Below are 213,064 nucleotides of genomic sequence, written 5' to 3' on the forward strand. Positions count from 1 at the left end.
TGGGAGGAGATGCGTAAGCTGAGGTCTGAAGTAGGAGTGGGAGTTAGAACAAGCTTAGAGGAGGACGTGGAGAAATCAGAACCCTTACGCACCGCTAGTGGGAGATGGTGCAGGTGCTTTGGAAATGGTGGTTCCTCAATTAAACGGAGCTACCCTGTGACCTAGCAATCCCACCTAGCAATCTTAGTACCTAAGACAAACGGAAATACCTCCACACAGAAACTTGTACACAAAATGTTCACAGCAGCATTATAAGAGTCAAAAGTGAACGCAACCCAAGGGTTCATCAACGGATGAATGGATAAACAAAATGTGGCCTGTCCATACGATGCAATATGAGTCAACCTTCAAAAGGAACCGAGGTGGCCGGGAATGGAGCTCAGCAGTAGGGTGTGTGCCCAGCATAGGCAAAGCCCTGGGTTTGATCCCTGCACCAAAATGGGGGGGAAAAAAAAAGAATGAAGGATTGACCCATGCTACACAGACGGACCCTGAAAATATTATGCTCAGTGAAAGAAGCCAGTCCCCAGAACCACATAGTAAGCGGTTCCATTCCTAGGGAGTGTCCAGAGGAGGCAATCTACAGAAGAAGGCAGATCAGCGTTTGCTTGTGCTGGAGAAAGACGGGAAGGAGACAGGGGTGAGAGCTAAAGGGCACTGCACAGTTTGAGGAGATGAAATTGTTCTAAACCTGACTGAGGTGAGGGTCGCCCAGCTCTGAACACGCTGATGACCATGAAGAGAAATCACCTGAATGAGCGAGTTGCATCACGTATGGAATCTGCCCAGTAAAGCTGCTGTTAAAAAGAGAGGGACGGAGAGCAGGAACTGGGCGCCCAGGCGCAGAATCCAGCCTGGAGGACAGCTCACGCAGGGGAGCCCGCGGCCTTCCAGACACAGGGGAAGAGGTCTGTGCGGTCAGCCAGTGGAGCCGTGGGCGGCGTGCAGGTGGGTGGGACCACGCAGCCCTGCGGGGCATCATTATCTGCAGGAGGGATTTGATCTCTTTCTTGAGATCAGTGAGGGATCTTCAGGAGTTTTAAGCCTGCATCTACCCGGATGTAGCTTGCATTCTAAACGTCATTCTAAATGACCGGTGACAAAAAAGTGGAAGGGGCAGGATAGGCCCGGGCAGCAGGGAGGCTTTTGTGAGGATCCAGACCGGGTGCGGGCAGGAGGGACAGCCATGGGGCTGCCCTGCGACCGTCCATCTGGGAGAGGTGTGGAGCTCAGCACCTGCCCTACCCCTTCACCTCCCTGTGTGACCCTTTCGCTTGCTCTGGCCATGGGGGTGTGACTGTGACCACCGGGGGACAGAAAGCCCCTCTGCTATCCCATATTCCAGAAGGGGTTGCACCAGCTGATATACAGCAAAAATTCCCAAAGGACACTGGCTGGTGGCATCTGAGACAATACTGCCTTTCTGGGGCCCTAGTGGTAGCACCTTAGAAAAGGGCTTAGGGTGTTGACTCCAAGGTAGATCACGGGGGTAATGGCCCCAGGTGAACCACACCAGCATAAACAGATGTAGTCTACTTCTTGGAAATGGGTTGGTCCTGGGGCCTGTTTTGGCCAGCAGAATGTGACAGAAGTATCAGCAGCTGAGTTCAGGTGTCCTGAGCTTGTCCTCTGGGGAGCCCTGTGACAACACGGCACCTGCTGAAGACTTCAGGACCACTTGGAGGAGAACCATGGCCCTCCCCCAACGGCCAGCACCAACTGCCAGACCTGTGAGTAAGGCCATCTGGAACCTTCCAAGCCCAGCCCCCTCCATGGAATGAAGCCTCATGAGTGATTCCAGGAGAAACCCTGGAATGACTTCTCAAGCCAATGCTCAGAATAGGAAGAGAGAACTGATTGGCATTTTAACTCACTAGATTTGGGGGTGATTTATGATCAAAGAGATGACTGAAATACATATCCTTTTGATTAAAACAAATTCACTTTTGTTTGCATAAAAACAAGTTAGAAGAGAGTCAACAATTTAGCTACTAAGGTCTTCTTGAAGCGTTGCTTATGATACAAAACATCAGCATTGTGATGGGCTGACAGATCTGGCTCCATGAGAATGTTACAGGCCAGACTCTAAGGGAAAGGACTAAACAGACTCCATTTTGCTCTGAGACTCCATGTTATGTAGGAAATAAGCTTCTTCCATGGAAACACCCCGCCTCTGTACCCATCATCAGTTACTTGGTGTGACATGTTTAATAATATACAATGGCAACTCCTATGTAGTAAAGAATTGCTCTCTTTCGATTCCTATTGCTCCTAAACAATATACCATGTGAACAGTGATTGTGTGGATATTAGTAACCATTCTTTAGTTTGTACCTAGGTAAGGGTCATTTTGACCCACTTCCCCCTCTGTCGATGATCTCATGATGTTAATGTGTAATTTTGAATCATAGCAACAGACATTGATGATTAATGTGATTTTTGGTATAAGAACCCCTACAACCCTGTGGTCGGGCTGTTCTCCCAATAGCCATTTTTGGGGGCATTGTGTGAGACAGTCAGCCGGCGGGCTTAATAAAGACTCTCAAATTTGGACTTCTCAGTGGTGATCGGTCTGTTCTTAAGTTGTACCCCATAACAAGCATGATCTTAGATGCCTAACCCCAGGAATTATAATAGGTTATATCTGTACACTAGGCAATTACTAAAAAGCTATTGTTGAAGCATTCTAGTGGTGGTATCTCCAGAATGTTCTGTTAACTGGAAGAAGAAAACAATTTTTAAAGTACATAAAATGATCCCATGAAATGCGTGTATTTAAAATATATTTAATATGAAACGACGGGTCTGAAGTCATGTGCAACTTCAATCTGAGGCTGTACAGTCGCTCTTCAAGTTGGGTGTGCAGTTAGTTCATCTCCCCATCTGCAGTGAGGTGACCTCCCACTTCTTCCCAGTCGCTTGTGCCAGGCTGGGCACAGTTGGTAAAGGCCCTTCACCCGTCGCATTTGAGAGAGGATCACTCTCACTGCTGGGCTGAGTTAAAGCAAAGGTGGCCTCAACCTTCATTTCAACAGGATTTCCTGGTTTCTCAGCCACCAGTGGTACCACCCACTGACCTGTTTCTCACCCATTCAGAGGGGCCTGATCTGCTCCTGGGCTCCCGTAGGGAGAGGGAAACTTCCGGTGCACTATCAAGAGCAGACAGGAAGCCAGGCCCAGAGCGTGGGATGGGGCGGCAGCTGGGAGCAGGGGCATCATGAGCGCCCCAGAAAGGCCTCAGCCAGGCTGGAGCACCGTGATTAGCTTTTCCTTAATCCCTGCTTCGCGGACCCAGCTCTGCGTGAGCCACCCACGTCTTCCTGTGGCAGGAGTGTTTAATTTGAGGCAGGTGCGACTGTTTCTTCTGAGTCCCTTCAGGCAACCAGGAAGTGCACAAGGCCGTGTGTGCCTTCCAATGCCAGCTGAAGACTGAACCAACGATGCCTCGTTAAGACAAGTGAATACTGATCTTTTTTTGGTGGTGTGGGGTTGTCGGTGCCAGTTTCCATTTTTTTCCCCTTTTCCAGGCTGTTGGGTCAAGGTGGAGGGTTCCAGGGATGTGGGACATCTCCTTAAGTAGCAGAAAGGTCATCGACTCATGGGTTAATTGAGGAAATCATTGACCAAACCACACGTGAGCAGGCTGTGTTAGCAACCCTTGGACTGCTATAAAGGCTGGCACGGGAGGGAAAATTGGACCCAGCTGTGTGGCCTGCCCAGCTCTTTTCTTCTAATGTGGGTCACTTCTTGAACTAGGACAGCCTGCAGGTGTTCCCTTTGTGCTCCAACACTCAACTGCTAACCCCTGGAGAATGCGGCAGAAACAAAGGCTGCCCACCCTGGGGGCGGGGTGGGTGGGCAGGCAGCAGCTTCTCTGGGGGGAAGCACCTTGGGCTCCTCTTGCTCTATTAAGTTAGGACCATACAGCTCTGCATCCCATCCCGCTTCTAGCTAAGTGACTTTGGCAAATAGTCTGACCTTCCTGAGCCTCATTTCTCATCTTCAGGGAGCAAGCATGAAGATGGAATGAGGAGATGAGTGGGGACTCGTGGCCAGCAGAATATTGGCCCCAAGATATCTGAGTCCTAATTCCCAGAACCTGTGACATGTAATAAGTAGGACTCCGCAGGTGTGATTAAGTCAAGACTCTTGAGCAAGGAAGATTATTCTGGATCACCCAGCTAGGCCTGATGTATACACAGAGGTGTTTGTAAGAGGGAGGCCAGAGGAGGCAGAATCGGATTGCAGTGATGGGCCACCAACGGGGGAGTGCAAGAGCCAAGGAACATATCCTCCCCCAGAGTCACCAGCAGGAAGGAGCCCCTCTGACACCCTGAGTTTAGCTTGGTGAAGCTGATTTTGGGATTGGGGTGTAGCTCAGGAGTCAGCACTAGACTAGCTTGTGTGAAGCCCTGGGTTTGATCCTTCATAGAAAAGAAGGGTAAAGAAAAGAAAAGAGAAAAGGAAGTGAGAAAGAAAGGGAGGGAGGGAGGAGGAAAAGAAAGGAAGGAAGAAAGAAAGGGAGAGGAAGAAAGGAAAGAAGACAGAAAGGAAGGGAGAGAGAGAAAGAAAGAAAAGAAAGAAGGAAGGAAGAAAGGAAGGAAAGAAAAGAGAAATTGATTTTGGACTTCTGACTTCCAGAATTGTAAGAGGATACACACGTATTGCTTTAAGCTACCAAGTTCGTGGTCATTTGTTACAGCAGCTGCAGATAACGAATGCAGGCTGATATGTAAAGTGCTATGAAATGGAAGGATTTGCTGTCAGGCCACAGCCAGTAATATAGAGAGGACAAAGGGGTGGGTGTGCCTGCTGAGCCCGCAGGTGTTGATTTGCATGCACACATCTTCAAGGAGATGAGGGACTGCCTGAGGGGCTGAGACTAGCTAAGTGACAGGATGGTCACAGAACCCTGCCTTGTCACCGGATTTGAGCCTGAGCCCAGTGAGGAGCAGCTCCATGGAGCTGAGGAAACTGTTTTCCAAGGGATGCTGATAGCCTTAGAAGTACGAGCTGTTGTGCTTTGAGATCTAGGTGACATAGGGGGACATGGAAGTGGGCAGGGGCAGGTGCCTCCTTCCCGTACACAACATAACAGGTCTACAGCCTGGTAGACCCTGCCTGCTTATTCTGGCACCCTAAGGGCTCTATCTCAAGGCCTCTGGCAGACCTCTTCCTCAGTCACTGTCCAGGTGGCCGTGGAGAAACGCCATCCTACAGGCAGCAGGCACAAAGTTCCCTGAAACTCCAAGAACGAAGAGGGTTCCCACAGCGGGATAAAGACGTTCAGACTGACACACCCACTGGAGAGGCCTCGGCACCTCAGGCTTCTGCTGGGCCTGCCCGTGGGTGTCCACCAGTTTTTCTGTAGGACAACCTGTTCCCAAGCAGATGACTGACCTAGGGTCATGGCCAGATGTGACAAACGCCTCACACTTTGCAACGTGTGGCTTTTCTGCAAGTGCCGATGTTTGGTTCTCTGGGGAGAACGCTTTCTGGTTCTAAACTCTTCCTCTCTATCACGCTTTGTGGGTCCATCTGGAAAGCATCGCACGAGGAGCCGTGCTGGGGACTAGGTGCCTCCAGCCTGCCCGTGAGACGCTGTGCCCTTTCTGATTTTTTCCCACTGCTTGCCACTCTCTGGATTGGGCTTTCTCGTCGTTGCCTTGTTCCCTATGGCTCCAGAGCGCAGGCGGCTCTCCTGCTTGCCTGCGGAACGTCTGCACCCAGGATCACGCGCCCGCAGCACTGCTCAGACGGTCACCCATTAGTCAGCACAGCCTAACGACTGAGGTGGAGGGCAGAGAGTTGGGACCCGAAAGACACAAGCCGATGATCTCTGCAGCTCACTAGGCTGGAAAATCTCCACAACTAGCCAAGAGGCCCAGCAAAGAAGAGGCACGGGACACTTGTAAAAGGATTTTTCATCATGGTGACCCGAGGGGGCCACTGGAAAGCTCTAGAAGATCCCGCCTGGCACACCTGCTAGAGGACAGCCTTCTGTTCCCCAGGGTGCTGAGATCCTCCTTGGTCCCCTCCTACTCTGCCCTGGGAACAGTAAGCACAGGTAAAGGACACTTTGCAAAGTTCCTCCAGGTCACCCAGTGCTTGGGAAAACCTCCCCAAAGGATCTTAGCACAGCTCTAAGTTTTCCTCTAAACACCTTTCTTAGAATGGAATGTCCTAAGTCATCTTAGAATTTCAAAAACGGTAGGGCTGAGGGAGGAGAGGAGAGGCAGAGAGACAGAGACCATCTTCCTTAGACAAGGTTTTTCCTCCTAGCCTCCAAGTTCCCAAGGTTCTTGATCTCTGAGCCTCTTGCAGCCTTCAGAAGCAAGACTTGGGCACGGTAGTAACCAATCCCCCCTCCACAATCCATCTCAGACTGACACATCCATGAAATATGAGCAGGAAAACAGGCTCACTGATCAGCATTTACCCGTGGCAACATCAACGTGCTTGCTCTCCATTTCTGTAAAGATCCCATTGAAAAGGAAAAAAAAATACCCAGGCCCTGGTACCAGCCCTCGGAGCACACTTTGAGTGCATGGCACGGATTAGTGCACAGACTGCTGGTTTGTTCAGGGTTGGCGTCCTGAAAGCGTTCTTTATGCTTTGGTATATGAAGCTGCAGCCAGAGGTTTTCTCAGGAAAAGAAAGCCCTGATAGTTTACTCTCCACTCTGGTCTTGCTATAGGGCAAAAGCTAGCTCCCTCCAACAAAAGGAGGGTCACCAAAGCCACTATCTCCCTGGCAGGAGACAGAGGTGGCCTTGTTGGGTTGTCCAGGGCTGCCCAGAAAGGGAGGGAGCCACGATGATGTGTTAAGGGAAGACTGGAAGTGGGACTGGTTCGGGGATTGTGGGTGTTGTCCTGTCACTCGAAGCGTCCTAGCAGGGAGGTCACCCCACATGAGGGAATCTTTATAGCCATGTGAGCTCTGAGCCTCAGGATGAACGCGTGTAGCATGATTTCAAAGTTGACTTCCATTAAGTTACCAAATGGTATTGGCAGTTAGATGACCTTGAGTGTTTACTAGAGGGGAAGCTCTCCAGGGATCACCTCCTGCCCCCCCGCTAGGTTATCCCATTGTTACCACTTCACAGCTGAGGCAACTGGCCTCCAAGGACCCCGTGCTCCGCCAAGGCAGTGCAGCTGGTGAATGGCAGAGCTGGGTTGGAACATGGACGCTTGCCTTCAGAGCTCTGGTCTGCAGCCTGCTGCCATCTCCCTGGTCTAGAAGAGGGGCTCTTCAGGGTTCATGAGAGAGAGATTCCCGGGCCCAGCATTCCCAGGAGTCAAAGGCAAACTCTGGACACTGATACTGGGAGAGCGGGAATTCAGCCACACGCAGAGAGCCATGCTGCTCGCTGCACCAGAACCGCCTGGAGCTTGTTACGACAGGACTGCGGCTCCCAGCCCAGCCGTCTGACTCACCGGGAGGTCCGGGCAAGGCAGCATCTGTACTCAGCAAAGCAGCAGGTGATGCTGAGGCTGCCGGGCCCTGGCTCCACTTGAGAACCAAGCTCTGGTGCGGAGTCAGGTAGGGCCGCCCACTGGGACACTCTCTGGATAGGTTTCCGGCTCCCTGGGGGAGCATCTAGGAAGAAGGGAGGCCTGAGGATCTGTCTGTCTGTCCAGGGATCTCCCCTTCCCTTCTGTTCGTATAAAGACTGCTGTTCTGAAAAGCCACACTCGTAACCAGTGTGGTCACACACACAAGTGCCCTACTGCCCCTTTGGTCTGCACCCAGCCTAGTGGCAGGCACAAAGCAGGCGTCCGTAACGCCCAGTAGTCCTCGGATGACCAAGTCTTGTGACTTCTTGCAACCCCCCGGTGAAAGGAAGGGCTCGGGGTGCTTTTATTCTGCCCAAGTCATCTCGCCTTCAGCCCTGGAGATGGACTGACCCAACCCAGAAATGACCAGGGGAGGCCGATGGAACGTGAGTGTCCACAGGGCAAATGCAGGACTGCAGAGCCGTGGACCCAGCGCTCCCTCAGTGCCGGGGACAGGCTCTCGGAGCAGCAGAGTCAGCTCTGGGGAGCGGGTGGCTGAGCTTTTGTTCATGTTGAGGCCCTGCGTTCAATCCCAGCGCCGCAAAAAAAAAAGAGGAAGAGGAAGAAAAAAAACCCAAAGTCCTAGGTGGGCAGTGAAGCACTTGGCGGTTGGGCTGAAGCCACTGCTGCAGAGCCCTGGGGCTGGGGGCCCGCCTCCCGGGAGCTGCGGGCTGGGGGAGCCCGTGACAGCTCTTCGCACTCTCACCAGACACCTGACTGCTATTTCGCTCCATGGGGTCTGCGGTCCATTTTCCAGCTACATCTTCCGCCACGTGCAGCACAGAACATTCTGTTTCGTCCCGTTCTGGAAGGCAGCCCGACCTCAACTGGAGGACATGGGAAGAGGGAGGAGCCTGGCATGAGGAACGAGAAGGTGAGACCCTAGCAACAGCAGCAACGATAATGATGTCACCTTTGAGTTAATAACTAAGATTCATTGAATTCACTATGTGAAAGGTCCTGTGATGAGTGCCTCGTGTACATCATTTTGTTTAATCCTTAAATACACCATGAGGTTCCAAGTTCTTTATCTTCATTTTAAGGGAAAGGCGGCACAGAGAGGTTAGGGAACATTCCCTAAATCACACAGCTAAGCAGTAGCAGAGCCAGATTTGAGTCTGGGGCTGTCACTCCAGAGCTGTCCACCACTGTCTCAGTGGAAACAAAGGCCCACCCTCTTGCTGTCCCACCTGGGGATGGCTTTGAACTAGGTAAGAGATACTGTGAGAACAGTCAGGGACCTTGGAAGGTCAATGTCTTTCTTGTGATTGATGAAGTAATAAAAAGCACCAAGGCATGATCAGTGTTCAAACTCCTCCAGGCTGTGAATCACTCATTACAAGGGCAAAGAGCCATCGTCCTCCTGATCGGCCTAGGTTGGTGGATTTATTTAAAAGGCCTTCCTGGTGAATTTAAGGATCGTTTTGCTTCTCCTCCTAAAGGAAGAGCCAGCGGTGTGAGAGCACTTTTGTCCTAGGGAAAATGGAGAGGGATACACTGGAAGTAGAATGTGCCTGGACAGAGCAGGTAATGCAGGTGACACTGCAGATAAAGCATTTGGCCTAGTCATCTGCAGCCTCCACTCCTGACCGGGAATCCCGCCATTGGAAATCCACCCTTCTGGCTTCAGACAGATTGCTTCTCGAGGTCTGTGTGTTCCGCTCTTCTTGTGGAAGGATCGTCTTGTCTGGCGGTGTATCTGTGGACCGCTAGCTCTGTCCCTGGCTTCTGTCTTGCCCTGTGAACCTCAGTGTTAGGTGTGTCTGGAGGAGGCGGGAGAGGTTTGGTTTTCTCCCCTAATTGGTCACAGCCTAGTGGCAGAGATAAGACCGTGGACGTAAATAACGGCAACGGAGGAGGTGGAAAGCGTGCACATCGTGACGTGGGGCTTCGGAGGCAGGTGGCTCTCAGCCACTGAGGAAGGACCCAGGCCCAGAACTGAGGAGACTTTCAGGGTAGCATCGTCGGTGTGGCCTGAGGGTGAATGCTCCTCAGAAGGGAGAGGCGGTGAGCGTGGTGTCGTCCTCCGTGTGTACGCTGAACCCCTCCTGGGCACCAGCCCTGGCCTCCCCTTGCTGCTGAAGCAAAGGTCTCACCCAGGAGCCCTGGTGTCCCTGGGCTGGGGTCCATCGCTTTACAGACAGGAGGCAGTGGAAGGCCTGGGGGACTGAGGTTTGAGTGCTTGATTAGATCGAGGTTTGCAATAAGGAGAAGCCTCCAGAACCTGTGCTAGTAAGAGCTCGTGACCTCTCGGAAACCAGACCAAAAGCCAGCTGCATGGTTGGACCTTTCATTGGTAGCAGGTCAAAGAAGGACAGCAGGAGCCCTGAACTTGTGAGGACATGCCCCAGCGGCCATGGGAAGTAAGAGGAGCATGGGGACCTGGAACACAACTCTGGAGGATGAGACTGGAATCCAAAGGGCCCCAATAGCTTAGCCAGGAGGCCAGGGCCAGACGTCACACTGATCTCCACGAGGCCCCATGGGGATTGTAGAACACAGCTCTGCACTGGCTTCAGGAAAAGGGATTCTGAGATTTGCAAAGAGAATTAAATATTTAGGATCTGAAAGGTGTCACTCAAGGTTAAAGAGGGAGGGCTTTCTCCATCACGGAGTGTGTGTCAGAGGTGTCTGTCATACTGCAATGGTTTTCAGCACGTGAAAAGTTTTCTCTGAGAATCAACCATTTCTCCTCAGGACCCATCAGGCTTCATGGAATGAAGAGCAGAGAGGACTGTAAGTTACAGGCAGGAACAAACACCCATCAACTGTTCATCATCAGAGAATGCTGATAGACATCAGAAGGCATAGCAAAGGGAGGGTTGTTGTTGTTGTTGTTGTGCTGGAGATCAAACACAGAGCTCACATATGCTAGGCAAGCACTCTACTACTGAGCCACACCCCAGCCCACACAAAGGGAGAATTTTAAATAACTATGAGTAACTTAGGTCCCTAGTGGTGCATAAAATTTTATATTTTAAAAGGTCTTTTTATGTAATATTTGTCTTAGTCCATTCTCTATCGTTATAACAGAACACCTGAGACTGGATAATTTATAAAGAACAAAGGTTTATTTTTGCTGCAGTTCTGGAGACTGGGAATACACTGTCATCTTTTTTTTTTTTTTTCTTTTGGTGGTGCTGGGGATTGAACCCAGGGCTTTGTGCATGCAAGGCAAGCAGTTTACCGATTGAGCTATCTCCCCAGTCCACCACTGCCATCTTCTTACTTCCCATAGGACACATGGGACAAAGGACCCACTTCCACTCTGACAAAAACTCATCCATTTTCCCAAGAACAAAATTAATCCATCCATGAGGGCAGACCCCTGATGACCCCAGGTGCCTCCTAACACTGGGGACTAAGCCTCAACATGAGTTTTGGTGGGGACAAACCACATTCAATCCACAGTAGTATCTCACCTTTTGCAAATTAGACTGAACTCTCATCAGCGAGTCGCTATGTGTGGTGAGAATCGGAAGTTGAGGATTTGGGAAGTTAGGAATCTTCCAGTTCGCACTTCAGGTTCTGAGGAAGAACATGCAGAGTTCATGCGCCTTCGACCTCCTGAGAACGCCTGGGATTGGGCAAATACCAACTCTAGCTGTGGGGACTCTGGACTCCAGTGCTGTCCACACCCTGCTCTCCTCCCCTGGACTGTCTCTATGGCAAGCAAAGCAACTCTGGGGACCAGCCACTCGGTGGAGTTCAGACGGGCGTCCGTGCCAGGAGGTCGTCTCCAGCCAGCCTGGGTGTACGCCTGAACCCAGGTTATTGTGAAAGCCCAGGGGCGCTGGAGGGAAGGAGAGGGAAGAGCAGCTACAGGGCTAACCCATCTTCAGGGGCCGCGGAGGCCTAAGGCCCAGTGCTGGCCAAGGAGGGCATGTGGGTACTTTGCATCGTGGAAACCCACAGGCTTTCTAAAAAAACCAAAGCCTTCAAAATTCGCTTGCCCTTTTCCTGGTATTCTATGAAATGCAATTTTTTATTGGAATAAAGTACACAAAGATATATAAATGTGATTTTTAAGACACTATTTATTAGGAAAAAAATTGGAAAAAAAAATTGGCTGTTAATAGATAATCAAGCAAATTACAGGATATGCATTTAACTGAACTCGATATGTGGATCTGTATTGACATGGAAAAAGATATACAGTTCATGGTGTTGAGTTTGAAATCAAACTCATAGGTATCTGCTAGGTACAACTATATCATATACTCTCGATAGTAACTCTAAAACAAAAGAAGGCAGAGAGAAGGTGGCCTAGCCGAAGACCTCAGGACCCAAGGAATGACTTCGCAGCGAGTTCCCTGGCTTCCTTTTTACCTCCTGTGTTCCAGAAAGCAGAGCAAAAGCTTGTAACCTGGAAACGAACACCAGTGGACGCAGACAAAGAAAGTTCTCGGAAAGCCCTGCTCGCTCTGATTAAAGGATCACAAGAGGAGCAGCCAAGCACGCAGCTCTTAGAGTGTGGCCCCTCAACTCCCGCCAAACGCCAGGCAGCCCTCCAGCGAGGGCCAGCAGACTTCCACGGTGGCGGGGCTGCAACCCAGAGCCCGGACTCCCGCGCTCGCCCCCGCCCGCACCGGGGTGTTGTCAGAGCAGGCCAAGCGGGAAGATAAGACGTGCAGGCACAAGTCTCCCCGCCCTCTTCCTGCATGTTTTGGTGCCTGCACTTCCCCTGCCATCCAGGGATGGTGAGGTATCTCTCCTCCTCCTGAGCGGGGTGGTGCCCCAGGAGGGCTAGTGAGAAGTTAGGACTTGTCACGGGCCACACCCACCCAGTGTCAGTGGAGGCAAGGTGGGAGAGGAGCAAGCTGCCCTGCTCTGCCCAGCCAGCGCGGTGTCTGCTGTGGCCTAGCGGGAAGCCAGGACTTCCACCTCTGCCCAGCAGTAACAAGAAGGACCCCCACCAGCGGCGGGAGGTCAAGTGGAGAAGCAGTAAAAGGCAGCATTTTCCTACCTGCCAGAGTAGTGTTGAAGAATTCCTGATAAAACACAAGGGTCCAGTAAGTTCTGCAGTCGCATAATACTAAACCCAAATGTCCAGGTTTCGACTTTAAAAAGTCACTCATCATACCAAGAACCAAGAAGATCGCCACTTGAATGAAAGAAGACAACAGACACCTGCCTAAGATGACACCGATTTAGAATCGCCTCTCAGAGTGCTAAAGTGGCCATCATAAAAAGACTTCAATAAACAATTCCAAAAATGCTTGAAATCAGTGAATACACTCTCAGCACAGAGATAGAAATGTCAGTCAATAAATAGAAGCATCAAAGAAGAACCAAATTTTTAGAACTGAAAAATACAATATCCAAAGTGAATAATAATAATAAAAACCTCACTGTATGGACTCAATAGGAAAATAAAAAGAACAGAGATCATGACCTTGAAGATCAAGATGACCCAATCTAAAGAAAATAGAGAAAATAAACAGAAAAATAAAATGAATGAAGCCTAAGGTACTCATGGGACTATATGAAAAAATTGTGTCATCAGAGCAACAGAAGGAAAGAGGGTGGAACTGAGAGCATTCAAAGAAATAATGGCTGAAAGTATCCCTAATCTGTCAAAAGATAAAAGCCCACATGTTCAAAAAGTCAGGTGAGGGGCTGGGGAGATAGCTCAGTTGGTAGTGAGCTTGCCTCTCAAGCACAAGGCCCTGGGTTCAGTCCCTAGCACTGAAAAAAAAAAATATGAAAAAGCCAGGTGAACCCTAAGGGGGATAAATCCTGAGTCGTCCATGCCTAGAATCATCATAGTCAATTCCTGAAATCTAAAGACAAGTAAAATGCCCTCAAAAGCAGCCTGGGAGAAGAGATGGATTGCCTGTAGGTGAAAAAGACATAACAGACCGCAGCAGAAAACAACAAACAAAACCAGCCCATTGGAAGGACAGCAGACTTTCCATCAGAAACCGTGGAGGTCAGAAGGAAGTGACAGCTTTTTCCAAGGGCTAGGCAATCAGCATAGATGTGCACTCCCAAGTCCAAGGCTCTGTCTTTTGGCAGTGAAAAGGGAGAGGCAGTGATACCCTTTGCCAGCTGACCTCTTCCCATGCTTGACCTTCATTTGAATCCCAAGGCAGGTGTTAAACTTCCCACCTACAGAGGAAAGTAAACCCGGAGAGACTGGATGACCTGCCAAGAGATGATCAACCACCAGGATACCGAGCCAGGGGTCCACTCTCGATCTCCCTGGCACTTCCTTTTCCAGCTTTTGTGCAAAGTCACTATTTACACACAGTGTCTTTGACTTCCCTTGATACTTACCATGATCCCGGGAGATGCATTGCATTGCCCTCCTGAGCAAATAAGGGAAGTGTGGCTCAGAGAGGTCGTAGGCCACACAGCTGCTAAGGCCAGAATCTGAACCTGAACTCAGGTCTTCCAACCTCAAATGTTTTGTTCTTTCCATGGCATTGTATGCTCTCAGAATTAGCTGCATAGGGCAACGAGTTCTGAGTGGTTCTGTCCACTGGGTGTGTGGAAAGGGCCCTGGGTTCAGTGAGCAGGGAGAGATGATCGTGTGCTTGGGGCCAGAGGAGGCTTTCTGGAGGAGGTGAGCCAAGCCAGGACTAAAGGCGGGGGATGTCTCCAACGGGGCAAGAGTGCAGAGTCAGCTTAGGGGTTTGGTATTGCTGAACACCTGAACTGGGCAAAGGACAATGGGGCTGGAATGTAGGCAGCCTTTACTTCCAGAGGGACACCCAGAGTCCAGAGGCCTCATCATCCCGTGTCCCCACCCCAACTCTGGCCGTGTCTCTCTCAGAATCCTTCAATAGCTCTCCTCGCCTCCCCTGGGCCTGTCTCACAGGGTCCCCGGTTCCTGTCACTCTGCCTCCGGGTGTTCTGCCTCAGCGTGTCTGTGTGGATGCTCGGGTGTGCTGGCTGCTCCCAGCAATGACTCAGGGAGCCACTTTTGTTTCAGGGAACCGTATGGGCAGGCCTGCCACTCCCTGGCCAGCCTCCTGCATCCAAAACAAACAGTCTGGCGGGCGGCTTGTGGGCACCAGGATGAAGTGCAGCGGGCACTTGAGGACAAGCAGAGCGCTCCCCGAGGGAAGCTTGAGGTCGGCAGGAGGCGAAGACCATGAACAGCATGGGGGGCTGTCTTCTGGAACGGCCCGGGGACACCACTAGAAAAGCTGCTTGCTGAGCACTTACTATGTACTAAGCCCACCTTCACGGCCTCTCCTCAGCAGAGGATCATTTGTTCAGTAACGAAAACGAAGCTCCTGGAAACAGGCCGTTGCTCCGTGATGCCTCCTGGCATTGCACCGGGGCTGAGGCTGTGGAGATGATTAAGACACGCTGCCACTTGTGAGGAAATCGGGGTCCCCTGATCATAGGTTACAGACCTATGGTGGGGAGCAATGGGGGTCACAGAGGAAAGAGGGCCACTTCTCCCTGGAAACTACACTGTCTCAGTGTAGACAGACTATTCATGAGAGGGCTGAAGGGAAAAGCCATTATGGGCAGAGGAAGCAACGTGAAAAAAGATGAGAGGAAACAATCAGAATGTCCATTGGCAGGTGAATGGGAAAATAAATTGTGGTGTATTCATACAGTGGAATAGTACTCAGTAGTGAAAAAGACTAAATTACTGATAAACACAACATGGATGGATCTCACAAACAGGCTTACCAGAAGAAGCCGCACATACAAGGGCACATACTGCACAACTCCATTTATACGAAGTTCTGGAAAATGCAAATGAATTGACAGTAACAGAAAACAGATCAGTGCTGATAGTTGGGCAAAGAGGAGAAAAGAATGACAAAGGGTAGAGGAAGAACACTTTGGGATGATACATTCATTATGTTACGATGTTTTCACAGGTGTATTTGTAGGTCAAACTTATCAAATCATATTCTTGATGTGCACGGTTACTGCATCTCAGTGGTACTCAGCAAAGCTATTTCCACACACCAAGGGCTAGAACAGTCTGGATGTGAGAACTCCAGGCGACTGGAGCAAAGTCTGAGGAGGCCCAGAGGCCGGGGTGAGGCTGTGCCAAGGCGTTCAGATCTTATCCTGAGGCACTTGGGAGCCATGGAAGGCTGCTTCCCTGCCCTCCCCCCTGTGCTGGGACTTGAACCCAGGACCTCAGGCATGCCAGGCAAGCACTTGCCCCTGAGCCATATCCCAAACCCCTTTGAAATTTTACTTCGAGGCCTGGTCTTGCTAAATCGCCCTGACTGACTTTGAACCTGTGATACTCTTGACGGCCTCCTGAGTCTCTGGGATGCCAGGTGTGTGCACCACTCCTCGTCCTGGTCCTTTAAAGCAGGACAGTTGCTCGCTCAGGTTTGTATATGCAAACGTGTGCTCTGGAGGGAGTCTGGTCAGGGTCCAGGCACCGGTGGTGGGCCCGAAGCAGAGCAGGAGAGAGAGTAACGAACTTAAAGATGGTTGGGAGGCAGCACACCTGGCACCTCCTGGATACGGGGCCAGAGGACAGGAAGGGGCCGGAGGTGAGCGGGTTTCTGTCTGGTGCCTGGAAGAAGACAGCAGGACTACGCTGGGAATTCACAGGGAAGGTGGCTCTCCGGGACAGGCCTCTGCTGGCTTCTCAGGGACTGAGAACAGCCTGCATCTTTCTCTCCCTGGGCCACAGTGCTACAGAGCAGGCCGCCCTCCCCGGGGCCAGGCTAAGGAGCCTCACCAATTTCTTCGGCCCTATCAGGGGGCAGATGTGCCCAGCGTACCTAGCTGCCAGCCCAGATCCATCCTCATTCTGACGGGAAGGCCAAAAATCCCAAGCAAGCATCGGGTGGGAGTTAGTTCATGGGAAGAGCCCTGGACCAGGAGTGGGGAGCCCTGTGCTTGCCTCTGGCTCCTGCTTCCTCGTAGCTTCCGTTCCTTCACCTGCCAACCAAGGTGGATGAGATCAGTGACTCTCAGCCCTGGCTGCGCGTCAGCATCACCTGCGAGCTCTTGAACGGATGCTGCAGTGAGATCCCATTACCCGTCCATCAGAAGGGCTAGAGTGCGAGGTGGACCAGCCTAAGGCAGGTGAGGCGCTCTGCTGTGGGAAGCGGATCGGTGAAGCACTGGGCTGCGGTACATTGTGAGGTTGAATGTACTCTTACCCTCTGACCCAGGAACACCACTTGATGATATTCAGGGGAAAAGAGTACCAGCGTCCATCCAAGGGGCCCCTAGAAATGCTCCAAGCAGCTGCATTCACAGCAGCCCCCACTGGAAACCCCAATATCCACCCGCAGATTGATTGTGCTTCTTTCACAAAATGGAATATTACCTAGCAATGCAACACACAGTGACATAGATACATTTCACAGATGCAATGTCGAACAAAAGAAGTTAGAACCCCCAAGGGTATATAACAAACTGTTGTTATAATTACAAGAGGTTCAGGAACAGGCAAACTAACTTATGATGATAGAAATCAGAACAGGGTGACCTTTGGTTGGCATAGGCAGTATTGTGGGGTGTCAGAAATCTTGATCTGGATGGTGGATACCTAGTTTATTGAGCTTTATACTAAAAGTTGTAGACTTTAAGCTGGGCATTGTGATACATGCCTGTAATCCCAGCTACTCCGGAGGCTGAGGCAGGAGGATCACAGGTTGTAGGCCAGCCTCAGCAATTTAGCGAGGTTCTGCCTCAAAACAGAAAGGACTGGAAATGTAGCTCAGTGTAGAGCTCTAGGTTCAATCCCTAGCATCTCTCTCTCTCTCTCTCTCTCTTTCACACACACACAGTTGTGTACTTTAAGTTAAACCTTAAAACAAAAGCAAAAACTAAAAGGAGAAAAAACAGAAGCCAGTCCCTGAAAGCAGGTATTCCGACTGAACTTCTGTGAAGCACCCCCTCCCCGTGCAGCAGGGCTTCATACACCTGGTGTGACCCCTCTTGAAGACCTTGCTTCTCCAAGGTTGCAGGCCCTGGCACCCGGCCAGCTGGGGGCCTTGTCCTGGACCGCACAGGCTGCAGGGTCCCAGGAGGAAACGGTCGCAAGTGCTCTTTCACCTGAAGGAAGTCTTGCATGAAGTGCTGGTGCGGAGCCGGCTGTGGCCGTCCCCAGCACGGGTCAGTCTGGCTTTGTCCCCAGAGTCAGCCTCTGCAGTACACCTGCTCTTGGCTGGGGCCCAGGCTTGGCATCTCTTCTCGCCGCGGAGAGCCGGCTAAGGAGGCAAGAAAGCCGTGATTCACATAAGCCACCGTGGACCGGGCAAAGAATTGTGAATGGACTCACGCTGGAGACTTCTGGTTCTCACAGCTGCGGAGGGAGATCGCCCTGGGAATTCTGAGTGTTGTGCTGTGCTGACTGCAGCTTCCATTGTTGGGCTCTGATTACAGCTTTTGTTTCACCATAAAGTACAGTTATTAAATGCCAGCCTGGAACAAAGATGTATTTACCCGCCAGGGGGTCGGGGGAAGGCAAGCTATTTTTAGAGCTGCCTCTGCTGTTGCCTGGGGGAGGGGCAGTGGTGGGGGAGGGGAGCAACCTGGGAGCTTTTATTTTAATTTTTTTATATACTTTTCAGTACTGGAGTCTGGGAGCCTTTGGGTGAAAAGTGAAATGTTTCTGGGGGAGCCGGGAAGGATCGAAACCACCAGTCCTGCCCCAGCACCGAGTCCTTTCTAAGGCGGGCTCTCCTTACCCCATGTCAGATCTGCACGGTTCCACCCTCACCCATATTAAATTCCCCAAGGTCCTACACTGTAAACCCATCTCCTACACCGTAAACCCATCTCCATCATCCTGATGTATGTGAGCAATCAAAGAAATCAGAACTTGCCTACTGCCCCCGCCAGAGGCGGATTGTGTTGTTGCCTTGGACAGGCAAGTTCAGGAGTTGGGCTAAGCACCACCGGCTGCCCATGATGGAGACATTCTTACATGCCAGCGCTTTACGTAGCCAGGCTGAGAAGCAGGAGCTATTATGTATTTTACAGATGCAGAAACACTAGAGCCCAGAGAAATGAGGTAAGGAGCCAAAGGTGACCCATCTGGTCAGTGAGGATGGACTGGAGCCCTGGCTCTTTGCTTCCTCTTCCTGGGTTGGGGCCCAGGATGGCCAGGCCAAATGTGGAAGCTGTGATTCTGTGCTTTCCTTCCTCGGGGTCGGGGGTAGGGTCAAAGCATAGCTTGCAGTCAGCCTTCGGGGACTCCTGAGGCATCGGTTCTTGGGCTGGAACATCAATAACCTCCTCTGACAAATGGAGATGGAGGAAAGAAGCCAGGGGCCTTGGACTGAAGGAGCTGGACAAATCAGGGCCGGGTTGTAGGCGCCTTCTCCCGCAGGCAGAGGAGCTTGTGAAGCCAAGATGGAATCATCCCCAGAGTCTCCCTCAGCTTCTAGAATGTTCTCCACTTTAACACAGCAATTAGCAACCTACCTGTGGCTCTGGATGATCACTTTGACTTCAGAAAACTTCACTCTTCAGTCTGAATGACACATGGGAGCAAGAGTACACACGTCTGAATGATAGTGGGCAATCTAGCTCCTCGGTTTTAGGGTTTAGCAGCATCTCAGAACGCCATACGTGGTCAGCACAAGGGAGCTCACAGGACTGCTGGGGAGTTTCAGAGATGTGCTGTCCCACCAGTCCAGAGGTTCAGGGTTAGGCTTCTCGTTGCCTGATGATCAGAAGGCCAGCAAGATCTGGTTCTGCCCTCCATGAGTCTTGGAGGCCATCGCCTCCCCCAACTCCCACACTTTTCAAGGGCTTGGAGTTCAGGCCAGTGGCTGACCTGTTCAGAAATCCTATTCTTGACATCTGTTAGCAAGAAATAAGGGCAGTCCTTGGACTGTGGCCAGCTCTGGGAGGTGAGAATTGGCTGCAGGAGACTCCAGTCACCTCATCTGTAGTCTGAGCAGCTCCCTTAACCTGGCCTGCCCTGGGGAATTACCCAGAACCATCCTCTCCGTCACGAGGTTGCTGCCAGGTGTGGGTGGTTGGGAAGCCTCCCAGCTCCAGCCACCGAAGCAAAACCCCTTGAGCCCCTCAGGTTCTGATTCCACTTTTACACTAAAAAATAGGTAAGAGCTGTTTCTAACTCTCTGCTAGGCAGTTTTTGGAGGGGACACAAAAGAACAAAGCTGGGTTCAGACAGTGTTCTGTTCGTGTTCATTCTTGCTTTATCTTGGTTCTGATTTCCAGTAGGGTTTACTTCTGGACCTGCTCCTTCTGTTTCATTCCATCCACGAAGCGAGCTTGTGGCATTCATTGTTCAGTAGGTGTATCTGTTTGAGGCATTAAGGTTTGACCAGAACAGATAAAATCCCTGTCCACTTGGAGGGTACCTTCTAGGACAGGTAGAAAATAAACAAGATAAATAAAATAGATATGCAATATATATGTCATATGTATAAGATATAGATTATACATATGTATGTAAAAATAAAGCAGAGAAGTGAAATACGAAACATCCACAGGAGGGGGGAAGTCAAATACTGTATTAGAGAGGCAGACAGAGCTCAGGAACCTTCCCTGAAACTTTGGATAAATCAAATGCCTTCTCTACTCTGCTCCCTTTTGTCAAAAGGGCTGACGTCTTTAGGGAGGGAGGATCCAGGGCCCACGCTAAGCATGTTGGAAGGGATGAAGAAATATTTTCAAATGAAACACTTAAGTATTTACACGTGCAAAGCAAGATAATGATGGCGACAGTGATCTTTTAAGAGTAAACTGCAGATCCTTGAATTCAGATTTCTCCTTTTTCTTCTGATGACAAAGATCCATGGAATATTCCAGTTTGCCTCAGTGCCTTTGGTGGGTCTTTAGTTTCTTGGTTTGCTTTCAGACTGTAATTTCAACAGGGAAATAGTCCACATTTTTTTTTTTCCTTTAAATAACACTGAAAGAACTGTTATGTAACAAAACCCTCTCCACCAAAAAAAAAAAAAAAAAAAAAAAGCAGAGACAGCTTTTTTTTTTTGTCCTTTCCTCAGTCTCTGTACCTACTGGCTGATCAGGAGTTGTCAAGTTCTACTTATAACCAAACCTCAAAGCAGTCCTGGGGTGACCTTGCTGTGCTTGTTTGGGCAAACTGAGTCATTTCTCTGGCTTCCCTCATTGTATACAGATTTGGTGCTGAAAGTCAAACAATATTTGGGGTTTCTTATACAAAAAAGAGCAAAGGAACAATTTTATACCACTCAGTTGATGATGTCAAATGCTAGTAACAATCGGGAAAATGATTCCCTCTGGGTCCAAGACAGAGGGAGTTGGAGGCTCTCTGCCTCAGTGGTCTGATTTCAGGACCAGGGTTTTCAGATCAATTAAAACATGCTAAAAATGTGCTGGGAAAATTGGAAAACCATATGTAACAAAATGAAATTAAACCCCTATTATCCTACACAAAAATCAATTCAAAATGAACCAAAGACTTAGGCACTAGAACAGAGAGACTCTGCAACTACCAGAAGAAAAAGCAGGCCCAAATCTTTGTCATGTCAATTTAGGATCTGACTTCCTTAACAAGACTCCTAAAGTGCAAGAAGTAAAATTAAGAATCAATAAATGGGATGGATTCAAACTAAAAAGCTTCTTGTCAGCAAAGGAAACAATCAGTAACATGAAGAGAGAGCCTACAGAATGGGAGAAAATCTTTACCACATGAACCTCAGATACAGCATAATCTCCAGGATATATAAAGAACTCAAAAACCTTAACACCAAAATAACAAATAACTCAACCAATAAATGGGCTAAGGAACTGAACAGACACTTCACAGAAGAAGAACTACAACCAATCAACAAATACATGAAAAAATGTTCATCATCTCTTGCAATTAGAGAAATGCAAATCAAAACTACTCTAAGATTTCCTCTCACTCCAGTCGGAATGGCATTATCAAATACAAACAACAATAAGTGTTGTTTGCATGTGGGGGAAAAGGTACACTCATACATTGCCGGTGGGACTGCAGATGGTGCAACCACTCTGGAAAGAGGTATGAAGATTTCTCAGAACACTTGGAATGGAACCACCATTTGACCCAATTATCTCACTCCTCAGTTTATACACAGAGGACTTAAAATCAGCACACTACAGTGACACAGTCACATCAGTGTTTATGGCAGTTCAATTCACAATAGAATCAATCTAGATGCCCTTCAACAGATGAATGGATAAATAAAATGTGGCACATATACACAATGGAATATTAGTCAGTCTTAAAGCAAAATGAAATTATAGCATTTGCAGGTAAATGGGTGGAACTAGAGAATATCATGCTAAGTGAAATAAACCAATCCCCAAAAATCAAAGGCCGAATGTTTTCTCTGACAAGCAGACACTGATTCATAGTGGAGGGTGGGTAAGGAAGAATGAAGGAATTTTGGATTATGCAGAGGGGAGTGAGGAGGCGGGGGTAGTGGGGATGGGAAGGACCATAGAATGAGACAGACATTATTACCCTATATACATGTATGATTGATTACACTATTGGTATGACTCAGCACCATGTACAGTCAGAGGAAAGAAGTTATGCTCCATTTATGTACAGTGTGTCAAAATACATTCTACCATCATGTGTAACCACTTAGAACAAATAAAAATAAAATTAAAACAACATACTAAAGTTGAATTTAAATTTCAGATAAACAGGAAATATCTGTTAAGTATGCTTCAAATATTCCATCTCCAATCTTCTAGGATTCTAGAGTTAAAAAGCTAGAGACCTCTTTCAGATCTTCCAGCCAGGGAAGCCCAGCTCAAATGCCTGGAGGAACCCGGCAGGTAACATCTGGATTTTTATGTGAAAACTCTTATTTTTAAATGTTAGCCACACATTCAGTTAAACCAAGCAAAAACCCATTGTGTGGATAAAAGGAAACAGTCTGTTCTGGCTACTTTATAGACTCTGGTGAGGCCAAACCATTTCAACCATTACACAGAAGAGGAAATGAGGCCCCAAGGAGAGACAAGTGTCATAAAGGCTGCACAGCTAAAACGGTTTCTCAGAAGACAACAGAACAATCAACTTGGAGGAAGGGCAGCTGAAGAGGAAATCTGAGAGCCAGCGCAGGAACATTCCACATAGTTTGCAAGGTATGCTCACCTTCAACAGCTTATTCAACTCTGAGAACAGTGTGTCCTACTACCTCAGAACATCGACTGTCTCCTGTACCATCTTCACATAGGAAGGATGTACTGAAAGGTGTTGAAAAAACTTTTGGAGGGGGAGGGATGTGATCTAAGGTTGTGCAGGGAGAAGAAAGGAACACAAAAGGAATAAATACTTATTCAGAGTCTAGTGTGGGCTATGCACTGAGAAAGTTACGGAATGTAATTCTTTTCCAACTCGGCAATTTAAAAAAATTCTCATTCTTCAGATTTTGGCTCAGATATCACTTCCTCGGAGAACTTACCCTGACCACCCTTTCTGACGCTATCTCTGCAGCTTGCCCAGCTCTCCACCGCATTAAAATCTGTAATCATCTGGCGGAATTCTTACCTCCCCTTATCTAACCTAACCTCCCCTTACCTAACGCAGGATCCATTAGGGCTGGTACTTGGCACATGGTAGGTGCTCAACAAATACGTTAAATAGTTATAAATATTCGAGAATACATCGCCCTTAAAGAATTTCGACTAATCCTTTAAACTTCGCGTAGCCACCACCTCTGCTTCTAACACCATTCTAATTAGGAGGTGGAGCTTCAGTTCAAAGGGAGAAAGAAGTGGTAAGGGGCGAAAAATTGGTGCTCGGAGGCAGAAAGCACTTTTATTCACATCTCACCGCAGTTTATGAATTTATGCCTCCTGGACCGACTGTGCAACGGTTTGCAAACAAATTTATCTGCAAGCAAAGGAAACCTCATTTTAAATATCCCTTCCCCTCGCAGCTCCGGGCGATGACATCAGAGGACGCGGAGTTCCACCTCCGAGCCAAGCTCGCGGTCCTCGCGAACTACGCGTCCCAGGATGCACCGCGGCGCAGGAGCCCGGCGCTCCGCACGCGCCCCGCCCCGGCGCGCCCCGGGCCGCGCCCTGGAACGAGGAAGACGCCCGACGCCCCGCCCGTCACGCCGCTGGGCGCGCGCGGGGCCTGCCGGGACTTGGAGTTCTCGCGCACTGGGAGTGCCCGCTCCGGAATCTCAGTCGCCGTCTGGGGGCTGAGGCGACGCGGCCGCGCGTGCGCAGTGCGCGGGCGGGCCGTCGTGGGCGCCGCTGCCGACCTGTGGGTGCCTGTGGGAACCGGGGCCGCGGCGGCGCGGGTGCTCCGGGCCGAGGCCGCGGTAAAGTGGGGCGTGTGGAGCGCGACCGCTCAGGGGCGGCAGGGGCGAGGCCGGGCGCGGGGCGAGGCGGCGGCGGCGGCGAGCGGGAGGCGGCCGGGCGTGCGCCGCGGGGCCGGCAGGCCGGTGAGCGCGGGGCCGCGCCCCCTCCCGCGCGCGGTGCACCTGGCGAGGCCGCGGACCGGCTCACCTGCGCGCGGGTTGCTGGCGGGCAAGTCGGGCAGGGCGGGGGCCCGCGGAGTCCTCGGTGCTCTCGCCGGGAAGCGCGGCGGCCCCTCCCTCCCTGTCTCCGAACGCCGCCCGGGACGCGCAGCGCGGGGCCAGCTGTCCGGGGATTCCCGGCGGCGGCGGCGCCTGTCGAGTGGCGCGGCTCCAGGCCGAGCCCGGCCGTCGGCGCTGGGCATCCTCGGCTGCGGGTCGAACGCGCCTTCCCAGCGGGACTCTCCCGCGGGCTCGCGCAGGCCGGGTGGTTGGCCCGCGCACTTCGGTGGTGCAGATGGCCAGCGGGAGAGGCAAGTGGCTGGCCCAAGGTCACGCAGGTGGACCGGGGCGGCGACGAGAAGCCAGGTCGGGGGCTGGACGCCAGCCTCCGGCCGCAGCTGACGGGCGGCCCCGCGTGGCTTGTGGTTTATTTCAACGCTTTCTATTGACCTCCTGGATTGATCATCGGAGGGGAAAGTGGTGTCATTCCGAAAGCGGTCCTGTTATTTATGGTGCTCGCAGCCTCTGCTCGAGGCAGAGCATCCAGGGGGCGGGCATCGGCCCTCCAGCCCGATGGCTCTCTCGATGGCTCTCTCGGGGGCAGATCCAGGACAGGCTTAAGCAGCAAATATTCAGGCGGTTTGTGCCGTTTTCGCCTTCGATTTCTGCTTCCCGTCCTCTCTAATACTTGTTTTCTCTGCGGTTGGTTGTTGTTTGTTTTAGTAAGATTTTCTTTGCTTTAAGTAAGCCCTTGCTTTTGTAAATTAGTTTTCTAACTCGAAAATCTTATTTCCTGTGTGTTTAATGACTGGAACAAGTAGCACACTCTGAGGTTTGTACCTTTGTCTTTTATCTTAGAACTACTGAGCGATCTGCATTATTTCCCGCCGAGTACCCAGCGCACATACTTTCTATGTTTAGTGCCATTAAAAGACTTTACCGCAAAATTTGGGTGAGTGGTATGTGATTCGGAGAAAAACTTGGGGGGAAAAAGTTTACAATTTTGTAAAACTGTTTACCTTTGCAATCTGAAGAACTTGCACCATTATTTCAGAAATAGAGTCATTCTAAAATTTCTATTACTTTTTATACTAGTATATATATTTTTTTCATATTGACACACTTGTGGCAAAAATTATTTCTCCAAATAATAAGGACGGGATAGACCTTATCTGGTCCAAATCTTCCTAAGAGAAATTACGTTTTGGAATACTGATACATTTAAACAAGAATATTAAGCTTGACAGAATGGCATTTATTTTATTTTTTAGTGCTATAAAGTGACCAGCATATCCATTAACAGGTTTTTCTTAAGAGTCAACCTGTATCAAGGCATATGACTGTGGATTTGTCTTTTGGGGTAAGCAGGGGAAAACTTTTGCAACACTAAGAAGATGTGACATGTATGTTGCTTTCTATCTCAGTTTATCTTGTTAATTTGTAGTTTTATTTTTGCTGGAGTGTGGGGGTGTGGAGCAGGTTTGGGTCTTTTTTCTTTCCAGATTTAGAATAGGAAAGAGAGGTGGTGTGTAAATTTGAGTTTGTCCTAGACTAGGAAAGACAGTGGAACAGGATAAGTACACAATTGTGAGGAAACTGCTATGAGTTCATAAACCGGAAGGACCTTTTTAGAAGTGTTTAAAGATGTTAAGAATAGCATTGGGTTTTTTCTTTAAAAAGTCATTGTGGGCATTATTCAATGCTGGTTAAAAACTTCTGGGATGTAAAGTTATTGAAGATTCCCAGGAAGATACTTGGGAAAGATGAGAAACACTATAGATATTCAGGGGAACTTTTTCCTTAAAAATACTTGCTAGAGCTTTTTAAAAAGTGACTTTATTGCCTAAGCCTGAAAATTCCTTACTATTATTATTATAGTCATACTGCAAATCCTACAATTTGACTGTATAATTTGTAACCCAGAATGAAATCTAAGCAAAATTTATTAGCATAATTTAAGTCAAATTTTGAGATTGACATATTGCTTAATGTTAGTTACTTCTGGTCCCATTTAAATAAGTCTGTCATTTAAGAATGAGGAAGATAGTTTTCTGAATAGAATACTAATTATTCAGATGTGTCAAAAGCTACATTTTGCTTTTATTAGATTAAAAATTATCAAATTTATTAGATAGAAATTTTGAATACTGTAAGAGTAACTGTCTTAAGTACTTCTCCCTGGTGCCAGAACTGTGAGCTAAGGTAATACACAATTTTTTTTCACAAGCTTGAGCAGTTTATTTTTGGTAATGTTAAAACTTTGTTTTAAATTTCAAGATTCTTAAAATCCAATTTCAGGTCTGTAACAAATGGATTCAGAAGGATAAATATTAAAATATAGTTTTAGAGATTTTTTTTTGACCCTTTGTGAATAACCCTGCCTTTAGAAACGTACTGACATGTCATCAGAAAGGACTTCTAGGGGGCAGGAGCTTTTGGTAGCTTCCAGTGCTTGCCTATAATGCTTAATTAATTAAAAAAAAATATATGGGGTGTTTTTATGTAAAAATAAAGCTTCATGTTGATATTTGCTGCAGTAGTAAGACTCTTAAAATTAATGAGTAACTAAACCGTTTAACCCTAAGTAATATTTTTTTTTCCTTGTAGGTACTATGTGCATTTGTAATTCCTAGAAAATATTTAAGCAAACATTTGTTTGCTGTTTATTTTAGAATAGCCTTTTGAATAGTTGAATAGCTTTGCTTCAGGAAGATACTGCTCTTGGGGATTTTTATGTTAAACTTTCTTTGAAGAAATTTTATTGATTGTAAAATAATTAGAATCATTCAGAATTTTTAATTGAATATGTTTTAGAATAAAATTTTATTTCCAAGTGGCACTTTATCGGACTTTGCAATCTGATAGCTTTATTCTCCAAAAAGTCATTGTTTTACCTAACCGCTAGGCATCCTAGGCTTTTATAGTTTAACCACTGAGTTCTAGCTAGATTCTGGATTCATTTTAACCTCTTGAAGAAATATCAGTTATAGACACTAGAGGTGGCAGTAGTGTCAGAGGGCTTCTAATACAGCATATTACCCAATACAGTAAATCTGCCCTGAGAATTTCCACGTCAGGTGTTCCCTCCCATTCCTGTGGGTGGTAATGCAGTTCCCTGTGTCATCAGGTTATTGAGCAGTCCCAACCTGGTGCAAACAAACAAGACAGTTTTCATTTTCACCATTCACTGCTTTCAACTGTGCTTTGTAGGATCTTCTGCTCTCCCTCCCCCTGCCTTGTGACATCATGGGTAAATGATAGCTTTTCTATCATTTACAGCTATTAAAAGCTCCAGTCTGTTCTAGTTTAAGCCATCAATCTCATATTCAATTTAGAACTCCTTTCCTCCCTTACCCAGGGTCTGGCACTTAATGTGGCCAGCACGTGGGGAAGGGAGGGATTACAGTATGCTCTAGGATGCCTCTTTTTTCTTAAGCTATCTACTGGGATAGGGACTAGTTAGAAGAGAAATGGAAAAAGGCAAGTATTACTTACCAGCTTCTTGTAAATTTCCCTTACCACCCCCCTCTTTATTTTGGGTGTGTGTATGATGGTACTGGGACTTGAACTCAGGAGCCTTCTACCTCTGAGCTATATCCCCAGACCTTTTTATGTTTTGAGATGGGTCTCACTAAATTGCCCAGCATGACCTTGAACTTGTCATCCTCCCACCTCAGCCTCCCAAGAAGCTGGAATTACAGATACATACCTTCACCCAGCTGAGATCTGAAACTTTGTTGGGCCTAACTCTTTCTTGGTTAATAATGGCAGTCCATTGATATCCACTGGTGGATAACCAAACTGACATTTTTGGTGAGCTCTTGCAGGGAGATTCCCTACAGCACGCAGTTCCTGGGTATGAAATTTTCTGTAGCTGAACCTTTTCCAACCGCACACCATTGCCTATTTTTGTGAGTGTGGGGTGCGGGTGAATTTGGGTGAGGATCTTTCCACTTTGCAGCCACATTTTTTGATAATGGTAAGACTGCTCAAATTTAGGTGCTTCTGCATTTCCCTTTGTCCCACTGGAAACTCACTTCTCTGATGCCAAAGGGTGGCTTACAGGCTGCTTAAGTATGTCCCCTTTCCTGTATCTTGCTATGTCTCATCAGTTCTCTTTATTCCCCTGTTCAAATAGACAGTCAGCCAGTCAGTCTACCATGTAGTCAGACATTGAAATGGAGAGTGAGATTTTAGTTTCTCCTCCTTCTAGGTACTTTGATCTTGGTGAATGATTTCTCTTGGAGGCCTCCACCTCTGTTTTTGGGTGAACACGGCTTTACATCTGGTGTGTTCTCCCTGAAGCCTTTTAAGATGTTTAATTCTTTCCCTTTCTTCTGCCACTTGTTCTATAGAGGGCATGGATGGTAAGGTGGTGGTTAGGGTGCCAGGGCCCTGAGGTGTGTGTGTATGTGGCAGTTAGGTGAGGGGGCCGTGCCTAGTTCCACAGATGTTTGATTTTTTTTTTTTTTTTTTAACACTGGAGACTGAACCCAAGGGCGCTTTTGCTTTACCACTGAGCTACGTCCTCAGTCCTTTTTAATTTTTTATTTTGAGACAGTCTCACCAAGTTGCTGAGGATTGCCTCAAACTTGCTATCTTCCTGCCCCAGCCTCCTGAGTTGCTGGAATTACAGACTTGTACTAGTGTGCCTGACGAGATATTTGGTCCTTGATGTTTGTGTAATCCATTCTCCATCCACAAATTCAACCAACCACAGATCAAAAAAATTCAAGAAAAATAGTGCATTTATACTGAACATGTAGAGACTTTTTTTGGTCATTATTCCCTAACAATATAGTGTAACAATTCTTTACATAGCACTTATGTTGTATTAGGTATTATAAATATCCTGGAGATGCTTTACAGTATAGGGAGGATGTACGTAAGTTTTGTGCAAATACCACATAATTTTATATAAGGGACTTTAACATCCCCATAATCCCTATAGATAAGGAGGGACGACTACCTTCTCAGCTTTGTTTTGGGGGTAACAGGACTAGGTCCACTCAGCATCTAATTAACAAACAATATGAAGTTCTGTAGGCCTAAAAACAAAACTCTCACTGTGCAGAATTCAATTTTTCCTTCTTTTTCTTTGTCTCTTTTTTTTTGTTGTTGTTGTTTATTTCCTGGTTCCTGACTGGTGAAGTGTTAACTGTATCTTAATTTATGACTGTTTTGTAAGATCTCACATAAGTAAAGCTGAAGGACAAATTCAGGGGTTAATAATCTAATTTTAACTATTCCTGGTCTTATGCTGGCTTTACTAAGGATAGAAATCTAAACAGAAATACAGTGTTTGAATGTTTTTCCTTCTGTTAGCTAAATAAACCAGTTAAATCTGCTAAATGATTTTTTATATGATGAAGACAAAGTAACTTTCTCTCTGAAAACATTAATATTTGATGTAGTAATTATGGGTTTACTTAATACTTCATTCATCAAATAGTTTTTGAGTGCTTTCCATGTGCCAGCTGCTGTTTTAGGTATTGGAGAAACAGCAGTAAAAAAATTAAAAAAAAAAAAAAATTACTCTCATGGAGCCTGTATTCCAGTGTGGGGAAACTGGTAAATAAATGGTGAAGTATACCATTTGTTAGATATTGCTAAGGAGAAGAGTAAGCAGGAAGGGGAGGTGGGAAGTGGCAGATCATTTTGGAGGGTTTGCAATTTTAGATAAGGTCTCAGGGAATGCTTCACTAAAGAACCACAATTGATTTAAAAGGCTGTGAATGGGGCAACTTGTCTGGTGTCCCAGGGTCCAGATGAGTGAGCTGATGGGTGGGGGTGGGATGGGATGTGATGGGGTGAGCTGGGGAGTGATGCCTGTAGCCTTTATCTTTTTTTTTTTTTTTTTTTGCGGTGCTGGGGATTGAACCCAGGGCCTTATGCTTGCAAGCAAGGCAAGCATTCTACCAACTGAGCCATATCCCCATCCCTGCCTGTAGCCTTTATAAGGGCTTTGGCTTTTACTTTGAGTGGGATGGGATCCTACTGAAATAATGTTTCTTAACCTTGGCTGAGCATTAGAATTATCTGGAGAACTTTAAAAATGTACTCAGACCTGGATCCCACCTCAGAGTTTCTCATTTAATTGGGGTGGGGAATGCATCAGGAAGTCCTAGGCATCCAGATTTTTAGAAACTCCCAGGTAATTCTAATAAGCAGCTTAGGTGGACATCACTGCACTGAAGAGCTTGAGCAAAGTGATATCACAGTGTTAGAACATGGGGTCCCCTCATTTAAATCCCAGCTCTGCTGTTTCCTAATGTGACTTTGTATATGTATCTTAGTTTTTTCATCTGTAAAATTGTTGTTATAAGGGTTAAGCTAAAAGTTAAGTATTTAGAATAGTACTTATTTATTGAGTGAACCCCTGAACATGTATTTTGGCAGGATTACTATGGCTGCTACATTGAGAAGATACTTAAGTGGTGCAAGGGCTGAAGCAGGGAGGTCCTTTCCAGGTGGGAGGTGATGGTCAGTTGGACCAGAGTGTCAGCAAGTGGTAGGAACCCGTAGGATTCTGAATATATTTTGAAGATAGAACCAATAGAATTTGTTGATGGATTGGTCATGGAGTAAGAGGAACACCAACCACCAAAAGACTCAAGAGTGACTTCACAATATTTCACCTGAATGGAGGAAGAAAGGAATGGCAGTGTTCTGAGGAGGGGAAGATGGAGAGGATCAGGTTTCTGAGGGGAGTATCTGGACTCAGTTCTGACTTTGAGATGAATGTTAGGTAGGTAACTAGACTTGTAGAGTGGGCAGTGGTGCACATGAGTCCAGAGGCCAATAAAACGTTCAGGGCTATGGATACCAATTTGAAATCCTCACTGTTTAGACCTATGAAAATAAGTGAGCTCACTGAGATGATGTAAATAGAAAGTGGTCCCTGACACACGGCAACACATAGAGAGGTCTGGAAGATGAATTGCCCATTAGGGTCTTTGATGTTCTTTAGGATAAAGACAATTACAGTTATTTCATTTTTTAAAAAATAGCTTTATTGAGAAATAGTTCACACTTTAATTCACCGATTTAAAGTGAATTCAGTGGTTTTTAGTGTTTTGCAGTTGTGCAGCTATCATTACACTCAGTTGTAGAATATTTTGCTCACCCTTGGACCTTCCCATCCCTAGGCAGCTCATTTCTCTCTTATCCCCCATCGCTAGGCAGCTGCTCATCTACTTTCTGTCCTCAAGGGTTTGCCCATTGTGGGTATTTCATTTCAGGGGAATCACATAAGGTGTATTCTACGAGGGATAAGTGTCATCTATTAGGATGTGGCTTCTAGGTGGATTAGATTCTAACTTGTTTAGTGAAGGTGTTGGTGCTCTAAAAGTCTTCCACTGTAAAGATGCGTTTTCCTCTTTGCTATTACTAAGAAAACTGGGGTGGAATTTTGAGGCCTTATTAATATTCTGTTCCCTAACAATGTCTCATCTGGTGGTTTTAGTGTTCATTAAAGATGTTTGCTTGCCCAAGGCCCTGGGTTCAATTCCCAGCACCGTAAGAGTAAATAAATAAAGATGTTTGCTTAAATCAGTGAATACATTGGGATTGCAAAGTAGTGGATTTTTTTTTATTACCATTGTATTTTCAAAGATCATGAGTTCATAGTATTTCAGATTCAGATACGTTGTAAAAGAGCTTTTCTTTCTATTTTGTGTTTGTACTTTTTTCTTTGTTGTGAAAATCTTCATTCCTTATAACAAATGTTTTCTCTTTTTGGGGAGAGGGTACTGAGGATTGAACCCAGAGTGCTCTGTCTCTGAATTGCTGATGCTGCCCTTGAGCTTGCAGTTCTCCTGCCTCAGCTTCCCAAATTGCTGAGATCATAGGCGTGTGCTACCATACTCTACTACATTTTTAAATTTTATTTTAAATATAATCAGTAGGTTCAATATATTTTCATTATATTGTACATAAAGTCTTACAATGCATATATGTGATAGTTTCATATTGCAATACCAAGTAGGAATGCTAGATCACAAGATAAATGCTTATGATTTTGTTAAATAGTGTCAGATTCACCTCAATAGCTTTTCACCATTTTGCCTTCTCACCAGCTGTATAAGAAAGTTCTTATTTTCTTAAAACCTCACTAGTGTAGTGTTATTAAACTTTGGAATTTTTGCCAGTGTGATAAATGGAAATAATATTTCTATGTAGTATATATATTTCTTTTTTTAGAAAGTTTTTTTTTTTTTTTTTTTTTTTTGCGGTACTGGGGATCGAACTCAGGGCCTTGTGCTTGCGAGGCAAGCACTCTACCAGCTGAGCTATCTCCCCAGCCCAAAAGTTTTTTAATTATTATTTTTGTACTGGAGATCAAATCTAGGGTTGCTTTACCACTGAGCTAAACCTTTTTTTTTTTTTTTTTAATTTAATTTTAAGGCAGGGGCTTGCTCAGTTGCTTAGGACCTTGCTAAATTGCTGAGGCTAGCCTTGAAATTGATCCTCCTACCTCAGCATCTGGAATTGCTGGGATTATAGACCTGTTCCACAGGCTTAGATATTTCTAAACTTTACTATTATGGAGAATTGTGAATAGCCACGAAAGTAGGCAAGAGTAATATAAATTATCCTTATGCATCATTATTTAGCCCAAACAACCATCAACCCAGGCTATCTCCTTCATTCGTTCCTATCTCCAAAATTATTGGAAGAAAATCCCAGATACATTTTTATCTCTGTCAGTACGCATCTCTAAATGATAACTCATTTTATAAATAGCAATGATACCATTATCACACCAAAAATCTTACCTTAATATCATCATACAGTATTCATATTTCCACTTTTCTTAAATAGGATTTAAATAAGGTACAGTACATATGTTATGATCAGTCTAGTTGTCTTTTAAAGTCTTTTTTTAGTTTGTAGGTTCCTTATCAGTTCCTTTTTCCCCTACTGCTTTTTAATTTAATTTTGAAGAAACTAGTTGTCCTAAGAAATTCCCGGTAGTATAAATTCTGTCATTTGAATCCCTGTGTGTAGTTTCTCATGCTCTTTGACTGTCTTCTGTGTTCCTATAAATTGGTGGTTGGATTCAGAGGATCAGATTCAGAATGTTTTTGTTTTTCCTCCCAAAGTGGTCATAAACTGTGTCGCATTGTTCTGTGAGGAAGTGCATGAAGTTCACTTGCTTTTTGTGATGTCAGTGGTAATGCTCATTTCTGTTTTTTTTTTTTTTTTTTTTTAGGTTTCTCTTATGAGTGATGTTGAACATCTCTTTGTATATTTAAAGGCCATTTTTAAAGGCAACATCTGTTCATGTCTTTTACTCTTTTTTTTTTTTTCCAGTTCCGGGGGTTGAACCCAGGGCCTTGGACTTGTAAGACAAGCACTTTACCAACTGAACTAAATCCCCAGCCCCATCATTTTTTCTATTACACTTTTGATATATTTTCTTTGACCATTTTTGGTAAATTCTTTAAATGTTAGGGAGAAGCACTTTGTGATAAATAAATTGTAGATATTTTTTACTGGCTTTGATTTTACTTACCAAGTTTTTGACAGGCAGAAACTTGATAAATTATTTGTAGTCATTTATCAATGAGTTTTTATTTACTGGATTTTTTTATTGCTATATTTTGAATTTATGTACAAGTGTCTATTTAAAATGTACAGTTTAGCTATGTGCTTGTTTGTAACCCCAGAGACTATAAGGAAGCTGACGCAGGAGGGTCGAAAGTTTGAGGCCAGCCTCAGCAACTTAGTGAGATCCTGTCTCAAAGTGAAAAAGAACTAGGGATGTAACTTAGTGTTAAAGCACTAAAGGTTTATGAGTTTCAACCATGTCTGCAATCAAGATACAGATATAGAACATTTCCATAACCCTGAGAAGTATTCTAATACCCTTATAATCCATCCTCCCTTCCATGCCTTCCTTAAGCACTGATCTGCATTCTACCCTACATATTGGCGTGCATTTTTTGAATTGTATAGAAATAGAATCATACCTTGTATAACTTTTCATATCTTACTTTTTTTTCCACTTAGTGTAATGATTTTGAGATTTAGTCATATTGTCACATGTATTAGTAATTCCTTTTTACTGTAGAGCAGTCTTCCATTACATAGATATTACTCATTTATTTCTTCACCTGTTGATGGATGGATGTTTTTGGTTGTTTCTAGTTTAGGATTTTTGAATAGTCACTATAAAGTTTTGTCAGTCTTTGTGTGCATATATTTTACTTTCTCTTGGGTAAATATGTAGGAATAGAAGGACTGGGTCATCATAGGATAGGTGTATACTTGGTTTTATTGACAAACTTTCTGAAGTGGTTGTATCATTTTACATTCCCATCTGCAATGTATAAACTGGATTGTCTACATCTTTGATGACATTTTATGTTCAGTTTGCGTAGTTTTATTTGTTCTGGTGTGTATGGTAATTTTTAAAAATTTAAACTCAGGATTATCGAGGAGTTATTTATAAACAATAAATTTTACCCATTTTAAAATAGGTCTAGGGGGCTGGAGTTGTGATTCAGTGGCTCAGTGGTAGAGCGCTTGCCTGGCACATGTGAGGCCCTGGGTTCAATACTCAGCACCACATATAAATAAAATAAAAGATCCATTGACAACTAAAAAAGAAAATTATATAATATATATGTGTATATATACATATATAAAACAGAAACTCCTTTCTTATAAAAATTTAAAAAAATAAAATGGGTCGAGTTCTGTGAGTTTTCGCACATACATATAGCTACTTAACCACCACCACAATCAAAAATAAAAATAAACCAGGCGTGGTGGTGCATGCCTGTAATCCCAGTGCTTGGGAGACTGAGGCAGGAGTGTCTAAAGTTCAAAGTCGGCCTCAACAAAAGTGAGGCACTAAGCAACTCAGACCGTGTCTCTAAATAAGCTACAAAATAGGGCTGGGAATTTGGCTCAGTGATTGAGTGCCCCTGAGTTCACTTCCCAGAACCAAAAAAAAGAAAGAAAGAAAAGAAAGAAAATTTTCCTCGTGTTCTTTATTGGTTCTTCCCTTGTTCCAAGTCCTTTCAACTCTGATCTGCTTTCTATCACTATAGGGTTTTTGTTGTTGTTTCTTTTTACTTTGCACGCAGTTGAGTTCATGAAAATGTGGTATTTAGGCTTAAGAGTTTTAAGGCATTCGTAGGCTTGTAGTTCACCACAGTTAAGATACAGATCAACTCCACCACCCCCAGAATTACCTTTTGAAGTGAACTTCTCCCTCTACCCACTGATCTGTTCTTCTATAGCCTTTTCAGTCTGACTTTCACTTAGCAAAATACTTTTGAGACTTATCTATGTTTTGTATATTAATAGTTAATTCCTTTATATTGCTAAGTAGTATTCCATTTTATTGGATGTACCACAGTTGATTATTTACTCACCAGTTGAAGGACATTTGGGTTGTTTCTGGGTTTTGCCAATTATGAATAATGCTTTAAATGTTTGTATGAACAAAAACACCTAGGAGGGGGATTGCTGAGCTGTTTTGTAATGTTTTGTTTAACATTATAAGAAACTGCTGCTAAACTGATTTCCAAAGTTGCCCTACTATTTGCATCCCCAACAGCAATGTATGAGAGCCCACTTGTTCCACATCTTTGACAGCATTTGATACTGTCACGTTTCTTTGTCTTTGTTTTAGCCATTCAAGTAAGTGTGTTGTAGTATCTCACATATCTCATAGTTTTTTTTTTTTTTTTTTTCTTTTCTTTTGTTTTTTTGGACTGGAGATTGGACTCAGGCCACTTAACCACTGAGCCACATCCCCAACTTTTTTCTATTTTCCTTAGAGATAGGATCTCACTGAGTTGCTTAGTGCCTGGCTAAGTTGCTGAGACTGGCTTTGAACTCTCCATCCTCCTGCCTCAGCCTCCCAATCTGCTGAAATTACAGGCATGTGCCACCACACCTGGCTCATAGTTTTTTTGTAGTAACTTGCTGACTAATGGTGGTACACATCTTTATTTTTGTGCTCGTTTATATTTGTGTGTCTCCTTTTTTCATTTACCTGTTGAGTCTTTTACCTATTTTCCTGTTTGGTTGTTTGTCTAACTGAATTGTAATAATTACCTGCCTGTCCTTGTATGTCAGTTGTCTGATAGTTACAGGTATACTGAATATTATCTCCCATTTTGTGGCTTATTTTTATGTTTTTTTAACCCTATTTGTCCCATCATCCCAGATTTAGGACACCTATAAAAGCTTAAATTGAACCGCACACTCACTATGTTTTTGGAGATCTATTCTTTTGAAGAAAAGTAATAGGTAAATGAGTATTTGAACATATGTGTTTATAAACATACATAAAAGATATGTATCTCAAAATAACAAAAATAAAAAGGATTGTTACGTTGGCCACAAAAACAAAAACCTTACCTCTTTCAAGTTTCAGAGTTTTTAGGATTTTGGAATATTTGCATGAACTTTACCAGTTGAGCATTCCTAATCAAAAATTTGATATCAGTAATGCTCCAAGGTCCAAAACAGTTTTGTTTATGTATGATACTAGGGATTGAATCCAGGGCCTCATGCATGCTAGGCAAGCACTCTACCACCGAGCTACATTACAAGCCCTTTTTATTTTGAGACAGGATCTTCTAAATTACCCAGGCTGGCCTCCAACTTATGATCTTTCTTCCTCAGCCTCCAGAGTAGCTGAGATTACAGACGTACACCACCATGCTCAGCAGAGGTCTGAAACTTTTAGAGTGCCAACACAACACTCAAATGGTTTTGGATTTCACAGCATTTCAGATTTTTAAATTAGGAATGATAAACCTGCATAAAGCATTCAAGGAATTTTATTACTACAACATTTTGGATATTAAACTTCTGCTCTTCCATTAAGTCCAAAGATATTTCAACAAAATTGATACAGATGCATTAAAATAGGTTGGAAATCATAATCCAGAGCTTATATAATAATGAACAGTTTGTTATCTTCCACTGTCCTTTGAATTGACCCGGCTCACTTGGGCCCCTCCCTCCGGAGCTCCCTCCTGCAGATGCTGTCACGGGGCAGCTGGCACTCCAGCCCTCCACGGCTCTACTGGGCCAGTGGTCAGCATAGCCAGCCTCTTCATCTTTCTGCAGGTATGGCCACTTCTTTGCACACAGCTTCACTGTGGAAGAGCTGGCTTTTACACAGCATGGCAGTCCTAAGTCAGGTTTTGCATGTGAGTTTTTTTACATAAATAATTTATCTGGTCTACTTTTTCAAAATAAGGTAAAATTCTTTGGGGTATTAAAATATCCTGTAAGTTTATTTTTATAAATTGAGGTAAAATTAACATATGACAAACTTATTTTAGTGTTTCCATTTGCTGGCATTTAATACATTCACAGAGTTTTGCAAACCAGCACCTTAAAGAGTGTCAAAACATTTTTATCACCCATACCAATTAAGCAGTCCTTCTCCATTTCTCTCTTCCCTGCCAGGCCCTGGCAATCAATCTGCTTTCTATCTTTCTTACAAATGAGTTGTACAACGTGTGGCTGTTGCTGGCTTCTTTCTCTTAGCATTTAGAGGTTTATCCAGATTGTGACATGTCTCACTATGTCATTCCTTTCTCTTGTTCTGTCTCAGTAATATTCTTTTGTAGGGACGTACCCTGTTTAATTTATCCATTCACTTGTTGGTGGCTGTTTGGGTTGTTTCCCCTTTCGGCCATTATGAGTGTGTTGCTGTGAATCATTCATGTTCAGATGTACGGATTATCAGTCCTGAGTATGTCTGCAGTGGAATTGCTAGGTTGTGTGTAATTTTATGTTTAACCTTTGAAGAACGGCCGAACGGTTTCACACAGCTGTTGTACCATTTTACATTTCTACTAACAGTGTAGGAGAGTTCCCATTTCTCCATGTCCTTGCTAACACTTGTTTTCCTGTCTTAATTATAGCCATCCTAGTGGGTGTGAAGTGGTATCTCATTGTGGTTTTGATTAGCATTCCCTAATGGCTAATGACATTGTGCATCTATTTGTGTTCTTATTGGCCATTTTTTATTTCTTCTTTGGAGAAGTGTCTCAAGTTCTTTGCCCATTTTTAAATTGGATTGTTTTTTGTTCTTGAGTTGTAAGAATTATTTATATATTCTGAGTGCTAGACCCTTATATATATATATATGTATATATATATATATAATTTGTATAATTTGGAGCTATTTCTCCCTATAACTTGCCTTTTCACGTTCTTTTTTTTTTTTTTGGGGGGGGTGCTGGGGATCGAACCCAGGGCCTTGTGCTTGCAAGGCAAGCACTCTACCGACTGAGCTATCTCCCCAGCCCCCCCTTTTCACTTTCTTGATACCTTTTTTTTTTTTTTGGTACCAGTATTGAACCCAGGAATGCTTAACATTGAGCCACATCCCCAGACCTATTTATTTATTTATTTATTTATTTATTTATTTTTTGAGTCAGAATCTCACTAAGTTGCTGAGACTGACTTTGAACTTGTGATTCTCCTGCCTCCTGGGATTACAGGCATGTACCACCATATCTGGCTATTGATATCCTTTGATATACGAAAGTTTTTAATTTTGATGAAATCAGATTTATCTTATTTTTTCTTTTGTTCTTGTTTTTAGGGTTATGTCTAAGAATTCTTTGCCAAATCTACTTCTTTCTCAAAGTTTTATAGTTTTAGCTCTTAAATTTAGATATTTAGAGTGTTAATCCATTTTGAGTTTTTTTTTTTTTTTTTTTGTGGTACTGGGGATCGAACTCAGGGCCTTGTGCTTGCGAGGCAAGCACTCTATCAGCTGAGCTATCTCCCCAGCCCCTTGAGTTAATTTTGATATGGTATGAGGTAGGGGTCCAGCTTCATTCTTTTTCATGTGGATGTTCAGTTATATCAGCACTATTGGTTGAAAATGCTGTTCATTCCCCATTGAATGGTGCTAGTGTCAGTACTGAAAATCATACATTGATAGATATGTGGGTTATTTCTGGGCTCTCAATTCTATATCGTTGGTCTATGTCTGTCCTCATGGCAGTACCACTCAAGTTGATAGTTTTTAACCTTAGTATATGTTTAGATATGTTTTGTTTTGTTTTGTTTTTTGTGGTGTTGGGGATCGAACCAGGGCCTTGTGCTTGCAAGGCAAGCACTCTACTGACTGAGCTATCTCCCCAGCCCCTAGATATGTTTAGTATAGAGTGTAACGTTTTTTTGGTCACAGGGATTGAACTCAGGGGCACTCAATCACTGGGCCACATCCCAGCCCTATTTTGTATTTTGTTTAGAGATAGGGTTTCACTGAGTTGCTTAGCACCTTGCCATTGCTGAGACTGGCTTTGAACTCAAGATCCTCCTGTCTCAGTCTTCTGAGCTGCTGGGATTTACAGGCGTGTGCCACCCCACCCAGCCTAGAGTATTAATTTTTTAAGCTTTGATTAGATTGTAGATAGTTTATAAAACTTCGGAAAACTTCATTAAAGAGATTATTTCTTTGTGAGTGCCTGATTATAACACACACTTACACACATACCTCACGTTTTTTCCTCCACATTTTTTTATTGGTGCGTTATTGTTGTATTAATGGTGGAATTTGTTTTTACACATTCATTCATGCACACAGTAAGTATAATTTGGCCAGTGTCATTCCCCGGCATTTCCCCTTTCCCTTTCCTCCTGTCTCCCTGTGGTCCCTTTCCTCTACTCTGCTGATCTCCCTCTGATTTTCATGAGAACCTCTCCCCTACATCTTTCTTTTCCTTTTTCTTCTCTGACTTCCACATAGGCGAGAAAACATGACCCTTGACCTGAGTTTGATTTATTTTACTTACCATAGTGTTTTCAAGTTTCATCTATTTTCCTGAAAATGACATAATTTCATTTTTTTGTGACTGAATAAAACTTCATTAACTGGGATATATAACTCAGTGGTAAAGCGTGCTTGCCTAGCATATTTTAAGGCCCTGGGTTTTATCCCCCAGCACCAAAAAGAAACAAACAAAAAAACCTATACATTTAATGAATAACTTTATTTGAAACTTTTTGATTTGTTTCACCACTTCTCTGCATACAAAATAATGATATACAGAAGGTATATCAGAATGCATTTTAATTGAATCTTTACTGGGAGTTAATTTACCGTTAGTTAAGAACTAATTATACAAATTCAGGCTGCCAAAAGGTATGGTGTTGCTGGCTCTGCTGGTATAGGAACAGCTGTCTGCAGCTTGAACCAAACCTCATGTCAGGAAGCTCACACATCTATAGTTTCTAGATCAAAAATGGTTGCAAACACTGCTGTTTACGCAGATCCTGGTTTACAACAAAAGTTTCAGTACTTTAGAACCAGAGTGTGATATATCTCTTTAAGTTTTTTCTAACCTGTAACTGCTCTTTTTCTTTTTTTCCCGTAGTAATTTATTTGCTGAAAAAACTGGATAGTTTGTCCTTTAGTTTCCCATAGTCTGGTTTGGGATTGGATCTCAGTCTTCGTGATTACCTGTGGTGCAGTTTAATATGTTCCTGTGTTCTGAATTTCCTGCCATTGCTAGTGGGATATAAGGGGACCCAGTAACTTGATCAGATTTAGATAAAAACATTTTTTGTTGTTACATGTTCACTTCATAAAGATTTTTAGAGGGAGAGGATGGTGTAGAGCTTAAGAAAGGAGCTCTAGAGTGTTGGAATCTGGGTTTGAGTTGATTCTTTTCTACTAGTTCTGTCATCCAGGGCAGTTACTTCCTATCAGTGTTGACGTCTTTAGTTGTGAAATGGATTGATGATGCCTACATGTAGGGTTGTTTTAAAGGTTTAAGATAAGGCATGGAAAGGACCTATCGTAGAGTAAGTGGTCTGTAAACATTAGGTATTATTGCTATTGTTTTATGAATTTTAAAATAATATAAAACAATCTTAAAAGGTAGATTTTCTTGATAGGAAATTAAAATTTGGAAAGCTGTTTTTTTACTCACCTGGGTTTATTTTATGGTGAAAGTAAGTAACTTATTCAGCAGAAGGTTACAACTCTTCTTTTTCCCTATCAGTAGTAAACTTAATTTCTAAAATGATTTATGTCCCTGCTTCAAATGTTGGCATAAATGCATACTAACTGGTTTCACCTAACATTGAGAAGTAGGCTTCTTGTTAAACAGACTGCACCATAGCAAAAATTTAATCTTGCATTCTATTGTGAAATACTTTTCTTTTTCCTAGGGAGCTTACTGTTAATGTTTTTATTTTACAGTGTAATGTTCAAGCCCAGAAATGCCTTATGTGGATCGTCAGAATCGCATCTGTGGTTTTCTAGACATTGAAGAAAATGAAAACAGTGGGAAATTTCTTCGAAGGTACTTCATACTGGATACCAGAGAAGATAGTTTTGTATGGTACATGGATAATCCACAGGTTTGTAAAATCCAAAGATTACCTTTTAAAAGCATAGTAAATCTTTAATTATTACATCATTTGACATATTCTCTAGGCTTTAGGATTTGTCTTCCTAGGTAATAATATGTTTAGATATATTTCCTCTGGCCCCATACTCTCTGCCTTATCTGTACCCATGACTGTTATTGTCTTGTTTGAGTTTCAGAAGTTAAAACTACATCATTTGGTAAAAATTTGTGCCTTTTTATATGTGTGTGTATTTCCCTTCTTGGGAAAGAAGTGTTACCTCCAGTAGAAATTTTTTTTTTTTAATCTTGTTATTTATTTAAAAAGTTAAAAAATTACATATCCTTGTTTTGTTATTTTTCTGGACATTTCTGTCCTTTAAGCATGTGTGTAAATAAAATTTAAATTAGCAATATTTATCAGTTTTAATACATCAAAATAATTTATGTTCCAGCAACTTGGAAGGATAAGTAGGAGGATTATAATTTCAAAGCCAGCCTTAGTAACTTAATGAAGCCCTAATCAACTTAGCAAGACCCTGTCCCAAAATAAAAAATAAAATGGACTGGGGATGTGGCTCAGTGGTTAAGTGCCCCCTGAATTCAATTCTGGTACCAAAAAGAAAAAATAAATAATCCGCGGTACCAAATATATATATATATAAAATACAGGACTGGGGATATAGCTCAGTTGGTAGAGTGCTTGCCTTTTAAGCACAAAGCCCTGAGTTCAATCCCTAGCACTGAAAAAAAAAAAATATATATATATATATATATATATACATATATATATATATATATATGTAATATGTACATAATGTAATATGTACATATTTTTACATTCAGGTCTTTATACACTCATGTAATTGAATGTAAAATTCTGTGAAACAAAATAACTGTAACGATGACCTGCAGAGTCTCTCTGTGGCATGGTGTAGGAACAACTTCTGGATTTAGGCATTCTGCAAATACATTTTCAATTTGCATATCTACCCTATTTATGTTTAAATCTTAACTATCAGAAGTGCTTTTCCACCTATCTAAAATCTTATTCCTTTGAGAATAGTATAGATAGATGAGATATAAAACCTTTATTAATTCTAAATTTTAAAAGAGGTGTGAATGGTTCTGATAGAAAATTTTTAACTCATTTTGATTTGAGATGTTTTTTGTAGTGTAGAGACTATTACTTTTTTCTTTCTTTTTTTAATGTGGTACAAAGGATTCTACCCAGTGTCTCACAGGTGCTGGGTAAGTGCTCTACCACAACCCCAGCCTGAACTGTTACTTCCTAATTAATAAATACTTAAACTACTCTTGGACATATATAGTATTTTTATCTTACAGTATTAGACTTGAATTTCAGTCATTGTAATGCCATATGTGAACTGTAATGTATTTTAATTTTATTATTGCTTTGCAAATCATTGGGTTAAATGTCACAGATTAAAAATTAGGATTCCAGTTTTAAGATATGTGAGAGACCTAAAAATAGAAATCATCTGTGGGTAATTTAAAAATTTCTCTTTTTATGGGTCTCTATTTCAAATAAAATTTGTTATAAAAGTTAAAAGTGGAGATGTATATTACAAGAAAATATATGCAAAGCAGGGGTAAATCCCTAGCAAAGGTCTTGCTCTGTGGGCTTCTTGAGTAGGTAGGGAATGTAACATCTAGGTAAGAGCAGGGACCTGTAGGAGATTCCATTCTGTTTCACAGAGCCAGAACTAGATCTCCTCCCTGATAACTAGTGTAGCATTCATCACTACCCTATACTCACTTTAGACTAGACAAGTTACATAGTGCTGATGCATAAGTATTTGTTTATATAAAGTTTGAATTATAAGGGACCTTAGTATTAATTCAGTCTCTTCCATAATAAAATAAATTTGTCTACCCCTGGTCTTTATAGATTTTTAGATATTTGAAACACATTACTAAAAAGTAGTTGTAATTGAGAAAGTGTTTATTATATTTTTCTGTGAATCAAAATCTAGCTCATTGCATCATGTAACCATCAGTCCCACTTTTGCCCTCCAGTTTTCTGTTATCTAAGTTTAGTTCTTTATTTACAGGCAGTCTTTCACCTTTGGGATGTGTTTTAGTCAGCTTTTTTACTGCTGTGACTAAGTGATCTGACCAGCACAGTTATAGAAGAGGAAAGGTTTATTTGAGGGCTCATAGTTTCAGAGGTCTTAGTCCATAGAACGCCATCTCTATTCCCCGGGCTCCAGGTAAGGCAGGACATCATGACTGAAGAGGGAAGCAGTTCCATCATCAGGAAGCAGAATGAGAGAGACTCCACTCACCAGATATAAATATATATATACCCCAAAGCCACGCTCCAAATCCAGTCTCCTTCAGACACACCCTACTACTTCAATTAATTCCATCAGGGATTAATTCACTGATTTGGTTAAGACTCCTACAATCCAGTCATTTGTCCTCTGAATCTTCCTGCATTGTCTAAATGTGAGCTTTTGGGGGACATCTTATATTCAAACCATAACAGGATGATAAGTGGTGTTTTAATTCACTTTATAATTTTTGAGTAGTGACTTTGTGTGAGACATATTTTGCTGGGAACTGTCTGCTATAACTATCTTTACAGAGCTTATTGACACCCTGTTTTACTCCCTTATCTCTGGGTGTAACCACCTTTCTTGGGAGATAGCCACCTGGGTGTGTTGTCACAGACTTATTACCTTTATTAACCTGGCCAGAGTTAGTGGGAGAAACAACAGGTCAGCAAAATCAGAAGTTTATGTTTGCTCTTCTTAAAAAAAAGTATAGATCAGATTCCTCCCTTTTAAGACCACAAGTCTTTATCTGGAGCAAACTTCTTTTTCTAAGGTAGAAACTAAGAACTTGACTCCCTGTAATCGCTGCTTGCCAGATTCCAGCTCCTGGTTCTTCTCTAGAGCCAGGGCATAATTTAACCTGTGTTCTCTTCCTCGTAGGCCTCTCTCTGCAAGGTCTGTGTGACTTATATGTGGTTTCTCCTGAATTTTACTTAAAACTCTTTGTTTTTCTGTTTCCACGCATCAGAGTCTTCTCATAATTCTTCCTCTTATCATAACTTCCCACTTAACAGATCTAAACAAAAGTAAGTACAAAAGGAAATATATCAGTTACCCTGAATGAAACATGAACTTGGAATTCAGGACACAGAGCTAGCAGAAGGAGTTGGCAACTTCATTGTTGTGGTAACGTCGAAATTGACCTAGAATGTTGGGGGTGATATTGGTTAAGAGGTAATAACAAGTAGTTACTCCAGGTCTCAGAGTGTTGTAGACAAAGCAGTCAAAGCAAGAGAACCTTTGCACATTTGGATAATAGTTTACTTCTTCGGCAGGGGCATTTGTTGAGGATTTCAGCAGGGTCTTTGTCACATGAATTTTTGGGGGTGGGGGTGTTGCTGGGGACTGAACCCAGGACTTTGTGTATGCTAACCACAGACTCTACCATTGAAGTATATATCCCCAGCCTCTCACATGAAAGTTATTATCTCTGTTGTAATTAGTTCAGTGATTTTTCTGGCTATTTGCAGAATTTTAAATCTTTTTTTTAGTTCTTATTAATTTTAAGTCTTCTTTTCAGCTTATGAGAATCTTTTAAAATCTTGACCTGACATTAGTACTATTTAGTGTCACGTAAACATAACAATCAAGACATAATTTTTTCATGGAAACTTTAGTAAAACATCTTGCTAAGATTATTACATTAGTTAAATTATATTGAATTATCAGTTTATAGCCATTTTGAATTACTGAAAAATGTCAGTTTCAAATGTTTCAGTCTCATTGTTTTTGTTGAAGTGTGCTACATAGTTATATTGATTGTAATAACCTTGGTAAAGAAAGAAAATGGGTTTGATGCACCTGTCCTTAGAAAGCCACTTCTCTCTTCAGTGCTTCTTTGACCCTAGTCATTGGTTTAAACAGTCCATGCTAATGTGTTACTAGGAATCACTTGGGGGCTTTCTGTGTTCGGTTCAGGAAGTTTGGTTGGTGATAGAGAATTAAATAATTAAGTAACTGCTAGGAAGTGAATTTGAAGAAACATTAAAAAGTGTTTGGCAAAATGAATTTAGGAGCCCATAAGTAACAAATGGCTTATTTCCCTTTGTATCTTAAATGTCTTATTAACTTATTATTTATTCTTCATTGTCAAGTAGTACGTTTTGAAACCTAATTTTTTTCCAGTTAATCTTGACAACAATCCTTCTAGTTCATAGATGTGTTTTGAACATATTTTTTCAAATCTTCCAGCTCCTTATATCTTCCAGCTTCCTTGTACTGTACTACTGTTTAATCTTTGATCCTATATTTCATGCTTTGGTTTCTCACTTCTCTTCCTCACACAAAGGCTTAGACTGTGCCAGCTAATTAAAGTAATAGACCTATGGAAGATTTAAAAGAAAAAGGTTATGTTGAATTAAAGGGATAATAGCTTGAAAAACTCATTTTAGTACTAGGGATTTTTGAAAACATAATTCATTTCCTTATCCAGAATGTTTTTAAAAAACAAAAAACATAAACATAAAATACTAGAATACAACTAAACTTTTAAACACTTAACATTAAAAACTGTAGTTTTATTTATATATACATTTATTGATTTTATATTTGGAAGCTTGTACATCATATACAGTTCAGAGCAGAACATAATGCAGTTTTACTCTACATAGGAGTAGTAAACATTTTGAAAAAGCTGTCCCTATCAGCAATAACCAGTTCATGTTTGGGAATCTTAACAGTGAAATGTGTAAGCTCCCAGTAAGCTTATAGAGATCTGATGAAGGTACTTTCTAATCATTTATTGGAATAAACTGTAGACTTTTTTCTTAACATGTAGTATTATAGTCAGGAGAAAAGTTGATCCTGCTTCATTTCCAGCAGGGATAGTTTTCAAAATCAGAGTTTAGTTCTACTTTTGAAATCATCCATTAGTTTTTTCATTTATATTTTTCATTATTTTTCCCAGATTCTTTTATTTGGTTTTGCTACCTCTAGGTTCTTTTATTTGGTTTTGCTACCTCTAGGTTCTTTTATTTGGTTTTGCTACCTCTGTCTTCACTTTTGTAAACTACCTAGTTTATTATATTTTAAGATGTATTAATTAAAGCATAATTTTGATTATGGATCTGCTCACCAGCCTTCTTCATTGGTTTCAATGCTATAAATTCATTTATCTTCATTTATCTCAACAGTACAGATTTTTTTGCTCCTTTGTTTTTTATTTAGGACCTCTATTGTTAGGTTCTCAATTCTCATCCCCAAGCTGCCATTTTTCTACTATAGCCCATCACCACCACTTATTTATAGATTGATTTTTAGCAAGTACTTTTCAAGTTTCATTTGGTTTAGATGTACAGTAATTTTTTCATTCTAATACAGAACTTCTGGGTATTGTCAATTGCTTGCTGCAAAGCTTGTGTCTCAGCCTGGAATATTCTCTTTCCTGCTCTTTATGTTTTAAAGTTTTGCTTTAAAGTTTTGCCTAAGCATTATTTGTTCCTTCAGAGTCTTTCTTGATAACTTCACCCAGAAAAGATTCTGTCTTCATAATTCATAATTCATTACACTTAGCTCTTTTGTGACATAAACCGTATCCCAAACTTGTTAGGAATAAAAATATTTTGAGTAAATGTACGTTCCCTACATATGATTTAGGGATAATCAGTATTTTGGAAAAAAGTCATCAATGTAGATTAAATGTGGTATGACAACATTAAACCACTTAAATGAGAGAAAAATCCAGTAGTTTTTTTTTCAAGAGATACATTTGATAAAGAAGTTTTAATAAAACAAAGTAATATGTGTAGTTTTCTAAAAATTTACAATTTTATTTGTTTCATGTTTTTAAATATTTTTCCCATTATTTTCTGGAACAAAATCTAATCATTTTTGTCGCTTTTTAAGCTCATGAAAAAGAATATTTGACTGCAATGATAAAAACAGACTTTCAGCTATAGAATGCATTATAGAACAGAGGAGATGCCAATTTGTAAGTTGCCATCTTGGTGTCAGACTTTGTAATAAGGTACCTGAGAAAAGCAGATTTCTAAAATGTGATATTAACAACTCTAATTTCTTACCTTTACACTATATGAAACACTATATTATAAATAAATTTATAATGTTGACTATTAATTATGTATTAATAATTTGTTTCTAGAACCTCCCCTCTGGATCATCACGTGTTGGAGCCATTAAACTTACCTACATTTCAAAGGTAGTCTTTATACGTTGTCTTACTTTATGTGTGAACTAAAATTCCTCTTAGTGCAAGTGCAGTAGTTTCTATTTCATTTAAAGGTGTGTATCATGCTGAAAACAGTACCTGATTATTACAGGTAGGAAGATCCTTAAATTGACAAAATTGGAAAGAATATAAATTCAACCTGCAGGACGTGGTGATTTGCATAAGTTAAAATTAACATTTGTGTCAGGTACTTGAACATCAAAAAGAGAGAAATCAGTTAGCCGACCTTTTTTTTTTTTTTTTCCGTGGTGCTGGGGATTGAACCCAGGGCCTTGTGCATGTGAGGCAGGCACCAACTGAGCTATATCCCAGCCCCTAGCTGACTATTTTGAGAAGGTCTGGAGAAGAGTTTTATAAGTGTGTGGTTGCTTAAATTTGTTTGTTTGATTATTTTGCGGTGCTAGGGAGCTCAGGGTGCTCTACCACCGACCTATATCCAGAGCCTTTTTCAAATTTTATTTTGAGACAGGGCCTCCCTAAGTTGCTGAGTGTGGTCCGGAGCTTGAGATTTTCCTGCCTTAGGAGCCACCACATCGAGCTCCTTTGCTTTTGACATTATGTTTATGTTTTATTTTGAGGAAAATATGGACCATCTTCATGGATGATTTTTTTCCTTGTTTTTACTTTGGTTCTGCTCATTTCTGTTTTTTATTTGTTTTCCTGATGCCCTTATAATACTACTTTTTCTATTTTTAAAAAACTGAGATTTTATATTGATCAGTTAGCTGTTTTCCTTTTCTTTAGTTAGTGTTTTGGAAAGAGACATAAAGGTGCTAGTCCTGTGGTTGTTTTGTTTTATTTTACATAAAAGGCATAAAATTTGGTTGATAATGTCAAGTATGAGATGCAAAAGGTATCAACAGTGCTATTAAATAATGTATGCTGATACACATACTGTGATTTGTTGACAAAGATGGATCATTTCAACAGAGTACTGATTTATAGATGAGCTTCTGTTCAGAAGACATACTTTTGTAAATAAAATACTTCATCATTATGACAGTAAAGCTATTCATTCTTATTGACAAAACATTTATTAGCCCTTGGACAATAAAGATAACATATATAAAAGGAAACATTCTGTTAAAGTTATATAAATTTTCAAAAGACAAATATCATTGTAGGTTCCTGCAAATTCAGAAATTTTTTTTTTTTTTTTTTTTGCGGTGCTAAGGATTGAACCCAGGGCCTTGAAGCACTGTACCAACTAAGCTATATCCCAGCCCAAATTCAGAAATTTTAAAAATGCTTCAAGGTAGCTTATTTAATTTGTATAGAAACTATTATTAGGAAGGGTGGAATTCCATTGCAAAATTAACTTAGGCTCCCAGTTTGCTTGATTGCTTACCATACGTATATAATGTAATGACTGCCAAGCATTTTTTTATTTTTAATGAAGTGACATGGGAAAAGCCTCTTTTATTGGAAGGCAGTTAGGAACAAAATAGATTGCCCATATACCTGTGTCTTTTTCAATCATTTGTTGCCTAGACTTTTTTTGTTTTAAAATGGGAACTCTGTAGAGTAGGCAGGGAGACTAGCCAGCTGCTCTCTGTCTCCACTGCTCCCCTTTTAACATACAACCTCTTTTCTGTGCAGTTCTGTTAACTTTCCTCCCTGTCCTACAGCTTACTGAAGTTTGAGTTGTACAGTTTGTACTCTACTTCAGACATTTCAGTTTTTTTACCCAGAATTTATTCCTGGAACAAAGTTCAGTGTGACTCAGCTGTGAATTTGCAGTTGGGATCAGAATTCTTTTGAGGGTACAAACCAGATGCCACAATTATGAGTTCTTCCACGAGGCAACAGCATAGCTATAGTCATCCGTGGGATTCTGAGAGCTCCTTATGTAGGGATAGCGGCAACCAGGTAGGTGCAGCTAGTTGCTTCACTTTCTAAAATGAACCTTGTGCTCCATTTAACCAAGTGACTCCCTTCCCCTGTATTCTGTCAAGTGGGGATTGAGTACCTTGTTGATTTCTCATAGGAGATTAATGCCTTCTGGATTTGGGGACTTTACAACAGTCTTCCCCTTGCCCACATCATTTCACTGATTTTGATTTTGTTTTGAGAACAATTCAGAGCTTATAGATTATTCATTGAGGGTGTTTTGAAGATTATGTCAAATGAAAAATATTTATATGTATGACATAAAGCATACTGGTTTACTTTCAACTTCTTCATATTTCCTTCAGAGAAAAAGCAAGATTTTTCAAAGAAAAATTACAACATTACAACTGAAACTCAGATCTTAAACTTAATTTGCTGTTTTTTTTCAGTTGCTGTCAAAGTTTAATTTCAGGTCTCTGTGCTAAATGTATAAGATTGTTGGGAAAGTATTCATGTAAGAGTTTCTGTGCTAGTTGAATTTGGTTATAGTAGTGTTGAAGAACTGAATAACTCATCTCTCTCTCTCTCTCTCTCTCTCTCTGTTTTTTTTTTTTTTTTAAAGGTTAGCGATGCAACTAAGCTAAGGCCAAAGGCTGAGTTCTGCTTTGGTAAGTAGCCATATTTTATTTTAGGATTATTTGTTTGTTTGTTTGTTTGTTTAGTGCTGGGGATTGAATTCAGGGGCATTTGACCACTGAGTCACATCCCCAGCCCTATTTTGTATTTTATGTAGAGACAGGATCTCACTGAGTTGCTTAGCACCTCGCTTTTGCTGAGGCTGTCTTTGAACTCGAGATCCTCCTGTATCAGTCTCCTGAGCCTCTGGGATTACAGGTATGCGCCACCGTGCAACTGTTAGTTATTTTTAATTAGATTGATATAATTAATTCCATCAGATTAAAATAAAACAGTCACAGAAAAATACAGAGAATAAACCTATGGTTTAGTGAGTTAGTTTAAGGCAAATTCCCTTGCAGTTACCATCCAGGTAAGTCAATAAAACTTTGCCCCCAGAACCCAAACCCAAAGCTTCTTTCTGTTCCCTATCCTAGTCACAGCTTCCTCCCTGCACCCAAGTGTAAATGTTATCTTGACATTTATATTGTTCACCTTCAGTGAGAGTCTAGGTAATTTTTAACTTTGTACATAGTATTATTCCATATTATTAAACATAAATAATGAAAAGGATTTGGTCTTGAGTTTGTGGATTAGGAGAAATTTACAGTTTTGGAGGCAGGAGTAGTTAAAGTTATTAGATTCACTTGATGAGCAGGTATTTAGTGAACACCTCATATGTGCCAGACACTCTGCTTGCATTGGGATGATGAGGTGAATAGGAGCAGTTGCTGCCTTTAAGGATCTCAGAGGCTGGTTGTCTGACATATAGACACAATATCAGGTTATTATCATTACATTTATCAATGTAGATAAAGGGGAGTATAGTCTATTAAAGAAGCACCAAGGAAGAGTTCCATATCCTCACAGGGGACCTCTGGAGTCGGGAGAACCACACTGGCTGAGGTGATGAGTTGAGGCCAGGTAAACTCCTGGCCATTCTTTCACTGAGGAGAAAGGTGGGAGGACCACGTGGGCAGAGGTATGCAGGGAGAAGAGCATGGGGTGGGGGTGGAGCACTTGGTGAAGTTGGGGCAGTGGTGGGAGGCTGAAGTCTGGGTGGGGGGTTGACAAGCGATACAGTCTGTTATTTTGAAAAAGGGAGGAGAGAAAGTGAAGAGCACCTGGAAGCAGACCAGAGGCGGAGGAGCTTGGTTTCTAAGAATGGGAGAGCCCTGATGCAGACAGATTGGTTCAGTGACTTTTGAACTGCTGTACTTAAGGGCCTGAATTCGGTGGTGCCAATGGGAGAAAGAGGAAAGTTGGAAAAACATTAGAAGGAAAATTGTAAGCTCTTGGAGGGGGGATGTGTGGGAGCTGAAGGGAAGCTTGTGTCACATAAAGAAACAAGGAATTGGGACCAGCTGAGACAAGGCAGAATGTTTGGTAAGGAGGTCCAAGGGGTGGGGGAACTTTCAGGTGGAAATGTTCTGGTGGCAATAACTGAGAACTGGATAGAACTGGAATATTAGGAATGGAGAAGGTCTAGGGGTGAGGGGTGTGTAGCCAGTCTTAAGAGTACTTGTCTAGCATGCATGAGACCTTAGGTTTAATCCTCAGCACTGCCAAAACAAAAACAAAAAAAACCACAAATGGAGAACTGGAGTCTTAAAATAATGGGTGATGGTTGAAACTGAGAGAATTGATAACCTCTCAGAATATCACTAGTGGACACTAGTGATAGGAGGGGCAGAAATTAGGAGTGGCCAACTGACATAAAGAGAGACCATTTTACATTGTTGTAAAAAGATACTTTGGGAGATAGAATTTATGTTACAGTTTTCTATCTTACTTGCAAAGAGCAACTTTCTTTGGCAGGCGGTGAGTTAGGAATAGCATCTGATGGTAATCATATGTATCCAGTAATATGATAGGAGCAGGATGGAATACAGTAGTTTTAAAAATACCTTTTTAGCTATTTTTAGAAGTTACATGTTTACTACAAATTATAATATTGGTTATTAAATAAGAAAATTCCTAGGAGCCTTATAAATGAAGGCTATTGGGGGCAAGTCAAGTAACAAAGAATTTTGTATTTTAGAGTGTTTAATGAATTTACTTTTGACAAATGTATATTTGTACAATTTCATAGTTTTGGATATTTAAAATAGGTGATTTTAGTTGGAATCAAAGATGAAGATTAGTTACTTACTGGTCTGTCAATAGTTTATTAGTTTTCAATTGCAGTAAAGAAGAGAGTCATAAAATGCTTACTTTCAGAGAGAGAAGGAGACACACACACACACACACACACACACACACACACACACACAGGCTTCTAAAATGGAATCACGATTTCCTTTTGAAGTCACAACATAATCTCTCAAATTGCTCCAGAATAGTAGGACAAGAAATACTCAAACTTTCTCTGATGAAGGTAGTAGACATGAGTGAACCTCAGTGTAGAAAGGTAGAAGGTAGATGGAGGAATGATAGGTACCATGGCAGCTTAGAGAAAGAGGCAGTGAAACGTTAACCATTTCCTGCTCTATCCTGACTCTAGACCTGAACATTTCTCCTAGAAGAGTTCTACAAGTCAGCAACCCCATAATCCAAGAGAGTCCAGTTCCGCCCCCCAAATTCTTCCCATATTATTCTTTTTTTTTAAATGGCTTTGAAGTTATACATGGTAAATGGGTTCCAGTCAGTCTTATTAACACCTCTTTTTAAAATATGAATATATAACCCAGAATTACTTAATATTTGAGGTGAATTATCAAATAGGAAAAGGGACATGAAACAATGGAACACTCAGATGAAAAAAAAATCTAAAAGTAAGACAAAGGTAAAGAGAGGTAATAGGAGAGAAGTAAGAAAATTAAACACTCTGTCAAGGAAGTCCAACATCTAAGAGAGAAGGAGAGGGTAGAAAAAGAATAGTGAGGTTAGGGGAAACTGACAAAGAATGAGATAACATGTTTCATCATCGATTAATATGTAACCACAGTTGAGCCACAGTCAGTGCTGGGTTGATGGTTTTTGTTTGCAGTTAAAGTAATGTTTATGCTTTAGTTTTTATTCCATTTGGATTTGGAATAAAGTAGTCCCCCAGTGAAAAGGCAGGAAGCACACAAGCCTCAGGGTTGTGTTCATTCATGATGAACCCTGGGGTTCAAATGCATGGCAACACAGAGGTGTCCTAGTTCTTCTTCTTTTTTTATTTTTTTAGTTGTAAATGGACACAATGCCTCTATTTTATTTATTCATCTTTATGTGGTGCTGAGGATCGAACCCAGTGCCTCACACATGCTAGGCAAGCGCTCCACCCCTGAGCTGCAGCCCCAGCTGGAGGTGTCCTAGTTCTGCTTTTTGTTTGTTTTTAATCAGAGTTTCTTTCCCTGTTTCCTCTTCCCTCTGATAGTACAAATGTACCACTTTTCAGTGATTCGCTTTATATTCTCCACAGTACTTCTGTAGTTCTTGAAAATCTCCAGAGTATGATGATGGAGAACAATAATCTGTCCCAAGCTTGTGCTAGGTCTTTGCATGTATCATCTCCATCTCTCAAGGAAGGGGTAGGTAGCTTTTTTTGTTTTTTGTTTTTTTTTTTTTCATAGATGTAGAAAACAGGGCTGAGTGATCAAATGATGTTTATGGGATGATTCTGCTTGTAAGAGCATCAGCCAGTTGGTTGATTGCAAGCTTTGATTTGTTTATTTTTTTTCTGCAGCAGATCACTACACCTCTCTTGCTGTGAAATAATAAAAAGTATATGAGTTTTTATTCAGACTTCAGGGTGTGCCAGAAGTCTTTTTTAGAGATTTGTCAGCCTCACTTTCTTCTCTTGGTGTTGAGGGACTCAATTTTAAGAATAGACCGATGACCACTGAGAAGTCCAAATTTAAGAGTCTTTATTAGCCAGCCAACTGACTGTCTCACATGATGCCCCAAAATGGCTATTGGAAACAGCCCCGACCTTTGGGTTGCAGGGGTTTCTACACCATTAGTACATCAATCATAAGTATCTGTTACTATGATTTAAAATTACAAACTAACATCATGAGATCTGAAATTATTAGCAGAGGGGGAGGTGGGTCAAAATGACCTTACTTGGGTGCAAACGAAAGAATGGTTACTAACATCTAAGCAATCACTGTTGACATCACCGTTAACATGGTACATTGTTTAAGAAAAATAGGAATCAAAAAGAGAACAATTTTTCATTATATAAAAATTGTCATTTTGTATTGCCAGACATGTCATGCTAAGTAACTGATGATGGGTACAGAGGCAGGGCTTTCCAAGGGAGAAGTATTTCTTACATAACATGGAGTCTTAGCAAAATGGAGTCTGTTTAGTCATTGCCTATATAACCTTGCCTGTAACATTTCCATGGAGCCAATCTGTCAGCCCATCACTGTTAGAAGAGGTCCTTATAGAAACGTTATTCATTCAGAAATATATGTATTAAACTTTAACTTTGTACCAGGTTTAGCATATTAATAAATGTTGAGATTTTCAAACACTTCAGCGTTCTGAGTAGATGCCCAAAACAAAATTGAGGGGGAGAAACCATTGTGAGGGCTGAGCTTCAACTCTGTGTGAGAGTCTAAAAGCATACTGTACTAACAGCTAGGAGTTAAAAAACACAAGTTGTATATTAACATAATGTTCTTTCTAGACATATGTAACTCACTAGTTTATCTTAAAATTTTATCTTTATGATATTTCTAATTTCTCCAGCCTTTAGAATATAAAGGAACAGTTTGCAGTGTGTTAATGTCTAGTTTCCAGAGTAGTTGTTCAGTGGCACTTCATGGATACATTTTTATTTTCTTTCAGAAACCCTCACCTTAATCAAGGAAGTTCTGGTTTGGTTCTGGTTTCAATTTCAAAATCTTGTGTATTTGGTAATTTTTTTCCCTTGAGAGTTTTTATTTTTCGCTTCTCTTAGTCTTATTCAGCTGGATGCTAGTACATCATTTCAACTTATGGTGCAGAGTTTTGAAAGTTATTTTTATATTTTAACAATTCCAACAATGTAGCTATTCACATGCTTTAACTTCTGTTATAATATTTATGTTTTTAAAAATAAATGCACATTTTATATAATAAATAGCTTTAATTCAAGAATTAACTGTGGGAACCAACCTAGATGTCCTTCAATTGACGAATGGATAAAGAAACTGTGGTATATATATACAATGGAATATTACTCAGCCATAAAGAATGATAAAATTATGGCATTTGCAGGCAAATGGATGAAACTGGAGAATATCATGCTAAGTGAGATAAGCCAATCTCAAAAAACCAAAGGAAGAATGATATCGCTAATAAGTGGATGATGACACATAATGGGGGGTGGGAGGGGTTAGTGTTAGGGTTAGAGTTAGGGTTAGGGAGGGGGGCAAGAATGGAGGAAGGAAGGACTGTATAGAGGGAAAAGAGGGGTGGGAGGGGTGGGGGGGAAGGGAAAAAAACAGAATGAATCAAACAACATTACCCTATGTAAATTTATGATTACACAAATGGTATGCCTTTACGCCATAGAGAAACAACATGTATCCCATTTGTTTACAATAAAAAAAAATTAAAAAAAAAAAGAATTAACTATGGTAGTTTGTACCCAGCTGTCTATGCATATGTGCTTTGCTTTATAAATAGCCCTACTCCCTAAAGGGTATATGCAAATTGTATTAGAAGCTCCACATGTAGGAAGATTTTTTTTTTTTTTTTAAAGAAACTCCTAAGGGCTAGAAAAAAGAAAGTTCTACTTTTTCTAATCTTTTTTTACATTTGAATTTTTATTCTTTTTAGTTATACTTGAAAGTGAGTCTTTTTTTACCTTTATATAAATTTGGAGTATATCTTATTCTAATTAGGATCCCAGTCTTTATTTTTCTAATCTTAAGTAAGGGAAGTTTTCTAAATATATGAAATCTAGAGATGTTAAAGGAAAAATTGGTAGACTATTTGAGTTTGATCAAAGATACCATGAACAGAGTGAAAATACAAATGACAGATTAGGGAAAGTACTTTAGTAAAACAGAAAAGGTTACTACAGAGGTGCATGTAAATTAGTAGACAATAAATGGACAACTCAGGAGAAATATGAATAAAGAAAATAAAGCTCACAAAGCAAATACAGATGACCAATAAATATGCCAAGGTAATTTGTCCCAATAATCAAAGAAATTCAGATATAAAAACACAGTATAATTATCCACTGATTAGGTTGTCAAAGATTGCTCTATCAGTCAAAGTCCAGTCAAGCATACACCACATAAGATATTTAAATCCCAAAGGAATTATTATAGGGACTAGGTTACTTAAATCTTGAAAGGCTGAAAGAGCACAAAGGTAATGTTGTAGTTACCCATAAATTAGAAACTGTGTGAAGCAGCTCCACAAAAATAAAGAGGTAGTATATCACCTAGGACTTGGAGGAGCAGCCAGCAGGGAACTACTAATTGGTACCTGAGGGCATCTTGCCAGGACAGTGTGGGGAGCAGCAGTAGCTAGTTGTGTGCTGCTGTTAGAGGGAGGTAGGGAGGTCAAGAGCAGAGTTGGCAAGAGTGTCCTCTCTTGTCCTCCCCACTCCACCTTTCAGGCTTCCACCAGTACCTCCCATTGGCAGAACATGATCCATGGCAGCTTGCCAGAAAACCTAGGGAGTGCTTTGTACAGATTCCCAGCCCCAGTATCCCAGAGCCCTGGGGATGAAAACAGGAGGTCTATAACTAGCATAGGTGCTAATAACCAGTCCTGGTGAGGAGGAGTAAGTAAAGAGGGCTTTGTACACACTGTTGGAGCAGTGTAAATGGATTCAGCCTTTTCACAAGACAGTATGCTAATACCTGTAAACATTTTAAATGAATTCCCTGTGACCAGCAAATCTGTCAAGAAAACTGTCCCATAGAAATACTAGTCCAAACGTGGAGAAAGATATGTTTTATTTTGGTATTTTATCCAATTTCAAAAATTAGAAATAGCTTGAGTGTCTGTTGTTGGGGGATTGACTCACTATGTTGTGGTATATTCATTTAATGAAAAATGTGCCCGTAAAAAGAATTTTCCCTATGTAATTGGGTAGTAAGAAGAGTATTTTATATGGGCAAATATATTTTGTCAAATCTAAGAGAGTCACAGTGTTGAATCTAGCAAGATTTTTCAACCACTGCAAACAAATTTAGAAGTGACAGTATAATATTTCATGTTTATTTTTTCTTTCTACAGTTATGAATGCAGGAATGAGGAAATACTTCCTACAAGCCAATGATCAGCAAGATCTAGTAGAATGGGTAAATGTGTTGAACAAAGCTATAAAAATTACAGTAAGTATTTGGAATTTTTTTGAACAATTTTCAGTGTCTTAAAGTAATCATTACATTTTGAAAATGTACCTATCAAATGTCCCCAGCTTGCTATCAGGTCACATACTTGAGCTTTGTTTAAAAGACATGTTCAAAATGTGAAAGCGTTCTCTTGTACCTGGTGACCATCAGACATTTCATCTGCCCACAAATGCCTTTTTCATCCATTATGTACCTGATAAGGATATATATTATTGAAGATTTTAACCATGCCTTATGCTAATGTTACTGGGGGAAATACATGTAGCTTGCAGAGTTGCACCTTGAGGGCATGTTGTTTTTCTTCCAGAGTAGGACAAGAGGCTTCCTTCCACCTACCCAGGTGATGGGAATAGGCCTAATCCCTGATAGGGCAGGAGTTGAAGATGGAAGCAAGACAAGGGGAGATGAAGGGCTGAGCAATGAGGCGTGGTGTGGGATCTGGTGGGAAGAACTGTGGCAGCTGGATGGCTCTGCTCAGGTGGCCCTAGCAAGTTGCCCTCAGGCGGTAGCTTTCTTCCTTCTCCTGCACTTTTCCCCTCAATTCCAGAGCTTCATGCTCTTCGGACCGTCTTCCAATGTTGCAGCCTCTTTGCTTCCAACATGAGCTTTTATTTTGTGGTTGTTTTCTGATGAACAGTGATATTTATTAATATACTGTGAAAGGCGTTGGATTGAAGGTTTTACCTAAAAAGTGAGGCTTAGAAAGATTAAATGACTTCTACAGCTTTCAGAGCTCTTAAACTTTCGACTGGGTGCCCAGGACAGCCAATCAGGCTTTGGAGCTTAGCTCTGAGGTGCAGTGAACAAAGGGCCCCTCCTGATGTTTTGTTCCAGTTTTTCAGAGCTGGTTTACTACTGATGCTAATGAGCAAGGGCATGGGGTGTACTCCCTGACTGAGCCTCGCTGCACCTTCTCCTTGCACACTACAGAGAAACATTGTAGACTGCCCAGAAAAGCTTGGGAAGTTCTGTGGGGATTGTGCCAACTGAAGGGTGTTTTAATAGTGTGGTTACTTACTGGCCCTAAACAGCTTACTCTCAAGGAACATGCTCCCTGCAAGTCAGCTTGTTAGTCACCTCTTAGTTTCCTTCTAAAGGGCATGATTCCACATTTACATCACAGCCTAAGAGTTACTATAGCTAAAGCTGTTCTCACAGGTGAGTTGAATTTTTTGTCTTCATAACAGCCTGTCACCACATGACAGAAAACACCCACATACTACCTCTGATCTGTACCTAAAGCAGAAGTTATTTGGGATTTGCAGTTTTAGGAAAGCAATATTTTGAACTGATTCAGAAGTATATATTCTTAAAAGGTTTTAATTGATCATTTTTAACCCAGTAGATATTCTCTACTTGAAATATAAAGACAGTATATGGTATCTTTACTGAATTGATTTTTTTTTTTTTTTTTTTTTTTTTTTTAATAATTTGCAACAATAAGCAGCACTCTTTTTTTAGTGTTTTAAGAGAAAAGGTAGTGAATGGTTTCAGGCTTTTTACCATTTTGGGGGTTTTGACTCGCTGTGTCTAAGTTATTTATAGGATGAAACTGTCATTTAAACCTTTTAGCATGAAGTCAAAGCTGATTAGGGATTGGATAATGTTTTAAAATGTGAATTTTTAATTAGCTTTTGTGGTTTTGCAGCTTTATTTCATGTTGAAATTTTTGGTTTTCTTATTGGTATAATTATGCATAATAGCAAAATTTATTATAACATATTTGTACATGTACGTAATGTAATTTAATCAGTTTCATTCCCTGGTACATCCCCTGACATGTTTAATTTTTAAGGTAAGTTTGCTGGTAATGGTTTTCATGTTCTTATGATTCGTTTTTAGAATATATAGAAATCCTTCACTCACCAGTAAGTGTTTATAATTACATTAAAATAGATATGGAATTGATAACACTCAAAAGTCAACTTTAGATACACATTTAATTCAGGATAGCATGTAAGAACATCCTTTAATAAGGCATATTTTATGTTTATTTTTTACAAAAATCTTAAACCAATTTTTATTTCATATGCATTTTACACATTTTAGTGTATCAGGATATAAAACCTCTAATTTTTCATAACTTTCCTATGGAAATTGCTGGTGATTTACATGTAGAGCCTTTGAAAAAATCAAAATTTCCTTTTTAATACAAGTGCAGTTTAACTTTCTATGGGATCACTCCAGTTTTGGTCAACTGTATAATTTAGTGGTCTACTGAATACTCTGTCACATATAAATTAAAAATTTTTAGAAATCCAAAATTAGAGTTTGAGAGTGTGGTTTCAATGTAGAGGTAATGAGAGGGTTGTGGATAAAAGAATGATGATTATTTAACTACATCCTAATTATAGTACTTTGCCATCTCAGTGCACTATCCTCCAACACCATTGTCCATGATTTCTTTGAGTCCATGAGAATGTAGGTTGGTGGCTGCCATTTGAATTTTTTTTTCTTATTTTTAAACAAGAACAACAGAAGTGATAGAAACAACTTTGAAGGGAATATCCAATGATTAGTGTTAAAGTCAAAATTTAAAATATACTTTCAGCTAACTATGTTTATAACATCAATGTGGTGGTTTCTGCCCTTATTGGTTATTAAGGAATGTCCAGAATACGTATGGTTTATTTCTAATCAGAAAGCTGCCATATTAGTGTCTTTTTCTACCATAGTTGGTTCCCCACCCCCTTTTTTTGCAGTCCTAGGATTTGAACCCAGGGTTTTCTACCACTGAGCTACATCCAACCCTTTTTATTTTTATTTTGAAATAGGATCTTGCTAAGTTGCCAAGTCAAGTTTTGATCCTCCTGCCTGCCTCAGCCTCCCAAGTAGCTGTAGCTGGGAGTATAGGAGTGTGCCACCATGCTTAGCTTTACCATAGGTTTTAATTTAAAAGTCAATATTGGATTTTAATCTAAAAATTAATCTTTTTTGAGGTTGTGGTTAAAAACTCAAGTTTGATTCTCCCACCCCCCAGTGTCAACTGAGAGCAAGTTGAAGTGTGAGCTGAATATAGGACCTTGGTTCTAACAAAATGGTGTACGTGTTCAAGAGGGTTAGCTGGGCCTTCTGCTTTAAAGTAGTATTTTCAACTGGCAGCTCAGGTGGAGAGCACTCAGAATAATCACAGGTCCAGGAATTTGTGTCTGAACATTTTAGGTTTTAGTCTTCAAGCACTGTCTAATTAATAAATTGAACATCAGCCTTCCCTTTAACTTTTGAGAAATATGGAGAATTTCTATTTGTTTCCATATAAATGCCAAAGTCTACTTTATTCATCTCTTCATTCTCTTAATTATTTTTACCTTTTCATTTTCTACTATTGGAATTTTTACCATTAGGGTCATAAGGAAATGCATGCCAAGAATGTATTCAAATCCTCAGTGTCTGACACTTGCTCTCACCCTGCCCTGTGAGACCACTTTTCTGATTCTTATTCACAAATGACTGATTTGGAAACTTGTGGCTAGAGGTTCCTGAAAATTTAGCTTAATGGCTGAATTTAGACCAACTTTTCATTCAGAGTGTCTAAATTTAAAAAAAAAAAAAAAAAAAAAAAAAAAAAAAAAAAAAAATTGAAATGTATTTTTTTGTGTGGGTGTGGTACTGAGGCTTGATCCCAGGGCTTTGTGTATACTACTGCTGGGCCACTTCTCCAAGCCCAAGTACCTATAATTTTGAAGGGAGTTATGTGTATTTATGGATATTTGGCTTGTCTTATTCTTAAGATAATAAGGTAATTATAATTTAGATAGTTTTTGTTTCAAAATGCAATTCTGAGTTAATTATTGGACTTGAGCATTGGAATTATGCTATATTTAACTTTTGATTTTATTATAAGGACAAATTGGAAGCAGTGGGTTTAATAGCATAGGGGAGAATTTTTAATATACTATAATTCTGGAAGAAAAACAGTAAAAGCCTAATATAAATTTTGGTGTATTTTTGAGTTACACTAAAGATAGGAAATTACCATATATAGCTGAATTCTCAACTTCTTGAAAAAAGAAGCAACTACTACTTTTCTTTATGGCTCTCCTCTTAGCAGCATATCTTAATCTAATACAGTTGAAGAGATCATTTACTTTCTGGTTTCAGATTCTCTTAATGCTGTTTTTGGTTTTCAGTCAGATAAAAGGCAATGTTTTAACTGTCAAAATAATTGAGGTACTTGATGCTGTTTATTAGAAAAATGTAATGTTTCCTCAGCAGATTGTTCTGAGGTATGATGTTCTATTTTTAGTTGACAACTAAAATTCTGTCCACTACTGTACTTTAAAAAGCACTCTAAAATGTGTAGTGTCTTAAGAACTTGAGGCATCCAGGATTCACTTTCTTTCTTTCCTGGTCTCTTTCTTCTTTGTTTCTGCCAGTATCTGGCATTGTAATATAAGTTCACACCAGAAACTGAAGGATTGGGCCCAAAGACTGAGTGGAAGCATCATCAGGGAGGGAGGCAGGGTGGCCTTTAAGGGAGAGAAGAGGGAGTTATAAAGGTCACCATGAGACAAGTCATTTATATCCATAAACAGTTATGTCCATGTTTGTATTTGTATGGATTGGGATCTGCTACAGCTCAACATCCTCTCATACCCATGGTCTATGTTGGCTAATTATTTTGCAAAAAAGCTGCTTTGTAAATCCTTGTCTGCATGAAATACCTGCTTTTCTATAAACTAGTGAGAGTAGCATCATATAAAAAAAAGAGGTCAGGTTTGGAGCAGTGTTTCTTGAACTATGGTTTGTGAACATCCCTCAAAAACACCTATTGTTTTCTCTTACAGTATAATTTTTGGGGAATGCACTATAGATTTTTTAAACAGAATTTCTGAATATGAAGCCTGAGAATCTGAAGTTTTCAGTAATGATCCCGGTGATACCTTGTGCACATTTCAGTTTGAGAACCCACTCTACCTTGGGATCACACTAGTGCATGGTTAGGGACTTTGAAAACAGCGTGAATGGAGTTCCCTGTAGTTCTCCTGGGAGTTTGTTAACAGATTGACTATGTGACTGACAAATTATTTAATCTTAAATGTTTTTATACCACTATTTTTGTGATTTTCAGTAGTATTTGTCATGTTTCTAAAAGACTGCGAGATCCCAAAATGTCCTTTAAATCATGTTGAATATCATAATTGATGTTGTGTGTTTTACTACATTTTATTCATAGCCTTAAAATTTTTCTAAAATTCAGACCACAAGCTGGGTGTTGTGCTGCAAGCCTATAATCTCAGCAGCTTGGGATGCTGACGTAGGAGGGGGGATTGAGAGTTCAAAGCCAGCCCTGAGCAACTTGGTGAGACTCTGTCTCTACATAATATATATAAAAATGGCGAGGACTGTGGCTCAGTGGTTAAGTGTCCCTGGGTTCAATCCCTAGTACAAAAAAAAAAAGTTCAGACCACATGTTTAGCAGTCTGTGGACAAAAAATAATGATTATCTAAGTACTTTATTCCCTGATTGGGCCACACATAAAAGCTAAAGTGTGTGTTAAATATTTGGGAGACTCTGAAATCTTTGATTCCATGTCAGTGAGGCGTTCAGGTATGAGATTCTCCTGTTCTTCTCACAGTCATTATTTGTTTATACTTACGAGTGATTTATCATTGATTCCAGAATTGGAATCCCATCTTTAAATTTCTGGTATTGTGTTATTTTGAATATGTTGATTTTTTTTTAATGTATCTTAGGAATTTTGTTATTTTTCCTGCTGATTTTAAATGTGTTTATTGACCCAGTCTTAGCCTTTATCGTGTGTTTGGAAATAGACTCTCTTGAAACCAGTAAAGATGACTGTGCCGTGATCCCTGACCCCCAGGCCTTGCAGAATCAAGTAGGAATGGAGGAAATGGAGATAGCAGCAAAGATCTGCAATGCACTCTAAGTGCTCTAGTGAGCAGGGCCTGTGGTGGTTTGGAAGAGAGTCACACAAACTTGGCTAGATCTAATACAACCAGGATCTGAGCCTGTTTCCTAATGCCTCTAAGCCTCTGTTTCTTTTCAAATGGAGATATTGCCCCTTTGCATAGGGTTGACAAGAAGGAGCAGTGAGGAAGTGGATCAAGCAGTACCTGCGCCAAGTAAGCACTCAGCATTTGATGACTGTTATAAAGCATTACTGGATCAGAAAATTAATGTGAGAACCTAAAGGAGTGGGCATATACACCTCCATATATGTTTGTCAATCATATATAAACAAACAATTAGAAATTCTATGATAAAGAGAGTTGCATATAAAATGCTGGTTACAAACTGATTAACTTTGTTTCAGGTACCAAAGCAATCAGACTCACAGTCTAATTCAGATAATCCAAGTCGCCAGGGTGAATGTGGGAAGAAGCAAGTGTCTTACAGAACTGATATTGTTGGTGGTGTACCCATCATTACTCCAACTCAGGTAATAAATAATTCTATTGCGTGAGGGTCTTGTTATTTTATTGATTTTTATATTGTCATCAAAACCAAAACAGTGGGGTCTGGGGTCCGTGGCTCAGTGGTAGAGTGCTTGCCTAGCACATGTAAGGAAGGCACTGGGTTTGATCCTCAGCATCACATAAAAATAAATAAAGTAAAAATATTGTGTCCATTTCCAACTAAAAAAAATTTTTAAAAAGTAAAATTAAAACAACGCATCTTTACTAAACTAATGAGATACTCATTACTATAAAAAATCCCTTCTGCATTTGTGTTTATTTCCAAAGTATATGTTTATTACTTTAAAAAAATGGAAATTACAGATTAAAAAAAATTTAATTCTTTTTATGTTTTCTCTGGGCCTTCTTTGTACATTATCCCCCAGAAATGGAGATATGAATTATGTATTAGGTATTTTCCACTTACATCACAAACATTTTCCAAATCATCTGAAGTTATTCTGCTTTTTTTATTTTCTTCAGTACTGGTGATTAAACCCAGGGGTGCCCCCCCTCCCCCAACTGAGCTATATCCTCAGTCCTTTTTTTTCAAAATTTTATTTTGAGACAAAGTCCTATGAAGTTGCTGAGACTGACCTTGAATTTTTTCTCCTCTTACCTCAGCCTCCTGTCACTGACATTATTAGAACACAGCACTGTGCCCAACTTTACATATCATTTTTAATGACTTTATAGTAGTTCTGCCATGAATTTACCAGAATTTACAAACACTCTGTTGTTGGACAAATGGAGTTCTTTTTCATTATCTTTCTTCTTTTATATACAGCCATGATGAACATTCTTACAACTTAAACTTTAGAGACATTATTGGTATTATCTAAAAGATTAGTTCTTGGAAATAAAATTGCTGATTCAAAGAGTTTGCAAAGATGTATAATTTTTAAACCTGTTTTTCCTACAACCTGTACTACATGAACTGAAAGAGAATACTGGAATATTGATATAATTTGTATCCCAAAAGTATTGACGTGCTAAATTAAACCTCACTTGGGTACGATGAATAACAAAAATTTGTAGACAATTTTTAATGAAATTATTACTTTTTATAAGCTTAAATTTTTTGTTTTGCTATTTAGGGAATGAGTTTATGATGCAAATTAAATTACTAATAATAGGAGAAACCGAGAAATTTTAAAGAAATTATTATTGCCAGTGTTGGTACATTTTCATTACCTTCATATCTTTTGAACTTAAACTAAACTTATAAACCTTTTAAATTATATTATACATTGTATTTTTTAGGTCTTTAGCAGGGGACAGTGATTAGTGGAAAGAAAAATCATACGTTAATTAATTAGCTGTTGAATGCTTTCTTTATGCTTGGCAAAGGATTTTAAGTTTCTAGTTTTTACCAGAGTTGGATAAAAAGATGGAATAGGATTGCATCTGTATTTACTTTTTTCTAAAAGTAATGATTTTAACTTGCTAAACTTCTGGTTAATATACAACTAGACAAAGCTGCTTTCACCTGTATTGTGACTTGCATTGACATTAGGGCCAAGGCTGTTTTTAGTTTTATTTAGATATTATACCTCTGGCTGTTTCAATTTGAATTCTGTGGGGGGGAGGGGAGTACCATTTTTAAAAAACTATAAAGAATTTTGTTGTTTTATTATTTTGCAATAGTTCATAAAATAATAAAGCATTTACTCATTATAAAGCATTTAGGTAACAGTATCAGGAAGATGTTAAATCTCATTTGCATGATGAATTTATTCAGTAAGTTTTGTGTAAGCAGTGAGTTAAGTATATAAGTAATATTGTCCACCTATCTAAATGTAGAACAGGTTGAAAATTCCTCAAGATATGTATAGAATTCAGACATAGGTTTTTCTTGAATTTTAGGAGTTCCTGAAAATATACCTTTGGCTTATTTGTAGGATTTTAAATTGTTAGATGTTGAAACAAACAAGCCAGTGCTTTAAGAAACATGAATTCTGTTATAGTTAGAGGTCTAAAAACCTCTTACATATAAAATATAAAACTTTACTTTTAGAAAAAGAGCATTATATAAAATATTCAAGATCTAGGACTAAATAGAATTTTTAGACTTGACATCAGAAACATGATCACAAAAGGAAAAGACTGATAAATTGGACTTCATCAAAATTAAAAATATTTACCCTGTGAGAGACCTTGTTCAGAAGATGAAAAGAAAAGCTACAGACTGAGAGAAAATATTTACAAGCCACATAGCCAATAAAGACCTTGTATATAGAACATGTAAAGAACTCAACAATTACACCCAACAATTAAACCCCCCCCCCCAAAAAATCCAATTAGAAAGTGGACAAAATTCATGACAGACATTTTAAAAAAGGAACTCACATCCCGATAAGCGCATGAAAAGATGTTCACCATGAGTAGTCAGTAGGGAAGTAATTAAGACTACAATATCATATCTATTAGAGTAACTGAAATAAAACTGGTGACAAGACAAATACTAACAAAAAGGAGGAAAAAACAGTGTCTCATCCATTTTTGGTGGGAATGTGAAATAGTTCAGACACTCTCAAAAAAGAGTTTGGCAGATATTGCTGTTTTGTTATTATGCAAATAAATTGACAGTTGTGCTCCAGCTCAGTATTTGTACTCTGTATTAAGTCAACTTTCTGTCAGTGTGACAGAATACCCAAGAAGAACAACTTTAAAGAGAAAAGATTTAATTTGGCTCACCATTTCAAAAATTTTAACCCATGGTCAGCTGACTCTGTTGTTGTGGGCCTACGGTGAGGCAGAGCATCATGGCAGAAGGGGCATGGTGGGGCAGAGCTGCTTACCTCATGGCAGTTGGGAAGCAGAGAGGAAGCAAGGAATGGGCCAGGGACAAGATTCACCCAGGGAATGCCCCCAGTGACCCACTTCCTCCAACTAGGCCCCACCTCCTGCAGTTTCTACCACCTCCCAATAATGCCATCAGATTATGAATCTTCCCATGCTTCATCCACTGAAAGTGGTTAGAACCCTCATAATCCAGTCACCTTCCTGAAGGCCCTGCCTCTGAACACTGCTGCATTGAGGACCAAGCCTTCAACATGTGAGCCTTTGGAGTACAAAGTATTATGGATCCAAACTACAACATGATCCTTGGCATTTATCCTAAAGATATGAATTATTATGTTCAGATAAAACCTGTACATGAAAGTTAATAGTAGCTTTATTCTGGTGCTGGGGAGATAGCTCAGCTGGTAGAGTGCTTGCCTCGCAAGCACAAGGCCCTGAGTTTGATCCCTAGTACCAAAAAAAAAAGTAGCTTTATTCCTAATTCTCCTAATAGCTAGGAACAACTCACATGCTGTTTCATGGGTAAATGGTTAAACAACTGGTATAGTACATTCATACTATAGAAAGCAGTAACAGAAAGGGTTGAACTGCTTATACAAGCAGGAACCTGGATGAATCTCCAGAGAATTCTTCTGAGTGGGGGAAAAAACAATTTCAAAAATACCTTCTGTATGCTTCCATTTACATTCTCAGAGTGTCAGAATTACAGACAAAGAGAACAAGTAAGTGACTGGGAAGGATTGGGGTAGGATCTCTAAAGGGGTAGCACAAGCAAGCCTTCTGTATCTTGATTGTGATGTGGCTACACAGATCTACACGTGATCAAATTGAGTAGAACTCTATGTATGCACGTAGACAAATGAGTACATCTGAAACTGGTAAGATCTGAATTAGGTTTGTAGGTATACCAGTGTCCGTTTCTTGGATTTTAGTAATGTAATCTATAGTTATGCATTCTCTTATCTGGGGAATCTGGTTGTAGGGTAGAGGATTCTTGTATATTTTGGTTAGGGTGATAAATTTCCTTGTAAAGAATTTATAGAATTATTTCAAAATAGGAAGTTACCCCCCACCCCACAAAAGCATTAGTGGCAGGACTTCATAGAACCACAGAAGTGGAAATTTGTGCTTTAATCAAAAGTAGAACCAACCTGGATGCCCTTCAATTGATGAATGGATAAAGAAACTGTGGTATATATATACAATGGAATATTACTCAGCTATAAAGAATAATAAAACTATGACATTTGCAGGCAAATGGATGAAATTGGAGAATATCATGTTAAGTGAGATAAGCCAATCTCAAAAATCCAAAAGACGAATGATCTCACTGATAAGCGGATGATGACAAGTAATGGGGGGTGGGAGGGGGGCAAGAATGAAGGAAGGAGGGACTGTATAGAGGGAAAAGAGGTGGGTGGGGTGGGGGGAAGGAAAAATGTATGAATATGCAAATGGTATGTTGTTACTCCATGTACAAACAGAAACAACATGTATCCCATTTGTTTACAATAAAAATAAAAAATTAAAAATTTTTTAAAATCAAAAAATAAATAAAAGAAGAAATACATTTCTTCTTGCATATTCTTGCATATATTCTTGCATAGTTCCTCTAATTGTTAAATATTTCATTGTACAACTTATACCACTTGTGGACCCAAAAGTATATAAATGATTTAAACTAATGATACATACTTTAGAAAAGCATGCATTTAAATATATATCGAAGAATCACAAAAAAAAAAAAAGTAGGAAAATTAGGATTAAGTATCTCAGGTTAATTAGAAAACTCCTCTCTTCAAAACCTGTGTTCCTGACTGCATTAAGGTAGGTAACAGTATGAAATGAAAGTTGTCTTTGCAGTCAAACACGCAAGAAAATTTATTTTGCTCCATTTTAGAAAGAAGAAGTAAATGAATGTGGCGAGAGTGTTGACAGAAATAATTTGAAACGATCACAAAGCCATCTTCCTTGCTTTACTCCAAAACCACCTCCTGACAGTGCCGTTATCAAAGCTGGATATTGTGTGAAACAAGGAGCAGTGGTGAGTAACTTAATAAAATGTGAGATTAAGAAAAATGAGAATGTACTAGCAAACTTGCAAGTTAACATTCAGATTGTTGGCTTTATTTTATGAAAGACCCAAAGTGAAGACTAGCATACTGGGAAAGACATCGGGAGATAGTCCAGGGGTTATTATTCTATGTTTATAATGCAGTTACAATAGTATTTCCTTGGTCCGTGGACAGCTGGGTAAATTAAGTCCTATTCCCACTAACCGTCAGTTTAAATGAGCCTTTCCAGCAGTTTAAATTTACTTTGCAAAGTTTTCCTGTTGATTCTCTGTACCCTCCAGAACAGGTGAGGGAAAGAGCTCTAGTGCAAAGGGGCAGTCACCAGAAAGTGGGAAGTATAAACTTAGCAGTGTTTCTAAGGGTCCAAAGTGCTTTTCTTAAGTTTAATGTATTCTTTCTGTGTGGACTAAATTTTCAGAATTGCATGAGAAAATAAACTTTACAATTTGAAATATAAAGGAGAAGGAAAAAACAAACCAGCAACTCTCTTGGCAGTTCTGTTTGATTGCTCATCCCTTGCTGGCAACTCTATTCCCTTAGGTCAGCCCAAGCTCTGTTTGACTTCCTCTAGGTGCAGGGAAATGGGGGCAATGGCCAGAGGTCTCTCCCTATAGAGTCTAGGGGTAGAATCAGAATTGTCACTAGGCTGTGATGCTCTGTTGTGTGTTAATTAGGGATCCCTTTTTGATTTACTACCAAGTCCCAAAATATCATTTAGAGATGTTTCAGAACACCCACAAAACTGTACTTCATTAACAAAAATAATTATAGAAAACATTTAAATATGTATAAATATGTGTTTATAAATATATAAAATACTTCATTTAATATTTCATGTAAAGTACTTATAGAAGTTTTCTTTGTTTTATAGATGGAGAAACCCAAAGTGGTTTAATAACATTTCCTGTGCTTGTTTACTTTTTGAGGATGAGGAGGAAAGAAAAGTGCCCCCCCCCCTTTTTTTTTTCACATGTAAAGCATTAAAAATAGGAAATATCATAAAATCACTAATAATAACAGCTAAAATCCAGACACCAAAAGTTGAACCAGAAGTTCAAGGAAGGCCACAGTAGCAAGAGAGAGCCAAGGTTTCATTTATTGCCTACTGCGGGAGGGTAGTGAGATGTTTCAGTACTTTGCTCTTCTGATTGGGGGTTCATAGTGGAATGAGTAAGTAGTGGTTAACCTTTGACATTCTTAGAAACTAATCTTGTATCTGTGTTTATTTCTGGTAGATGAAAAACTGGAAGAGAAGATATTTTCAATTGGATGAAAACACAATAGGCTACTTTAAATCTGAACTGGTATGTTACTGCATCATAAATGTTGCTTTAAAAATGCTTGAGAAGTGTTACAGTGTGATGTGGATGATTTGTGCTATTCCCTATTTTTAGAATAAGCAACTCCTAGTTTTGAGAAGCACTTGTAGTTCAGTTTGCTCTATTATGATACTGTTGGTCAATGGTGTATTTCTTAAATGCGTCTTAGATGAAAATGCCGTATTATCAAAGAGGTGTTCTGCCGTGAAAGATCTAAACTTTTTGGACCCCCCGTCTGCAGATGTCCTGAGGTGTTGTCCCTTCAGGCTACAAGTTAGCCCCTTTTATTTCTGCTTTTTGATATTTTCTTTATCTGTTTCAGATCGACTCTTAAGTTGCTTTATATAAGGTGTTTCTGTCTTATCTGAAGGTAGAATCAGAGACTGAGATTCCCTTTCTCACTTGTTTGAATAGTATCCTTACTTAAAGTCGTCAGCTGACCTGAGTCCTGCAATTGATGGTTGCATAAATTAATGAGTTCTATACCTCTTCTTGTTGAGGGGAACCAGGTACTTTATTTGAATGAAGGCACCAGAAACGCCCCATTCCTGTAGAACCTTCTGCACAGCTGGGAGTGTTTGATACCTGTGTTGTCCAGTACCAGTGGCTGTCTGTGACTTTTGTGCACTGGAAATGTGCCTACTGAGCTGATGAATTGACTTCATTTTATTTTAAAATGAAAACTGAATTTATTTCATTTTCATTAGTTGGAATTAACATAGTTACACATAACTAGTGACTACTATATTGGGTATGATGCTCTAGAAAATAGGAAGAGAATATTTTTTTAAGTTTCATCTCCGCTATCAGCTCTTCTAGGAAGCTTTTGTGGGGGTGGAAGGGAGGGAGTAACCAGCATAGCTTGGTGTGGGCAGTTAGCAGCCACACAGGATGAGTTTGTCCTCTTGCAGGGATAGCCCAGCATGGAGTACGGAGAGGAAGGTGACATCCTCATGGTGGAAAAGGTAGTGACAGAGGTGGGAGAACGGTTATAAATATACTTATGGATAAAGTGGGGAAGTATATTAAGGATAGCAGAAGCCAACTTTCTGTCAAACAAAGAAGTAACAAATAAGAAAAAGGAGAAAATTTGGGGTTTAGATTGAAATTGGATTGGTGTAATTTAGCATACTGAGAGTGATGTAGATATAAATGTATTATGTCTCTGTGAGTGTGTGTGTAATGCACTCACTAGCTCTGTGTCTCAAGAAAATTACCATTTTAGAAATGGGGCTCCAAAGAGAAGTAGCAGGTTGTAGAGTTGGGATAAGAACAATAAATGGAAGGCGAGCGTGGAATGTCTTGTGTCAGAAAGCATGCACTCAGTGGCTGGGGCTGGAGCTCATGGTAGAGCGTTGCCTAGCGCGAGGCACTGAGTTTGATCCTCAGCACCTCATGAAAATAAAGGTGTGCTGTACAACTACAACTACAGAAGAAATTTTAAAAAAAGAATCATAAAATGATAAGGACAGGTAAAAAGACCCAAAAGTCACTTCTTTTTTTTTTTTTTTTCTGGTACCAAAAAAAAAAAAACCTAGAGGCACCCTACCACTGAGCCATATACGCAGTCCTTTTATATATATGTGTGTATTTTTTTTTAATAATTATAAAAAGGGAATTTATTAGATTGGCTTATACAAGCAGAAGCTCGTTAGACTACAATGGTTGTCTACAGGCTGGGGAGCTGGAGGAACCAGTAGCTGCACTTATGTATTTTGAGACAGGTTCTTACTAAATTGCTGAGACTGGTCTTGAATTTGTCATCCTCTTACCTCACTTCCTGAGTCCCTGGGATTACTTGTGTATACCTCAGTGCCTATCCCAAAAGCTGCCTCATCAAATTTGGGACATGAGCATCAAAATAAACAATGATGATAATGATGATAACAGATTACAGCTCACTGGATAAAGTAGGAATCCATACATATATAAATAAATGGTTGAATGGTAAATGAACTTGTATGTATTGTGAAGAATGTGATATTTACAGTTTCAAAATACATATTTACAATATAGATACCAAACACAAGGGGAAAAGAGTAAGTTTATAGTGAAGGAGCCTGGCAGATAACTCTTTAATTAGATGTCAGTTGATTCAAATGAACTTTGTTGGTAATGAGAAAAGTGAAATCATTTATCTCCTGACCTTCCTGTGAGAAAAATATAGCCTTACTTCTGTGATATTCCTGCCAAATATGCATAATCTGAATCTAATCATGAGGAAACATCAGATACACCCAAAGGAAGAACATTCTACAGAATAACTCCTTGTAGTTTTACAAGTGTCAAGATTATAGTCTGGGGATATAGCTCAGTGGTAGAGTGCTTTCCTTGCAAGCACAAAGCCCTGGGTTCTATCCCCAGCATGGCAAAAAAAAAAAAAAAAAAAAAAAAAAAAAAACGATTATAAAGTCAACGAAGGAAGGAGGAACTGTTCATACTAAAGGAAGGAAAAGTGAAATGGTGAACAGATGTAGTCTGATTCTGAACAGAGTACTTTTGCTTTAATAAAAGTCATTTTGGGAACAGTGCCCTGACTTTGAAGGTTGTAATACAATTATGTAAGAGGTTGTCTTTATAGGAAATAAGCACTAAAGTATTCAGAGGTAGTGTGTAAGTCAAGTCAGCAGCTAACTCTGAAATGACTCAGGAAAATCTTTTTTCCTTTTTTTTTTTTTTTTTTTTTTTTTTTTGATGCTGTCTTTTCAGTTTCTGTATAAATTCATGATTGTTTCAATGTTCAAAAAAAGATAGCAGGACTCTGGTGAGCATGCCCGTAATCCCAGTGGTTCAGGAGGCTGAGGCAGGAGGATCACGAGTTCAAAGCCAGCCTCAACAAAAGCGAGGCATTAAGCAGCTCAATGAGACCTTTTCTCTAAGTAAAAATGCAAGATAGGGCTAGAGATATGATTCAGTGGTCAAGTGCCCCTGAGTTCAGTCCCTGGTACCAAAAAAAAAAAAAAGAGAGAGAGAGAGCTCTTTCCCTGCCGCCACGCAATCGTATGGAGGTGGTTTGTTAAAGATTCTGGGAACCCACTGCCATGGCTGAGGAAGCCATTGCTGCAGAAGGTGTAACGGACGTCAGTGCTGCTTTACAAGAGGTGCTGAAGACCTCCCTCATCCAGGATGGCCTTTCATGTGGAATTCACACAGCCTCCAGAGCCTTAGACAAGCGCCAGGCCCATCTTAATGTGCTTGCATCCAATTCTAATGAGTCTGTGTACCTCAAATTGGTGGAGACCCTTGCTGAGCACCAAATCAACCTAATGAAGGTTGATGACGACAAGAAACTAGGAGAATGGGTCATCCTCTGTAAAACTGACCGAGAGGGCAAACCCATAAAGTGGTTGGTTGCAGCCATGTAGTGGTTAAGGATTGTGTGTCACAAACAGCCTCAGGCCAAGAATGTCATTGAAGAGTACCTCAAATGCAAGAAATGAGCAAATATTTCATACACACACACACACACACACAAAAAAAAAAAAAAGAAAGAAAAAGAAAGGGAAAATATCTGATAGGAAAATGAACAAAAGATAGAAATAGAAATCAGAATATGGTCTGTGGATTAGCTAATAGTATTGTGGCCTGGGGGTATAACTTAGTGGTAGAGCACTTGCCTAGCAAGCACCAAGCCCTGGATTCCATCCCCAGTACTGAGGGGAAGAAAAAGAGTAACAGTATTGCATCAATGATGAGTTTATTGTTTCCATAACTACTGTGGTTATAGAAGAGTATGTCTATGTTTTAGAAAATATATACTGAATCCAGGCTCAGTGGCACACTCCTGTAATCCCAGGGGCTCAGGAGGCTGAGGCAGGAGCGTTGCAAATTCAAAAGTGACTTACCAAGACCCTGTCTCAAAATACAGAATATAAAGGACTGGGGATGTGGCTCAGTGGTTAAGTGCCCCTGGGTTCAATCCCTGATATCAAAAAAGAAAGAAAGAAAGAAAGAAAGAAAGAAAGAAAGAAAGAAAGAGAATATACACTGAAGTATTTAGTAGTTAAAGTGTAACTTGAAACATTTTAGGAAAATATATTCATATATAGTCATATACACATGCACGATGTTAAAGCAAATGGAAAAATTAATATCTTAGAAATGAGGTGTAAGGTATGTAGAATTCTTTGTACTATTTTTGTAAATCTTCTGTAATCTCAAATTATTTCAAAATAAAACTTTTGTAAAACTTAGAGAATTTGTGATTAAAGTATTCTGTTATGGTTTCATTTTTTTCTTGGTCCTACATAAAATAATGTCTTAATCTCATGGTAGCATATTCAGTGATATGGGTATAGTATTTTAATGTAATGTGTAGTATCAATATTATCTTATTAGAAACCAGTTATCTTCCATTTAGTTTTCTTACTTAACATGCCTAATCCTTAGTTGGTGCTTGTTAAAATAACATTTATATTTATATAAAGTGTCATTTGTAAAATGATAGATTTAAGTTAAGCTGAGTGTTCGCTGCTCAGGTGCCTTGTATGTCATGGTGACATTCCAAAAGAGGAGGTAGCACACTTCACTTACTATACAGTGTGCTGTCCGAGACCAAATCTGCTGGTTCATGGCTTGTGTGTGTGTGTGTGTGTGTGTGTGTGTGTAGACCTTTATTTTATTTATTTATTTTTTTGTGTGTTGCTGAGGAGCGAACCCAGTGCCTCACATGTGCTAGGCAAGTGCTCTACCACTGAGCCACACCCCAGTCTGGTTCATGGCTTTTAATAAACAACACTCCTTAAAGTTGGAAGCTTTATTTCAAACAACAGCACATAGAGGGGTATAGAATTTGAGCTATTCTGATGCTGGGTGGTTTAAGAAGGTAGGTTATATCTTAGATGTGCTTAGGGAGGCATAATTTTCATGTAGATCTCCAAATAAGGTGAAGGGATGTTAAAAATGAATGTCATACATCTGCCGTTTGCTTTTTTTGCCAGGAAAAGGAACCTCTCCGAGTAATACCACTTAAAGAGGTTCATAAAGTTCAAGAGTGTAAGCAAAGGTAAGGATGCTCAGGCTCGACACTGGTGCAGTTTATTAAGACAGGACTGCCTTGGCTTCATTAATGTGCTTACAGATTATATTTTTTCCTATTCTAGTGTTTTGTTTTTTTTCTTTCCCCTCAGGGTAAAGGGAGTCTGGGGATTGAACCCAGGGACTCTCTACTACAGGGTTATATCCCCAGCCCTTTTATATTCTGTTTTAAGATGGTCTGTTTATTGCCCAAGATGCCTTGAATTTGCAGTCCTCCTGCCTCAGCCTCCCAAGTTGCTGGGGTTATAGATGAGTACCACCAGGCCTGCTTATCTCTAACTCTTTATAATTGGAATTGGCTAACGTTGTCAGAATTCTCAAAGTATTGAAATGTTTTGTTTATTTAAAAACTAAAGTTCAGGAATAGCTTGTTGATGGGAAAGGAAAAATTAATATGAACAAATTATAATTTTGCCATCAGATTTGAAAAATTGGTATATTATTTTAGTATTTCAAAGGTGCTGCTGAATAGAGTATTATGCATTAACTGTGCCAATGTTTTCTTGAACAAACTGATTTCTTCACAGGTGCTTTAAACTTTAAAGTAAATTTATGAACCTTTACTAAAACTAACTGTATGATACATATAAAATTTATTGCAAAAAAATGGGAAAAGATTTGACTTTGTTAAATCAGTTTTACCTCTGATGTATAATTATTGACACATAGTTGGCACAGATTATAAACAGGTGAAAGATAAAACTATACAACAACTGCTATTTAAATACAACTGTTTTTTTTTTTTTTTTTTTTCATAACAGTGATATAATGATGAGGGACAACCTATTTGAAATTGTAACAACGTCTCGAACTTTCTATGTGCAGGTAAGATACATATTTGTACATTATAGATCCTCTTGTGGGAGATAAGTAATTTTAGAGGTGAAATAAACATAATAAAAGCTTGTTTCTTTTAATGTTAAAAAATATGACAATTGTAATTAACCAACTTAGTAAAAGGATATTTATATAAAGGACTATTGATAGGTTGTCTTTTCAGGAATGGGAATATCTTTGTTTTATATCTGTGAAATAGAACTAGGTAAGTTAGTATTTGGAGACAGGGAAATGCTATTTTAATTAGATATCAAGTGTGTGCCTTCAAATTGGATTATTCTTGCATGTATTTTAGAATTTTTATTTTTATTTTTTGGTCATTCTATGTAAAGTGGCTCAATACCATAATAAAGTAAGGCGATAGATATAATTTCACTAATAGTAAGTCCTATATTTAAGTTTGAAATGTACTTTTTGTTTACCTCATTGAGTTATTTAAATAGAAAATTTGGGGGGTTTTTTAATTTTTTTTTAAATTTACCAATGGATCTTTATTTATTTAATTTATTTATATGTAGTGCTGAAAATTGAATCCAGTGACTCACACATGCTAGGCAAGCTTTCCCACTTAGCCACAACCCCAGCCCTAGAAAGTTTTTTAATAGAATATTTGTTAGCCACGTGTGGTAGTGCATGTCTATAATCCCAGTAATTTGGGAGACTGAGGCAAGAGGATTGCAAGTTCAAGGCCAGCCTCTGCAACTTAGCTAGACCCTAATATAAAAAGGTCTGGGAATCTAATTCCCAGTGCCAAAAATAAATAGGCAAATATAAAAATACTTTTTTTTTGGTTTTGTTTTACAAAAGTTACACATGCTCATTACAGAAAAATTGGGAAATATTTTTAAAATTAAGACAAATGTAACTTATAAAATACACAGTTCCGGGCTGGGGATATGGCTCAGTTGGTAGTGTGCTTGCCTTGCAATCACAAGGCCGTGGGTTCAATCCCCAGCACTGCAAAAAAATAAAATTAAAATAAAATAAAATAAATACGCAATCGCGCTTTCAGGCAACTATTCTTATTTTTTGTTGCCTTTCTTATAAGAAGGGGGCTTAAGTGTAGAGCTAAATCCTGTTGGGTTCATACATTGTGGTCACTTTTTCCCATGTCTTTAAAAATTCTCTGAAAGTCTTAAAATTACACCATACTCCATTATGTGATGCTCCATAATAAATTACTTGTTATTTTGTTACTGAACATTCATTTATATAGCTTTTATATATTTACTGTGATGAAAATGTGATGATGAACATCTTTGTGTATGTATTTGTCTGAATTTCTGATTTCCTTAGGATAAACTTCTATATCAAGTTTAACAGAGTATGAACCTTTTTTATTTTGTCAAATTGATTTCTAGAACTATGGTGCTATTAGCAATGAATGAAAAGTCTACCTTTGCTTTTTTGAGTTTTTCCTTTTAAAAAGTCTTTGTTAAACCAGTTCAGAAAACATTCTGAATCATTCAAATTTTGAACTTCTGGATGCTAGAATCCAACTGAAGATCTCCTAGGAAAGAATAAAGAATTCTTGAGTTATAGAACCCAGAAGTGTCTCTGGACTCTCTTCTGGCCCTTGTTTAATTGGATTAATTTCATAATAAGTTCTTAAGTAAACCAAGTACCTGTCAAGGAATATGACATTTTGGAATATGACTGCCAGTACTTCTTTTTTTTTTTTTTTTTTTTCCCTGCTGCTAGGGATTGAACTCAGGGCCTTGTGCTTGACAGGTGAGCACTGTATGAACTGAGCTATGTTCCCAGCCCTGCCAGTACTTCTAAAAAGTACTCAAAATTATTTCTAGAAAAATAATATGTAAAATGATGTCAGTTTTTTAAATGACAGATGTGTACATATTCTTATTGCAGATTCAAATTGGAGCAATTGAAAGAACAGAATAAGAAGGGTTTTCTTTGACTTTTTCCTTTTGTTTTCTTTCCAGAAGTGTTCATTATGGACACTTTTTTTTGTCGTTGTTACCAGGGATTGATCTCAGAAGCACTCAACCACTGAGCCACATCCCCAGCCCTATTTTGTATTTTATTTAAAGGCAGCATTTCACTGCCTTGCCATTGCTGAGACTTGCTTTGAACTCCAGATCCTCCGGTCTAGGCCTCCTAAGCCGCTGGGATTACAGGCATGCGCCACCATGATGTGTCTTAAAACATCACGGCCCAACTTACATCTTGGTATAGTAACTTACCCAGCAAAACCTAGTTTAAAAAAAGTGTTTCCACCACGCGGTGGTGCATGCCTATAATTACAGTAGCTTGGAAGGCTGAGGCAGGAGGATCGAGAGTTCAAAGGCAGCCTCAGCAACTTAGCAAGGCCCTAAGCAACTCAGCCAAACCCTGTTTCTAATAAAATATAAAAAAGGACTGCGGGTGTGGCTCAGTGGTTAAGTGCCCCTGGGTTCACTCCTGAGTATCAAAAGAAAAGTGTTTCCAAGGGCTGGGTTTGTGGCTCAGTGTTAGAGTGCTTGCCTAGCACATGTGAGGCACTGGGTTCCATCCTTAGCACCACATAAAAATAAATAAAGGTATTGTGTCCATCTACAACTAAAAAAAAATTATGCAGGTAGGGGTGTGTGTGTGTGTGTGTGTGTGTTCATGTATAAAATGTTTCCAGAATAATGTTGGCAAACTGTTGTCTTAGAAGATGACTTTGTTGGTGATAGTATAAGTTACCAAAATAAATATGTTGGATTTATGGAAATAGAAGGTGAATATTAAGGAAAAATTAACCGAAGCCTTTCTCTCCTTTAGGCTGATAGCCCTGAAGAGATGCACAGTTGGATTAAAGCAGTGTCTGGCGCCATTGTAGCACAGCGGGGACCTGGCAGATCAGCATCTTCTGTAGGTTTCCTCTCTCTGGGGTGATAGTCCTATGAGTCCCTACACCCCGTCCAGTTGTTTTCCTTCATCTCCCCCTAATCCTTTTGGTTTCTTTCTTTTTTGAGATTTATTTGCATGTTAACTTTTAGACCAATTGGACTTGCAAAAAATAATACATTTCTAATTTCATGCTTCCTTGTAGTGTTACGTATACATAACTTTCTGTGCATTGTATTGTGTTAAATGCACAAGCAGGGCAACTAAAGAATAGACATTTTCTTGCTTTGTTTTAGCAATTTTTACTTGTCAGTAGGTCTGAATTTGGTATAATATGAAAGACTGAGTGTGGAATGTGACCTGATTGCAAAAGGCACCTTTAGCTCTAGCATTACAGTTTTGTGACATTTCAGTTTATTCTTTACTTCCCTAATTTCAATTAAAGTGTTTTGTTTTATTTTGGGTTTTTGGTTTTGGGGTTATTTTTTGGCTTAGCATGCCATAAGAATACTGACCAAACTGGAACCTTAAATGCAGTTTAGTGTTCCCATTCAGTATTTTCCATTTCACATTTTTATTTATTTTCTAGCAGGTTAATATAAAAACCTGCTTCAGAAAGCTACCACAATTATCTTTGGTAGCATGATAATAAAATTGAAGCAACTAAACTTTCTCAGTAGTAAGAAAAGTGTCTTTTATATATCATGTTCAAGTTTATCATAAGAATTAGATTTTGCTTTGGAATGCTTTGGCCGTTCATCTCTCATCTGAAAATTCTACTGAGAAATTAAAAAATGTGGTATCTTTAAATGTTCATTGTCAAGGGTAGAAAGTAGTCTAATATATAATATTATAGCTTTTTTTAGTTATCTAGAATCATCATATGTAATCTGTACTTTTAATATTTTTCCTACTAGTATTGTCTTTTAATGTCCTGGTAGTGATAATTACAGATAAGCAAATTCTACTTACATCCTTTTTGGAATGTCTTGAGAAGTCACTTTTGTGGATGTTAATTTTGTAACTGCCTTCATTTTATGTGACCCTTTCAGCAGTCAGCTATGAGATTCTCTGCAAAAACAATGTCTGTTGGGAAGAGGAAAAGCTGGAGAAGGGTGCTTGTGTTTTGTGCTTTGTGGTGGGGGCAAGTTGGACTATCTAGCTGTCACTGTCAGCACAACTTTTTCTTTTCCTCCCTCTCCCACGTATAGGTTAACTCTAATCTTAGCTTTGCACTGTGTTCCAGATGCGGCAGGCCAGAAGGCTGTCGAACCCTTGTATACAGAGGTATACATCAAGAACTGGTGAATGCAGCACGTATGTGGGCTCTCACGCAAACGTGCCTTCTTAGTAGAGGGCCTGACTCACTTACTACTTACAGCTGATTCTAGAAAGTTGAGTTCACTAAACTGCCTTTTGCAGTTGTCATGACTGACTTTGTCAACACTAACGCAAACTATTTCACTATAGTCATCAGGTTGAATGTGTATTTTTTTAAAAAGATTAAAAAATACAGCTTTACTAATGTAAAGGGACATTAAATTAGATTCTAAAAATTCACTTAACTGAATTGCTGCAAGAATTTCTATATTCGATGTATTTTAATATATTTTATACTACAACACTTGCAGTGTACCTTCGTTCCAATAATATATGCAAACCTTGCATGCATATACATTGAATAAACTGTAATTTGCATGGCATTTTAAATCTAGTGAAATTCAGCCATGTAATAGAACTCTTTTGTTTTGGTAATTTGTAGCACTTTGTTTTCAAAGCCACTGGTATCATAAATGAACACAACATACTAGGAAGTACATGGCACGATGCACTTAGAATGGTCATATTTAAAGATATATTCTGATTTGATCAAGTTAGAAGCATTTTAAAATTCACAATTGATGTTACTTCACCAATTTAAAAATGACTGTGTGCTCTTTCTTACCTTTAAAATCTTACACCATATGAATATATGACATACTCAAAACTAAATAAATGGAATTAGATAAAAACTGAAAAGAGTGTTTGCAGTGAAATTCAGGGAAGCAAACTAAATTTTGTCAGATTGTTAAGATAGAATATTTAAAAAATCTCGATTCCTAATTATCAGAGAAATTTATGACCTGGTATTTTCATGTTCTGCATTTTGCTTTTTATTTTTCTAAAATACTGGGATAATTCTCATTGTCAATTGAGAATATACTCTTAAATAAAAGGTAAAACTGGTAGGCTTCTTCTAAATACAGTTCAGTTGCAGTTGGAACACTGTCCTGGTTTAGACTGGCTAAGTCTTCAAAGTGTCATAAGCTGCCAAATTCAGCTTTGGTGACATAACTATTTTTTTAGTGGAAATAGTTGTTGGCTGTTGTTGCATTAAACTCACCTCTAAAAATGCATTTGCTTTGGGAAAGAACTTGCACATTTGTGCTGCATGGCTCATGCTTCTGCTTTGTGTGTGTGTGTGTTTGTGGTGTTTGTTTTTCAGAGAATCAAGTCTCACACTGAATCACTAAGCTTGTTGTTAATGACTGACTGTGTCTGACCATTCCTCCTCTTTCCAGGAGCATTCCCGCTGTCCTTCAGAGTCCAGACACACTGTCCGTCCTGCCAGCGCCACAGCAGCAGCCGCCTCACATTCCACAGCCTCTCGCAGCAACTCTCTGGTCTCAAGCTTTACCATGGAGAAGCGAGGATTTTACGAATCTCTTGCCAAGGTCAGGCCAGGGAACTTCAAGGTCCAGACTGTCTCTACAAGAGAACCAGCTTCCAAAGTGACTGAACAAGCTCTGCTAAAACCTCAAAGTAAAAACGGCCCTCAGGAAAAAGATGGTGACCCCGTGGACTTGGATGATGCAAGCCTTCCAGTCAGTGACGTATAAGATGGAAGCATGCAGGGCCTGCCACGTCCATCCTCAGTGTCCTTCATGAGGCTTCTAGCCAAAGATGATAAAGGGGGAGATGGGTTTTAATGTGTGTATTTACTGCCTCTCAGATGTACTCTTTGAAAGCTGGTAAACCAAGAATCTAGGGAGCGGCCAAACAAAATGTCACTTTTTTTCAGAAAGAGAAAAAAACCTGATTGTCTTCGTATCAACTATCTGAAGCTTTGTGTATTCTTATTTGGGTGGTAAAAATGTGTGTGTGATTTTTTTTTTTTTTTTTTTTTTTTTTTCCTAGTGACTTGACAGTTTAAATGTTTAACAACTTAAAAACATTAAAAATGCTTATTAATGATTTTGGTCATTTAAAAAAATGCTACTATGACTTCCTATTAAATATTGATATTTAAACATCATTATTGGTTAATATTATTGAATGAAATATTGCCAGATTAAGATTCCTAAGCTCATGATGTCTGTGGTGCTGCAGAATTTATACTGCAATGTGGACTGTTTTGAAATCATAATCATTTTTGATGCCCTGGATCTTGCAGTGAGTGGTAAGTTTTTCATAGAAGATATGATTTAGACACTTGGTAAGGAATGGGGGGTTGTACGGGGTGGATAGAGAAAAGGGGGAAATTAGAATTCAAACTATATCTTAGATATTTGTTTGAAAAAGCTTAGTCAGGACTTGGAGCTGTCAGTGCTTCTGTTCAGTGATGATCATTCGGTTGGAAATGTTGGAGAGATCTGATTTTCTTAACAAAATTTTGTAAATATTTCTCATCTCGGTATTTGGATTGGTGAAAGACCTCAACTTTATATGTGAAGATGTAACTGCCCTTGGTCATGAAATTGTGGCCTCTACTATTTTGTCAGTAATAACCTATATTCAAGTGCCTGTGTTTTTCCATCTTGTTTAAGAATATTTTGAGATTAATGTGCTCAAAAAGTCCTACATGATTGGCTTTAAACATTGAGATAAAACTTTGAGTAGCATAGTTTAATGTTAAATAAGATAGTATTTTATGTTAGAAATACCAGAATGCTGGTATTATACTTACCTGTGCAATATATATGTTTTAAAAAGCAATTTTGAATATACACTTAATCGTGGGGATGTCAAAAATACCAGCACCTCTCTAAAGAATCCTTAGTTTCAGGTGTTGAGCGAGAGACTGGTTTGAGAAAGCGCCGTTTTGCAGTTCAGTCTTAAACATTTGCTTTAAGGACACAGTCTTGAATTTCACATGCTGCTATTTTTATATTTTACCATTTTCCAGTACTGTTTTATTTTGAATTCATACATATCACCATTTCTCCTTTTTATTTTCTAAGATGACTTCTTGTCTGAGAGAGAGGAAAATTTTCTACTAGTGTGGTAAGGTCCAGAGCTTAAGATACATTATACTAGAATTATACAGTATCAGTTTAAAAAATCCAAATGCATAAGAATGCACCACTCACCTTTTTTATTCATAAGCTAATGTTTTTTAAAGTTATATTTAGATTTTTCTCTTTTGCACCTATATTTGAAAAGGACAGAATAAAAAGGTTTTAAATAATTACTTTTTTTTCTGCTGACCTACCCATTATAATGGCTCTTTCAAAAGAAAGCTTCTTTTTCACCGACACACCTAAGAAAACTTGTATAGACACTTTGCAATATTCAAGAGCCTGATGCTGTTTTCTTTGGTACAGCTTCCACATTGCATGTTCATTTTAGCATATTTTGGTATTGGTAATTTGATATATTTAATGGTGGCAAATATTAGCTCTATTTTGGGACTTTTTATAGAATTACCCTTGTTCAGTAGCATAGGAAAATGTTCTTGTGATTGTTAGGGTCTCCTAGTATTTATCTCAATTCTTTTATAGGTCTATGGAAATTATTTAATTATTTTGAAACTTACACTTTTCTTGTAAATATGTCACATCTGAAGTGTCAAAAAAATTACTTTGAATACCTTAATATTTGCTGCATTTTTTTTTTTTTTTTTTTTTTTTTTCTGTGTGTGTAACATGTCTTCTTTCAGAACGGGAACGTGTGCCTCCCAGTGTTTACTGTTACGTCTTTTATCTTTATATGTTGAACTGGTTGAACACTGTAATGACTTGAGAATAAACTGCTCAGAATTCATTCTAATTTACTTCTCATTCCGTTTGCTTCAGCTCTCCTATGAACAAGTAAATAGGACAAGTACAGAATGTACAATTTGTTTAATTGACTTGAATTTACATGTTTAAGGATAGTAATTATTTGTTAATTCTTGAAAGAATAAGAAACTTCAGATCTGTGAATTTGTTTTGTTTTTTTGGGGGGTGCCAGGGATTGAACTCGGGCACTCGATCACTGAGCCACATCCCCAGCCCTACTTTGTATTTTATTTAGAGACAGGGTCTGAGTTGCTTAGGGCCTCGCTTTTGCTGAGGCTGACTTTGAACCTGCTGTCCTCCCTCCTGAGCTGGGATTACAGGCTTGCGCCACTGACCGCGCCAGCAAGATCTGTGAATTTTTAAGGCATAGCTTCATGTGAAGTTGTATAGGGAAAGATCTCAGGGTTTGGGGAGTGGGGGAACTCCCAAGCAAATAATCACAAACAATCAGGGTTGCTCACAGTGCTTGCTTGCTGGTTAGAGGTGTGATTCTAGGCTTGAGGCTGAGGCCTTTTTATCCCAGGTGGGCCTTTGAGGTGCGCTTATTAAAAAACCATGGGCTGCCGCTGCTTGCAACCTGCCTTTTTTTTCCTTGGTTCTGGGGATTGAATTCGGGCACTCAACCACTGCGCCACATTCCCAGCCCTTTTTTGTATTTTATTTAGAGACAGGATCTCACTGAGTGACTTATGGCCTCCAACCTTTGCCAAGGCTGGCTTTAAACTTGGCGATCCTTCTGTCTCAGCCTCCCGAGCCACTGAGATTACAGGCATGTGCCAGGTGCCTAGTGACCTTGAGGTTTGATGAGTGTGTTTCACTTGTTAGAAACCCGTGGACGCTTTGCTTGATATTCCAATACGTAGCATTGAAAATGCTTTCAGAAAGGGGAATATTTAATATTTAATTTGGGAAGAGCTTTATTTCCAAGACTTTCTCTAGGTTTAGCAAACAGGTTTTAACTTTTTATTATTAGGTCTTAACTATCTGTCTGTTTATTTTTCTGGAAGATTAAGATTTTCTTTATCAAAAGTGCCATTGCCTGCATCGCTCATGTTCCCTTGTTCACATCCAGCCATGGGAGACGTTCACAACCTGAAAAGAATTTCTATCACATTTATCTGGAAAGCCCTCTCCTTGAAAGTGATTGGCCTTCTAGCATCTAGTGCTGTCTTCCCCTCTGGATCCCAGACATTTTATGTTTACCTTTTTGTTTGTGGTCTTTTATGGATAGTTTTTTTTTTTTTTTCTTCTGGTACCAGGGATTGAACCCAGAGGTGCTTAACCACTGAGCCACATCCCCAGTCTGTTTTTATTTTGAGACAGGTTCTCACTAAGTTGCTTAGGGTCTCAATAAATTACTGAGGCTGGCTTTGAATTTGCAATTCTCCTGCCTCAGTCTCCTGAGCCACTGGGATTACAGGTGTGTGCCATTGTGCCTGGCTGAATACATGGTTTTAATTTAAAGCTTATTCACAGACATATTTTGTCCATTTTTCAAAGAGTATCTACTTAAAACTGATGTGACTATTAAAATTTAACAGGCAGGCAAGGTAATCCCAGTGAGTCAAGAGACTGAGACAGGAGAATCCTGCTCAGGAGGCTGGAGCAGGAAAACGACTGAGCCCTGGAGATCGAGACCCTGCCTCTTCGAAAAAACAAAGAAAAGAAACTACATAAATCTGCTAACAGTTATTGAGATAGTACATATTTGTATCAGAAATGCAACAATTTAGCCGGACGCGTGGCGCATACCTGTAATCCCAGCAGGTATGCTGGAGGATCAGCAACTTAGTGAGACCCTGTCTTCTAAAAACAAAAAGTGTGTGTATGGGCGGGGGAGGTATCTGGGGATGTGGCTGAGTGGTTTAGTGTCCCTTGGTTCAACCCCTGGTACCTAAATAAATAAATAAATAAAAATGGGAATAGTGTTTTACTATTGCGTATTCATGGATAATAGCACCACCTTCTGGTTATCCCATTGCTAAACTTAAAAGTAATTTGGTGCCTGTTTCAGTTTCTTTTACCCAAAACAGAAAATTAAAGATAGGTGGTTGCTTAGGATAGTTTTGAAATTAATATGAAGTTTAAGCCACCATTTACAAATGACTTTTTCGGGGAGGAGTGTATCGAACCAAGGGGCACTTTACCTCTGAACTATATCCGCAGTTCTTTTTATTTTTTTACTTTGAAACAAGGTCTCACTAAGTTGCTGAGGGTGGCCTCAAATTTGTGATCCTCCTATCTGAACCTTCTGAGTTACTGGAATTACATGTAGGTATATACCACCATGCCCAGCTACAAATGAATTTTTAAATTTTATTGAAGGTACTTGTAGCTTCATATGTGGTTATAAAAAATATTTGAAATTTTGTATACCCTTTACTCAGTTTTTCCCATTGATAACACTGAAAAATTATAACACTGCAGTATTATAACCAGGATATTGACACCAGTGCAGTCAAGATACAGAACAACTCTGTCATCTCAAGGATCCCTCATTCTGGCCCTTTTATAGTCACATCCTTCTATTTTATGGTTTGGGAACAGACTTAGTTATTTGCCCAAAGTCACATTAGGTTTATAAGTACCAGAGTTTGGGCTTCTAACCCCTATGGTATTCCTGTCACCGTAAGAATCTTGAAAACTGCTTTGTTTAGATTACTAAAGGAGTTGAATTTCCACTCAGTCTTATTTTCAACATTTTCCAAGACCATAATATTTCTTTTTTTTTTTTTTTTTTTTTTGGTACCAGAGATAGAACCCAGGGGTGCTTAACCACTGAGCCATATCTCCAGCCCCTTTTAGTTTTTATTTTGAGGCAGTTTCACGAAGTTGCTGAGGTTGGCTTTGAACTTAAAAACCTCCTGCCAGGCTGGGGAGATAGCTCAGCTGGTAGAGTGCTTGCCTTGCAAGCACAAGGCCCTGAGTTCGATCCCCACTACCGGGGGGGAAAAAAAAACCTCCTTCCTGAGCCACTGGGATTAGTATCCTTTACTGTTAAGAACTTTTTTTTTTTTTTTAATGTACTGGGGATTGAACCCAGGGTGCTTTTAACACTGAGCTACATCTCCAGGACTTTTTTATTTTGGATTTTGAGACGGGGTCAAGTTGCTAAGGGTCTCACTTATTTGCTGAAGCTGGCCATAAACTTGCCGTATTTCCTGCCTCAACCTCCCGAGTCACTGGGACTACAGGTGTGCACCACCATACCCAGCTCAAGTAACTTTTAAGATGAGTAAGTATCTGATCATAACCTTCCTGAAAGATTTCATGCTCTGACATCTGACATTATATAAATTAATAAAGATCACCAGAATAAGTAAAATAATCAGATTAAAATGCCAAATTCTTGCAGAGGAAGTAGATGTAGAGATGGATTGTGAAGATAATCACTTGAGGGCAAGGGCGAGGTGTTCTGTGTGAGAAAGTTTTGACCCATTGAAGTCTGGTTCAAATCCAGGTCTTCAGCGCAGGACACACAGCATGCAGGAGGCCTGAGATGATGCAGCGCCCACAGGGATTTGCCTGAAGAAACAGTGCAATAGATGATAAAATCTAGCATGGAAAACTACAGTGTCATGGAAAAGTACACACCAGAGACTGATACCGGCAAGGAGGGATGGTGTGGGGGAGAGAAACCACACAGAGGAGAGGGCCTTTAGACAGTCCCAGGAGAGAAAAAGTACTTCTAAAGAACAGCCATATGAGATGAGGATCTTTAAATACCGCTTTAGCACTTGAAAGGTTCACACTGGTGCCTAAAATTGAAATCATTTTATTGAAGGTTTTTTGCCTTTTCCTCCCAAACTGTGGTACTTAAACGTCTCAGTCTAGGCTTCTGAAGGAGGAAGGGTGAGGGTGAGGTAGGGAATGTGGGGAACTTGCCATGACTTGGAAACCTACCCACATGAAGCCTTCTCTTTTTTTTCCTGCCTCTTTTTCGTACCTTTGTGATGTGACTATAACATATTCCCCGTGGAAACTTACTGCTGTTTCCATATAGGGGGTCTTTGGTCCTGGTAACATCTGCTCTTGGTAACTTCCCACTCATGGTCTTGGGTCAAGTTGTCACTTAGGCTATCCTTCCTTCCCAGTCTCCTTTGCCCGTTTATGTTTTTAAGGTTGAGAATCCTAGTGGGTCAGGTCTGAGGAGTGGGAGGAAGAGAGGCAGTAGGGTAATGAGAAGTGTTTTGTTCTGAACAAATAGAAGCATGTAGAAGCTATGAGCTGAGGTAACAGGTACACAGCTAAGTTGGCTTAGGGGAAAAAAGATGATTACAAGTCTTGATTGTAGTGTGTGTTAGGGTTGAGATGCCTGTCAGTCATCCAACTAGAAATGGCAGGCAGGCGAGCAGTTGGAGATACAAATTTGGAACTGAGAGAGTCCTTGGAATGGGAGTCTCCAATGTATTAGATGCTATTTAAAAGCATGAGACGGGATAAGATCACCAGTAGAGAGGGTAAATGTGAAAGAGGAAAAGAACATAGAATTGGGGTGGGTGGGGCTCTAACATGGAGAACTCTGAAGAAGAGGAAATAGTGGTGGGTGAGAAGGTCTGGCTCCCGGGCCAGTATGATGTCAAGAGCGTGTGCTGTCTTGGAAGCCAAGTGGATGTTGTGGGCGCAACTTAAGAACAGACCCATCACCACCACTGAGAGGTCCAAATTTGAGAGTCTTTATCTGCTGACTGTCTCACACCACGGCCAAATGGCTATTGGGAGAACAACCCCGAACTTAGGGTTGCAGGGTTTTTTTTTTTTGCAGCGGTTTTTATACCATCAATCAGTACATCAATCATAAGTGTCTGTTGCTATGATTTAACATTGCAAACTAACATCATGAGATCTAAAATCATTAGCTGAAGGGGAAGTGGGTCAAAACGACCTCAGTTGGGTGCAAGTTAAAGAATGGTTACTAACATCTAGACAATGGTTGCTGACATGGTACATTGTCCAAGAAAAATGGGAACCAAAACGAGAACAATTTCACATTATATAAGAATTGCCATTTTGTGTTGCCAAACATGCTATGCTAAGCAACTGTTGATGGGTACAGAGGCGGGGTATTCCCTCAGGAGGAGCATTTCCTACATGACATGGAGTCTCGGGGTAAAATGTAGTCTGTTTGGTTATTGCCCATGTAGCCTGGCCTATAACATTTCCATGGAGTCAAATATGTCACTTCGTCACATGAAGAGACTATCAAGGAGGAAGAGGGTGATCAGAAGTTTAGATGTTGCTCATAGGTGAAATTAAGAGGCAAATAAAGGCCCTTTGCCTTTGCAATGTGAAGGTCTTTGGTGATCTAGATAGGAGCAACTTTGAGAGAGTACTGGGGGAAAATAAAACCGAGGAGTTTTGCCCCAAGGGGAGCAGAAGAATGGAATGATCATTACTGCTCTCAAGAGCCCAACCTGGTGCAGTGGCACTTGCCTGTAGTCCCAGCAACTCTGGAGGCTGAGGCAGAAGGATCACAAGTTCAAGTCCATCTGGGGCAACTTAGAAAGACCCTGCCTCTAAAACTAAAAAGGACAGGGGATGTGACTCAATGGTGGAGTGCTTCTGAGTTCAATCCCTAGTACCAATAAAAACGGAAATAGAGTCAGGTGCAGTGGTGCAGGCCTGTAATCCCAGCGGTTCAGGAGGCTGAGGCAGGAGGATCGCGAGTTCAAAGCCAGCCTCAGCAACTTAGGGAGGCCCTAAGCAACTCAGTGAGACCCTGCCTCTAAATAAATGGCAAAAAAAGAAGGGGCTGGGGATATGGCTCAGTTGGTAGAGTGCCTGCCTTGTGAGCATAAGGCCCTGGGTTCAATCCCCAGCACCGCAAAAAAAAAAAAAAAAAAAAAATCGCAAAAAAGGGCTGGGGATGTGACTCAGTGGTTGAGGGCCCCCGAGTTCAATCCCTAGTACCAGAAAGGAAAGGAAAGTGGGGAAAAAGTACCGCTCGGCTTATTCAGTGCAGATGTTTATCTGGGGTGGGAAGTCTATTTGCCTGTAGTTTCAGTGAGTGAGGAAACAGAATCCTCAACTATGAGATGGGGAAGGGGATGCGAGAGGTTCCATGAGAGCATAGAAGGTGTGACACTGCCTAGGAGCGGGGAGAGGAGTGGACTGGGGACGTGGGGAATACCCGGGCAGCCTGAGCTGGCTGAGCACTGGTCAGGAGTTAGAGTTGGGGGGTGAGAGTCCCAACGGCGACGGGAGTCCTCCATGTTCCCCACTGAGCAAAATGCTGGCTTTGGGCTGAGACAGAAATATTTAATCAGGTTAAAGAAGTATCCAACTATATCTTGGTTTTTTAAATGAAGAATGGTGGTTAAATTTTGTCCTGTTGATAAGGGACAGACGGATATGAACGGCAGGGACCTGAGGTTAAGAGCATAATTGTATAAACGGGCCCACTGCACAGAACCCCACCTGCTTTCACTTTAAAAGGCAGTTTACTGCAGCCCTGGCTCAAGCCAACAGGACGGGTTACGGTCCTCAGCAAACCATCTGCCATCTGCAGGAGTAGTGCAGGCCCCAAATGCCAATGATAAGAGCACAAACTACCATGGGGTGGGGGCGCCAGGCTTTGTGACCCTTGCACAGACCAGATCCCAGAACTCAGGGAGAAAAGACAGTCCCCTAATCATACCATCTGTAAGAACAGCTTCCAATAGAACCAGTTAGAGCCAAAGTGACCTAGAGTTGTCACGGCAGTGGGGACTTGAAAGTCTGATGTCATCCTGCTGTCGGAAGTCAAGAGGTGGACCTGGGTGGGACTCTGGAAACTTCCCTGGAACCCCAAGGCAGGAGAGGTGTGCTGTCCCTCTCCTCTGAGGGTGTCCCTTTCCCCTTTCCCATCCCTCCGATACACTCCCGCCTCAGACATGTCTGAAATCTTTCTGGCCTGATTGCAAGAATCCTCGTGAAGCGGGGCTCTGAGCTGCCTCAGTTCACAGAAGACCCTAACCTAACATTGAATCGTCAGTATCTGTGGAAATTATCTTTTTTTCCTTCTTAGGGTGAATTAATTTGGTGAAAAATATTAATCCATTTCCAAATACTTAATCGTTAATTTCTGACTAAACCCCATTTGGTCAGGTTTTGTTTTGTTTTGGTATGTGTGGTACTGGCAATTGAACCTAGAACCTCACACATGCTAGGCAAGCTCTCTACCACTGAGCTACACTCCCTGCCCTTTTCATTTCATTCTGAGACAGTCTTACTAAGTTGCCCAGGCTGGCCTTGAACTTGTGATCCTCTTCCATCTGCCTCCGAGTGGTCACAGAGGTATGTTACCTTGCCTGACTCTTATTATTTTTTTTTAAATATACTAATTGATTCATTTTGCTATTTGTTGGGGATTTTTGCATAAATATGTGATATGGGTCTGTTTTTCTTTTATACAAGTCTAATCTTTGTAGGTTTTTTTGTCTTTTCTTTTTTTAGTGCCAGAAATTGAACCCATCAGCTCTTCACCACTGAGCCACATCCCCAGTCATTTTTTGTATTTGCTTTTGAGACAGGGTCTCCCTAAGTTGCTGAGGCTGGCTTTGAACTTAAGATCCTCTTGCCTCAGCCTCCCAAACTGCTGGAATTACAGGCGTGTGCCACCCTGCCTGGCTCTTTGTAGTGTTGTGGGGCACAACTTAAGAACAGACCCATCACCACTGAGAAGTCCAAATTGGAGAGTCTTATTAGCTGGTCGGCTGACTATGTCACACAATGCCCCAAAAATAGCTAATGGGAAAACAGCCCTGACCGTAGGGTTGCAGGGGTTTTTATACTATCAGTCAGTACATCAATCATAAGTGTCTGTTGCTATGATTTAAAACTACAAACTAATATCATGGGATCTAAAATCATAAGCAGAAGGGGAAGTGGGTCAAAATGACCTTAGTTGGGTGCAAGTTAAAGAATGGTTACTAACATCTAGACAATCATTGCTAACATGGTATATTGTCCAAGAAAAGTAGGAACCAAAAAGAGAACAATTTTACATTATACAAGTATTGCCATTTTGTGTTACCAAACATGCTATGCTAAGCAACTGTTGATGGCCAGATGTTCCCACAGGAGAAGCATTTCCTACGTGACATGGAGTCTCAGGGTAAGATGGAGTCTGGTCATTGCCCATGTAGACTGGCTTTTAACATTTCCATGGAATCAAATATGTCAAACATCACAGGTTTGTGGTGTTATACTAGTCTCATGGGAAAAACTCGTGGGGTGTTCTTTTAAGCTAACCCAGAACAGCTTTAAGAAAATTGGAATTAACCGCTTTTTAAAGTTTGTGAACTTTCCCTATAAAACTTTTTGGATCTGGAGTTCTTTTGAGTAGATGCCTCTGACAACTTCCTCATTTTCTCTATGAAAGTTGATGTGCTTAGATTTTCTGTCTGTTCTGTGGTAGGATAGAAGGAATAAGAAATAAGTAGAAAGGAGATATAAAGGAAGGACAAGGAAAACAGATTTTAATTCAGAAGTTCCACATATTTTCCCTGGCCCATGACTCTGAGCCTGTCTCCCTTCCAGACCGGTCACTCCCAAATTCCTGGAAAATATGTAAGTCTACCTGTGCACTGCTAATTAACCCTAATAAATAGATTAAACAGAGATAATATCTTGAGGAACCTATAATTTAGGGGACTTTCATTATCTGATTGTTGATTAGATAATGAATACCACATCAGCCTGAGATCCAGAGATCAACCAGAAATTGTCTGAGATCATGAGACTATTATCTTTCATATCTACATTTCCATACCCATCCCTCACCAAGTTTCCTTTAAGAGTTGGGAACCCCCAAAACGCACCTTTCTCCCCATTCTCTCTTATATGCATAGTTCTTGGTTTATCCCCAACGTGTCTCTCTTGGGATGCCCGCATTCTCCCTTGAACATGCATCTATCTACTTCCCTAAATAAACTTCTGTCTGCGCCTCTTATTGGTGCATGCTGAAATTCTTTTCTGTCATGTATGCCAAGAATACCCCTGGGCCTGAGTCAAGTTCCCCCTTCTCTCCAGGAACTCCTCAGACCTTTCTTTGAAGTCATCTCTTCTAGGGTTAGTTTGATAAACTATACTCCAAGAAAATTATGCCTTCTATCTAAGTGTTTATTGTGTTTGCATGAAGCTGAGCATAATATACAGATCTTTTTGTGGTTGTTTTTAGTGCGGAGGTTGGGGGGAACCCAGGGTCTCAGGCAGGCCAGGCAAGTGCTCTCCCCGTGAGCCATAAGTACCCCCGCCCTACAGTTCTTATTTAAAGAGAAACACATGAGCCAGGGGTGGGACACAACTGTTAATCCCAGGGACCAGAGGCCGGGGCCAGGAGGATCGCCAGTTAAAACCAGCTTCAGCAATTTACCGAGAACGTGTCTCAAGATAAAATTTTAAAAGAACCAGGGATAGGGCACTTGCCCAGCATACACGGGACCCTGGGTTTAATCCCCAGCACCACAAAAAAAAAAAAGAGAAGAAAATTCAGTATGATCCCAGGAGAACATGTTTTGGTCCCCATTTGAGAAACACCCTAACTTCCTGGCTTGTCCTCAGGGCCCTTCCCTGTCCACCTCCTCACTGCGGAGAGGGCATCTGCCTGCGTCCGAATCCACGGCAGTCCAACCCAACTGTACTGTTTCCTGAACTTCCCACCTCCCTGCCCTTGTTCTCCCTGTTCCCTCGGCCTGGAATGCCGCTTTTCTCATAATCGTTGCCTGCCTGTTAATTCCACCCATCTTTCAATTCTCACCAAAATGCAACCTTCTCCTTGAGGCGTTGAAATTGCTCCCATTTCCTCTGCATGGGAGAGACCCTGACACCGGATTCCTGATCCTCCTCTTTCTCTGCCTGTGTTCTGTTCGGTTTGCTCTTAAACGCTGGGCTGACTAAATAGCTTTCCTCTCTCTGCTGCAGTCCCTTTTAAAGGTGAATGACTTCAAAATTTGGAAGAGATTAGAAAATGGAAACAGCCCAAGTCAGCTCTTGGTTGATTAGATTGGCCCAAAGTCGAATTGAGTAAAATGGGAAGCAAAATTCGAACATCCTGGAGGTAATGGGTAGGTCAGATGTGACCACGGCGGCAGCAGCGGAGGGTCAGCCCTTTCATACTTGAGTATTCAATTTTACACTGAATTTCAGGCGGCTCACAATCACCCCGTGGCTGCCTCAAAGCCTACAGTGAGAGAAACGAAGCGCTGTCCCCCACCCATGCAGTGGCTCTCCAGGTGTGTCCCGCGACCACCAGCATCAACATCACCTGAGAACTTGCTGCAGATGCAGTTATGGGTCCCATTCCAGTCCTATGGTGTCATCTCTGGGGAAGGACCAGCAATCTGTTTTAGCAAGCCTTCAAGGTGAACGAGTCCCTGCACTAAAGTGTCCATCGCATGTAACAGGTTAACTTCTCTCCTATGCATCTAGAATGGCACTATTACACAGCATCCTTAGGAGAGCTGAGAAGATGGTCACCCCCTCATTGTGTGTCCTGTGCTTCAAATGAGGACCCCACTGAAGAAGGCGCCTGCGTGGACCTGCTCTGACCAGGTGGACTTGAAACAGGTTGGAATGAAAAGTGTTCCTTGTCTGATAGTCTCGATGGAATAGAACAGTTTGGTCAGGCATTTTTTTCCCAATCCCCTGGGGAAGATGTTTTTCTTAAATGTCATTTCCTTCTCTTCCCCCACTCCCAAGCTTTTCCCTAATCGGTTCCCCTTGCTCTTTCCCATGGCAGCATTATAAATTCCAAAGAAAGCTACCGCAGGGCCTCTCCCCAGCTCAGCATGTAACATGTCCATCTGAAAAAACATACAGATGATGGTCGCAGGAGGTCCAGGTTCCCCTTGAAGTGATGATCAGGCCACAGGAGGCTTGGAGAGGGAGGCAGAGGAGGTGCCAGTGCTTTTTGGAGCAGGCTACTGAAGACTTCCTCCTGCCTTTAATCCCACCGCCTCCCTCCTTCCTCTCATAAAAGCTCTTTGCACGCTTACCCCTCAAGATGGAGATCTGAGACCGGAAATGTCTCCTCCACCTTCCTCCCGGCTGGCTTTGAATAAGCCTGCTTTCCTTCACCATCCTCAGTCTCCCAAGCTTTAGTGGAGAGACCAGAAGTAGAACATCAAAACCTTCCTTCCCAGCAACATTTTATATGGAGATAAAATTTTATCAGAAATTGAGGAAAAAATGCTTACTACATATAAACACTGATTTAATGCTAAGCTTCCTGAAAAGGAAAACATGGAATTCTATAGTAGTCATTGATAGAGCGAAACCTATCACTTTTTTGGGTACTGAAACTTCCAGGCATTAAATGTTCAGAAACTTGCCATGTGGGTTGTGCTGCAGGTGACCTGGGTAACCTGGGGACTGAGGCCCTGTGCAGTTCCTGTAGAGGATGGGAAGTTCCTCAGTCTTCCGTTATTGCCCTGTAGAACCAGAACAGTCTGTGGAGCATGATTCTGTGGAAAGGAGCACCCTCTGCCTCCCTGACTCCTCGGCCACCCCTGCTCCTGCTGCCCTTCCCTTCCCCAGGGACTCTGTGCCCTCAGGAACACACAGTCACTGTGGCCATCCATGTACTATATTTTGTTTGCTTTCTTCCTTTGCAACATCAAAAATTTGTTTGGGTTGAAAAAGAAGTCTTTTTTTTTTTCTGATTTTAAGTGAACACATAATTGTGGGACATTCACAAAAGCAACAAGAAATAAAATAACCTGTCATCTTACCACCAAGAAATGGCCTGCGCTGACATTTCAGTGATTACCCTCCCAAGCCTTTCAGTACTGTGTGTGTGTACAGGTGTTCCAGTCCTTGTAAACAAGACAAATGTCACATGCCACACGCTGAAACTGGAGTTTTGAGATTAGACTAGATTCCCTGCTTCGCCGGTTTCCTCTGGGTTCTGTCTTGCAAATTTTGAAGAATAAAATCCATGGACAATCACGAAGGGAAGAGTAAATGAAGCAGAGTTTATTTAAGCTAGATGAGAGATATCCCCTGGCATGAGGGTGAGGGAGACAGCAGGAAAACCCATCTTGGTGTGCTGGCTGAGGAGCTTATACATGGTTCTGGGTAGAGCGTGGAGCAAAGTCTTTGTAAAACAGGCATTGCAAACAGCACCAAAATCATCGATCAAAATCTATGTAAAACAGGCACTGGAGAAGTAGCAAGGCCCCTGCCTTCCTAGAACTTCCACCTAGGTTCACCCCAATCTTCCTGTTTTCCCACCTCTGGGACAAAAGTGTTGGCTGGAGGAGTTCCCACTGGGGAGCCTAAAGGTCTTTTACATTTGAAATGGGCCATGGTGGTGCTCATTAATACGTCTATGGTTAGCCTCCAGGTGCGGTTTCTGCATTTGAACGGGACCTCAGTTGGGGCCATCGCTTCAGATGGCTGACCACTGGCTATTCTTATTCAACAGCGCAGTAAAAGCAAAGACCCCTGGGCTCCTTTCACTCGGTTCTGCTGTCTCTGTGCTTAGCTACATCTCCACACAGCCAAAGGTACACATGGGGGATCTTGTCGTCCCTGTTGTTCTGTAGCCTGTCAGTAATTTGGGCTGCTATTGAAGGGTTATGGAAAATAATATCCCTGCAACACAGCCCCTAAAGAAAAATGGAGAGAGGCGCAGTTCCTGAGGACGGAGGGGAAACTAGCCAAGGAACAATGGCCCTGGGGAAAGGGGTGGATACTGAATGCTGGGCTCTAAACCGTGACCTTCCCCCATGGCTAATTAGTCCTAAATGGAAGCACAGCAAATACCAGTGGGCAAGATTTGAGTACTCATCCCTGGGATCTGGACTCTTATCTCCCCAGACAACACAGAGTTTCAACCTTTTTAAAACTACCTTCCTACATTAAAGTTTCAACCTGTTCAACTAGTCCCTGCCGGTCAGGACTGCACGTGCACGGTTTCCAGTGATTACCACATTGCACCCTCTAAAACCAACATCCCCCCTGTTACTGAGGGCCACTTTCCCATCCGGAAAGTGGACAGAATGGCGCCGAATCTGCGAAGGAATAAAGCTTCTCTGAGTCCGTGGAGGTCTGCCTCCCGTCCTTCCGCGCTTACAGGTGTAACAAAGTACTTTAGATGGGGTCCTTTTTAAACCGCAGAAATCTGTTGCTCACAGTTCTGGATCGGGGGCGTCTAAGATGGATTCGCTCTCAGACTCGGTGAGGCCTCGCGCGGCGTCGGAGAGGCTGGCTGTCGCGGGGTCCTCCGCTGGAAGGGGTGCAGGAGCCCACTCCCCTCTCTTCTGAATGCCCTGACCTCCCGACTCAATCGCTTCCCCGAGGAGCCGCCTCGGAGGGCTGTCACACTAGGGTGTCAGGAGTCCCAGGGATTTGCGGGGTGTGCAAGCAAACACGTGCTCAAAAGTGGGAGAGCAAGGCAGACCTTCATTGTGCCGGAAGAGCGTGCCTGGGCGCCTGGCCAGCGCTCCGCCAGGCCGCCCCCTGTCCCTATACATCGGGCAGCGCACCCTTCGCCCTGATTGGAGGACTCGGGTGCAATCTACGCGATTGGCTAGTTTCAGAATTAGGCGGGCAAAAAGAAAAGGTTTTAATTGAAATGACCACAATTGGATCCAACTAGGGCTGAATACTTGAAAATGGACCACCAGACTTTCTACTTCTCATAAGGGGACGCCACGTTCGGATCACAGCCCTAGCTGTGTTTGGTGACTGTATGGACAGATGATTCTCCCCACTAGGGATCTCCCAGCTAATTGCCTTTGGGGAAGGAGCTTTGCTGCACTCAGGGGAGGACAGAATCTGTGCTCTAACCTGGGAATAAGCTTTGCTTTTTTATTCTCCTTTATTATTATTTATTTATTCTCCTTTATTATTATTTATGGGGATGGAACCCAGGACCTCCTGCGTGCTCAGCAAGTGCTTCTACCACTGAACAACATCCCCAGCCCCGGACCTGCTGCTGATTGAGGACCACAGTGGCCGAGTGTGGCACACACACGCAAAAGAGCAAAGGCCATGTAACTCAGGTTCCTGTGAGGCAGGGGATCTCCTCTCCTATACCCGAAGAGTGAAGTACACAGAGAACAGAGGTGAAGCTCTTTCAGATTTATCAGAAACAAGCAAGGAAAGCCCCCACCTCACGGGAAGGGCCCCAGGAGGGTGCCATTGGGGGTTCTCTGTCTAAGAATTTTTAAGCTGTTTTGATAAGAGAAACACCTTTCACTGGAAAATCTCATTCTCTTTTTGTCGCAAGCAGTAAGAGAGGAATCAAGTTTGGTTCCAACAAGTGGATTTTATTCATGCAATGCACACTCTTAACATTCCTAATAATAGCAAGTCACAAATACATTGAAGATTCACTCTCTTTTTCACCTAGAGTCCAATCCCCATGCATTTACTCAGTGCAATGTCTCTTAGCCTAGAAGTCAGTCAGGGGGCTGGGGAATAGCTCAGTGGGTAAAGTGTTTGCCTTGCAAGCACAAGGCCATGGGTTCGATTCCCAGCACCACAAAAAAAAAAAAAAAAAAAAAAAATCAGCAAGACCGAGGGGTTTCTTCTCAGCCGTACCTCTCTCAGCTCCTTGGATGTCGTCTTTGGATGTCATCTTTGGATGTCTTTGGATGTCCTCGGGTGTCCAATAAGCCGGAGGCTGGGTGGCAGTCCTTGGCGTGGGAGAGGAGGTCAGTCGTCTGGACTCGGTGACAATGATCAATCAGTGATTGTGTGAACAGCAACAGGGGCAGTCAAGAGACAGATTGACGTGGAGTCCTCTGGTCACGGTGCTGCTGACAGTTTGCTCCAAAAGTCCAGGGGTTTAAGTAGTGATTTTTCAGCCCAGTCGTGCTCAGATTTTCATTGATAAAGACCAGAACAGGACTAGACTAGGAGCCCCTACTCAAATCATAGATCAAGGTTCATATCATCCTCGTTCAGAAGTGTCATCCTGCCACACAGCCATGATTTTTGCCTTTTATGATTTTAGTTTTACAAGTCCAGGCAAATACCAAATACAGCTCATTATTACTACATAACACACAACTATAGCAATTCCTATTATTTCCTTGTCTCATTATACTTTTTCAGACTCCATTGAAGGTGTACAATTTTAATCTCTTATTCCCATAATGAGATTGAAGGGTTATGGAAAATAATATTCCTGAAGACAGCGCTCCAGGAAAAACAGAGGGACGGTGTGGTTCGGGAGGAGGGAGGGAAATTGACCAAATGTTAAACCTCTCCCAGTGCAATTCTCGCCTGACAAAATTAGCCCTAAAGGAAAGGGGCAGAAACAAAACGCTGGGCCCTAAACCTTGACCTTCCCCCATGGCAAATTAGTCCTAAATGACAACCCTCTGGGTCTGGTTTTAACCTGTACAACTAGCCCCTGACAGTCAAAACTGCACATGCTCAGTTTCCAATGATTACATCATCCTCATTGTACCCTCTAAAACCAAAATCCCCTCTGTAACTGAGAGTCATTTTCCCATTCGGAAAATGGGCTCCAACGGTGCCCAAGTCCTCGAAGGAATAAAGGCTTCTCTGAATCCGTTGAGGTCTGCTTCCCGTTCTTTTGTGCTTACGGGGATGGTTTAATGTGTTTGTTAACCTGAGTTTGTTCTGTACTTTTTTTTTTTTTTTTTCACAATAAGAGAATTCCTTGGTTTCAAAAAACAACTCTTTGGGGTTGACTAAAGTTGGCGTAGTCCAGGTAGCCTGGGGCAACAGCAGCCTGTGTGGGCATCCCAGCGTGAGCAGGGCTCCGGTCAGGCTGCCAAGAGCAAACAAATACGCTCTAGCTTGGGGTGGTGGGACCCCAATTCTACCTGCTTGTCCATTTCCTGACTCAGTAATAAATACTCAAATCCATCACTTCCTGTACTCTTTGTTTTTTTTTCTTTTTGCAGTGCTGGGGTTTAAACATGGGCCTCCTGCATGCTAGACCATTGCTCTGCCTCTGAGCTAATCCCCAGAGCTACCAGGATGCTCTTGAGGTTGACTGCATCTATCATTTTCTGCGACTGCGCATCCCTTCCTAACTGCGTATTCAATGATGTCACACGTTGGCACAGTGGAAGTATGTACACCACAGAGGTTGACAAATAACCACAAACCAGGGCACAACTCCTTGTTTCTATGGTTAGATGAGAGGTTGGCAGACTTTTTCTGCAAAAGGCCACACAGTCTCTCTCACAAGTATTGTTTCTGCTGTGACAGAGCAAAAGCAACCGTAGACACACACGTGGACGACAAGGCTGTATTGCAGCATAACTTTGTGGGTACTGAAGTTTGAATTTATACATTTTTTATGTGTCATACCAGACGATTCTTCCTTTTTCCACCGTTCAAAAATGTCAAGACCATATTTTTGATTGCAGGTTGTTGAAAAGCAGAGAGGGACCAGACTTAACACATACTATATATTGTCATTTGTAAATCATGTGCTGTGTATCCGTCATATCAGAAAATTTTCAAATAAACCTTTGTCCCCTAGAGAACTGGTTGCTGAACTGGGTAACAACCAACCCCTGCTTCAAGGGTTCTGCAAATCTGGGGAGTGGGAACAGTGGGTGGGAAGCACCCTGGGGAAGGAAGTGAGTCCCCCTCTAGACAGACCAATGGCCCTGGGCAGGGTGAGCCTCCGGGAGGAGTTGTGCAGCTGGGCAGCTGGCCTCCAGAGCTGCAGAGGAAGAGCAGTGCATTCCCGTGCCAGAAATCCCTGGGGGATCATCAGATAGGACCTGGTGTGAGGTGGGGGAGGCCCTGCATCCTCGGGGAGGGGCCTGTGAGCAGTCAAACGTGTGTATCTTCACACCAAGAGACTGAAAAATTCCAGACATGTAATATTTTTCCCATCTTGGAATATTTATGTCTTTCCATTTAACCAAGTCTTTAAATCCTCCAGTAATTGTATTCATAGAGCTCCTCTATGTTTTTGTTAATAAGTTTCCAGGTAGTTCTATTCCTTTTTAACAAAATATTTTTTGTTATATTTATTCATATTTGATTATATTTAATTTTTCTATTTATATTTTTAGTTCCATTAACTGGCTTCTTTTTTCTGTTCTTTCAAAACCACTTATTGGGCTGGGGATATAACTCAGTTGGTAGAGTGCTTGCCCTGCAAGCAAAAATAAATAAATAAAATAAAAACTACCTATTGCTAGTCTACAGGGAAGCTAATGCTTATATAAAGTAACTTTTTAAATTAGCCACCTAAACTAAAAATTAATCAACTAAAAGTTACTATTCTTTTTAAGTTGATTCCCTGGTGTTTTTAGTGCTATGATAGTATCATCTACAGTAAGTGATCCTTTTGCCTCCTTCTTACCAATTTTTATTTGTGGCATTTCTTACTGAACTGGTCAGAACTCCCAGTGCTAAGCATCTTTGCTTTAGTCCAGAAATTATGTTTTATTGTTTTATTTAAGCTGGCCTGTTGACTTGAGATCTTCTTCACTATGTGAAGGAAGTTCCTTAATTTTTTAGTTCATGAAAACAAAAGTAACCTTCAGAGATGGATGTTAAATGTTATTAGAGACCTCTTGGCGATTTATGAGATAATAAAGCCAGATTAAGGACAGGCAGTTAGTGTAGAAATAGGGGATCTGGTCAAAGGGAGGAAATGAAGCCATGAAGCCATCTGCCTCTGGAAGTTGGAGACTGCCCCTGGGAGGATGGGATGTCAAGGATCTCCAGAGCCCATTGATTACCAAATTTACCTGCCTTTATCAAGGACTGCAAGCATGGAGTTGCTAATTAATACTCCTGGGCCCTTACCTGCCTGAATCACCTTGGCCCTCCCCCTGCCCATGGCTTCTCACTTTATGCAAAACCAGGCCTAGTCAGTAGGCAGGAAGGAGAGATAAGGGGGGAGGGAACTGGAGAACAAAAGAAACTTTAACCCATAAAAGATGAAGGGTGCGCTCACTTCTTGGGACTTTAGAACATCAGCCATGGCCCCCTTTTTCCTGCTGGGAGAAGTCTGTATTATTACCTTTAAATAAAACCTGCTTAATATGCTTGCCTTGGCTGCTTCTCTAGTGTTCAATCTTCAACATTAGAAGGAGCAGAATTCGTCACCGGTAAATGGCGGTATCAATAAGACAAATCAGTACCTTTTATAATAGTATGCCATTCTTTTGTTCACTTTGATTCTTTAACATAATGCCCGATGCATTTGTACATCTTCTCTTTAGAAGGTCTGTGCCTGTACCCATGTATGATTTGGGCTAGTAGATCCTTTTGCAGGAGAGAAGGCTGCTAGCTGACCCATTTTAGTATTGGGATGGGCTGGTTTTGTAAAATAAATTGGGAAGTTAAAAAAAAAATATTTTCATGTTCCATATTGGTTAAAAGAACATAACATTACCTGTTCACTTGAAGTTTCAAAGAATTTAATCATGAAAACATTTGGCCTCCAGAATTTTTCCAGAGGAGGTTCTTGTTTATTTGTTTTTAATAGTTCTTTTTTCTCTGTAGATAGTGATTTAAGATTTTTTTTTTTTAAGTTAGGATTGGTAATTTGTTATTTCTGAGAAAGTTCCTATTCCATCCATTTCGACTCTTTCTAAACTTTAGCCCACAAGTCCTCACAGTGTTTAAAACACCAGCTCTGTCTCCCTAGCGCTGACCTCTCTGATAGTTTTTCTATCAATAGCTTGGTGTCTCATGGTCTATGAAGGCACTACATGACCTAGTTCTAGGTACCCTCAACTTTCTTCTGGCTTGTGTTTTGTGTCCTTGTTCTGCTTAGAGTGACAAAAGGGTCTTCAAGAAGGAGAGCAGCGCTTACTCCCATTGTGGCTTTAATGGAGCCTTAATTGTTGGGAATTTTGCTGACATAACTCAGCTTGGCTCATGGCTGCTTCTTGTCCTTAAGCTTAAAGGTCGAACAGAGACTAATGAATGCCACAAAATATCTCTGGTTGTGCTCTGTCATTTCTTGCCCAGTAGAAGACACTGTGCGTAACTAAATCCGATCAATATTTTTTCAAGGGCTTCCTATGAACAAAACTGTGCTGGAGTCTGACACAATTAAACAATAAGTGAGGCAAAGACTCACTTTACCCCTACTTCAGGACAACTAGAGAGCATTTCAGTGGAACATGCTAGGTTGTGCCGCAGTAGCAGAAATATCAGAGGTGGATAACACAAAGGTTTATTGGTCTTTATGCTCTATATTTACTGTGAGTTGCCAATAGCTCTGTTCTTTGTCATTTTTATCCTGGGACCCACACAAATTGAGCAGCTTCTATCTGGTGGTCCTGGCAGAGGAAGAAGTTGCCTAGGGCCTCTCTGAATTGCTGAGGTTGGCTTTGAAGTCTCTATCCTTCTGCCTCAGCCTCCCGAGCTGCTGGGATTACAGGCATGCACCACCACGAGTGGCGAAATTGACATTTTATTAAGTCAAGAATGAACAGATAATCTTCACTGTACGTGGCTTAACTTGATATAATCATATAGGGTAGGCAACAAATCTACTGCAATCTACTCCGTGGTGATACTAGCCAAATTGCAAAATATCAATAGTGGCAAAATTTCCTTTAAATTCAGATGAGAATATACAGAAAATTTTAATTCACAAATCCTTTCACTTGAGATAGCTGCATACACCTAAACCCCTCCGTGTATGGACATGGGGAGTAAAAGCCCAACGGTGTCACATGACCTTTTAATTGGATTTAGGGGTCCTTGGTTTTGCATTCTAGCTTCAAGGTTCATGTCTCAGTAAATTAATTTAAAACGTGCTGATTTCTTGTATCTGCCTGGCTCTGAGCAGGGAGCCGAGAGAGGAAGTAACATGGGCTGGCAGAGAGTGCAAGTCTGCAGGGTGCTGATCTGGTTCCTGCCCCATTATCAGCCATGGATGATTTAGGACAGGTGGCGTGGGGGATGGAGAGGTCAAGGGAGTTTGGGGTGCACTTTGACTAGGGCTCAAAGGGTTGTGGGCCAAATTCACTCTGCACTGTTGTAGATTCATGGCAGCTTGCTTCAAGACCAGCCGGAAAATCTGTCTATGCTCAGGGCAGGCCCTTCTCTTCAACCCAGGGTACTCTCCCTTTGATGAACTCGAACCGATAAGAGATCTCAATTATTTCTGCAAAATCCCTCCATCTTCGGAATATAATGTAACCGAATCTCAGAAATGACATCCATCAGACCCACAGGTCCTACCCACATTCGATGAGTGGGGACTGTATGGGGCATGGCCACCAGGGGGCGGAAAACTCGGAGACCTTAGATTCCATCACAGGCAGGCTCAGTCTTTTCAATTGTAGCTGTTCTTGTGGGTGTATCTGGTTACTTTAGTTTGGATTTTCCTGATGTCATTGGCCATTTGTGTATCTTCTGTGAAGTCTGGAGCCCAGAGTTTTTTTCTTTGAGAATTGTTTGCCTTTTTATTTTTGAGTCAAATATTCTGAATATAATTTTTTTTGAGTATTGGGGTTGAACCCAGAGGGGCTTCCTTTTTTATTTTGTATATTTGGAGACAGGGTCTTGCTAAGTAGCCGAGACTGGCTTTGAACTTTGAACTTGCTATCCTGTCTCAGCCTCCAAAGTAACTGAACTTATAGGTGTGCACCACTGTGCCCAGCTGAATATAAATTCTAGGTTAAACACGTTGTGAATATCTTTTCCTAGTTGATTGTTTTCATTTTTAATAAACATTAATTCTTCATTTTAATTGTCTACCTTTTCATTTTCATTGAACACAAATTCTTCATTTCAGCATTTAATTAGGTCATGTTAAGAATTTCTTTCTTTCTTTTTAGTGGCTAATAGTTTGGAAATCTTTTACTTAACCCCAAACTCATGAAGATATTTTTCTATGTGGACCCTTGTCTTCTGAATTCTTTATTTATTTAATTATTTATATTTGGTACCAGGGATTGAACCCAGAGGTGCTTAACCACTGAGCCACATCCTCAGCCCTACTTTGTATTTTATTTAGAGACAGGGCCTTGCTGAGTTGCTGAGGCTGGCTTTGAACTTGTGATACTCAGCCTCCTGAACTGCTGGGATTATAGGCATGTGCCACTGTGCCGAGCTATTTATTTCTGCAGTCCTGGGGACGGAACCCAGGGCCTTGTGCACGCTAGGCAAGCACTCTGCCACTAAGCTGCATCCCCAGCTCCTCCCTTTATTATTTTTGCCTGTCAAATTTAGATCTTTTAAATTACTTTTTAAATCCCTTTTAAATTACTTTCTCTGTCCAGTGCATATGGGACCAAAGTTCCTCTTTCTCTGCACATGAATAGCAGATGGTCCAGCACCATTTTCCTTTCCCTGTTGAATCACAGCTGTGCCTTTGTTAAATCAGGTGCCTTTCGGTGTGTCCCAGTCTGGTCTGGCCTCCCTTTGATTCTGTTGATTCATTTGTGTATGTGTGTGCCTGTACCAACTCTCCTCATTATTGTCAGGTTACATATGGAGAGCTGGACAGTGTCTTTAAAGGTATTCTGGGGATTGTCTCTCTCACTGGAGGCCGTTGCAAGGCTGTTTCCTTGTGCCAGGAAATGGAAAGGCAGAATCAGGGCAGTAGAACACACAAGTGTCCAGATACCGAAAGCATTTTTCTGAAGATTTTGTTTCTTTTATTAGGGATGTATAGGTGTTCTGGGAGGGTACAGATCATGAAAAGACATCCTCATTTTAAAATGTTAGACAATAACTGCCCATTTCACCCAGTTTTAATGGTTAGAACTTAGAGATCTGGAAAGAGCATCATTGGTGCCAGGCTTCTGGGGCACACCCAGCTCAGAGGCTGACAGGGGTGGAGATGGAGGGAGGAAGCTGATAGACCAGTGGAGGCAGCCCAGGTGCTGAGTGAGCTCAGAGGTGGTGCAGATTGAGTCTGAAGGGCCCCAGGACTGAGGAGCAGCCACGAGGCTGGGCCCTCCTGGGTATGTTCAAGGAGGGCATGCCCAGGACAAGCTGGCATGGCCACAGATAGACACTGTGGTTTTCCTTACGTTTTCTTCTTTCTGGTTTTAATGGCCCATCTCCCCCGTACTGGAAAAAAAAAAAAAACAAAAAAACACAGAAAAGACCTCCCATCACCCCTCCATCCAGAGAGTGTCACGGTTAACCTCATCTCCTTCCAGGTTTGAATCTGAATATCATTGTCCTAAATCATCAGGAGCAGCAGTGTACACGTGCTGTACCCTGCATGCCTCGCTCAGTGTATACACATTACCCTGGGGATCTGACGTCCTCTTGCATCTCAAACCAGGGAAGTCTGGCCATTAAGGAGGATTTCCTGAACTTGGTCTTCCTGAAGCTTAGGGCCTTGGGTTATTTCTCTCTCCCCTCCTTCTGAGTTGTAGGTCTTCCTGAGAGGAAGGGGGTGCAGCTTTCAGGGGCTTGGTTTCTCAAAGTGGTGTTTGGGCTTTCTAAATAAATAGAGAACTGGTTTTCTAACTAGGCGCCAGGTGCTGAACTAAGCACCAGCATCTACACACGGCCCACAAGAGGTTGGGGCGAGAGACATCTCTGCAATGCAAGGTGACAGGGCTCTCCTGAAGGATGGAGAAGGATGGAGAGCTGACTGAGTGGAAAAGTACCTCGGCCGTGATTCATCAGGATAGTGCTCCGCTGGTGCCATGCCACCACCCGTCTGGGAGTGCAGACAGCGGACAGCTGAAAGTCACATCAAAACTGGAACCATGTTTAAGAGAAGAAAGTAAACGAAAGTCAAGACAAAAATGTGTTCCTTCCATGCTATACCTGACTGTGGCTGCAAGCATCTGTCAACACAGCAGTGCGGGACCAGAGCCAGCTAGGTGGCTCCTACCATCTGGCACGGTGGGCCAGCTAGGCTTCCCTGGCAGCGCCCAGCCAGCTGTGAGAGGACAATGTGGTGGCCTGCCTGGACATAGATTGGCTGATTAAATACGGCTAAGAGTTAAAAAAAACTGCTAGTGTCATGGGGTTTTAGACCTCTGATGCTGTTGCCCTGGCTTTACGTGAAGTGGCTAGAAGGTGCATTCACATGGAATTGGTGCATAGAAACGGCCTGTCTTTGCTCTCAGCCCTGCTCCTGGGTAGAGGGGACCACTCTTCACAGTAGAGACACTAGGAATGCTCGGTCCCCTCCAGGGTTTTTTCTTAAAAAATAGATACATACGACTATCACAATTTCAAAACATTTTCTTTCTCTTAAAAATAATCCCTGTGCCCGGCCCAGTGGTGCATGCCTGTGATCCCAGCGACTCAGGAGGCGGAGGCAGGAGGGTCGTGAGTTCAAAAAAAAAAGCCAGATGCTAAGTAACTCAGTGAGACCCTGTGTCTAAATAAAATGCAAAATAGGGCTGGGGATGTGGCTCAGTGGTCGAGTGTCCCTGAATTCAATTCCTGGGATCAAAAAAAAAAAAGTCCTGAAAAACTTGAACTAGTCTCTGCTCAATCAGGTCCAAGTAACCCACTCATCTCATCTTCCTGTCTCTGTAGATTCTCTCTCGAGGCATTTCTCTCTCTCTCTCTCTCTCTCTCTCTCTCTCTCTCTCTCTCTCTCTCTCTCTCTCTCTCCCCCACACTGGAAATTGAGTCCCAGGGTGCTTTACCACTCAGCTATATCCTTAGCCGTTTTAATGTCTTTTGTTCTGACACAGGGTCTTGCTACCTTGTGGAGGGTTTTACTAAACTGCTGAGGCTGCTCTTGAACTTGTGATCCTCCTGCCTCAGGAGGCATCAGAGGCATGTGCCAATGTGTCCAGCTCAGTGGGTTTTTCTTAAAACATTTTTTTCTCTTATGCAACCACAGTGCCATGATCAAAACCAGAAAATCAACATTGATTTGGTATTATAATCCACCAAACTTATATTTGCCCAACTCCTGGCTATAGGCCCTTTTAAAATGCTCCACAGATGATTCTGATCAGCATCAGGAACCTCTGTCATCTCCCCCGGCAGAGGAGGACGGTGGGAGCCGGAGGGGAGGATGCCCTCCCTGAGGTCACCCTACAATTTAGAGCAGAGTTGTCAGGGTACCCTGAACCCTGGGACACCTTTGTGTGACTTAGGAAAGGCATCTTGTCCCTGGCTGAGTGAGATGGCCAGCCAGCTTGGCAAGGGGACAGCACCCTGAGGTCCCAGGGCCCTGGCATGCTGCACCTTCTCCCTCCAGGAGCGGAACTGTGAGGAGGGAGAGGGTGGGAGACCTCCTGAGGCCTGGGATGGCCAGTCTGCCTTCCTTAGTGAGGGGTCTCTTTATTTCCTCCCTGGAGGGTCTGTGCTTCACACTGGAGGGAAGGAGCAGCAGTTGGTGAGGGCAGAGAGGAACCCTGTCTTTGCTGCCCTCCCTGAGCCCAGCTGCCAGAGCTATACCTTACCAGTCCCTCCTCTCTCCTAGAATCTGCCTCTGAACTCCTTCTCCTTGCTTCTGTCCCTCAGGCCAGCTTCCACTGGGCCCTGGTGGTCTTCCTAACACAGGACTCTACTGACATCCTCCTCCTCCCGATTGAAACCCAGGTTCTTCTGCATTTAGTCAGTGGTGGTGGGTCCGTCCCTGATCTGCCCTTCCCTTACCACTGACCTCTAGTTCCTCTCCCGCGTCAAGACTCAGCTCTGGAGTCTCTAGGGAGACCCTCCAAAGCTGCTGGTGGGCTCCCCTTGCTTCTCCTCCATTTTTTCAAGTAGAGTGAACCAGAGGTAGACAGGGACAGGAGGGGAACACAGGTGGTTCAGTGTTGTCATTTATAACCAAGGTGAGGTCCCTGGGCCAGCGGCATCAGCATCGTGGGAAACTAGTTGGAATGCACCCAGACCTACTGAGTTGGAAACTCAGGGGTGGAGCCCAGTGGTCTGAACTTGACACTCCCTGCAGGTGCTTCTGATGCATGTGCTGTTTGAGGACCTCTACCCTAGCATGGCTGCAGGGAGGCCCAGGCAGGGCAGGTCCATGCAGCCCTCCGGTGCATCACAGAACTCCCAGGACATGTTCCCTAGAGCTGGCAAGTCAGGATCAGGAATGTCAACATTTCCAGTGCACCTATATGTGCCAGACAAAGGAAACAGGAAAGTGCACTCATTAAGAGAATAGAACTGGGTAAGCAAGAAGCCAAAGCCCAGAGGAGATCCTCAGGCAGTGAACTGGGTCTGGAATTATCCCAAAGGACAGGTAAAACTCAGCGGAGAGTGACTGCTCATCCGGGGTTAAGAGCAGTATTGCTCATCCTGGATCCTCTCCACTCTACCTTACTCACGGTTCCCATTCATTTAGGAATTAGAAAAACACTTGGCTGTGTGTAAGAAAATAATAATACAAGTCTGTAGAGAACGAATGTGAGTCTTCCAGGTCAAGTTGATTAAAAATGTTGAAATGCTGCTGAAAAAACTTGATGGATGCTTCTTCATGCTTATAGAATTTTGGACCTTTGTCCTTACTGGAGTGCCTATATAATTAAGATAATAAAATAGCTCAAAAGTTTAAAATTCCCCATCCCCCCCTTTAAAAATTTCTTGTTACAAGTACATTTAACATTCTGGCTCATCATTTCCTTGATTCAAAGTCAAACAATTTTGCCCCAAAGGCGGCCTGTCCTGAACTTGACCTTGCTCGGCTTTACATGCTGTTCCAGAGTTGCAAGTTGTCATTCACTGCAGTTTGGCAGCTGCCTGTGGTTCTTTCTGAATTTGTATCTGACTGATCTTCATCACTGGGAGTGAAGAATTTGGTCGACTGCCATGAACTTTTGATTTTCTAAAGCAAATATGTTGGAAGGGGGCAATTAATGTACAAGTGAAATGTTGGTCTAAGCAATTGATTTAGGAGAAAGGTCAGTTCAAATCCCTCATTAATTTAGTTTCAATTAATGAAAGATCTGAATTATGGATTTTTAAAAATATATAGAACCTGAAGGATTGAAGGGAAACAGTTGTTCCAGGCCTGGGGTGGGGTTTAGGGTCCTTTCATTAATAGACAGGAAGGTTTTACGATTTGGTATTAGCACTTCTAAAGCACTTTAGAAGATCTCAGAAATATTTTAAACATCTTTGCCTTGAGCTGTTTTTTTGAAAAGGTTTGCATTGGAGAGCTCATACTGAAATGAATTGTTACAAAGCTAATGGAATTTATTTACTTCTTAGTCTATTGGGTTACACTGACTGCATCTTCAATTTAATTCAAAGTGCTCCTCAGCCAAAATATAATAATATATCTATTTTTAATAATGGGTGGCTGAATCATTGTCTCCCTAAGATGATACACCTCTTAACAACTGATAAACTACTCATCAGCACCCACATCAAATCTAAATTCGTTAGGAGGACAGCCAGGGCCTGTCGCAGTCTGGCCCAGGGTACCCTTCCCTTCAGCAGCCTCTCCTGCCTTGGGGACTCCTGTCGGTCTGCAGCCATCCTGGGCAGCTTGGAGGTTCCCCACCTGGGCGGACTCATGATACCCCAAGAGTGTGCTCCCCCTTTTCTGTCTACCTGCCCAAATCCTCCCCATCCCTCAAGATGTAGCCCAATCTCCTTTTGGAAAAAAAAATGAAAAAATTTTAATTAATACTTTAATATTTTATGAATTTATAGGGTACTGTATGATAATCTAACATGCATATATACATATACATGCACATATAAATAAAATGTATAATGGTAAAATCAGGGTTAATACCATTTCCACCTCCTCAACAGTGATCATTTCTATATGTTGAGAACCTTGGGACTCTTCTAGTTATTTTAAAATATGTCATAGATTGCTATAGACTGTAGTTACTGACTGCTGTGGAGCACCAGAACCAGTCCCTCCTGGTTACCTGTGTTAGAGTGTCCACACCTAATCTCTGTCCATCTCTCTCTACCCTGCCTTCCCACTCTCTAGAAACCACTATTGGCTTTTTTAGCTTTCACAAAAGAGTGAGAAGAGGCAGCCCTTGTCTTTCTGTGCCTGGCTCATTTAGCTTAGCCATCTCCTCTTAACATCCTCATCCCCTCCAGGTGGGATATCCTCCAGTCACCCTGCAGTTGTTTTCTGAGCCCCCTCTTTGTAGGGCCAAGGGTCTCAGGTGGCTCGTGGGGTGCACACATGTGGCTATTACATTTAAATTAATTAAGATTAGATAGAAATAAAAATTCAGGTCCTTGTTTTCACTTGCCACACTTCAAATGCTCAGTGGTCACCTGTAACCAGTAATCGCCCTCTTGGGAGCACAGGCAGAGAATTGCAGAAAATGCTGGGCCTCTAGCTCCCCGGGCACCTGGCACTCCAAGGCTGCCTCTCCGCCATTGAGCAGAGGGCCTGGGTCACATAAGCTGCTGAATGGATGTGGGAGCGTGCCTGGCACCCAGAGCAAAGGGAGCTCTAACCAGCTCAGTCACCTGCTGTCAGTGCCTGCCAAGGTTCTGCTACTGTGGGAGGATGAATGGCTGGGGAAGGGTGCCTGCTGCCCTGGGGCCACTGAACAACCTGCCTCGAGGGCCAGTCTGGGTGAGACCATGGCGGACTTGGGAAGTCAGGTGAAGAAGCTTGTACTTCATCTCCCTGGGACGAGAACCCCTGGAAATCAGGGATTGGGGAGTGTACATTTATAGGAAGAGTCAGAATCATGAATGGAGCGCCTTGGGTTTTAGGTCCTGTGAATCAGGACAGGAAACCTGAGCCCCCGACCATTCCAGGTCCTTTGTACCTTTGAGAGAACAGAGGTCGGGGGTAACAGATCCTTCCTTTACTGGACAGCAACCAGGGCTGCTGGGTTCCAACTCAGGAGCCTCATTTCCTGATCAAGGCTTTGGCAGCCCTGCGCTTCATCATTCATTATTCATGAATGGACTCCTCTGTTCAAAATTAAAGCTCAAATGCTGTAAATTAGGGCTGCAGAGAGGATGCAAGGAACTTGCCTGTTTGGCTTTAGTGTTATCCTCTTTTTTTTTTTTCTGGAAAAATCCTCTCTAGGAAGTAGTGCCAAGACTTTGTGGGTGAGAAATGAATTTTCATGATGCATCAAAAAATGCATGCTTTAAGACATTTTCTTTATAAATGGGAGCAGATGGGGAAGACTGTAGAAGAGAAAGAGCAAGGCTTGCCGATGGGAAGCACTGCCTGCAGAGGAGGAGGTGTTAGGATCCCGCCAAGATCAAGGGTGTGTGAAGATCAAGGGTGGGCGTGTGGTGCCGGGTTTCAACGGGTGTTTTTGTTCCCTTCCACATGTGCACACAACGGTCACATGCACGGAATCACACGTTCACGCTCAGGCACACACAGCACCCTCCCGTGTGGACTATTCAGGGCTAATCCTTCCAGCAGGACTTTATTTCTCTCAGAGTTGAAGGATTTGTTGGGGCCAGCTACAGTTTGAATGTGGCTTGAGTGTGTTCCCCAGAAGCTCATGTGCTGGAAGTTTGGTTCCCGGTATAGAGAGGTGGTGCACCCTTAAGAGATGGGGTCTGGTGGACTGTGACTGTTACTGGAGCATCACCCCTGGGAGAGAGTAATGCAGTCCTCGTCGGGGGACCCCAGCGAGTTCCCAAGAGAGTGGATTGTTACAAGGGCAAGCCTCGGCCCTGGATCCCTCTTATTCCCTTCTCTCCATGTGACCTCTACGTCTTGTGTACGTTCGCTCCCACCACCATGCCATCTGCCAACTTGTGCTATACCAGAAAGGCTTTACCAGAGGCTGAACTAGCTTGGATTTTCAGGCACCACAATGGTGAATCTTCTTTCTGCGTGACCTAGCCTCAGGTATTTAGTTACAGCAATGGAAGATGGACTAAGACAGGGTCCCTCTGTCAAGCTTGTTTTCTTAGTGACCTGTCACGCCAGAGCACTCACACCTGGGAGATGATTCTGTGACCATGCTGGGCAGAGTCTCTGTCCCTGGGAGATGATCCTGTGATCATGTTGGGCAGTCTCTGCCCCTGGGCATTGTAAGTTCTGCCTCTTGGGCACCATGTGGTCATCCAGTCCTCCTTCTGTTGACCCCAAGAAGCCCCCGCATGGCTCTCAGCACTGGGGAGGTGCTGTCTTCCGTCTCTCATACGAGGCCTACTCCCTAGGAGGCCTCCGTGTCTTGCACTTGTTCTCATCACCATTAAAAACACCCCTTCCAAGTCGTTCTCCATCACAGGGATGGTTTACCTCCACAGACACTTTCCAAAGGGCAGGCTGTGTCATGGCACTGTGCTGGTACCAGGATGTTCAAAGACCAGGAGGACTGAACCCCTGCCCTGGGGGTGGGGTGACGAACTGGGGCAGTAACAGTCACATAGGTGCCCGAGGGTGAGAGACAGAGGAAATGGCACTGGGCAGGGATAGGAGGGTGGAAGAGGGTGGAAGAGGAGCACAGTGGCTGGAAGAGCCCTGAGGAGTGGCGCCTGAGGGCGGGCCTCAGGCCAGTCACTCAAGGGAGATATGTAGTCACTGCCATTTTCCTGGTGAAACTACCCTGGGGTCTCAGAGTCACAGAATTCAAACCCAGAAGTAGGATTTGAACCAAGGCCCCTCAGAGGACACTGTTACATTAGGTCACACTAGTCACATGAAGGGGAAGGGCATTTCTGACAGAGGGAAGAGCTGGAGCAAAGGCATGGAGACTTTAAGCAGGAAGGAATGTTCTGGAAAGTGCAAGTTATTCAGTACTGGAGTGGCGAAGAAGGTGCGGGGGCAGTGAGGGCTGGGCGGAGTGGGGTGGATGATGGGGACTCAGGCAAGGGGCAGAAATCCCTCCCCGGCCAGCAGTGGGGAAGCTGTGCTCATTTTTTTTTTTTTGAGTACCTGGGATTGAACTCAGGGGCACTCAACCACTGCGCCACATCCCAGTCCTATTTTGTATTTTATTTAGAGTCAGGGTTTCACTGAGTTGCTTAGCACCTCCTTTTTGCTGGGGCTGGCTTTGAACTTGTGATCCTCCTGCCTCAGCCTTAGAACCTGGGATTATAGGCCAGCACCACCAGCGTGCCTGGCTGGTCACACTCTCTTAAATCAGCTGGTTCACCCTGCGTTCTGGCCTTTGGTTGGAGGATGGGGGCTGGGCACAGGGACAGTTCACTCTGAACTTGTGTGTGATGCCTCCCTCCCCTGGAGCCACAGCCTTCCTAGCACTGGGTTTTATCTGTAAAACAAAGGAACAGGACACAGAGGTCTTCACTACTTTATTCACCTCCGCATGCCCCTTGCGGTTCATGGGTCTCCCAGGAGTCTTTCGCTGGTGATCAGCTTTGCTGATTGCACTCCTCCCCAGACTCATCGAATAGCCAGGTCCTCATGAGGTAACTGCCCCCTTGGTCTCCTGGGCTGAGTGGATTTTGGGTCAAGGCCTCCCTTTGTACAGGTGGGAGTCTGGCTTTCATTTCTGAATGAAATGTTGTAATGGGGTCAGAGGAAGTCAGGTTGGGGACACCAAGCATTTCTCATACCCAGGGCTGCTGGGGCCCTGGCCTGTGGACTCCTCTGGAACTTGGCTGTATTGAATAAGGCTCACCTTTGAGATGTCCTCTGAGGAATTTGGAAGTACATGAATCTTTACTTTTTAAGCTATTTTTCTTGGAAAGGGAACGTGTGCACAAGGGAACAACTCAGACGCATAAGACCGGGAAACCCGTGCAAATCTCCTCCTGGTCCCAGGCACATTGTTTCTGGGGGCCTCTGCTCAGGAGGGGCGTGCGGAGACTCCTCCTACTGTGCCCTTGGATGTAAGCTTTGACCAGCTGCTTGGTGTGGCCAACACCGCCCCTGGGTATAGGGACGAGACTTCAAGTCCCTCCTGCCCTTCCTGGCGATTTCCAAATTCACCTCTGTCCCAAGAATGCACTGAAGATCTCGGGTGGAAGATCAAAGGCGAGCTCTTCTATTTGATAACAAAACGTTTTGAGCCAATCACGCGCACGTGGTGGCAAATTTAAACTGCACAAAGTCCCTCCCCGACCAGAAACCATCCTCACCTCGACCAGGTACTCGTCTCCTTTCGGCGATGCTCCGTGGACTAGCATGCCCACCAGCGATATCAACTTCTAAAAAGAACCAGATGCAAAGAATGACCTCCTAACGTACTTTGGCTCTTTGCTTTTTTCTCCTAACCATAGGTCTGGACGCTGGCTTCCTGCCAGCCCCGCGGACGCCGCTTTTGGACCGCTGCATAGGCCCACGGTCACTGGCCTGCGTGCAGAGGACAGGGGCCAGACAGCTCCAGTGCGTGGCTCGGCGGCTTCCCGGGATCTGTGTAGCGCCCCTTCCATTCGAGATCAGCCCGGCCCGCAATGCCAGGGCGGCTCCCCAACTAGGAGACCTGCGGGAACTTTCCCTGCGTTCGCGCGCGGGGCCGCGGCAGGTTCGACAGACTGTCGTTTTGGTTTGGTTTTAAGATCGCGAATCGCGGCGAAGAACCCGCGGGAGGAGCTACAGGGGCGCGTAGAAGGGGAAACTGAGCCCCGCGGAGGGAGGACGGCGCCCCGCCCTGTCCCGGCGCGCCCGCCCTTTCCCCGCCGTGGGCGGTCCCGGGCCGGCCGCCCGCCCTCCCTGCGGCCACCCCCCCTCCCGGGCGCTGTGCCCGTCCTAAGGCGGCTCGTCACCGCCGCGAGGCCAATAGGCTGGGCCGTGCGGCCGCGCGCACTCGCACCCGCTGCCTCCGAGGCCCTCCCGCGCTCTCCCGGCGCTCCTCTCCGGCCCTGGTCCAGCCCGCCGCCGTCGGATCCGCCATGCAGTCCCCGCGCGCCGTGCTCCTCCCGCTGCTGCTGCTGCTGGCGGCGCCTGCCTCGGCGCTGCCGCCCCGGACCGGCCGCTCCGCGCCTGCTGCCACCGGGCCAGCCGCTGGCTGTCCCGAGCGCTGCGAGCCCGCGCGCTGCGCCCCTCCGCCGGCCAACTGCGAAGGCGGTCGGGTCCGCGACGCGTGCGGCTGCTGCGAGGTGTGCGGCGCCCCCGAGGGCGCCGCGTGCGGCCTGCAGGAGGGCCCTTGCGGCGAGGGGCTGCAGTGTGTGGTGTCCTTCGGGGTGCCCGCCTCGGCCACCGTGCGCCGGCGGTCGCAGGCGGGACAGTGTGTGTGTGCCAGCAGCGAACCGGTGTGCGGCAGCGACGCCAATACCTACGCCAACCTGTGCCAGCTGCGCGCTGCCAGCCGTCGCTCGGAGAGGCTGCATCAGCCGCCGGTCATCGTCCTACAGCGCGGCGCCTGCGGACAAGGTACCCCTCCCTACCGGGCAGCTCCCCAGTCCCTCCATTCCACCCTGATCTGCCCCGCGGGACGGATGGGCAAGCCGAGGGGCAACGGAACTTTGTAGGGTGTTCGGGGCGCCCGCTTGCCGGGAGAGGTGGGTAGGGCCCTGGGATGACAGCATTCCACGGGCTCCCTCGGAAGCGAGCTCCGCGCCCAGCCCGGGGTTGGTCCGCGCCTGGCGGGTTCCCTGCGCGCTCTGCCCGGCAGCCCCGGGCGGGAGTGACAAGGCATCCGGCCCTGCGGCCTGCCGCTGGATGTTCCGCGGGAAACCACAGCACCAGGGACCCCGGACAAATAGGACAGGAATGTAAACATAACGAGTGGAAAGAAGTTGAGGACCGAGCGGCTTTGGACCCCAGGACCCTGTTGCTTCCTTCCTTCTATTCTCTGCTCCCCTCCTGGCTTTCAAATTACCCATGCAGCAACTTTCTCAGGGCTCCTCTCAGTGAAAAGTTTAACTTTTTCTGGGAAAGGAGCAGCGCAGCTTTGCCCTGTCGGCCCGTAGTTTCCTCAGATGGTCTTCCCGGGAAGGACGGGTTTAGTGCCGCTGACGTTTCAGCACTGTCGCTGCCTGTCTCGCCCGTTTTGAGCCAGACCTATAAAAGTGAAAGCGGCTCCTTTTGAATAATAAGCTTAACTCCAGCGCTGGATCAGAAATCTGCAGAGCCAGAGGCAGGATGGGTTAGGGATGAGGAAGAAATGTACCCTGGCTCCCTCATTCAGCTTTTCTGTATCCATATCTGTTCTGACCCTGGAGGTGGTGGTGGGGCACGGACAGTGGAGAAATGACTGCCCTAACCTCGGGGAGAGATGCTCTGTCTCCAAGAAGAGATGCCATGTGGAGAAACAATACATAGTTCAGCCCTGGCCAGTCCAGTGGTGTGGGACCGGCCAGCTGGGCTTGGCAGTGCACTTGGCCTCAGCCACAGGGCTGCTGCCCAGACCTGGCATTACCTTCTGAATGCATGCGTGTGGAGAGAGAGATGGGAGCGCGCAGGACCGAGGGTCTAGACTGTTCTTTATAGGAACTGGTCCAGCATGACCACCTAGTGCCTGGCACAGTATGGCTCACATGGAGAGGAAGGTGCCAGAGTTGTACAGGGAGAGAGGCTGGAGGACATGCGTCCACTAATATGGGAGCCCAGCCTCAGCCCTCAGGAAACTCAGCCTCATTAGGGAGAGGAGAATCATTTCAGAGAAAAATGATCTGAGGGCCAGGAAGCCATGTTGAGAAGCTTACCTGCTCAGTGCAAGTTCTTTGCCAGGTAAGTTGTCCCAGCCTCTTTCAGTCTTGACCTCTGGGGAGGAAGCTTCTGCACCCCCCTTCCTGTTTTACCCGAAGTGAAACCGAGGTTGAATCGGTTGCCCAAGGTCACTCAGCTACAGTTTGAACTCAGGCAGCCTTATTCAGGAGTTTTCCAAGAGGCAGGGATCCAGGGTATGCATCCCCCAGCACGGAGCACCCTGAGCTTTGTTTGGGAAGAGGGGAATGGACTGATGTTGTGGCGTGCATTTGGGGAGGGCCAGGGAATGAACCAGGCTGGGCCATCCGAGTCCCCGGACTGATGAAGAGGGGCTGTGTCATGTATACTGACCTTCTTGGTTCTTGGATCGGGGCAGCTCAGAAAAAGCCTGGCGGAGGAGTGGGGAGTTTGGGTTCCTGCCAGAATCTGAGTGTGTAGTGACAATATTAAGAAAGCATATTTTGGTCAAAAGCAAGGTGGCTGTTACTGTGTATAGGCTCGCTGCACCAGGTCCTGAGTTACTGGCACCATGTGAACTGCCTAATTTATTGCCACTGAAGCCGAGTCACTTAATGAGCTCTGGAGTTGGCAGAGTCCACATGCTTGTTGGGTTGAGTCGCCCTGTGGAGAGAAACAGGTCCATCATTGGCCCTCGGACTCCCAGCGGTCTCCAGGTGCACTAGGGTGGGGACAGACAAAGAAGAATGAGCTTGGCTTCCCTGAAAAGAAGGGAGACAGAAGGGGTGCAGCATTGGCCTCTTCCGTCCCTCCTACTTTTGCAAATATTTATTGAGTTTGCAGCGTGTCTGACTCTGTTTGTGTGTCTGTCTGCCTGTGGGTGGGTGAGTGAGTGGATGGCTGAATGAATGAATGAATGAATGTGGGCGTAGGAGGTGCTTGAGACCTTGTGCCCATCCTGGCCCTTAGCGGAAGGCGTTGCTTTGCCCTGCCCCGCGCTCCCCATCGGACACTCCGCCCTGACTTTCCGGAGTTATTTCCAGGATGGGAGCCTGGGTGCCAATGGCCTCTGTTCCAGCTCTCAGCATCTGGTGCCCAGGGTAGGTCAGTTGACATCACAGTGAATGAGGAGAGTTGGCAGCCTGCTCTGGTGCAAGGGTTGCAGGAGCGCAGCTTTGCCGGGTGGGCACAGACCTTCAGAGAGGTGCTGTTTTGAATAGAAGGTGTGGGGGAAGAACTCTGCCCTCAGTGTGGTCCAGGATCCCAGGGATTCGAGGAGGGTTTGTCTGGGCAGGGTGCAGAGGAAGAGGAGGATGCTGTTAGAGGAGAGGTGCTGAGGAGGCAAGCCAGCCTTTGGAGTTGTGGTGGCCCTTTGGGTGGAGGAAATGTCACCATTCAAAATAAAGCACTTCTTTCTGTGAATTATTTAATGAAGACCTCAGAGAACGTTTCTAATTGTGGAATTGGAAATGAAAGCAAACCATCAATTTCAGAGCTCATGGCTGCTGGCAGGGTCTCCTTGGAAAACTATAGTTACATCAGAGAACAAGGATCTGCCATCTACTCTGCTGGTCAGGAGAGTATGGGGAAAAGATAGAATTGCAGTTAATACTAGGATAATAATGATAATAATAATAATAATAATAATAATAAGGGCTCACATACAGCTTATGCTTCTTTTGTGCATGTATTTATCAACCCTTCATCCTCCTAACAATGCTATTGCTGTACTCCCCCCAGCTGGGTGACAATCACAGAGCAGTGTCGTTCCCAGGGCTTGGACTCATGCATCTGGTTCCAGAACTCTGTTCATAACCCCCAATCTGTGCTGCGCACAGAGCAGCAGCGATTATAAGCCAACTGCAGCTAAGCTGCAGCTAATAGCTGAAATAAACAGTGCTCCAGATGGCCGTGGCCTTAAGCAGGCAGATCCCAGCTCTCCTGCAGGCGCAGGATTTTGAGGACAAGGTTTTCTCCAATTGCCATCCACGTAGCCCTGCCAAGGAGAAGCAAGGCTAGAGGGGCTGTCGTAAAGGTGTTTCCAAACTAGAGTCCTGACCCCAAGCTGCTCTGGAGGAGGAAAAGGCCCTTCTGGATCCTGGACGTTCCAAAAGATGAGCCAGAACTCATGCTACATGTCTCTGCTCAGTGGACGAGAAGCCAGGAAGGGGCCCCGCTAAGGAATCCCCAGGCAGTAGAAGCCTAGCCATTTCTCCTCTAAGTACCCAGTCCAGACAAGCCCACCTTATCCCTGACGGCAGCCCTGACCAGCCTAGAAGTCTCCAAGCATCCGGGGGGAGGAGGATGCCCAGGGACTCCCTGCACAGGAGGTTCTCAGGGGTGCTGGGTCCTGGACTCGCCCCAGAACCTCTGATGGTTGGGGCCACAGAATAAGCAGTTGCTTTATTTCTTCAAGGCTTGCGCCGTTGGTGAACTGTGTTTAGGTGGGAGCCTTGAACCCTGATCGTTGTTCGTTGAGTGCCAGGCTATGCTGAGCCTGGGGGGACACTGTGGCACAGAGTGAAGCCCCTTCCCCCTGGGCTTAGGTTTCACACAATGGGGGAAGTACCACCCTTCCTCACCCATGATTTTATTTTCTTTGGTCACGTGCAGCATCTGCTGGAGAGTCATTTCCACTATTGGCAATTCAAACACATCTTTTGCCACTTAAGAAATAAGTGTGCAAGGGACCAGCCTTCATTTTAGCGCAGGGTTGGTGGAAAGCTTTGAGTGTCCAGGTTTCAGTCCTTTGAAACTTGGAAATTTTAAGGTCTTTTGAGCCTTTTTTTTGGGTCCTGGGGATGGAACTCAGGGGCATTCGACCACTGAGCCACATCACCAGCCCAATTTTGTATTTTATTTAGACTTAGGGTCTCACTGAGTTGCTTAGCACCTTGCTTTTGCTGAGGCTGGCTGTGAACTTGCGAGCCTCCTGTATCAGCCCCCTGAGCTGCTGGGATTACAGGCATGTGCCACAATGCCCCCTTTTGTGCCATTTATAAAAGATTTTTCTCACAGTTGCTTAAATACTTCTATTGCTCAGATGATTTTGCTAAAGAGTTGAACTATTAAGGTTTCATAAAATTAGTAAGTTAACAGGATCAAAAGCCAAGCATTTGATTTACTTCTTTTAGTCCAGGAGAGCTGTAAATAGTTGCATTGGAGCTTAAAATAACTACAGTCTGTAGGTGATTATGGCCGGACCATGAGTTCACAGTGGCCAGACAGCCTCAGCACCACGGGACTGGATTCTGAGTGGATTTGGAGTTGTATGATCCTGGGCAAGTTTTGTGCCTTGGATTCAGAAATCAGACTTTCCATGAGCTTATATTTCTGGTGAATAAATAGCTCTGGTTAAGCTTAATGTGAAGGAAAAATCAAGTTTGGCAGGGGTTGAGGTTCCTTGGAAGGCCAGCAGGGGTGGCAGGGCCAGAGGGCTGACACCTGGCCCTGGCCTTTGGTGGGCGGTTACCTGACTGATGACCAGCTCCTCCTTCTGAGCTCCAAGCCTCAGCAAGGAGAGGACTGGACCAGATGATTGATTTCTGGGGTCCCTTCTAGCTAGAATGACCTGGGATTCTTGCAAGAAAATCTGACTCAGGAGATCATTGCCACCGTATTCCTATTTTGAAGGCTGGTTGGGCTGCCTGAAGAGTTACTTCCTTCTTTAAATTGTGATGGTTAAAGCCATGGTCGGCATGGAATGGATGGGAACCTTCTAGAGACTGGTTGCCCTAAACCTTGGTTCTGTGCTGGCTGCTGGGAGTCCCTGGGAGACTGTGGGTCACATATCTACCCCCAAGAGGATCTGGGACCTGAGGCTGAACTGCCCCAGTCCTCTGGAGTGAGTCTCCTGCCAAGCCAGCACTGTGTGTCCTTTCCCACCTTCTCTGTCACTAAAAGAGAGAAGAGAAGAGAAAAATGGCACCTGCAGAGAAACTAAGACCTGTAGCCATTCCCAGTGCTTTTTCAAAAGACTCCTGGAAATGGCAGGGAAGCTGGTGTGATTCAGCTCTGCTCAGTGACGTGTGTTTAAAACCACAGGAGGACATTAGCCAGGACGACATGCCTCAGGGCAGAAAGAAGTGGCAAGGAAGAGGCATGTCTGTCACTGCTGGACGGGTGCAGAGTTCACCTCTCGGATTCAGTGATGTGAGTTCTGTTTCTAAATTCACCCAGAGCATTTATTGAAGAACTGCTGTGTATTCGAAAGTGTACCCAGTGGAGGGAGCAGGGGTGAGACTTGGTGGCCCCTATACCATGGTGGTCATCACAGGTCATGTGGTGCCCAGCTTGACGGGGGCCCAGCTTCAGGAGTCCGGTCTCCACTTTGAGGATGTGACTTCTTGGATGCCGGTCTCCAAAGCTTGTCGGTGAAGTAGTAATGGAAGTAGCAGTGTGCAGGTGCTTCCTCTCAGGCCTCACTGCATGGAGGGCTTCGTGTCGTGCTCCGTGCTTTTCTAGAACTCTGTCAGAATGAGCTGTAACAACCTCTCTGACCATCGCCCGGGACTGCCAGGACAGTCAGCTCGGAGAAGTGTGGGAGCCTCTCTTCTCCCGGTGGTGAGCAGGTGGGCTGGTTAGGGAGGCTTCAAGGTGGCAGGTGTCCTGGAGGCTGGCCTGGACTTTACCAGTTAATACCTTGGGAAGGTCTCTGGGCACAGGCAGTCAGATTCCGCTTCCCTGTCGTCCTCTGATGGAAATCCTGGTTGTTGCCTGTGTCATCCAAGAAGTATGTGGCTTCCCTTGAATTAAGAGCCGTACGTCTGGGGCACTTGGGATTTTACAGATGTCATCTTGTTAATCCTTTCTGGAGTTTGTAACACCCAGGAGATGGCAGTTTATAGAAGCCCTGGGACCTTCTGGGATGATGTCTGGCTTGGTTTCCATGCTCTGGGAAAGATTTGTCCCGTCCCAAGACGGGCTGGGAACCCGCAAGTACCCTGCGATTTTAGAGTCCTAGGACAGATTGTTGTGTAAGCACATTTCATAAGCAGAGCCCTCCACAGCTGGCTGGTCCCTTGCTGTGGGAGAGCCGTGTCTTCCTGCACACGAACGTCTCTGAGGGCATGGTATCGTGGCTGGAATTTCTGATCATTCCCAAGTTTGAATAAGCCTGCCTTAGTGAGTCAGAGCCTTGTGCAACAGCGTGAACCTCAGGAACGTCTTTTTCAGTCGTTGTGCAACAAGCCAGGGGGAGCTGGTCGGCCTGCCTGCGTGAGGAGCCACGTTTTCCTGCCCTTCACACCGACCGGGCAGGACCAGGCCTGGTTGTCCAACGTGCGCGTCATCTCACGCCCAGTGACTGAGCTGCGCTCGCACTGGTGCCAGCATCCTAAGTGTCAGTCACTCCATGGGGAGGAGGGGCAGGCAGAGTTCTGCCACTTGGGGTTGCCCAGGCAGAAGGCTGCCAACCGGATGTGGGGGAGGGAAGGCTTTTCCCTGGCACAGAAGGAGCTACCTGGGGAGGGGGTTGTTACATTCCCAGGACAGGCCGGATGGGGCAGGCGCCACCATACAGGACAGTGACCCAAGGAGCTGCCGCCTCCACGTGCTTTCTTGAGCTGGACCCCGGAGATGGGGTTCCGGGTCGTGCCTGGTTCTTCTCTCAGCTGCCCAGGGAGGGAGGGGTGCCTTCCAGGCTACCCAGCCCCAGGGTGGTGAGGCTCTGGGAGGTTCACACCACTCAGCCCGTAGGAGGAGGAAGAGCTGGGGTTTGAACCCAAGTCTTCTCACTCAGGAACTGCCCCTCAGAGTTCTTTGCCCCAGTGTTGCTTAGAAGTATTGATTCACCTCCAGATAGTTTTCCGTTATCAATTCTGTTATTAATTTCTAGTTTAATTCTACTGCAGTCTGAGAATTTACTTTGCATGATTTCTGTTCTTTTGAACTTGTCAGAGTACTTTTCTGGTCTAGAATGTGCTCAGTCTTGGTGACTGCTCCATGCCGGCTGGAGACAGACATGTGTCCTCCTGCTGGATGGGTGTCCACTGTCCATTGTGTAGATGTAGGGGGGTGATTGTGCTGTTCAGGTGGACTAGATCCTCACTGATTTTTTTGCCTGCCAAAAGAGGGATGTTGAGGTCTCCTGAGTATTCTGAAACACTGAACTGCTGTCCATTATGGACTGCCAGCATTAGGAAACCTGGATCTAGCCCTGCATGGACCTTTTGGATGAGCTGCTAACTCCCGTCAGCCTCACTTGCCTCATTTATTCCACAGGGACAGTGGTGCTGCCCAGGAGACAGTTGCAGGATCAGATGAGGTAACGGGTATGAAGGAGTTCTGTCAACTGGGAGAACTGAAGCATTGAAGTTACATGGGAGTAGGACTTCTAGATGGCATTTCCAGACTCTTCCAGGACTTCTGATAGAACCAGGATCAAGAATAGAGCTGGAAGGATGGAAAAGTAATATGCTTCCTGGGTATCCAGGCATAGATCTCCTTTGGGCACTGTCATAGTCAGTTTTCTGTTACTATCATGAGATATCTGAGGTCGGGAACTTTAAAAAGAAAAGAGGTTTATTTAGCTCGTAGTTCTGGAGGTTCAAGGGCATGGTGCTAGCATATGCTTGGCTCTGGTGAAGGCCTCATGGTGGGTGGTGGCATAACGGTAGGAGTGCATATAAAAGGAAGAAGTCACATGACTATGCAGGAAGTCAGAGGGGCAGAGAGAGAGAGAGAGAGAGACAGACAGACAGACAGACACACACACACACAGGAGGGGCTCTTTTATAACAATCCTCTTGCAAGAGCTGACCAGCCCCCAGGGCAGCACTCAGAGTCATCCAGTTATCCCACGAGGCCTGACCTCCAGTTCCACACGACCTCCCAATATCGCCACACTGGGGCCCAGGCTTCCGACATAAGAACCCCTGGGGTCACCCTGAGACCGCAGCAGGCATGTTCTCCTCCTACTGAGATGCGGTAGCTCGTGACCGAGATAACTGAATTTCACCTTCCTGTCTCGGGAAGGTCAAAGGCAGAGTTCACTACCATCATCTCCAAGTGCAAAACGCTAAGACACTTTGGTCCGAAACACAGCACCCCAATCGTTATACTGAGCACACAGCTGTCCTGTGCCTGCGTCACAGAGGCGGACTCCCGCCATGAGGCTGTGTCTCCATGGTGTTCCTCTCAGGCTGCGTTTCTCCTTTCTTTTTCTTTTCTTTTTTGTGGTACTGGTATTGAACCCAGTAGTACCTCACCACTGAGCTACACTCTCAGTCTTTGAACTTGTGCTTCTCCTGGGTACCTGGGGTCGCAGTTGTGTACCACCGCTCCCAGCTTCAGGCCAAGTTTCCGTTTGACATTTGCTGGTCAGGAAGTGGCCTGAGCTGACATGCCTCAGATCCTAGCCTGACGTTTCTCCACCAGTTTGACATTTTGGCTCTGAAAAGTATATCTCAATATGGTTCAGCTCCCCTTGGAAAAAACCCAGTAGGAAAACCCAGGTGATAGCCCTGGAGATGCGGGAGGGAGGGCGGAGGCCTGAGAGGATCCCGAGGCCCAGGCGCCCTGGGGTTTTGCTGTCCCTGAGCATCTACAGTCCGCCCCTTGGAACAGTCATCGGTGGCCACCACAGAACCCCTCCATCCTCTGGAATATGTCACCAGCTGTCACTTTCCACATCTCTAGCCATATCACCTCCTCGTTTTCATGCTTTCTTGGACCTTGTGGACGAGGACATTGCCTTCCCTACACAGATGTTGGTGGCTAGCCAAAGCTACCACCTGCCTTGTGGGGACCATGTGCCTGAGACTGGAGTGTGGACAGTCCTGCAGGTGTACGGCCCAACCTCTTGCTTCCAAGAAGGGAAACTGAGGTCCCCAATGGGAATGTGACACACAGCTCATCCATGGGGGCCATGGGGCACCTGACCCGAGGCCCCTGCCGGAGCCCCTCTCAGCGCCTCTCCTGCTGGAGCAGTGGGCTTGGGAGAGGACGTTCCCCGAGGCGTGATGGGCAGCGGGCGTCCTCACGTACTCTCCCTTTTCAAGATAGCGCTGAAGATAACTTTTTTTTCCCAAAAAAATGTCCTCTCCGAGTTGGAAGATGACAGCAAGGCAATCCTTCCGTGTGACTGGCTTCTCCCCCAGGGTTGGAAGCACTTGTGAGGGTCCTTGGGTGGTAATTACACCACTCTTGCTGCAGGCAAAACAATCCACATACACATCATGGCGACACCCGATGAATCAGGCAGTGGTGAGGCTTCAGCCTAGGAACCTGTGGCGAGGTTTCCTTTGGGACGAATCTGCCATGTTTTTCCTCCTGGCATAAAGGCTCTTTTCCGTTTGTTTCCCCCATATTGTTGGGCCATCTAGGACATGCATTCATGCATTTGATGGCATGTTGTACTATGTCAGTTTTTTTAAAGTTAGAAATGTCATTTAAGCTTGGTGCTGTGGCGCACCCCTGTAATCCCAGCGACTCGGGAGGCTGAGGCAGGAGGATCGTGAGTTCAAAGCCAGCCTCAGCAACAGCGAGGTGCTGAGCAACTCAGTGAGGCCCTGTGTCTAAATAAAATACAAAACAGAGCTGGGAATGCCCCCGAGTTCAATCATCCCGGTAGCCCCAAAAAGAAAAAAAAAGTCATTTAATCACATGAAAAATTAAAGAAGGAAAAAGATTCATGATTTCCCGCCACCATCCTCATTTCTGCCCCTGCTTGGCCACCACTTGGGTGGTGGTTCCTTCCAGTGTCCCTTTGGGCCGCGCTGGTATTGCCAACAGTGCAGTGAGGGGCAAGCATTGTCACCACCTTCATGGCTACTTCCGTGTCTTGGGTCGTTCTCTGAGGATAGCACCAAGGAGTGCAGTGACTGGATAGAAGGATGTTGCTGTGTATGGCCAAATTATTTTCCAGAGGTTGCGGCCATGCCTGTTGCCATCAGTTATAGAATTTCAACCTCTTGAGTCACTGAAAGTCAACAAGAAAATTCCCTGGGGAAATCCTCTGGGATGAATGGAAAACAACGGTCCAAACCGGTCATTCTGCCCAGTTGGTAGGTGACTCGGTTGGTCTTAAAAGTTACTTTTATTCTGAGGTTCATTTTCTGTGAGGGATAAGTGATACTTGGGTAGAGTGAACACTTTTGAAATTCAGCTTTACTAGGGTGAGTTGTGATCACACACTGTCTGGCCTGGAAGGGTTCATGTGGCCGTCAGGTCCAATATGCCTGGGCCGAGTAAGGGGAGGTGTCGGCCCAAGGTCACCAGCCAGGACATGACAGGACTGGAGTCCCTGGATGCCCAGCTCAGAGGCTGCTGCAGGGAACCTCCCAGATGCCAGCTCTGACCAGGATGCAGGAGGAGGCCAGACCATTTTGTTTATTTTGAAGAATGTGTTCATTCAAATGTTTTGTACACTTAGCAGTATAACACGAGTCACACATAAAAAACTCAATTTTCCAGTAGTTACATTAAAAAAGTAAAACAAAAGGAACATTATTTTTATAGTAACTTCACTGAGATATAATTTACCAGTCGTGGTGATCTGAGCCTTTAATCCCAGAGTTTGGAGGCTGAAGCAGGATGATTGTAAGCTTGAGGCCAGCCTCAGCATCTTTGAATAAGAAAATAAAAAGGGGGCTCAGTTGGTAGAGTGCTTGCCTCGCAAGCACAAGGCCCTGGGTTCAATCCCCAGCACCGCAAAAAAAAAAAAAAAAAAAAAAAAAAAAAAAGAAAGAAAAGAAGAAAAAGGACCGGGGATGTGACTCAGTGGTAAAACACCCCTGGGTGCAATCCCTGGTACCACAAACACACAAAATAAATAACACAAATTCACGTACTAGAAAATTTACCCTTTGTGTGTTTTTGTATGTTCACAGAGATGTGCTTACCACTCATTCCAGAATATTCTCACCACCCCAGAAAAAAACCCTGTGCCTGTTAACAGCTACCCGCTTCTCCCCCTCTGTCTGGCCCTAGTCAACCTCCTGTCTCTGAATTTGCCTTTTCTAGACGTTTCCTGTAATTGGCCTCATGCAGTGTCTGGTCCCTGTGACTGGCTTCTGTCACTTAGCGGGTCCCTCAAGTCGCAGCACGCGTCCTCAGTCCTTCGTTCCATTTTGTGACTGAGAATCCTCCTCGTGCGTTTAACGGAGTGCCGCGACTCCCTGACGTGGAACTGGACACCAGCCCCGAAGCCACCCTGAAAGCCTAATCTGCTGCGGCAGGGCTGACTGGTCCTGTCGGGAGCCCCAGCCAGGGACTGGCGTTACAACCAGAGCGCTGCATTCGGCGGGACCTCTCGCACGGAGAGCGAAAATGGCAGGAAATGCACTTTTCAGATTTATTAGCTCATATGCTTTTTTTGGATCTGGAAAGGATGTCGGAAATGGTCTAGCCTTCCCCCCATCTACAGATGAGGTAACTGAGGCCCAGAGAAGGAAGTGGCTTGTCTTGGGTCCCAGGTCGCTTGCTTGAGGCGGAATCTCCTGGTGTCTGCTGAGGCGTCCACCTTCCCCTCATTGGTCTCCTTCCTCCCCCAAGATGGCAGCTCACTGGCACATGGGCCTTGGGTACTGCTCTGGCCTCTTCCTGGAGGCAAAGGCTTGCTCTCCATCTTCTCTCCCTCCCTTGGGGCTAGCCTGGCCCTCCCTTTGCCTCCAAGGTAGCAGCCTCCACTGGCTCTGCCTCCTTAGCCTGCAGTGCCTGGTCTGCTCCAGACAAAACAACCAGAGGAGTCATGGCAGGAAGAGAGGCCAGTGGCGAAATCTGTGAAGGTCAGGACCGGAGCCAGATGCTTATCAGAGGAACTGTTGATGGTGTTGCAGACTGAGCAGTCAGCTGTTTCCCCAAAGACAATAGATGCATCATGTGGGGCCTTCAAACGCTTCTGAAAAAAAGTTGTGCAGGGAGCTCATTGGAAACGTTCTTCTACTACCCAAAATAGGCTAGAAAAGTCAGTCAAAGGCAAGAATCTGACCAAAGTCAAGCGTTAGGCCCAGGCTGCAAGCCGGGATCACTCTCACCATTGTTTTCTCCTTGCCATTGAAACTGAAAAGTGATTTTTCAATGGCAGCCACCTCTAAGCACAGGCACATTGTTCTGGAAAAGGCACCCTTTCTCAGTAAAGCCAAGGCTGCAGAACTAGGCGGAGCTTGTGAGTCACAGCATAGTGAGGGGCTCGCAGCCAGCTGGCCCCATGCCCCCGAAAGCTGGGTCCTGATGCGCCTATTTGAGGGAGACCGTCCTGGACTTGTTTGGGTGATCCATCTCCTTCCCTTCACCTGCCACCATCCGCCGCAGCCTTGGCCCAGCCCCTGTAAACAGTCTCTGCTCGAGCGCCACCCTGGGCACCGCGGCCTGAGGTCTGGCGTCGGGTGAGCTTTTCCCACTCGGAGCTGTCTGGGAGACTGCACCGGAAAGAGGGGGGCTGCCCGCACTTGGAAGTGCCAGTGTGGGCTGGAAATGGAGGCCAGGCTCCCGGGCTCCACCGCCTCTTCCTTCTTGATTCATTAAAAGGAAAGAAAGAGGTCACACGAATTCTCTTTCTTTATTTCTGTGCACAAGACAGGGAGTGTCTTTGCCCATTATTCAATTTTTAATCTTAGGAAAAACGTAACTCTCACAACTTGCGAATTCATTGCATTTTAGCAAGAGTAGTTCTGAGGGCCACTGGCTGTGGGAAGCTTGACAGAACACCAAAGGGACACCGAGGGCCGTGTCTTTTTTCTCTGTTTCCTCCTTTGACTTGTGGGCAATGATCACGGTGCATGGGGTTTTCAGGTTGATTTTGGCCCTCAGCTGTCCACTGTGGCCACAGCTCAGTGACGCCTGTGTCCTTCCTGTGCGTAATCCGTAGGGCTCTAGGAGGCCTCTCAGCCTGGGCTCCTCCTCCCACACCCTGGAATCTGCAGCTCCAGCACCCATGAGAACGGGGGTCTGGTTTCCGGGACTGTGCAAGGTGCTGCTTCTGCTTCCGCTGTCTCCACGCCTCAGAGTGGCTCTGAGCTGGCTCTGGCCGCTGCTGACAAGTGTCCTTGGAATGTAATGGAGCAGCGCAGACAGAGTGCAGCCACTCAGCCGGAAACATGCAGCCCGAGCCTGGTGGGGCATCTCGCTTCTCACTGGGTGGTGCTTTTTCTGTTCCTTTCCCCCAGGCGAGCTCTCTTGCAAGCAGGAGCCCCGTCCACCGATGGGCCTTCCGAACCTGTGCAGAGGTGTCCCCTGGGCCTGGGGGAGAAGGTAGCCCAGCCTCACTGGAGGAGGAGGAAGCCCCTTTCCACGCCGCTCTTGCTCCTTCCCCCTCAGTCTCTCCCGCTCTCTGCTTCTCTGGCTTCTCCTCTTGTGCTTCTCTGGCCATTCTCAAATTCAGTAAGAAACCTCACAAAGGGACCTTTTCTAGGGAAAACTCATGCCCCCACACCCTCCTGGGTGCTCCCTGCGCCCCACCCCAGCTGCAGGCTGCAGGGTAGTTAAGTGCCTGTCTCTTGTCATGTCCCAGCTTGCCGCCCATTCCTGGGACAGGTGTGCTGTGTGGGCCTCAGGTGCCAGAGTGGTGGGGCCTGAATTCCATCCTGACACGAAGAGTCCTGAAGTGGGGACCCAGTGTTGAGTAAAGGCCCCGTCTTCCTGCCACCCCAGTGACTGACCAGTGTGGGCGCTTGGTGTCAGTTCGCCTAGGCCTGCAGCCTGCTCGCTCCCAGCTCCCTGTGGCTGTTTCGGCTAGTGCACACCCCTGCGCTCATCAGAAGTGCCGCTGGTGGCAGGCTTTGGTTCCTGCAGGGGATGCTGGGAAGCAGGAGGAGCATTATGGGCTTGGCTGAACCGCGATCCACCCCAGCTGCTCCCTTCTGTCCCGGCCCTTGTAAAGGTGCTGGACTCAGTGCAACAGGTGGGTGAGGACTTGCAGGCAGGTCCCAGGAGTGTCATTTCCTCCTGGGGATCCTCTGTGGATTGGGGCCTGGATTTACTTAGTAGCTTCTTTGTAGTTACTTTTCATCTGGCGATGCTAGGGATTGACGGGAAGACCAAAGACAGGTAAGACTGCGTAGGAAGGAGAGGAGGAAGCCTCCAGCACACTTTCCCATGGCAACAGATTCTGGGTGTCACTGCATTCGAGACCTGCGGGAGGCTGGACCTCTGGGGCAGGGCTGCGGGAAGGTGCTGATGACAGCTGAGGAATGGACCACACCCCTTCATACCCTGGACCGTTCCCAGAGATCAGTCCCAGTTTGCTTAACACCCCGCAGGGGGCTGCTATGTTTGCCTTCTTTATTTACAGTTTCCTTGCCAGGGAGACAGAGCACATGTCTGCAGGAGGCCAGGGGAGACTTTCCTGGGCAGCTGGGCGGAGATATGGGCCCAGAGCAGTGGAGGCCCCAGACAGACTCTCCTAGTCCTAATGATCAGAGTGGCTTCCTGGCCCTCCGGTGTGCAGACATTTCCATTGCCCTCGTTTCCTGCACAGTGAATTTGAAAGAACTTGCCTGCCTTTATCTCTGATGACCAGGCCCAAGTGGCAGAAGCAAGGAGAGGACCAGCCATCCCCACCACCTGCCCAGTGCCTTAGCTGGTCCCGCCTCCTGAAGAGCAGTCCCCAGGCCCTGGCTGTCTTTCTTCCCATCTCTCCTGTCCCCTGAGTCCCGGTCGTTGTTGCAACTGGCCGGTGCTTTTATTTGTGGTCTTTCCAGCATGAATGCCTGTGCTGGTATTTGAAGTTGAAGAAATTAGGTCAGAAATCACAAGTGATTTGAAAACAGGAAGGGACCTTAGAGGTCACCCAGTTAAGTCCCCTCATTTAAAAGCCGAGGAGCCCCCAGCCCGATGGGCCTGCCTGAGCTCACGCAGCTTGCCTTGGCTAGGTCGTGCGGTCTGAACATTGCAGGTCACCCAGGATGGCCCCTTGCCCCCCATTGCCAGCAGCTGGGTGCTGGGTCAGCCCCTGCAGGGGCCACGGGCTCCTGGGTTCCACAGACTGAGGCCACACCTCCCGCAGCTCCTGAGCTGCACGTGGCACCTTTTGCTACTTTATCTGGATTTTGGTTTTAAATGAAATGAACTTGCAGCGCAGGCCAGGCAGCCTCCCTGCGCATGGGCCTGCGCAGTCACATGGTGCTCCATGTTCAGCAGGGTCCCACCTGTCTTCACGCTCTAGGGCTGCTGTTTTGAGATCCCTAATAATTTTTGAACAAAAATTTCATTTTCATTTTGCCCTGGGCTCTGCAAATTATGTAGCCAGTCCTGAATGTAGGACAGTGCATTAAAATGCTGGGGATTTGATCAATCTGTTCTTGCAACTGATTTGAATTTTGGGAACATGCTGTTCCCTGTGAATAAAGGGGGATTCATTTCTTTTCCCTCGAATACACTGTGTTCTGTTTTCCAAATTAGCTCTACTTATCAACTCTGCTGAGAAATTGGATGGTGGGATTGTTCTCCCGGGAAGGGAAGGTTGTGCTGTGAATCCTGCATCCTGACCCTGTTTCTTGGGCCGGAAGTGTAAAGCACGTCCCACAGGGTGGGGCACCAGAGGCTCCAGCTCGGGAGTCCCAGATGGATGGTGCTGGCCTGTGGCCTCTGCTACTTGCCAGCATTGAGGCGCTGAGCCGGGGGCTTTCCTTCTCTGACACTCTGTTTTTCCACCTTTCTGTAAGACTGGACATAAGATCCACCCCTCAGGCTTGCAGAGAAAATCAGCTTGACACATAGTAAATGCTCAATAAATAACTACCATTACTCTTATCGGTGTATTATTTTGTTGCCAATAGTGAAGGTTGGGTGGGATTTGACTAGCTGTAGTGGAGGAGAATAAGGAGTCCCTGGCCAGAAGGACAATAGGTGTGAAAGCAGGAGGTTAGGACGGAGCACAGCATCTGGGGGGGTTCAGGGAGAAATGAGACCTAGAAGGTTCGGAAGTGTGAGAGGAGTCCCTTGGAGGTGTTGAAATGTACTGACCCAGTGCTGAGCTGAGAGCTGGGATGTGGTAACCCGGAGACCTTGACCTTGACCTTGAGCGTGGGCCATGAGATGAGTGTTTTATGTGTGGTCTGCCACTTAGGCTCCCCCTTGCCCATTACACGTCCTATGGTTCCATGTTCCAGGAAGGGAGATGGAGGCGTGGACGAGGATAGCTGCTATCTGAAGCACCCCAGCTGCAAGGGGCAGAAGAGGGGTTTGATGCTCGGTCTGCCCCCGAAGCCGAAGAGGCTTTCCTTGGGGGCTCGTGACCTTTGGTAGCCTCGCTGACCCTGCTGGGAGTGCTTGGGGCCTGGAGTGTGGCTTGGCCTTCCTGCCCATTCCTGATGCTCCTGGGAGCCACAGTCTCCATGCCAGGTTGGGAGAGGGCAGGCAGCTCTGCAGGGACAAGAACAGGGGACACAGGACTGCGCTGAGAACAGGTCCGAGCTCGTTCCAAGGCTAGACTGACTGGGCCAGGGCTGGGATATCGCTGGTTGTTTCGGGGCAGGGGTTGGCCTGGGATCCCAGACCTTCAACCCCAGACCTTGTTGTATTTTATTTAGATCGTTTTGCAGAATGGCCAAGGCTGACCTTTGAACTCGTGGTCCTCTTTCCACGGGGCTGGGTTGCAGGTAGGCACCACCACACCTGGCTACACCTGCACTTTTTGAGTAGCCCCCTTCCCCTTTATTTTATGGCTGTGGGCTCCTTGATCACTTTTTCATATGACAACGATTTTGTAACATTTCCTTCAGAGAAGAAACAGTTATTGGCATATTTATTATTATTATATTATTAGGAGTGGTTCGGTCTTTCCTCTGACATATTTCCCTGCTACCCACATGCAGTCCTCTGTTCCCCCATACCGCCTCGGTCTGCAGCACGGGGCTGGCGGGTGGGTGGTGGCAGTGTCCTCGGAAGCTGCATCTGTACCGGGACAGGCATGGTCAGGTAACTCGACACGGAAGTGACTGCAGTGTAAACACACTCATCCCATTTAACCTGAGCAAAATGATTCTCCACTTTGACTTTCTCCAGGCAGCCTCGCTGACAGGGAATTGCTCTGTCACCGAGGAAGGGACCTGTGGCCTCTGCCACCTGCAGCTGAACTGTTCCGTGTCTGCACATTTTCCAAAGATGCATGATGACACTGCTTTGATTGGCCCCTTCCGGGCAAGGGGAGGGCGCCAGGCTGGAGCTCCTCCACCTCCCTGCACGGCCACTTGTGCTCTGAAGGCCTGAGCCACGAGACACCAGCGGAGGTCCTAAACATCCACGATTTATAGCACCCTTACAGTCGCAGTAATTTTTTCATGACTTTCAGGCCAAATGAATACCCAAGAGTTCCATTGATCAAGTAGTTAGGTCCAAAGAACCTATCAACATGGGAGATATTTGCAAAAGAATAAAGTAATGCTTCACTTCATTTTTCAATAATCACGTCTCCCTGTGAGTAGGATTTATGCGCCTGTCGGGTGCCACATGACCTCTCAAATCTCAAATTCAGATTGGCCCCCGCCAGCCCTGACTCCGGTTCAACACTGAATTTCGTGTGGTTCGCTCCTTTTAACACAGCAACTGCCAGAAACTCAACTTGGCAAAGGTGTGGAGTCGCGGAGGAAGGTGGTGCCGTCCGATTTGAAACCGAATTGCCTGGAGCTAGTCCATCAAGCTGTTTGCCCAGAGAACGGGCTGTATGTTCTGGGGAGCCTTGGGGCAGACATCGAGGAGCGTGGCATGGGGTCCCTGAGCATGTTCTGCTCTTCCTCCTGCCTCGGTTCTAATCTTTATCTGATGTGTGTGCTTTAAAGATGAAACACCTAGCTGAGGTATTTAAAGCAGGAGAATGCGTGTGCATTCTCCCGAGAGGACCCAAGATAAAAGTCTGTTCTCTGGTTCACACTTCCTGCCTGTGATTTCCATTTTCACTGCAACAAATTTTCTTAAATGTGATAATGTGTGTCAAATATAGTCAGCCTTCCATATCTGCAGGGTCCTCTTCCATGGATTCAATCAACTGCAGGTTAAAAAAAAAAAAAAAAAAAAAAATATATATATATATATATATATGCAATATACATATACAAAAGCAAACTGCATCTGGCTGCACATGTACGGATGTTCTCCTTCCACTGTTCCCTAAATGATACGGTATGGACAACTATGTACATAGCATTTGCATTGTGTTAGGTATGATAAGTCATTTAGAAGTGACTTATAGTCCCCTGGAGACTGTGAATAGGTTGATCAGGTCCTCTGCCCCATTTTTCTATAAGGGACTTGAACTCTCAAGGATTGGGGTACCTGTGGAGGGTCCTGGATCTGATCCCCATAGACATGGAGGGTCACTCCCCAAGGGACAATGATCACTGAGCTTCCCCACACCGTGCCGTTTCTCTCCTCCTTCCTAGCAGTTATTGACGGGAGTGAAGATGTATTTGCAAACCCCCAGGGAGGGTGGGCTCCAAGGAAGCCACATTTATGGAGTTGTGTGCTTGACATGTGGTTTATAGAGAGGAGAGAGGAATCTATTATTATCTTGGGATCAAATCCTGGCAACTTTAAACTCATAAAGCTGTGGGGAATGCGGGCCACTCTGAGTGGGTCATTCCTTGTGTGAAATGTCAGTAGTGAGCTGGCTGGCCTTGCTGGCCCGCACTTATAATCCCAGCACTTGGGTCCTGCTGAGCCTCCCAAGCTCAAAGCCAGTCTCAGCAATTTAGTGAGGCCCTAAGCAACAGATGAGACCCTGTCTCAAAATCAAAAATAGAAAGGGCTGGAGATGTGGGGATGTGGCTCAGTGGTTAAGCGCCCCTGGGTACCAAAAAAAAAAAAAAAAAGTAAAAAGAAAAAAATATCAGTAGTGATAAATATGTATTAGGTAAGTGGAAAGATCCATAAATTGCTGTGACTCATCCCTCATCCTTCTGCTAATCCTAGTTATTTAGCATTTTTTTCCATTTAAAAATGAAATCCTATAGTATAAATCATTCAGATTTTGTTTTTGAGAATATTTTGCATACTTGAGGTTCTTTGCTTTCCACATAAATTTTAAAAATTGGTTTCCAATTTCTTAAAAAAAAAAAACTGCTGAGATTTTTCATAAGCGTGTTTAATTTGCAGATCAGTTTGGGGAGAACTGATAGCTTAATGATAGTGAATCTTCAAGCCAAAAGTGTGGTATCTGATTTATTTTGACATGTTTTGGAGCTTTCAGTGACAGTTCCTGTGTGTATTTTGTTAAATATTTCCCTTTGTATTTAATGTTTTTGATGCTTATCATTGATGTTTTTAAAAAAATCTTGATACCAACTCTTTTTTTTTTTTATTTTTTAAATTTTTTGGTACTGGGGATCGAAGTCAGGGCCTTGTGCTTGCGAGGCAAGCACTCCACCAGCTGAGTTATCTCCCCGGCCTGATACCAACTCTTTATAGCTAAACACCTAGAAATACAACTGATTACAACCTATGTGTCGCTCAGCAAGCACTCTGAGGTGGGTGCTGCTGTGTTGGCACTGCGGGCCGAGGGGAGCTGTGATAGAGCAGGCCACACAGCTAGTGGGCACTGCGCCCAGGGCTACATTCTGCTCCCCCTGAGGCCAGAGCCAGGCTCAGCACTGCCCCCGCCTGCGTCTCTCATCCCTTGCACAGTGGGTCAAGGCAGAGCCTGCCTGGCCTCTCCCGTGAGCCATCCCCACCCGGCCTGACCCTGCGGCAAGGAGGACAGTTGACTGGCTATTGAGGTCAGAGCAAACAGGCCAGCCAGGGTGCTCAGGACAGTGCGGCAGCAGCGTTTCGTCTCTACAGGTCCAGTTCCGGAGAACGGGCCTTTTAAGTGGACCAGGAATTAACACCCAGCCAGGTGCTTCTTTAATCCTTTAATCCTCCTTCTGGTTGGAGAAGCCAAACATTTCTTCCTCCGCTTGACTTTTTGGCCATCTTTGAACAATTCGTTGATGTTCCGCGTTCAGTTTCCTGTAGATGCTGGTCCACCAAAGGATGGTCAGAAGGTCAGAGGTTGTCTGACCCACACAGGGCAGGCTTGTCACAGGCTGTTTTTCACCATCTGCCCCTCCCGTTGCTATCGCTGAGTGGAAGACCCGCGTTCTCCCTCTCGTCCTAGAAGCAGTGGCCCCATTTCACAGGTGGGGAAATGGAGGACTGAGGATGGACCTCAGGCCTCTAGTGTCCAGGTCAGATTGTCCCTGTGGCTTTCCTGGTGGACCATCCCTGGGGCCTCTTTTTCTAGACTTCGCGAGAGAACACTTGCTTCTCCTCTGAGCTGGAGAACCCTGTGTTCATCTTACCTTGGCTGCAGGCGAGTTCGGCCATGCCTGCCGAATGCAGGAAGTTGGAAAGAGGAAACGAGTTAACGATCCATAGTGGGGAGGTTCTAGTAATTGTGCTTCTTGAGAGAGTCTCAGGAATGCATTATGCTCCTTCTGGAATTGCTGGCCTTCCCTGAGTCAGACCTCTGCCTGTCCCTTGCCCAGGAAGCTGGCCCCAGGAAGCTCAGATGCATTTGTCTCTGGGTGATGTTCACCAGGCTTTGTGTTTGAAAGGAACATTTCCATCCTCTTATTTCTGTCTCCCATTGGAGCGCTCAGGGAGATACACCAATTAATCAGTATTACCTGCAGACCCAGGAGGGTGGCAGCTATGTGTGGGGCCTGTACTGAAGTGGGAAAGTTGTGGATTTGGAGAAATGGAGTCAAGGGGGCTTGCACAGCTTTTCTTGTCATTTATGCATGTCATTTATCTATGGGAAGTCACTCAAAACCTGTAAGCCTCAGTTTCTCCAAATGTACTATGGGAACAGTACCTGATTTTCCCTCTTCCAGAGGAAGGTAGGAAAAATTAAAAAGTGGTAGCACGTTGAGAGCAGTAGTCATAAAATGATGCTATCGTGAATTTGTCCAGTTGGTTCTTTTCCCCTGGTAGTGGCAGGTCTTTTTCTGATTGGTTTATGCAAAAAGATCAGATTTCAACCCCGAAGAGCTTGTGGGAGCCAGGGAGCCGGGCAGAGAGGGCCCTTTGCCCATCGATGCTCCTTCACCTCCAACAGGAGCTGCTCCAGAGAGGCAGGCTGGCCCTGGGATGTCCCTGTGTGCAGTGGTATGGAGTTGGGTGCTGTGGTCCCTGGTGGCACAGCTGTGGAGGAACTGAATCACCATCTTCAGATACTCAGGTGCTGCTACGGGAGGCTGCGGCTGTGCAGCTGTGACCAGGCACAAAAAGACCTGGAAGTGTCCCAGTTCTTACTCAGTCTGGAGCCTGGGGAATGGCCAGTTCCCTCGTGTCAAGAGAGGCGCATGTATGTGTGCGTGCAAATGTATGTCAGTATATGCGTGTACATGCATGTAAGCACCTGTGCACGCGTGCAAGTATGCATGAGTGCACATGTCTGTGCATGCATGTGCATGTATATGAATACATGTGGGCATCTGTGTACAAGTGCATGTGTATGTGCACATGTGTGTAGGAGTGTGTGTGTGCGTATGACTGTGGGTGTGCAGGCTTGTGTGTTGGGTGTGCTTGTGCGTGTGCACCGTGGCGCTGTGACACACCTGGGCTCCCTCTCACCCACCTCTCTCCAGGCCATGCAGCACAGTACGGTTAAGTGCCTGGTCTTTTTTTTTTGTTCTCAGGGCAGGAAGATCCTAACAGTTTGCGCCATAAATATAACTTCATTGCTGACGTGGTGGAGAAGATCGCCCCTGCGGTGGTTCACATCGAGTTGTTTCGCAAGTAAAGAGGCCTCCTTGTTTGCTATAACCTCTGAAGCTTTTGCTGACAGATGCCGCCTTTAGCAAAACTTCAGAGCTATTTCTGAGACACATTTGAGTGTCAGAGTGTCACTGAATAGATTCCTGTGTTATGATAAATGCTCCTGCCTTAGGACATTTTTCCATTTGACTATTTAAATGTACATTCTTGACCCTTCAGATGTTTTAAGAATGTCTGGCTCTGAAGAGATTCCCTAAGAATATTTTCTAAGTGGAATTTTTTGATGTGTTGCAAAAATTGGCATGACGTTTAGTTTTTAGACTCTTAAGCAGCGATTGCCACGTGTGTGTCACACAGAGTCAGTCCTCAGTGGGCTGCGGTGCCCGGCTCTGGGTGTTTGGGGCTTAACTTCTATCCTTTGGTTCCAGGCTCCCCTTCTCTAAGAGGGAGGTGCCAGTGGCCAGCGGGTCTGGGTTTATCGTGTCGGAAGATGGACTGATCGTGACAAATGCCCACGTGGTGACCAACAAGCACCGGGTCAAAGTCGAGCTGAAAAGTGGAGCCACCTATGAAGCCAAAATCAAGGACGTGGATGAAAAGGCAGACATCGCTCTTATCAAGATTGACCACCAGGTGAGCAGCTCCTGTGTCCCTGAGAGCGCTCTCACCTGCAGAGCCCGGTTCTGAGACGTCCTGGCCAAGATCTAGGCCAAACCCAGACATGGCAAAGGCACCAGGGATCCGAAGTCCTAGGATCTCAAGGAGAGGCATCTGTTAAAATTTTTTGTCTGTCTCCATGGGTATCTTAGTTGTTCACAATGTAGTATAAAGTGTGCTGGGTTTAAGAATGAGCCATCTTTGAAACACAAACCCTACTTTGAAAACAAACCAGGTCTTCTCAACTAGATGTGTTTCAGGCAATCCTCAAACTCAGTTTTGGCGATGGATAAATAGCTCAGGAAGAGAGCACTTGTTGGCATGAACAAGCCCTGGGTTTCATTCTCAGTACCTCAAAAGGAAAAGGACCTAGGGAACCTCAGAAACCTTCAATTAAAACAAAGCTAGCTAATGGATTTCTTCTTTACAGAATTTCTCAGAGTCTTTAATATGCTAATGTTCACCTGCCCAAGGTGGGGGGGAACTGCAATATTTGCTCAACTTAGAATTCTCTGACTGTTCCAGAGTTTTTTGTTTGTTTGTTTGTTTTGGCGGGGGTGGGAGTGGGATTCAAAGCCTAAACAGATCGAGCTCAATTTGGGGCATGTTGTATTTGAAAATGCATTTGGTCTTGGGAATACGACCTAATGGTAGAGTTTCCCTGGCGTGCATGCAGCCCTGGGTTTGGTCCCCAGCACCAAAAAACAAAACAAAAACAAAAAAAGGAAATGATTTCTGTTTGAATATTCCCCTTGCAGTCATTTTTGTTCTGTAGATTTCTTAGCAAAGTCTTCATGTCTGAAACTAAATCCGGTTCTTGTTGGATCATCAAAAATTCTCACTCATCATCAGTTGATTATGGAGCATTACTTTGCTGTGTGCCAAGTGCAGTGAACTTGCTTTTTCTGGTTTCTTCACCTCCTTACAGTTTTCTAGACCTCAGATGGAAGGAGGACTCGGGGTCAGCTGGAATCCTGAGGCTGGTCCTGGAAGGGACCCTGGACTGTGAGCGGGGTGGGGGTCTGGCCCAGCTCCCCTCTTGCTTCCCCTGGGTGTTGCCTCTGGAGACAGACAGGTGTGGCGTTCACGGGCTGTTCTTCTGGCTGTTCGATGGAGCTAGTTCTGTGTTCAGTTTGGGCGTAGGATTCTGGATTCTGATTCTTTCATTTTATTGATTTATTTTTCAACAGCACCAGGCTGCTGCTCCTTCCCAGGCTCCTTCACAGCCAGCTTTTCAGAAAACCACCAGCTTTGACAGATACTATGCCTACTTTTCTGCATGTTCCCTTACCCTCTGAGGCAGTGCATCCCGGCACAGGCCGGAGAAGCTCAGGATAGATCCAGGCTGTGCTCGTGTGAGTAAGTGGCCTTTAGTGAGATCACAATCGTGCGTTATTTCTGGTAGATTACTGTGGAATTTCTAGCAACAGCTCATCTTTCAAAATGTGTTTCTTAGTCACAGATAATTGGGCCAGGCCCTGCCTTCATTTCTAACATGTGTGCAAGATAGCTGCACCATCCCCATTTTATAGAGGGAGAAACAGGGCTCAGAGAGTGATCTATCTGAAGCCACAGAGCTGCACTTAATTACCCCAGCCTCCTGGGCAGCCAGGCTGCAGCTCTGCAAGTGCCCCAGCCCATGGCCGTGAGCTCAGGGATAGAGCTTGGCCTCTGGGTGATGGGACAGCTCACTCTAAATAGCCCGCAGGAAGGCTGGTGCATCCCCATTTAGCACTCCTCGAGTTAGGTGTGCGGGCCGTGGTCGTCTCGCCGGAAGGAGGCCAGCCAGAATAGCACGGGCTGTGGCCACACGTGGGACTTTCAGCCCCTCTGAGTCCCTGGAGGCTGGCCAGCATGGGGACCGGGTGTCTACAGGCAGGGTGCTGGCCTGCACGGTGTGTGCTCTGTCCCCGCAGAGTAATTTCGTGTTTGGAATGCGTGGGTGCATTCCGTGCAGTTGCTCCTGGCCCAGGGATCTCCTTCTCGGATTTTGAGCCAAAGTGGAGACTGGAGTCTCGTGTCATCCCTGGCACGTCCAGGCAAAACGCGGACGCTCCAATCGGCGAGCTGTGCAGAAGGCTTCGGACACGACTCTGCTGTCCCTGGGAACCCAGCTGTGTAGCCAGCAGTATGCTGTGTGGCATGTGTTGCAAACCCTCAAAAAAGGGTGTTTGAAATTTTAAAATCGAACTGATGTGGCATTTCAAAATGGAATCGGAAATGAAAGGATATTAAATTGCAGACACCCACACAAAAGCCTGGTTTCCACTGACTAAACTGCTTTTTTATTTTTTCTTCTTTTTTGCTGATTAGTTGGAAGTAGGGAGAGAAAAGACATCTCTTCCAGCCTTTTCTCTTTTGTCCCCTTGTTTTGATGGGAGTTAGGTGGTGGCGGTGGGGGTGGGCAGCAGTCCGGCTTGTCAGGAGTCTCAGTCCACCTGGGTGAATGAATCCCAGCACAGACTCACCCGTCGGGTCGGCGCCTGATGGCGTAGGTGTGAGGTGGGCAGCAGATGGGACGGAGCCTCAGAGTTGGGCCCTAGGGAGGAACTTGTTCACGGTGGCACCTGGAAATGAAAGACTATGGCCCGGTCTCCCCAGGGCCATCTATGAAGAGCCCCATGAAGATAGTGTGGCCAGCTGCCACATCCACGGGCCCAGTGACTTGGTGGCTCACGGTTGGGATTCCTCGGTGGCGTCATGGGTTACCAAGGGGTTCCCCACCACTCACACTGCTGTTGCCCTTCGAATGTGGCATTCTTGACACTTACGGGGAAATGGAAGGTGCCTGGACATCTGTCCCCGTGGCTACCATGGCCAAGGTATGGTCACGTGACCCAGTTAGGGCCAGCAGATGTTCCCTTGGAATTGCCGGCCACATGGGGGTGCTGCCCACAGAGGGAGGCTGGTGGAGCCACGGCGCGCCCCCACCCCACAGGGGGGCACAGCTCTGTGCTTTGCGGCCCCCCCACCTCTGGCGGCCCCTCCCATCTCCTGGGCCTTGCACTTGCCTGGCTTGCAGGCCCAGAGCTGTTTCTGGGCTTGTGACCAAAGAATCCTTTTCCGCTTCTCTCTGCTGAGCAGACACGTGTGCACCCACACTGCCTGCCGTGTTGAGACCCTGCAGAACTTTGGGGAGCAGTCCACCGAGGAGCCCCCTCTTTCCCCCACACTGGAGGAGAGAGGGGGTCCCCTACGGGCCCAGCCCTCCCACTTGGCCAGGCATCACTTTCTACAGTGCTGTCCTAGGGTTGAAAGTCCCCTTTCCTTGGGACCCTCAACGGGGCCAGCGGCCGCCTGGAGGAGTGCAGTCCCAGGAAGCAGGGACAGTGTGCATGTAAACACTTTAATAGAAAGCAGCTTTGAGGGCAAACTAGTTCAGCTCGGGATACAAGCTGTCTCCAGAGGTGCTCAGCATGAGCCACCGGCCATGTGTGCAGAGCATTTTTAACTCCGTCCAGCGTTTGTCCTCACCGCTATCTAGCATTTCTTTTTCCTGAGCAGCTTAGAGAGAGGCAGATATGGGGGTGGGGTGGAGAGAAGGGGAAGGGAGCTCTTGGTTTCTTTGGGCTAGGAGGCAGGGCAGGAGTACAAGGGAGGTCCTGAGGAGGTAAGAGGGGAAAGTTACTTTTGTTTTGCTGTTTTTCCAGCTGTGCTGGTTCTTTCGGAGTGTCCAGCCCATCCTATGCCGAAGCTTTGTGGATTTCCCACTCCTTACTGGGGCCCTCCTACTCATCTGAAGCTCCCTTTCTGCTCGCTCCTCACCCGCTCTGCCCATCCACCCCCGGCCTTGGGCATCTCCTTCCCCTGGGCCCTCCCTGTCCTTCAGCTCTGCCATCGCATCCTGCTTTAGACCCCAGGGATGTCGCTTCCTGACCCCCTACGTGACATAGCTCCCCACACTGCCGCCCCTGAACACCAGCCCTCGCTGTGGGCACAAAGGCTAGAGACGGACCCTCTCTCATCCCTCCTCGTCTCTTTATCACGATTTATAATCAGCTTATTTAATAATTCATGTAGAGATGGGTCTCTGTTGCCCAGACTGGCCTTGAGTGATGCTCCTGTGTCGGCCTTCCCCGGGGCTGGGACTGCAGGTTGGTGGCTTCCTTTATTGCACGTCTTTGTTGGTGCTGGGGTTTGACGGCGCACAGCCCTTGCCTCCACCCGGCTGCCCAGCGCTTTGCCGGTGCTGCTGTGGATCTGTGGTCTTGGGTAACTCAAGCGCTGATGAGGCGGAGAGGTTTCCTGTGGGTGCTGGTCACTGACGCTGGCCACCAGGTAAATATTTGCAAGCAGCTGTGTCGAATCCTGTGAGGTGGCTTTCTTCTTCCCCTCAGACCTGTGCTGGTCCCTGGCCACCTTCAGGCCGGCGACTCCCTCAGGCCTGTTTGAAGTGGCCTCAGCACAGCCTGAGGACTGGGGCACTCTGTTTGCAGAGGGTCTTTTTACCTCGAGCTTGCTGACGGGCGGGACGGCTGACACCTGATCATGAAGTTCAGACCGGGGTCACTTTGGGGTGGGGGCAGTGAGGACACTGGGCCTTTCACATCCAAGTCTCTCCAGGCCCAGCTCTCAGAATGTGGCCCGGCGCGTGGTGAATCTGCCCTGAGTTATCTCAGTGAGGAGGGTCCAGGCAGACTCTGGGGACAAGGCGATGGCCAAGGAGGGGGTGGCGCGGTGCTCAGCGTGACTCATGCTGGTTCTCCCCAGGCAAACTGATCGTCAGAGGGCGCTGACTAAGACGCATGAGCTGCCCAAGCCGGCCAGATAGCGGAGGCCGTGCAGCCTCTGGAGCCGTCGCCGGTGTCCCTGGAGCAGCCGGGAGCCTGGAATGCACACTCTGCAGTTACCCTCTTATTTTGTTTCTGTGTTTTTCCATTCTGGATCCTTCCCCCGCTCCCTCTGCACCACCGTCTTTGTGGTGTTCAGAAGGCTCCCGTCCCCTCTGCTGCAGTCGCCAGAGACTCCGCTGACGTCATGTGGCTCCTATTACCAAATTGATTTTTACCGTTTTTAGAGAGGTGGGAATGAATATTTCATGAGGGATGGGAGTCCAGACAGCGAGTGGAGGCTGGCTTTCATCCCCCGTGCCGGCCTTTGTCCAGAGGTGAACGGGGTCGGGGTTCCTCCTCGCTCTGATCCTGTTCTTTTTGGCTTGGGAAAGCATTTCAGTTCCCCAAACCCTCTGAACTGGAGCCCTGTGTATTTTCTGGCCCCGTTTCAAGAACTTCTTTGATTGTTAAGGAAATTCTTTGGCTCGTGTTTTTCTCTTAATATGGCAATGCCTTTTCCACGCTGGCGCTCTTCTTAGGGAATGAGATGCAGACTGTCACTCACGGTTCTGACAGAGCAGTTCCCAGGTCCTGGCTGTGGGGACTTGAGTCTGCAGGTGCAGACAGTGTGTTAGAGCCCAGGGCCAGAACAGACCCTGCAGTCCAAGTCTGCCCTCTGCCTGTTTTTGTAAATAAAGTTTTACTGACACACAGTCATGCTCCTTCATTCATGAGGAGTCTGTGGCTCCTTTTGTCCTTTACCAGCAGGGTTGGATACTTGGAATGGAGACTGTGAAGCCAAAATCGTTTGCTTTCTGGCACTACACAAAAAAGCCTGCCAACCCCACTGGTAGACAATGACCTTGTCCTAGAGGAGCTGAAAGTGGCTAAGATGTGATCCCTATAAGAACCAAGTGAGGTGAAATGCTAAGTGGCCAGGGGAAGGGGCAGAGGAGCTGGTTTTGTTGGCTCTTTCTCTTGGAAGGAACTGTGCCTTTTTTTTTTTTTTTTTTTTTTTTGCGGTACTGGGGATCGAACTCAGGGCCTTGTGCTTGCGAGGCGAGCACTCTACCAGCTGAGCTATCTCCCCAGCCCAGGAACTGTGCTTCTTTGCTAAAGATGGAGCTTTGTTCTTGTCGGATAAAGTAGAGGCCTTGTATTTGCCCATTGCTTTGTGATTTTGGGTAGGAAGGAGTTTGCTGCAATTCCACAGTATTTTACAGATTATTATCTGACTTTAAGATCCTACTAGATCTTTTAAAGTCAGTTTTTCCTGATTCATTTGCTGGTTTCATAAATGCTTGGTGAGCATCTGTCTTGGCCAAGTGCTCTATGAGGAGCTGAGGATGTAGCAACGTGGGAAAAAGCATGGTGATGAAGGTCTGGTGTGGGAAACGGGTGAAGTGCAATGAAGGAGACAGAGGGAAGGGGGAGAGGCATTGGGTTTGGCAAGGCCTCCGGAGATGGTGTGGACAGGGGAGCTTCTGTGAGAAAGGGACACCCCCGCTGAGATGGGGAGGACGGAGAAAGCTGGCCACAGGGACAGTGGTGAGGATGAGCATTGTGGATGGAGTTACTCAATTCTCCTTTCATGCCAAGCCTGGAGGACCTGGGTCTTGGACCATATGTACACTGTTATTTTCCAGTGAGTTTATTAGAACCTTCCAGAATGAAAGCCGATGTTTCTGGTTAGTTGCTGTGTATTGTCTATTTCTTATTGGCCTTGGTGTTTTGGGATTCCTGCTCATACTCTAGAAAGCTCCCAGGTCTTGTAGTCAATTTCCCAAGAGTTTGAAAATACAAAGGATTCATAATGACCTGGCTACCTTTCACTCACAGCAGAAGGATGGAGTCTCCTATGACTGTTTTCCTAAAACCGTCCAGACCTCTCTCAGTGACAAGGGAGAAATAAGACCTTTTAGTGAATCGAGGACTGATGATTCTAATAATCATGCTAATTAACAAGTCACTTTTGTTAAATGAGGCAGTGGAATCTGGTAACTGGAGCATGTGATGCGTGGTATTTCCGTCTTTGTTTTGTGTATATACCAGGCAGCTCTCAGAATCCATTGGCCTCCCTATGTCCCATGTGGTTTTGAATACACATTTAATTAATTTGTGCCCTTGGTCATTGACCATCTCAAGTTTCTTTTATCTACAGGAGATTATACATCTTTTAAAACATTTAAAAATACGTCAAAAACTATGCTGCATCCCAAGCAGCTTCCCTGCGTGACCACTTAAGTGCTCGAGTCACAGGAGCCAGGGTGCCCTCGGTTCAGTCGGCAGACGCCGTGAGGCTGCGCTGAGCTGGACGCTGCGCTCACCAGATGGGGCAGGAGCACAGCCGAATGCGCCACTCACAGCTGGCAGGTTGAAGCTGAGCCCTGCTTGCCACTGTGTGGACAGCTACAAACCAGGCCTCATGAGTCACGTTGCCCAGACCGAAATGCCAGGCTCAGCCAACCCAAGTATCGCCCGCTTTTTTGATGGACTTTTGAGATCTGACTGGTTCCCTTTCTCATTTATTCACTCAGTCATTCATTGATCTCACAAATATTTATTGAGCATCTGCCATGGCCAAGCACGGCTGTAGCGGGGCAGCCTGCTGAGGTCAGTGACAGAAGGGAATGGATCAAAGACACGGAGTGTGGAGCAGACAAACCCTGGACCTGACCGGGACGGTGCTTTTCCTTCTCTGGATGCCTCAGGATGTATGCAGTCACTGGCTGCTGGGCCTCCGTAGGGAACTGTTGACATGTGGTGGCTTGAAGATGAGTAAGAGGCTTTTGAAATGGCAAACATTTCTTGATATCTCACAGGAGACTAAATATTATGGTATGTTGTAAACAGCGGGCAGGAAGGTGCTGTCCTTTCCTCTGCTCTCTGAGTTCACAGAGCTGGCCGTCCTCTGCTCTCTCCTCTCGCCCTCCACCTCCTCACTTCCCTTCCCTCTCCCCGCCTCCCCGCTTCCCACTTCCTTTCCACTCCATCCCTGGACAGCAAGAACAAGCGGGACCACGGGGCCTGGTTGACAGCTTTCCCCTGAGCCCCGCGTGCTGAGGTGCCGGTCAGCAGGCCCCTCCTGCCTGGGCTCCCAGCTCCTCGACCTGCCTCCACTGGTCGAGCCACCCTCGACCGCGACGACATCACACTCCTGACGTAGTCCTCACGATAACCCGCATCCCGCTAACCCGAATCCCAAGCCGCTCACTCTCAGTCTGCCACCTCCTACCCCGGCAGGGCCGACTTTGTGGGCGTGTGACCCATGCACACAACCCACTCTGGGCCCAGGTCACCATCCTAATTCTGTCTTTGAATTTGTGTCGTGGGCTAATCTTTCAGGGAGCCAGGAATGCTCCCGGAGGGCTTGGAGCCTGGCTCAGCCATGATTCCTCCTCCGCTTTCTTCCACCTGGTCCTTGGCCTTCCCGCTCTCTGCCTCCCAGGGCCCCGACCCTGCCTGACCTTCTCTCTTACCTCTGTGCAGCCATCATTGCCACTGGTGGCAGCGTTGGTGTGGGGCTCGGGCTGACTATGTCCCGGTGTATCCTGTGGGCCACTGGCAGGGGCAAGCTTCTCCCGTCCTAATCCAGGTGCCTAATGCGTCCTGGCACAGAGGTGCCCGTTCCCTTTGGGTCATCCATGTCTGTGGGTTGTGACAGGTGGTCTTTGGAAGGGAGAGATGCTGGGCTCCACTTCCCCACCCCCAGTGAGGGCACAATGTCATGTCCCTAGCTGGTGGAGCACTGAGTTGCCAGGCCCCCTTGGTGCCTTGCTGCCCTGTGAGTATCTTTGTTCTGGAAGGACCGTGATATTAACTAGCAAATAGAAACCATCAAGGTCAGTGGAGAAAGAAAATGGAAGAAAGGAAGAGTTCTGTATTTTAGTGCCTTTAACGCCACTGTTAACCCACTTTATGAACAAGGGGCACGCGTACTGGTTCCTGAATGCTGTGACCGTCTTGGCAAGTCTTTATCTCCTTTGGTGGGAAGTGCACGAAGCCACCAGCCTTCCTCGCTGATGGTGTGCTCTGGCCCTTCTTACCCAGGTTGGAGCGCTGTCGCCTCTCTCCAGTGGGTCCTTGGGTCTCGAGTGCTCCTGCGGCTCCTCCACACAAGTCTGTTTTCCGTAGGAGGCATGCGAGCTGCTTGCTGGGTACAGGGGACATGCTGTTTCCTCTGTCGCATATTTCTTAAAGAAAATGAAAGCTTCGCATAAATGTTTCCAGAAGGCGCATTGAATCACTCACTTGAGTAGCAGCCAGTGGCTGCAACATTAGCCTTTGGAGCAAACTTCACCCGACGCAGGGACAGTCTGGAAGCTCCAGCCCCTGAAAATGAGCGTGCTGGGCGGCTGGCGGACAGAGTGGATTCTGCAGACTCAGCAACAAAAACATTTCTGTAACCGAGGAGCACTGTGTCGTTTTCAAAGGAGAGAGAGAAGGGACCGGCTTGGCTCATGAGGTTAGAAACAGAGGGCCAGCTTTCCTTTAGTTCTGGTGTTACTGGTTGCTTAATGCTCTGCTCTCCAAGCTTCAAGGGGTGAGGTTGCAGTGAGCAACTGCAGGTAGTTAGGCAAAACCCCCAGCAGAAGCCCGACTCGTGGTGGTCCTGTCTGTGTGTGCTCCTCCCAGGAGGACTGCTGACCAAGCCACCACCTGGAGGATCCAGGAGTCCCCTTTCCTCTCCTGCTGTAGGAGTTTGCCTGGATCATCGGACCCCATTCGAAGTTGTATGACAAAAGATTTCCTAGGGCTCCTAGTGCCATTTCGATCTTAATCCATTTAACTATTTTCTACTGATAGAATTTTTGGGAACAACCAAGTCTTCTGAAAAGAGCTCTAATTGCCAGGGCTGAGATGACCACTGGCTCTCGGCAGGCTCAGCTCCCCCATTTTAGAGGCAGGTGAACCCAGACTCAGAGAAGTCAAGTAAGCAGCCAGGGTCCCAGAGTGACCAAACCCAGATGCCCTGCTGCCTGGACAGGGGAGGCTGAGGGGCTCGTGTGCACCCACAGGTGTCGCCTGGGCCTTCACTGCTGTCACCCTGAGTCCAAGTGAGCCATCAGCTCCTCACTCAGCACAGGCCCTGTGCTCCTGCCCCGGAGAGTTTTGGCAGTGAGGGCTCATCCAGGGTTCAGGTGTGGAGGCCACACATACAGCCCTCAAAACCAAGGCCATGGCACCGGCCTGTCTCTACCCCCGCCAGGGATTGGCCAGTTGCAGGGGCTCCCAAGAGGAGCCGTGGGCTACCACGAGGACGCCATTCACTGGTCTCTGTTCCTAACGCCTCCCTGGCCCTGTTCTGTTACACCTACCTGGTCACCTTCCTCTGTGGAGTGACTGAGCTGGCCGGCTCCTTCCTTGCTGGCCGGCCCTGAGCCTGAGCGTCTGGTGTTGGGCTGGTGAGAACAGCTGGAGTGAGGGTCTGGGGCTGAGCTTCGGCCCCCCCTCAGTGCGTCGGCACGCAGTCTGTCCCTGTCTGTCCTGCAGAGCAGTTGTGGTAAAGGCCGTGTGAGCGACAGAGCAGGAGGAGATGAGGGGGAAGCTCAGGGTGGGTGCGCCAGGAGTGGGCCTGGCCACAGTGACCCAGTCCAGGCACAAGGCCCCCATGGACATTTTGGGACCACTGTTTCCTTTTAGGCAGATTGCTCCTTCCGTCCCCACCCCTGGGGAAAAGAGCACGCATGGACTAGTACGACCTTCTCGGAGACCTTCCTGAACACGCCTGGATGCTGTGTGCGATCTTCCCTTCCAGGCGGCCGTTCTCCCCTCCTTCAGCCTTTGTCCTCACCAGCAGAGCTCCGAGTGCCTCTTAGGCTCACACCCCTTGTCAGAGGGTGCTGGAGGGGGCCTTAGGCCTGGGAGCTGTGACGCCCTGTCAGGAGCCAGCCGAGGCACCTCTGGAGTTTCCTTGCTTTTCTGAGGCCTCGTTGACTGTCTTGCAACCATGAGGACAGCCTGGAGCTGAGACGGAAGGAGTCTTGTTCTTGATGTGTCTTCGAGGCTTTGAAGCTACCAGCCCTGGCCCCACTGCCCTGGGACAGGTGACTCTCTGGTCCATCTTAAGCCGGGTTTTCTTTATTCATGACTGAAGACACTCTAACTAGTAAGCACAGATCTTTTCCAATAGTGATATATGCTTGGACCTTCTGGGAGATTCTGGACTGAGCTGCCTTTGGCAAGGAAGATGGACTCTGTCCCCTTCTACTCCGTGGGCCCTGGTGGCTTGTCTGTGCCTCTGTCCACCGGTTAGGAAGGCTGGAGGAGGTGGGTGCCTGGGCCTTCAGGGCCCCGGTGCAGTGCGTGGAGACAGTGTCCATGAGACGGTTCTTCCGGGTGGGTGGGGTTTCCTGTTGGTGAAGCTGTCCGGCCTGCTTGTGGTTGTGATCTAAAGAGGCAGTCAGGGCCTTCTTTAATCCTGCTTGGACCAAGTCCTTCCACGCACTGGCATTAGATCCCCTGCATAATTAGTCTCCTGCCTGAGGCTGTATCTGGTCATTCTATAGACATGGCCCATGCTCCCCGTCCAGGCCTCTGCCACCAGCCCCTGCTGATTCTCCACCTGGCGGGCTGGCCATGTCCTGCCCACCCAGGTGCCATGGTTGATGCTCTCTTCAGGTCCATCTCTGGCTCTGAGGACACCCCTGAGTGTCGGGAATGCCCCGCAGCTGTGACTGGGCACACCCTCCTCCTAGATGCCCCTTCTCTACTGCGGCTCCTGTTCCCCCCGGGTGCGCGTGAGGCCGTGAGAATGGGCCGTGCAAGGACTCATGTGAGCTGCTGGCCCTCCTGCTGGCGCCCGAAGTCACCTTCTTGCCTCTGCAGTGACACGTGTAGCCTCAGAGCTTTGCTTTTCCACCTCACGACTCTCGTGTGTCCCCAAGTTGCGTTTTTCTGTCCCCACAGAGTGTGAGACTCTGATGAGTGCCATGGCCTCCTCAGGTGACACGAGGGGGCTGGACGCTCACCCTGGTCCCTCTGCAGGTGTGCGCAGGTGTGCACAGGTGTGCCGGGAGGCTTGGTGAGAGGGGCGAAGTGGCTGTTGGGAGAGGGCTGGCATCTTGGGGATGGCCCGTGGCTGGTGCTGCTTCAAAGGGAGCTGCAGACAAAGTGTCTGCCGCCAGGAGCCTTGGGACGCCTTTGATGTGGGTGGTGCAAGAAGCAGCCTGGGGCCCCAGAGCAGGGGCAGAGCGGACCCCAGGTGCTGTGCAGCTTCAGCAGGTCAAGACCAGAGCCTGGCTGTGCCTTTCAGCCATCTGTGCATTTCTTCTCCCCCATCCCCCCGTGGAGCGAATGTCTAGACGGTGATGGAGTGAAAAGCTCAATTACTGAGCAGGAATTTGGCCAGCAGAGAGCTGTGAGCAGGCAGGCCCGGGGCGAGGATCGTGGCTGAGAGTGAGCCCCACTTGGATTTGAAGGAGGCTGAAAGGCCAGGGTCTTGCAACCGGCCAACACCTGTGCAGAGCAGAGGCAGCTTGGCCTCGTGGCGAGCGTGAAGCTGTCCCGGCCTGTGTCTCAGCGCCAGCCGTCCCTTGCAGGGAATTCTGCCTATAATTAGAAGTGTGGGAATTAGAGCTGGAAGTGCAGGTCCAGAGTTGGGAAGCTGCTCTCTTGCTGAGCCCGGCTGCTGGTTGGCTGTGAGAAGTTCCTCCAGCTCAGCTCAGTTTCCACATCTGTAAAACGGGAGAACTATGTTCTGAGTTCTAACGGTGTCACAGAAGTGCTTTGTCACCGGGCAGGCTCGTTCCTTTCACGTGAACTCAGGGTTTCTGTGACCAGACCTCCTCTCCCTCTGGCCATCCCGTCTGCTTCTCCTGTCCTAAGATCACTCTCATGACCTATGACACCCCAGTGAATAAGGACATAGACGGAGATGACAGTTGGTGTGGTCCACCAGCGCAACGTGCTCCCTCCTCTGCGGGGACTCGCTGGGCTGTCCTGGCTGGTGTCCTTTCTCAAGCCCGTGTAGCTGTGCCGGTGAGGACGACTCTCCTGCACTCAGCCCAGGCTTGTTCATGGAGTGCTCTGGGCCCATTGTGGCAGCTGGCAGCGTCCCCTGGAGGCCTGGCCCTCCCAGGGAGTGTGGATGGACAGCAGGCAGGCTGGATCACCTTGTCTCGTGGGACGAATGCCCCGTCCCCTTAGCTTCTCCCACAGCATTTGTCCCCTTCCCAGCAGCCTCTAGCTGGAGCTCAGACTGTGGAACAGAAGTGATGGACAGAGTCGTCCAGGTCTCTGCTGTCTAGTACCCCGAGACATGGAGCCTGCTCCTGGCTCCCTTCCCAGGAGGTGGAGGGGTGGCCAGTGTGGGGCGTGAGCTACATGGTTGAGATGAGCCCTGCCTCGCCCCTTCTGTTTGTGTCTGAGCCCCTTTGGTGTCTCACCTTGACCTGCCTGCAGCTCCCTTTCTTTTGATGGCAGGCTGACCTGCCCCAGCAGCCTCTGCCACTCATGCCTGTCCTTCAAGGCCATCCCTTGGGGAGAGGCCAAGTGCACATCAGCAGCCCCCGGTCCTGCCCTGCTCCACTGTGCTTGCTGAAGTCATTCCTGGCACAGGCCCCTGGCGCGGGCCCAGATAAACACACAAGACTGAGCTCGCCGCCTGCCTTGGACGCTAAGGACGCTAAGGAGCGTGGGGAATGCCGCAGGCTCTGGCCTCAGGCGACCCCACGGGGAAGGGTCACAGTCAGGGCGGAGCTGTGCCTTGCAAGGTGACGTGCTCTGGCCTGTGGCAGCATAGACGGTGCAATTTCCCCATGGAGTTTGCAGGGACCCCAGTTAACAATGGTCAGCACCTGGCTCAGCTGATGCTGATGCAGCCCTGACCCTCGGTCCCTTGATTCTCACAGTAGACAGTGAAACAGGTGACCTCATTATGCTCACTGTCCAGATGTGGCAACTGCAGGCCCGAGGGGTTGCAGCTCAGGCAGGATCTGAGCATGGCAGTCTGGCCCTGTCCGTGCTCGTCGCCAGGGCTGGTGTTCTCCTTGGCCTTGTGTCTGTGAACTGATGGGCGTCCTCCTCCTCCTCCCGGTCTCCTAAAGTCACGATAGGTCTCACATCCCTCTACATTCCTTTCTTCCTCCATGAGTCTTCTCAGCCAGCATCATCCTTGTTGGGTGTTTTGGGCGGGGATGCTGTGTAGTGGACAGGAGGGTCCAGTCGGACGCGCAGTCCTGGGGATGAACCTCTGTCTCAAGTACTGTAGGTCCTGCTTTGTTAAATGGGCATAGCGATGGCCCCAGTTATCTGCAGGTGTCGCCCTGACCTGCAAAGGAGATGCTAGAGCGGCCCACCTCTGCCCAGCTGAGCCCTTGGCCTCTGTTTCAAAGTGGACACACGCAAGGACTCCTGTGCTGCCCTCAGCACCAGGCCTCAGCTCTGCTTTCTGGCCTGGTCCATGGCAGACTCAGGGAAGTGGAGGGAGCTCGGAGCTCAGGAGGTTGCTTGGCTGTCCAGAGACAGGAGGGGAGAGAGCCTGAAGGTCCCCTGATGGAACAGGGAGGCCCGGGACCTTCTTCTAGCCCCTTGAACTCCGGGACTCTAGGAGACCTTGATTGGGCCCTGACTCATTCTGAAGAGCTGTTTGGAGCTTCCAACTTCATGAAGCCTTCATAGGGCGCTGGGGCTGGGCTCCCTCCCAGGCTGGGGAACAGAGATGGAGCTGGGGACCTCTCAGGACAGGAGAGACAGCCCACCACTCAGGTCCTGGATGCTGCTGGCCCCTGGCCATCCCTGTGCCTCACTAGCACGACCCATTCTTGGCAAAGGTGCCCACCCAGCAAGTCAGCAAGTGCCTGGTGGCAGGGCCCCCCATCCTCCGGCCTCGGGAGGAGTGTGCACGAGACGTGGGCAGGTTCCTCTGCTTGCCCAGAGGTGGTGTGGGCTCAGGCTCCTGCCTGGGCCTTTGCCCTCCAACAGAAGTCTTGTCCTAAATGCTAAACCTGGTTCATCTCCCTCTGTCGTCTGCCTTGAAGGTTTCAGAGCAAGTGTGTGCTGAGCGCTTCAAGGCGTGATGAGACCCCAGGATAGCCTCCGTTGCCTTTTCCGTGGTGTCTGGCCTCAGTGTTCACTTGTCCCCTCAGCGCGTGACATGTGGGTTAAGTGGGTTCCCTTGCACCCAGAAAGGCATGCTGGTCCTGAGCCCAGCTCCCCAAGGGGCTTGGTGCTTCCGAGCCTGTCACTGCTTGGGGCTCCACCGTGTCTGTGCGTTTATCCATCTTGTCAAGTGAAGCAAACAGCAATGCCCGCCCTGTGGTTGCAGGGGAAGCTGCCGGTCCTGCTGCTCGGCCGCTCCTCGGAGCTGCGGCCAGGGGAGTTCGTGGTCGCCATCGGGAGCCCGTTTTCCCTTCAAAACACGGTCACCACAGGGATCGTCAGCACCACCCAGCGAGGCGGCAAAGAGCTTGGGCTCCGGAACTCGGACATGGACTACATCCAGACAGATGCCATCATCAACGTGAGCTGGGTTCCCTGCCCCCTCCACCCGCTGGGGACTGGGCAGGCTTGGCCAGAGGAAAGTCAGGCTTAGAAGCCAGGCGTTGAGTCAGGACCCTCGTAGCACTGAGGTGCCCTTTGAGCCCCTAAGTCAGAGGAATACGGAGGGTTGGCCGCCCCAGAGCAATCCCTGCCACCCTACAGAAGGGGCCTTAGGTCTGCCAGAGGGCGTGGGGTGGAGATCCTCATCCTGTCCAAGCAGGGTGACTGACTGCCCTGCCCACAGGCCCCTTGGGCACCTTGAGGATGCACGGGGCCTCCCTTTCTGGTAGAAAGGGCACTCATTTCACAGGCCCTGTAGCCTCCAGGTGGCCTGAGCTCTGCCCTCTGACCACCGTGCTTGCCACAGCCCCAGTGCCGGGCCTGCGCCATCCCGCGCCCGCTCTGGAGGCCGGAACTCTCCATGCACTTTCAGAAACAGACTGTCTCGAACACCCCATTTCTCTTCTTTGTTTCTGAAAAGCAATTCCCCCGTTTCTAAGAAGTAAGAAACGGTGTTTTGTGCAGTCTCTGCCTCTCGTAGGTTTTATTCTCCACGCTTTCTTGCAATCTCCCTGAGGTTCTAGGACCAGAACAAACCGTCTGGATTCCGGCCCCAGCAGCAGGCAGGGGTCTTACCAAGGGGACTGTGCGGATTTGGACCCTGTGATCCTGAAGCGAGAGGGCAGCCGGCCTCATCCCAGGGGGAGAAAGCGGGGTTAGATAATGTAGGGCCTCTGGGTCTGAGGGCCCGAAATTCCCCGTCTCTCGCAAATCCTAAACTTTCCAAAAAGTGTTACAAGTCTCAGGGGAGAACCGTACCCCACGCTCCAGGCCTGCTCAGAAGCTGCCAGGCGCGGACAGACTGAAGCACGTCATGACGCAACTCTGACCTCTCTGTTTCTGCTTCATTTCAGTATGGCAACTCCGGAGGCCCCTTGGTGAACCTGGTAAGGCCTGGCAGTGCCACGCCATACTTGTTTTTATCTGTGAACATGCCGTTTTAATTTCTCTCTGAACACGAACGTGCCAAAACATGTTGTCCGTTGTTTTAAAGTGAGCTCTGAACGTGCTGTCTCTCTGCATGTTGCCCTGCACTCCTTTTCTGGAAGTAGTAGGGCCTGCCTGCTGGAGTTGAGGCTGGGAACGTAAGACCCTGGGACACGTGGTGGAGTCCGTGTTTGGTCCCGGCCACTGAGGGAGCAGCTTTGTGCTGCAGGTCTCAGCAGAGCTGCCGGTCATAGGAAGCACCTCCTCCAGATCCAGTCCCCAGGGGAGTGAAGCTGGGACAGCTCTCCCGGGCCAGGAGCCCTTCCTCAAGACCTGCAGGAATGAAGAGGAGCCGCCCTCTGTCCTTAAATCCTTGAGCGTGGAAAGCAGAGCCTGGAGTTGCAGACTGTCAGAGCCGGGCAGCTCAGGGCAGCTCAGGGCCGCTTAGAGGTGGAGGAGTCAAGGCCACCTCTGGCCAGGCCTGGGTAGGGTCCCACTCAGCACTTGCAGCGAGTGCCTGAGCGGTGATGGATCCCGCCCGGGCGACTTTCCCTTCCCTGCGGAGGAAGCTAGGAGGCGACTGTGCCCCGCCCCATCCTCTGCCTCCGTGGGCACTGCTGCCAGTGGAGACCCACTTTCCTGGCTCTAAGGTGGTTTCACCTGACATCAGCAGTTGCCTCAAGGTCCCTGGAAATGGGAGAGGCAGGAAGGAGTGGGCGCCACCTTAAGAGTCAGAGATTTTGGGAATGCATTCGCTTTCAAGGGAGCAAACATTGTGGGTTTGGAAACTGTGCTCGGTGCGTGGCCCGAGTTCCGGCCTGGGGTATGTGTTGATTCTGAAACTGAGCGAGGCTCATGCTGCCCCCGTGTCCCGATGCCTTTCTCCCCACTGCCTGGGCACGTCCTCCTGCTGGTCTCCCCAGTTCTTCTTTTTCATTAATTCTCATTTTCATTGCACAAATTTATGGGGTACAGTTTTCAAAGGCTCCTTTCACACAAACTCTCCACTCGCTGGTGTACCGGCTGCCAAGCCCACGGACTCAGTAAGCCATTTCTCTTGGTTTTTCAGGACGGGGAGGTGATTGGAATCAACACCCTGAAGGTGACGGCTGGAATCTCCTTTGCAATTCCATCTGACAAGATCAAGAAGTTCCTAACCGAGTCCCATGACCGGCAGGCCAAAGGTAAGCAAGAGAGCTTGGGGACCTCGGACATCAGTCCTGAAACTTTACTGCCCCTTGGATATGGGGCAGGGCACAATGGCAGTCCCTAAAAACCAGCCAAGTAGACTCCTATCAGGAATTGAGAGAGAATGCACACTACCACCCCTGGTACCAGCTCACAGATACTTGACCATTTTTGCCCTGTGATCATGGAAATTTCATCTGGTTCTCAATCTACTATGTCCCAGACATGAGCCCAGGTGACTTCTGGGCATTGTATCGATTGTCATTACATCACTTGATTCCTTTGACTCATTAGGTAGGAATCAATGGTCCCATTCCATGACGAGAAAACTGAAAATCAGGGAGGTGATTCATTTTGCAGAGGTCTGTGCATCCGCCTGCTCTGAGGAGGCTGGGGGCTGGGTGTGGGCAGCCCCCAGGCCCCTTGCAGGTGTGATGTTTGTGTTTTGGTGGGGGGGGCAGCAGCTGCAGCGAACAAACATCACATAGCAACGAGTGCCCCAAGAAAATGAGGCAGGGTGGATGGATGGCGGGGAGGGACGGGCAGGGCTGACCGAGGAGACACTGTGGCTGGGAGACCCTCCCAATCCAGACCCGGTGAGAAGGAGCCAGGGTGTGAGGTGGGGGGAGGGGCAGGGCAGTGTAGACAGAGGAAAGTGGACCGGGCACAGTCAGCAGGCACTTGGGCCCTCGAGTGGCCATGAGCAGTCACACAGAGTGGGTGTGGGAAGCTGGCCAGGGTCAGGAGTGAGGCTCACGCAGCCCAGGTGCCAGGCCTGGGCTGCATCTTAACTGCATGGGAACAGGGAGGCTGGTGAAGGGCTGCTGTCACTGGAAGGACAGGCCACTCTGGCCGCCAGCTGGGAGGGGCTTGTGGGGTGGGGGTAGAAGCTGGAGGCCAGTTAAGAGGCAGGCTCTGGCCGACCTCCAGAGGAGAGACGCTGGACTCAGCCCAGGGCAGAGTGGAGGGGGCGGGGGCGTAGAGCACCTGGGGGAGGGCCAGGGGTCAGGAGGAGACAGTGAGGACTCCTCGGGTTTTGTCCACAACTGAGACGGAGGGACTTTTCTGAGGTCCCTTAGCAGGCAGGAGTCTAGACCAGCCTGCGACCCAGCCTCAGGCGGTGCCCCTCTGGCCCGGCCCTCGTGCTGCCCACTGGGGCATCAGCACCTGGCTCCTGTGTCCCCACCACCCCTGCCGACCGGGCTGACCCGTTGTTGCTTTGTTGTCACACCAGGGAAAGCCATCACCAAGAAGAAGTACATAGGTATCCGAATGATGTCCCTCACATCCAGGTGGGTAAGCAGGAGTCTGTGCCTGTCCGTCATCCAGGGAACCCCGAATTTCACAAGGCTGGCACCACTGGCCTAACGACGTCTCAGTTTCTGCTCGGAACTTAATCACACCGGGAGAGCTGGGGCTGTGGCCTGGCCTGCTGCTTTGTGGCATCCGCTTTCTCTCGTTCTCTGGTCTCTGCCTCCTCTGAAGTCCTCCTGAACGCAGGCGGGCCCGCGCTCAGGCCTCCCTCTCGCCACTTGCTCTGTTGAAACCACATTCCGGGAGTTCCCCACGCACCCGCCCAGCCCCGAGCACCTGCCTCTCCTTGGCCTTGCGGCCGTGGGCTGAGGCTGTAGGAATGCCAGGGCGGCCCAGCCAGGGATGCCGATGACTGATGGGCTTGTTTTCCTGCCTGTTACCAGGCGTGTGGTGAGCTGCAGGGTGAACCTGGGTAGGACGGGGGTGAGCTCACGAGTGGTGCCTGCCCCCCACCCCCCGCATGGCGGGAGCTGAGTAGCAGAGAACAGATCACATTCACAGACACGTGGCTTTGTTACTAGCTGGTTGTCACTGTTAGCACATTTTGATACATGTTTTGAATGGCTGCACCTTCTTTAGCATTCCAGAAGATGGGATGGTTTTCCAAGATTAAAATCACCCAGTTTTTTATTTCTGGAACCAAAGAGGGGGGTGTAGGGAAGGAGCGTAGGCTGTGGAGCCTGGCTTCCCAGCTCTGATGCTCCCAGCTGTGACCCTAGGTGCTCAGGCCTCCCCGGGATGAGGAGAGGGGTGCAGGTGTTCCTAGGGCAGCCAGGTTTGGCTCTGTGAGCGGTGGCCACCGTCACCAGCCTCCGTGACTCTTCCTGTGTCTACTCTGTGCCAAGAACTGGGTTGGGTGCCTTTCCCAGCCGGCCTCATCTGAGCCTCATAACAACCCATGTCGCTAGCCCCATCGTGTAACTGAGGAAACAAAGACACAGAGAGATCAAGCAGTTGCCCGTGGTAGCACAGATAGCAAACGGCAGAGATAGAAAGTAGACCAGGCCAACCACTAGACTGTACTGCTCCTTCAGTGGTAACTGCTATTAACTAATTAATAAATAATAGTAGTAATAAGAATCAAGTGCTTCCTTGCTATTACATAATAAACCTTTGACTCTAGTAGGTGGGCAATTTTAAAGTAGAGTTGGAACTCTCGAGGGAATTTATGTAGGGCTAGGGGACAATAGGGGATCTCGGTGAGAGGTGGTGTCAGCAGAGGAAACCCGTTGGTACTTAATGTTAACTCGCGTCTTTTTCTCGGGGGCAGCAAAGCCAAAGAGTTGAAGGATCGCCACCGAGACTTCCCTGACGTGCTCTCGGGAGCCTACATCATCGAAGTGATTCCCGACACCCCAGCAGAAGCGTGAGTGCCAAGTGTCTTCTTTCTTCTGATGTCCCCAGGGAGCAGTGTTCTTTTTATACTGGCTCAGATGATTGTGTCCACCCTTGACAAATGTGGTCCAGGTCAGCCAGGTCATCTGATCTGGTTGGGAGCAGGACTCATTCACGGAAGGGCATTTTCTGCCTTCCAAGGTCCCTGCTTCCCTAGGATCATCCAGGTAGGAAGAAAAGAGCAGGCTTTTCAGGAGTCTGGGAAGGCTGACTAGGGAGAGAGGTTCATGGAACCGGGTCCCCAAGACCTCAGGACCAGTTGGGCCGCCCCTGTCAGTACCTCTAGAAGCGTGACCCCGGTGACATCAAAGCAACGTGAGAGAAGTCTCTCAGTCAGCAGTCAGGGCTCGTGACCTGCACTGACATAACATCCAGAGAGGAGTATAGGACTGCAGAGCCGTCTGGAGGCAGACCTGGCCCGCTGCCTGCTCTCCTGTGACCCGTGCACTGAGAGCGATGTTTGCATTTTTACATAGCTGAAAATATTCCAAAGTACCATAGTATTTTGTGACATGTGAAAATGATATGAAATGCAAATATCAGTGTCTACAAATGCTTTGTTGGAATACAGCCCATTCGATTACAGATCGTCTATGGTGGTTTTTATGTTGCTGCAGCAGAGACTGAATGTCCAAAAATTTGCTATCTGACCTTTTATGGGAAAAGTTTGCAGATCCCTGCACCAGACCACAAAGGACCATGACAGCTTATTTTTTTTTTTTTTTGATTGTAAACAAATGGGATACATGTTGTTTTTCTATTTGTACATGGAGTCAAGGCATACCATTTGTGTAATCATAAATTTACATAGGGTAATGTTGTTTGATTCATTGTTATTTTTTCCCCTTCCCCCACCCTTCCCACCCCTCTTTTCCCTCTATATAGTCCTTCCTTCCTCCATTCTTACCACCCTCCTTAACCCTAACCTTAAACCTAACCCTAACCCTAATGCTAACCCCTCCCACCCTCCATTATATGTCCTCATCCGCTTATCAGCGAGATCATTCGTCCTTTAGTTTTTTGAGATTGGCTTATCTCACTTAGCATGATATTCTCCAATTTCATCCATTTGCCTGCAAATGTCATAATTTTATCATTCTTTATGTTGGAGTAATATTCCATTGTATATATATGCCACAGTTTCTTTATCCATTCATCAATTGAAGGACATCTAGGTTGGTTCCACAATCTGGCTATGGTGAATTGAGCAGCAATGAACATTGATGTGGCTGTATCTCTGTAGTATGCTGATTTTAAGTCCTTTGGGTATAGGCCAAGGAGTGGGATAGCTGTGTCAAATGGTGTTTCCATTCCAAGCTTTCTGAGGAATCTCCACACTGCTTTCCAGAGTGACTGCACTAATTTGCAACCCCACTAGCAATGTATGAGTGTACCTTTTTCCCCACATCCTCACCAACACCTATTGTTGCTTGTGTTCTTGATAATCACCATTCTAATTGGGGTGAGATAGAATCTTAGGGTAGTTTTAATTTGCATTTCTCTTATTACTAGAGATGTTGAACATTTTTTCATGTATTCTGTTGATTGCTTGTACATCTTCTTCTGTGAAGTGTCTGTTCATTTCCTTAGCCCATTTGATGATTGGATTATTTGTATTCTTGGTGTAGAGTTTTTTGAGTTCTTTATAAATTCTGGAAATTAGTGCTCTATCTGAAGTATGAGTGGCAAAGATTTTCTCCCACTCTGTAGGCTCTCTCTTCACATTGCTGATAGTTTCCTTTGCTGAGAGAAAGCTTTTTAGTTTGAATCGATCCCAGTTGTTGATTCTTGCTTTTATTTCTTGTACTATGGGAGCCCTGTTAAGGAAGTCTGATCCTAAGCCAACAAGTTGAAGGTTTGGACCTACTTTTTCTTCTATAAGACGCAGGGTCTCTGGTCTGATTCCAAGGTCCTTGATCCATTTTGAGTTGAGTTTTGTGCAGGGTGAGAGATAGGGGTTTAATTTCATTCTGTTGCATATGGTTTTCCAGTTTTCCCAGCACCATTTGTTGAAGAGGCTATCTTTTCTCCATTGCATATTTTTGGCCCCTTTGTCTAGTATGAGAAAATTGTATTTATTTGGGTTTGTGTCCATGTCCTCTATTCTGTACCATGACAGCTTATTGACTCTGTCATATGTGAGCTAAAGTTGCAGCTGGAGCATGTGGAGGAAGTGTCTCCTAAGGGAAGCATTTGCCCATCCTGAAGAAATTGTTCTCTGGGTTGCAACTCACTACAAGTAATTTGGTCACAGTGTGTGGCAGATGGTACCTAACACATCCTTGCTCCCTTTGGTGTCAGTCTGTCATAGTGTCACACAAGTACCATAGGAATCTCTGCCATGATTGATGATTTTTGGCCTATGAATCTCGGGAGGAGTGCACGGGTGATTTAAAGTCATCCTCTCCTGAATTCAACTCACACCCGTTCACTCTGGGCCTTTCGGTTCTGAGCTGTGCCTCTGTTGATGTGAAGTTAGACCAGGAGGAACGGAAACTTTACCATTGTGTTTCCCTTGTGTTGCAGTGGTGGTCTCAAGGAGAACGACGTCATAATCAGCATCAACGGACAGTCGGTGGTCTCCGCCAATGACGTCAGTGACGTCATTAAAAAAGAAAATACCCTGAACATGGTTGTCCGCAGGGGCAACGAAGACATTATGATTACAGTGATTCCCGAAGAAATCGATCCCTAGGCAGAGGCATGAGCTGGGCTTCATGTTTCCCTCAGAGACTCCAGTGGACAATGCACGAGGACTCTGGGCTGGTGGCACGGCATACCCAGGACTTTTGACCGCCATTTTGCTTGTTCAGTGGAAATGCCCTGGCCAACAGAATCCTTCTTGATAGTTTTCAGGCAAAACAAATGTAATGTTGCAGATCTTCAGGCAGAAGCTCCGCCCTTCTGTACCCCATGTATGCAGCGTGCTTTATCTTGCCAGCTTGGGCTCTTCCTGCTTAGACAGTCAACATCTGTCTCGTCCTTTAACTGAGTCATCGTCTTAGTCCAACTAATGCAATTGACACATTGTGTAGATAAGAGGAAGGCCCACAGGAGCCAGAACAGTCCTGGCATGTTCTGCTTTCCTCTGAGTCAGCACCCAGAGGAGGTGGATGCACAGAGACCACGGGTGGGTGGACGCTGGCTTCCAAGATGACCAAGTCCCTCTTTTAGGAATCTCTTCAGAACTGGGAGCGCGATGACTTTGAGTTTGAGCTATTAAAATACTTCTTCATACGTTCCTTTCTGGCGTGCTTCTTTTAACAGCCGGTTGCGGTCTTTTTGAAACAATCGTGACTCAGTGGCTCCTCCTTAAGCCACACTGTCCACGCAGGTTGAGCTCTCAGTCCTACCAGTTATTCCAGAACCATCTTTTGGGATTTGCCAGTGTTATACAACCCTGCTGGGCCACCCAACTCTGTGAGCCAGGGACGCAGGACAGTTCTATGTACATCTGGAGCTCTTCAAACGAGGCAGTCTGTGGACCTCGTATGTCATGCAATCAGTCAACATAAGTTTTCCAGGCTTCTGCTCTGCCAGGCCCTGGGCCAAGTGTGCAGGGCTGGCCAGAGCAGGACAGATGCAGGACAGCTCTCCCCGAGCTTCCACTGAGAAGCCAGTTCTTCCTGGAAGGCAGGCTATTTGGGAGAGCAGGACAATCCCAGGACTGACCCATTCTAGGTCCCCAGAATGTACAAGACTGCTGCCCACCCTGTTGGTTCTGGGTCTGAAGTAAGAACTGGAGCTCAAGCTGCAGAGTTTGGAGCAGGGCTTCCTCAGCGTGCCCTCCTCAGGCACAGCCTCGAGCCGCTGGAGGGCACCTTTCCTTCCAGGAAGGCTTTCCAAGCATAGGAAGCTGGACCCAAGAAGACTGTTGCAAAACTCAGGCTTGGAATGTGCACAGGCCTGGGTCCCTGTGGGGAGCACACAGCAGAGGGAAGGTTTTTTTTTTTCTTGTTTTTTTTTCGAGGTGCCGGGAATTGAACCCAGGGCCTTGTGCTTGCAAGGCAAGCACTCTACCAACTGAGCTATAGCCCCAGCCCAGGGAAGGCTTTTGACACCAACAACTGGGGCCAAAGGTTGTGTAGTCCTTAGCCTTGCCCTGGAGGGAGGTCCAGGTCCCAGGCAGAGCTTAGTCCTTCCTCCAAGAGATACATAAGGCCCAGGGTGCCTGGAGAGGGTGTGGACGGCCAGAGGCCGAGGCTGTTGTACTCCCTGCTCAGATGATGCTCCAGTCAGGAAGGGGCCAGCGACTCCTCTCTGAGTCGCTTTGTGTCCTCTACTCCCTTAAAGGTGATGGCCAGAATGACCTTTGTCCTCAGATGTAGCCTGTCCCTCTGGGGGTCCCTGGGCTGTGCTGCTGCCCCTGTGGGGATGGTGCACTGGGTGGCACTGAGGTCAGAGCCAGCCCTGCCCGGAGCCCATCTGTCCCCAGCCTGTCGGGCACCCGGGAGAGCACAGAGGGCTCTGCTAGGGACCCTGCCTGGTGCCCCCAACTGAGTCCTCTGAACACTCATCTGCGTGCATCTCCCCGGGTCCAAGGGAGTTCTATGGTCACATGCAGGGCCACAGAAGGGCAGCTCAGCACATGAGGGGCACATCCGTGTTTGGTTTCATGGCTGCACTGACGCGGACCCTGGGTCCTACGGGGGTTGCTCATCCTGGCACCCACACACGTGCTTGAAGGCTGTCATGGGACCTCGGGGCAGTCGCTTCTGCTTATTTACCTTGGGCTGTGGTGAGGTTTTGGCAACACGAGTTAACCTTAAAACCTGGGCGGCAGAGCCCTGAGCTGGAAGCATGCAGCTTTGGAAGCCAGGTGCACCAGGTTTAAACCCAGTGTCTGCATATTACTGGCTGAGTGACTTTGAGCAAGTTGTTAATGTCTCTGGGCTACTTTCCCATCTGTAAAATGGGGTGATAAAATAAATTAGTATATGGTGCCCATAGTATGCACTCAGTCAGTGTTAGTGACATGTTAATTAATGCCTTTGAGCCTCAGTTTCCCCCTGTGTGAAACGAGGAATGAGAGTGATAATAGTAATAATGAGGAAGAGTAGTACTAGTGATAATTATTATTCTGGCCCTCTCGTTTTTATCTTTGTTGGCCTGCGGTGGCTCTGGTCTGCAGTGACACATCAGCTGCCATCTGTCGGGTGCTTTCTGGTGTCAGGCGCCATCCTGAGCACTGGACATTTCTTGGCTTGTTTCTCTGGGCTCCAAGGCGGATGCCGTATCTATCCCCTTTCATCGGGTGAAGAAACAGACACTCAGAACAGAGGCACATTGTCCGAGCCACACAGCTGGTGACAACCACAACCAGAGCCCACAAGCTCTGAGTGTGGCCTCTGCAAGGTGCCACTGGCCATCGGCCCCTAAAACCACAGCTCCTGGTCCCAAGGAAACCCTGCCGGGGTGCCCTCCGCTTCTGTGGAGGTGATCATGGGGCCGCAGCCCCTGCTCAGTTTGGGGTCTTTCTGAGCCCTCTGTTGTCCCTTTGACAGGCTGATGGCCGGGTGTCCAGCAGCTGCCCTCTCTGTCCCCTGGGAGCCCCCTCCTGTTCTCACCAGTACCTGGAACCATCTCAGCCCCTCCGGCTTCAGGCCTCTGCTCTCAAGCTTTAGCCAAACTGCAGGCAATACCAGCCACCCCAGGGATGGCGGGCTCCAGGAGTACATGCACGTGGCTTGCCCTTCCCCGGCCAGGCCTGCCGGGTGCTGCCCTAGGTGCCCTGGCCAGAAGAGGGCCCCAGCGTGCGAGCATCGCCCAGTCCTTCAGGCCCAGCGGAGCAGGGTGGAGATGGGGCTGTACACAGGGTGCCCCTTTACGACTCCATCTCTGCACCTCAACACTCGTGTCTGGTGGCGGTTTTATCAGAGCTTGTGCAGTGCACGTCCCCACCTGGCTGCCATGTTACACAGGCCAGGGACTTGGAGGGCGCGTTAGGGTTGACCTGCGAGGGTGCCACTGTAGTTGGGCAAGCCTCACTGACAGGCAGCAGGGGACCCGCCTGGTGAATGGACCCTCCAGGTCAAGGCTGCAGTGAGAGCTGCCTTCGCTGAGGGTGGTGGTCCGTGAGGTCAGAGGTCGGGGTGGCCTTTCCTCGGGCACATTTTGCCACCACTGACCTCTGGTTGGGGCTTCCTGGAGCACTGGGCTGAGGAATGTGGAGGCTCAGTTAGAAGAAGCTTTGAAGAAGAACTGGTGTCAAGTCCACTGTCAGCGGCGCAGACCCCGTCATTATTCTGGGTGTGGCCTGGCTCCCTGGGCGAGTCCAGAAAGCGGTCAAGGCTGAAGATCCTGCTCTCACCTGGCCAGCCACCCTGCCCTCCTCCCTGCCTGTGGGAACTGGCTCACGTGAGCCCCTGCTGCCTGCACGCGGGAGAATCCTCTGCTGCCGGGGGAGCCGGCGGTGTTGAACCTGCTGGTTAGCCTTCCCTTGCACACCCGGGGCTGGTCCAGAAGACGGGGCGGTGGTGTGGATGGACATCCTGGGCCCTGGCGGCAGGCTGAGGCTTCCTGGCGTGGGGAGGAGAGGTGGTGGGAGTGGGCTTCCTGTCCCCGAGCTGCTGCGGGGTGAGTAGCGTTAGCAAAAGGAATGAGCGACCCCGCAGGAAATACTGCCGGGAAGGTACGCGCCCCACTCGCAGCGGCCATGTGTTGCCGAGAACGTCTGGGCCCAGCGTAGGGCAGCATCTGACGCCCCCTCACCCAGCCCCCCATAACTCTAGGGAGCAGGAGCGATTATTAGTCCATCCTACAGATAAGAGAACTGAGACTCAGAGAGTTTAAGCGACTTGCCAAGGTCACCCCCCGACACTGGTGAAGATGGGAGGTGTCTCCCGGGAAAGACGGAGGTAGCGGGCAGTGTGGGGATTGTAGGGACCCAGGCCTCTCAGGGCCAGGGTCAGGAGCACACTACTGAGCCCTGCCCAGCGTCCAGACCTTCAGGAGCCAGTCTAAACACCTTCCTGGGACCCGCCATCCCCTTCCTGACCTGGTCCCTGCCTTCCGGCCCACCTCATCTCAGTGGATGCCGATGGAAGCTCTGGTGATGCGGAATTCATTTCCGTCCTTCCCCAGGCTGCCCTCTCTGCACCCAGAGCATACTGCTCCCCTTCGCATCCCCAGGCCTGGGGATCTCTGTCCAGCCCCCTCTGCAGGAGTCCAGCGTCTCTACCTCTCAAAGGTCAACTGATTGAAGCTTAAAAGCCTTTATAAGACAGTAAAGGTTCATGATAACTGAGTGCAACAAATGATCTCAGGTTGGATCTTTGATTAGGAAAAGAAGACTGCTGGAAAAACTGAAAGATCTTATGCATATTTAAAAAAAAAAAAGCCCTCTTTGTAAGGGAGAGGGAAATGGAGATGGGGCTGTAGAAAGTTTTAGAAGGTAGTTAATGATTTTGAGGAGAAAGGAATGGGCCCAAAGAACACAGTGCTCCGGGACAGAGCTCCTCTTGGTTCTGTAGAGTCCCTGACATGTCGTGGGAAGGTGAGGGGGTGGGGCTGTCTAAGAACAGAGGGTGTTTATTATGCTGAGTCCCCAGGTGATCCCTTAGCTGCCCCATAAGAGAAGAGAAGTTACTGGGTGTGGTGCAGACTCTGATCCTTAGTCTCTTCTTTCCCCCACGGTTAATCTTTCCTGATCATTTGATTAGATTCCACAGCAATTGCCCCCTTTCCAGGAGGGGCACTCCCCTAATCAGACAAGGGAGCTTAGAGAAATTTGGAGAAAATCTTCACTTACCTTCAGAGAAAGTGTTGAAAAATGGTGGAGAAACAGGGAGCTACGGATCAGGGAGATCAGAGAGACCTGGTCTGTGTGTTCGATTTAGCACAAGGGGAAACGGAAGTGGCCGGAGCCGGCAAGAGGCAGAGCCACCAAGGACTGCTGTGATCCCCGCCATTGTCCGGCTCCATAACACGTGACGGTCATGGACGTTTGGGGCTTGAGAACTGCATTTGTGCATGTGCACGGGACCTGGCGAGTTCCAGTACCACGTCGCCTCCTTCCCTCCCTCCTTGGGCCCTCACAGGCGTTGTCTGCTCTGCGGGCAACCCTCCCATCACGGGTGTCCCTGGAGAAGTTGTGCGACTCTCCCCTGGGGTCCTCCCTGGGCACCTCGCTCTCAGCGTGCAGAGGGGTCCCTGGTGGCAGGTTCCTCTCCCTGTTCCAGGCCTGCCGGAGGGAGTGACGTCGCTCTGACTGCCAGGCGAGCTGCTGGTTCTTGGAATTGAATTGTGTCTGCTGTTGGGAACAGGCATGGGAGGGGCCCTGGCCTTTCCAGAAGGGCCTGGGTCCGGGGAGTCCCGCTGGGCTGGCCACCCGCTCTGCTCCTGTGTCTGCGGCCCAGCTGGGCTGACTCACATGCCTCTGGTACTTCCATCAGAGTGTGGGTGGGGCGCACACAGAGGAGGGGCCTTCCTGCAACTAAGCAGTTGTTTTATTTAGAACTTTTAAAAGTGATTGCTTCAGTGTGGGACCTCTGCCAGGAACCAGCAAAGATCAAATGAAATAGACTAACAAAGGCATTTTTAATTTAAAACAAAACAAAAAGTGGCTCAAGCTCTTTGAGGGAACAGGTTTCTGCTCGGGTGTCTCGCTGGGTCAGGGAAGCTTGGTAGCATACCAACCCGCCCCCCTCCCCGCTCACCCTGGCTCCTCTTCCTCACCCGCCCCTCTTGTCATCACCACCTCCCACGGCGACAGCATGCTGTACACATGTTTTAATCAACTTTTCATTGCTGTGACCAAAATATCTGCTCAGAACAACTTAGAGGAGGTTCAGAGTTTCAGAGGTCTCGGTCCATAGACGGCTGACTCCATTGCTCTGGGCCCAAGGTGAGGCAGCACATCATAGGGGAAGGGCCAGCAGAGGAGAGTCGCTCAGCTCACAGCAGAGTCATAAAGCAGAGAGAGGGAGGAGGAGCCACAGGGGAGATGCACCTTCCGGGATATACCCCCAGTGACCCACCTCCTCTAGCCAGGCCCTACCTGCCTACAGTTACCACCCAGTCAGTCCATTCAGGCAAGTATGAACTGATTAGGTTACAGCTCTCATGATCCAGTCATTTCACCTCTGAATATTGCTGCATCATCAGGATAGTTTGGGTGACACTTCAGATGCAAACCACCCCTGGCCTCCGAAAACTCAGGTCCATCTCTCCAAGGAAAGTGCATTCAGTTCAACTCCAAGAGACCCAAAGTCTTAAGAGTGTTAGCACTGCCCAAGCCCACCATCTCCTCTGAGACTCCAGGCAAACCCTCAGCTGGGAGTTCCTATAAAAATAAAAAAGTAAGTTACATATATCCAGTCTACAGTGGCACAGAGTAAGCACACCCATTCCAAAAGGAAGGAACAGGGGTCAGAGAAAGAAGGGTGGGACCAAAACATGACTGAAACCCAGCTGGGCAAACAGGTCTGCTCGTACAGCATCCAGGATGCTTGGCTGTGAAATGTTATTTTCAAATGGCTGGAGCAGCCCTGCCCCTTTGGCCTTGCCAGTTCCAGCGCTCATGGCCTCTCTTTTAGTCTGGCTTCTCTGCAGACACCCGCTTTTCTTGGCAGTCAGTCCACATTACTGGCATTTCTTAATTCCTGGGATTTCCATTCCAACTTCAGTTTTACCTTCACAGTTTCATGCATTGCCCAGTTAGGGGCAACCTGCAGGGACTCTGACCCTATTACACTTTGCCTGGCCTCCCAGGCCTTCCTTTGAAATCTCCGTAGAAGCCTCCATGCCCACTTAACTTGACCATCCTGTATTCCTTCAGAACAGTACCATGTGGACGACACCAAGATCTGTTGCCAGCTTGTGCAATACTTGGGCCCCCTGGGATCATGGCTATGGTGAGTGACCTCTGAGTGCCTACATGGCTCAAAATGGTGAAATAGTTGGGTGTGGTAGACATGCCTATAATCCCAGCAACTGGGGAGACTGAGACAGGAGGATCATAAGTTTTAGGCCAGCCTTGGCAACTTAGTGAGAAACCCTCAGCAAATTATCAAGACCCTATCTCAAAATTTAAAAACTGAAAGGGCTATGGAGGTAGCTTCATGGTAAAGTGACCCTGGGTTCAATCTCCAGTACAAACAAAACAACAAAACAAAACAAAAATGGTTAAACAACCGCCTGCGTGCCCCCCGTATGAGCAGGGCAACCCATGATCTCTTTTCAAAGGAATTTTTCCTTCCACACCCTTGAGCCTGTGATAGCTATGGTCTTCCAGTTTCCTGAGACTCCCTTGATCCATCCTTCCCATTGTCTCCATACAAAGTACTTAGCATCTTTTTAGGGATTATAATCTCTTCAAAAAGCACAACTTTCTTGGCTCCAGTTTTACAAGCACTTTTCTGGTCAAACTACAAGTTTTTAAAATCCTTCAGCTATTTTCTATTCCTGATTCTCACAGTAAACCTGCCTAAAAGCTAACAGTAATATCCATGACACTAACTGAATGCTGTGCTGCCTTGAAGTTTCCTCTGCCTGATTAATTAGTTCATCACTTTTAAATTCGGTCTCACCAAAGTCTCAGTGTATGGGAAAATGTATCCAAGTTATTTGTCAGAATATAACATGAGTGATCTCTAGTCCAGTTTCCAGTAGCGTTCTCATTTTCCTCTGAAAGCTCATGAGCACAGTATGCATTCCTATTGGCGTTCTGGTCTTTTGCGCTCCCACCAGAATCCCCCATACTCTTCACTTATGTTGTGGGCGCAACTTAACAGACCCATCACCACTGAGAAGTCCAAATTTGAGAGTCTTTATTAGCTGGCCAGCTGACTGTCTCACACAATGCCCAAAATGGCCATTGGGAGAACAACCCCAACTGTAGGGTTGCAGGGGTTTTTATACCATGAGACAGTACATCAATCATAAGTGTCTGTTGCTATGATTCAAAATTACAAATTAACATCATGGGATCTAAGATCATAAGCAGAAGGGGAAGTGGGTCAAAACGACCTTCGTTGGGTACAAGTTAAAGAAGGGTTACTAGCATGTAGACAATTGTTGCTGACATGGTACATTGTCCAAGAAAAATAGAAAACAAAATGAACAATTTTACATTATATAAGAATTGCCATTTTGTGTTGCCAAACATGCTATGCTAAGCAACTGTTTTTAGGTACAGAGATGGGGTGTTGCCACGGGAGAAGCATTTCCTACATGACATGGAGTCTCAGGGTAAAGTGGAGTCTGTCTGGTCATTGCCCATGTAGCTGGCCTATAACATTTCCATGGAGTCAGGTATGTCAACCCACCACACTTACAACATTCTAAAGCTTTTCTAGCTTGCATCTCTTAACTTTTTAAAATTTCTCCAAGAAACAAGCTCCACAGGCTTCTGAGGCACATGGTCATGCTAGTCAGAGCAACAACCCCACTTCTCTGTACCAATTTCTGTTTTAATTAACTTTTCATTGCTCTGATCAAAATACCTGACAAAAATAACTTAGAAGAGGAAAAGTTTCTTTGGGGCTTACAGTTTCAGAGGTCTCAGTCCTTAGACAGCTGATTCTATTGCTCTGGGTGAAGGGTATCAAGGGGAAGGGCCCAGTCGAGGATAGTCACTCAACTCACAGCGGACTCAGGAAGCAAAAAGCGGAGGAAAGAGGCCACAGTGAAGATGTACTCTTCCAGGTCACACCCCCAGTCACCCGCTTCCCCTAGCCATGTGCCACATGCCTACATTTACCACCCAGTCAGCCCATTAAACTAGGATGAACTGATGAGGTTGCACCTCTCATACTTCAAATATTTCACTCTGAATATTCCTGAATTTATAGGAGTTTTGGGAGGACACCTCATATCCAAAACATATAATACACATTATTTCAGAGTTGCCTAATCAGGCACATATTTTTAGAATTCTCACTTGACAGATGAGGACATTGAGGCACAGTGCAGTTAAGTTTTCTATGTGAAGCTGCCCAGCAAGGAGGAGGGGCAGTTGATGCACTGGAGCCAATAGCATCTGGTTCCCGAACCCTCCCTCTTACCCCAAGGCCATGATACATTTTGTCTTATGCCCAGTGACATCTGTAACTAAAGATCTACATTCCAAGGCTGGGGAGATAGCTCAGTTGGTAAAGTGCTTGCCTTACAAGCACAGGCCTGGGTTCGATCCCCAGCACCGCAAAAAAAAAAAAAAAAAAAAAAAAAAAAAAGATCTCTATTCCACCATGGTGTAATTTTCTACGAACCCAACAAGTTCACACCATGTTTCACAGGCATTACCTCCTGCAAAAGATCATGAGTGCTGTGGGTAATAAGAGGGAAAACCAATGGGGATATTTCCCCTATCCAGGTGTTCAGCCTTGGGGACTACAGGTGTTCTGTCTGTTTCTGTGACTTTTCCATTTTCAATGAATCACTGATCCTGGGACAGGAAATCTGAAGCAATACCCAGGGTGCAGAACAGCCTGTCACTGATGCTGAGTGTACAGAGCATACTCAGAGTCCCTCCTCCTCAGAGGAGGCTAAGAGATCATTTACAGAGGGCTCAAACTTCCTCTGAAATTCCCGCAGTGGAGACTCCTCACTCTCCAGCCATTTTCTGGCTTGTTATTCTTGCCCTTTCCCACGTTACTTAATTGCATAGATGGCTTAATGACTGAAATCGAGAAATATAGGCCCAATATGGAAGAAAATGGTGGCTTTCTTGGACTAACAAAAGTAGAGCAAAGTGAATGGAGGTTTCTGGAAATGTTCTCTCAGGAATGGTAACTGAGTTAGGGACTGCTTAGATCAGTTTCTACTTTTAGTCTAGGTCATGCTTCCAATCCTGTGAACTTTTATTGAGTGTGGTCTTGTGCCTGGAGTCCCTTTAAGGCTATAGAGTCACCATCCTATTGAATTACAATGGCACCTTAGGCAATGTTGTTGCCCCTCTTTTTAGGGTAGGAAGCGAAAGTTCAGAGAGATGGCTTACCTTACTCAAAGATGCACAGCTAATGAAGGCAGAGCAGACAGTGGAAGCCAGCCTGTGTGCCTCCAAGGCCCATAAGCTGGTTCCCAGCATGGGGGCCATCATGCATGCATCAAATTGCTTATGCAGAGGTGTCCTGGTTGGTCACAGAGCCCTGTTCCGTCATGAATTTGGGTGGAAAAAGGGGTTAACAATCATCAATTACAATTTTCTCATCAGTAAAAATTCCTTAAAGTGTGTTAAGATGAAAATCCACAAAGAATAAAAATGCTTACAAGTGTTTCTGGACAGATAACTCATGCCCACACAAAAACCTGCACATGGATGTTTACAGACAAAATTGGAAGCAACTAAGATGTTGTTTAGTAGCTAATGGATAAACTGCAATATGTTCATACTATGGAATATCATTGGGTGCGTCAAAAAGAAATGAGCTATGAACCCATAAAAAGACATGGAGGGAACAAACCAAGAGAAAAATCTAATCAGAAAAGGCTACACACTACATGGTTCCAACTATATGACATTCTGGAAAAGGCAAAATTATGGAGGGAATGAAAAGATCAACAAGTGTTAAGGGTTGAGAGGTAGGAGGGATGAATAGGTGGAACATAGGAGTTTTAGGGCAGCTTGTCTATTTTTGTATGATATTGTAACGATGGCCACATTGTGGTGGATACATTTATCAAAACCCATAAATGAGGGAGATTCAAGATGGCGGATTGGAGGACGGCTGTTTCCAGTTGCTTTGTCACTTGCGATGCAAGCAGTGGAAGGACCGTTTCTCAGGTAGGTCAAAGAGGGAATTCACTGAAATTCAATATCAGACAGAGACATTTGGAGACCCAGAAGTTTGGGTACATTGAACAAAGGACAGGAAACAGTACTTTAGAGACAAGCCAGGGACAATGGTGACAGAAGTGAAGGCTAACACAAACACAGCGGACAGATGGGACACACAAAACCCCATAGAGCAGAAAAGCAGCCTGAATTTAGCTGAACCAGAGGCCGCGCAGTGAATTGGTGTCTCAAAAGTGTTCTGTGTTTGTCAACTGGCAAGCACAGAGCCAAGGTGGGAGCCACCTTGAGGAGGCCATGCTGCCATTTGCAGCTGCAGGAGCCAGGAGATCATAGCAAACATTGCCATACTGGCAAGCGCCTACCATACAGCCTCGGCTGTACCTAGCAGAATGCATGGAACAGGCACAGATTGCACCCAGGGGGATTCAGCTCAGACATATACAGGTGAGTGCCACTGCTTTCCCTTTGATTCTGGTGGCTTACATGACCAGCTGAAGAGGGCCTGGAAACTGAATAGAAAGCTCTGACTATACTCAATTTTACTTGGGAAGTGAGCCTGGGAAGGTCATATTCATGGGTGGTGTAGAGTGCCACACCTGTGGAGGGTTGACTCCCCACCCTATGAATGGGGTCCTTGTGACCCCTGGGTCCAGACAGCCAGCAGAGATCAGCATTTGCCCAGTACTAGGGTTGTGTCAATCTAATCTCTCTGGAGCAGATACCACTCAACAAAGTCCTAAAGGCCTGATTAGAGTTTAAAACCCCAGCCACTGGAACTTGCCATCTCGAATTGTGCAGCAGCTCCACCCTGGGAGCACACGGATCTGGTCTGTTCAGACAACACTCCAATTGCCAGTACTTCCCATTCAGTCCTATCTCACACTGGTGGGAAGGGAAACAGAAAGACCGGCTTCAGTTCCAGCGGGCAACTCAGTAAGCAACACAAGAAGGAAGCTCGTGGTCTCTGTAAGGGGTACATAGCAAGAAGAAAGAGAAAGAAGGGTAGTCTGGCATAGGCGGTGAACATTCACATTGTCAATAGGTCTGAGCACCTCAACAGAAGTAACTCTTTCATTTTTAATTAAGAACTTTTTTCCCCCAGCTGGACATGGTAGCAAATGCCTGTAATTATGGTGTTTCAGAGGCTGAGGCAGGAGCATTACACGTTTGAGGTCAGCTTCAGCAACTTAGACCTTCAGTAACTTAGCAAGACTTTGTCTCAAAAAAAAAAAAAAAAAAAAAAAAAAAAAAAAGCGCGGAGACATTGCTCAGTGGTAAAGAGCCCTTGGGTTCAATCCTCAGTACAATAAATAAATAAATAAATAAGTAAATAAAACTTCCTTTTTGTATTTTTTCGTTCATTTGTTTGTTTTTGGTGTTATTGCTGTGCTGATTGGTTCATGGGTAAACATATATATACACATTTCTTTTTTTTTTTCTCATGTTATATTTCTTTTTCTTGAGGGTTAGGGCTTTTCATTTGCTTATTTTGGAATTTTTAAATTGTTGCTTTTGTTTATTTGTTTCTCTTTCTCTCCTTTTTTCTCCCTCTAACAGCCAAATTCTCTCTCTTTTTTAAATATTTTTTTTATTGTAAACAAATGGGATACATGTTGTTTCTCTGTTTGTACATGGAGTCAAGGCATACCATTTGTGTAATCATAAATTTACATAGGGTAATGTTGGTTGATTCATTCTGTTATTTTTCCCTCCCCCCACCCCTCCCACCCCTCTTTTCCCTCTATAGTACTTCCTTCCTCCATTCTTGCCCCCCTCCCTAACCCTAACCCTAACCCTAACCCTAACACTAACCCCTCCCACCCCCCATTATGTGTCATCATCCGCTTATCAGCAAGATCATTTGTCCTTTGGTTTTTTGTGATTGGCTTATCTCACTTAGCATGATATTCTCCAATTTCATCCATTTGCCTGCAAATGCCATAGTTTTATCATTCTTTATGGCTGAGTAATAGTCCATTGTCAAATTCTCTCTTTACTTATGTTGTTCATTATATATTTTTCTCCTTTTTCTTTATAACTACCTCTAACTATATCTCTTCTGCATTCTTTTTTCACATTCTGAACATTCCAAACTTTCTTTTACCTTCCTATCACATTTTCTTTTCTCTTAATGAACTGTATTTTTATCATCTTTTGTAACTATTTGGATTATATAAATCCTGCCCTCACCATTCATGTTGTGATTATTAGTATTGTGGATGATGTAGTTAACACCTGCTGTTCACTCTAATGCCAGATCTAGTTCACATCTATTTATCGCTGATGATCCCACCATTTCTGTCTTTGTGGTAACCAGTGTTTTAGATGTCATAGTAGGCTCCAGGAATTTATTTTAATGCAGTATATTGTTCACTGCTGTTTTTGATGTTTTTTGTTTCCTCATTTTTGTGCTGTGCTAAAAATATTCTGGGACACTTTGAGTTCACAGGGTAGAGACTCTGCTATTGAACTGCATTAAAAACCCAGCCAAAAGACAATGCATCTTGCTCCACACACAAACTATCCATGCTTAAACTTCAGTGATACTTTAATACAAAGAATAGGGAAGACAAAACCCCAAACCAATGACCAGGTCACAAGTAGGAATGGGTAGGGGACACTGAGGTCCCACTCATGGATATACATTCCTACCACAAAAGCAGAGGAATAGCACAAAGACTATGGACATCACATCCATGAGGATATCTTAATCTAGATCACTCTATACACCATTAGAATATACAGAGTTGTTAAATTTAGTAGAGCATCTAGTGGATGAAATACCAGATAAAGATTTCAAAAGAAGAATTAATAAGTGACCAGTGAATTCTAAGAGAACAAGAAAAAAACTGAACAAATTAATGAAGTCTGTACAGGATATGAATGAGAAATTCAGTAAAAAGATAGAGATATCAAAAAGGAACCAAACAGAAATCTTGGAAATGAAAGGCACAGTAAATCAAATAAAATGTTATCAATAAACATATGAAAAAAATGTTCAACATCTCTAGAATTAGAGAACTGCAAATTAAAACTGCTCTAAGATTTCATCTCACTCCAGTTAGTATGGCAATTATCAAGAATACAAGCAACAGTAAGTGTTGATGAGGATGTGGGGGAAAAGGTACACTCAAACTTTGCTGTGGGACTGCAAATTGGTGCAACCATTATGGAAAGCAGTATGGAGATTGCTCAGAAAACTTGGAATGGGACCACCATTTGACCCAGCTATCCCACTCCTTGGTTTACACCCAAAGGACTTAAAATCAGCATATTATAGTGACCTTGTCACAGCAATGTTTATAGCAGTTCAACTTACAATAGCTGAAATATGAAACCAACCTAGGTGCCCTTCAAAAGAGGAATGGATTAAGAAAATATATACACAATGGAATATTACTCAGTCTTAAAACAGAATGAAATTATGGCATTTGCAGGTAAATGGATGGAGCTGGAGAATATCATGCTAAGTGAAATAAGCTAATCCCCCCAAACCAAAAACCTAATGTTTTCTCTGATATGCAGATACTACTTCACAATAAGGGAGTGGGAGGCTAGGGAAAAATTGAAGTACTTTGGATTAGGCAGAGGGGAATAAAGAGAGGGGAGGGTTATAGGGGTAGGAAGGATAGTAGAATGAATTGTACATTTTTACCCTATGTGCATATATGATTACACAACCAGTGTGATTCTACATCATGTACTGCCAGAAGAATGAGAAGTTATATTCCATTTATGTATGATGTGTCAAAATGCATTCTCCTGTCACATATAATTAGAACAATTTTTTAAAAAAGGTATAATAGTGTAGATCATGCTGAAGACAGAATCTGAGCTGGAAGACAAAGTGACTGGTTTTGAACATTCAGATAGTATTAAGGAAAAGAAAACAAATGACCAATACCATAATAATCAAGAACTCAGGGACAACATTATGAGACCAAATTTAAGAATCATTGGAATTGAAGAGAGTTGTGTAATGCAGGCTAATGGCAAGGATAACCTCTTCAAGAAAATAATAATGAAAACTTTTAAACCTTGAAAATGAGATGGATAGCCAGATACAGGATGCATTCAGAACCCCAAAAAGACATGATTAAGAAAGAAACTCTCCACCACACATTATAATTAAAATGCCTAATATACAGAAGAAGGATAGAATTTTGAAAGCCTCAAAAGAAAAACATCAGGTCACATTTAGAAACAAGTCAATCAGAATTACTTCTGATTTCTTAACACAAAAAAATCCAGGAGGGCTTGGAAAACATTGTTCCAAGAAAATAACTGCCAACCAAGATTGCTATATCAGCAAAACTATCCTTTAGAATTAAAAAGGAAATAAAAACCTTCAAAGATAAATAGAAACTGAGAGAATTTGTGAGTATTAAGCTGGCATTACAGAAAATACATAAAGGAATACTGCACATAAAAGAAATTTTAAAACACACTCCGGATCTCACAAATGGATAAATGTAATTTGAATATTAGTTAAACAAATTAGAAACAGGACCAAATTAAACTTCAAAAATAAATAAAAAATGGCAGAAATTATTAAACATCTATCTAGAATAACACTGAATGTCAATAGTCTTAACTCTCCAACTGAAAGATAAACTGTCAGAAAGGATTAAAAAACAAGACCCAACTATATGTTATTTGTAAGAGACTCACCTTACAGACAAAGACAGTTGCAGACTGAAAGTGAAAGGATGGAAATATATATACCACACAAATGGAGCCCCCAAACAAACAGGAGTAGCTACTCTCATATCTTACAAAGCAGACTTCAAGTCAAAATTAATCAGAAGAGAGAAAGGTCATTTTATAATTTTAAAGGGAACAATCCAACAAGAAGATATAATGATAGTAAATATTTATGTCCCAAACATCTGTGCATCTAATTTCATAAAACAGACAGAACTCAACTTGAAAACTCAGACCTCTGTACAATAATACTGAGGGATTTCAACACACCTATTTTACTAATAGATAGGTCACCCAGACATAAACTCAATAAAGATTCTTCAGACCTAAAAAATAAAAAATGACTCTTCAGATCTAAAAACTAAAAAAATCAAATGGACTTGACAGATATCTATAGAATATTTTATTCAATAATGGCAAAAATTTACTTTCTTTTCAGCTGCTCATAGAACATTTTCTGAAGTAGATCATATTTTAGGTCACGAATCAACTTTCAGAAATATGAAAAAAAAATCTATATGCTCTTATCTGATCATAATGGAATGAAATTAGAAATTAACATCAAAACAAAGCAAAACAAAACAAAATAGAAAATCCTGCAGACTCTATAAACACATAAAGATTGAACAATACACTTTTGATGACAAATTTGTGAAAGAAGAAATCAGGAGAGAAATTTTAAAATTCTTAGACTCAGATGAGAATAGTAATACAACATACAGGAACCTGTGGAACACTATGTAGGTGGTTCTAAGAGAAAGTCTATGGCTATGAATGCCTACATAAGAAAATTCGAAAGATCTCAAATAAACAACCTAATGGTGCATCTAAAGTTCCTAGAAAAACAAGAAGAAGTCAACTTCAAAACCAATAGAAGGAAGGAAATAATTAAGATCAGAGTCAAAATCAATGAAATAGAGAATAAAAAATACAAAGAATCAGTGAAACAATGAGTTGGTACTTTGAAAAGATAAACAAGATGGATAAACCCTTAGCCAAACTAACCAAAAAGAAATTAAGACCCAGATTAATAAAATTAGAGATGAAAAAGCAGAAATTGCCACAGACATCATAGAAACCTAGAGAATCATTAGGGCCTATTTTGAAAACTTACATTCCAATAAATTGGAAAATCTGGAAGAAATGGATGCATTTATGATCTGCCAAATTTAATTAACATAGAAAATCTAAACAGACCAATAACCAGCAATGAGATAGAAGAAGCTATAAAAAGTCTTCCAACAAAGAAACTCCAGAACCACATGGATTCTCAGCTGAATTCTGCCAGATTTACTAATGCAAATGCTCTTCAAATTATTTTAGGAAATAGAAAGGGGTAGAATGCTTTCAAATTCATTCTACGAAGTCAGTATCAACCTGTTGCCAAAACTAAATAGGGATGCATCAAGAAAAAAAACCTATGGATCAATATCCTTGATAAACTTAGATGTAAAAATCCTTAATGAAAGATTAGCAAATAATATTCAACAACATATTAAGAAGATGGTACATCATCACCAAGTAGGTCTCGTACCAGGTTTGCAAGGATGGCTTAATATGGAAATCAATAAATGTGTTTCACCACATAAATAGAATTAAGGACAAAAATTACATAGTTATCTCAAAAGTTGCTGAGAAAATCTTCAATGAAATTTAGCACCCATTCATGATAAAACAATGAAGAAATTAGGGATAGAAGGAACCTACCTCAACATCGTAAAGACTACATATGACAAACACAGAGCCAACATCGTAACGAGTGGGGAAAAACTGAAAGCATTTCCTTTAAAAGTTGGAATAAGACAAGGACTTGTTCGCCACTTCTTAATATAGTACTAGATATTCTAGACAGAGCAATTGGGCAAAAGGAGATAGAAGGAATAAAAAAGGAAAGGAAAAAATCAAAATATCACACTTTACAGATTATATAATCCTATACTTAGAAGTTCTGAAAACTCCACCAGAAGATTGATGGATAAATAAACTATTCAACTAATAAACAATTGAGCAAAGTATCAGGTTACAAAATCAATATCCAGAAATCAATAGCTTTTCTATACACCAGTAATGAATCTGCTGAAAAAGAAATCAGGAAAGGAATACCATTCACTAGAGCTTCAAAACAATAATAAACAAAAAATCAGGAATAGTTTTAACCAAGCAGGTGAGAGATCTCTACAGTGTAAACTGCAGAACACTGAAGAGAGAAATTGAAGAAGATGCTAGAAGATGGAAGGACGGCCTAGGTTCACAGGTAGGCAGAATATTATTAAAATGGCCATGCTACCGAGAACAAAACACAGACTCAATGCAATCCCCATCAAAATACCCATGACATTCCTCACAAAACTAGAAAAATCAATCGTAAAATTCATTTGGAAAAATAAAAGACCCAGAATGGCCAACGAAATTCTTAGCCAAAAAAGCAATGCTAGAGGCATCGCCTGACTTCAAATTATAACTACGGAGCTATAGTAACAAAATTACTAAAATCAGTCATAAACCAATGGAACAAAATGAAAGAGACAAACCCACACAGATCCAGTCATCTGATCCTTGACAAAGGCACCAAAATAATATACTAGAGAAAAGTAGCTTTTAAAACAAAGGGTGCTGGAAAAATTGGTTATCCATATGTAGAAGAGTGAGACTAGATCCTTATTCTCCTTGCACAAATAGCAATTCAAAATGGATTGAAGACCCAGGAACCAGACAAGAGACTTTCCAACTCCTAGAAGAAAATGAAGGGTCAGCCCTCCAACATATAGGCACAAGCGACAACTTTCTCAGTAGGACCCCTACAGCCCAGGAAATAATGCCAAGAGTTATTACATGGGATGGCACCAAATTAAAAAAGCTGTCCGCACAACAAAGGAAACAATTAAGAATGTGAAGATAGAACCTACAGAAAGGGAGAAAATCTTTGCTGGCTACTCATCACAGAGATATAAAGAACTCTAAGAGCCACCACATCCCCACCCCAAATAACTCAAATCGGAAATGGGCAAATGAACTAAACAGACACTTCTCAAAGGAAGAAATAAGAATGACTCACAAATATACAAAAACGTGTTTAACATCTTCAGCCATCAGGGAAATGCAAATCAAAACTACACTGAGATTTCGCCTTACTCCACTTAGAATGACAGCCATCAAGAACACAAGCAATAATAGATGCTGGGGAAGGTGTGGGGGGAAAGTAACACTTTCACACTGTTGGTGGGATTGTAACTCAAAATGGGTCAAATATAGGCTCAGTTACAACAAGTCAATCCCTCTGGTGGGGCTGCTAATGGCGGGGAGGTTCGTGAAAGTGTTTTCTAGATTCTCCATTTAGCTGTGCACCTAAAATGGCTCTAATTAAAATTTTTTAAAAATGGAACAACGTGAGGCACACGATCACGTGCCAGAGCCAGAGGAAAGGCCTGTGTGACCCAAAGGACTCTTCTGGCTGCCCCAGTGGCAAGCATTGGGCCAGGTGTCCTGGGCACAGGGGAGCACAGAGCGCTCTTAGGGAGGAACTTCCCAAAGAAGGAGACTCTGCTGGCAGGCTCAAGCCTGCAGACCTAACTGGAGATGGAAAAGGAAAATCCCACTGTGGTTACAGAAGCGTGGCTGGTGGTCCCAGTGGCTCCAAGCTGCAGACCCCTCAACCTGCCCTGTCAGCATTTCTGACCCCATTCTTTCCCCTTGGCACAAGCACATGTTCCCATGAAAGAAAATCTGTTCCGGACCACAGGGGCCCTGAAGGACGTGGCGGGATAGACACGCGCTGTGCCTTGGGCCCACGTGACCCTGCAGCGTTCTGTGCCTCTGCACCCTGGGTGCGCAGAGCCTCTCCTGCGGTGGGTGTGGCAAAGACCACAGCTGCCTTCTCCATGCAGCCACCCCCCTCTCTCCTGGGCTCTTAGGTGGCCTCTTGCCTTTGTTCACCCACCAGGGGCACCTGCCTGGCCACTGGGGGTGGTCTCCCTCCCTCCCTTCATCCTCCAAGTCCTCTGATGGGGCGTGGGTAGCTGCATCTGGTGCAGTCTGGTCCCTGCTCACGCGGGGAGGGCCGTCCTCTTGCTGGTTCGTTTCAGATGCCCACTCTTCCTCCATAAGCGTGGGTGTGGGGGCTGCAGCGGATGCCCAGACCCTGGCAGGGCACCGTTTCTGAGCGTATGCAGGAGGATGGTTCTGGATGAGGCTCACGTTTGATTCTGTGGCCTGAATACGAAGACGGCCCCCACTGCGGGTCCGCTCCAGACAAGCGGCCAGGAGCCCTGCCAGGACAGGAGGCAGAGGAAGGGCACACTTGCTGGCTCTCCGTGAGCATGGACGTCTGCCTACCTCCCTCAGACGTCTGTGCATCAGTGTTCACGCTTCTAGGGTCTTCAGGTCGGGGCCAGAACGACACCTCCTGCTTTTCTGCACCTCCAGCTTGCTGACAGCAGTCGCGGGACATCTCAGCCTCCACCACCAGTGAGCGCCTCCTGATGGAAATCTCTTTCTGTGCCTCTATGTATCCCACTGGTTCCACTTCTCAGGGGAACCCTGTCTCACACCGCGAGGGGGAATGTTGCCCCTGTGGTCCAGAGCATGTCATTTATTAATTATTGGGCTACGAGAAAAGGAAAGGACCCACGAAAATTTGTGACTGCAACCAGGTGTGGTAGTGCCTGCCTGTAATGCCACAACTCAGGAGGTTGAGCTAGGAGGTCACGAGTTTGAGGCCAGCCTTGGCCACTTAGGGAGACCCTGTCTGAAAACTAACAGATGAAGAACTGGGGCACAGCTCGGTGGCCATGCACTCCTGGGTTTAACCCCAGGATTGAAGAAACAAAACAACAAAACAACACAAAAACCCTGTGGCTGTGATGGTGGAGGTGTGTCCACCAGGGGGTGAACTGGTGTCGTGTAACTGCTGGGAGGCCACCTGGACCTGTGCCTGGAGGTCATGGACAGAAGACAGATGCCTGAGCGCATGGCCCAGCCCCAGTGTGCACAGCACCGCCAGGCCTGGCAAGGGCTCAAAACCCAGCTGCCACCTCGTCCCTTCCCTGCTCCAGCTGTGACCCCCTCTGTGTGGACCAGCATGTGACTTGCTTGTTCACTGCTGGCTTCTCCTGGGGGAGGAAGGACCTGTGCGGGGCTCTCAGCCCCTGGGAGGCGGGCCACCAAGGACCTGCGTGCTGAGGACTGAGTGAAACCCAGGTGGCCAGGGAGACCTGCCGCGGGCGGTCCTGCAGGCCCATCCTACCAGAAGCCTGGCTGCCTCCGGCTCCGGCGATTTGCACGTGGACTGTGAGGACCCCAGGTCCGCAGATGCTGAGGACTAGGAGCACCTCGCTGATCTTCCGCCCGTGGGGCTGGCGTCTCCTCCCTCCACACTCTTCTTCCCGGCACCTGCTAAGCATTTATTTCTTCTGTTTTGGAAAATTGGCAGGACTTCAGCTCCGCCATGGCACAGGGCTGTGATCTGGTGGAAACCTGTCCGTTCATGGGGACACAGTGGTCTGGGGGTCCCCTCCCCGTGGATTCTGGGTGGGGGACAGAGCCTGGGGACTGACAGGAGACTGAGGCTCTCGGGCTGAACCCTGCCTGAGGGGTTCGCCCTGCGTCCACCTCAGGCCGGGCCCTCGTCCCCCCAGCAGGACACGCTGGGCGCTGGAGCAGCCTTGGTCTTCTCTAGGGCAGCAAGCACAATGATTCCCAGCCCCCGGCCTTCCTCAGCTCCCACCCCAGGAGCCCTGAGACTCCTGCACCGGCTGCTTCCCGGCTTCAATGTCGCCGTTGGCGTGTGGCACTCCTGGCAGGGATGCTGAGCAAGCCAGTCGCCTTCCCTGGACATCTGGAATCTTCCGTTCCTCGAGGTTGAAGCTATGGGGCTCCAAGGGGAAGATGGGTGATCAGGAAAGAAGGATGGCGCTCAGTGGGATGGCTCAGCTCCAGCGTGGGGCAAAGGTGCCTGCTGAGCAGACCTGGGTCAGAGCCAGGGCCTCCGTGTACCCAGCCCGGAAAGCACACCTTAATGTGCATCCCAGTCAGCGTCGAAAACCAGTCTCCTGGGCCTGTCTGTCTGTCTCTCAGGGTGGCGAACACTGTGTCCCGCCTAACCAGATTTAACCATCCACACTTTGTCTTATTTACTTTTTTTGTAAGTTCAAAGTCGACATCCTCTGATCACCTCCACCGTCCCATCCTTCCTGCTCCCCAGCAGGCAGCCAACCACCCGTTCACTTGGCGTGGTTTCTCTCACACACGTACATTACACACACATCCACAGGCAGTGTGTGCTGTTTCACTAAGAACTTCATAAATGACATTGCAGTGTCATGTGACACTTCTCTCAGCTTTGATTTTTTTAGCTGAATTATGTTGGCATGTATGTATGCGTGTGTACCTAGGTAGGTGTCCACATGTGTGTACGTGCGTGTGCGATATTTATATTTCTCTCGGTTTTACCTCTGCGTCGTATTCTATCACGTGAATGCCACAATTCATTTTTCTCTTTTCTGAGTGACGGGTTTCACGTGCGGATCACAATGAGCATCCTCGTGGAGCCTTTGTGAGGTGAACAGTGAAGGTCCCTCTTGTGGAGAGTGGCCACAGGCCCTTCTCGGGACCTACCGCAGGGAGCGCTTCCCCAGCCCCCCGGGTGAGTGTGGGGCAGGAGGCACTGTGTCCAGTGTCCTCCCCAGGTCCAGTGATGCAGGCTTCCTGCTGGCCCAGGAAAGAAGGGCTGTGACTTCACGGACGATCTGCACTGGGGCTCTGCTCTGAGACTGGGAGGAAGGGATGATCAGGTGACTCAGTTTCCTCCAAGTTTCCCCTGGGTGCTCTCTGTCCCGAGGGACGCCTTGGGGCTTCCCTGTGCCCCAAGGCAACGCAGTCTTACATTGGGCCAACAATCTGCACCCTAGTAAGTTGCTCTTTAGGTGCAGTGTTACCTGCTGGGGACACAAGGAGCCATCCACCTGCCTTTGGTGTAACAGTCCCTTCCCTATTTAAGGTGGCCATGGAGCCTCTCCCTTCTCCTGACTCCATTCTTTTAGGTAAAACAGCCGTTTAAGAAAGAAATGCAGCCTTCCTGGAATGGGGCCTCTCCCGTCTCCCTGGTGCTTCTGTTTCCAGTATTAGATGGCAAGTTCCTGCGTGGGGCGAGTTCCAGCTGAAACGTCGGGACTGCCGTATTGATACGGCCATTTATCGGTGCCGAGTTCTGCTTCCTCAGATGTTGAAGTATAACGCCAGAGAAGCTCACCGAGGCAAGCGTGTGAAGCAGGTTTTATTCGAAGGTAATAATACAGGCTTCCCCCGGGAGGGAGAGGGTGGCCATGGCTGGGCTTCTGGTATCCCAAGAAGTGAGAGCGCCCTGCATCTTTTCTAGATTAGAGCCTTAGTTTTCCTGCTCTCTCCTCGCTTATCTCTCTCCTTCCTGCCTTCATGACCAGGCCCAGGAGATGCCAGTGAGATGGCAAAAAGGTGAGAAGCAGAAGGGTGGGGGAGGGGCCAGATGGAGCATCCAGGCAGGTGGGGACCCAGGGGGCATTCACCAGCAATTCCCGGTCTGCAGCCTGGGTGGGTCGTATAGGCAGGTAATCTTGGTGATCAAGGGCTCTGGAGACACTGACATTCCAATCTCCCAGGGGCAGTCTCCGACTTCCCAGACTCGATGGCCTCCATTCGACAGATTCCCTATTCTGCATTCACTGCCTGTCCTCCGTTCTGGCTTCAGTATCCTAACATGACTTCATGGGTGCGTCCCCTCAAGCACAGGTGGCTCTGTGCTGAGCACCTGCTGGATTCTCTGCCCAGTGTGCTTCCTCTCACCCACTTCCTGCAGACAGTGCGAGGGGAGCCCAGGCAGCCATTTCTAGTGTGGTGCCGCCCCCGAGGTGGCTAAAACCTCCACACTCCCCGCCCCAGTCTCCAGTCTCCCCTGGCCTCTAGCCTGACTCTTAGATGGGAACACAATGGTCCCTCCACCCGTGTGAATTGCCATTTAAATGCAGGGTCCAGCTCTGCTTTCCAGCTTGTTGGCCTTTAGCCTGGAACTAAAAGATTCTAGGTTCAAGGTTGTGGGTCTCTTAAAAGGGGCAGGTACAAATCTGAGCGCTGCTGGCAGTCTGAGGTTTCCGTGAGAAGCAGAGAACACCCAGCAAGAGAGTGGGGGAAGGAAGGCACGTGAGCAGGAGGAGAGTTCCAGAAAGCTGGAGGAAGAAGGCGGGCAGGGGAGAGTCCTGAGGGACTGGTTTTAGGGACCCACCCTGGTTCCCAACCACCACTGGGACTGGCAGCATCCTGGCCCTCAGGGATCATGAGACACCCTTTTTGCCTGAGCGGTTCCTGTTAAGCTTCTATTTCTTGCAACCACAGGACAGTCTTGATTCATACAAACAGGGAGTCACACCAACTCTATTGCTAAAAATAGCCATCTGATCTGTGCCAGGGTTACATCTGCTCCCTTGAGTCCCCCCAACCCCATGGCCTCTATTCTAGTGTCCTTAAATGCCCTTTTTGTTATTGTTTATCTGAAGTCACTTCTACTGACTTGGAAGGCAGAGAGACAGTAGAATCAATGAAATGCAGGAGGTGCGGGGGGGACTCAATCAGAAGTCCAAAAACAGCGGAGTAACCCTTGGTTGTTATAACCAGTCTGGATTTGGTTAGGGGCCACATTCCACCACTCCATCTGTCCCAGAGAGAAGGAAATTGGCTTTCAAGTGGGAGATAACTGTGCTTGTAACTGATGTTGCAGATTACGCAAGCACAACTGTCCAGCCCAAGACTTCAGGAAGTGCACGGGCCATTGTTCACATCTAATTGCTAGAAAAATCATGTCACCTGAGCAGAAATCCACTCCACTCCACTCCCTGCCCCACCTCCACCTGCCGGGTGTGTCCCAGGTCAAGGTACTTACTGGCAGATGCAGTCTCTGGTGAGGGCCCTCTTCCTGGTTCATAGATGACTGTCTTTTCTCTCTGTCCCTATGTGGGCATGAGATCTCTCCCAGTTCCCTTCAAGAAAGTTAAGAATCCCAGAGCCCTCATGACCTGATTTGACCTAATCAACTCCCCAGAGCTCCAACTCCAAATACCATCCTGCTGAGGATTAGCTTCCAACACGTGAACCAGCTGTGCACATTTAGGAGGCAGTCACCAGGTGGGATAGCCAGGTCGGCGGTCCACCACTGGGCTCTAACCAACAGTCCCTGTCAGGCATATTTTTCTCACAAACCCAACCCAAAGTTTCAAAAGAAACTCAGCTTGGCACTGGATTGCCATGGAAACGACTTCCTGATTATAGTGTGCATTTGCCTTGGCTCTGCCACACTCCCCACTTCCTTTCCTCTTGCACGGAAATAACCAAGTAATCTGGCAGGAGACCTTGGCTACTGGATGTGGGACTCACAACTTCTGGGGAGGAAAATGGCATCTCACGGTGTCTCTGTGCTTGCTCTCGGGACACTATTTTCCACTAGCAGTCTCTCTTGCTGTATCCTCAGCCTGGAGAACAGCCTGCAGAGAGCAGTGAAGCTGATGTCCTCTCATGCTTCCAAAGTCTTCTGTTTCCATCTGACATATCAGTCACATTGCATGCTCACCAAGGGCCGGGGCTTTACGTGTTATCTTACTTAATTCTCATAATAAGCCCATGTAACAGACACATCCATCTACCTACAATCTAAGGAAACTGAGGCCTCAGGGTTGCCTGAATCCAACTTGATCACACCGAACCAGCCCTCCATGGCTTAGCTGAGGTTTGTCTTCCAGAATGCCAACCCTGTCACACCCGACCCAGGGGCTCCTCTTCCCTAGCCTTGTTTTCTGGATTCTTAGCTCTGCACTTATCTGAAGTTGACTGAATAATGTGCTTCCCTCCACACATCTTCATCCTAATTCTTGGGACCTCTGGATATATTATTATTATTATAATCTTAAATATGGAAGGCTTCACGAATTTGCACATCACCCTTGCACAGGGACATACTGGTCTCTATCGTACCAGTGAGCACAGAACATATTATGTCTGTGGTCAAAGGGACTCTGCAGTGTGATTGAACTGAGAATATTGAAATGAGGAGATGGCTCTGGATTATTTTCCGGGTCCAGTGTAATCTCACAGGATCCTTATAGGAAGGAGGCAGAAGGGTCAGAAGGGGAGAGGAGACATGGCTACAGAAGCAGAGGTTGGAGTGATGGGCTTTGTGGCTGAAGGCAAAGGCCGGGAACCAAGGAGAGCAGGCAGCCTCTAGAAGCCAGTAAAGGCCAGCAAATGGCTTCCATCTAGAGCCTCCAGAAAGAACGTAGGTGCCGGCAACCTGGCTGAAGGCCGCAAGTCCTGTTCTGTACTTCTGCCTCTACAACTGTAAATTAATAGACCTGTGTGGGGGTCAGTGTGTGGTGGTTTGTCACAGGAGCCACACCGAAGGCTGTTTGTTGTGATTCCTCCCTGCACCTGGATCCCTCTCCATCTGCTCCTCTGGAAGCAGCTCAGGAACACGCTCTCTGCGGAAGGCCATGCAGACAGGAGGAAAACTTTCCTCTGCCACCAAGAAAACATGTCTACATTTTGTATTTCTTGAGGTTTCAGCCCAAAACCTTGCACAAGAAAGGTGAGTAGTAATTAGCGAGGACTGAAAGAAAAAACAGGGTAACATAAAACAAGATGCAAATAAATTTAATAAGCTTTTATAAAGGAAACTAGAAATAGAGGTCCCTTGATGTTTAAGTGAACGGCAGCCAAGACAAAGATCTCTTCAAACTTAATTTAACTTCAAATGATGCAGAACAGGGAAAAGGGGAGGCAGCCAGAGGGGGGATGTGACGGAGAGGGAGAGCTGGGCAGAGGTTGGAGGAAGGAATTGGATGAAGGCTGTAGAGGTCAGGAGGCCAGTGGTCCTGCACTGAGAAGGGGTTGGTGAACTGCTCCACCCACCCTCGCCTCTGGGAGTTGTGATGTCTTAACTGGCCTTTGAACTGAAAGTAAATACATTAGCCATTTTCCCAAAGGCTAAAAGGACATTATCATTTTACCTTAGGCCTCAACTGGGAAAAGGAAGTGGGAGGCAGGAGCCAGCAAGATTAGTATTACTGTTCCCGTCATCAGCGTGTGGGTGGCCTGGGCACTGCTGATGGGCAGCTTGCCAGGAGGGATTGCCCTGTCCCTGGACAGGCCAGCTGCCTCCCTTTAATATGCAGTTCTCAGCCCTCACCTGTATTCAGTCATTGGAACAAACATTAGGATCTTAAGTCCCCTTCACTCTGATGTCACCCAAGATCTGAGAACAGGATGACTTTTCTCTTAATTGGACAAAAGTTCTTTCAAAATATTAACAATCTTAGCTTTCTTTTCTTTTGGTACTGGGGCTCGAACCCAGGGGTGCTTTGCCACTCGGCGCATCCCAGGCCTTTTTTAGTTTTTATTTTGAGAAAGGGTCTTACAAAGTTACTGCTGCTGGCCTTGAACTTGTGATTCTTGTGCCACAGCTTCCCAAGTTACAGGGGTTACAGGTGTGTACCACCATGCCTGGCCAATCTTAGCAATTTTGTGAGCTTCATTAATTAAGCATGAAATTGGGGGCTTAGAACACCCTGGTTGATTCTTCAGGTTGATTTTCCTGTTAAATTTCTAGAGAGTACATCTGGATAAGAGAACAGTCTGGAAAAGAGATATCTTATAATTGTCCTCAATTAACAGGAGTAACAGTAGTAGGCATTTTATGGCATCTCCAGCATGAATCGATTTCAGTAAATTAAGGTTTATGACCCCTGCGATTCAACACTTCACTGCAGATTGTACACAGCACCTGGATACGACTTGATAGCACCGTTCTTGGGAGCCTAATGCTGGAAAAACAGGGTTGGTGGACTTTTGCCTAGAAAACTTTTGGGAATCAGAGTTATTCATAATAATAAAACCACTCTGGACAGAGGCGTTTCCCACAGCGCCCGCGCTCGATAACCTCAATGCCAGCAATTCGGTTGTTGTATAATGTAATGAAGCAATGGAAACTAATCGTTCTGGCAGGTTATTTTTGTGCCAGACATTACTGGCATTTTCTAAGCTGTGAAGAAATCCTATAAATGATTAACTGCAGTGCAAAGATGGCACTAGATAATGCCCCTGCATGGGATGACAAGAGGCTGGTACAATTTTTCAAGTTCACCGTTAAGGCACAGGAAATTAGCTGAATGGCTAGTGCTACAGAACACTGAGGAGGGTGGCGTCCAGGACACCCGGCCCGAGTGTTCCCACGGTGAGCAGCAGATGTCTTAAAACCGACATGGAAAATGAAGGTCAGCGCATGCAAGCTTGTGTTCCAATCTCCAATCTAGAATCGAAGTGGACTTTCGGATCAGTATTTTGAATGTGCTTCTTGGAATAAAAGTAGATAAAAGAGGCAAACTAGAGACTGCATTCATGTGCTCAGCAGGAGGCCCTGGGAAGTAGGAAGGGCTGTGGAAGCAGCAGAGCTGGCCTCAGTTACTTAGTTGCTAGCTATGTGCCACTATGTCATTTTCTCGACTCCATTTCATCTGTAAAATAGTGAAGAAACCCTGCTTCATAGAATTGTCGTGGGGACACTGCAGATAACACGACATGTCTGATGTCAGTCCTCGTTTTTCAATCTGACCCTTTAGAAACACTTAAAGCAATGTTTTGCACCTAATGTTTAGGACTGTATCGGTTACACAAAATGCATCCTTATTTCTTCCCAGAGAGGATATCTGAGGTGCTTTGTTCATCTTGTGGCCGAGGGCCCTCCCTGGCCTGGGGCCCTTTACCTGCAGTGCAGATTACCTACGGTTAAGTTGAGGTGAATTATAAACTATGGCAAAGCAATCTCAAGGTGGGAAACCTGAGTTCTCACCTTTGAACAGACCACAATTAAGTGGGCAGACCTGAAAAGAGTCAACAGAAACTATTATGTCCATCTGTTTACTTATAATTAAGATGCACAATGGTTCTCTGACCAGTGCTCAAAGCACAGAAAGACCTTGGGAACTCTTTGGATTTCCTTTTCCTTTTTCTTCTTCTTATTTTTTTAAATTGGATTTTGCCAGAGACACCCATTTGGTAGCAGGCCTTGGACTTGATTTGAACAGCAAAGTGGGTAGCTGGAGGTTTTTGTAGGACAGTTCTTTGGTTCCCAGGAGAGATGGCAGGTCTGTCAGTACTTAGGAAGAGCATAGGGTATTGATATCAATTATTTCTGGGACTGAATCCATGATCTGAAGTATTATCTGTGAAGACAGACTATTTACTTCCCCAAACTTCAGTTTCCTCATCTGCAAAGTGGGCGTGATGATACTGAGTCTCATCTACTAACTATGGGGAGGCTGTAGTTGAGGCACCTGCTTCACGCATGTAAAGCCAGAATTGGGGACAGGCAGTTAGTGTAGAAATAGGGGATCGAGTCAAATGGAGGAAATGGAGGCCATGAAAGCCATCTGCCTCTGGAAGTTGGAGACTGCCCCTGGGAGGATGGAATGTCAAGGATCTCCGGAGCTCATTGATTACCAAATTTACCTGCCCTTATCAAGGACTGCAAGCAAGGAGCTGCTAATGAATGCCCCCTGGGCCCTTGCCTGGCTGAATCACTTTGGCCCTCCTCCTGCCCCATCCGCTTCTCACTTTTTACATCTCACCTGCAAAACCAGGCCTAGTCACACAGGCAGGAAGGAGAGATAAGGGGGTGGGCAGAACTGGAGAACAAAAGAGACCTTAACCTATAAAAGATGTAGGGTGCACTCGCTTCTTGGGACCTTAGAACATCAGCCATGGTCCCCTTCTCCCTCCCTGCTTAATATGCTTGCCTTGGCTGCTTCTCTAGTGTTCAAACTTCAACATTAGAGGAAGCAGAACTCGTCACCCGTAAACGGTGGTATCACATGGAGCCTGTGAAAGCTTTCTGTGCTCATTGTTGCCTGGTTCCTCCAGGAGGGTTGAATGCCATCCTGTGGATGACCATTGCCTCAGGACATGGAGTCACTGCCCCGGTCCTGCACTTGGACCTCTGCTCATAATGGCCAGTTAGGTGGGAACATTAACCTCTAAAACCCAAACTCCCCTGAGGACAGGGTAACCTGGGAAATGCGCACGCACTCCTCCATCTTCAGGGCTCATGCAGTCTTGGAGCCCATGTGTCTGCTGGATTAGGTGCTGAAATGCCCCGACTTGGGAGATTCGTACTAAAGGAATAATGGAGCACTTGGCTGCACCGAGCCTGAAGATCTGCAGGATGCAGAGGCCCATGCGCAGTTCCCACTCCCCGCTCGCCTTGGCTCTCTGGAAGCTGAGTGTCTGGTGGGCTGACTCCAGTCTTCTTCCTTGCGCCACAGTCCTTTCAGGGTTCCGATCTAGATCCTCCGTGGAGGGGCGCATCCCTCAGCTGTCTCCCCGGCTTTCCAGTGGAAGGTCCGAATGCTCAGGAAAGAACACCCATACTGACGAGAATTGCCTGGTGGCTCTTAACTCAAGTGCAAAGTACTTCTGTGGTCAAGTTCAGGCAAGCGAGCCCAGTGAACCCCTTAAGGGAAAGGATGAGTCAAGTCCTGAACAGCTTAGACTGTTCTTTTCTAGTGGTCATTAAATGAATCTAAATTAGTTACTTGAGTAATGAAAACAAGAGAGGATAAAGGGAAGAAATGCTGGTTCAGTCCCTCCTTACCCTGTACCTGCCTGCTGGACTCTTTCTTTACTAGTCCAGGAGGGGAAGGCCCTGTGTTCTTTGTTCACTTCACAGGGCCTGGCACATAGTAGGCACAATACTTATTTATGGAATAGAGATAATCCCTGATTCTCAAACTACTGTTACATGGGAGAAACTGTCACCAACTGGTGGACTGTGTTTCCAAGTGTTGGAAGGACCTAATGTCTATGGAATAACTTTGACCTCTGTAATTGCTGTAGGAAATTTATTGAGAGAAAAAAATCATAGGTTCATAAAGAGGACTGAGCCATCCAATCTTTCTTCCTCCCAGTCTATAAATTTTAACAAGGCTCACATGGCTAATGCTAATAAAAATATTTCCTTCATGATTATTATAGTCAATGTTTCTTTAATAGAATTCGCTGAACCTATGATTTATTTGTTGTCCTTTTCTAGGTTAAGAACACAACAGATACCTACAAAAGTCAGTAGTATTTCTAAACAAGAAAGCAATCCCATTTACAAGAGTTACCAAAAAGTAAAATACTTAGGAATATGTTTAACCAAGGAAGTGAAAGACCCGAACATCAAAAACTACAAAACATTGATGAAAGAAATTGAATAAAATATAAATAAATGGAAAAATATCCTAGGTTCATGAATTAGAAGAATTAATATTAAAATGTCCATACTACCCAAAGTTATCTACAAATTCAATATAATCCATAACAAAATTCCAATGACATTTTCTGCATAAATAGAAAAATCAATCCTAAAATTCATATACAACCACAGAAGACCCACAAGAACCCCAGAAATATTGAGCAGAAAGAACAACCTGGAGATATCAGAATAGTTTTAAAATAAGCTACATGGCTCTAATAACCAGAATAGCATGCATAGGCATACAAACAGACCCATAGACCAATGGAACAGAATAGAGCCCAGAAGGGAATCCCTCCATTCAAGACAAATTGATTTTCCACAAAGGTGCCAATAACACAACAGGGAAAGGAAAGTCTTCAACAAGTGGTGTGGGGACAACTGCATTTTTCCATATGCAAAAGAATGAATTTAGACCCTTCTCTCACACCATATATGAAAATCAACTCAAAATTAATTACGAACTTAAAGATAAGACTTGAAATGATAAAATTATTAGAACAAAACACAGGGGAAAGAATATATGACAATGGTTTAGACAATGAGTTTTTCTTTTTTTTTAAATGTGAACACAAAAGCACAGGCAGCAAAAATCAAAATAGATAAATAAAACCAAAAAGCTTTTGCACAGCCAAGAACACTATCAATAGAATGAAGAGACAACAAGTGGAATGGGAGGAAATACTTGCAAACCACATATTTGATAAGGAGTTAATATTCACAATATGTAACCAACTCAGACAACTCGATAGCAAGAAAACAACCTGATTAAAAAAATAGCCCAACACTGGGAAAAACTCAACCAACCAATCAACTAACCAAATAAACAAGACCTGAATAGACATTTCTCAAAAGAAGACATACAAATGGTCAATAGTTATATATGAAAAGATGTTTAACATCACTAATCATTGGTGAAACGCAAGTGAATTAAAACCAAAATGAGATATCACTTCATACTTGTTAGACTGGCTATTCTCAAAACAGGAAAGATAAATATTAGAGAAGATATACAGAAAATGAAACCTGTTGGTGGAAATGCAAATTAGTGCATTCATTTTGGAAAGCACTTTTGAGGTTCCTCAAAATTTTAAAAATGGAACTACAGTATGATCCAGCAATCCCACCAGAGGATATATATCAAAATCTGTATGTAAGAGAGATATCTGCACTCCCATGTTCATTGCATCATTATTCATAATAGACAAAATATGGAACCAACCTAAATGTTCATCAACAGATAAAGGATAAAGAAAACATGGTGTTAAAAAGGGAATACTACTCAGTCTTAAGAAAGGAAGAAATCTGTCACGTGCAGCAACAATGAACCCAGAGGACATTGTGTTAAGTGAAATAAGCCAGGCACAGAAAGACAAATACTACACAATCTCACTTATTTGTAGAGCTTTTAAAAGATTGAATTTGTAGGTGCTTCCTATCCAGCAGCCTTGGCACAGCCCAGCTCATCTGCCAGTAGGACTCCAAGATGGCATCAGACACACCAGTGAAGGAAAAGAAACTCAGGGATATCAAACAAGGGAGCTGCCATGCTGGATACTGACGTGAAATTTCACCCCTGCAGGCATTGTCCAGCGTTTCAGAGGTTGCTACTGGTGTTACATGTTCATCAGTGTCAAGAGAAGATGATCACTGGGGTTAACATGGTGTTGACAGCCACGTACTGTTCAGTTGTGGACTTCAAGGAACTCAAATCTGAGCAGACGTTGGAGTACCACTGAAGAGGGGCAGTGTGGGGGGCACACCCAGTACTACTGACCATCATGGCTACCGCTGAAGAGGGGCAGTGTGGGGGGCACACTCTGTACTCCTGACCATCATGGCTACCGCTGAAGAGGGACAGTGTGGGGGCACACTCTGTACTACTGACCATCATGGCTACCGCTGAAGAGGGACAGTGTGGGGGCACATTGTGTACTACTGACCATCATGGCTACCGCTGAAGAGGGGCAGTGTGGGGGGCACACTCTGTACTCCTGAGCATGAGTGTCCCGGTCCAGCTCCCTCCATGAACAACTCAAACATGGCCGAATCCTTTCATATCCTGAGAATTCATACCCCCAAAAGGTGATTGGTTAAAAAAAAAAAAAAAAGGTGAACTCATAGAAGTAGTGAGTAGATTGGTGGTGACCAGGGACTGGGATTGGGAAGCTGCTGGACAAACGGTACAAAATCTCAGATCGGGGGCTTAAGTTCAAGAGCTCTATATACAACATGGTGACTATGGTTAATGACAACATAATGTATTCTTGAAAATTGCTGAGAGTAGATTTTGAGTGTTTTTCCCACAAAACAATGACGAGTCTATGGGGTAATTTATAGGTTAACTCGCCTGATTTAACCATTCCCCAATGCATGTATATTTCAAAACAACACATAGGTGATAAATAGGGACAATTTTGTCTGTTAAGTATTTGTACACACACACACACACACACACACACACACACACACAATAAAGAAGCACTACTGAGGTTGCTGTGAGGATAGCAGACCAGGGGGCACTAAGAGTGGAGGCTAGGAGGCCAGTGCTCGGGCTGGGATGGAAGATGGGAGCCATGGACAGGCTGGGATGTATTTTGGCAGTGGCATCAACAGAACTTGTCCAGTGACTGCTTGGGAGGTGAGGGAAAGGGGAGTTCCGGAGTGCTCTCTGCCACACCAGGCTGCCTCGATGGCCCCAGAGGTCACTTGACCCTGCAGGATGCCAGGTGGCCCCCACACATGGCTCCATGTTCCCTGGAACTAGGAGTCCTTGCTCCACAGTAGCATGCTGGGAACTCTGGACAAGGCAGAAGACGCCTTCCCGGAGCATGTGGGACCTTGTCTTCCAGGGACATCCACCCCGTCCAATTCTTCCCTCTGGATTGAAAACAGGGAGAATCAATTCCCTTTCCCTAGAATGTCCTCCCAAGACTCAGACTTCATTCTCTTCCTGCCTGTTTTTGCTCTAAGAAATGGGTCTTTCTATGGAGGGCCGGAGGAAGGACTTCCGCATGCCAGTCTTGGTCTTGGGGTCTGCGGCTGTCTCCTGTCTGGGTCTCCCTCTTTTGCCTCAGACCCCCTCCTCCACTGTTCACTCCATGGATGGTGGGATTGATAATCTGTTTGTACTCCTTTCTATCTCCCTGGCCCCTGCCCAGCTCTGAAAGTTTAAGGGGAAAACAAAAAAAACCCCACAAAATCCAGCCATGGCCTCATTTTTATGAGCTTCCTGGTTATTGGCATTCAAAAATTTAGTTGCTTTTATTATGAGTGTATTTTTACATATATATGTATTTTTACATAGGTTCAAATGATGGCAAAGTTCATACAGCCAAAAAGGAAGGTCCTCTGGCAATTTGCATTGCCACTGGCAGAGGTAAATCGTCTTCGTATCTGCTTCTCAGTGATCCACAACTACAGGACGTCAGGATTTGCTGATGTAACTGGTGGACTGGGAGGTGAGCTTGGCCATGGAGGATCAGTGTGAAGCTACCTTCATCTCAGAGTGAGGAAGAGGGTCCCCTTCCATTTGCTGTGCTGTTGCTTCAGTCAGGATGTCTCAGCGTGGCACTCGGCTTCAACACTGGCAACCAAAGCTCTCCTTGTAAAGCCACAGAACAGACTCTGGTCCGTGTTGAGTGGTACAGTGAGCACATTCCCTGCCTTGGCAGCTTACAGGTCACCTCGAAGGGCAAGTCCTAGTACTAGGACCCAAGCTGGCCAGGAGGAGGAGGAGGAGGCTTGTGGAGAGGCAAGTAGACTGGATAGAGCTGGTAGAGGCCTTGAATGTCGCGCTTAGAAGTCTGTCCTGCGAGTCATGGCATTGAAGTCTTCTGCAAGAGGCCAGAAGACCAAAGTTGAGTCAAAACCCGAGGAAGATAAAGCAAAGAAATGACCACCGAGGGCCTCCAGACCCGTGAGGAATGGCCGTGGGCACGGAGCTGGCCTCCCCCAGAGCTGAGCATGGCCAGCCTGTCCTTGTTCAGAGGCAGCAGGCTGCAGCTTGGCCCTGCTTGCTGTGCGGCCCTGCTCTCCTCACCGGCCCACGCCCACTCAGTGCTACAGCACCCCCTGTGTGCTCTGGCCTCCACCCAGGCCAAGCCCTCTGCCCTCCCCTCCCGCTACTCCCGCCCTGCCTTCTTACAGCCCACGCTTCTTTCACAACCAGTTGCATTTAGGACTTGGTATCTCACTCTCTGCCCCTTCCTCCTGCAAGGGGCCTCCCCTGGGTGCCCTCAGCTACCCTCTTATACTGTAAGGTTATTACCTGCTGTATAGTTCTCCTCCACTGCATCATCAGCTCTTCAAGGTCAGGGACCTCATTTGTTCATTTTGAGTCCCAGTACCTGGCCCAGGACCTGAACCAGGACCTGACCCAGGGTAGCAGTCTACAAATTCTTATGAGACAAATGACGCAGATGGACTTTTCATTTCCTCTTCCAGGACTGGCTTACACTAACGCAAATGCTGAAGGATATCATCATTGTCAAGTGTTGGGCCTGGACCTCAGTGTGCTGTGAACTCTTCTCAGGAGGGTCCATGCGTTTGGACACACAGCCGACATCCATTTCTACTGTAGTAAGAGAGATGTTGTTATGGTGGTACTGATCACAGGTTCATTGAACTACTCAGCACCTTTGGAGAGAGGTGGCTTTTTCCGTGATTTTTCTTCAGAGGAAGAGTTTCAAGACACTGTAGAATGGAGTCTGTCAGAGGTGGATGTGAAGTTCAACCAACACAGGGCCATAAACTTCCCTGTTCAGAAGTACGGTGGTAAGCAGCAGTCAAGGGATTATCACCCTAATGTGAGACTTTTATAGAAATACCATCTCACTATTATTAGTTTTTCCCCCTAAGTACCTGTGGAAATTGTAGCTGGGAACCGAAGCCCTAGAGGGTGACCAGGTCACCAGTCAGGAGGTCACAAGGCCCGGGGCAGAGACCGTGGGAGCTGTTGGTGGCCTTTTTGGTCCATAAACCTGCTGCTGCTTTTCAAATGGAGGATATGATGAAAAGTCAAAGGCTGCTTTCTTTGTGTTCTTACAAAACTGTTGCCCTTTGGCAAGTTTCATCAATGTGTGTCTTGTACTCCAGGTTACTTAATCATTTCCTCATAGCAATCTCTTTTTATTTTTTTGTCATACTTTTCATGGGTAATGATTTTCAGAGTGATAACAGAAAGGATGTTGACAATAAAATTACAGTGTGAAAGCTTCTGCCTTTTGTAATCAACCTGAAATTGCACCAGTGGCTGAATTTTAATTAGTCTTTGGTGCCTTGCTTCCTTTCATATACTATAACTCTTCTGAATTTGTAAAGTTTTGTGTCTGCTTGATCTACAACATCCAAGCTAAAATCCCTGATGATGCTTGTGGTTTTAATATCTCTTTGTAATCACATCAGTTTTTGTTAAATATGTTGCAAGATTATTTTGGTAGATGCAGCCAAATCTGGGTAGAATGTTTCTTCTATTACTATGTATCATTCCTTTTTATCCTTGTTAATGATATTTGCTATAAATTAACACCACCATGTAAGCTTTTGCTTAGTATTTCCATGTTTTACCTCTTTCCAGTCTTTCTGTGTTATTTGTTTTAGATGTGACTTTTATGGATAGGACATAGCTTATTTTAAAAAATACAAATGCATAGTCTGTTTCTTTTAATAAGTGAGTTTAGTCTATTTACATTTAGTGTGATTTCTTATATATTTGAACTTATTTTAAACACACAATTTTGTATTTTCTGCTTACCATCCTTTCCATCTGTATTCCTTTTCCATTCTTCCTTCACTCCGTTGGTGAAGCTTATTGACATATACCCCTTTTATCCTTTGCTGATATGGAGACTATAAGTTGTACTTTTCTTTCTTAAATATCTAAAATTAATACTTAACTCTAAATTTTCCTATAAAAACATAGAGCTATCCAGTGTTTAGACTCTACCATCTTAATGAAATAGTTATTGGCAATATGCACAATAAAATTTATTTAAAGGAGAAAAAAAATGCATGAGGTTTCACAACTTTTACTCACCCTTTTTCATGGGAAACAGAAGTACAACATTTATGAGGATAAAAGTTGTTACAGAGTGTCCAAAATGAGGAAGGATGACACCTTTGTCCCTGCACTACCAAGGAAAGAGCAATTCAGCAATGCTTCCTGTCTTCCTCAGAGACTGCAGGACTGGGACCAGGTGCAGGGTGTCTGTTACGTGTGAGCATGCCTAAGGCACTGGTGCCAACACAGACACTACAACACAGGTTATAGATACCGTAGTGTGGGTGCTCATTGCTTTGAGTGTTTTGTCTTTAATTCTTTAAAAAACTTGTTTTTTAGTTTGTTCTAATTAGTTGTCCATGACAGTAGAATGCATTCATACATTTCGATAGATCACACATAAATGGAGTGTAATGTCTCATTTTTCTGATTATACATATTGTAGGATCACATCAGGCATGCAGTCATATATGTACATGAGGTAATAATGTCTGTTTCATGAAGATCAGCTTTCCTACTGCTTCAGGAAGCTGTCTTGTCCATTTTGTTACCAGTTGGCACAAGATTCTGCATGGGGAGGAAGAGTCTGGGTCATAACACTCACTACTCCAGAAATATATGGAGTTGAATTGGTAGGAAAATAGGTTTTATTCAAAGACAGAAACTTCATTGTTTCAAAATTTCCATCTTGGAAATGCTCTAGGCTGAGGAGAACTTTTTAAAGGGAAAAGGCAACTTTACACAACTTTTTTTTTTTTTTAATTTATTTTTATTGTAAACAAATGGGGTACAACTTGTTTCTCTGTTTGTACATGAAGTAGAGGCATACCATTTGTGTAATCATACACTTACATAGGGTAATGGTGTTTGATTCATTCTGTTATTTTTTTCTCCCCCCCCACCCCTTCCACCCCTCTTTTCCCTCTACACAGTACCACTTTCCTCCATTCTTGCCTCCCTCCCACCCCCCATTGTGTGTCATCATCTGCTTATCAGCGAGATCATTTGTCCTTTGGTTTTTTGAGATTGGCTTATCTCTCTTAGCATGATATTTTCCAATTTCATCCATTTGCCTGCAAATGCCATAATGGTATTATTCTTTATGGCTGAGTAATATTCCATTGTATACATATACCACAGTTTCTTTATCCATTCATCAATTGAAGGACATCTAGGTTGGTTCCACAATCTGGCTATGGTGAATTGAGCAGCAATGAACATTGATGTGGCTGTATCTCTGTAGTATGCTGATTTTAAGTCCTTTGGGTATAGGCCAAGGAGTGGGATAGCTAGGTCAAATGGTGGGTCCATTCCAAGTTTTCTGAGGAATCTCTACACTGCTTTCCAGAGTGTGTGCACTAATTTGCAACCCCACCAGCAATGTATGAGTGTACCTTTTCCCCCACATCCTCTCCAACACCTATTGTTGCTTGTATTCTTGATAATTGCCATTCTAATTGGGGTGAGATAGAATCTTAGGGTAGTTTTGATTTGCATTTCTCTTATTACTAGAGATGTTGAACATTTTTTCATGTATCTGTTGATTGCTTGTAGATCTTCTGTGAAGTGTCTGTTCATTTCCTTAGCCCATTTGATGATTGGGTTATTTGTATTCTTGGTGTAGAGTTTTTTGAGTTCTTTATAAATTCTGGAAATCAGTGCTCTATCTGAAGTATGAGTGGCAAAGATATTCTCCCACTCTGTAGGCTCTCTCTTCACATTGCTGGTAGTTTCCTTTACACAACTTTTGAACAGATTTCACTTCAAAAACATTGGGACCCAAAGGAATTTCACAGTTTTTTGCTCCCGGGGGCCTTCCTTGCCAAGACAAAGGGAGCTGGGGCTTCCCGGGGTTAGCATCTCCATCTGCCCAATTTTGGAGAAGGTGGGACAGTTCAGTCTGCTTCAATTGGAGTGGGAGCTGCCACAATTGGCCTTAGCTGATTGGTTCAGGGGTAAGCACGAGAGCTAAACCGATCCAATCAAAATCCTTTCCCGATTAAAAAAAAATGCAAACAGAAAGAAAGAGGACTTATTACAGACACTGTGACAAATGGCGTGAATGCTGTCAGCAGTCAGCGGCATTCCTCTACCCACAGTGGAAGAGGAGGAAGAGGACAGCAGAGGCCTCCAAAGGTCCAGCGTTGAATGCCGCTGGGCTCCTCAGGAGGAGCCGCAGGGGAAGATGTGTGATCACTGCAGCCCGTGCTTTCCAAGGACCACTGGCACGGGGCTGGCCAAGAAGGTGCGTGAAGTCTGTGCCCCCTTGTGAAGAAAGAGAAAGAAAGAAACTGTAATGGGATTGGAGAAAAGTTCATGAAGTCAGGGGCGGTGAGATGGTCAAGCGGAGTTATTCTCTGAAGTCCATGAACGTGGTCCATTCAGAACAAGGCAAGGAAACAGGGAGCACGCTCCGCGGGGAGAGAGGTTCATGACACGCGTCAACCCGAGAGCGGCTCCTAACGTGAAGTTCAAAATGCGGTCGGAAGAAGTTCTGGGTGCGCTTTGAACAGTTCTGGGTGACGGGCTGGATTTAATATGCTGCCCAGCAGACCTCTTGGTTCTCCAGGTGCGCCTGTGCAGGCCCTGGTGCACACCTGGCCTGGTGCACACCTGGCCGCAGGCGGGCACCTGCACCGGCCTCAGTCCTGCAGGCCCGGAGGAGGACAGAGTCAGCTTGGTCCTGGCGCTCTTGCCCTGGCAGTGCGGGCATAAAGGTGTCCCTCCTTCCTCATTTCAGGCACCGAGTAACAACTTCTGTCCTTATAAAATTTGTACTTTGTTTCCCATGAAAAAGGGTGAGCAAAATTTGTGGAACCTCGTGTATCTTTTTCTTCTTTAAATAAATTTTATTATGCATATTTGAGATTTATGACGTGAGATTATGGAATGCATACCGAGAGTAGAAGGGTTACTATGGGGAAGCGGGTGAACATCCCTCTCACCCTACATAGTTACTGTTTCATGACAAGAGCAGCTGAAATTAATTCACACAGCAGGACTCCCTAATTTCACACGATGCTCTTAGCTTTAGTCCTTATGTTGTCATTGATCTAGACGCTCATCCTGTGAGTCTGCTGTGGTGTATCCTTTGACCTACGCCTCCTTCCTGCTGCTAGTGGTACCCACTGTTTGACGCTCATCTCTGAGTAGCTGATCTCCTTTTCTTCTTTTCTATTCCACATATATGTGAAACAATGCAGTATTCTTCTTCCTGTGTCTGGTTTATCAAAAAGACAGGAGGTAACAAATATTAGCCAGACATGGAGAAAGGGAGCTCTGTCTCACTCTTGGGGATATAGGTTGGTGCAGCCATACGGTAAACAGAAGGTGGTTCCTAAAGAAATTAAAAATAAAACCATCAGAGAGTCTAGCGGCTGTAAAGTTCTCCGGCCGCGTGCTTGCTGGAATGTACACCCTCTTCTTTCAGGTGTGGGGAAGTCATGCTCCTCCTGCAGGTTACAGACAAGCAGTTCCAGCCTGTCCACGGCCTCACAATAGGTGTGGAGTTTGGGGCCCGCCTGGTCAACACTGATGGAAAACAAATCGAACTGCAAATCTGGGATACGGCTGGGCAAGAATCCTTCCGTTCTATCACCCGTCCCTACTCCAGGGGAGCAGCTGCAGCACTGCGGGTGTGTGACATCACAAGGCGGGAAGCCCTCAACCGCCCGACCTCACGGTTAGAGGAGGCCCACCAGCACTCTAGCTCCAACATGTGTATCACGCGGATCGCTGATTGGGAATAAAAGTGGCCTAGAGTCCCGCAGGGATGTGAAGAGAGAGGAGGGAGAGGCCTTTGCTCGGCAGCATGGACTTATATTCATGGAAACTTCAGCCAAAACAGCCTGCAATGTTGAAGAGGCCTTCATTAACACAGCCAAAGAAATATACAGGAAGATCCAGCAGGGTTTATTTGATGTCCACAATGAGGCAAGTGGCATCAAGATTGGGCCCCAACAGTCAATTTCAACATCACTGGGACCCAGTGCTTCCCAGTAGAACTGTCGTGACATAGGGTCGGACTCTGGCTGCTGCTGAACATCTGACCTGAACTCTTTGGGTTTTTTTTCCTTTTCTTCCTGGAACAGCTTCAGATCAACAGGCTTAAAGCAAGAGGTCTTACTTGCTTTGGCTGAGAGCAGCCTCTTTTCAAGGTGTGATATTTTGCTTTTCCACTTAAAGAACAGGGGAGAATTTGGGCCCTTACTGACCTGGCCTTTTTTAGGGACATGAACATTCCCTATAGATTGGGGCTCTTTTCATCCTTGTTGTAATGTGTAAAATGTTAGGATCAAAGTTGATTGTCATTGTAGTTCAAAAATAAAACCATTTTATAAGCATATATAATATGCTTCCCACCAAGAATTAGTAGCAAGGGCCAAGTATATTCTGCTTGAACACTTGAGATGACCAGGATCTAGCTGGCTTTAGGATATTAGATCTGCTGCATAGGAATTTCACTGTTTTGTAACTTCTTTGCTTTGGGGGGTTCACTTCACTCGTCACTTTGAACAAGTCCTTGCAGAAGGCAGTTCCTTCTACTTCTCAAAGGAAGCTGAGTGCTTCTCTACTCTCCCATTGCTGGTTTCTGTTTCTTATCAAACTTGAGAGAAGTGGATTTGGTCCTGGACCCGTGGCCACTTATCCTTGCCTAAAGAAAACATTCATTCCCTAGTCATTTTGTTTACGGACCTGATCTAACATTGCAGGGTCTTTCACTGAATGGACCTCTACTGTTTCATCACACTCACTTCTTTTTTTTTTTTTATTGTAAACAAATGGGATATGTGTTGTTTCTCTGTCTGTACATGGAGTAAAGGCATACCATTTGTGTAATCATAAATTTACATAGGGTAATGTTGTTTGATTCATTCTGTTATTTTTTCCCTTCCCCCCCACCCCTCTTTTCCCTCTATACAGTCCTTCCTTCCTCCATTCTTACCACCCTCCTTATCCCTAACCCTAACTCTAACCCTAACACTAACCCCTCCCACCCCCCATTATGTGTCATCATCCACTTATCAGCAAGATCATTCGTCCTTTGATTTTTTGAGATTGGCTTATCTCACTTAGCATGATATTCTCCAATTTCATCCATTTGCCTGCAAATGCCACAATTTTATCATTCTTTTTTTTTTTTTTTTTTTTTTTTTTTGCGGTGCTGGGGATCGAACCCAGGGCCTTGTGCTTGCAAGGCAAACACTCTACCAACTGAGCTATCTCCCCAGCCCAATTTTATCATTCTTTATGGCTGAGTAATATTCCATTGTATATATATACCACAGTTTCTTTATCCATTCATCAATTGAAGGGCATCTAGGTTGGTTCCATAATCTGGCTATTGTGAATTGAGCAGCTATGAACATTGATGTGGCTGTATCTCTGTAGTATGCTGATTTTAACACTCACTTCTTAACTAGATTTATTTTGACTCTAATCAAGCTTATTTGCTTACTGAACGTGGTATATTTATTCCTATTTCTGTACCTTTGCACATGCCCTACTTTCTTCTAACACTATACTTTAAACAAGTACAACATTTTTTCCTTTAGGAAGCCTTCAGTGACTCTTCTAGGGACTTCTAAGCAATTACTGACATAGTACCCCTTAGCCTTCCTATGTTGGCTATTCATATGTTTATTTATATGTATGTATGTTACTTCGTAAATATATTTTATAGTAGTTTTATGTGTAGAATTTGTCTCCTCATGTAGGTTGTAAGTTCTGTAGAGCAGGATCCATGTCACCCCTTTACTTTTATAAACCACTTCCCTCACCACAGGTGCCTAGTGCTACTCATGATGTGATTGTAGAATTTGATTGACATACTTAAAAACTTAAGACTTATTTTAGACTTTAGAGGAAACAAAAGGCTTTAGAGTCATCTCTCTGTAATTCCTACTCTCTTCCATCTATTTACCCTGGGTTATATATTCTTTTCCTTTCCTGACTTTCTCTGGCTGGTAGCCTCCATTCTGTGCAGCATTCAGTGAGGCTGCTTGCTACCAAGCAATCAGACAACTGGTTGCCTCTCCAGCCCGTCTCCTTTTCAGATCATATAATACTATCCTAGTCATATTTGCCTTTGCTTTTGCTCATCATATTACCTTCTGGTTCAGTTGCTTTTTTCTTTGATATCTCACTTTCTTCCACAGCACTGAGGTCTCATGAATTTTTATAATTTTTTGTTGTTAATGAATTGTTTCATTATTAAATATATGCATGTATCCAAAAAATAAAAAAATAAAACCATCATACAATCCAGTCCTTCTTCTGGCTCTATACCCAAAGGAGAAGAAATCACCACCTGGCGAAGATATCTGCGCTCCTTTGTTCATGGAAGTCTTATTCACAATAGCCAAGATATTTGAGCCACATTGGTATCCATTAATGGGAGAATGGATAAAGGAAACATGGTAGGGATACACTGGAATATTATCCAACCTTTAAAAAAGAAGGCGATCCTAGCATTTCCACACTATGGGTGGTGAACATTGTGCTAAGTGAAATAAGTCAGATGGGGAATCTCCAGTTTTTTTGTTTTTGTTTTTGTTTTTTTGCAGCCCGGAATCTCAGTTTTGGTCTCAAAACAAGTAAGTTTTACCATCTGCCAGCTGTTCAAAGAGATACGTTCACTGGAAGACTGAGGGGTGGATTCGCTGGCTTCTCAGCAAGTCGCTTCTTGTCCGAAGATGTTATGTACATGTTCTGTGATGGACAGTCACGGCCTGCAAGCCCCAGCCAAATGCCCAACAGAGAGAGCGAAAGGCGCACCCTGAAGCTTTAAGCGTCATTTCACAAGCTCGTGCTGACAGATGACTGCAGTGTTCCGGACACGTCCTGGAGGCGGAGGAAAACAGTGGAGCGTCACAGAGAGCTGTGAAAGAGCCCGGGAGGGACCCTGGCTCCAGGTGCATGCCAACAGGAAAGTAATCAGGGTGCAGACAGGTGCCGGTGGCACAGGCAGGCCTCGGCCAGGCGCCAGGGCCAGGGCAAGGCGCCCAAGGCGCCCGGCAGTACCAGGTCTGAATGCAGAGAGAAGGCCAGCGGGCGGGGATTGAGGTGGAGAGAGGGCGAGGAAGAGGCCCTGGAGGAAAGCCAGGCAAAGGGAAGAGGAGCACAGCTGCTTCTTTGGTCCCAGAAGACCAGGTCCTAAAGAAAGGGGAGATGGGCCAGCAAGAGGAAGACCTCGGCCGCACAGAACAACGAGACCGTGTGCGGCCTGGGGATGACGCGGGCTTGAGCAATCTGCCTTGGCAGCACTAGCAGGAAGCTGCCCGGCTCCTCTGCAGCCCTGGCCGCAATTGTTGCCACCCAGAGAGCCAAGATACCCTGCCCCGTGCTAGGGTTTCTGAGGTGTGTGGAATACCCATCAATAGGCAGGCAGATGATTTGCTCAGTCTCCCTTCCGGAACACGGGAGCCTGCTGATGGTCTCTTGAACAGCCAGCTCAGAGGCTGAGTGACAGGCCCCTTTCCCAAGGTGACCTTCCATCACCTCATGTCCCCCTTCCCATCACGTGTGTCCCTCATGAACTTGATGCAAAGGAGAAAAATCAGGGACCCACAATGGGCTTCCTCCTGGGAACGACCAGCAGCCCAGCCGTGGGTAAGAGGTTGGGTAAAGGAGTTTGCGTGTGTTGGGGGGAGGCAGGAGGTGGGGCTGTGTTGGACCCACTTCTTTGATCTGGACTGCAGCTTGCCCTCTCTGAAGCTCTGTAGAAAGGAGGGAAAGGAGGAGAGGGACTGGACTTGCATGGTGCTGAGCTCCTTGCCACTTGTAGGATCCTGTGACCTAAGGGACCCTTATTTCAGATGAGGCAGTTTCCAAGTAGAAAAATGAAGGTGTTTTGGAAACTTTCATGAAGGGGCTGGGCCTTCCTGTGAGTTGAAGCTTGGGTGTTCCTACTCTCTGGCTTTAAGGCCAACCAATCCACCTCTTTAATTTTTGATCCACCTCTTTAATTTTAGCCAAAATGAACTTTTCTGTGAGCAAGTTGATGCTTCAGAGGCCAGAGTGACACCCCACAAAGGAAAAGGTGTTTCAGTGAGCAAGGTGGGGGATCCTGATGGATTCCTTCAGCGACCTAACTTCCCCCGTTCCCATGACTCCCACAGGATTTCATTTGCAGAGTTGAACACACAAGGTTTCAGGAGCGGTTCTGTTGTGCAAAGAAAATTGTGATGAAGAACATTTCTAGGGGTGGTTCATGACTCAGAAGTCCTTTGGGAACAAGTAGGTGCCTGTATATGAGGAGAAGCCACTCATACTATTATTCTAAACTTATTTAAAAGTTACATGTGTTCATTAGAAATTTGCTAGCATACTTGATACACATAATAAATGCAAACCATGGTAAAAACTCATATTTATTTTCTTTGTCTCTTAAAACTTTTGTCAGTAGCCTGATCCAGGAAAAAATCTTGGCAGGTTGTTTTCAGACTGCTCTGGTCACTTTCAATCACAGAGTTTGGGTGATGGCCACTGGGGGCCAGCCAAGGCTTGGGCACCAAGTTCAGGGACTTGGACACTAGAGTCACCCACCACGGCAGGAGCCAGCTGACCCAGGCAGGAGGGGGTCAGCAGCAGGAAGACTTGCTTTGACACAGCCACATTGATGGGGGCCTGGGAGAATCAGGACAGGACCTGCCACCAGTGCCCCACAGGGAGACTCATTTGGGGGGGGGTCCACCTGGAGAGCCCAGGACCCTGGCATGAGGGAAGAGGACCCTGAGGAGTGATAGATGCTGGTCTTCTCCTTGAAATTGGGAAATGCAATTCTTGTGGCAGGATTTGATTTGCTTTAGAAAAATTAACATGGAATTTCTCTCTGAATATTGTGGTGTAGTTTATCTCCTTTACGCGTGATCAAGATATCAATGTATTATCTTTAAGAATGTTTATTTGGAAGGGGTCTTAACAACAAATGTAAAGTGAAACTGTCTTAACATCCTTTTAAGTAAAATGAAACATTCTACCCTTTTTTTAAAAAAATAGACTTTTTCTTCCATTATAATTAAAAATGGTCTGGAAACAAATTTTTGATCACTTGTGGCAACAATGTGTTGGTGAGACCATTTTAAATCTAAGCACAAAGGATGACTCAAATCATGCCTCAGGGTTCAGTCACTCTGGCCGCTTTTCTTTTTTAAAAAATTTTTATTTGTTCTAATTAGTTGTACATGACAGTAGAATGTATTTATACATTTTGATAGGTCACACATCAATGGAGTGTCATCTCTCATTTTTCTGATTGTACATATTGCAGGATCACGTGGGTCATGCAGTCATACACGTGCATGAGGTCCTAATGTCTGTCTTGCTCTACTGTCCCACCCCTTCCCCTCCCTGCACTCCCCTCTACCTAATCTAGAGGAACTCTATTCTTCCCTATCCACGCCCCCCCACGCATACACTGGAATTTCTCAAGTGGTTTGTGATCAGACACTTACAAGGTCTGGGGACAGACCTCCCCGAAATATCAAAGATCGCCTCCCAGCCTCCCCTGAGGCCCTGAGGCCCTGGACTGCTCTGTGAAGCCTTGTTTAAGCCCAGCCCACGGGACACTGGCTTCTGCAGAGCCACCGACAGATGTCCCCCACCAGACACACCGTGCACAACCTGCTAGTGATTTATATTTACCTTTTAGATAAAAATGTACACAACTAATAATTCAAAAACATCAAAGATTTTCCATTTCTCAACAAGTGGTACATAATGTGGATAAAGATTGGCACTTACATGTGTCTAGGCACTGCCAGACGAAATCTTATAAATCTTTGACTATTATTGATCTAACTCTTAACTCTGTTCCCTAGAGTTATGCTTCTAGAGGTCTTTGATGTCACTGTGTCTTTTTTATTAAAGCTAGATGTCTCCTGAAGTCCAGAGTACATGTCGCTAGCGTTGGTTCTGACTCAGAGGTCTTAAAGTGGCTGGGTGCTTTTCTCCAGTTGTTTTCTGATGTGTCACATGGATTGCAACTTCCTTCAGGCAGGGATTGTCTTCTTCTTCCTAGTAGCTCTCCAGAACCCCTGGTGCATCCTGCTGAATGTCACTGTGTTCCATAAACAAGGGCACATCTCCATACCTCCCAATGCAGACACACACCATTTCTTGTTCTACCTTCTGTCTTTATAAAACTCATCTCTCATGACTTCCCTCCTCAAAAACCTGCCAGAGCTCCCCATCTCCTACGAATTAAATATACAGACTCCTCCATGGGCTACTTAAGATCCCTGGTTGCAGCCCATGGTACAGAACCCCTTATCCATGGAGATCTGTTTCAAGATCCCCAAAGGATGCCTGAAATGACAGTACCAAACCCAATAGATACTAGGATATTCCCTATTCATAAATACTATAAAGTTTAATTTACAAATTAGGCATAGTAAGAGCTTAACAATAATAAAATTGAGAATTATAATGGAATATTATAATAAAAGTTATGTGACTATGATCTCTCTCCGAATACCTTACTGTACTGTACTTAGCCTTCTTGTGGGGATGTGAGATGATACAATGACTCCTGACTAGATGGAGGGCGGTGACCTTAGGCCACTCCACATGGGTACCCATGGCACTGAGCTGATCTGACAGCTGAGAGGATGACGGTGTGACTGGTGGGCAGACAGCACGGTGTGGATGTACCGGACCATCAGCTGATTGTGTCACAAGCAGAACAGAGCAGATAGTGTACAATTTAAAACTTGTGTTGCTTAAAACTTAAGAATTCTTTGGTTCTGGAATTTGCCACTTAATATTTTTTGGACTCCAGTTGACCATGAGTAACTGAGACTCTTGAAAGCAAAATCATGGGTAGTACGAAGGACTACAGTATTCCCAAGTGAATCTGAGGCTGCACTGATCTGAGTTCCTTCTGAGTCTGCAGGTGGGCACGCTCAGAGTCTGAACGCCTCAGTGCCTCGCTGTGCATTGAAATCATCTGGAAACTGTGCACATTTTACCACCATCAGAGCTGAGAGTAGCTCGGTGATGGAATGCTTGCGTAGCGCATACAGAGGCCCTATGTTTGGTCCCCAGCACTGAAAAAAAAATCACGTAATTTTAAACACAGTCTCCAGGCCCTATGTTAAGCTCAAGGAAGCAGAATCTGTGGGGAATAAGGCCTGGACATTTACATTTTAAACCAGAACCCCCGATGATCCCTTTAACCACCCAGCGCAGCTCAGTTGCCTCTGAGTTTGGAATTGGTCCTGAGCAACCTGTCAGTCCGACTCTGCATTGAGCACTGAGAAGAAATGAAGGTTCTCCGGATCAATTAGATAGCTTCCAGAAGGACTTGGGAAGACAGCGTCTTTTCTCCCCTATTCTGGTAATAGTCCTCCTAACCTTTGGGCCACAAGACAAGAGGAGAGAAGGTAGTTCTGGGTCTAACCAGGAAGCCAGTGTAGAAAAATCTGGCTTGGCCACTGTCTTATCTCTTCTTATCTACTAGCTTTCTTTACAGCTGCTACTAGAAGGGCAGAGCCTAATCAAGGAGTCGCAAGGTGACAAAGGATTAGGAACCTGGCAGGAGGAAGCGGTTGGAATGGGGAGACCTTTAGCCGGGGTGCTGGGGATGCAGCAGCCTCCAGGGCTCAGTTTCCTCCTCGTGGGGTAGACTCTAACTTCCTGGACTGGGAAGAAATACCAACAGCCCGCCTTTTCTGATGCGTCTTTTGTGTTGATTTTAATGGATAGAGTTTTTTCCATTTCCTAGATCTTTGAAATTTGGAGTTGTCTTACAAATTGAGACCCTCTTTCAGCGGGTGTCTGCTCCATTCTGTCTCACCGTGGTTGATCCGTCAGGCCTCACGTACATTCCAGGGTGCACCACAGTCAGGAAGGTGTGGAGACAAGCATTCCCGCCCTGCTGAGTGTGGAGCGGTTGTCTGTCTCTTGCTCTCTGAGAAGAGAGGAGGCAAAGCTCTACAGGATGATTCTTGAAAGAAAAATTATGTCTGGAGAAAAACCATCTGTCTGGAGACTTGGGGCTCGGGTGCCACTTTAAGCATGGAGGAAGGCGGGTGGTGGGGAGGAGAGAGCAGAGATGGTTCCCAGGTACTTTAATACCACTGGGGAGGAGAGGTGGCATTCTGGTGCTTACTGCTCCAGAAGGATTTGGAGTCAAACTGGTAGGAAAATAGGTTTTATTCAATGTCAGTTTTGAAGGAAGAGAGAAGAAACTAACTGTTTTGAAGGTTCTATCTCCAACATTCCTGAAGTTGAGCAGAACTTTTAAAGGCGAGGAGGCAGGGGAGAAGCGGCAGGGGGAGTGAGAGGGAAAGCAGGGAACGGACACCAGCAGATCCAGCGGCCTGCGTCGACAGCCCTGAGAGGGCAGCCTCTGCTCCTGTCTTCTCTGGGCCTCTGGGAAGAAGAGATGGGCTCAATCTTATGAACACATCTCGTTTCCTTCTTTGCTTTTGCTGCTAGGAAGCTTAAAGCCACAATTCCAGTTGAACTTTGGTAGCTAAGTCCCTCTGCTACCAACCAGGCCAGCCCTTGGTGTCACCAGCTCAGCCTTGGGTTCTTTTGCTCAATTCAAGACGGAAATCATGAAGACATAAGTGATTCCACAGGGCTTTATTGGGTCTTATGCTGGGGGGCAAAGGCTATAGCACGTGGGTAGGGCTCCAGACTGGCTCCTGGAGGAAGCTGGGAGCAAAGCCCTATGGCTGACAGGTGGCCGCGCAGGTGTCCTGGCAGCTGTGGAGCGGGACTCAGGGCTTTTGCACACACGTCTTTGCTCTGGGCCTCAGGTCTGTGTTTGGTAGGTGATCTGCTCATGTGTGCTGAGCACTTGCGCTCTGTTTGCAAAGGGTAGTAGAGGCGCTCACCGTGGCCAGCCAGGGAGGTCATCTGGCATCAGAGCCCAGCGTTCCGCCCATGAGGAGGCTGCAGCAAAGTCCTTTGCAGGCACAGAAGGAAGCGGGTCATGGAAATAGACCCTACTTATCATTAGAGATACAAAACGCAGTTGGGAAATTGGACTTTTATTCTGTCTCACTCTGGCGAGGGCCTTACAGTGTCTTCTTTTCTGTTTTAGTTTTGCCCTGGCTTCACCTGCCCTGTCTACCACCATTTTCCTATTCACATCATCTTCCTAACCGTTTCTTTGTTGCTGCTTTGCATATGGTTTTGAAAATTGCCTCAAATTGCTTTGGAGCAAGGCAGGGCGCAAACAAGGAGCCAAGGAGCAGACTAGCACATTCCCTCCGGAGGCTCAGCGGGAAGAGCAGCGAGCACCCTGGGGGGCAGCACAGGCTCCGAATCAGACGGCCACAGCAGGTGTCCTGAGCCTTCCCGCAGGCCCCGCTTATTAACCACCCTCTTGGGAACTCACTTCCCCTCTTGGATCCACATCTCTTCATCTGCAAAATGGCTATAGCCATGGTCACACATGTCCCCATAGATACCTACACCCGAGCCCACACCTAGGTGTGTAACACACACACACACACACACACACACACACACACACACACGCATCACAAACACAGCCCCAGGCTCACCAGGCAGGTGCTCCAGTGCGGAAGAAGGAAGCACAGGTGAGTGACGGTCCCCCCTCAGGAGCGAGCTGGAGTGTCCCCTTCACTGGCTGCGCACAAGAGCCCCATTATGGCCATGCTGCCTTATCTTGGTGACACTAGTGACACTTGTTTTCTTCGGTTTGGCCCAGCAATGTGCTCCTGTCATTGCCCTGTCCACATTGGAAACTCCTCCTCTGTTCCAGTTTCCTTGGAGTGACGGTATTTGTTGTGGCTCTTGACTCTGCCGGCCAAGCCACGACAGGGCTCACCTCCCTTGCTCATTTGCCGATGGGCAAGGCAGCAGGTCCGAGTCCTGCCTCAGGCTCTGGGTGAACCCGGAGCAGGGAGACCAGAGTGGCTTCTGGGTCCCGGGCCATGCCCACCTGGGTCTCCCTGTGGAACATGCTGGGCTCGGCCACAACCCGGGCAGCAGCTTGTTGCCCTCTCTTTTCAAAGGCTTTCCTTGGATGCTGGGTCCTTTGGACTGCTCCTCACGGCCCACTCTGCTAGGAGCCCAGAGCAGCGCTCTGTCCTCAGAGTCAGACTGGGAGGCTGGCAGGACCGTCTCTCCAAGGCTGGAGAGTCTGTGACCTGGCTGACGCCTTGCCTGAGACTTGCAAAGCCCACGGGGTCCTGCTCGGGACTGGGCTCCTTCACGTCTTCCCTCCAACCCCGGGCACAGTGAAGTGGGGCGGCTGCCCCAGCCACGGCCCCAGCCCCACTCCAGCTCGCTCTCACTCCCCCAAGTTGTGTCCCAGGCTGGAAGGCCACGTTCCTTCTGGAAGGTGAGCAGAGGAGGGGGGCAGAGCATCCCAACATGCCAGACCCCAGCAGGCAGCCCAGCTGGCAGTCAGAGGGCCACAGGGAACAGAGCCAGACGCGAGCAGAGGATGGCCTTGCAGGGGGTGCCATCGTCCCTGCCCAGGCTTTGACCTGTGTAAGGGAAGAGGCTCTGGCATTCACGACCCTGGGAAGAGAAGCAGGAACCCTGGCTGCCCTGGGACACCTGGACGCGCGGCCTCTGGCTAGAGACTGTGCGGCAGAGCTCGGTCCTCACGCAGGCACACTGGGGTGGCCTGCACCCGGGGAGCCTGCCTGGGACTGGGCTGTGGAGAGACGTGACCCTTGCTGGCCACCCCGTGTGCCCCTGGAGCTGGGCTGCTCCCAAAGTCTCCAGCACTTGCCCCCAGGCACGTTCACAGGGGGAAGAGGGGCTGGTTTGTGGCAAAGCCAGGAAAGGAGACCCCTTCTCCACAGGGCCTGCCTGTCTTTGACTCT

The 213,064-nt window shown here is 45.5% G+C and overlaps 2 protein-coding genes and 2 pseudogenes across 5 annotated transcripts; all 4 read left to right on the forward strand.

The window, feature by feature from the left end:
- Positions 1-23,647: 23,647 nt before the first annotated feature.
- Positions 23,648-83,763, forward strand: Plekha1 (pleckstrin homology domain containing A1). 4 transcript variants are annotated; one of them, XM_047552867.1, is made up of 13 exons: positions 23,648-23,782; positions 41,184-41,344; positions 47,512-47,568; positions 50,051-50,096; positions 57,280-57,377; positions 63,677-63,802; positions 68,524-68,667; positions 69,934-70,002; positions 74,958-75,022; positions 75,816-75,879; positions 78,658-78,747; positions 79,970-80,010; positions 81,285-83,763. In XM_047552867.1, exons 2-13 carry the CDS (start codon positions 41,204-41,206, stop codon positions 81,496-81,498), a joined length of 1,155 nt encoding a protein of 384 aa, XP_047408823.1. In that variant the 5' UTR covers positions 23,648-23,782; positions 41,184-41,203; the 3' UTR covers positions 81,499-83,763. The 4 variants fall into 4 exon arrangements, with proteins under 4 accessions (XP_047408823.1, XP_047408821.1, XP_047408822.1 ...); XM_047552866.1 differs by lacking the exon at positions 79,970-80,010 and adding an exon at positions 24,839-24,932 and having other exon boundaries at positions 23,669-23,782; positions 81,285-83,762; XM_047552865.1 differs by lacking the exon at positions 79,970-80,010 and having other exon boundaries at positions 81,285-83,762.
- LOC124984812 (40S ribosomal protein S12-like) lies at positions 72,755-73,457 on the forward strand (annotated as a pseudogene).
- Positions 83,764-115,217: 31,454 nt separating the features above from the next.
- Positions 115,218-161,741, forward strand: Htra1 (HtrA serine peptidase 1). The gene is made up of 9 exons (XM_047553898.1): positions 115,218-115,839; positions 137,631-137,730; positions 138,138-138,342; positions 153,406-153,600; positions 154,535-154,567; positions 155,677-155,791; positions 157,030-157,087; positions 158,380-158,475; positions 161,031-161,741. The coding sequence occupies exons 1-9, from the start codon at positions 115,359-115,361 to the stop codon at positions 161,197-161,199; spliced, it is 1,452 nt and encodes a 483-aa protein (XP_047409854.1). The 5' UTR covers positions 115,218-115,358; the 3' UTR covers positions 161,200-161,741.
- Positions 161,742-201,691: 39,950 nt separating this feature from the next.
- LOC124985809 (ras-related protein Rab-2B-like) lies at positions 201,692-202,289 on the forward strand (annotated as a pseudogene).
- Positions 202,290-213,064: the final 10,775 nt, after the last annotated feature.

The sequence above is a fragment of the Sciurus carolinensis genome, chromosome 5 (assembly GCF_902686445.1).
Source record: "Sciurus carolinensis chromosome 5, mSciCar1.2, whole genome shotgun sequence".
Lineage (NCBI taxonomy): Eukaryota > Metazoa > Chordata > Mammalia > Rodentia > Sciuridae > Sciurus > Sciurus carolinensis.

Coding starts and splice junctions, on each gene's coding strand:
- Plekha1 (XM_047552865.1), top strand. CDS start 41,204: ATGCCTTATGTGGATCGTCAGAATCGCATCTGTGGTTTTCTAGACATT. Junction 47,569..50,050: donor AACTTACCTACATTTCAAAG/GTAGTCTTTATA, acceptor TTTTTTTTAAAG/GTTAGCGATGCAACTAAGCT. Junction 57,378..63,676: donor ACAAAGCTATAAAAATTACA/GTAAGTATTTGG, acceptor ACTTTGTTTCAG/GTACCAAAGCAATCAGACTC.
- Htra1 (XM_047553898.1), top strand. CDS start 115,359: ATGCAGTCCCCGCGCGCCGTGCTCCTCCCGCTGCTGCTGCTGCTGGCG. Junction 153,601..154,534: donor AGACAGATGCCATCATCAAC/GTGAGCTGGGTT, acceptor GCTTCATTTCAG/TATGGCAACTCCGGAGGCCC. Junction 154,568..155,676: donor GAGGCCCCTTGGTGAACCTG/GTAAGGCCTGGC, acceptor TTGGTTTTTCAG/GACGGGGAGGTGATTGGAAT.